This window comes from Biomphalaria glabrata, chromosome 1 (assembly GCF_947242115.1).
Source record: "Biomphalaria glabrata chromosome 1, xgBioGlab47.1, whole genome shotgun sequence".
Taxonomy (NCBI): Eukaryota; Metazoa; Mollusca; class Gastropoda; family Planorbidae; genus Biomphalaria; species Biomphalaria glabrata.
The window spans coordinates 10,984,088-11,213,344 of NC_074711.1; the positions used below are offsets into that span (position 1 = coordinate 10,984,088).

The following is a 229,257-nucleotide window of genomic DNA, read 5'->3' on the forward strand; positions in this document are numbered from 1 at the left end:
AGTTCAAACACATTCAAGATAAATAAAGATATACTAAATATATATACTTGATGAAACTGGTGGAAGAATTCCAATTGTGCTTATTTACAATAACTCAATAAGGGATGGTCGCATTTTGTGTATTAATGTGATTACATTAATTATTGTGTATAAAACTCATTACTCTAGCAGGCAATTTCCGATGCTTCTTAGTGGCAAAGAACTTCTCTTTCTTTTGTATTCTCCTATTTAGCAACGTCATAAGTCTATGCGGTCACGTCACTAATTCTAGCGTCCCAAACTAGAGTGCACTATTTCTATTTTTACAAAAAAAACCTTCAATTTATCATAACCGAACACTGTACTAAGTGGGTGGCAGATGGTTTTACAAGTCTCAAGATTCTCTAGAGTAGCCATTGTTGTGTCTACACAAGCATCTCCCGCCCCCCCCCCCCCACATCAGAACTTTTCATACACACACGTCGTTTTTTTTTTTTTTTTAAATAGTAACTCATATCTACGTAAGGAAAGTACTTTTGCCCTATGTTGATAACACCTTTAGTAAAATCACTAAATTTAGAAAGCCTTCAGGACAGAAGACTCAAAAGTAAAGTAGCAATTATACATAAAACACTGAACCATAATCTTCAAATACAAAAACAAAATTTAATAAAATACTCTGAAAGACACAAAGATAAAGGTACATCCCATATGCCAGGACAAGTTTGTACAAATGCTCCCTAGTGCTATTAGAGCATGGAATGGGTTGCCTGAGCTAGCCAGGAAAACCAGTGACTTGGCAGAATTTAGGTCATTGGTTAATATGCATGACTGAATGCATGACGCGTAGGACGTAATCATCTTCTTTTTTTGAAGTAACGTCTGATTTACATAAGATAAGATAAGATCAAATGGTGCTACGTTTAACACTGCAAGCCCACAAAGTTAAATAAGAACACTTATGCATGTCGATGCACGAGACAGTGAAGCCCAGCCTACCTTCGATAAAGTCCAGTAGGGAATCGGCGCCGTAGGCGCTATTATCCCGTTGATGGTTAGAAAGGCTTTTATCCAACCACCAGGCCTGGACATGGGGCTCTTCACCCCTGTCCTGTCTGAGGGCTCCCAACGGTAAACGACCATATCGGTTGAATGGGCCAGACCGGGCCGTGCCGTGTACACAGCGCACCGTCCCCGGTCCTGGGTCCACTCGCTATAAGTGGCCGAGAACAGTGCTAACTGCGGAGAGCTTGTCTCATATTCCTATAATGTTACCAGCCTACAGATCGCTGTGACGTCGAAATATCCGACCCTTTGAAAAAGTTGCACTTAGGATTAAAGAAAAATAAAACACTAACCGAAACACAATGAAAAATACATACACCAGTACGAGAAGAGATATGAGGGCAACCTTTTCTCACGTCACGAAGAAAATACTGAAAAGTCAAGAAATTGTAGACTTGATGAGAGCATGGAACGGGTTGCCTGAATCAGTCAGGAAAACTAATGACTTAGTAGAGTTTGAAATAACTGAAGAGCTAGCGGCCATAGCAGACATGCATGTGCTCAATCAGCGTACTAGAAGGTCTCGTTCTTTTTTATAAAAATTTGTAATAGTGACTTCTGATGGTGTCAGAAGTAGGTTTAGATGCCATATCGGAATGGCAACAAGAGACAATAGAAATGTCGTAATTCCAGTGGAACCAAAAGCTTCCTTAGAAGTATCGTATTATTCACCACGAAAGTCTTTGTGGCAAGGCGTCAAATCTGGACCACGTGATCAAGTTTATAGTATCCAAATAAAACTTCATCAAATCACATGCACAGAAGTTTAAAGAATTTTCTGAAAGAAATAAAATTCGTTCTCTGACACAATCGGTGGTTAAGACAAGAAATGGAATGGTACTAAAAGTGTTGGTTTTTTTTTCTTAAATAAAAAAAATGGAAACTTATATGATACAGAAACGACTAGAAAGCAACTGCTCTCGGGTGAACGACCAGCTTCCTAATTGTGAGATTTGCTATTATATCAGCTTTCACGTCACAATCAACTGAACACCAAACTACAAGTTGACTTCGCATGTATATGCACATAGAACAATCCTTCCAATAAATATTTTATTTAGAAGGTCGGAAGAAAGCATTATGCCTAGGGCTACCGAACACTTGCACGCCCAAAGAAAGACAGAAAGGAGGACAGAAGGTAGGACTACTATTAAACTAAGCATCTTATTTTGTCAGACGGAGTAGCTTTTTGCAGAAGTTCAACATTCCCGCAAACACGTGGAATGAATGTCTCTAGATGTTATACTTCGAAATGGCTGTCACTGAGACTATTCAGAGTCTATTTCTCTCTTTCGTGCTGCGACTTAGCGTTGGTCAACGGAAACACTTTCTCATAAGAAACATTTACAGATCAAGTAGAGCTCTTAGTAAAGGTTTCCTAGAAACAGTTGTGACAGTTTTCCGAGAAAAACCCGATACAAGGTTTCCTAGAAACAGCTGTGATATACTACCACTTGTGTACATAAAGAAAAGTAGTTAAAAAACTTGTCATCCTATTGACTAAGAAGGAGGCGCGGTGGCTGAGCGGTAAAGCGCTTGGCTTCCGAACCGGAGACCGGGGTTCGAATCCTGGTGAAGACTGAGATTTTTAATTTCGGGATCTTCTGGCGCCTCTGAGTCCACCCAGCTCTAATGGGTAACTGACATTAGTTGGGTAAAGTAAAGGCGGTTGGTCGTTGTTAACCGTAGGCCACAGAAACAGATGATCTTTACATCATCTGCCCGATAGACCACAAGGTCTGAAAGGGAAACTTTACTTTACTTTGCTATTGACTAAGACTTGCTTTATTGATCCTTATCGAAATTTGTTGTGATTACTCTTTTCTAATATAGGACGTAGGACGCGACCCCAAAAAGAAGGACATGTCCTCGATTTTGCGGACGTCTGTGAACCCTAATTATATCCACGTCTCATTACACGCGGCTAGCCTACAACAGAGTGATCCATCTTCTATGGCTCGTGAAGGATCATTTCAATAAACGTTTGAAAATCTATATGCGTCATTACTGTCAACCCTGCAACTGGAGTTGATTTGCAAAGCCAGACATTTCTGCTTGACAAATTTCGAGCGATGTAGACAATTGATTTCTACCCGTGTAGCGAGTAGAAACATTTCCGAAAAGGATAATGAAAATGTTTCCAAGTGTTTATGTTTGTGAAGAAGTTTGTTAGAGATACAATAGGCAAAACCCTCCTTTTGTTGCCGCCTCTGATAGGCCTAAAATTCAATTCAGTGCTCTGACTTGGCGTCTCTACATATTGGACATCTGTAGTTTGTTTTAAGAAATTCAAACATTCCACTAATAACTACAGAAGTAGTGGTAGGTAAAAAGCATCTCTAATACAAAATGGTGTATGCTCTATTTTATTTTCTTCTTTGTATCTTTGCTTCGTAAAGCTAAATGCTTCTAGACAAAGGCAGGGCGTCAGCTTCTTTAAACTACAACTGAATCAATGCTACATTAAACAAAATTACATCCAATGGAACAGCCTAACTGGACTTACATTCTGTACAATATTTCAATATTCTATTTTCATCATTTTTGTCTTTGTTCTACACTTATTGTTAATGAATTTAAAAAAAAAACTGTGTCGCTTTGTAGAGCAGACGATTGTTTGGTATGTGTAAAAATAAAATCAACGTTTTAGTCTGAAACGAAATCTGGTCCATTTATCCGTTCTTTTTTGGAGACATTTGAATTTCTAAAATAAATATTCACATGAGATCCCATTTCTTGTTTAATTATGACGCAAACAAAGTTAACCCATTCCCCCCTCTCTTTTTTATTATTAGAAAAAAGAATTACTAAAAGCTTTCAACCCCAAAAAATTGCTTTGTTTTTTTTCCTCCGCATAGTGCAGAGAATTCTTTCACGGGAGGTAATTAAAAATTGTTTGCATGACTTCAAACCAGACGATCTGTGTTTTCTTTTATCTCCAGGAAATTGCAATGTACATATTTCAAGCAAGTGGATTGATTACCCTTCCACACTTGTATGGATCTAGATCTAAGTGCAATGAATTCAATGGGCTTTCTGTAAAAAAAAAAAAAAAAAGCACATTTTATTAAAATTAAATGTTTAAACAAGATTACTTTAATTGGCAGGAAGTTTCCTTTCCATCAGCTATTTAAAGTAAAAAAGAACATATAAAAGGACATATCAATGATAACACACAGGCATAATTACATTAGCGACATACACTCTATTGATTCAACAAAGTAAACAATTTTCTCTCTAAAACACTGACAAACATAAAATTAATTTCTTAATAACTTTTAAATAACACTTTTTTTTTCGAAAACATTTTGGATAGCACTAAAAATCAATGCCATCGGTTGGTCAGACGAATGACAACATCATATAATGACAAGCGAAAGATTGTGGTCAAAATAATATTCAAATAATGGACATTCCGCAAGGGTGTTGTCATGAATTGAATACTTTCAATATTTTATGAGTTAACAACTGCCAGGGAAAGTACAATCAAGGGACACAACCCGGACCTCATTGATTACCAAGAGAGAAAAAAAAAGGCGGAAGTTTCTTGCAGTACATTTGTTTGTGGTATTCAACGGAACACCACAAAAGAATAACTCATATCTTATATATAATAAATTGAAATCATTAAAAATAAGAACACACAGTATATACCAAATTAAATACATACTAGACCAAGAGAATCAGAACAAAGAGGCAGACAGAAAGAGATAGATAGAGAGAGAAGAAATAGCGAGACACAGTATTTAAAATGTGCACTATATAAGAATAATGAGATCATATGAAGATCGACAAAAAGAAATGACAGATACTGCTTACCAAGGGACATGCATCACTCCAACGGATCAGGCGTAGCCAGCATGCTGATACAAGAAAATCACCCGCAGTAAAATATTTTTCTTGCTAGAACCAAGGAAGTGCCTGATTGTGGTTCCCAGTTCCTGATTGTGGTTCCCAAGTTCTCGATTGTTCTTTTCTTACTTCGATTTGTTTCGACCAGGAGAAAATGAACTCCACTGTCTTAATTTACTTCGACCAAAGAACCGTTCCATTGTTTCACTTCTGTCATAAAACAGTGCCGATAGCCAATAGGTGGATATTTGTTTTAGTCGTTTTCTAAAGGAGTATTTTATAGGAATATTGTACTTAAAAAAATGTATGACTAAAACCACAGTGACTTCCCTTGACAAGATGAATACAACAATGTATATTCTGTATGAGACCCTCAATGTAAGTCAGACGCTAGTAACCAGTCTGGTGGTCAGCACTGATGCCAGTGTGATAGAAATGACCAAACAGTTAGACCGGAATGGAACGAGAGTCCACATGTCATTACTGGACATCGCTTACGTCACAGTCACACTGCTAGTGTCCATTATGTCCATCCTTGGATGCTTTGTGATTTTGATTGTCCATTGGTTGTGTCCGGATCTCAGGACGTCCGGGAGGAACATGCTGGTCCATCTGACGATAGCTGACCTACTTACTGCCATTGGAAATGTCTTCGGCGTCACCTGGTAAGTTTTTCAAACAGTTTCGTGTCTTAAAGAAGTCAAACACTTCAGATGTTTATGTCACTGTATGAGACTAGGGTGATGTCCTGCTACTTGGATTGGAAATCATTCCCTCAACAAAAACAAATAACAACATAGTGCATTTATATGGTAAAAGTAAAGTATGTTCCCCTTTCAGACCTTGTGGTCTATAGGGCAGATGATGTAAAGGTCATCTGTCATGTGGGCAGCACAACTAATGTCAGGTACCCATTAGAGCTGGGTGTACTCAGAGGCGCCCGAAGATCCCGAAATTAAAAACCCTAGTCTTCACCAGGATTCGAACCCCGGTCCTCGGCTCGGAAGCCAAGCTTTACCGCTCAGCCACCGCGCCTCCTGCATTTATATGGTTAGGCAACTTTATTACTTAGGGAATCAAAACGGGGGTATAGCTCCTCCTTCGTGATCGAAACGGGGTAACTAGTTAATGACACATCATTTGAAAATACATGTCTTGCTAGATAATGCATAAATGACACTAAAACGACTTCTTTACGATTGTTATTTCAAGTAGCTTATTAACATATAGACGTCAGCAGGTATTGAAAACAAGGTACATCCAGGCAACATCGTGGCGATCTGTGGAAATGCCTGGAATATAAAACATTGCCTCCAGTGGGAGCCCTTCACGTTCTAGACAACAAGCATTGCAAGTGGGGAGGATGAAAGAAATGCTACCTTAAACTATCCCATCCAACATGCTATTTCATAACAGGGACCATAATATGAAGTGATTGCTCTCTGCAAGCTAGTTTAGGTACATTGTAGGAATGCGTAGGAACCCCTCGTGGGCACGGCCTCCGGAATCGGAGAACCCAGGCGGGAGACGTGTCTAACGACAAGGGATAGGTTAAATGATCGGCTTGTTGGTTTGGGAGGTGGCTCTCCTATTCCTGATTTCTGATTAAAATCTTTCCCATTGGCCAAAGGGTCATTAATGGGCGTAAGCTCGACCCTTAACGGACACTCACAGAGGAATTGAAAACTTGTTATATCGTGTTGCTTATTAAAATATTACATCGTCTGGTATTAAAAACATGAGAAAATAGGTTGGTGACTGTTTTGGACTACTGGTATTCCCAAGAAAGTTTCCATAGACTGTGAGAAATGAAAAATTTCTGTGGAAAGCTCCATGTTTATGTGTCACCGTTGTCACATTAGAGAGACGGGAGTAATATATATTCCACTTCAGCTATGTCTTAATATTAATATTCTAGCTAGAATAGTATATACTAATCAGACTCTGTTGTATAATTAGATGAACATCACCAGGCGCTGAAATATAAATTGTTACGAACTTGTCTTGCAGGTATTTGACTATAGAGTCCTTAGACTACACCATGGTCTACTGTTACTTTCACAGTGCACTGACCATTATGTCCAGCATTGCTTCTTTCTTATGGACGGTGGTCATTGCTTGGTTCGTATTCTGGATTTTGATCAGCATGCAACTCTCCTTTTCCAAAAGACAAAAAGGGTATACTATTCTACTTCCTATTGTCTGCTGGGGAGTGCCAGGTATGAGATTTTGGCGGTAAAACTGTTTTTCTGTTTTAAAAGTAGATTTAGATTTAAGTTTCAAAACAGTGTAGAGGTCGGCGAGTAAAAGTAGAACAAAAAAAGATTTATTTTAATAAAAAAACAGCATAAAATGTATTCTACGAAACTTATTTTTGTTATATCCATTCATTGGTATTGCGACTGTATAGAGAATTAGGCGATTACAGTGGCGTAGCTAGGGTGAGGGGAGGAGGGGGGAGAATTCGAAAATCCCCCGAGCCCCCACTTGAGGGGGCCCCCAAATGAGTATTTTTTACAGTAAGAATTAAATATTATGCAAAATGCAGGGGCCCCCAAAGAGGTCCAGTCCCCCCCGGCCCCCAAACGATGGAGAATTTTTAGCTACGCCACTGGGCGATTAGAATTGAAAGAAAGCTTGAGTCAAATCAATGTTCATGTCAAGCTTATATCAAATATTTATGTATATAAATCAATTATTAAGAATTATTTTTCTTTCTACAAAATACTATTAAAGAGTTTAATACAGAGATACAAATACACCAGTGGTCGAAAACTAGAGTGTAAAAGAGTAAGACCAAAAAAAAAGCGATAATAATATGGCGTAAAGGAAAACAAGACAACGCCTAGAGACGTCTATATATATGGGTCTATAAGACAACGCTTATATTATTTCTAGCAGTCCAGCTCATGATTTCTACAGAAGAATGTGCGCAAAATGTTCTTGACTGAAGTTCCACAGGCTCGTGTTCAAAATAGGCCAAATTTTATTTTAAGATGATTGTATTTTGAAAAAGTGTAACGGTCCAACCAGAGTTTTCCCTGTGTGGCCAATTAGCTTGAGATTTTTCCGAAAGATATGCTTAAAATATCAAATTTCTAGGAAAATTGTTAGAGTCGTTTTCGAAATCCAGGGTTCCTGGTTGTAGGTTGCACCCATAAAGACTTTTCAAGTGATCAGAGAAATTAAAAAAAAAGATTTTGAACCAAAAAAAAAAAAAGATTGTCATTTATTTTTTAAAGTTTGAAAGGAAACAATGCAATAGATTTAAAGGGTCAACTTTGGCCGACGTGAATTAATGTTGGGTGATCTTTAGCATGCGTCATAGCTAGACAGTCTAAACAGTAATAAATGTTAAGGTCAATTTGGCAATGTTATTCTACGTAGAAGTCTGTCTGACTGTTACGAGCAATGCCCAGGATCTATGTCCGTCATAATTTCAAGCATATTTTCCAAATTGGTCACCAAACAGGCTAGAACTAAGTAGTAGGCCTACATGAAACAACATCTAGAACTAAGTAGTAGGCCTACATGAAACAACAGGCTAGAACTAAGTAGTAGGCCTACATGAAACAACATCTAGAACTAAGTAGTAGGCCTACATGAAACAACAGGCTAGAACTAAGTAGTAGGCCTACATGAGACAACATCTAGAACTAAGTAGTAGGCCTACATGAGACAACATCTAGAACTAAGTAGTAGGCCTACATGAAACAACAGGCTAGAACTAAGTAGTGGGCCTACATGAAACAACATCTAGAACTAAGCAGTAGGCCTACATGAGACAACATCTAGAACTAAGTAGTAGGCCTACATGAAACAACATCTAGAACTAAGTAATAGGTCTACATGAAACAACATCTAGAACTAAGTAGTAGGCCTACATGAAACAACATCTAGAACTAAGTAGTAGGCCTACATGAAACAACATCTAGAACTAAGTAGTAGGCCTACATGAAACAACATCTAGAACTAAGTAGTAGGCCTACATGAAACAACAGGCTAGAACTAAGTAGTAGGCCTACATGAAACAACAGGCTAGAACTAAGTAGTGGGCCTACATGAAACAACAGGCTAGAACTAAGTAGTAGGCCTACATGAAACAACATCTAGAACTAAGTAGTGGGCCTACATGAAACAACAGGCTAGAACTAAGTAGTGGGCCTACATGAAACAACATCTAGAACTAAGTAGTAGGCCTACATGAAACAACATCTAGAACTAAGTAGTGGGCCTACATGAAACAACAGGCTAGAACTAAGTAGTGGGCCTACATGAAACAACATCTAGAACTAAGTAGTAGGCCTACATGAAACAACATCTAGAACTAAGTAGTAGGCCTACATGAAACAACATCTAGAACTAAGTAGTGGGCCTACATGAAACAACAGGCTAGAACTAAGTAGTGGGCCTACATGAAACAACATCTAGAACTAAGTAGTAGGCCTACATGAAACAACATCTAGAACTAAGTAGTAGGCCTACATGAAACAACATCTAGAACTAAGTAGTAGGCCTACATGAAACAACATCTAGAACTAAGTAGTAGGCCTACATGAAACAACATCTAGAACTAAGTAGTAGGCCTACATGAAACAACTGGCTAGAACTAAGTAGTAGGCCTACATGAAACAACATCTAGAACTAAGTAGTAGGCCTACATGAAACAACTGGCTAGAACTAAGTAGTAGGCCTACATGAAACAACTGGCTAGAACTAAGTAGTAGGCCTACATGAAACAACATCTAGAACTAAGTAGTAGGCCTACATGAAACAACATCTAGAACTAAGTAGTAGGCCTACATGAAACAACATCTAGAACTAAGTAGTAGGCCTACATGAAACAACTGGCTAGAACTAAGTAGTAGGCCTACATGAAACAACATCTAGAACTAAGTAGTAGGCCTACATGAAACAACATCTAGAACTAAGTAGTAGGCCTACATGAAACAACATCTAGAACTAAGTAGTAGGCCTACATGAAACAACAGGCTAGAACTAAGTAGTAGGCCTACATGAAACAGCATCTAGAACTAAGTAGTAGGCCTACATGAAGCAACAGGCTAGAACTAAGTAGTAGGCCTACATGAAACAACAGGCTAGAACTAAGTAGTAGGCCTACATAAAACAACATCTAGAACTAAGTAGTAGGCCTACATGAAACAACATCTAGAACTAAGTAGTAGGCCTACATGAAACAACATCTAGAACTAAGTAGTGGGCCTACATGAAACAACAGGCTAGAACTAAGTAGTGGGCCTACATGAAACAACATCTAGAACTAAGTAGTAGGCCTACATGAAACAACATCTAGAACTAAGTAGTAGGCCTACATGAAACAACATCTAGAACTAAGTAGTAGGCCTACATGAAACAACATCTAGAACTAAGTAGTAGGCCTACATGAAACAACATCTAGAACTAAGTAGTAGGCATACATGAAACAACATCTAGAACTAAGTAGTAGGCCTACATGAAACAACATCTAGAACTAAGTAGTAGGCCTACATGAAACAACTGGCTAGAACTAAGTAGTAGGCCTACATGAAACAACATCTAGAACTAAGTAGTAGGCCTACATGAAACAACATCTAGAACTAAGTAGTAGGCCTACATGAAACAACATCTAGAACTAAGTAGTAGGCCTACATGAAACAACAGGCTAGAACTAAGTAGTAGGCCTACATGAAACAGCATCTAGAACTAAGTAGTAGGCCTACATGAAACAACAGGCTAGAACTAAGTAGTAGGCCTACATGAAACAACAGGCTAGAACTAAGTAGTAGGCCTACATAAAACAACATCTAGAACTAAGTAGTAGGCCTACATGAAACAACAGGCTAGAACTAAGTAGTAGGCCTACATGAAACAACTGGCTAGAACTAAGTAGTAGGCCTACATGAAACAACAGGCTAGAACTAAGTAATAGGCCTACATGAAACAACATCTAGAACTAAGTAATAGGTCTACATGAAACAACATCTAGAACTAAGTAGTAGGCCTACATGAAACAACATCTAGAACTAAGTAGTAGGCCTACATGAAACAACATCTAGAACTAAGTAGTAGGCCTACATGAAACAACATCTAGAACTAAGTAGTAGGCCTACATGAAACAACTGGCTAGAACTAAGTAGTAGGCCTACATGAAACAACAGGCTAGAACTAAGTAGTAGGCCTACATGAAACAACATCTAGAACTAAGTAGTAGGCCTACATGAAACAACTGGCTAGAACTAAGTAGTAGGCCTACATGAAACAACAGGCTAGAACTAAGTAGTAGGCCTACATGAAACAACATCTAGAACTAAGTAGTAGGCCTACATGAAACAACAAGCTAGAACTAAGTAGTAGGCCTACATGAAACAACTGGCTAGAACTAAGTAGTAGGCCTACATGAAACATCATCTAGAACTAAGTAGTAGGCCTACATGAAACAACATCTAGAACTAAATAGTAGGTCTACATGAAACAACAGGCTAGAACTAAGTAGTAGGCCTACATGAAACAACATCTAGAACTAAGTAATAGGTCTACATGAAACAACATCTAGAACTAAGTAGTAGGCCTACATGAAACAACTGGCTAGAACTAAGTAGTAGGCCTACATGAAACAACATCTAGAACTAAGTAGTAGGCCTACATGAAACAACATCTAGAACTAAGTAATAGGCCTACATGAAACAACATCTAGAACTAAGTAATAGGTCTACATGAAACAACATCTAGAACTAAGTAATAGGTCTACATGAAACAACATCTAGAAATAAGTAGTAGGCCTACATGAAACAACAGGCTAGAACTAAGTAGTAGGCCTACATGAAACAACAGGCTAGAACTAAGTAGTAGGCCTACATGAAACAACATCTAGAACTAAGTAATAGGTCTACATGAAACAACATCTAGAACTAAGTAGTAGGCCTACATGAAACAACAGGCTAGAACTAAGTAGTAGGCCTACATGAAACAACATCTAGAACTAAGTAGTAGGCCTACATGAAACAACATCTAGAACTAAGTAATAGGCCTACATGAAACAACATCTAGAACTAAGTAATAGGTCTACATGAAACAACATCTAGAACTAAGTAATAGGTCTACATGAAACAACATCTAGAACTAAGTAATAGGTCTACATGAAACAACATCTAGAACTAAGTAGTAGGCCTACAGGAAACAACATCTCAGAGGCTTCTCTTTCAAATCTTGCATTTTTGTTTCCAGCCGTCATAGCTTTGAGTGCAGTGGGTCTCAATGTTCTGGGCTATGACCACAATCTTTCCCAAGCCAGTTGGTGCTGGATAAATCCAGAGAATGAGCACGCTCTGATGTGGATGTTTATCTCGGGCAAAGCCTGGGAGCTTGGCACCTGTATCTCCACCTTTTGTTTGTATGGTGCCGTCAAGATTTTATTGTTTCAACAGGTAACAAACTTGTTTTGTCTTGAATGTGTTTCAACAGGTAACAAACTTGTTTTGTCTTGAATGTGTCTCAACAGGTAACAAACTTGTTTTGTCTTGAATGTGTCTCAACAGGTAACAAACTTGTTTTGTCTTGAATATGTCTCAACAGGTAACAAACTTGTTTTGTCTTGAATGTGTCTCAACAGGTAACAAACTTGTTTTGTCTTGAATGTGTCTCAACAGGTAACAAACTTGTTTTGTCTTGAATGTGTCTCAACAGGTAACAAACTTGTTTTGTCTTGAATGTGTCTCAACAGGTAACAAACTTGTTTTGTCTTGAATGTGTCTCAACAGGTAAACTTAGTTTGTCTTGAATGTGTCTCAACAGTAAACTTGTTTAGTTTTGAATGTGTCTCAACAGGTAACAAACTTGTTTTGTCTTGAATGTGTTTCAACAGGTAAATCACAATTTAATTCATTATGAACCATTAGGATATTGAGGTCAAGTCAAAAGTCGCTGACGTCATTTAACGATTGTTCAAAGAAATATAGACAAAGACAATTCTAGGTTCTAGAAAACAGGATTAGAAAAGTCTAAATAGAAGAAGATTTGTATGGTCGGGGTCCTTGAAGGTCTTGTGAAGTAATAATAGCAGTAGGAGCAGTTAAAAAAATAGAAGTGAAGTGATGATCAGTTGAAACAACTTGTTTGTATTGTTGAGTTTGGGGGGAGATTCATTGAAATTGTGAGAATTTAAAATCAAAACTTATTCGGTGTTGTGGAACTATGGATTGGAAACATTTGTTCAAAACATTTTAATAAAGTGATAAAGGATTTATTGGATTTTGTTCAGTGATTCTTTCATCAATCCTCAGCGTGCGTTTGTGTTGGTGTCATTGAATAAATAGAGACAAAGAAAATTAGGCATTGTGTTAACTGCACGATCCTATAGTAAGACCACAATGTCACATTGACACACCATAAAGTTACACTAGGATTAATCGCCGTTTTGGTCACTTTACCTCATTGAGCTACAATGCTACTCTCCAAAGAACATGTCACTTTGTAGGGAAGTTTGCTAGTTGACTTGCGTAGTCTATATGTTTGCTTTAGGCTGTAATTAATTTCCTGGCTGGCTAGAGGGCTCCCAAAGGCAGACCCCGAATGCGATGGATTGATGATGCAGAAACAGATCTGAAGCAGCTTGGAGTCAGGGCATGGAGACGAAAGGCTCAGGAGAGATCTGAATGGAAGGATGTGTTGAAGTAGGCCAGAGCCCTCCATGGGCTGTAGCGCCACTGGGATGGATGGATGGATGGCTAGAGTAGTGTTTTAATCTTTGCGTCTTTCTGGGTGTTTCTCATTGCTAACAGAAGTTAGAATCTGCTATGACATTTAGACAACATGTTCTCATTGTTGTCAGTTCAGTGAAGATAATGTGTGATATCTCGACTAACACTTCTCTTATTTTATCTCTCGCTATTTCATTTATCTGCAGGCCAAGAAACGTTCAACTTTGACCTCCAGGACCGACAGACGTACGGAGAAAGCAAACATTAAACTGACTTTTGTTCCTATTGTGTTCCTCGTCATCAGAATTTGGGGAACAATACGCTTTCTCATTGGCTGTTACGCACACGAGTTTGCCAGCTCCTCTGCTGCTGATTGGATAACTATATTGCAGGTCATATTTATGAATAGGATACAAATATTCTATATTAATTGCTGAAGTTCTTATATTTTTATATTTTAAATTGACTTATAAAGACATGAATTGGATATCTTTAAAATTACGAGATTTTGCTTTGTGTTATTTTGAGACTCTTCAGCAGCGACATCTATGTATTCATTCTAATTAGGTCCATGAAGTCCATAAATTGTACTCCTTGGCTAAGATTCTTGGCAAAGTACACGCGTACGGCTGAAAATTGTCAAGTGTGAAAGCGTCCATTTGGTGTGACGTAGGTAGGCCACCGAAGCCAAAGCACCGTACGAGGACCGTCGAGTTGAATGGCAAGAACGGGTTTTCGCGGGCACGCTACTCTGCCTCATCGTGGCGCCCGCGTGGAAACGACCAATAGAGGAAGTGGTTAGGCTAAATGGGTAGCAACACAAGACTCCCGTGGAGTTGCCCACGGGTAGACGAGAGTCAACCCATTGCACGGGCGGATTTGCAAAAAAGTCCCCACAAACACGTCACACATCCATGCGCTGTTCCTCAAAGGGACCGTTACATAAATGGCGGGTCCCGCACAGCTAGCTTGGTACAACGAAGGAAAATGGCGGAGGCTCCCGGTGCCCTCGGTCTTCGGCCATGTGCAGCCAAGCATGCGTCGGAGGCCAAAGGCATTGGAAACAGCAATGCTTTACATTGACTCGGGTCTCTCTCAAACAGAACTGTGTTCTCACAGGTTGTTTTTTTTTACTGTTTGGCGCCCAAACAGGTTTTTTTTTCAAACTTAGGGTTCGAAGAGCCTTCGGCTCAACCCTTGGACATCAACAAGAACGGGTGTTTCAAAGCATTGTTCTGCCGTTTTACCATCAGGGCGTCATATATAGCTCCCATACCCCCCTTCACGGCTTCAGCTTTCTTATTTTGTTTGCCACTTGGCGAAGTGTGATGTGAAAGCGACCGAACATGTATGTCATTCTAAAACAACAAAATAAAAAAAAATAATTAAAAAACAAAGCTTATATAAGGGGAAAACGCTCAATTACTGGCATTTCCACTCACTACTGTAAGATTTATTCCATATTTTTGATGTAAAACACAATTAATTAATCATCACTAATTAATTAACTAATTGGTTACATTTTTTTATTGATTCTTGTGATGTCATCGGCAATGAATAAGTGTGCAAAGTTTCAACTTGACAATGGGTGGGAGAAAAAAACGCAGACTGTGTGAGTTAAAATAAGATTTGTATAAATCAATGTAATCTAGATTAACACCAACATTTCTGGAACTCTCTCCAGGGTGCAGGAGACAGTGCTCAAGGCTTCGCCAATTTCGTCATGTACATTTTTACCACCAAGAAAATTCGACATCGTATCTTTTACTTCTGCTCCGGCACTAACAGAGATTTAGTAGCAACTGGTAAAAGTCAGTATAAAAGAAGTTGCAAAGCAGAAGGAGGTCAACATGGAGTTCATTGCATAGCCAAATCATTTGACGAGTGAAACCCAGGAAACGTTTGAAACATAGTTTTTGTTTCACAAAGAGTTATAACTTTGGTGCTCTTGAAATAGTCGTCTGCTAAAACGAGACCAATGGACGTCTGCTAAAACAAGAAAGCTAGTGTAACCTTCTTTGTAAATGCACTGTCATGTGTTTGTTTTTTTAAATATACTCTTTAAATTTATGCATCATGTAAAATGTGGACTTGTCTAAACATGTCAAGTCTGGACAAGAAATAGTTCAAGGCAAAAGACGTCTGCAATGTTGAGATAGCACGCCTTGAAGCATTTGGTCAAATGAGAAGCCAAAAAACTTTTGTAATAGTAATCAGCAGTCTTAAACGTCACTCTAGAGTTCAGATGTCAGGACGAGTGAGGCCCGAGGTTTCCAGCTCCCGTGGCCTCATCGTAGCGCCTAAGTGGAATCCTCTAGAAGTGGAAACTTGACAGGCCAATAACTTGTAGCGAACAAGGCCTTCGTCGGATTACCATGTCGAAGCTTTTTTTTTTTTTTAAATCTAACTTGGATGGAACATATGCCACTAAGTCCGCCTCGCCGTTCGGATAGGGAACGTCATTATCACTTGGCAGCTAGATTGGCGGTCCTTCCACGGCGTTGTGACGGATACAATGTAGGAACATGAAGTGGTTAGCATGGTCCCTGACTGCTTATGGCCCGAAACGGGGACCGTGCGATGCGTACATGCCACGCCACAGCAGCTTTATAAAATGTTCGTTGCTCGTGGAACTTTCTGACAGGACTGAAGAGCGTCCGGTCTACGTCTGTGATCTACGTCTGTTTGCTGTATAAAATCCTTTCCAAAGGTCATTGAACTATGACTGACGAGAGATTTAGGTCACTTTGATGACATCTGTGGTCTTAATGTTGAAACTTAGCCCTTGAGGTTTAAAATGGAGTGATCCTGATGAGAACTGGTTCTGTGTTTATTGAAGTAAAAAGACACATGGTCTAACACCTGCAGCTAAGTGTTCACGTATCTCAGAGCTTTTGTAGTGCTCAAATGTTGGTGTTTTTTTTAAACATTCTGCTATATACAAAACATAGATAAGGACAAATTCTGGCCTAATTATGTCCCTTGTAAATAAAAGCGAGTCGCACTATTCTTTCAGTTTTGTAACATTCCCCACACATACATCTCACAACGCTCTCTGCTCCCAGTGTCGTCCAGTAAGCTCTCTCTAACCCTTTCCTCTAATGCTATAGAAGTTAGATTCCTATAGCTCGCATTCCTATAAGAGAAAATAATATCTACAGCCAAATGAAGAGTTCAGATCAAACCTGATACAGAAAACCGGAAACCAGGCAGTTGGAAAGAACATATTAGCATTATTTTCTCTGTCATATATTTTACCGAAAATGTATGCATTGAACATTTTTTTGTTTTGTTACAGAAGTAAGTGTAGGTTAAAAAAATAATGAAAATGTAACAGAATATCAAATGTAAAATTAAACAAAAGTGAAACAAATTAGGATTACAATTAAATGACTTCAAATGTGTTGAAATTAACTTTTCACATGTAAATAATGAGCGAGTCTGGTGTGAATGTACATTTTGTTTTTTTTATAGTTATAATATTTTGTTTGGTGTAATGCACAAATTGTAAAACAAATTTCCTTACGGACAATAAAGATTTTTATTATTATTGGACTCAACGATATTTTTACTATGGCTGCCTGTAGCAAACAGCACACAATATATAGGTATGTGAGCAGGGAGCCCCTACATCAATTCTCCGAATTTACTTTCGTAACTTCAATTTGGGAATTTAAAGGCACCAGGCAATTCTTCAATAAATCTTGAGCTGAACAATAAATAACATATCTGGTGACTTGTCTTCTTTTTGCGGACATATTTCTTAATTATGATGCACTTCCAGGTCAAGTGTCATTCAATCTTACTGCGACTTTATTGGTATGAATAACGTTGGAACTAATTGAACTTTGATTACTTCCCTTAGTTTGAGAGATTTAACCACAGAAAACAAATAGAACAATTACAACCAAAAATATATTAAAAAAAAAACAAAACAAAAGCACGTAACTGTATGGAATTTATTGATTACATAATAAAGATCCAATTTCCATTGCACAACTAGGTCATGAAAATGAAGTAACACTGGCAGCAGCTACATTAACATGGAGGCAGTGGAGACAACAACATGGCCGCCAGGGGGGGGGGGAAGGCAATAACAACAGCTCTAAAGAAGGAATGTTCAATCACGGACCCACAAAATCTGAATGGACTTTTAACTTCAGTGAAACACAAGTCATCGCTGAAGAAAGGACTCTGCTTTCCACTTCAGTGAAACACGAGAAGTCACTGAAGGTCATGAACTAGATACTGCAGAACATTAAAACTTGGATATAAAACAATTGACAACGTCCAATCAGGGATTCTCAAGTTAAAAAAAAAAAAAGAATAACAACTGTTAGTATGCAAGTTTCTAGACTAAAACAGTGCTTCTCAACCTTTTCTCTTGGTTGATCTCTTAAAGAGTAGGCACTAAGCCAAGCTTGAGAACTGGGTGCAACTTTCCTCTATCAACCCTAAAAGTGGAATGGTGCAATGTGCTACGTTTTGAGTGGTATTAGCAGGTTCAATAATAAATACAACAGCCTTGACAAACGAGAAACTATACAGAGCACCAGGACAATGTAGGACATGTCACAGAGCACCAGGACAATGTAGGACATGTCACAGAGGACCATGACAATGTAGGACATGTCACAGGACAATGTAAAACAAGTCACATGCCTATAGAATAAAAACCCTGTACACAGCAATGTTGTCTCTAGTCATTGGTTCATGTGTAATTCATGTTCTTATGTCTTCCAATGATTTATACTAGAGGAGTCAGAAATAATGTGTTTAAAAAACTAATTAACAACATAGGTATCATTAGAGCATAGACGAGTGCACAAAATGTAATGATTCATTTAGATCTGATACAGGCAACTAGAATTGCTTATGAGCAGCAATGTATTATATAAAAATAAAGATATATATATTCCTTTTTTTTTCTTGCTAATTAAAACTAATTTTTTTAATTTTTAAAACAAATTATTAAGAAGGATGCTCATTCCAGAATAAAAAGCTATTTTTTAAAAATGCTTTCAAATTTAAACATGTCAAATAAATTTGTATTATTTTTCAGGACAGTCTACATTTAATCGATACTATATTAGTGACAGTCTTGTTCTGGAAAGGACAACCAAGTTTTACAACTATGTATGTACATATGTAGATTTGGTAGATCAACTGTCACCACAGGGTTACACATGGGGTTTCATCAGTACACCAGAAACAGTGCCAACCTCAGTACAAGACTTTGAAGTGTATAGGATCTAATGGAAAGGTTTTGGTTTGTGACTTGGATTCAACAAGTCCATTGAAGGCTATTAACTATTGACAGAATAACATTAACTGCTGTCTGTGTGTACGAATCTTTACAATAACTTACACACAAAACTACATGAGAAGATTTCACGCCCTTCAAAGACACTTCAGAAATGACAAATTATAATAAAACAGAGTTGGCAACACTTTTTGTTTTGAGATTGTATGTACACAAAGGCTTTCGTCAAATAAATATTTCCTTGCTTGACATCAAATGTTGACTTCTTGGATGATGATGATCGGTAAGGTCACTGACGCATATATGAAGCACAACCTTGGGTACCCGTCGAAGGCTACAAATGAACTGGACATTTAAGCAAACTTGATGCAGATCTGGTTCTTACCAGGTCCAGCAGTTTGAGAAGCCATCAGATCTGTGTAAATGTAAAGGAACTAGTTTGAAATATTTATGTACAATCTACACACAAAGTATTTTGTTGACTATAAAGTACTATTTCCACATTCCTTTTCGCCAGACAATCAACTTGTTGGTAAATAATCACAAACAAAATTTACCTCAGAGAGAAGAACTAGAAGTAGATGATGGCATCTTTGTCTTCTTCCGTTTCTGTTGCAGGAGTCTGATTGGTCAGGTTTGCATGTGGCTTTTGAGATGCTGCTCCAGGTTGAGGGGCTGGTGGTTTATGGGAAGCCTGGTTTACATTGCTAACAGATGGGCTTTTGCCTTTATGGTCGGCCATCTTCATAAATTTAGAAGTGATAGAGTCACCACTGTAGGGATTAGTTGAGGCAGACATGGACTGAACACGATTTAAAGAAGTCGAGCCAGCTCGACTGGTCAATGGCTGCTGACCAGAGTATGAAGCTGACAATGATATGGCACTCTGCGGACTGTTCGAGCCTGGATTATTAGCCAAACGTAATGGTAGATGTTGCACATTTCTGCCTCCGACCCTTTGTTCGTTTCTAGCACTTAATAGGTGCACAGGCAAAGTGGGTTGCTTGCTAGTCTGCACTGAGGTGTTAGGTTGATTGATACCACTGCTGACTGAATTTCTTGCTTGTCTGGACATGCCTGACAAACTTTTTGAGTCGCCAGAGGCTAATTGTTCCACTTCATTCACTGTGACCGTTCTGTAGAAGTCAGCCGAAGCTGATCGTGTATGACTTATGGGCCTCTGCTGCTGGCTGATTAATTTATCCATTTTGTCCAGGTCAATCTGTTCACCGGTCAATATACCTTGCTCTTTCATCAGGTCAATCTGACGCTGCAGAGCTTCTTTCTCTCGTTTAAATGCCTCTTTACGAAGATGCAAATCTGCCTGTAGAGAAAAAAAACCCCAACAGTGAATACAAATAACAAAAAGAGTGTTTTTTGAAGATACAACAGTATAAACTTTTCATACATAAATATCTATGAATCAATTGTTCATTTGTTCCAGCCATTTGACTCAGTTGTTCATATTGTGTGTGTTTATAACTGCTTTTGTCAAGCACATCTTTCATGCTTTAGCATGCTTGTGTCAAGAGTCCAATCTCTTTAGCATACAGGAAGGGGGGGGGTATCTAGGAGATGGTTCCATGATGGTTAGCAAGGCAATGTGTCCAAGGGTCCAATCTCTTTAGCATATAGGAGGGGGGGGGGGTATCTAGGAGATGGTTCCATGATGGTTAGCAAGGCAATGTGTCCAAGGGTCCAATCTCTTTAGCATACAGGAAGGGGGGGGGGGTATCTAGGAGATGGTTCCATGATGGTTAGCAAGGCAATGTGTCCAAGGGTCCAATCTCTTTAGCATATAGGAGGGGGGGGGGGTATCTAGGAGATGGTTCCATGATGGTTAGTAAGGCAATGTGTCCAAGGGTCCAATCTCTTTAGCATACAGGAAAGGGGGGGGGGGTATCTAGGAGATGGTTCCATGATGGTTAGTAAGGCAATGTGTCCAAGGGTCCAATCTCTTTAGCATATAGGAGGGGGGGGGGGTATCTAGGAGATGGTTCCATGATGGTTAGCAAGGCAATGTGTCCAAGGGTCCAATCTCTTTAGCATACAGGAAGGGGGGGGGGCTATCTAGGAGATGGTTCCATGATGTCTTTAGGTGGTTGCCAAGGCAACTCAGCTTGAGACAGGAATTACACTTTCATTCTTCTTGATAAGTAGAAATCTATTTGACGCTACTCATTCAGAACTCAAAAGAAGTAATGAATCCCAGAATTCTAAGAACAACAGATTTGAACACAACCATTAGATTGCCAATGGATGTTAACATTTTCAACATGGAGTCAAATTGTTTACTGTTTGAGTCATTGGAGTATCACTGATATACACCAGAAACTTTTGGCCTGTGGACTTGAAATTGCAAATCAACCTAAGCAATTTGTGCCCAAAACAAAACAAACAATAATCCCATATAATTACCTTTTCCTTCTCTATTTCTCTTCTTTCAATCTCTAATTTCTCTCTCTCTTTTTCCAATACAGTCTTATCAAACAGCTTGGTTCTTTCCCATTCTTGTCTTTCTCTGCTAATGTTTTCTTGAAGGTTCCTCAACTCTTCCAACTGGTCATGCTTGTAGACTGATCGCCTCCCCTGTTGCATATCTGCAGATAGTTTGGCTATTTCTTCCTTTGCCTCAGCCAACTCAGCACTTAGGCTTTCAACTTTCGTGCACTGTGTGGCTGTAAGGTTCTGGGGACGATGAACAACAAAAATAGTTTTAAAAAGTTAAAAGATACTGATATTTCTCTTAGGTCAAGGTCAAAGTGAGATTTGATTTGATTAATCACCAATGTTCTTTAATCAACAGAGTCATTAGTGTTAATTTAATAATGTCAAAGTTTGTCAAAACATCATAAATATTACATTAAAATATGAAAGGAGAGAGCATTCTATCAGTCAATGATAAAGAGATGATTGTGCTAAATTTCTTACTAATGGTTTAATTAATATAATATACTATTGCCACTTATATTTGTAATTTCATTTAATGAAGATTTTTAAATGCAATAATTTCACTGATGCCATTACAATTGCTCATTCTTAACATTTCAAGCTTTGAAGATATCTATGAAAGCATTCTATAACTTACCAAAGATGGAACCTATCCTTAAAAACATTCTATAACTTACCATCAACTTGTTGAGGTATTGAACTAAGTGAAAGATTGAGGTCATCTGCTCTTGGTTGCTAGGGGAAGGAATCAGTGAGGTAACAGAGGCGGCCGACAGTTCACCAAGTGATCCGCGGTCACTTGATCGATCCGACTGAGCTTGCTCTTCCCAAAGGTGCGCATTGCCTCCATGAAGGTAAGGTCCAGCATAGGGAGATGAATTTAATTTTAACTCTGTCATGCCCACATCCTAAAATAGATGAACATCTTCATAATATACCTCTTTTATTCATGAAGTAATAAGCTAAAAGGCATTTTTGAACAATGCAATTTATAGAATAACATAATTTATATGTATGTGTTTTTTTTTTTTGTGTGTAACTTCAGCAGTCCAAGGTTGGTTTAATTTTATTTACTCAATAACTTCCTTATATATTCTCAACTTAACTCTTTCTCTCCTAATCGACGATACCATCTTTGATTTGACCACATTAAATTAATTTACGGTTTTTATAAATATTAACTTGTATTATATAAAGAGCATGCATTTCCCTACAATTCTATAACAAATAAAATATTTTCTGATACAAATATTTATAGAATTTAAATCATAACAGGGAAGTGAACTGCAAATGAGAAAAATAAATATTTCCATCAGATCATGGAAAATAATTACAGAGAGAAAGAGTTAAAACCAAACTTTATACTGCTTACAGTTACACATTATAAGATAATTCTATAGCCAGTGACTGGTATTGTTACGTAGCATCTCAATGTCTACAGTACCTTGCCAGTGTGAGATGCCTCAGGTATGTCACTAAGACATGGTTCATCAGTCTGATCCAGACTCTGGATACTGCAGGATCCATCTTCTTCTCCTTCCAATCCATTGTTGATAAATCTTTGTTTCATTTCACTCACTAAACACAAGGAGGAACAACATGCACATCTATTATTCAAGAGTTTTAATGGATAGCAAGTAGCCAGAAAATACAATAAGCAGCAACTTAACATTATTAAAAGGCTCATAAATATAATATAATTTTATAATAAGTCAAAGGTAAAGCCATTGGTTGCTAAATGGGTTTCTAGTTAAGTGTTGAGGTTTTAAAAGTTGTTGTTTTTTAAACTTAGAAATGTTCTTAAGTCTTTACCAGCTTTTTTTTAGTGATCTCTGTTGGGAATAGCAAGGATAGTGTGTCATTGTGCTGGCCCTATAACACCCTAGTTAAGAGTTGGTCGCAAGTGAAATCTACTTCACCTATTGATGAAATGAAATGATCTGTTTTGTTACAAAGTATGGTTTGACTTACATTTTGGGGAATCATGGGAACTGTCAAAACCAGCAAAAGTTTCAGCACGTTTAGGTACAGGGGTGGCCACGAAGGTGTTACTGTGGTGCTCACCAACACTGCTGACACTGCGACTGAGCTGAGTACCAGAGCCTTGCAGTATGGTGGTCAGGTGGGAAGCTGGTACAACAAGAATCATTGGATTACACATTGGAAGACAAACATCCTAAGTCAACACTATGTCATATCAACAGCATCACAATTGGAACAAATGTCAATTACCTTCCTGCATTGCTGCATGAACAATCTCCATGGATTCTGTTCCTGATATCATTTCTTGAGAGTTTGGCCTCTGTTATCAAGAGGAAAAAAAAAAGGTCATGAAAGTAAATTTGACTACTTCATGATAACAATATACATTTGACGTTTGAACTAAACAGACAATGGATGGTTAAGAAAACAACTTACTGAGCCAGCATTATTTTTAGGAGCTGAAATCTCTCTCAGTTCTAAGATCAATTTATTTTTTTCATCACAGAATTCTTTGATAGCGTCATCCTTCTGATGAAGTTGTTCTAAAAAGTAGATTTAAGATGAAACAAAAGTTGAATGAAGAGTTCAAGTGAAACTTGACAAATGTAAGGTACTGGACAAGAAAACCTTTTCTTGGGTTAATTTAGATTCATATTAATAAGGGGAAAAAAAGCAGAAAAGTACAAACAAAATTTTCAATTATCACTTTGCTAAAGAGTTACACATTTCTAAGACAGACTTAAATATATCAGACAAATAGAATACAATGAATAACAATAGATACAATGAATATAAGCAAATGATAAAATAATTTGGTTACACACATCGCCATTTACATCTAAGGAAAGACCAGACTACATACAAGTTTTTGATTTTATAGCTCGATAAAGAGATTAAACCTCAAAATAAGGGAGAAACTTAACAGTTATTGGGCAATAAAAAAAAAATGGTGATTTGTTTTCCAAAAATGTATTAAATTTAAAATTCATCGAACTTGTGGTAGGGCTAGAGATAATGTCCACTGTGGTTTTTGTGAGGTCAAAGTAAACAACACTTTTGACAAATTTCAAGTGATGCAGAAACTTTTCTAAATCTCCAATAACTAGTGCAAATGAACATCACAATAATTAGGAGCACTTAATTGTGAGGACAAACACTTTCAGTGATGAACTGTTTGAAACCCAAATTACATAATTGTTTCACGATTGAACATTTAGAATTCTAGATGCAGTGCTCCAACTTGGCGTCTCATCTATGCAGTCAAATATTTAGATGTTGGTTTAGAATGATCTTCTTGTGATTTAATTAAGTACTACATTCGCAGGTTTCTAATAAAAATGGCTTATGGTCTTTTTCCTTTTTTTTTTTACCTTTTGTTAATATGGCCAGTGACTCAAAGTGTTGGAAATTAAAATGGCCCGCCGGCCTAATAAGGTTGAGCATCACTGGTGTACATGAATATTGTTACTGCATTATATTATTTAGAACAAATCTCTGGCACATGCATGGTCCAGTCCTTTCTTTGACTGAGTCCCTCCCTTCTCACTGGCACTGTCACTTCTATTAGTATTCAAAATGTGCAACTCATTGAAAAAAAGTTAATAGATGTGAACACATCTATTTTAGCTTGTTTCTCTTCTATTTATAGTCCAACTATACGCATTTCGATGATGCATCATCAGGATTAAAAAAAGAGTGCTAGGCCTTGAACAGCATGCCTTGTTCCAAAGGAAGAAAAAAAAATTTCATACAAGTCGACTTTGACCTTCTGCTGAACTTTGTTGTCTTGAGAAAATAAAACCGTGTCAGGAATGTAAAAAGAAACAAAAACAATGAAGCCTGCGCTATATAGCAATCTTGCCATAAGTATTTGAATAAATTTGTATAGATAAATATAATGATGAGCTAAAGGAAATATATTCCTGTTTGCAATCAGGTCTTTCCTCTATAAACACATTTAATGTAATAAAGTCACTAACCTAAAATAATTTTGATATGGTTTGCATGTTCATCACTCCTTTTCTTCTCTTCCTCCTGAGAAGTGACAGAAGCCGCTGGGTTGGTAGCTGGCCACAGCTCAGGCTCCACATCTGGTGGACACTGGCGTATGGCTTCCTGTAGAATCTTAATCCACTCCTCCCTCTGTGCTGTACTCTGGCAGACCAGCTCATACATCTCTGGTGTGGTTTTGTTCTGGCTGATCATGTAAATACCCAGACTGTCTTTAGCATCACGTTTCTCTCTGACCAGCAGACGGTACAACGGTATAACACACGACTGAAACACAAAACAAGAAGTTACATTTGTGTCACTTTGTAACAAAGTTACTTAAAGCATCATTTATCTGCTAGAATGAATCCCTGACCTTGTTGTCCAGCATCAAAAAGGTGTACTTCTGCTCATTCTTTTGTAGGAACACAATCAGGTCAGTTAATACCACAGCAAGAACATCATAAACACGACCTCTTGCACTTTTCCAGCCAATCTTCCCAGCATGCACTAATTCCCTATTATCGGCATTCAGATCTTGACGCTAAAAAAAAGAGGGTAAATTACAAAATATTGAGTTAGACACAAAGAACAAAGTTTAGACTGAAGAGAAGAATGTATTCAAACTCTACATTAGCATAGTAGATAGACAAGAACAAAGTTTAGACTGAAGAGAAGAATATATTCAAACTCTACATTAGCATAGTAGATAGACAAGTACAAAGTTTAGACTGGAGAGAAGAATGTATTCAAACTCTACATTAGCATAGTAGATAGACACAAAGAACAAAGTTTAGACTGGAGAGAAGAATATATTCAAACTCTACATCAGCATAGTAGATAGACACAAAGAACAAAGTTTAGACTGGAGAGAAGAATATATTCAAACTCTACATTAGCATAGTAGATAGACACAAAGAACAAAGTTTAGACTGGAGAGAAGAATATATTCAAACTCTACATTAGCATAGTAGATAGACAAGTACAAAGTTTAGACTGGAGAGAAGAATATATTCAAACTCTACATCAGCATAGTAGATAGACAAGAACAAAGTTTAGACTGGAGAGAAGAATATATTCAAACTCTACATCAGCATAGTAGATAGACAAGTACAAAGTTTAGACTGGAGAGAAGAATGTATTCAAACTCTACATCAGCATAGTAGATAGACAAGTACAAAGTTTAGACTGGAGAGAAGAATGTATTCAAACTCTACATTAGCATAGTACATAGACAAGTACAAAGTTTAGGCTGGAGAGAAGAATGTATTCAAACTCTACATTAGCATAGTACATAGACAAGAACAAAGTTTAGACTGGAGAGAAGAATGTATTCAAACTCTACATTAGCATAGTAGATAGACACAAAGAACAAAGTTTAGACTGGAGAGAAGAATGTATTCAAACTCTACATCAGCATAGTACATAGACAAGTACAAAGTTTAGACTGGAGAGAAGAATGTATTCAAACTCTACATTAGCATAGTAGATAGACAAGTACAAAGTTTAGACTGGAGAGAAGAATGTATTCAAACTCTACATTAGCATAGTACATAGACAAGAACAATGTTTAGACTAGAGAGAAGAATGTATTCAAACTCTACATTAGCATAGTAGATAGACAAGTACAAAGTTTAGACTGGAGAGAAGAATGTATTCAAACTCTACATTAGCATAGTACATAGACAAGAACAAAGTTTAGACTAGAGAGAAGAATGTATTCAAACTCTACATCAGCATAGTACATAGACAAGAACAAAGTTTAGACTAGAGAGAAGAATGTATTCAAACTCTACATTAGCATAGTACATAGACAAGTACAAAGTTTAGACTAGAGAGAAGAATGTATTCAAACTCTACATTAGCATAGTACATAGACAAGTACAAAGTTTAGACTAGAGAGAAGAATGTATTCAAACTCTACATTAGCATAGTACATAGACAAGAACAAAGTTTAGACTGGAGAGAAGAATGTATTCAAACTCTACATCAGCATAGTACAAAGTTTAGGCTGACCTTGAACTTTTTATTTTTATAAATCACGGCTCTGTTGTCCAGTTTACTCTGTATGTCCATCAGCTTTTCATAGGCTGCGACCTTTTTATCCACATGTTGGACAACTTCTTTACATAGCAGCAACGCTTGACTCAGATTTTCACGATCTTTTTTATCTACAGGGAAAAACAAAACAAAACAAAAACTATGTAAATATGCCAGAATCCATTGTAAATCAAATATTTTCCTATTTTTCTGATTTCTAGTTGAGGCTCTTTCAGGGCTTTTACCTTTAGTTCCTTTATGTACAGCTTCTATCAAAATTGGGTATTTGGACAGCCGGACAGTGACTCCAAGGATGAAATCTGAGATATCTCTCTTTTCACACACAGGCAAGTTGGTACATTTCTAGGGAAACACAAATTTGAATCAATAAATTTTTTATTTTTTTTTTAAAAAGGAAAAAAAAAACAACCAAACAAAATATGACAATAGCTGCTTCAGAACAAAAATTAGATAAAATAACATTTGACTAAAAAAATGTGAAGATGATTAAAATGAATGTATTTTGTAAATGTTTTTAAAAAGCAACTTACTCTGGCAAAGTTTTGAAACTTCCTGTCCATTTTTATAAACTCTTTATACAACTGCATAGCTTCTGTATGTTTAGAACAAAATACTCCATACACGGATTTCATCTTGTGAGCTGTGCTACTGCCAAACTGAAAAACAACAACAAATACTTTCATTCTCCATACAAAAGTTGTACACTGACAGTCATTGTTGCCACAAATACTTTCAATTCCCACACAAAAGTTGTACATAGCACAGTCATTGTTGCCACAAATATTAAAGCAGATGATATTTATTAAATGTCTTTACCTGATTGATCAACAGATCTCCAATGTCATCTATAGAACGATCTTCATTTTTGGTTTGTCGGAGAAGAAGTTCTTTAAGGAAATTGGAGTGGAGCTCCACAAGTTCATCTAGCTTAGGAAATAATCTGTCCACTTGATCTGGTGTGAAGTTCAGGTCATGTAACATGGACTGGGCGAAGATCTACAAAAAACATAAGAATTAACAAATGTAACTGATTTGCGATCATTTTCTTTTTTAAAAGATGCACACACACACACACACAGATATAATGAATGCACTGACTCATGTCATGGTATAATCCTATACTTTACAGACATTTCTTTTTAAAAAAAGCTGGATCAATTTTTTTAAAACTTAAGCTTTTAATAATTCATTAAGTCTTAAAGTGCATGAAATAATGAACTAACCTTTTGCATAATTTTTAACCTCTTCACATATTGTTTCTCTGTGTTTATTAATTCTGTAAAGGCAGAAATCAATCAGCAAATACAAAAACACATGGACACAAAGAACAAACACAATACAAGGTGTGTTCATACTGGGAAATATTTACACAAGCTCAGCTGAGATCAATACATTTTTCCTGTCTGAGTTAAATTGACTTTTTACTGTCTGAACTCTTCCTGAGCTTCAAATGGAACTCTGAGCTGGAAGCCAATTACTGCCATAAGGTTTTCTCTAGGCTCATAGAATAAGGTGATATCTGAGCTGCTCTTTAACATCATTTCCCTTGCCTTATCCAAATAATAATGTGCAACCATTGGGTCAAATGAGCACATTCTGAAAAGATGTTTCGTTTTCTTTGGCTAGATAGCCCATAACCAAGTGACAACACTTTCTGACCTAACAAAATACATCTCTAAACTAATACACTTGCTACAAAGAGTTACTTAGGTGTACCAACTATCTTCTTTACAGGGACAGGCTGATATTAATAGACACAACAGATTTGAAGATAACAGATGTATTTGTCATTAAACTCAACAAATCTGAGATACTTTTTCCACATGCAGCTTCACTATCACACTATCATGTTTAAAAAAAATGACAATTCACTAAAATATAATAACTCCACTTGGACATAAAACTACTATGGAATGAAACATTAATATACACTGCTGTGATATCAGCCAAATAAGTTCTAAAAAGCCAATCTTTAATTAGATATTCTTTACAAATGTGATCACTGTGAAACTGATCACATGACAGGCTACCCAGCTTTGTCAGACAGAATCTGTATATCTAGGTCACTAGAACGATTCTAAGTTTTTTTAACATTGTCTCAAAGAAAGTATTGAAAACATTAGGAGAACAGTTTGTAGTTTAGACTGAAGGTTTGAATAGCAATGCTTAGTAAATTCTAAATACTTGTTTTTATAACAGACTAGTATTCTCTTAGTGACCGTTGTGTTTTTTTTAGAATTTAATTTTCTTTGTAAGGATACAACGTTAAAATAAAAGATAAGTTTTTTTTTGTTTTTTTTTAAATTGTGAAATCTAACTATTCAATTGATAATACTTAAATAATTAATTCGATTAAAAGGAAAATTCAATTGGTTGCAACTGTTTTAAAACTAAAGACTTCACTACAATTAAACTTAGTAATGGATGCACAAAACTATCATTATATTCAGAGAGCATCCTTGAAAATGTCTTAAAATATTTATTTAAAAAAAAAAGTTAAATAAAAAAATTAGACATCTGTTTTGAAAACTCCTCATCAGCTTGAAATATTCTTCCTAGCAATTAGCTGACCCCTACATAAGACAAAGTCTACTCTATACATACCCCAAATTGTATCTTGTCTTTTAATATCTTTGGCCCCAAGTTTTTTTAACACCTGAAAGGAAAAGAAGAAAACTATGACAATTTGAATCCTGTCTATTCATGGACCATCATGTAGGGGATCTCATCATGAACAATCCTTCAGGACACACAGCGTCACTTTAACTCAAGTGGTTAGTGAGAAACTTTCACAGTACTTTCAACACATTTCTCAAGATAGACTTCAGCTATTTTTGGATACATTATTGAAAGAGAGATAATCTCAAGTAATGACTAAATAATGTCACTTAACAAAGGATGAGAAAAAGAAAATCTCGATTAAATCTTGACTAATTAACTGAACACAATTTTCCCAGATTGAATTACTTATGGTGGAATGTCACATGTGAATAGTTTTCAAGTTCCTCAATTTGTTCCTCTCTTACCCTTACCACCTCCTATACTGTGTAAAGGAATATTCTGACAATGTATTGACTGACATAGCTGGTTCTTACCTTCCTGTCAACAGTCACACTCCAGGCTTCACGTTCCTCAATGTTCAATTGTAACTCTGGTTCCTCATCTAACCAAGATGTTTCTGTTGGAACAACTGGAAGGCAAAATAAAATGTTTAGGTAGGAACAAGAAGACAAAATAAAATGTTTATAACTCTTGAAGCAAGCTGAACAATCAAGTGGGGGGGGGGGGGCTATTTCAAGACATTGCTATCTCTTAAGTGACTAGGAATTTTTAATTCAAGATTGGAATTGTGTATAATAATACTAACATAATGAAATATAATACTAAAAAGCATGATAATTTGAGTCCAGATATATTTATCAATAACAAATCAACAAAACAATTTACCTCCATCTAATGACTCCATTGATTCAGATATTGTATCTGTCATACTGAAAGATAATTATTTTCAAAATAGTTAATAAAAAAATAGATGTCACACATTTATTATACAGTTTAATTACAGATAAAACTCACTCTTTAGAGCATAAGTTTTCAAGCCTACATTGAGCCATTTGTTGAGCTCCATTACAAGAGCTACATCTTTAAACATTAGTCACCAAAGATGAACAACAAAATATTTAGGAAGTAAACAAAGTTTTATAACAACAAAGGTTACTGATAATTTGATTAGTTCTCAGTTGGTTTGTTCAATGTTTGTAATGTAGCTCTTGTATTGCAAGCTCCTAAAAAACTGAACAAAAGACTTTGATTTGTGATGTACAGTATAATAAAAACAGACAGTAGTTTTTTTTTTTTTTTTTCGTCCATTTGAAAGAGAAATATTGGCTCTTGAACAACACTTTACCCTGTCTCTGAACCTGTGTCGCTATCGTTACTTTCCACATCTATATTCTGCAAGTATCTGGCTTCCATCACTGCTTTTCTCAAAGCATAACTTTTACGTTTTCTAAAACTAAATCTTGACATGGTGCATCAAGAAAAAATCACGAATGTGGTACTAGAATTTCCCTTTCTCCTGGTGACACACACACACATCTGTTAAGTGACAGAGAATTTCCCCAAACCAATGTAGAAGTTGATAAGATCCAAGTCGTGGTGATAAAATCATGTTCAAGAGTGAAAAGCTCTCACACTTCAATAAGTAGATTTGTGTCACTCTCTCTAATATAGACGTGTTTCAGCCAATGACAACAGAGTCAGCTCTGTATCCTGCTGGATGACTGCCACATGACTCACATGTGTGCCTCATATCATTGCTAACTGTGTCAGGGTAAATTATAGTCAAATTTCAATTTTCCCAATTGCTGTATTTATAGTATCAGATTCCCTACTTAAATTGAGTATATCTTTGTCAATGATTATAAACTTTCAAGATTAAGACTTTCATTATTATAACTTTGTGTTACAAACACCTTTTTTTAATTTCAACACCAACTTGTGTTAAAAACTTGAGCTGTGACATTCATACTCTCATCTTGTACAAATAAATATTTTTAAATTGACCAAGATCTTTTTTTTTATTCTGCATATTTTTTTGCCAATTTATTTCAATGTACACAATTTTCTCCATTACTTTTGTTCTTAAATTATAAAAATAAATGATATAAGATTTTAAAAGTATGTTTCTGTAACAATTTAAAAATATGTTCTTGTGTCTTTTTTAAAGTCCTCACAAGTAATTCATGTTTTAGCAAAAAGAAAAAAAAAATGCATTGGAGGAAAATGCTAATTCCTATCTAATAAATTATTTCTAAGCTAAATCCAAACAAAATGTTATTGTATAGTTCTAAGAAGCAGAGTGAATCTAGAGCTAGCAAAAAAGTGAAGTCTAGCTAACATAATGAAAGGTCAAATTAAAAAACAAACACAAGAAGGCAGTAGTAAGCAAATCAAACAGTTAAGTGAGTGACCACAATATCAAAGTCAAGAAAACAATAGCAAAGTGTCAGTGATGGCAAGTGACATGTTAACACTGTGTGCTGGGCCACACACTATATGCCAGTATAATAACACGCATCACACACCCACACTGTCTAATCACTCAATTCTAGACCAGGAAAGAGATCCATCGGTAAGAACATACAGACAAGAATGTACTGAACTCAAGACAAATTAATTGGAAAGAACATACAGACAACAATGTAATGAACTCAGTCAGACTAATTAATTGGTAAGAACATACAGACAACAATGTAATGAACTCAGTCAGACTAATTAATTGGTAAGAACATACAGACAACAATGTAATGAACTCAGTCAGACTAATTAATTGGTAAGAACATACAGACAACAATGTACTGAACTCAGTCAGCAAGTTTAGTTGTTTTTTTTATTGGATGAATATGAATTGGTCAAAATTAGCACATGTTTCAGAGGTAGACAAATCTTTAACTGTGCTTTATAAGAGCAAAATTTAGTGATAATAAATACTGAACATTTCAGTAATTCAGGAAGGCACATTAGACCTCAAGTATTGACAACAATGTCAGATTAACTTAACTCTTAGGTCTAAAACCATATTCAATTTATTAAAGCGTACATCAAGATTTCGGGGACAATTTAGAAATCATGGATATTTTGGTGGGTGAGGATTAAGATATGTTTGTCTACCCCTGTGTCTTGGCTGTACTCACTTGCTAGGTCCATAGGTGACACTGACTGTAGTGGTGTCCACTTCTGATTCCTCACTAATAGCTTTGCTGTAAGGGGGAAGTAATACAATACAAGGGGAGGTAAATACCAGGATTATATCAATGTGTGTGGGGGGGTCTCATAGTGAAATCTCTAGGAATATAGACATAGTGTGTGAATTCTGGGCTGATGCTTCAAACATGATGTAAGATACAGTACATTAATATTGAACATCAGCTCACTCTGTTCAACCCAAGAGAAGTATTATACCTAGAGTGGAAGTTACAGACACTAGTTTGTGTTGGCCTGCATACTGTTGTCCAGTACAGCATGTCTGAAAGATCTGATACAATGTTTGTCCACCACATAAATTTATGAATAGTTCAGCAGTCCTCAGTGAACTATCAGACACCAGAGTTAGGGATTGGCTAGCATTGGCCAGTCTCTTCACTAAATGGATTGAAGGATACAAGGCTCTCAGTTTATCTTCTATTACTTCCCTTGTGTTGAAACATCAACAACTGGTACATGTACTGTGTGTGTGTGTGTTACATCAAATACACTAATGACAAGAGAAAATGTTATAAGCAAAAAATTTGTCAAAATAAATACATCTAGAGTAGAAGCATGCTATCTAGCAGAGTTGATAATACAGGGTGCAGATTATAACAATAGGTCAAAATTTTTAGATGATAAGATTTTAAATAAGATTTTATAAAAATATATATATATTGAATATATATATAATTGAAACTTAAATTTTTTGGTGAATGAAAGTGATTCCTAAAAAGGACAAGCCAAACAATTCAACTGAAGTACCAGTCATTCTTACAGTTTCTGGAGTTTAATTAGAGAAAAAAAAAGTTCATTACGTTGAAAGACAAAAGGAAATCTACTTTTCAATGATGCACGTCATGACGCTTACAGGATCTTTATCTCAACACTAATTAGAAGTCAAGGTAATGTGCATCCTTTTGAAAGGCTGATTACAATTTAGGTTTACAGTGATAAGAGATTATTGTCATTGATATGAACACCCAGAAATCTATTTTTAAAGCAGATACCAGTGTACTTTGAAAGTCATTACAGAATATATAGACTATAGGAACTAATTTTAGTCCTAAATAGGAAAATAGTTTAAAATTAAAAATCTTTAAGCTGATTATTGTTAGGATTTATTTTTTTTTAACTTACTGTCAGAAATGCTATTGTTACACTTTCTGTTAATACATATGAACTAGGTAACCTACTCCACTATGAGACATGACCTAACTACTATAGTTAATTCTAAAGTAGGATGTAGGTGTTCCATATTTCTATACAAAACAACTGTAGTAGGAAGGTGAAATTCACTTACTCTAAGACATTGAAGCGTCCCATGTTGGCAGCTGGCCACTGAAGAAAACTTAGGGTTGTGTTGGGGGGGCTGCCAAACAAGCTGGAGCATCAGCACACAAGGCAAGGGGTGAAAAGGTGTCATGCCATACAGACAAGCAGTGGACAATGTGGTGTGGTCATCAGAGTGGAGCATGATATGACAGGAAGGGGGTGATGAGGGGAAAAACAAAACACATGAGTGAGCTTATAGCTACAAGTAGTTTTAACAATGAGGTGAGGGGGGTGGGGGTGTTGACAGAGTGAATTATCAGGACACAGAATAAAAAAAGAAAATATACATAACAGGGGGTATATCTATACATGGTGACACCAATATGTACATCAATAATCCATTTCAATATAACATTGCAACATGCCAGGTAATGAACAAGAAATTGGGCAAATAATAATAATTGCCAATGTCAATATAAAACAGTCGAGCATGGTTTTAAGGCAGATGCCACCTAACATCATATGACAAGATATCCCCTCGTGAAGAAACAAATAAGTTAGTTATTGCCTCCGTTATTAAATGTATTTTGCTCTAGACTTTTTTTTTACAAGAAATGTAGATTTGCTGGTTGACCTTTTAAAATATATAGGTCAGATATTTACTCTCTTCCTAATAGGTCAGCTATTTGCTCTTAAAAAAAAATAAAAAATTAGCAAATTTTTAAAAATTAATGAAACATTTTGAACAACAAAATTTAATATGTTAATATAAGCCATAAGCTTTATCTTAGGTAAAGTCTAGCGACTTCAATATTTGGTAAAGGCACAAAATGCACTGTGCTAAGCTATGCAATATATTGAGCCAACATGTCATGCACTGAGTAGGTAGTTCAGAGTGTGACCTGCCCTTATGAATGCATCTAGTTAGGCTTTAAATAGTGTGCATACTCTACAGAACTTCAAGCAAGCCTTGCATTGGTTTTGCATTTGGTTATATGAATTATTTAGATGTAATAGCATCTGCACAGCCAAAGGTATGAAAGACAGCAATAAGTAAATCAACTATGTAGACAAACTAAAAGCTAACACAAATGTAGATAGATAAACAATGATATTTTAAATAGCTCAAAATTAGAAACATCAAATTTAATGTTAAAACTGTCAGACCAAAAAAAAAAACCCAACCAACCAACCGAATAAGCTAGTTTGCCAAATAAGCTAACATATTCTAACTATGCAGGCCACTTGGAGAAAGGTTGAGGCAAAAGATGCCATTGTTCTAGTCTGACAATTTTAAAACCTGGCACACAAGGTCTGAAGGTTACATTTAGGTGTTAACAAAGATCTACACAATTCTTTCACAGCAATCAATTTGTGACAGGTGTGTAGGAACTCACCTGGGCATACTGTGCCTGTGCTGCTGTTGGAGTGATGGGGCAGGTAACTGTCCTGGCTGTGAAACATGGTGAAAGTCAATCATAAAACCCTGGAGTTATCACAATTAAAAACAAACACGCACACACATACTCCTAAAAGATTAACATAGACTTTACACTTTGACTTAATGGTCAGTACTTGACCAACTATGGAATGTTGACCTATCAAACTATGACAACTAGAAGATGTATTGCTGAGATATGGCTTCAGGCAGTGAAAGCTGTAATATTTTAAACCCTTCCTGAATTCAAACAGCTGAGGGAGAATTTCTTTTCAAAGGATTTTCACACACGTACAAATCCTGACTATATCTTATTCGTGACACTAGATTTTGTCTTGGACTCAGGGGAGATCATTCATCTTCAAGCAGACGACCTACGCTGGAGTGTACATGGGCATTGTATGCGTATGAAGTTTGGAACTCTTCAGTCAAGACATTTGTGTCTGCAGCACTTTAGAGGGCGCGTGGATGTATGCTAATTGTGTTTGACTTCATCACTGCCTTCATTCAATGTAATGCACAGGGAGACGCTCTCTGCTTTTTTTTTTTTTAATTGCGGGATGGTACGGAAATATCAGTGTTCAGCTAAATATAGAATTACACGCAACCCCTTGTCTACATGGCAAGGGAGAGCAACAGGATTGTCCAACTCAGCGGAACATTTGGAAGTTAACTCCCGTGGGATAATATACTGACCACAATTTGTGCTACTCACTAACTAGCGTTCCCATGTTATGCTAACTTGTAGTAATGTTAGAAAAATACTCAAACTATCTTGAACTCTATAGGAATCTATTAATGAGAGAAGTCACATAAAAATTAAGAGAGAGAGAGAGAGAGAGAGGAGAGAGAGAGAGAGGATGTTACACAGAGGACCTCCCTTCATTTTCAACCCTCTACTCCCCCTCCCCACCCCCCTATTTTCGGTTGTTCCAGCGACAGCTAGCGTCATTCCTAGCACACACACACACAGAGTGAGTTGTACAAATCAATGCGCCATCAAGTGAACGTCGTTACATCATGAATGCTGGGATGCTCTGCAAGCACTACGGTGACCTCGAGATGACCCCAGACGTTAAGATAAACATGTAAGTACAATCACAACTTTTCATAACGTCCATTAGGTTAAAGCAGGTGAGGAAAAAAAACTTAAAGAGGGAAAGGAGTAGAGAAGGATACAAGCAGCTTAGTGTAGACCTTAACATGGAGAGTAAGCAGACCACCTTTTTTTTTCTTTTTTTCGTAGTAAAGGGAGAGAACATGGCAACTCTCCCCCCCCCCCCCAAAAAAAAAAACATTTCCCATATAAACAACGTCAAATCATTTCACTTATTTATAAAAAACAAAAATGGGTTAGGCGTATTAGAGATAAATTCAAAGAAATGGAGAGTCTGGTTTAAAAAAATGGTCCGATGTTCTAATTAAAAGAAAAGAAAAACAACAACAACAAAGAATCTTCTTACTCATTAATTCAGGCTAATGGAGCAAGAGGAGATAATTAGACAGCAGAGTAATTGATTGGAAACTGGAAATTAACAAAACTAATTAGAATCTTATACGCACACAGTTAGAGAGAGTGGGAGAAAGAGTGATAGATAGAAGAGAGACAGAGACAGACAGATAGATAGATAGATACAGAGAGAGAGAGAGAGAGAGAGAGAGAGCTGGTGTAACAATCTAAGAGTCCCGACGACTGGTTCATCCTACAAGTGAAATCAAGTGTTTCCCCCTCGACTACTGGGCTCAGCAATATTTGGTACGAATGGATGTAGATGCAATAATCCAAGAAAATGTTTATCTTGATCACCTCAAGTATTATGCTGCGATACCTCGATGCAAGCCACATTCCCAGAAACCTTCAACCTCCTAATCTGAAGCTTACCATCCTACCCTAGATTTAAAAAAAAAAAAATTAATTCTACCCTAGGGTGTCCAATCAGTACAAACATATCCTTGAGCAGACTGAATTGTGTTGCCTAGAACAGATGACCAAAGATCAGAGAAGATAGACCACTGTTCTACTGTAAGGTATAGGGCCTAACAGACATGACAAAGTACAGGAGTCAAAAGCATGTTCTTGGTGGCTCTCTGTCAGCCCATGAGAGGGACAGACTGTAAACATGGTAGCACTTGGTTGGGAAGGTCCGTGAAGCAGAAGTGATGTGTGTGTGTGTGTGCGCGCGCACAGGAGGGTAAACACTGTCTTGTGAGTCTGGTGGTCACTGTTGAAGGAGTTGGTCTGTAGTTATCAAGTTAGTCTTATCTCTAAAGCAATATAATTCTTCATCTGCGAGAGAGCAGGTCTCAGAGGTCAAAGACCTTGTCCGCGATGGTTATTAGGTTCCATGGTCCCATGTGTTGCTCATGATCTGGGTTAATGTGTCATGTGTTTAAAGATGGAAGAAGCAAAAGTTCAATACAAAGCCTTCCTTCCATAGCAGGTGTTGATGTCATGTGTGACTAACCAGCAGACGTGGACAATGAGAAATAGATTTCTAGACAAGAGCAGTGGCGGAGATGCCTTCTCAGTGTTTGATAGAATAACTAAACACCTGCAGTGTTAGATAACTAAACCCCTGCAGTATTTCATATAACTAAACACCTGCAGTGTTTTATATCATAAATAAACACCTGCAATGTTTGATAACTAAACACCTGCAGTATTTCATATAATAACTAAACACCTGAAATTCTTGAAAACTAAATGTTTGAATTAGTTTCTTAAGACTTGCAGTATTTGACATGTTAATTAAATACCTGCAGTATTTGACATGTTAATTAAATACCTGCAGTATTTGACATGTTAATTAAATACCTGCAGTATTTGAGATAAAGTAATAAAACACCTGCATTATAAGCCTAGAGTTAAAACAAACAAACGCGCCTTCAACTGACACCATAGGGAATCATGGGGCAGACTAAATATTTGAATTTATAGTTTTAGAATAAGGGTTTCAATCATAACTGGCAATGGACAGAATTGTCGAAGTTCTTAAATACACTAAACGTATTATTGTCTTGTATTTATGAAGCTCATTTTTTGGGGGGGATGGGTGGAGGTTACCTCCTCCTCACAATGACTGACTTCTAGATGAAAATGGTAAGGGGGTATTAAACAGATCAATGGAATGAGTTATGAGAAACAAATTTACTTATATCTAACCCTGGGCCACACTTCCACTTTAAAAGGACAATGGCATACATGCTATAAAGGTGGAAGAATGAAGTGACATAAAAGCTCTCTTCACTAAACGTAGTATTGTAATATTCTCACGTAAGTTTGTCAAAAGCTTCAGTGTTCTCTGCTTCCAGACGAACTTTACTTAAGAATAGCTTATTTATCTGAAACAAGAGCCAAGCCTAGGGGCAAATGTACAAACACTGGGGTCTCAGAGCTCTATGCTGTGGCTCTGACATAAAACACGATAAACAAGCCAAACAGAATCAACTCTGGACTAGCAGCACTGCCCTATGTCTTAAGCGAGCAGGAATAGCACTCACCTGTGTTTTTGTTGGTGCAGGCTCTGTTCGTTTGTCTTTAAAAGAATGTGTTGGCCTGAGGGACGTTCCTGCAAGTAAACACGGAACATCTCTTGGTAATGAGAGAACCAAAATATAGCGCAGGCTTTGAAATGAAACGAACTTTGCTCTGACTTAGGCCAGGCCAATGGAAAGGGTGCACATACCTGATGGGACGAACTGCTTGGTCTCCTGGCCACCGCCATGGGCAGTGGGTGTCGGGCTATGTCCAGCTTGGGTCATCTGTGTTGGGCTATGGGGACCATGCGCTGAGCCCTCCCGAGACAGAGCCTGGAGACACGTTAAAACATCACAGCTTTTACTCGTACATAGGAGACAAACTTGTGTGTGTGGTGTGCAGCTGTGAGTGTGTGGTGTGCAGCCGTGTATTTATAAACAGTTAACCCACATTTCTTTTAATTAAAAAAAAAAGGGGAGAGTATTGGTTTTGCCAGGGTGAACAAACATCTCTCTAGTATGAACCAAAGCTGACTAAATGCTATCCAATATGACCGTCTTTGACAGGGTTTTATGGTTTGGGTTTTTCTTCCCAAATCAAATTAAGTATAATATATACATAGATCTATTACCCTGAACACAGTCCGAATGTGGATTTAATATGTCAAGTAATAAATCTCTCTATATATCTATTTATCTAATATCTATTTATTTTCCTATCTATGTCTCTATAACTGTATACGAGGGTGTACAATTACTGGATTCTTCTATTAGTTTTACTCGTAGTGCCATTGTCACAGACAAGACACGTAATGGTATTTTCTTCAAACCTATTTTCAGCTACAAAAGAATGAAGTCACACCAAATGTGTTTGCTTGACAAAGAACAGACAACTAGTTCAGTGTTCAACCCGTCAAAATGGGGGAGAAGAAACTATTTTGTTTAAAACTAATATATTTATAAAATATGTTTTGACATTATTTTTTGAATTATCTCTACTGCTGTGTTTAAAATGTGACTAGATTATAGAGTCGTCTGCTACTGCCAAATATGCCAGCCATTTCACACATCATTTCCTTCACATTACTAACTTTGAGAAGATTATCTCGAGTAATCAAACCCAGGGACAGTTTTTCACAAGTAGATCTACATGAAAAATCCGTATATAAGAACTAAATACAAAAAAAGTGTTTTTAGTAAAGATATTTTATAATTATATAACTTGTCTACTAAATAGAAACTAAAAAAAAACAAAAAAAAAACAGAAAAATCTTGTTATTATGAACTCTATTATAACGAACACCCAATTAATGCCTTCTGAACTCACAGCTGAACGCCAGTAATGTGTGTACAGTTATATCAAACTTCGTGCCTGATCAAAGATATAAACAAGATTTTGTCTTTAGTATCAATTCGTTAGACAACAACAACAGTTAATCAAATGTCAAGGTATACGCACTCTATACATGGTCATCCTACACACAATATAGTCCAAGAAATATTGAAAACACTAAAGTCCTATATCTCTTGAAGTCACTCAGTTAGTACACTGTGTCACATGACCTAAATGTTGTCTTTCCTATTCCCACTCAACTGACGTCTGTTTCCTTCCTTCAGTGCCAGACTCCTGGCTTTATACCACAACTCTTGCGATACCCTGCACCTTCAGCAGACGTCATTTGTGTTGTTGTTTCTCTCTCCCCCCCCCCCTCTCTCTCTCTCTCTCTCAATGCCACCTTCTCATCTCACCTGGACTGCCCAGGCAATAAAACAGCAGAGCAGAGCGTAACTTTAATGAGAGCGTTCCGTTCAACTCCCTCCCCCAGGTAATTATCTTCTAGTGCTGCTTAGATCATCCCTTAACTGCTCTAGTAGATTTGCGATCAGCATTATATGAAGGAGGAAAAAAAACAACCCAACAACACTAGATCCTTAGGATCTACCACTTCAACAATTTCAGGACAACTTATTAACTTATTACTCCCCCCCCCTCCCCTCCCAAACCCTCTTGGGACAGACAATATTTACAGTGTAGGTAGACAGGAAGTCGTCTGCTCTCCCACTTTCCGCCTGCTACAGAAAGACCTACTTAAACCTGCCATATTAGTGTCAACGTGTTGAGCCGCCATGTTGAGTTGATTATGAATGAACGAGGTAGTAGTAGTAGCAGAAGTGAATGAAGGAGCCGTTGCGGTAGTTGAAGCGTATTTCGAGACAGCATCCCTCAAGGTTCATGTGTAACTGATAGTCCAAGCACGGACAGACACGCGTCTGTAGTGCTCTATGAATGATGTCTTCTATCCCTGGCCGACTCTATTTTTAGAATATTTCACCCAGATTTGATCACGTGTTTTTTTTTGTTTGACAACATAGATAGTTTCCTCTCCCCACAAAGTCGTGTTTACTATTTAGAAACATTGACTACAAGTCATGTATACATAAAAGCAGAGTGCCCTCTTTATGTGTAGCTCACGCATTGCTTCAACAAATATAGGTAAACATCTACATGAATAGGAGTAGGCCTGAAATCAGTAGAATCACAAGAGTCGATTGTGTATAACCCAGAACTTAGCATTATCTTAAGATTGGATTGTCTATAACCCTGAACCAAAAAGATGAAACACTTCCACGCGTGCAGCGATCAGATGCGAGGCTGACCAATACAAATGTTGGACTACTTCCTATCTTCATGACCTCAGCCTTTGACAGTTCTGTCCATCTCGGTCCTATCCAACTCAAACCAAACATACAAGTAGAACAGACTAGCAATTGAGTGACAGAGCAAGGGCGAGCACTCCAGGAGGACATTTGCCTAGCTCGTCTGTTAGTACTTTCCCCTCTAGGCATGGATGGTACGTAGCTCAAGATTTGTCCGCTCGGACTAGACTAGACTAAACCAAGACTTCAATGTACAGAAAGAAGTGCTAGTTGTAGACGTGTGTAATAGAGTTAACTAAATGCTGTTTGGTTCATGAGAAATAAATAAAAACAATAACGTTTAAATGATGTCGTAGTGACTTGACCAAGATTTGTTAACAAGCCTAGAATGCGTCACGTACTCTGTTGTTACATTAACCAACATAGAATCAATATCAAGCGAGTTCAAATGCATGTCACTACAGTCTGGAAGATTATACGACACTAAGTGTTAAGTTCAGCTACATCACAAGTTGTAGATCAGTTGCGCAAAACTCTGGTTGCTAATAGAGCAGCTACAGTGTCATGTGTTAATTACTGCATGCACAATACGAATATAAATTGCAATGAAATGTTCGACCACTGAAGAGCTGATGAAGTCCTAAATTCACGTAAAACTGATTCGTAGTAGAGATTGGAGCCGAATACTTGCTTCAGTACGTGACCTTTAGAGTTCATGTCGGAACATCAACAGAACGTGGTTGTGTAATAAAAAACCTAGCACGGATGGTTCACCTTGGTGAGTTCCCAGACACACAAAAGACGCAGAAACAAACAGGTGCCGGGTAAGTGAAGATGGCACCTCCTGGTTGGGTGCGGGGGCGACACCAGCTAAGAAGGGCGCGATGGTGGGCGCTGGGAAAACCGTCGGTCGCGAGGTACTTTTAATTAAAGAAAATAGTAAGGCTACCTTACCATTGAGTAGCCACTGAGCTATTTTTAGCTGCTTCGTGTCTGACTGGTGCTAAATATAGACACAAATGTTGTGCAGACAAAAGAAAACAAAGCAACACTCCCTCTTGCACCCTCCTCCCCCAGATTACACAATGATGGCAACAAGTCCACACATCGTTCAAAGATTTAACTAGAAAGCACAGAACTCATTCCCGTGTTAGAACACTAGGAATGGGGGAAAATGGGCGCCCATGACAACAGAATTGTAATGGGGGGGGGGAGAGGAGACCTCATTAGGACAGAAGTTGAAGGGCGCTGATGAAGCTGGAGGGCACCTCAAAGAAATAAGTAGAAGGGCGTCTATGAAGACCAGTTGAGTGTGACATGAAAATAGAAGTTGTGGGGCGCTCATGAGTACACCAGTTGGGGAGGGGGGGGGGCGCCATGAGTACATCAGTTAGGGGGGGAGCTCCATGAGTACATCAGTTGGGGAGGGGGGCGCCATGAGTACATCAGTTAGGGGGGGAGCTCCATGAGTACATCAGTTGGGGAGGGAGGGCGCCATGAGTACATCAGTTAGGGGGGGGAGCTCCATGAGTACATCAGTTGGGGGAGGGCGCCATGAGTACATCAGTTAGGGAGCACCCTAAAGTCCCAAGTTGGAGAGACAACAAAAACACGGGAGGAGGTCAGAGAATGTTGACACCTAACAACAACAACAACAAAGTCCATGGCTGTGACACACAACAATGTTAATGAGCCAACAGTGCACTTTACCGAGAAGCCTACCAGACAGCCTTTGTGAAGAGCAAGCTTCTAAAAATACAATCGATTCTTCCTCCACATTACCAACCCATTCATTCGAATCTTCTAAAACTCATCCACATTTCATTCAAATCTTCTAAAACTCATCCACATTTCATTCAAATCTTCTAAAACTTATCCACATTTCATTGGAATCTTTTGAATTCCTTCATATTTCCTTCAGATCACTATTTCCTTCAACACCCCCTCCCCCTTCCCATGGATTCATATGTTCCCTTCCGATTCCCTCCATATTTCTTCACATTTTTATGTTTACGAATTCATTTCTGTCCTTCTGTTGTCAGACTTCATTCAGCACTAGACTGACCAGTGAGCTGGTGGAACTTTTTAAGAAAACTTTATTCAAATGAGTAAAAAAAAAAAAGTCTACTAGTCAAAGACCAGGTTCTAACTTTTTTTGGTTGCACTACCTTCCTATCCAGAGAGATTTTGTGTCTCCACTAACTTTGGCTGGATCTAGTTTTTTTGTGTGTGTTTTGTTTGGTGGAGTTCGAGCTTGAAAGCCAAGTGGGACACCAAAACTGCAGACTTCTGTTAGTTCGATGCGAGACACTTTTTTGTTATCTCACTGACAACACGCCCGGATTTGGTGTGCAAAAAGTGCGGCCGCATGTCGTCGTGCTGTGAAGTCACCATGTAATTTGTTTTACACAGTAAAACGACACAAGAAGCCTTAATTTGCACAAGGCTTCAACGTTCCAAAGTCCGCTCCAACGACCATTAACAAAATACCTTATTTCACAATATTTCTGGAGTAAGGTGAAGTCAGTTTGAAATGAAAAAAAAAAAATTGCTTAATAGTGCTATGAATTTTTTTTTTTTAAAGATGTTCTTTTTTTTTTTTTGGGCGATTACATTAGTTAAAATTTGAGTAGGTATCCAGCCATCAAGACATAATCCAAAGCACAAATACACTTAGCACAAGATACCAATTTTGTTAGGTGATATAAAATCATAATTTCTTATAAATGACTAACAGACTTTCCTTCAAAAGAGATAATTTTACATTGCTTGGTAACTAAATGCATTATTTCTTATCTGTCTACCTCTTTGTTTAATTGACTGTCTATCTCTCGCAATAAATAAATAAATAAATATAAAGTACACTATGTTGTTTTTTTTAAAAATAGATCATACAACTTGGGGAACTCCGAATTTGACCTTTTTTAAAAAAATGAAAACTAAAATCTATGACATTAAGTCTAAACCGTTTCTGGCTTTGTTCTGCATGTCTGCAGCAGAAGTCAAACGTGAACTTTAAAAAACAGAAAATAGTGCAGCGCAGTGCTACAACACTGAAGAGAGGATGTAACGAGGTTACCTGGTGCACGAGGAAGCAACGAGTTCACTAAATGGAGGGGAGAGGGGGGTGAAGTATTCCAGCCTTGAGTTATTGGACTGGTTTATAAATTACATGAAAAAAAAATAAAAAAAATTCATGATGTGATAAGATGTTTGCACCCAGAATCGTGTGGAGTTCTTGAGAAGTTTAGAACAATGTTCCACCATTGATTTTCTCAATTATTCTCCATACACAGACACACACACACGCTCACAAGTCTAGCTGCTAAGCGTCAGCTCATTTGAACAAGTTGTTTATTTATTGAACGCCAGTGAATCAGCCATGTATCAACTATCCAAAGGGACATTACTCTTCCTTACTAAAAGCCCTGAGCCTAGCGATGTACTAAAACTGCATTCTTCGAAAGCCTAGAGGAGGGGGGGGGGGAAATCGATCACTCGATGAACCAAGGCAGACAACTCTTTGGTTTCTTGACCTAAGCTGAGCATGTTGTAGAAAGCAGAGAAACTGGATAGATGACATTATTTACTTAAAGCAAGAACTGGCTCAATCATCTACTGAAAGGTAGAACAACCAAGGAACATTTGAAACATGTGTGTGTGTGTAATAAAAAAGGGGGAGGTGAGGATTGTGAAAAAAAGGGGGGGGGGATGTCTTTACAAAATAACAATAAGAATTCACGTAAAGTAGACATTGTATTTGACCTGTTTAAAAAGATAAAAAAAGGGGGGGGGGGCATGGCGATAATAAAACAACACAAACTAGTTAAGACAGTAAACATGGTCAACACCAAGTACCGACCTTATTTCTGGTTTTATCACAGTGGAGTATGTGGTCCTTACAATTATGTTCATGGACATTGATGAGACAATCTGTGGACACAGCAAACAATAGTCATTAACAAGTCCATAGACAATTTGTAGCAATATTATTCTTTTCAAAAACTAAGCCCATGGAAAGGGATCAAATAGACTCCTAGATTTCAACGGATTACATAATGTTTGAGCTCTATCCATGTAGCACACCAGATATGAATAATATATTCTTTTTGAACAGAGTGGGTAGAATAGAAGAATAGAATATAGATTCTGTCTACATAGATATAAGGTAAAACAATAAGCCATCTAGTCAAATATATCATATTATCTCTCTCTCTCTCTCTAGATAGATAGATAGAGAGAGAGAGAGTTGTCTGCACTAATGTATTTGTATTTAACTCCACACTTTCCACTCATGTTTGAGCTGAGATTGGACTATGATCCTCTATAACATCTAACAACTGGACATATAAAACAAAAACAAACAAGGCCTACAATCAAACACTTTATGTGCTCCACTGACAGGCCTATAGGTCTAGCTTATGGTGTGGCCTGGAGAAACTGAAATCAAGATGTTACTCTTTGATGAGTGAATTAATCAATCAGTTGTACACTTCAAACAGCTTTGATTCAATAGCTTCCAGGGGATGGGAAACTTGACCACACCCTGTAGGACTAAATACTATAACTACTTCACTGAGAACACAGAGAGAGAGAGAGAGAGAGAGAGAGAGAGAGAGAGAGAGAGAGAGAGAGAGAGACAGAGAGAGAGACAGAGAGAGAGACAGAGAGACAGAGACAGAGACAGAGAGACAGAGAGAGAGGTGGGGGGATAGAAACAAACATAAATTAATGGGTTAATAGTTACAGCTGACACTGTGTGTGTGTGTATATGTGTGAGGAAGTATGTGTGTGTATATTGTCAGCTTCTGTCTGTGTCTATGGAAGTGGATGGTTGAAACTAAGAGAAACACCAACAAATCAATTTCTCTCACATCCTAGATAGTTAATAACAATCTCTTTGTAAAACTACTGCCTCAAGTACAGTGTTTAGTTAATAACAATCTCTTTGTAAAACTACTGCCTAAAGTACAGTGTTTTATTCAATCAATAGGCTAAACGTTTGCATGTGGTTATGTATTACAGTGTAACAATGTCTTGCATGTAGAGAAAATGTGTGCACATATAATAAGCAACATAATATCTACTACAAGTCAACAGATAAAGTGTGTGTGTTTGTGTGGTCACATGTCAGATCTGAAAATTGTTGTTTTTTTTTAATTACAGTGGACTGTAACATTATCTTGAACATGTCTAATGTAAAATAACTCTAACCCTATTAGAACAAAGCTCTGTAGAAAAGAAACAAAAAGTTTAAAGTCTGAATACGTTCAAATGTTTATTTTCCCATAGCCTTAAAGTACTATCCTTAAAGAAAGTCCAGCTCAAGTCTTGAGTATTTTACAATGGTTGTTGAGAACTGCTTCAATGACAAAATCCCTAACCCTAAGACACATTTTAGATCAAGGCATAGAAAACACTTCGTGAAGTCAATTGTACATTTATTTCTATGTTACTATTATTAGCTTTAACCTATAGATTCAATGTATTAACATGGTGTCATCATATTGAAAGAATTCGTGCCTGCCTTGTTAATCTTACATTTCAGTGTCATTAAATTGATTCACTATTTTAAAAGGAAACGGTCTGCATGCTACTCAAACCGATCCATATACCATATAGGCAGTGGCGCAACAACCATGGAGCAAAGGGGGTTCATTGCGCCCTGGCCCTTGAAATCTTTGAATACATCAAGTGTACAGACACTTCTAGTGCAGAATGCCAATGTCGTAGCTCGATTGAAATGACTTCTCTGTATATGTGCTGGTACAAACAGGGACATTTCCATTTGTTGTTTTTTTTGTTACACTCAAACAAGGGGAGGGGGGGGACACCGTCATATTCTACCGCACATACTTAGTAGGCTACTGTGTTCGTAAGTCACTACATGTCTGCCTAAACATACATCTACCTTTACTAAACAGATGTCAACAAAAAGAAAGATAACTTGGATGGATCTATTCAAATAGAGAGTGTACTCACTTTCACATTTGAGTGCTGCCTTGTTGGCCATGGGCTTGTGGCAGACATCACATACCGTGGAGTTACTGATAGAGATGGCCACGTAGTGATGTCTCTCCTTCACTTTGGTGTCCTTGTCTTTAGTCTGTAAACACAACAAGGGACACAACTTTTGAAAACACAAACACAAAGTAGGAATTGTCGCAAACGTTAAGACAGTTGGTCGCTGGGTCAAAGTCTAAAAACTAAGGGTTAACAAGTAAAAACAACAACAAAACAGAGGGAGTGAGAGAAAGAGAGGAGGGAGTGAGAGAAAGAGAGGAGACAGCGAGAGTACGAGAAGACCTAGGGGCCAAAGGAAATGTTGAGGTTGACTCGGTGGCTAAGTGTTTCATGAAAAGGATAGCATTGCATTGTTCGGGTAATCAAGTAAATCAGAGTAGTCTGTTCATTGTTGACATTTCCCTTCACTAGCTCCGGCTTTAAGAGAAAGTACATGTTTGACAAGTTGGCATGCAGTACAATGTAGAGACAATAAACGTGTGACTAAGGAATGATTCATTGCCCTAAAAATTATCTTCGAAAAAAAAATAATTGGTATTGGACATGTGCTCAAACTTACACCTTACATCTCGCTGACCCCGCTGCTCACTACCACTTTGAAAACAGAGGCCCTGTTATGGAGTGTGTGTGTGTGTGTTTCCATGAAACATGATGAGAGGTTAGGCGATTGGCTGTACGGTTCAGAGAAATTAACATTAAATTATAGCTTTCATATAGCGCTATTTTCATGCTTATAGCGTGCTCAGAGCACCTTTGGTCCAATCTCAGTTGAGGACAAGGGGGGGGGGGTAGAGAAGGTATCTAGGAGAAGGTTTTTCCGTGCTCAGGCGCTCAGTAAACACAACTCTGCCAGAAGTCGGGTGTCGAACCTCGAGCCCAAGGTAGCCAAGTTCAAGCGCACTTAGCCTCTCGCCCACGCTTCCCACAATGATGAAATAGGAGCTGATTTGTCGTAAGGTAGATGTTCAGGACGGCAGACTAGATCTAGAGCTGTGAACCAGGGAACGTGTTTTTGTAGGTCAGACGTGTTGAAATATCAGAGTGGTGTTTTTTTTTTATTTACTTTTTGACCAATACCTTATCTCCAGTTGAAGTTGTCTCTATTTTGTATTTACTATTTGACCAATACCTTATCTCCAGTTGAAGTTGTCTCTATTTTTTTATTTAGTGTTGCTTTTAAAAATGTTTGTTCAAGTCATTTCAAGTTCTACAATTAAAACTACAATACGCCTTCATCGGTTTAGTTGTCTACTAGCAATCTGGTGCTACAAGTCAACGGCCGTCAACAATAACCACACTAAGCACAGCCAAGAGAAATCTCGTAATAGTTTGTCCAGTGCAAAGGGAAATTATTTCTACTCTTGAAATGTATTTTTTAAGAAGAGCAGATAACTGCCAAATTAGGCTCAATTTAAAGCAAATTATTGCAAAATACAGAGACTAAAAAAAAAAAAGAAAAAAAAAAAAGGTAGTGCTTTTTTAACAAGTCAATACAACCAATAGAAATGTAAAAGGCCAAAGACTAGGGATGAGTAGAGTATATCACTTGACTAAGAAGACCCAGCTGTAACCTGCTTATTTTGGCAAAACGACGCAGTCAAAACCTTTTTTCCTATTTATTTCACAGCGCAAAACAAGCCAAAACTAAACTACAACAAACTGAACCAATAATATCATGAAATACAGAGGTCGTGGATTAAACAGCTGCCCCATGGCTTAGTTTACATGTCAAACTACTTTAAAGGTAGTCGAGAATGGTTACCTGAAAGTGAAACCAAATGAAATGACAAATCTAGAACAACTTACGTAATTGATTTGATTTTTTGATTTGAGGCACATCGGCACAATTTAGGCCATGTCGTGCCTGCAGTCCCTTAAGGACTACTCTCTCTCTAAACAACAAGGGCCAGATTCTATACAGTCATATAATTAAAATCAAGGTCTATTCACAGTTAAAATAGTAAAGGTAGTAAAAATTTAAATATTTGGTAAAAATCTAATGTAAATAGTGCATGTTCACAAATTCAGAAATCAGATCTTCGTAGATAGCCCCACTTCCCGAATAAAGCCCAGTACCTTCCCAGGGTCGACATTATTAAATAGTGTTTTTAGATTAGTGGCTCTAAAATATTTCGCCATGACATCCTGGTATCTGGGGCAATCAACGAGGATATGTTCCACGGTGAGGCGAGAGTCACAGTACTCGCAAAGTGGGGGCTCCTCTCTCTTCAGTACAAAAGAGTGCGTGATGTAGGTGTGGCCAATCCTAAGTCTGGACATGGTTGTGCTACCACGCCTTGTCAGACCCTTAGATGTGGGCCGCCACCTGACATCCGCCACAATCTGCCTGAGTTTACTGTGAGTCTCAGCCTCCCATCGGTTCTGCCACTCTCGATAGGTGGCAGAGGCAATACTTTGTCTCAGGTCCGAGTAGGGAATTTGGGTTCCTGACACCGCATGATTTAGGGCTCTCTTTGCTTCTCTGTCTGCGGCTTCGTTTCCCTCAATGCCAACATGGGAGGGGACCCAGATGAAGGTGACATCCCTACGGTCGGCTGTTATTAGGTCCAACAGCTTCAGGCTCTTATGTACCAATGGGATGCCAGTCTTCATCCGCCCCAAAGCTTGCAATGCAGATTTGGAGTCGGAGCAGATTATAAATTTACTCCTTTCTGATGCTTTTACGGCCATAAGTGCAAGCAATATTGCGTGCAATTCGGCCGTAAAGATGGAGCAGCCATCGGGGAGTCTACGGGAGATTGTTTTGTTCCGAAAGGAGCAGGCACACGCGACCTTTCCCTCCATTTTGGATCCGTCTGTGTAGATGGTGCCACAATCTCCGTAGCTCTCCTGCAGTTCCCTAAAGTGGACTTGTAGTATGCTTGGGTCTGTATTTTCTTTTTTGAAATTAAGGAGGGATAAATTTAATTTGGGTTTATTCATTAGCCAAGGAGGATTCTGAGGGGTTTCTATTTTAGAGATTTGGTCAATGGGTGGGGTTAAATTTTGGATGGGTTCTCTCATTCGAAGGCCCAACGGCTGTATGGCGTTAGGCCTTCGATTGTATAATTCTACCTCTGTGGGGTTAAATATGGAGTCAAAAGCAGGGTTCGTGGGGTTGGATTTTAGCTTGACTATATACTGCATTGCAAGCTGTTTCATTCTTATATCCATGGGGAGTTCTCCAGCCTCCACATGGAGACTTGGGATATGTGATGTACGAAACGCGCCGAGACAGAGACGCAGGGCAGCATTTTGTATTGGTTCCAGTATTTTTAGGTACGACTTCCTTGCTGCTCCATATATTATGGATCCGTAGTCTAGCTTGGATCGAATTAGACTCCGATAGAGCAGCAGCAAGGTATCTCTGTCAGCTCCCCAGTCCGTATGGCTGAGTACTCTTAGTATGTTTAATGACTTTTGGCATTTCTTCTTAAGTTCCTTAATGTGGGGGAGAAAATTAAATTTGGAATCTAAGGTGAGGCCTAAAAATTTTGTACTTTTCACGACAGGGATCTTCTTTTGTGTATAAATAGTTCAGGGTCTGGGTGGAGTCCCCTTAGATTACAAAAATGCATACTGTTTTGGAGTCTGAGAATTTGAAACCATTATAGTTTGCCCAACCCTGAATTTTGTTTAAACATAACTGTAATTTCCTTTCTAAGGTGTTCATGTTTTTCCCATAAGTAAGAATGACAATTTACGTAAAGCACTAGACTAGCACATAGATCTAGAACAAATTTACATATAGCACTAGACTAGCACATATATCTAGAACAACTTACATATAGCACTAGACTAGCACATATATATAGAACAAATTTACATATAGCACTAGACTAGCATATAGATCTAGAACAACTTACATATAGCACTAGACTAGCACATAGATCTAGAACAACTTACATATAGCACTAGACTAGCACATTGATCTAGAACAACTTACATATAGCACTAGACTAGCACATAGATCTAGAACAACTTACAAATAGCACTAGACTAGCACATAGATCTAGAACAACTTACATATAGCTCTAGACTAGCACATATATGTAGAACAAATTTACATATAGCATTAGACTAGCACATAGATCTAGAACAACTTATATATAGCACTAGACTAGCACATAGATCTAGAACAACTTACATATAGCACTAGACTAGCACATAGATCTAGAACAACTTACATAAAGCATTAGACTAGCACATAGATCTAGAACAACTTACATATAGCATTAGACTAGCACATAGATCTAGAACCTTACATATAGCATTAGACTAGCACATAGATCTAGAACAACTTACATATAGCATTAGACTAGCACATAGATCTAGAACAAATTTACATATAGCACTAGACTACTAACACACTGATAGGCACAGGAAGTAATATTTCTTTGTAGAAACACGACTGTCATTTATTTGTCATTCTTTCTCTCTCTGACAAACACAATAAGAGAACACAGCTCTCTTTACACAGCGCTATATTTCAATGGATACTTTGAGGTCAACTCGTTCTCTAGTCTTGATCTAAATAAAGGTCATTCTTATCATTTCGTTAGAATTCCATTCCAGTTCCATCTGGTGCAGTTTCCCGAAACTAATGAGGCGTTACATGCACGTGAACACGTGTAAGCCTTAGGCAGACTGATAAGTTCAAACATTGGCTAAACGAAGCTTGACTGCACACTATTCGAACAAGTTGACCCGAAATCAAAGTTTGCAATGATACCCCAGTCAAAACTAAAAAGACCTTCCCCCCCCCCCCCCCCCCCCAATATAAATCTCTCTCTCTCTCTCTCTCTCTCGTTTCTTTAACTTTGCTGACTATTAACCAACATTATTTTGTTTAAATAAAAAAAAAGGGGGTGAGGGAGTTGACTATTAATTTGTTTCAAGCAGAAGGTATTTGGTTCGACGCTCCGTGTTTTCTTTTTTTGTTTACGTACCGAGCAAAACAACAAACTAAATTAACGAAATAAAATACACGCTGAACAATCAATGTTTTGTATTTCCCAACATCTGCTAGGTCAAGGTCATTTCCACGTGTATTTTAATCCGGTTCTATGACAAGAAACAGTTCTTACAATCATGAAATGAAACATGTAGTGTACTTCTAGCAAATTGGGGGGAAAAAGTGTACATGTCAAAGTGACACAGGGTCAGCTCGTCTCTGGGTGCCATTACAGATATGCCATTATAGTAAAAGTAAAGTTCCCCCTTTCAGATCTTGCGATCTATGGGGCAGATGATGTAAAGGTCATCTGTTTGTGGCCCACGATTAACGAGGGTGTCATGTGGCCAGCGCAACGACATACCACCTTTACTTTCCCCAACTAATGCCAGGTACCTATTAGAGTTGGGTGGACTCAGAGGCGCCCTAGAGATCCCGAAATTAAAAATCCTAGACTTCACCAGGATTCAAACCAGGGATCCTTTAGTTAGGAAGCCAAGCGTTTAACCACTCAGCCTTCTTTGTCATTAATAGAGTTGTGTTGGTTTTTTTTTTATGCATGGTAGTCTTTTTTTTTAAACACTGATTTCTGTGTTAGTATACTTCTGGGGGCGAATATAATTAAAACAGAAGAGACAGAAAGCGATGGGAGGACAACATAAAAGAATGGACGGGCCTGCCATTGGAAGAGGTTTTAACTAAGGCAAAAGACATAGAGGAAATGGAGACAAACGGTCGACAATCTTGCATGGTGCCCCCAACGGTCCAGTAGACTAAGGGCTAGGTCACTAGGTCAAGGTAAGGTCGTGTCACGATGTTCTAGTATCTAGAGGAGAAATGACGAAATGCTATGGGCGTGTCTCAACTCAATGCAGCTCACAAAGATAGTGCTGCTGTTCCTACTACATGCAGCTCACAAAGATAGTGCTGTTGTTCGCACTACATGCAGCTCACAAAGATAGTGCTGCTGTTCCTACTACATGCAGCTCACAAAGATAGTGCTGCTGTTCGTACTACATGCAGCTCACAAAGATAGTGCTGCTGTTCGTACTACATGCAGCTCACAAAGATAGTGCTGCTGTTCCTACTACATGCAGCTCACAAAGATAGTGCTGCTGTTCGTACTACATGCAGCTCACAAAGATAGTGCTGCTGTTCGTACTACATGCAGCTCACAAAGATAGTGCTGCTGTTCGTACTACATGCAGCTCACAAAGATAGTGCTGCTGTTCCTACTACATGCAGCTCACAAAGATAGTGCTGCTGTTCGCACTACATGCAGCTCACAAAGATAGTGCTGCTGTTCGTACTACATGCAGCTCACAAAGATAGTGCTGCTGTTCGTACTACATGCAGCTCACAAAGATAGTGCTGCTGTTCCTACTACATGCAGCTCACAAAGATAGTGCTGCTGTTCGTACTACATGCAGCTCACAAAGATAGTGCTGCTGTTCGTACTACATGCAGCTCACAAAGATAGTGCTGCTGTTCGCACTACATGCAGCTCACAAAGATAGTGCTGCTGTTCCTACTACATGCCATCAACACTTCACTCGAGACTGTTGCTCGTTGAAAAAAGACAAGCTCTAAGTATTCGATCAAGTCCAGCTTGTCCACGTTGTTGTGTAGTGTGTACATCTCCAGTCATCGTGTCCACGTTGTTGTGTAATGAGTACATCTCCAGTCATCGTGTCCACGTTGTTGTGTAGTGTGTACATCTCCAGTCATCGTGTCCACGTTGTTGTGTAGTGTGTACGTCTCCAGTCATCGTGTCCATGCTGTTGTGTAGTGTGTACATCTCCAGTCATCGTGACCATGCTGTTGTGTAGTGTGTACATCTCCAGTCATCGTGTCCATGCTGTTGTGTAGTGTGTACATCTCCAGTCATCGTGTCCATGCTGTTGTGTAGTGTGTACATCTCCAGTCATCGTGTCCATACTGTTGTGTAGTGTGTACATCTCCAGTCATCGTGTCCATACTGTTGTGTAGTGTGTACATCTCCAGTCATCGTGTCCATACTGTTGTGTAGTGTGTACATCTCCAGTCATCGTGTCCATGCTGTTGTGTAGTGTGCACATCTCCAGTCATCGTGTCCACGCTGTTGTGTAGTGTGTACATCTCCAGTCATCGAGTCTTCACATTTCCTCTGACTGAGCGCCAATCGATACCAGGTAAATCTATAACCCCACTGAAAGTACTAGGTGGGCAGGGGAAGTGGCGGAGACGTACTGATTCTTTCGTGCCCTCTAATCAAACGAGTTCCTGTTTCATTTTGAATACACGAAGTTTATATGAAAGCAAAACTTTATTTCGATATAGACTTTACAAAGAAACAAGGGATCTATTACACTTTCGCATTGAGTAGATTGTACTTTAGGCTATGAAACCGTCAAGAGAAGATGCTGACAATGAGGCAAAGATATAGACCTAGACTTGCTTGTTCATGAGTCAAAGATATAGGCCTAGACTTGCTTGTTCATGAGTCAAAAATATAGGCCTAGACTTGCTTGATCATGAGTCAATATATTAAAGTGCATCCTCTGTTTTAAAGCCTTACATTATCTAGAACTCAAACCCACCAATCTGGATGGATCTTAATGCAAGTCTACTCAGTTCGATCCCTGGTAGTTGAAATACGTAATGAAAGTCTATTGGTTAAATTAACAACTGCTCACCGTGGCCTCGCCATCCTGGCGAATGTCTAAATAAAACATTTACTCACAACAGTCCACATGTATCCATACCAATACTGTCTGTAGATACTAAAGTACACTCAATGACTGCACCCTGTATCCAAAGTCATTGACTAGATGTCGATGTCTCTAGATCTAACCACGCTATCAACACTAGCGCTAGAGGAAATACAAGTCGTGAGCTCATTCAATTGTAAATCGTTTTTTTGTTTTGGTTTAAACACAGTGTTGTATAGTGGCGGTATCGAGCGGCTGCCTGGATGTGTTTCAGGTCGATACGGTGACGTGCCAAGATGGCTTGACACTGTCGACTAGCGACCTGAAGCCTGGCTCTAAAACTAAACCAGACTTGAAAGTTTTGCATGTGGAATAAGTCGACAATCAAACTACAAGGTGGGTGACAGCGTCCCAGGAATAGGAAGAAACAGTTTCTAGATGACTCCAGATCCCCGGGGAGTGCAAGGCAAATGTCAAACCAAACCAGTCTGTTCAGCAGTTGACACTCCAGGGTGTGAAGTATATGAAACACACGACGTGAAGATCTTGTCACGGTGGAAAACTGGAGCTCTAGATGGACTAGCAGAGATCGTTTTCCTTTCACGGACACATACAACGTATCCTTTCCTCAACAAAAAGATTACTTTAGAAATGTGTCCATGTAAAGATTACTTTAGAAATGTGTCCATGTAAAGATTACTTTAGAAATGTGTCCATGTAAAGGTTACTTTAGAAATGTGTCCATGTAAAGGTTACTTTAGAAATGTGTCCATGTAAAGGTTACTTTAGAAATGTGTCCATGTAAAGGTTACTTTAGAAATGTGTCCATGTAAGGGTTACTTTAGACAAAAGAAGAAAATTACCACACTCACACACATATTTTTCTAGCCTCTCTTAGCCAACTGAAACAAACGTGTTTCCAGTGATATTCTAGAAAGAAAGTAACCGGCTGTAGAAAACTGTTTCCAGTGATATTCTAGAAAGAAAGTAACCGGCTGTAGAAAACTGTTTCCAGTGATATTCTAGAAAGAAAGTAACCGGCTGTAGAAAACTGTTTCCAGTGATATTCTAGAAAGAAAGTAACCGGCTGTAGAAAACTGTTTCCAGTGATATTCTAGAAAGAAAGTAACCGGCTGTAGAAAACTGTTTCCAGTGATATTCTAGAAAGAAAGTAACCGGCTGTAGAAAACTGTTTCCAGTGATATTTTAGAAAGAAAGTGATCGGCTGTAGAACACCCAATGACTAGATACCATTTACATTTTTTAAGCATGAAGGAAGGATATTTCTATTTAGTCAGAAACTGTTGAAATCCTCAGCAAAACTTTTGTATCCACGGACACAGACAGACAGGACCAAGCTCGCTATTTTAATGGTCAATCTCCGTATCTCTTCCACCTAGGCGCCAAGCATGTAGTACGCTCTAAAGATGCCTGGCCCTAGAACACACATGTACGCGAACATGTTTTAACGTAAGAATAATGACATATATATATATATGTTTTGTTTTTTTAATGCACTACTTTGGATGATCCTATTATTAAAATAAAAAAAAAAGTAGAAATGTTTGAGATTTGTATGTCAGTAAAATTCTAAGGCAAATCTCAAGTTGATGTTTTCACTTTGTTATTCCAACGATCTCACATTGATTCCATTTCACTTCACGTGCTGTGTTCACAAATTGAATACTTTATTTCTAAGACATGTCTAGTTTGAGGAGCTCCCCCCCCCCCCACACACACACATGCACACAAATCGAGAAACTAAACGAGGTGAGCATGCAATTATTTCTTTCGGGGTTTCTCTGTGCAACGTAATTATTTATTTTTTTTTGGTAAGAGTTTGTTTTGAAAAAAGAAAGTTATATACAGAAGACCTATATATAAATAAATCTTTGCTCAAAAGTCGGTTTATGAGAATAAGAATATAACATCTTGAATGAAAGTCGGTTTATTTCAGTCTAAACTCATCGGATGAGTTTTGTGATCCTCAAAAGGCATAGACGTTACTATAGCGCCTTTAATTTTTTTTTTAAATAGGGCATCTTTCATGCTTATAGCTTGCTGCTTGCTCAGAGCTTTATGCAATCAGCAAAAACACTCTGCTCGGGATTCGAACTCGAAGTTCATCTTAGTCATCAGTTAGTTTGGCCAACGGTTAACGAGCAGGGTGTTATGTACCAATTAGAGTTGGGTAGACTAAGGGGCGCCCTTAAAATTTCCGAAATTCAAAACCCCAGTCTTCACCAAGATTCGAACCCAGGACCCCAGGTTCGGAAGCCAAGCGCTTAACCACTCGGCCACCTAGTTAAATATTTCCAAGATGCCATAGTTCAATATACAATTAGAAAGCGAATCGACCCAAACACCGACCAGGTGCAATGAACCCCCAAACGTTTAACGCCTGAACGCAAACACTTGACAGCAAAAAAAAAAGACCGTTTAAAGAAGTTTCTTTCAGATCCTCTTTAAATCAGTTAATTCTCATGGAAGTCTTGTAGTGTAGGTTGGAACGATCAGTTTGACTTGCGACACAATGACATGTAGTAGGTATGTAGGTCAACTCAAGGGAGCTGACAAGACTCTGGGAATTCCCGAAACTACGAGGCTGAGACACTTGCTGCGTGCATTTGCTGGGTACTCTTTTAGTGACGTGACATCCTCCAGGCGTTAGTAGATCAAGACTTGGCAGCTACCTACAATATACAGGCCTTACAGCACGTAAACTGACGTCCAAGTTTCCATCAGAAATCGAATCATTCATCAATGTCACAAAGCTTCAACACACACATAGTATCCAATGTACCTTTCTGATAGGGAGAGAACAAACTGTAATAATAAATGGCTCTAAATCAACACCGATAACAGTAAACTCAGGTGTACCTCAAGGAACAGTCTTGGGTCCACTACTATTTTTAATTTACATAAATGATTTACCAAATTGCATTACTTCAGGAACAAAAGTCAGATTATTTGCAGACGATTGCATAATATATAGAACAATAAAAACAACACAAGACACAGATATTTTACAAAGAGAATTAGATGAATTACAGAAATGGGAATCAAATTGGAGCATGTCTTTCCACCCAGAAAAATGTCAGTTGTTAAGAGTAACAAAAAAACTAAAACAAATTAATTCCACTTATCTTATTCATGGCAAACCAGTAACACAGACTAAAAACGCAAAATACCTAGGTGTTATAATAAATGAAAAACTGTCATGGAATCCACATATTGATGAAACTACAAAAAAATCAAACAAAGCATTAGGATTTATTAAAAGAAATTTCTATAAATCAAAAAAGAACATAAAACTAAAATGCTATTTAACCTTGGTTAGGCCAATAATAGAATATGCATCCTCTGTTTGGGACCCCTCAACTCAAGAAAACATTAAGAAACTAGAACAGACACAAAATAGAGCAGTGCGATTCATAACAAACGAATATTCACATTTGACTAGAGTAACACCTTTAGTAAAATCACTAAATTTAGAAAGCCTTCAGGACAGAAGGCTCAAAAGTAAAGTAGCAATAATACATAAAACACTGAACCATAATCTTCAAATACAAAATTTAATAAAATACTCTGAAAGACACAAAGATAAAGGCACATTCCTCGTCCCATATGCTAGGACAAATTTGTACAAATACTCCTTCTTCCCTAGTGCTATTAGAGCATGGAATGGGTTGCCTGAGCTAGCCAGGAAAACCAGTGATTTGGCAGAATTTAAGTCATTGGTTAATATGCATGACTAAATGCATGACGCGTAGGACTTAATCATCTTCTTTTTTGAAGTAACGTCTGTATTATATAAGATAAGATAAGGTATCATCATATTCAATCTGACTTAAGGCTTAACGGTCAAGCTACAACTGGACGTAAAGAGAGACGTAGCTTAAGAGGGTCAGCAAGAATGCCTGGGCATACATCCTGCAATGAAAACTAGTTCACGATAATATCTATGAATAAGCTAAGGCCCAATACAGACAGTTGATACGAGTTTGATAGTAAAGCGTTAAAGAAACTAATATCCTTGGCCTTACCAGTGTCCAGTCATTTGTTAGATGTCAGCCATCACTGATATTGATTTTGTTAAATCCTGAAGAAACATATTCAAAATGGGCGAGCACTAATCAAATAAAAACTCACGGTTAAACTATCCTGTATCTCGAGCATCAGACACACAACACAATACCGTTTTAATGACTGTTATCGGCTCGGCGTGTCAGTGGCTCGAGGTGTGCCACTACACAGTAGCCCGCTTCAACCCCACAAGTCGATTGTTTGGGCCCGTTCTCGTATGACAAAGTACAGACACAACTCCCAGACACGGGCCACCACAAGGTTCACCGTGGACAGGTTTAAATAACTCCGAAGACGTCCTGGACGCATGACCTCGAGTCACTGGTCATTTCCCACTCGTGCCCCCCTACGTCTGCTAAGATGGTCATTAAGATACCACACCTACAACACATACTTTATCGATCTCTAAACAGCAGAACGAAACGATCTGCACCTCGCATGGGAGGGGAGAGATCTACTTTCCCAGGGGCTGTGTTAAGGTTAATACACTGCCAGCTGACCTTACTGGGGGGTCACGCTACTCCCCCCTCCCCTAGTTTTCCCAGTTTCTTTGTTATCACGGAAGTATAGGTCTACGTCACGAGCAAGGGGGGGGGGGGTTCCCCATTTTGTTTTTAGGTGACGGGTTCGGAGGCGCAGGATCATATCACCGGAAGTTACAGAATAAAAAAATGTCAATAAAACTTCTAACTATCACCTGATGGAATAAAAACCGAATTTAAAAAATAAATAAATAAATAAAACGACACGAAACTTTATTTTGGGGGTAAAACTTGTAAGTAAGTAAATGTCTAATCCCAGGAGCACTTTAGAAAGGGCATTTTATTTTATAAACGTTATCATTTGTACTTTTACAGGGGGAGGGGGTGTGTGTGTGGGAAACAGGAAGTGAGATCTAATGGCCAGGTACGTGGAGTGAAGACATTGTTTCAATTGGAATGGTCTGATCCTACTTGTGGAATGAACTGATAGAAGAAGAATAAAATGCACCAGTCCATTGTTTAGAACAGGTAGTAGAATGATACGTGTGTTGTACATTGTACACAGGGGCTAACAGACACAACAGGAAGGTTCGTATCCTAGATTTTTGTCTTGTCAGCAACCGAGCACATAATTTTTGTTTTAATTTCTCCTGTATGGAGCTGATGACTTTTTGTATGAGCGATTACTTTACTCTTAATAACTAATGATGGATTGATTTAAAAAAAAAAAGTGTTGTTTTTTTTAAAACCCCCGCCTCAATTACCAAACCCCGAAAAAAAAAGTCCCGGTAATGTCAATGTATAAGAGTATAGACAAATCTAGTTTGATGATATAGAAAAATCTTGTGATATAGAACCAGACTTGAATACATTAGTAGTTTAGACTAGGATACTGGGCTCTAGTTAGAGATATAGTTTTGATATTGTGGATTATTAAATTGCATTATATACATATGTAAATGTCCCAAATGAACTGCAGCAGTCTAGCTAATGATGTCTACATAAGATGGTGCGCACATCTTTCTTTGACGTCTATTTACTTCTTTATGGTGCGCACACTTTTCTTTGACATCTATTTACTTATTTTTACCTCCTGTATTCCAACTGAATAGAACAAATTTAATTTTAAGATGATTACTTTGAACCCAATTATAGCGGTCAAACCAGAGTTTTCCCTGCGCAGCCAATTAGTTAGTATTTTTTTTCCCCCAAAGATATACATAAAAACAAAAAACTCTCAATTTTCTAGAAAATTCGTTAGAGTCATGTCCAGGTTTTAGCTTCCACCCATGAAGAGTTTGCGAATAGGTTTGGTTTGCATTGAAGTTTTTATTTATTATTTTTTTAAACAAAGCGTATATCAACTCAGTCTGTCTGTCTGCCTGGTAAAATGTTTGTACACGTGATTTCTCCCACACCCATCTCGGATCAAGCTGAAACTTTGACCATTATTTCTTGGACCTGACAACACAAGAATCAATAAGAACAGTTCAGTGGACCTGAGATCCTCTCTGGCATTTAATCCTCTCATACATGTATACTTTATGTCACCAAAGAGGCGATCCCCATAAGCGATTCTTCTGATCACCAAGAGCGATTCTTCTGATACTCATGAGTGATTCTTCTGATACTCATGAGTGATTCTTCTGATACTCATAAGCGATTCTTCTGTTACCCATGAGTGATTCTTCTGATCACCAAGAGCGATTCATCTGATCCCCAAGAGCGATTCTTCCCGCACATAATTTTCATGACGGCATCACCAGGCAAACTTTACGATAGACTATTTGCGATTTCTAATTTGAGAACCTCTATGTTCCAGACCTCCTACTGTGCCCAGCTAGTCAGTCAGGAGAAGTACCATTTCCCTGGCGCCACATATGACAACACTAGTCATGAAAATCAAGTCAAGATGTGCACAGATTTTGCTCTGTATGCTGCCAGTGATACCAGTAACTTGGTGTCTCAAAGCTGAGGGAGAAACTTCAACCAGATACTACCGAGCAGAATTTGAGAACAGGGGGTGGGGCTATTTGACAAGATTAAAACAAATAGGTGGGGAAGGGGTAAGCTTATACATAATAAAAACAAACAAACTTGTACTTCTTTTTTTGGTTACTAATATCTTAAAACTAAAGCATATATTGGATATTTACTAGATCTAGGTTTTTTGTAATAAGATTTTTTTTTCATAACGCACAAAAACCAAACTTTCTCTATTCTTAGAAAAATAAATATTGGAGAACAATGTTTGAACCAGCGATCAGTGTGATGTGACGTACTTCAAGCGTGTACACAGTCCAGTATATCAAGGTCAGTGCGATGTGGCGTTCTTCAAGCGTGTACACAGTACAGTATATCAAGTGGTCAGTGCGATGTGACGTTCTTCAAGCGTGTACACAGTGCAGTATATTAAGTGGTCAGTGCGATGTGACGTACTTCAAGCGTGTACACAGTACAGTATATCAAGTGGTCAGTGCGATGTGACGTTCTTCAAGCGTGTACACGGTACAGTATATCAAGTGGTCAGTGCGATGTGGCGTTCTTCAAGCGTGTACACAGTACAGTATATCAAGTGGTCAGTGCGATGTGACGTTCTTCAAGCGTGTACACAGTGCAGTATATTAAGTGGTCAGTGCGATGTGACGTACTTCAAGCGTGTACACAGTACAGTATATCAAGTGGTCAGTGCGATGTGACGTTCTTCAAGCGTGTACACGGTACAGTATATCAAGTGGTCAGTGCGATGTGGCGTTCTTCAAGCGTGTACACAGTACAGTATATCAAGTGGTCAGTGCGATGTGACGTTCTTCAAGCGTTTACACAGTACAGTATATCAAGTGGTCAGTGCGATGTGACGTTCTTCAAGCGTGTACACAGTACAGTATATCAAGAGGTCAGTGCGATGTGACGTTCTTCAAGCGTGTACACAGTACAGTATATCAAGTGGTCAGTGCGATGTGACGTTCTTCAAGCGTTTACACAGTACAGTATATCAAGTGGTCAGTGCGATGTGACGTTCTTCAAGCGTGTACACAGTACAGTATATCAAGTGGTCAGTGCGATGTGGCGTTCTTCAAGCGTTTACACAGTACAGTATATCAAGTGGTCAGTGCGATGTGACGTTCTTCAAGCGTGTACACGGTACAGTATATCAAGTGGTCAGTGCGATGTGGCGTTCTTCAAGCGTGTACACAGTACAGTATATCAAGTGGTCAGTGCGATGTGACGTTCTTCAAGCGTTTACACAGTACAGTATATCAAGTGGTCAGTGCGATGTGACGTTCTTCAAGCGTGTACACAGTACAGTATATCAAGAGGTCAGTGCGATGTGACGTTCTTCAAGCGTGTACACAGTACAGTATATCAAGTGGTCAGTGCGATGTGACGTTCTTCAAGCGTTTACACAGTACAGTATATCAAGTGGTCAGTGCGATGTGACGTTCTTCAAGCGTGTACACAGTACAGTATATCAAGTGGTCAGTGCGATGTGGCGTTCTTCAAGCGTTTACACAGTACAGTATATTAAGTGGTCAGTGCGATGTGGCGTTCTTCAAGCGTTTACACAGTACAGTATATCAAGTGGTCAGTGCGATGTGGCGTTCTTCAAGCGTTTACACAGTACAGTATATCAAGTGGTCAGTGCGATGTGACGTTCTTCAAGCGTGTACACAGTACAGTATATCAAGTGGTCAGTGCGATTTAGCGTTCTTCAAGCGTTTACACAGTACAGTATATCAAGTGGTCAGTGCGATGTGACGTTCTTCAAGCGTGTACACAGTACAGTATATCAAGTGGTCAGTGCGATGTGACGTTCTTCAAGCGTGTACACAGTACAGTATATCAAGTGGTCAGTGCGATGTGGCGTTCTTCAAGCGTGTACACAGTACAGTATATCAAGTGGTCAGTGCGATGTGGCGTTCTTCAAGCGTGTACACAGTACAGTATATCAAGTGGTCAGTGCGATGTGACGTTCTTCAAGCGTTTACACCAGTGATGCCCAACCTAATTCAATCTGCGGGCCGTTTTAATTTCCAACTTTACTATCGCGGGCAACATGATCGATAAGATACAAAAACTTAATGAAATTGACCTGGAACTATTTTGCATCTTGTACTTACATTAATTATGGGGGCATTTGAATTTTCTTTTTTACGCGTCAGAAAATGGCGTAAGTTCTGGTTATATTTTTTTTAAACAGCCACACCTTTTATAAAACAAACATTTTGGCTAGCATGTTATTATGTTCCATAAAAAATGTAAAGATCCATCCACTTTTCCTGGTAGATTCTATATTCTGCCTTAGACTTAGACTTAGGTCCTCCCGCGCCGTTCGGCGCATTGGGCGGCAAGCTGTCTCCATAATGATCTGTCACTGGCAATGTCTGAAGCCTCCTCCCACCTGGTGTCCACTGTTCTGAGGTCCTCCATGAAGGTGTGTCGCCAGGTAATACGAGGACGTCCCTGTTTGCGCTATCCTCGTTTTGGCTTCCATGTTATCGCAACTCTTGGTGTGCGTAATTCATTTTGAAGTAGAACATGTCCCGCAAACCTCATGCGACGCTCAGTCACAACCTCACTAAGTGTTCGACTCCCAGTTCGGCATAGGATTTCCCTGTTTGAGATCCGGTCTGTGTAACTGACTCCCAAAATCCGTCTCAGCCATCTTTGTTGAGCCACATTTAGTCTTTTCTCAATTTTGACAGATGACTTTCACGTCTCACATGCATATGTAGCAGTTGGAATGACGATTGTGTTGAGAAGGTGTATTTTTGTCTCGAGTCCAATGGCTTGGCTAGTCCAAATAGGCTGCAGCCTTTGGAAAATGCTCCCTGCCTTTCCTATTCGGCATGCTACATCATGGTAAGCATCTCCATCATTTGTTATGATGCTGCCAAGGTACGTGAACTTGTCCAGCTCTTCAAGCTTTGACTCGCCAAGTCTGACGGGGACACCCTTTGCCTTATATCCCACTCGCATAATTTTAGTCTTATCCAAGTTTATGCGGAGGCCAATTTTGGGTGCCTCTCTGTCTAGGTAGCAATATATTAAAACAAAATTGAGGGACCTATCTTAGGTAAAGATACATTTTCAACATTTGTAAGGGGGGAGGGGGGGATTTTCTATATTTTGTGCTTACGTTTTGATGGGCCGGATGGAAGCACGATCCGGCCCGCGGGCCGTATTTTGGGCATCACTGGTTTACACAGTACAGTATATTAAGGGGTCCGGAAGAGTCCTTCCACCAGCCAGCCTCCCCAAAATACTGAAGCTCATTTTCTCAGTTCATTAGTACATCCCTTATAAAAAAAAAAAGACACCCAAAAAGTGTATATATTTATATAATTCCTATTTTGATCTGAGGAGTCAGAAGGACGAATGCAGACGTATATTTAAAGTAGTCGCTACTCATTGCTATGCCCATGACGAGCCTCATAGACCCTTTTCAAATTTCCAAGATTAGATTTAGATTTTATCCCACATCAGCACAATTTGAGCCAATGAGCAATCCCTTTTAAGTATAGTACAGAGATGTCATGTTTCCAGTACCACTAAGTGATCAGTGACACAAGCAGACGACATGTCAGCACACTGAGTCTGATAGAGTGAGACAAATTGGTGGGTCTGTCACTTCTGATCGTCCGTCATCCTACAACAAGATGGCGTCATGTTATCAACACCAGTTATTTCCCTTGAATAGTTTCCCTCTCTTCTCTCCCTTTCTTCTCTTTGTTCGACACTAGTATTACCAGAGAGAAAGTAACCCAACAAGATTTGTGCGGCGCTACGAGCTAGATCTAAAATCTAGTAGTTCAAGTCTCTTTGACTTTTCAACGTCCCGCAATGGAGGTCCCATTCAGTTCTAGTCCCCACTGGTCAGGCTGTTTAGTCTACTTGACATTGGAATAATTACAAGACATCAATTTCTAGAACTCCTTATTGATGATATTATTTAGTCCCCCCCCCCTCCCCAAGTCTTATCGGAAGTTGAAATACAAATGCGAGACATCTGTCCAAGTTCAATTGATACACGTTTTGTAAAGTCATCAGTGTTGACAGCAAGCCATTACTCACATACCTATAGGTAAGGGTTTAATGAGGATCGTACTGGGACAGATCTATCACAAGTTGTGCCTTTGTTCAGACAGAACTCTACCACCAGTCTGCCCCCCCCCACCCCGGAGGTATGTTATGTGTGTGCATGGAAACAAAAAATGCTGACAATGATATTTGTGTGTGGGAGAGAGCAGCTTTCTGTGGGTCCTAGTTCAAAGAAACAACAAACAGAAAGGTCAAAGTTTACAGTCAAAAACAGTGTGTGTGTGTGAGTGTGAGAGAGAGAGATCGCCTGTTCGATGAACATTTGCTGCGGGTCTCCAGATTAGAATCACGGAAGATAGTTAGTATAGAAAGGTCAAGGTGACTATAGTAAGTACACTCTCCAGTATTCCAGAAGCAAGAGTAACACTTGGTCTAGAACTAGAAACACACGAAGCAAGAGTAACACTTGGTCTAGAACTAGAAACACAACTCTTGCAAACTCGCTAAATTGTCAACTCTGTGGCTCTTACTGGAGAAAACTCAAAGTCCTGCTCCCATTTATGGAAGAATGCAGGGAATTTAGTGGCAGTCCCCGACACCAACAAACTCTATAACTCTAAATAGCTTCGGTATCAGGTGGGGCAAGACCCTGAGTTCAACAAATTCTAAATGAGCACAATGCTAGCTGGGGCAAGCCTCCAATTCATTAAACTCAAAGTGGACATATTTGTATCAACCCGGACCAAAGACTATGTAGTGTGATGGTCAAAGAATATCTATATGAGCAAGGCTAAAGTAAATAGAAAACAAAAAAAAAAAGCAATTAACTTATTTTAACTTATATTAACCTGTTCTGATAGTCTGGTCAGAACTGCTGCAACACGTTTGTAATGATTGGAACAGAAACATGTACAGTTTCTAAGTAGTGAATATATTCCGCCAGAAATCTCTTTGTTGAGACAGAAAAATAAACACTACTAGTACCATTTCCACCTCTGCTATTAACCGTGGAGGTACGTATATATATTGAGAGTGAGAGAGAGAGAGAGAGAGAGAGAGAGAGAGAGAGAGAGAGAGAGAGAGACTATGTGTACTCTCCAATGACTGTCATTAACAGTTAGTGCTGAATATGTCTGGAAATCGAAAAAAAAAAAGAGGGGACGCTAATGAGGGTACACGAGGTTTTGGTGCGAGAAGTTTTGATGACACAAAACTTTTAAAATAAACATTGTTTTTGTTTTTTTTTTCAATCTTCTGTACATTCTCTCTCTACCCCCCCCCCCCCAAAAATTTTTTTAAATAATTTGACTATTTCATGAACGCTTATTGCAAACTTTGGATGTCTACTGGTCGTGTGATATGTACTCGGGTCAAGTCGTCTCTATCGTCCCGGGTTCGAACACTGCCGGCCGCAATCCCAAGGCAAATTGCGGGAGATGTGGGCTAGGATGTGATACTCTTCAAATCTGAGGGAACACCCGAAACACATACAACATATCAACTCTGAAAGGTCAGATTCCTAAGTGAGACCAATGATATACCTCCCCTCCTCCTATATAGGCGAGGTGTGCAACACGAACAGGATGGCATCCGTTTTTGTATTTTTTAATAATTTTTTTTCAGTAAGAGTTACTATAAATTAAATAAATCATTTTCATGGCAACAAAATATTGAATTAATTTTTATTTGGTGTATTATTGTTTCTTTTTTATTTGAATTTTTGTTTTGTTTTGACAACATTAAAATCCCACGCACATTGTATCATGTTAGCGACATTATAATAATTCCATAGAAACTTAAAACCCAAATCTAATGGAAAAAAAAAACCCCAACAACTTTTGTCCTTTACATAAAAATTTTTTTAAAGACACACACACACATGAATCATTCTTTTTTCACGAATAAAATTAAGATATTTAATGTGGCTACAATAGTTGGCGCCAAAACGTCCCACGAATGATGAGAGGCTGGCATGTTACAGAACTGAACCTTCTGCATTATTGAAATAAGGTGGGCAGAACCATAACCATCGGAAGCCATGTCAGTTCATTTAGTTTCATCTTTTACCCACATCATCGTTACTATATGGAAACACTGTAAAGTATCAGGCGCCATATTGCCTTTACTCACTGGCACTGTGGAGCTGTTAAGCGGGTGGCCTCTGAAAGAAACAGCTGGAGAGCTCTTACGAAGGTCGCTGGATACAGATTTGAGACCCAATGAAATGCCCAAAGACAAGAGCAGAAAACAAAAAGAAAACAGACCCTGGTTGACAACGGTTTTTTCTGCATCAGGTGTGGCAAACTTTGCAGGTCGCAACTGGGCTTTGCGTATTTATGTGAAACACTGCACTCAACATTAATCTTCGGAATCGAAGACATTGCTCATTGCTATTATTATCTGGATTTTGTTTTTTCTGATCAAAATTTCTAGACATTCCGAGAGATTCAAACCCGAGGACTTTCATTTCAATCATGACCACTTTTTTTTTTAACCACCTTATTATCTGTCTCTCTCCAAATGTAAATGCCAAAACTTTATAGGAAGTGGAAGCGTCAGGTTGAAGCACTGAAACCCACGTGTCTTTACACCAATGACATGATCCAATAATTCTTTGAGTGAATATTCGACACAACAAATTCATTGTTTACATCAGAACAAGATCAGGTTCATCATAAACTCATTCTGTCTAAATGGAAATTGAATGAGACACCTGGTCCGACACAGCCAGCAGTATATCAAGCGAAAGCGAATACATTACACATAGACTCTACTTCAAAACAAATCAATAACATCACTGACAGGAATGCACGCAGGCGGCGCAAAGCCTAGATATGGCCAGGGGCGGACAATTTCTGTTTGCCAGAGACACGGACAAGAGAAAAAAAAAGGACGGGAAAGGGGGGGGGGGAGACCACCCAGGTAGAACTAGACAAACTTTGATACATTGAGGGGGAAAAATATCAAAAGCCAAAATGGTTGCCTCCCCAGATGTAGGGGAAATTCTTTTCATCTTTTCTGTTTTATCTCTTCACTCTTGTGATTTTTTTTTATTTTGGAGAGGCGGGTTTTCATTAGGGGCGGATCGGGTGGGCGGTGCCCCAAATTAATAACGTGAAAAGGCATAAATAAACATTTCCCACTAGACAATACACACATTGGGCCACTAGGCCAGCCTTTCTGGGCGAGGTCAATACACACATTGGGCCACTAGGCCAGCCTTTCTGGGCGAGGTCAATACACACATTGGGCCACTAGGCCAGCCTTTCTGGGCGAGGTCAATACACACATTGGGCCACTAGGCCAGCCTTTCTGGGCGAGGTCAATACACACATTGGGCCACTAGGCCAGCCTTTCTGGGCGAGGTCAATACACACATTGGGCCACTAGGCCAGCCTTTCTGGGCGAGGTCAATACACACATTGGGCCACTAGGCCAGCCTTTCTGGGCGAGGTCAATACACACATTGGGCCACTAGGCCAGCCTTTCTGCGCGAGGTCAATACACACATTGGGCCACTAGGCCAGCCTTTCTGGGCGAGGTCAATACACACATTGGGCCACTAGGCCAGCCTTTCTGGGCGAGGTCAATACACACATTGGGCCACTAGGCCAGCCTTTCTGGGCGAGGTCAATACACACATTGGGCCACTAGGCCAGCCTTTCTGGGCGAGGTCAATACACACATTGGGCCACTAGGCCAGCCTTTCTGGGCGAGGTCAAACAGGGTTTTCAATTGTCTCAACTGTTTGGTTTTTTCTTCTTCTTCTCCCTCTGGCCGAATAAAAGAACTTATATTTAACGCCTCAGATTGATTTTACAGATTCAGTGTAACAACAACAGATGTGTGTGTGTGTGTGTGTGTTGGCAGAGTCCATAGACTCATCACCCATTTGTCAAAGCTAATTAACCCAGAAATATCTACATAAATATTGCATAACAGGATAATGGCGGGTCAAAAAAAAAAAAGGTCAAAAGATTGCAAAACTGGGTAGGTGCCCCAGTAGGTGGGTAGAAACAGTAAATCAGAGCAAGGAGAACATTACAGTGAGAACAAGAGATCTACATTACTAGTTGACAAGTGGTGCTTATTTACACCTCTAGTGATAGCAGTCTCTGCCCCTGACATTCCTGGGTTTTCTCATCAGATATACTGCCTCAAGTTGAATTGACAATTTTTAAGCAGATGATGTCAACCCAGAGGCATAGCTAGCGTGGGGGAGGGAGGAGGATAATTGGACCCCCCCCCCCAGTCCCCTTTTGAGGGTGGCCCCAAATGAGTGTTTTTTACATTAAATATTATGCAAAATGCAGGGGCCCCCAAAGAGGTCAAGCGCCCCCCCCCCCGCTCCCAAATGATGGTAAATTCCTAGGAAAGCCACTTAGATCTACATCTCAGATCTACAATACTGGACTTAGAAATGCCATCAAATCATTACTTTATGAGATTGTTTCTAAAGGGACCCTAAAGCAGGACCTTTGACTCAGCAGCTCAGTCAACCATCTTGATCACCCTCTTTCAAGTGTGACAGGGAAAAGTCAAATTATGAAACGGTTGCTTTAAATAAATAAAAAAACACACACACTCTCAGGTGTAACTGATTGCTTGTGAAGTGGTACTAGGTCAATAATGATTTGAACCCCAACAACTCTCATCTCCTAATTACAGACACACTTGCACTATCTTTGCAGGAGGTGGAACAAAATGGTCAGGCTGACATTGAGAGGGGAACTTGCCACAGAAAAGTTCAAGTATCACTACTAAGCAACAAGCCAGTCTGGTATCACAACTAATGAGAAGATGTCGTCAGTTTACAACTTTTCATTTTGAACTCTCCCTCAGCAAATCTTCAAAGCTAGCGATTCTTGCATTAACATTGGGAGGCACTCTGGGAGCGTGAGATACATGGCCAGGCTGGGTGGGCATACTAATAGTTGCAAGAGGGAAAAAAGATTCCTCACTATGTTGAAAACCTTGGTTCCAAGAAACGGTGAAATTCATTTTATAACTTTGATAGACATTAAAATCTCAAAAAAAAAAAACTGTTCATATTAAGAAAAATGTGTTAGAGTCATTAACTTATTTTCTTTAAAAAAAATAAATAAAGTAGCTTCTTACTTTTCTGGTTCTGTAGCTGTTGTGGAGCCTGGACAAGACATTTATAGATTTGGCTTTCTTTTTGTCATCTTTCCTGGTCAATTTGCCAGACTTTTCATCTGACTCATTGGGTGAATGTCTGAACAAAATTGAAACATTCAAAAAATATAATTAAGTTGGGTGATCAAAAGAAACAAAGACCATTAACAAAAATTGCTGGTTGAAAAAAAAAATTCCTAAAAGTGTTAAAGCTGCTTTTAAAAACCAAAGTAATTCTTTTATAAACGCTAACAGGCAATGTTAGTTCTAAAACGTTCATTTTTAAAACTGAAAGGAAAAAAAACAAAATAACCCAAACTTACTCATCATTCTTTTTATGAGTCCCATCCTCTTCTTCCTCTTCCTCTATTTCCTTCTGTCTTTGAAACTGAGCACTGCAGACAAGGAATAAATCACATTCAAACACTTTTCAAACACTAGGCTCAATTTTAGAATTACAATTATTTACACAAGTTCAGTGTCTTCTAAAAATAAAATAAATAAATGTAGTTTAGAAGACAATTTTTGGATTTGAAGTACAAAAGTAAATGATTCCTTTCTATTCTAGTGCATCTGACCTTACAGACCTAACCAGGCCACAAAGTTTAACAAACTCTTAACAAAAAAAAAAAAAGGTAATACAATTATTCCAGGTTCTGGTTTGTATTTGTTATTATTGCTTATTTAGAAATAGAGACATTGTCTTGGAAGCCCAGTTGATCAACCTGGTTTTTGTAGATTCAATTAAAGAAATTTCTTTGGCCAAATTGAAGTCATAAGTAGCATGCACCTGGTGCTAGAGGTGTGTGGAGAGGGAGGGGTGGAGAGGGGGTGGGTGGGTGGAGAGGTGTAGACAGAATCCTTTTAACATTGTAGGTCAAAACAAAGTACTCATTGATGAGACTCCCATGACTGACTTCTTTGACTAGGTCAGTTATTGTCTCTGACCTACTTTGACTTAAGCAGAATAGAGAGAGAGAGAGAGAGAGAGAGGGGGGGGGAGGCAAGAGAGATGTGTTCTGGATGCAACAATAAGAGGTTAATGAATCCATCAGATGGGATCCTTGCCAACATTTTTTTTTTAAACATTGTATTAATAGTTAAAATGTTCATATGAACATTGCACACACAAACTTTGTACTTTCTTGTATTGGATATTACAAGCAGAAAATAAAACTAAGAAAAACTAATAAGTAAAAAATATTGAAACCTATTTTAAAACCCATTCAACAGTATCATGCTGTGTTTCAGGAGAAATAGATACATAATGATTGAAAAAGACAACTATATTATGAGCTTCTAGCAGAATAAGGTTGATAATGTTACAGCTGGTTCACAAACTATTATACACACAAGAAATGAAATAACAAATCATTCTATTCATTACTTAGCAGATTCAGTCTCAAATTGTGGAAAGCTATTTGTGTCCAATAATTTGGTTCTTTTAATTACCCCTCTTTAAAAAAAAAGCTACTATCTATAAAGGGAAGGTAGAGTTGAAGGCTAAACTCTCTTTCATATACTTTCTTATTCTGTCATCAGTTTATGCCTAACTGTGACATAGAATCTTAAATATTTTACACTGAATTGAAACACCTTTTCTAGCCTATAAATCTTTGCATGTTTGGATGTTAGGAATTCACTAACACTTAAGTTTGATGTGTGCCAGTCTAACAGCATACTAGACAACAATGTTAGTTTAAGGTAGGCACTTTTGGAAACACAGAATTAGTTCAAAGAGACGAATGTGCAGCAAGAGAATTGCAGTTGAAGAAGAAGGTGGCACATTCTTATTTTGAACTACTATTGAAAAATCAGAGCATTTGTTTAGAACCTGAGATGAATTCCTATTGAAAAATCAGAGCATTTTGTTTACAACCTGAGATGAACTACTACTGAAAAATCAGAGCATTTGTTTAGAACCTGAGATGAATTCCTATTGAAAAATCAGAGCATTTGTTTAGAACCTGAGATGAACTCCTATTGAAAAATCAGAGCATTTGTTTAGAACCTGAGATGAATTCCTATTGAAAAATCAGAGCATTTGTTTAGAACCTGAGATGAATTCCTATTGAAAAATCAGAGCATTTGTTTAGAACCAGATTCTTCTAGCACATTTGTTAGATGTTGAGGAAATGATGAAGAAATGTAGAAGGAACCTATTAAAAACATATATATCTACATTTTTGTGTACATTATATTTCTGATTTGAATGTTTTTATCATTTGGCTTTAGAGCCTGTAAGAATTGCACATTGAGAAGTAAAACTGTGATCCCATGAGCAGTGCTGCTGATTGAAGAGTCTGAATATTTTGGAATAAAGTACATTTGGAAAGGAAAAGGGTTATTGGTTTTCTTACAGCAGTGTTCCAACATGACAGTATTCTGATTTGTATTTTCATTGACAACTCTTTAAGAAAGACTAGAAAAACAACTGGAGAACCTTTATTCTTAGAGTCCTTAATTCTGATCCATGAATGTGCATATACAAAAGGTTCCTTTTCTTTAAATGGTAACTTTTTTAAAGAGGGTTTAATAAATGGGTGATAGACAACATTTAATTAAATGTAATTGCAATTATTAGTGATGACATAGTCAATTACACAAATGTGATTAAAATATAAAACAAATGACATTTCATTTCATTTTTTTAAAGTTGTATAAAGTTTTTGTGAACACTGCAGTTGATAATTATTTGAGAATGAGTGTATATGATGTATACACAAAAGTTAGTGTTAATATTTGGTTATCCTGATGAAAAGGTTACATTATTGAGCTCGTTAGATAAATAGAAACTCAATCAATATATTATTAGTTTATGATTAATAAAATAAAACTCTTTTCCATACAAAGATGGAGTTCAAAGTAATATAGAAAGATAGATAAGTAGCCTTTGTCAGATTAAATGGAAAATGTTATGTACATATGTGAAAAAAACAAAACTTTCTGAAACAAACTACATTTTCTATAGAAGTATGAATAAAACCATTAATATTCATTGAATTTAAAAAAAAAAAAAATAATACTAATAATAAGTACTTATATTTCTTATCAGTCAATAAATGGTGGAGCAGCCCAATAATTAAAAAAAAAAATTTTAATCATTATAAACTATCCTAAATCAAATCATCTGAACTCTTATTATATCTACTACTACTACCGATATACAAACAAATAAGATGCAGATCCTGTACTTTTCCACAGATCATCCAAGGAAACATTAAAGGAAAAATTCTGTTAGTGATGTTATTAGCAAAGTGAATGTAAATTTAGCTCGGGATGTGTTGGTTACAGATGCTAATGAGTCTTGCTTTAAATAAATGACTTAATTTTTTCTCATCGTCTAATATACAATATTGTCATAATACATTAATGCAACATGCTCTGCTAGCTAAAGACTCATGTTTTAAAAATAGTTTATACAATACTCAGTGTGAGCAATGCAGGTTTTTTTGTGTTTTTTTGCTAATTAGTGTTTTTTTAGTTGTTAAATAGTTTTTATTTTTTAAACTACCACAAAATTTTGCTAGTTTAATGGTCCACTAAACAATTTGTGAGTTTCCTGTGAGACCCTACAGTGTTTCTCAAAAGTTTGTAACACAGCCACCAGTAAATGTTGGGCCATCAAACTTACTGACACTAAAGATTCTAAAACTATTTCAATAAACACCCCTTGGTTACATTGAGACTTTTCCCACAGTGCTAAAACCTGTTTTAAACAAAGTATACACAGAGTAGAACAGTATTTGTTGCTATTTAGCTTTAGTAAATTAATGAGAGCGCTGATTGCCAGAGGCATTGAAAAAGCAGTAAAGTAGCTTTATATTTGAAAAAAAATCTTCAAGTTTTCTCAGTCAAGTGTTAGTAGTTGAGATACATTCGTTTATATTTGAGCTTTACAATGTGATTGTGATCCTGACATTCGATTTAACAAGGTTTGACTGTAACTTAAACAAAAACAACAACATATAAGATGCAAAAAATGAATGCACTTGTGAAATAATTGTAGTTAACATAATATTACAAAAATTGAACTATATAAATATAGAATACAATCTAAGACTCTTTGAAAGGAAGCATCCCAAGCAGCTAAACAGTGTATGTTGATTACTTTGAATAAAGAGATACTATAGTGAATGCTTTGTTGATCTTGTATGTGCAAGCAGGCAAGTTAAAAATAAACATTAAAAACATAAATGAAGAATACAAATGAATGCGAAAGTGCCTGCAAAGGGCAATAACTCACTCAAAATCCTCATTGAAGTAGTACTGGAGTTCTTCATGGCTGAAAGGAAAAGACCACTCTACAATCTAACATCTACTTTAAACAAAAAATATATCACTCACAAACAAGAAACCCAGCCACTAGAAAATGGAGCATGTAGGGAATTTAGTGACCTTTTTCTTCTTCAATCCTAAAGTCAGTTAGTAGAGCAGATTAGATTTCTAGTTACTATTGGTTTACTTCAGGATGCAGTGCATTTTGTCTGATTCATTAGTAGTATAAATATAAATATGATATCATAACATTATATAGTAATGACTTTATTGGTTTTTTTTTAACTTTCAATTTAAAAACTTATTAAGATAAATAATTATTTTGAAAAGTGTTTTTCATAAAAAAAAAGATACTTGTAGTTGTATTCTATTTATTTTAGCCCAAATTAGGACACCAACTGAGAGCCTAACACACTTGACTACAAGAAGAAACACAAATACAACAAGTCACTGCACTCACTGTTTGCCTTGTCTTTCTCTATTGGAAGTGTCACCTGGAAGTAGACATAAGGTTTCTATTCAATGGCTACGCTTGGCATTTAAATAATAAAAATATATACTTTTTTTTTTTTGTATGTCAAACTTCAATTATGAATGAAAGAGATTATCCTAACGAATATTTTCTTTTTAGTTTGTGAGCCTTTTGTTGACACTGTGTACTATTTAAACATATAAAACACAATCGAGAGTTCATAAATTAGCAAATAAACTAAACCAGGGATGCCCAAACTATGGCCTGTTTGCCTAATTCACTGTTTTCCAGCCCGCAAAACATCAGCACAAAGTGTAGAAAATCAAATTGAAAAAAAAAAACTTAGATGGATTTCAGTATTCTAAAATTCAAATTACTATTATTATTAATTTAAACACAACATTTATATTTGAGGCAACATTAGCTAAGAGTTATTTTTAATTTTTGAAAAGTTCTGTCGATGTTTTGAGCTGGCTGTTTCCTTGAAATTAACATGTGTGTGTGTGTGTGTGAAAGAGCACCATATATGCATTCTGGGTCATGATTTTTGTTTGTTATAAGCACAAAAGGTAACATGTCGTTTATGCATTAATGAAACGGGGCAACTGAAGTAGTTGACTTTAAATGTAGAAACATCAATTTAAAAATTGGAGGATTGGTGAAGATATTTGCAAGACAAAATATAAGGTGGCAGTAAGGAGCAATTAAGTGAAACAATTTGATTTGGAAATTGATTTTACATAAACAACAAACATCCCATTAGAAATTTATAAAGATTCTGAAAATGACTATTATTTTTAAAAATATGTACGTAAAAAACTATAAAGATTCTGAAAACCTATATTAATTTAAAAAGAAATATGTATGTAGAAATCTATCAAGACTCTGACAATGACTATGTATTTAAAAAAATTACGTATGTAAAAATCATTGAATTCATCATAAATAACTTCATGTAGTAACTCCTTACTTACTTGAGTTCTCCATTGCGTTGGGTATAGATGGAGTAGAGAGAGACTTGGTCATAGTGGAATGTGGAACACTAAGACTCATGTTGGCCTGGTACTGACGTAACATGGGATGACTGTCTAAGCTGGACTGGTGAAGTGGTTCACCCATTGATTTCTAGAAATGATCAAATATACACTTTTAATATGTTCTCACTTGCTTGGATAATTACAGTAAATTATTCTATCAGATAAAAATTTTTTGTTTTAAAATTGAAACAAAAACAAAATCAACTCTGCTAAGAGACATCACAGAGTTCATTGTTGAGAAAATATAGTCAATAGCTGCAAACACTATCACAGTCCATAATTAAAGATTTACAAAACCAAATAAAAAATCATTTTTGTTTATTATTATTCTTTATACTTATGATTGTGCAAACAATGAGTTAGCAGAATAAAAACTTACTACAGAAGATTCTGATGCTATAGTTAAATCACTTAAAGATTTTGTGTTGTGAGAAGACAAAAGTAGGTCGTTGGTGGACTTTTGAGGACCTACCACACCTGGATCTGGCATTTCACGACCTGTAAGTAGAAAAAAAATAAAAAAAATAAATAAAAATAATATATATATATATTAAAGTCTTGAGGTTTGTTTAGTCACAAAATGACAAAGTTGCACAAGAGTAGCACATGTTCCTTGTCTTACCATGAATGAGGCCTACAATCATAAACTGTACCATGATCCAACCAAAAATCCAAACTGAAATTAGCACACAACTTTCACTTCTTCACTTGCAGTGACTCCATGGAAACTTATTCCAGTTGTGACAATTCATTTGCCAATCTACACAACGAAACCCAAACTCACTCAATAAATTACTTCCCTTGAAAACACTGCATCTTTTTCTTTTGAAGAATACTTAAAAATCTCTGCAACAGAGATAATGTATCCAAAATCCACACAGAATAAACCCACAGCAATATAAATCTTTGAATCTCTTGGCTTCAGAATAAGAAAAAAAAAACAAAGCCACTACTGGCTTGAAACCAAAATTTCCAAATTAACTTCAGAGTAGAGCCAACTTGGCAACAGAGCCCAACCACACATAAGGCCACTGTCACAGATCAGCACACACTACAAGGACACAGGTATCCGATTGATGGAGCTTGGTCACTGTGTCTCAGTTTAATCCAGGAGGCTATCCTAGGCCTTCGTTTCCTTGTTGACTTTGTGTCCCTCTGACAAAAAAAACAAGCTTAGTACTGCAAGGGAAACACTGTCCAGTCTCCCAAACTAATGATTCACTATTCCTCTTTACAGCTGACAACTTAAAACTTTCATTATTAGATCCTCATTTTAAATATAATTAAAACACATGACATGGTTATACATTCAGCTTATGGCCCGAAATCTGTTATCTACTTTTTTTTTTATTTTCAAACTTTTATGTCATAAAAAAAAAATAATTCTTATATTCTAACCTTTTTTTTTTACATCAAACAGTGTTATCATTAGGAATTTGGTGGTGAACTTAACAAACAATGTTACATTAACGTACAAGATGTCAACATGATTTTGGGTGAAGTAAAAATCTTTATACTACACTATAGTCCTCCTAAATAGATAATACCTTAACTTAAATATTGTGAACAATGCACTATATATGTAATTTATGGGAAATGAACCCTAATGATTGTATACAAATAATTAAAGGTCCAGCTGATGTAGACAGGAAAAAAAGAGTAAAAAAAAAAATATGGGTGTTGTGGGAGGGCCTATTGAGGCAAGAGGAGATAAATTGTACCCTGAGTAAACACATCACAAGCCATTCTCACAAGTGTTGTCTCCCTCTTCCCCCCCACCCCCTCTCCTTGTAGTGTTTGTCATGTCATGGCCTTGAGAACAAGCAAACATGTGACCTCCAGAGTCAATGTCAACAGAGGGGCCCAGTCTCAACTGGACAAGAGGGCAGCAAGAATGTGACCAGCAGGCCAGACTTGATAAGGAGTCAGCTTGGCCCAGGTTTAAGATCATTTACTCCAACAAGATTGAAGAATGTCTGGTGGAAACTATGCCCAATATTTCACAAACTGTTCCATCAGTTGTCATGATAGACATTCTAGACCAGCATCTCCTTAAACTGTTTGAGTCAAGTTAAAATTCTAATGTATACAATTTTAGTTTAGGACACTTAACACAAAAGCTATTCTTTCCAGTTTTAAAAAGTAGTGCCTCTTAAGTAATAAAAGGTAATTAACTCTAAAAAAAAAAAATTAAAAGAAAAGAATTTATTATAATGAAAAAAAAAAAAAAAAAAAAAAAAAAAAAAAAAAAAAAAAAAGAAAAGATATTTTGAATGAGAGATGAAAACCTGCTTGTAACTTCTTATCCCATCTTATCAATAGTAGTCTACTGTAAACATTGAATTTTATCTCAATAGATTATTGGGTTAAATTACCCCCTACAAAAATTATAAATAATTATAAAATTACTTTATTAGTAGATCTATAAATATCTATAATAAAAATCTATGAAGCCATCTTTTTCAGAGTTTCAAGTTGTTGAGTTAAAGTCCCTTACAGTAAGTTTCTTATGAAATTTCATACAATGCTTTTAAAGTCACTTTCTTGCTACAAATATATTTAGGAATTAATTTCATCAAAGTGTCGTGCAGCAAGATTTGACCCCAAATATATTATTTCTAGTAATATAATTAAGATTAAAGGCAATCAATGTACCAAAACAAAACAATCAATGTGTTGATTTTTCTTAAGGAAGAATTTAAAAAAATTGTTGCAATGTAAAAAATAGATGGTAACTGACTCAATATTTTGTCCTTACATACTATGTACAAGAGAATTTAATGTTTGCTGGTTCTTGAAATATCATAATATTCGCCAAATGACAAGAAGACTTACCTGAGCCTAGACTAGATGGACTTGATCCATTAGAATCAACTGGTGATATACTGAGAGCATCTTCGGCTGGTCTCTGGGATGGAATGCTTATGACTTTGTTGTAGTGGTTCAGGTCATTGTAGTGGCCTTCCTCATCCTCATCTTCAGATCCATCATCACCCTCTAAACTGGTCAAGCTCAAACTATAGTTTTAGATAGGGTTATATTAATGTCAGCCATGTTCACTTTGTAATTAAAATTAATTTCAAAATTTAAAAATGTTAAATGTAAAAATCATCTGTAAAAACATAAGGTACCTTTTCCCGGTCATGGCCAGTATCCGAGCACGATCTTTACGATCAAATGATGAACCAGAAGTCACATCTGAGTGTTGCCATGATCTTCTGTAATCCGGCATGTCTTCCTAAAATAGAAAAAAGATTCAACAAACTCAGAACCCTGTCTTTAATTTTTTATCGCACTGATTCTACTCATCTACTAGATATAGCAGCTAGAAAATACAAAATTGAACAAATTAAAAGAAAAAAGTCATGCAATCTTGTAGCAGCTTATAAGTTAATGAAAAGCTAATTAATTTTTCTAACCTGTTCATGTCCATACTTTGAAACTTTCTGACTAACAGGGTCCAGAAGGTTCCTTGAAGGGCTCCCAGTTGTTACAGGGAAATCTTCAGAGCTGTCCACAGTTACACCGTTCACACAGATACGTATACCCTTATCAAACGATCCTTCTTTGTTAAATGATCCACTAGTTAAAAAAAACAACAACAGTAACCTGCCAGCTATACCTTCATTATTTGTAAACTAATTTTCTACTCAGAACAAAGAAGGGTCTTATCCCCACTTTACTCTTTTTCTCCTCTTCATTTTGAGTGCATATATTTTTGAAATATTTCAGATTTATTTAAAAAAAGAAAAAGCTTTTTATAATGCTCTCATTAATTCCAAATGTGGTGGAATAAGTCCGCCGATCGGTCCGTTTGCACTTCCCGATGGGGACGATGGCCTGCGACTCCTAGGGGTAAAGTCTTAGAGCCACAACGTGGTAAATATTTTGTTGGTATTATATAGGCACATAGACAGGCACAAGCAAAACGCAAAGCTTAATGATTTCGTAAAAGAACAAATATTTAATAAAGATTAATTAAGAGGAAATACAATCAGTGAGTGAGGGGGGGGGGAATGTACAGGAAGATTTAGGATTTATGATAACGTTTAAGGTAATATCATCACTGGGATATTGCTCATAAAGATTCGTGTATGGTTTGCTTATTCGGCTGTCTCTCACTTATCTGTTATGCAAGGTTCTCCTTCGGGGTTGGATAAGTTGAAGCTCCGTTGTGTTGTAGCCAGTTGCTGGTGCCCTGCAGGTAGGCAGGCACTAGTGTGAGGAATATGAGGATGCCACGCGGTGGGCTTACTCCTGCGGTAGTTGCAGACCGGTCCTGGGACGTCAGCCTGGAATGCCTTCGGTTCGGTTTGAGGGTGATGAGTGACTCACCCTCAACGGGAATGTGTGGAGAGCTGCTGAGGTCTGCCTTCAGGCAACAAAACACGCCAGCCCTGGTGTAGGAGGCTATGAAATGAGACATGAGAGGAGCCTGAATTATTAAACCATACGGGCTGGTTGGCGAGGGGCGCATCCTTGATAGGAGCGTCTCCCTCAGGCTAACTAAGATACTTGTCAACAACATTTTACTAGGTCTAGTAATAATTGCTGTACAAATAATACAATAATAATAATACAAATATAAATGTACAAGGCAGGGGCATAAATGAGGAGGGAAACAGGGGGACCATATTACAGGGTTGTAGCCCCTGTGACCTCATTGACCCACAGGTAAACAAGTCCACGGTCACTCGTGACCAGAGGACCGTGACAAGAAGAAGGGAGGGGGGGGGTGCAAAAGGGCACATAACCATGCAGGTCGACAAGCTGAAAATAGTGGGGTAGACACGCGAGACTGATTCTCGGGCCTAAGGATGCATGGTAACAGCACAGTATGTGCATAACCAAAACAAACATAATCATAATGTATATATATGTGCACATATACAGGTACATATGCACAGGTAAGAAAATGATCTAGACGCGAGTAGGTCCAGATGAATATGGATATGAATAAATAACAAATGCATAAATAAATATTAGGATTAACTAAATTGTAAGGTGGATGTCCACCGTTGGGAATACAGTCAACATTGACGAGTTATTAAGGAGCACATATTCATAGAGATTTACAAATATAATATTTGGAAGCAAACAAGTATTAACATGGTATGATACATGAACGTAAATGTTGCAGGCGAAGACACACTAAATAATAATGATAAAGTTTTTCCAACTCACCCGCTTTGCCTTACACAAGTTCCCAAATGAATCGTTGACTTGAGAGTCTTCTGACTTCTCAGTGATTCTGATCTAGAATGGCATTAACCTGAAACTTTCGTCTCCGGCTTTTATAGGTTCCCGAACGGTATGTTAAGAGTAGTGATGATCCAATGGCCAGCGAGTCTTTTGAGTTTAGAATTGTTAAATTGGACCAATCTTTTCATTTGGGGCTCATTCACCTGACTTCTTTAACCCGCGACCCGGGGGGGGGGGGACGAAGGAGGATGAAAGCGGAACCATACCATAATTATCAGGCTGGACCATCGCTCGACGGTACAGCGGACGGAAACGATTTGAATAGCCCTGGGCGTTAGGAGTGTCGACTCAAAGGGATGTACGTGGACACCAAATTTTAATGTCCCTGGACTTTATGGTTGCTTGCTTTTGTTTCGGCGTTTGGGGCGTAACTTTCAATTTTAATGTTCCTGAACTGAACGGCTGCGTACGTTTGTTTCGGCGTCTGGGTGTAACTTGGGATGTGTGTTTATGGCCTATAATTTGGGGGTTGGATCTAACCTTGGTGTAATAGATTGTTTGTGTTCTACCCTGGTCAGTTTAGTGTAAAAGGGGCTATACAATGCTAACTAGTGGTTAAGAGGGGGGGGGGTTAGTTCCGCACTGGTCAGTTCTGTATTGAGAAGGGACGCGTTTCGTCACACACCCCTCCGCCAAAGATAATGCATTGTAAAGGCATTATTCATTTCGAAATTCTGAACTGACCTGTGAGAGGTTGCCTAGATGATAGAGGGACAAGCGGGGCCCCTACGTAGGAGCGTGCATTCACTGATCACGTCATCAGGTCCAGCGTGAGCTGGGATGCTATGGTGGACATCAAACTCCACCACAGGATCTGGGGTTGATGTATTGGCAGATACACTTGTGCACCAATCAAGGAAGGCGGGAGTTACTCCCTCTTTGTGACTGCCATTACGGGCAAGAGAGTGGCTAAATAGTAGTAGCCGGGACTGGGCATTCAGCTTGTTTTCATTGTGCTGAAGCTGCGGAAGGCCCTTCGAGAACTTAGGCGTGGTGAGAAATACCTTACGCCGGCTGCAAAAGTGTGGCCACCCTATTCTATCAGACAGATAGCCTAGCAAGAATGTAGTGAGCATAAGTGTTACCACCAGTACTGGTTTGGGAAGCACATGGAGAGTTGAACCATCGTGTGAGGGCCCTTGTGATGCTTTAGGGTTCAACCAGTAGTATTGCGCAAGAAACATCAACGAGACTACTAGACATAGAAACTTTAGACATATTTTGCGGTCTTCTTGTTTATTAGCCGAGCTAAGTTGCAAGTTTGATAGTTGGCTGGGTGGCGGGTCGTTTTCACTTACAACGACCTCGGCGGGGTTAGAGGGTAGCTCATCTATGTGGTTTAAGGGCGGATGCGGTTCTAGGCCCTCGGCGTTGAGGAGGGGTGCAGAAATGTGTAAAGTGGGGAACAGAGATACCTTACCAGGCGGCTCGAGGGGGAGACATTGTCTCGTCTCATAACCGTTTGTACAAGCGCTTCTCGTGATGAGTTGCCTGGGGTGGGTTTCGGTGGACCGTGAGTTGAAGGCGGCACCAAGGGGTTTGATGCCTCGCACTATATCAGGTGCAATCATTGTGGCGCTGGATGCGATGCCCATTACGCTGTCGATGCCAGTGTCCTGCAGAAGGACGATGGCGGCAGTGCCAGTGTCCTGTGCATTGATGGGTGCGCTGGCGGAATGGGTGCTTCGCTCGATGGCGAGAGCGTTGAGATTGGCGGCCTGCATGACAACATTCGTGCCGCTAGAGTCAGCGTTCTTCGTGATAGAACTGCTGGTGGGATTCTCGGCCTTTACTCCTCGGCTCTGTTTAGAGTTCTGGGAGTTGGGTTGGCCAGTTTGCTGGGTTTGAGGGCCGAAGCGCTGGGATCGGGCCGCGTGACTTCGTGCGCCTCCCTCCCCGCCCGAATGGTGCTGTGGGAGGCCCGGTTTGCGAGCTATTGGGCGCCTATGGATTTTCGACTTATCCCTTTTCACGGGAGCGAAAATCTTTGCAGACGATAGATAGCTTCGTGGGGATTCCTTGTATCCTCTGCGGAGAGAGTTAAGGGTTTCCCTTGCGCCATCCTGTGGAGCCTGGGCTCCAGTAATCACAGGGAATGCGCTGATGTGGTCCGTTTCAGGGACCGAGGGGTTATTTGTATTGGGGTTCACCGGAGTGACCTCTGAGGTAGTGAACCTTGGGCCTGTAGGAGTTCCCAGGAACACGTATTTATCACCAAGCGTTAGATCAAAGCATGGATTGTCCATGACGGCCGCCTCTATCCTACCGTTGACATATCTAGATCTCACCTTTATTCGGGCGATCGGAAGGGTGAATGGGGGAGAGTTCAAGTCTGCGCCTTGTATGGTGACCCATTTGTTGCTAATATAGCGAGGCTTTACCAATGATTTCCTGACGATTGCTGAAAAGGAGCAACCGGAATCGTATAGACAATTAGAGGATATTCCGTTCACTAATACCCTTTCGACTGTAGGGGGATGGTTACTCGGTGATGAGTCTAGGACGGGAGTTGCTTGCGTTATCACCATCAGTGGTTGGGCTGAGTAAGGGCGACTTCTATTATGACACTCGCTGGAGTCATGGGTAGGAGAGTTATGGAAGCTACACCATTTCTTTTGCTGCCTCGGCGGGTTGGGAGGAATGGGGTGGCGGGGTGCTTGGTTGTTGGGCTGGCGTGTTTGTTTGTTGTTATTGTTATTGCTGCTACTTGGAGGGTCGGGCTGCCTATCTACCTTCGCTATCGATGGGCTTTGGTCTGATGTTTTAGTTTTCTGCTCCCTGTGGGCTGCTAGAAATCTATCAGAGTAACTGACTATTTCTTGTGGTGTAGTGACACCGCTTTCATCTATGAAGATGCGAAGGTCAGGGGTCATGCATTCGCGGAGCTGTTCTACCAGAATAAGGTCTTTTAGACCTTCATAATTTTGAGTGAAGGGACTTAAGGATAACCATTTATCTAAGTATTTCTCTAGTCTAGTAAAGAGACTGGAATACATCTCGCGCCTTTCGAGGCGAGAGTTCCTAAACTTCTTGTGGTAGGAGCTGGCGGTCAAGTCAAACTGGACTAGCAGTGCGTTCTTGAGCGCTGAGTAGTCGTTTTGACTAGATGAGGGGAGCTTAGCATACACCTCGTAGGCCTTACCCCGAAGAGCTTGTGACACTCTAAATGACCATTTGCCCATTGGTAACTGGTTGTTGGTAGCCACGTTTTGAAACCTTTCTAAGAAAGTCTCTATACTTTCTTTGGTTTCATCAAAAGGTTCTAAGTTGAAGTGAGGGGTTTGACAATTAGGGGAGTTTTGATCGGCAGCAATTGTGATGCGGGATTCGTCGTTAGCTTTTAATTTTTCTAACTCTATTTCCTTTTCTTTCATACGGAACGCGTGAGCTTCCTTTTCCCTCTCTCTATCTATTTTTTCTTTTTCCCTCTCTCTATTTTCCCACTCCTCGAACTTAGCCAGGACGAACGTTGGTCGATCATCAGGCCTGATACCTATTTGGTCTGCTAGCTCGTTGAGCTCGCGAATTTTGATAGATTTAGCTGATTCGGCTTTTGATCTAGTGCCTTCAGCCATGTTTGTGGGATAGAGGTGATGGGGAAATATGCTCAGAAGCTGAAGCGGGTGAGAGGCTAACTGAATATTTATTTAATTATGTCTTCACCTGTGTTATTATCTAAATATGATACAACAAGTATATAATTAATATAATATACTATACAGCATTGACATAATCAAACCATACTGAGCAATATGTAGTTATATGTTATCAATATATATATATATATAGGGTCTAGTAGGTGGAAATTTTTAAACGTTCTGCTTATTGCCTTGTGCCTATACTGAATGAGTTAGGGTTTTGTGATCCCGGACTAGGCGTCACAGTTTACCCCCGTTGTGGTGGAATAAGTCCGCCGATCGGTCCGTTTGCACTTCCCGATGGGGACGATGGCCTGCGACTCCTAGGGGTAAAGTCTTAGAGCCACAACGTGGTAAATATTTTGTTGGTATTATATAGGCACATAGACAGGCACAAGCAAAACGCAAAGCTTAATGATTTCGTAAAAGAACAAATATTTAATAAAGATTAATTAAGAGGAAATACAATCAGTGAGTGAGGGGGGGGGGAATGTACAGGAAGATTTAGGATTTATGATAACGTTTAAGGTAATATCATCACTGGGATATTGCTCATAAAGATTCGTGTATGGTTTGCTTATTCGGCTGTCTCTCACTTATCTGTTATGCAAGGTTCTCCTTCGGGGTTGGATAAGTTGAAGCTCCGTTGTGTTGTAGCCAGTTGCTGGTGCCCTGCAGGTAGGCAGGCACTAGTGTGAGGAATATGAGGATGCCACGCGGTGGGCTTACTCCTGCGGTAGTTGCAGACCGGTCCTGGGACGTCAGCCTGGAATGCCTTCGGTTCGGTTTGAGGGTGATGAGTGACTCACCCTCAACGGGAATGTGTGGAGAGCTGCTGAGGTCTGCCTTCAGGCAACAAAACACGCCAGCCCTGGTGTAGGAGGCTATGAAATGAGACATGAGAGGAGCCTGAATTATTAAACCATACGGGCTGGTTGGCGAGGGGCGCATCCTTGATAGGAGCGTCTCCCTCAGGCTAACTAAGATACTTGTCAACAACATTTTACTAGGTCTAGTAATAATTGCTGTACAAATAATACAATAATAATAATACAAATATAAATGTACAAGGCAGGGGCATAAATGAGGAGGGAAACAGGGGGACCATATTACAGGGTTGTAGCCCCTGTGACCTCATTGACCCACAGGTAAACAAGTCCACGGTCACTCGTGACCAGAGGACCGTGACAAGAAGAAGGGAGGGGGGGGGTGCAAAAGGGCACATAACCATGCAGGTCGACAAGCTGAAAATAGTGGGGTAGACACGCGAGACTGATTCTCGGGCCTAAGGATGCATGGTAACAGCACAGTATGTGCATAACCAAAACAAACATAATCATAATGTATATATATGTGCACATATACAGGTACATATGCACAGGTAAGAAAATGATCTAGACGCGAGTAGGTCCAGATGAATATGGATATGAATAAATAACAAATGCATAAATAAATATTAGGATTAACTAAATTGTAAGGTGGATGTCCACCGTTGGGAATACAGTCAACATTGACGAGTTATTAAGGAGCACATATTCATAGAGATTTACAAATATAATATTTGGAAGCAAACAAGTATTAACATGGTATGATACATGAACGTAAATGTTGCAGGCGAAGACACACTAAATAATAATGATAAAGTTTTTCCAACTCACCCGCTTTGCCTTACACAAGTTCCCAAATGAATCGTTGACTTGAGAGTCTTCTGACTTCTCAGTGATTCTGATCTAGAATGGCATTAACCTGAAACTTTCGTCTCCGGCTTTTATAGGTTCCCGAACGGTATGTTAAGAGTAGTGATGATCCAATGGCCAGCGAGTCTTTTGAGTTTAGAATTGTTAAATTGGACCAATCTTTTCATTTGGGGCTCATTCACCTGACTTCTTTAACCCGCGACCCGGGGGGGGGGGGACGAAGGAGGATGAAAGCGGAACCATACCATAATTATCAGGCTGGACCATCGCTCGACGGTACAGCGGACGGAAACGATTTGAATAGCCCTGGGCATTAGGAGTGTCGACTCAAAGGGATGTACGTGGACACCAAATTTTAATGTCCCTGGACTTTATGGTTGCTTGCTTTTGTTTCGGCGTTTGGGGCGTAACTTTCAATTTTAATGTTCCTGAACTGAACGGCTGCGTACGTTTGTTTCGGCGTCTGGGTGTAACTTGGGATGTGTGTTTATGGCCTATAATTTGGGGGTTGGATCTAACCTTGGTGTAATAGATTGTTTGTGTTCTACCCTGGTCAGTTTAGTGTAAAAGGGGCTATACAATGCTAACTAGTGGTTAAGAGGGGGGGGGGTTAGTTCCGCACTGGTCAGTTCTGTATTGAGAAGGGACGCGTTTCGTCACACCAAAATACTGTGGTAAAAAGTGTCCAAGACCATTGAACAGGTTTGCATTGATCTTGTACTTTTCTCCTTATGATTTCATCACTGAGCTGATAGGACAGATCATAGTGGAGAAAGTCAAGGGACTCTAGAAAGCATAAAAGATAGCCCAGAAAATATTCTCAGAAAAGAAACTCACTTGAGATTAGAAGATGAGACAATGATTGCAACATTTCTGATAACTCAAGATAAAATAGTTTTCCACAAAGCTGAAACAGACCATAGTATACCTACGTACCTGTTGTAAAGGAGGTCAGAACTGATGTGCTGACTTGGCTCCTTCAACTCAGATACCAAATCATGCATAGACTTATGGTGATCTGAAAAGAAAAAGATTAAAAAAGAAAAGATTAGAATAGATACACAAACAATGAAGTTTTAAAATTAATCATTGACAGTCAGTAATAGGGAACACTTAAAGACAATTTAACTGTGTGTAAAAAGTTAAACTAGGATAAGACTGCATTTTAAATAGTAGGTTGAGTTCATTACATTTTTTGCCAGCAGTTCAAAGAAGTAAGTAAAATTACATTCCCAATTAAGTATAAAATCCAGTGTTTCAAACAAGAAATAAACATACAATATTCCACGTTGGTGTGATAAAGCATCTGTACTTCTAAATATATACTATAGACAGCTGGTAGGATTCCACAGAAACTTTTATAAAATATAGCAGAACATTGTGTAAAATTAAGAGGGTTCTGTAGGGGCTCACAAATTTACTTAACATACCACAAACTAACTCCACAATAGCTACAGAAAATCACAGAATGAAAAGATCATCAGTTTGTAGTCTTCAAACATCTACATTTCACTACAGTGTCAAGGATACAAGAATTTCAAAATATTCATTTATTTATATGTACACATATATGCATGTGTCTTTGTAGACATTGCAATGATTTGATTCTGTTCCCCAACATAAATAATTAAATGTAGCACGAGCTCAAAACTTTTGTTCAACATGAATGGTCAACACTTACCTCCATCCTCCAATGGAGTCACACGTACAAGTACCACAGGCTCATTCAGAGAAGGACAAGATGAGCTGCGCCGACTTAGGCTTTGTTTTTTAAGTTCCTGTAAACAAACAAAAAAATTTACACTAGTTTTTAATATGAGATCTGAAATTTGCAGCCTTTCATTTATGAAGAAAATTTGAACACCCTCAAACCTCTTGTAGAATGGCAGAAAATATTGGCAGCAAAATTAGCAAAGTCTTAAGCCAAATCTATACATAAAAGAACAACAAATAAACCTGTATAAATAAATAAAATAGTTTGACTAAAGCAAATGATCTGAGTTGGAAAGGAGTATTGAGTAGTTACAATGTTTGCATTTTTTCCTTCATTGTTCAAATGTTAAAACTAACCTGCACATAACCTCTCTCTCCCTTTTCCACAATGTGCTATCCACCCCCCCCCCCCCATTCAAGTTCATTCTGCTTGACTTGCATACATTTGAAAGCCTCTAAACATTAACAATATGACCTAAGCAAGAATATTTGCTTTGATTTTTTTACTTTTCATGAGTTTTAGGTAGAGTATGTCTCTAAGTAGTCCTGGCAATAGCATCTTTTGTACAATGACTTAGTATGGGTTTCTCTGGTTGACCAAGTTAGAAGAATTCTAATCCATGAATCAGATCTCTTTCTAATGTGTCTCCTTGAACACAACAAGATCCTTCTATACAAATTACTAACAAGCCACTTGCATGTAGTATAGTCTGTTTTAGAAACATTGCTCTCATAAAAACTACAGTCCTAGAAACATTGCTCTCATAGAAACTACAGTCCTAGAAACATTGCTCTCATAGAAACTACAGTCCTAGAAACATTGCTCTCATAGAGACTACAGTCCTAGAAACATTGCTCTCAAAGAAACTACAGTCCTAGAAACATTGCTCTCATAGAAACTACAATCCTAGAAACATTGCTCTCATAGAGACTACAGTCCTAGAAACATTGCTCTCATAGAAACTACAGTCCTAGAAACATTGCTCTCATAGAAACTACAGTCCTAGAAACATTGCTCTCATAGAAACTACAGTCCTAGAAACATTGCTCTCATAGAAACTACAGTCCTAGAAACATTGCTCTCATAGAGACTACAGTCCTAGAAACATTGCTCTCATAGAGACTACAGTCCTAGAAACATTGCTCTCATAGAAACTACAGTCCTAGAAACATTGCTCTCATAGAGACTACAGTCCTAGAAACATTGCTCTCATAGAGACTACAGTCCTAGAAACATTGCTCTCATAGAGACTACAGTCCTAGAAACATTGCTCTCATAGAAACTACAGTCCTAGAAACATTGCTCTCATAGAGACTACAGTCCTAGAAACATTGCTCTCATAGAGACTACAGTCCTAGAAACATTGCTCTCAAAGAAACTACAGTCCTAGAAACATTGCTCTCATAGAAACTACAGTCCTAGAAACATTGCTCTCATAGAAACTACAGTCCTAGAAACATTGCTCTCATAGAAACTACAGTCCTAGAAACATTGCTCTCATAGAAACTACAGTCCTAGAAACATTGCTCTCATAGAAACTACAGTGCTAGAAACATTGCTCTCATAGAGACTACAGTGCTAGAAACATTGCTCTCATAGAGACTACAGTCCTAGAAACATTGCTCTCATAGAAACTACAGTCCTAGAAACATTGCTCTCATAGAGACTACAGTCCTAGAAACATTGCTCTCATAGAAACTACAGTCCTAGAAACATTGCTCTCATAGAGACTACAGTCCTAGAAACATTGCTCTCATAGAAACTACAGTCCTAGAAACATTGCTCTCATAGAGACTACAGTCCTAGAAACATTGCTCTCATAGAAACTACAGTCCTAGAAACATTGCTCTCATAGAAACTACAGTCCTAGAAACATTGCTCTCATAGAGACTACAGTGCTAGAAACATTGCTCTCATAGAGACTACAGTCCTAGAAACATTGCTCTCATAGAGACTACAGTCCTAGAAACATTGCTCTCATAGAAACTACAGTCCTAGAAACATTGCTCTCATAGAGACTTCAGTCCTAGAAACATTGCTCTCATAGAAACTACAGTCCTAGAAACATTGCTCTCATAGAGACTACAGTCCTAGAAACATTGCTCTCATAGAAACTACAGTCCTAGAAACATTGCTCTCATAGAGACTTCAGTCCTAGAAACATTGCTCTCATAGAAACTACAGTCCTAGAAACATTGCTCTCATAGAAACTACAGTCCTAGAAACATTGCTCTCATAGAGACAACTTTTCAGCTCTCATTTAGAGGCACACACATTGACAAGCCTCTTCTGATATTTTTGTTGGTTTTTTAAAGTTATTACAGTTTTCCTTTTATAATATGTACAATTGAAAAAAAAAATTCAACAATTTTCACCATTTAATGTTTAGCTCACAAATAAATTCATGGCTTGAACCATGAAAATAATTGAGTCCTGACACTATATTCATGTGGCTATTCTTCAGTGAGCAAGATCCAGGGAATCCGTCACACAAGATCAAACTACTTAATCTAATGTAAACTAAGCAGCCTAGCTCTAGTCAAGTGGAGTATCAGCCTCTAAGTCATTTCTGGAGATAAATCAAACAGAGATTCTGGAAACATAAACATCTCTGGACCACTTTCTACTGCACAAACAATAGGAGATGAAGTTTTTTTTTAAACAAATAAAGCCCCCCCCCCAACACAATAAAAAAAAACTTGATGCTTGAAGCTTGCACAGAAAGTAACTGGCAGGGCTGCCAGGATGTAATAAAGGGCAGGAAGTCATTGAGAGGGAAGTGTGTTTAAGAAAGAAACAAACAAAAAGAGAGAATGTCTTGGAATTAACTCGATGTACAAGAGATTTTATACAAAGAAATAGATGCAGGTAAGGAAAGTGAACAGTTACTGGAACTTGGTTTCTTGGGAAAGTGAACTGCTAGTGAGACTTGCTTGACTGAGCAGAGAACTGCCAGTGAGACCTTGATTGATTGAACAGTGAACTGCTAGCAAGACCTAAGGACCTTGCTTGATTGAACAGTAAACAGCTATTGAAACCTTGCTTGACTGAACAATGAACTGCTATTGAAACCTTGCTTGAATGAACAGTGAACTGCTATTGAAACCTTGCTTGACTGAACAGTGAACTGCTAGTGTGACCTTGCTAAATAGAACAGTTGAGTTGGAGCTATTAGTCAGACCTTTGATGAAATGCTAGTGAGACATTATTTTATGGAACAATGAACTGCTCATGAGACATTGTTTTATGGAACAGAGAACTGCTAGTGAGACATTGTAAATGTAAACTTATAAATGGTGGCTGGCTTCATCGGCCCCCATACTCAATTTTTACAAGTACTTTCATTAATAAATTCAAAAGATGGGTTCATTTAGATATTCAAGTTTAAAATACACCAGAAACAAAACAGTTCTAATACATTTACACAGGATTTAAAACCACAAGGAAATAACAATGCCACTGCTATTAGATGGACACATCACGTCTATCTGTTCATTAGATGTAATGGCACTAGTACTCGCGTGACCAGTAGGCAAGAGTTGAGCATCTGATAGATGTAATCACTTAAAAACTAGACATTCCAAAACCTGCTGTTTTAAACCAAAATCCATGTTGTGAACCAAATTCTATGTTTTAAACCAAAATCTATGTTTTAAACCCAAACTCTAGGTAACAACAAAAAGAAGTATGCTGAATGGCTGTCCCCATCATTCTGAGGCTCAGGGACTAAGTGCAAGAAACAAAAGATGGAGTGATAGACGGGATAGCAAGCAGAAACATTCAACTCAATGTATGGGACACTCGGGGGGAGGGTCGGGGTCAAACTACATACAGAGAGGTGGGGGAGGGGTCACGAAGATAAACTACTTTAGGATTTGGCAGTTAAGCAAATGAAATGGCTAGTAATCGTACACAGGGTCCAATATAGTGATTCTCACTACTGCAGATTCAGACACACACACACATACTTCCATCACCAAGGTGGGCACATATTTAATTTAAGAGTCAATCTCCTACTTACGAAAAATCGCTTCATGGTGTCCCTTGTGACACAAGTACCAAATCATAGTGCCAACTAGAAAACAAATAATCAGATCTGTCGCAGTCTAGCAGTCTATCCCAACATACCCGTATAGTCCTAACAGTACATGGCCACCAGTCTATCCTAGCGTACATAAGTCACATGCGACCTACTGAGCACATCCATTAATATGGTACACACATGATGATATATTTAAGCGATGATACAATAGCGTTATCAAACCAGATAGCAAGAAAAAAAATTGTACCGGAACGCAGATCAAACTGGCCACACCATATTGATCTAGATCTAGCAGTTTGAACCAATAACTTAACGAGCCTTAACTCCAATGGACACCCTCTACAGCCAGGACATTAAAGGGAATGTTTCTGACCCGTGGAATCAGTAGGGACACACAGTCAGCGCATTGATTTAATGGTCAAGTTTTAAACACCCCAAAAAATTCATTGGATTTATTTTTTTTGCAAGATTACACTACACTACAGCCGTAATTGGAACCTAGTCAAATGGTTCACCATAAATCTTTGGCTGGTAATGACAGCCCGGTCTATGGTCCCACTAGGTCTAACAGGAACAAATCAAGTTTATCAGAGTCAGTCTAACTGGAATGCGCCAGTTTGTTAAGCCCAACAAGATGCAAGACTTACCTTTGAGCCAAGTCGACTTTGGAACTGAGAATCTCTGAAGTGAAATATATCTTCCACCAAATCCCTAACACCACTCAGACTATATTCTGAAATATACAAACCAAATGTGACTGTCAGTGCTTTGCATAAGACGAGGATATTCAAGGAAACAAAAAATAAAAGCAAGATTTAAATTAGCCAATAGTGTACTGTCAGTGTTTGTATGCTGTTCGTTTTATACAGCTCAACTACTAGCCCTTGTTATCACGTGACTTATAGGCCCAAATTGATAGTATTGGGAAACAATGACCTTAACGACTAGACAGACCTAGACCTGGTGAGAACTAACTTAATCCGGTCAAGTTAGAGAGCGTTGTAAACCTTTCTACACACATCAAGATAAAGACTCCTCTTCCTCCCCTGTTCCTTATTACGTTATACAGAAGAACTGTTAACTCTTTCTCTCCGTAATTATTTACCACCTTCTGGTGGAATCAACGTTGGTATCGTCAGTTAGGAGAGAAAGAGTTAAGGGATGAAAATGCCACGCAAGTCAAAAATTAGTTGACCAATACATATTCATTTCCTTTCTTCTTCCTTTCCGATCTATCCATCACACGGAGGAGTTGAACACACACCACCACACATACACTTGAAAAGCTGCACAGTGTACTTTCGTTTTTAATTCTGGTACATCTAGATTTCTTTTGTTTTGATGTCGATTTCATTGGGACCACTAAACAAATGTTATTTCATTGGGACCACTAAACAAATGTTATACAATGATTTCATTGGGACCACTAAACAAATGTTATTTCATTGGGACCACTAAACAAATGTTATACAATGATTTCATTGGGACCACTAAACAAATATTATTCAATGTTGATTTCATTGGGACCACTAAACAAATATTATTCAATGATGATTTCATTGGGACCACTAAACAAATGTTATTCAATGATTTCATTGGGACCACTAAACAAATGTTATTCAATGATTTCATTGGGACCACTAAACAAATGTTATTCAATGATTTCATTGGGACCACTAAACAAATGTTATTCAATGATTTCATTGGGACCACTAAAAAAATGTTATTCAATGATGATTTCATTGGGACCACTAAACAAATGTTATTCAATGATTTCATTGGGACCACTAAACAAATGTTATTCAATGATTTCATTGGGACCACTAAACAAATGTTATTCAATGATTTCATTGGGACCACTAAACAAATGTTATTCAATGATTTCATTGGGACCACTAAACAAATGTTATTCAATGATGATTTCATTGGGACCACTAAACAAATGTTATTTCATTGGGACCACTAAACAAATGTTATTCAATGATGATTTCATTGGGACCACTAAACAAATGTTATTCAATGATGATTTCATTGGGACCACTAAACAAATGTTATTCAATGATTTCATTGGACCACTAAACAAATGTTATTCAATGATGATTTCATTGGGACCACTAAACAAATGTTATTCAATGATGATTTCATTGGGACCACTAAACAAACATTATTCAATGATGATTTCATTCTACATCTTGTACACGGCTGTAGCAATCCCAAGAGTCCCAGCGCTGGGATATAGTGGAGTAGTTTACAATACTTGTTGGAGAATCGAGCTAAGGCTCTACTGACGTCAGAGTAATGTTGACGAGAAACTGGGGTATGAACGTATATTTTGTGTGCTATTGTAGACATTGCTTGCTTTAATTATGCATTGTTTTTTTTTTTTGTTTTTTTTTTATAATGTACAATTGTAAAACAAATTTCCTTACGGATAATTAAGATAAGTATTAATATCATCCTACAGTAGATACATTAGTAAACATTCAAAAGCAGTAAGCAGCTATTAATAGAACTACAAGAAGGCTTCAAAACGTTTCTCTATAATAACTTGAGAACACAAACCAGAGACATATTCATGCTGATATGAAAATATAAAAAAGGTCTTGCTTCTAAATGTACAGTAAATTCACTTAAGTGTACAATAAACTCAATGCCGGGACACAATCAACAGCGGCTAGTCAGTGGTTAAAGTAGATCAAACTACCTACCCAATAGTGCAGAGTACAGCTTGGAACTCTCCCAGCTCCCTACAAGACGGGATGCTAGCAGGCACTAGCCAAAGATAACAGTAGCCAGGGACCAAAGAGAAACGTAACTACTACACAATACGACTGATAGCAGAGTTCAAGTTTCGGAATTTCCCTCCGCATCATCAACGTAACATCATCCACTTTTCTCAACAGCATCTAGAGCCAGCGTGCTGGACATGGAATGAAACAGAGGGGGCCACTCCTTTGGATCGAAAATTTGAACGAAACAAGACAACCGAGTCTTAGATTAAAACAGTCCTTCTCCCTAACAGTGGGCGATGCATGACGCGTTGAGCAGAGGGTGCCAGACTCCGGCAATGAATGGGTGTGTGCGCGTGCGTGTGTACATAAAACCAGGTGGGTCAGCCGAGGTCGGTGCCAGCGTTCTTACCAAAGAAGTGGGGCGGGTAAGCCAAAACCAAACGCTGGTGAAAGGTTAAAGGTCACCCTAACTCCTCCCCCCTCCCTCAGCGCGACACACAGCTAAAACAGCGACCTTTATTGTTTTCTAGGCAGACGTTTTGATACCAGTGGGTGCATAGAAGAGAGACACAAGGCAACAACTAAAACACAAGAGTGGAACAAACTATCCAAGCAAACAACGTCTCAACACAACCAGGTCAGTTTCTAGATCTAGTTGATGAGAATTCAGTTCAACATTTAGAGCAAAGATGATAAAACCTGAATTCATGTGGACATTTTCTCGATGCTCTGAAACCATCAAACGATCACACACTCACTTACAGGAAAGTCGGTGCTAGATTCCTATTTAGAAATGATCACATAAAAGTACGGATTTGGCTCGAGTAGAAGCAAGATGAATGAAATACAAAGATAAGCTTCTTGCAGTGATTTTTTTTTTTTACCCACAGTACGCGGCCCATATCCGGCCCGACAAACCTCTGTCCACAGTGGAGTGGCACGTTAAAGACAAAAAAAAAAAAAGTATGCGACCTCAATCAGTCAAGCAAGCCCCATGGCCGGAAAAAAAGTTTACAGTATCGCTGGCTAAAATTATCATCCTACCAAATAATGCAACTCTATAAATTGACTGGTATTGTAATAACAATAAAAAAAAAAGGTGTGGTCAACTCTATCATTCAAAGAAGACCAATATAAGACTTGATACACTCACGAAGTACAAATAATTAGTTTTTTTTGGACAACTTGAAGAAAAGATGGATACAGATGAAATGTCACCAAGAAATAGCCAACCATCACCCTAACATCATAATCTAATCATCACCAATGACAAATAACACATCATTTAATTCTTGCTATGTTCATAGTGGTAAAGACTGGGATTTTTAATTTCGGGATCTTTGGGCGCCTCAGGGTCCACCCAGCTCTGATGGATACCTGACATTAGCTGGGGAAAAGTAAAGGCCGTTGAGTTGGCCACATGACACCCTCGTTAACCGTAGGACACAGAAACAGACGATCTTTACAGCATCTGCCCTATAGGGGGAACTAACTATGTTCATAATCCTACCCTTTCCACTAAGAGAGATTCATTTTAAACGAACATCCCTTTATTAACTTGAGTTGATCACTAGTGACGAGTCATTAGGCTGTTTCTATTCAACTAGGTTTCTGTCCGCTGTTTATAATTAAATACTGAGTTGGAAAAAAATTAAAGAAAGAGACGTGGGGGGGGGGGGTACTCTCGTCGTTTTCTCTAGACGTTCACTTTGGATTATTGAGAAATCATAATAAATCGATGGCCTATGGCCGTTAACGAACTACTATGTACGTCTATAAGACTACAATTAGACTGAAATGAGAGGTCTTTGTCCATCTCTTTTAAAGTGACATTTTGTTTTTTGTCCCACACAAGCCTCACGACTAGAGTAGTTCGATTGTTAGAGTAAGCTACCAGTACTTCTGAAAGTTATTGACTTTAAACACTATCTACTCATCCGAAACATTCATTTTTTGTTTCTTTCTCTAAGCCTACGGTCAGCCAGTTATACATAGACAAATATATCTTGCAAACCCGTTAATAGGGGTGTTTAAAAAAAACAACAGCTTCCGAACCGAGTTTTCGTAATAGAATGGGTTAAAGTTTTTTTTTCCTGATAAGACATCCCCCAATGCTGACAAAAAGTGGTATAGAATTGCCGGATAGTTGTGTGCTAAATAAGTGCGAATCAAAATCTACTGGAGAAAATAAAAAAACACAGAAACTGAGCAAGTTTCAATCTCTTTTCACACATAACTATTTTAAAACATAAATGGACAAAGGGAAGTAACAACATTAAATCTACTCAAGCGAAAGAATTATAAAGAAATGCATAGTTGTCTACCTTGACGTCTACGCATAGTCAATATGAAACAATGATACAACGAGTTACAAATACTGAAAAAAAAAAAATTAAAAAAATATGACAGTGGAAAGTCATTTTTAAAAACTGATAATAAGCACGCGCTACAGGAAGTACACTCTCGTTTCATTTGGGCACATCGACACCATTTAGGCCATGTCGTGCCGCCACACTTTCGTCACTAGAATTGTACAAGAAAAATGTGAGAGAAATAAACAAGTGTTTAATTGTATATATCTGAAGCCAAGAAATTCTGAATTATCAACGACCTTGGAAAATGTTATGCCTTAACAACCACTGGAGTAATTAGCTGTACAATTTAACGGAGGCGAAATACATATTTAACTCGTTTCTCTTTACCCGGTTAAAAACAATTTGCTCATTAGATAAACATGCTGGAGAGATACGCCACTAGGAATACAATGACATGTTTTATTTTCTATGTCATTTCGGAGTTGAACTTGTTATTATTTTATTAATTTTACTAATGTCTGTGTCCCCGGTGTTTTATAATAATAAGACTTGTCTTCGAATACGGAGATTCATGAGGAATTTAGTATTTCCCGTTGCTACGCATCCCCATCTGTGTCCTACATATTTAGCCACAAGTGATACTTTCACGGCTTGTTCATTTTGAATTCCTATTACGTGTATGAAAGATTTCGCGTACCATATCGATGTAGCGTGAATGTTTGTAATCTCTGAATACCAAAAGAATCGCTAGACCTAAAATAAATACTAAAAACACGTAATCAAATCTAGAAACCTGACACTATGTCATTAGAGTGAGACTCATTGTATGCTAAACATTAATACTAATCTATATATATATATGGCTCCTTTGTCTCGAAAGGCAATGGATGCGCCCAAGTGAGTCACTGGTTTTGGCTTAATCTTGATCTTGAGACGGGGCAGAATCTGGTGTGGCTAATCAAGCCAATTCTAGAACGGCAGACTTTGCCACAATTCGTACATGTGTATGCCTCTGATTTAGGGCTAGCAGACAGGGCAGCTTTCTTTTTTTCCCTCTTGATTAAAGCCACTTCAATTCGTTTGTTCTCAGCAAGGGTTGTCCCAGCACGCACAGTCTGTCTCCATGCACTCCGGTCTTTGGCTATGTTTTCCCACATACTTTCACTGATGCCTGAGGCTCTCATGTCTCGCTTGCAGACATCTCTATATGTTAGTCTTGGGCGGCCCTTGGGTCTGACTCCTTCCACAAGCTCAGCATATAAGATATCTTTCGGGATTCTACCATCTGGCATGCGGGTGACATGTCCGAGCCAGCGTAATCTTCTTTGTGTCAGGAGAGCATACATGCTGTTCATATTGGCCAATCTCAAAACTTCCTGATTGGAGACATGGTCCCTCCAAGAGATGCCCATTATGCGTCTCAGGCAGCGCAAGTGGAAACTATTCAATCTGTGCTCTTGGTACATGTATGTTGACCAGCTTTCACTGCCATAAAGGAGAGTGCTCACAACACAGGCGTTGTAGACTAGGATTTTGGTCGCTGTGGTCAATTTACCATTTTCCCAGACGCGCTTGGAGAGTTTTGCCAATGCTGTGGTAGCTTTTCCTATCCTTTTTGTCAGCTCGATGTCTAAGTCTAGGTTACTGACAATTGTTGAACCCACTAATCTATAAAACACGTAATCAAATCTAGAAACCTGACACTATGTCATTAGAGTGAGACTCATTGTATGCTAAACATTAATACTAATCTATAAAACACGTAATCAAATCTAGAAACCTTACACTATGTCATTAGAGTGAGACTCATTGTATGATAAACATTAATACTAATCTATAAAACACGTGATTAAATCTAGAAACCTGACACTATGTCATTAGAGTGAGACTCATTGTATGCTAAACATTAATACTAATCTATAAAACACGTAATCAAATCTAGAAACCTGACACTATGTCATTAGAGTGAGACACATTGTATGCTAAACATTAATACTAATCTATAAAACACGTAATTAAATCCAGAAACCTGACACTATGTCATTAGAGTGAGACACATTGTATGATAAACATTAATACTAATCTATAAAACACGTAATTAAATCCAGAAACCTGACACTATGTCATTAGAGTGAGACACATTGTATGCTAAACATTGCTCATTTCAAAACAAAAAACAAACTATTCCTTACTCTCAATCACCTGTCGTTAAGAGTACAAATATAAAGGTAATTATTTCCCCATTCCACATTGATTAAGAATCTAGTAGCCTCTGATATGCTTCTAGGTCTACTAGGGCACGAAATCTTTTTATTTTCCTAAAAAAAAAAAAAAAATTGGGTGTGTGTGTGGGGGGGGGAAGAATAATTGTGTTTTGGTAAAAAGGTCACAATGACACGTGCTAGGGGTATATGTTCTGGAATTCATGTTTGTATTTACATAGCTAGAACCGCAAGTAAATCTCTTCTATTAAATGTGTTTAAAATTCATGAAAGAAAACTTTTTTTTTTGTTTCCAACATGCTGAAAAAAAAAAAAAAAAAAAGAGAGAAATGGGAAGAATGTAGCCAGGTGTACATCAAGTCGGCTGTACAAGACAGGTGGTCAGTCAATTACGCTATCAAAAACAGAGAGCTATTATTTTTCTAGGCCATTTCGATTTATCTGATGCAGCAGATCACAAAGCACAAACCTTGAGATTTGTAAATTTCATTTCTATGAGTGATAGAAGAAAAACTTCACAAAGCATATACTGTAACACAACCAATTCGAGGCGGCGCACGTTTTATTTATCTAACAGAGAGATATGGTTCAGTCACATTGTAGGCCTACGCGGCCTACGCTCTATATTATCCATACAATGTTCCATTCTGCACACTAAAGCAGGCAACTAATGCAGTGCACGCCATCTGTAAAGACTTACTACCCACCCAAGCAGAGAATACTGTTAAATACATTTGTCTTTGGTGTCAGAAGATTACGTGGAATGGGCAAAAAGGGCACGGGGGGGGGGGGGGGGGAGGGAGGTCCCCTATTGTCCACAGCAAGGTCCTGGAGGCCCGGTGGCTGAACGGTAAAGCGTTTGGCTTCTGGGGGTCCAGGGTTCGAATCCTGGAGAAGACTGGGAGTTTTAATTTCAGGATCCTTGGGCGCCTCTTGAGTCCACCCAGCTCTAATGGGTACCGTACCTGACGTTAGTTGGAGGAAGAGTAAAGGCGGTTGGTCGTTGTGCTTGCCACATGACACCCTCGTTAAACCGTAGGCCACAGAAACAGATGACCTTTACATCATCTGCCCTATAGACCACAAGGTCTGAAAGGGGGAATTTTACAGCAAGGTCCTGGCTGTGAGAGGGCATGAGGGTCTAAAAATCGATATGAGCACTTCAACGCCTCTCTCTCTCTAGCACATAGGCTTCAGTATTCTGTCACTCAAAGTTTACACATTCCGAAAACTAAATTCCTGTCTTCATTTTGAGCAAATTTTTTTTTTTGTGTACTGTAATTTGTCCCACCTTTGGCACCAGCAAGGGAGGCAAGCCGCACTGGCTGCACTTTGATCTAAACAGAGTTACGCTTAAACAACCCCTGTTTTCTCCTAACAAATTTAATCCAATCAACCCAAGTTCATGTTTAAATATATCCATGTCTTTTGGCGTGTGTGCCGAGAACATTCGAAAGATTCCAAAAATAATTGAACGCATTTTTAAAAATACATTTAATTTTATTTTTGTTTTAGAAACGTGATGTCTAATTATTATCGCGTTCAATTAGCTGGACTAGTGACAGTGTCTGGATGACCGAAATGTTGGACGAAAGTGACCCCCTTAGTACAGACAAATGCTTCATTGGATCAAAGGGAAAATCCCAATGTCCTGATTGAGAACCATTACATTGAAAATAGAATTGGGTATTTAAAAAAATACCCTGAGCTGAACAAAACCCTACACTCTAGACACACACACACACACACTCTTGTAGAAAAGTATTGGGGGGAAGTGTCTAGACAGGCTCACATGCTACAATATTATGGATGGCCCGTGTCCCCCAAGCCTGACTGTAACTCTAGAGTCTTGTCACTGATGGCGGCTCACTTCATTTATCATGGAACCTTTGCACACACACACACTAACACAAGCACGCACGCCAGCGAGACTTGAAGGTGAGCAGGATAAATAAGTCGTCACCGAAATGTTGGAACTCTTTGAACCTCCTGACATCTGCGTTGAATTACGTTTATCATAGTGCATAAAGGTCAAACCAAATTCCATCCAGCCTTGATTGAATTCTTAAACAGTTCACAAACCAGATTCCATCCAGCCTTGATTGAATTCTTAAACAGTTCACAAACCAAATTCCATCCAGCCTTGATTAACAGTTCACAAACCAAATTCAATCCAGCCTTGATTGAATTCTCAAACAGTTCACAAACCAGATTCCATCCAGCCTTGATTGAATTCTTAAACAGTTCACAAACCAAATTCCATCCAGCCTTGATTGAATTCTTAAACAGTTCACAAACCAAATTCCATCCAGCCTTGATTTAATTCTCAAACAGTTCACAAACCAGATTCCATCCAGCCTTGATTTAATTCTCAAACAGTTCACAAACCAGATCCCTCCAGCCTTGATTAACAGTTCACAAACCAGATTCCATCCAGCCTTGATTAACAGTTCACAAACCAGATTCCATCCAGCCTTGATTAACAGTTCACAAACCAGATTCCATCCAGCCTTGATTAACAGTTCACAAACCAGATTCCATCCAGCCTTGATTTAATTCTTAACCAGTTCACAAACCAGATTCCATCCAGCCTTGATTTAATTCTTAACCAGTTCACAAACCAGATTCCATCCAGCCTTGATTGAATTATTAAATAGTTCAATAACCAGATTCCATCCAGCCTTGATTGAATTATTAAATAGTTCAATAACCAGATTCCACCCAGCTTTGATTGAATTCTTAAACAGCTCACAAACCAGAGAAGGAATTTAAAAACAATCTACAAACAATGTGCCTTTTGTTTAGCTAACATCTGATCCAACACAATGTTCAATTCCAACTTTTTCTAATTGTAATAAAATAGTACATTGTAACTGCTAAGGAGCAGTATTTTCTGAAATGGAACAGTACTTTGTAACTGTTACGGAGCTTTAGATGATGGAGTAGTACTCTTGTGTGATAAAGCAGCAATTTTTAACTGTGATGGGGCCATGGAGCAGTACTTTAAAACTGTTATGGGAAAAAACGTCTGTAAAAAGTACTTTGTAGCTGTTGCGGGTGGGGGTACTTTTTTGTGACAGAGCAGTACTTTTTAACTGTGATGGATCAATACTTGTGGAGATGGAGCAGTATTTTCTAACAAATTTACACAATTCTGCAAAGTGGAAGAACAGACAGTACACAGACATACTCACACCAACAAACATACACACACACAATGATGCCTTTCACTCTGACCTGTTTCTGATGAATCTCTTCTAACTTCGTATTCTGAGGTCGAAAATGAAAAACATAAACACTCGCAATCACAAGGGGGTTTACACTAGTGCCACAGGGACAAGGCCGGTCGAGGAGTTTGGGCTGAGAGCCGTGGGGGCTGAGAGCCGCGTGGCTTGGGGAGCACCGCTGTCAACACTCCAGAAAGTGTGACAAGCAAACGCACTACGAGGAGCTGTTACTCAGTCTTCTGGAAGTAACTAACGTAAACATGGTAGTCAGGTGACCGTGACCCAGGGGACATAACCACAGCTCCCTTGTCTGCAACATAAAGGACTTCATCTCTGAACAAGAGAAACATGTCGTTTAATTCCTACATACTGGCCCTAGTGGCCCCCCCAAAAAAAAAAAACAATAAAAAAACAAACTATATGGAGAGCTGCCTGATTTGGAAACCACTGCGCAGTTCATCTCATATATTGGTCTAGTCATCTGAACGCTCTAAGATGAAAATGAAACGAGGAAGAAGAGACTAATGACCCAACTAGTTGTGCAGGATTGTTATAAAACAATATCAATATAGACATGAAATAAAACCAACAGACAGTAACCTAATCAGGTCTATGCAGTATGCATGGAACGTATACAAGTGGTGAACTAGTTGTAAGGATGGGCTGCACTCACACACATAGAATAAGGAGATGGTAGGCAAAAAAAATAGAAAGACAGACAGAAGAGAGAGGGATCAGGAATTATAAACGAGTTTGAATACTAAGGATGAATGCAGTAGCCTACGCAGACCTACTTATGACCTACATATTTTGTCAACTGTAACGCAGTTAACGTTATATATACATATAAAAAAAAGACATAAAATGTCAAAGATTTATTGTTTAAGAGACCTATTCAATTCCGAATCTTAACAATAGATAAAACAGGAAATCTGTAGCTCCATTGAGTAGCTTATCCCACACACACACTTCATATAAATTAGTTGTACACCGATGCAATAAAATCAAGCCGTCAGCAGCGTGACTGACAATAGCGTGTTTGCTTGTTACCCAAGGTGAAGGTCACACTTGACTTGTATCACTTTCTGAAAGCTTATTACAGTTTGATCTTTGTCGTTTGTTTTTTTTTAAACGATATCCAAAGATTTCTTTTGCCCTTTTTACATTGTTCCTGGTATTTTAGTGAAATAGCTTTTCACGTGCAAACAGTTTCTTTTTGTCAGCACCAGAAATGCACCCAAATGTCTCAAGTACACAAACACAGTCCTACATAGACTGGATATGTATAGCTCAGAACACGGGAAAACTTCAAAAAACTGAAACAAGGTGTTGTTTTGTAAAGAAGTTATAAGAACTACATTTTTTTTCCAAATCAAACGTATGTAACATATAATATAAAGGATATAGATCTCAATGATAATGCCGTTCCCTTTTACCGATGGGATGGCAAATGATCTATTATTATTTAATGACTATAGAAATGATTATCAACAACAGGCTTGAAATATTTAGAATCTAGATGTTTGTTTGTTTGTAAAATGTTTTACAAGTTTCGAATACTCCTTCCTTGTCCAAATCTCCCGCAGGACAACGGGGGATTGGGGTGGCAGCGGGCAGGCTATGAGCCCTGGACCATCAACTAATCCGAACGACAGTCCAGCGCGCATACCACATGACCAGGCAGCCACCACCATCTATCTAGGATTGTCAAATGGTGACATATGTTGTCATCTCCATGGAAACTCAAAGGAAATAGTTTTATATCATAGATTTGCGTAAATATATAGTTCTGTAATTAATAGACCATTCTATTTAAAATCCGAAAAAATGGGATTGCATAATTGAAAACTTTGAAAACTAAAGATCGTTACTTTTCAAGACAGAAAGGGCGATTTTCCAAGATTCAAGCAGACTTCTGTTACAGCTTGAAAAAGAGTTACGCACAAAACGATCGGATAAGCCAATAAGCTTTTGTTTCCGTTTACAAAATACATAAGAGATACAACATATATTTTTAAAAAGTTCAAAAAATACAACAAATAAAATCGAAGCCTAGTTATCAACATATAATGTTTTGAGATATGAGGAGGTATTAACAGGCTATTTATTAACAGGCAATTTGTTAACACACAATGCATCAACTTGTCAATGTATCACTTACCCAACACGCTATAGGCTAAGTTCTTGGTGCTCAACTCCTCCCCAGACAACGTTGGGGGCCTCAAGGTGGATGGCCTGATCGAATTCGGGGCTCCGCCATCTACGTCAGAGGCGCCTCCGTCAATGCTGCTCTCGTCGAAACTGCCCGTCTCGCGGCTCTGGCGCCCCTCGTCACAGCCTCCATCTGAGGCAGGGAGGGAGGATGTCCGCAGAAAAGACTGGCTCGTGTTACAGTGGATGATCTGCTGCTGTAGAAGACGATCTAGAGAGACCTCGATCTCTTGCTCTAAAGGCAAGGTCGGCATGGATCGAGAAGCCCCTGGGAACAAACAAAACAGAATTTACTTCATCCAAAATTATGCTGTCGCCTTCTTAAAATAGGCTGACATTTTGATGTTACTTATTCAACCAAGGCTGCCACAGAGCGTTTAAGGGTCTTTTGACGCGTGAGCGATAATCATTTTTGGACTCTTGATCATTAATCCAAGCTTTATTTGGCAGTTTTGGAAGCACACAGCCCAAACCACGAACGAATGCGACCAAACCCTACATATTTAGCCATATCTGTTAATGCTAAAGGATTCATTTCCCTTGTTGGTTATCAAACCAAATAATTAATCACCAGTACTTAATTGACAAATTTGTTAATTTTTTTTTATTGATTCATGTCTTGTCTATGCCAATGAATAATTGTACAAAGATTTAACTTGATCCGAGAATGAGTTTGAGAGAAATCACGTGTACAAACATTTTAGACTGAGAGACAGAGTGCATTGATACAAATAAGCTTTGTAAAGAAGATCCTTTAGTCCTATAGTTTCTATATTAGATTGAATGAGTTCTACCTAGAAGAAAACACGTGTTCATGTCGTGTCATTTAGTTTTGAGCAGAGGTCAATTGATGATTACACATAAAATAATAATATATATGTGGTGCAATTATTATAGGATACAATTCATATATCTCTATCTGAATGACGTCAAATGAATCCTTTAATTATATTCTGGACTCTCGCTCCCAACTTCTCATCCAGCAAAATAAACTAGTCTCTTCTAGCCAAGAGCCCATCTATAGAAGAGGGCGCTACATGCGTCCCTCCACGCTTGTTTATTATAACACTGACTTTGTTCAAAACGAGGTTCATTTAAAGCTCACGTAGACAGCTGACAGTGTTAAACGACATCCTCATCCACTTCAACTCAGGGAGCGGGCTGGGGGATGGACTTCACGCTCAGCTGCATTGATCCCTCCTTGGCTAACATTGCCAGACTAATGCTGCGTGTACCGTAAGTAAAGCTGCTTCGAAATGTCAAACGTCTAGCACAAACACATAGAGCAGAAAATCCTTCTTTGAAACCGCTGATAAAAAAGTCAATCTGGAGTGGGTTCAGCCACTGGAAACCTCCGCGTAATTTAATTGCACCACAAGGTCTGAACGATTCATTGATTCAGCAGACGTTTTCCACGTCGTCTTGTTGGCGTGTCAAGGTCGCAGTAAGATCAAGGAGACCAATAACTGTTTTCATTCAGCTTCACTTCTAAGTGATAAAAGACTTTGTCAGTTCCAGTGACATCTCGACTACGTTTCAAGCGAATACTTCAGGTCTGCAATCCGAACAAAGCGATCAAATCCTTCAGCGTTAGGAACAAGTTTTGCATTTTAACTACAAACACCCTGAAGTGAACTACACTAGACTCAAACCTCTAGAATCTGTTAAGACACTCAACTCTATAGAATCTGTTGACACCCAACTCTGTCACCTGTTGGACTGACAGACAGGTCAATAATAACTGTTACACACCCAGTTCCCTAGCAACTGCTGGACAGACAGACAGGTCTATAATAAATATAAGACTCCCAGCTCCTGGATCCTATAGTTCACTATCACTAGTTCAATGACGTCATGTTCGCATTACGAACAATTCCCATATAGGTCAAGAAATTTCTGATTTCCAAAATGAATTCACATTTCTAAAAACAAATGTACCAATGGAAGTTGCTTTTGCGCTAACCGTGATATAATTTGTCACTAGACAGTTGTTAAGTAATTGAATGCGTCAAGGTCTCAAGAGATGTGTACACAATATGTTTACTTACACATTCGTTTCGAGAAGCGATGATAATTTTCAATAGTACTAACAATAGCCACCTAAATTTCTCATGTGTGTTTCTGGCATCCGAAGCCCCTCAGGAAGCGCAAGTTTTGTGTTTGTTTTGTCAATCTGTTACGTTCCTATCAAGTCAATGTCAAAACTGTTCACCTTGGAAATTGTACATTTTAATTCTAGTAGTTTGTTTTTCAAGATGTTTTAGAAGCGTGTTTTGAAATGGTAAAAAAAAAAGCAGAGTCCCCCCTTTTAGACCTTTGCGATCTAATGAAAGATAATAAGCGGGTTTATTCGGTCTACTTTTGCGAATTTAGTATTGAAATTAAGTTACATTGTGTCTTTATTGTGTGTGTTCATTCTTTTCATGATTTCCACTACAAAATGTTTTATTTCGTAAAGAGGATTACTGTTAATTCTCCCCTTAAACAAATGTCTCCGGCTACACAGTGGAATTAGGATCACATTGGATATAGGACATTGGCCTCGTTCTGAAAATACGAAAATCGAAAGTCCATTGTTACAAAAGTATACCACCCATCACTGCCATCTTTTAACAAACGTATAGACTCAATGATTAAATGTAGTAAAAGTTGAACAAGAAATATCTAAAGCGTTGATTCATGTCAAATGTTCAGCAGATTGCATAACGAAGTCGGCCATCTTGTCACACATTATACGTTTTAACAACGTAAGATCTGGCAACTTACAAACCTACTTGGAATGAGTCCTAGATCTTTTAGTTGTGTCCGCTTTACAATTTCCCTTCAATTCTCTTCTTGGATTTATTTTTCGTGTCAAAAGAGAATATCAATTGCTCCTTTGCTGAATGTATGAAAAGAGTCAAGAGAGTGCAGGCGTTAAAACGTGTCCCCTTTACTATTATTTCCAGAATGTATAGTGCTACTGAAAATTCAATTTCAACCCTGTCTCTCTACTGCCCAATAGATGAACAGTTTCCATTGACGAGATATGAGCGTAACAGACAACAAACACAACACTAGCTCTTCCCGAGGGGATGGGGATGGCAGGAAAAAAAACAACTACATCCATGTGTCAATGCAGCAATGGACTGTCAATCAAGACTGACCTGTGTGCCGAGGCCTGGGCCGAGGTCTCTCGCTGTTGTAGTACTGGGTACCTGGGATCTCCCTCTGGAGTCTGATCATATCTTCTGTCTCTTTCAGGAAATTGATTTCATTTTCTGTAAAACCAGATGTTTGTAATCATTGACTTCGCAAATTATCATTTAGCTGTCTTACACAAACATTTTAACAAACACAACTATTTCTTACAATTTTAATGATATTTTATTTAAAATCTTAATTTCCAGTTGTAACATTCTCTAAAGCTTTTCCAGTCACAAATCTCCTGACATCACAAGGAATAAATTCTTACTCTCTCTCATTATTTTAAAACAACACAGGTCTAAACAGTTCTGCTCTTAATCCAATGCACCAAGTTCTAAGTCTTTAAAGTCTAAAACCAATCATAAGAAAATAAACACAAAGTTTTGGAAGATAAATTTAATTTTGCATAGTGACCCCAGGAAAGAAACTGAATTCTCATTACTTAAACGGACACCAACTCTACAACTATGTTGGTCGAGATTAGTTCCAGAGTAAGTAGCACAATTAGTTCAGCATAGACCAGTGATTCTCAAACGTATAACTTCTGTCTTAAAGTTACAATGTTATTTAAACCGCACCAAGTCATTTTCATTTCCTCTGGCTCACGTTCATTTGACATACAGAAGAAGTACCGGTACTGTGACTCTTAGAATGCTCAAAAAAGTGGGAGGGGCGGAGGCTTTTACTGAGCGTGTTTTTTTTTTTTCGGTTATACTTTTTAGTATTTTAATTTTCACTTCAATGTGATGTTAATTTATTTTAAATGTCGTCATCAAAATAGATCTTGATATTTCACTGAACTTAAGAATATTCACATGGTATAAACCTTTGCTGCTGATTTGTTGTCTTCTTTTTCTTGATGAATCTCAACTAAAAGGGCGCCAACTCTAAGGTAAAAGAGGAAAGTTTTATTTGTTGTTACTGCTTTCCGTCATGATACAGCATGCTCAGTGCACTATCATTTCTTTTGTGGACGGATGGGGAGAGGGGCGATCTGGGAGAAGGTTTTCGTGCGGCCTTTGGGCGCTCAGCAAACACAAGCCAACTCGAGTCGGGATTCGAAATCGAGTCCCCTGATAAGTAGCCATGCGTTCTATAGCACCCAACCACACATCCCACAAATGTATTCTTATTAAAAGTGCAGTAAACCCCAACACCTTTCATACCTCACTAAGAGGATGCCATTGAAGTTTTGTGTTTATTCGGACACATATTTGATTTCACAGTCATTGGCCTACTCTTAATGAGATAATGACATCTTGACATCTACCTATTTATGGTATATTGGAAAGTCTAAACTGTCACTTGCCTAAATGAAAAACAAAATGATAAGAGAACATTCCAATAAAGTCCTTTTTTTTTGTTTAAAGAAGTCAGCTAATATCAGGGTCTAACAGATCATTTCTGTATTTTGTGTAACAGATTGTTCGAAAACTTAAGAAACAGTAACAGATACTCTCCAGATCTAAGACTGTTCTTTTTTCTAATTTATGTTTTTTAGACATAAACACATGTATTGTTTTTTTTTATAGTAAGAGTTGACATCAAATATCTACCCATAATACTCATTAGATATAACGCAAGCTGCACTTGATGAAGTGACACATGGTAGCTATAAGAACAATAAGAAATAACACCTGATGGCTTCAAGTCAAGAAATAACATCTAATGGCTTCACGTTAAGAAATAACACCTGATGGCTTCACGTCAAGAAATAACATCAAATGGCTTCACGTTGAGAAATAACATCTAATGGCTTCACGTTAAGAAATAACCCTAATGGCTTCACGTTAAGAAATAACAACTAATAGTTTTATGTTAAGAAATAACATCTAATGGCTTCACGTTAAGAAATAACACCTAATGGCTTCACGTTTAGAAATAACAAGTAATGGCTTCATGTTTAGAAATAACATCTAATGGCTTCATGTTTAGAAATAACATCTAATAGCGTCACATTAAGAAATAACACCTAATGGCTTCATGTTTAGAAATAACACCTAATAGCTACATGTTTAGAAATAACATTTAATAGCGTCACATTAAGAAATAACACCTAATGTCTTCATGTTTAGAAATAACACATAATGGCTACATGTTAAGAAATAACACCTAATAGCGTCACATTAAGAAATAACACCTAATGGCTTCATGTTAAGAAATAACACCTATTGGCTTCATGTTAAGAAATAACACCTAATGGCTTCATGTTTAGAAATAACACCTAATAGCTTCATGTTAAGAAATAACACCTAATAGCGTCACGTTAAGAAATAAAATCTAATGGCTTCATGTTAAGAAATAACACCTAATGGCTTCATGTTTAGAAATAACACCTAATAGCTTTATGTTAAGAAATAACACCTAATAGCGTCACGTTAAGAAATAAAATCTAATGGCTTCATTTTAAGAAATAACATCTAATGGCTTCATGTTAAGAAATAACACCTAATGGCTTCATGTTAAGAAATAACACCTAATGGCTTCATGTTAAGAAATAACACCTAATGGCTTCATGTTTAGAAATAACATCTAATAGCGTCACGTTAAGAAATAAAATCTAATGGCTTCATGTTAAGAAATAACATCTAATGGCTTTATGTTAAGAAATAACACCTAATGGCTTCATGTTTAGAAATAAAATCTATTAGCTTCATGTTAAGAAATAACACCTAATATCGTCACGTTAAGAAATAAAATCTAATGGCTTCATGTTAAGAAATAACACCTAATGGCTTCATGTTAAGAAATAACACCTAATGGCTTCATGTTAAGAAATAACACCTAATGGCTTCATGTTTAGAAATAAAATCTAATAGCTTCATGTTAAGAAATAACACCTAATGGCTTCATGTTTAGAAATAACACCTAATGGCTTCATGTTTGGAAATAACACCTAATGGCTTCATGTTAAGAAATAACACCTAATAGCGTCACGTTAAGAAATAACACCTAATGTCTTCATGTTAAGAAATAACACCTAATGGCTTCACGCTAAGAAACAATACCCTAAGAAACAATACCTAATGGTTTCACGCTAAGAAACAATACCTAACAGCTAGACTTTCAGAAAGACTGACTACTTCGTATCGCCATTCTCCCATAGGTGTGTCAGGGCAACAGTCACAGCGCTACAATAAAATACCATCCATAAGAAACACATATGGACACTAGTTTAGCAATTCCTTTATGATGGTACAATGAGTGCCTCCATTGGGCATAAGGAATGTCAATAAATCTCACAGTTTTTAGATACTAGATACATGACATTTTGGAGGAGGGGGGGAGGAAAGTTTACTCTGTACACCCTAACCTATTGTTTTAGTTTAATTAGGTCCAAACCATTCCACTACAAGCACACACACACACACACACACACACACACATACATCAGTTGTCGGGCGGCCATGATGTCAGCAGACATTATCAGTTGTCAAGTGTGTCTCAAAATGGGCACCCTACAAACACAACAGTTCCATCAAGGTGCACACAGTGACTGGCGCTAACCCAAGACCAGGACGCGATGTGTTGGTTGTTGTGTGTGTGTGTGTGTGTGTGTGTGTGTGTGTGTCTGGTCAACGGGGCAATGAACCCTTGCAAATTCATTACACACAAACAGCCAACAGAACACACACACACACACACCCATATGACAGACACACGTTTCAACAATCGTCAGGTGTATAATAAGATGAAACACACACACACACAGGCGCACTACTGTATGTGAGCACTGAGCAGAGAATGGAAGACGGTGTTAAGTTAACTAGGAGCAAGTAACAACCTGAAGGTTTAGGGTTTAAATCCGTTTACGTTGCTCTTTAAAAAAAAAAAAAACATTGGTACTGCAGAATCAAGAGTTTGAAACAGTTCCAACTAACGATTCACCGAACAGAATCAAAGAAACAAAAAGATAATGCACCTCTGTTGTGTGGACTCAATGGCATCCTAAAAATCCCGAAAAAAAACAATCTTCATCGAAATTCGAACTCGGGACCTCTACGTTGACAAGCTAAGCGCGTTACCCCTAATCTACCACGCCCCCAATTTAAACAAGTTTGTCCAGGTCCGAGTTGAACTATTCGATCAGGTGTGTTTCAAGGTCTCCAGTAGCATTATACATTTAGTCTGAGCTGAAGACAGTCATGGGTTCTACTGGAAACAACTCGGTGTGGAACTCTGCTGTGTATGGGACATTTCGTATCGACTGGACGTACATTCAAAGCGAGTGCAATCTAAATCAAAGATAGATCTCTACTTTAGAGGTGCGCGGCTGGTGTAGTGACCAGGTAAGAAAAGGTTGCTCTTGGCTCAAGAGGCAATCACAAAGCTAGAACTTTCCTAGAACAAGCCAATTATAGTCATAACGAGAAAGAAAAGAAAGAAAGAAAGAACAAGGTTACAAAAGACAGTTTGTGTGGAAACACAAACTCAAAATCGGCCCCCGAAGTAAAATGTTTTACATATTTCGGATAATCCTTCAGAGTTGAAGATAGTTTACTTCCTAGTCCAAACCTCCCGCAGGACGACGGGGGATGGGAGCAGGCAGGGTTTGAACCTTCGATCGTCGATAAATCCAAACGACAGTCCAGCGCGCAAACCGCACGACCAGTGGTCCACCCAGGTAGGCTTCAATATTTTCAGAAAGAACATTCGAATGAAATTATATCAAAGACAAATGAGAGATAAGAATGGAGAAAGAAGGTTAACAGATCTTGTGTAGTGCCCCAACCGTCCCGCAGATCAAAGGATACGTGAAAGTGAATGTAAAGTTAGATGTGAACCTGGCCTAACTAGTTTGTGGTCTATAGGGCAGATGATGTAAAGTTTATCTGTCGTTGTGGCCTACGGTTAACGAGGGTGTCATGTAGCCAGCACAACGACCAACCGCCTTTGCTTTTCCCCAACTAATGTCAGGTACCCATTAGAGCTGGGTAGACTCAGAAGTTGAAAATCCCAGTCTTCACCAGGATTCGAACCCGGGACCCTCGGTTCGAACTAAATAAGTTAATTTCTTTGAAAAGGTTCAATCTCATTTTCGAATTCTCAAAAAATAAAAAAAAAATTTCCGCTATATAGAAAAATGTTCACGAAAATGATGTTTATAAGATTACTATTCGTCTTAAATTAGGTGTAACATATAATGCATACTAATTAGCTTTTTCTTATAAAAAAACTGCTTGCATAATTGATTTTTAAAAATTAGAATTTTCGCTTTCAGGAAAAAAAAAAGTAGCCGTTGCATCAGAACTTTGAATGGTCTAAAATATTGTGAAGTCGGATTTTCAATATCTCTTCTATTTTACGAGATCTAAACGGGACGGACGGACAGACGGACAGACATTTCGCACAAAACTAATAGCGTCTTTTCCCCTTTCGGGGGCCGCTAAAAAAGGTAAATGCAAAAAAAAAAAAAGCAAAGCTTTATTAAGTGTAGTTGCATCAATTAGGATCAGCCATGTAATTAAATTTGTAATCGATTTAGACTAGCAATAATAACACTATTTACCAAATGTTTTTGTTAAACGCAATGTCAATACGCTCTGATCCTATCACTTGTCTGGACCAGTAGGAAAGGGGTAGGTGGGAGACAGAAGGAGGCATCTGGGTGATCACTTTTTAAATGTAGTTATAAAAAAAAGGGGGGAGCAACGTGAATTCGAACTCGAGCCTCCCCAACCTCATCAAGCCAACACGGTAACCACTAGGCCAGGCAGCTGCTTATGAAACTAGGTTTTATTGTTATTAACAAACGTTTCTTTATACAAACAAAAAAAAGGGAACTAATTCAACTTATACCACCACACCATTCAAGTGCAATGCATTTCCCTTATTCGGGATATCAAACAAAGTAATTAATTTCCTATAGTTAATTAACTAATTGATTAATTTTTTTAATTGACTCTCGTGTTGGAATGTAAAAGAAATGTGCTAAACTTTCAGCTTGATCCAAGAGTGTGTGTGGGAGAAATAACGTGTAATAACTTTTTACCAGACAGACAGACAAAGTGAATTCATACAAGCTTTGTAAAAAAAAGAAGTAAGAATGAATTTGAGTGGGCTAGACAGGAGAAAGAGTAGTGCTATACTAGCAAACAAATGAAAATAAGCAAGGAAGAATGTAGTATAGAGAAGAGAGAGAGAGAGACAGAGAGAGAGAGAGAGAGAGAGAGAGTGGAGTGACAGAAGGAAGAGGGGGAGATAGAAGAAAGAGAAAAGGGAGGCTGCCTGTGTTTGCCTTTACCTAAAACAGAAAGAGCCACTTTAGCCAATCAGCCATGCACCCCTTAACATTTCCTTCCCTCCTTCAAACGAAGGCCAGCACTAAAGTTGGCAGGTAATATCTGCTCTCTGGCTCGGCTTAGCATGACGATCATCATTAAAGCCCGTGCATCGATCTGTCACAGGGGGATGACAACCCAGTCTTTTTTCTCCCTCCCCAGGCCTCTCGTAGTGTCACGGCACGCGTGTGACATGTCACAAGTTGAACGCCAAGTTTGTATTTTCTGCTATGAGTTCAGTTACTTAGGTGTAGCGTAGCGAGAAGGGATGGGGCTGGAGGCATTGATAGTGCATACAGGGGACTACAGCCTAACTGGCCATGCCAGCGGCCAATTTCACAGAGTGCCTCGATAGTTTTACCTTATTTCAGGTGTGCGGGAAAAGAAACACCCCTGTTACACGCACCAATTACACTAATACTAAGGAGTGAAAGTAGAGAAATAATACTACAGATGTTCAGTCCCAAAACCTCTACTATGTAGTATAGATATAGTATCTAGGTACCTATAGTATATAGGTCTGAAGAGGGAACTGTATAGTCGGTTGTTGTTTTTTTTTACTGCCCAAATCTCAATTGAGTTGATTCGAAGTACATACATTAGGTTTGAACAAAAAAAAAAACTTCAGAAATAAGAACATAAGAGGCAAGGGGAAGAACTCTCCAATTGGTTGCATGCGAAATAGTAATGAGTTAACTGTTCTTAGAATGACCGTCTCACATTAAAATTAAATACAGATACAGACATGAGTGATTAAAAAAAAAAGAAACAAGTTCAATTTGCTAGACACTAGATCTATTTAGTTTAAAACAAGTCAAAGGGAAAGAGAATTATGAGCCAACTATGTGATCAGACGGCAAAATGCTAACTAAAAAGAACAAAGATAAGTTGTAGTTAGTTCAAACACAAACATTACACATATCATAAATAAATGTCATGATATAAAGCCATCAAAATGTATTCCTAGATCCACTCTATTAAACCACCTATATACTTAAACCTACTCTATACTTAAACCCACTCTCCTAGGCCACTACTCAGATCACCTGATAACCTAGTCCTAAGAGAAATGATTATGTAACTCCCTTTAAATGTTACAACATTAAGATATAAGAGAAATGTGATCCCGCTAATGTTACGGTTAATTCCAGATACAAGAGGAAAGTTATTTAACCCCCCTTATAAATAGTTCGTTTCACTTATATGAAAAGTTAATTGAACCTTCCAATGTTACAGTTCATTGCATTAAGAAAACAAAAGAACCAACATACTTTACATATTTCAATTAAACATTACAGTTACTATGCAATCTCAGTAAAGTAACAAACTCTCACACTTTACATCGCACCCTTCCCATTTACGGATTCCTCTACAGTACTATGTTATTATTATTAATTCTCTATTGTACCATGCTAATGTTATCATTAAATCTGTCGTTGAACTTTTGAATGCCTAAACCAATAAAGGCGACTTAAGAGAGTCTCCATGCAACACAAGAAATCCAAGGAAGTTCAAAGGTTAGGCCATATCATTACACTGACACTATTGATTGGCAAAGCCAAAAGCTTCCATCAGAAATTGTTCAAGCCGGCATGGCTGCTGCTTTTTGTTGACACTAGGTTTATCAGGGGGCCAACAATGCTGCAATGACGAGGGGGGGGGAGGGGCAAGGAGCACAAGGAGGAAGAGGAGAGGCTTGGGGGGGGGGGATGTCGAAGAGAGGGAGATTACGCCAATAAGAATTTAATCTTCTATTACAGACCCTTGATGCTGGACATTAGTCCGGAGCTGGCCACGAACAAGATGCTGAAGATTATTCAATAGCCAGACAGGCAGAAAACCCAGCCAGCAAGCAGCATATTGTAGAAGAACTAATCTTTTAGGACACACATGTTTGCACAAGACAGAATTAGACAAATAATAACTTGCTCACGAGAATGAAAAAAAAAAAGAAAGGTCAATACAAGAAATGCTTTAAGCGAGTCCATGTTAGTGTTGCTCAACACTTTGGTTTCTATACGAATTCCAGTTCTAAACAGCATTATACTGAGAACATATATATTTGATCCTATACACATAATAACAAAATGAAACAAGCACTTTAAGAGAAACGCATTTGACATCTAGCAGGGTAGATTAGACATTTCTTAGCCCATAATAAAATAAACTATTCTGTCACCCCTCCCCAAGTGTGTTATGAAGTGAAGTTGTTTTTTTTTTAATTTATTTTTCCATGGTAATAACATAACAGCGTTTTCACTGTCTGCCATTTGGTGTTTATTTCATTAATGTTCTTGTTAAAGTGGCTACGCTTATGGAATGATAATATTGAACATTCTTTAACCACGAAGAGCAGCGCAGACAGAGCTGGGTGCTTTACACCAGATCTGGATATTGTGGGTTTTGTTGTAGTTTGAAAAACAGCCCGACTGTACATTTGGAATAAGATGTTCTCTGCCCTTGCTATTTACTAAAGAATATTCAGTTTTGAAAGATCAGTATTAAGAAACAAAACAAACAAAAAAAAATCTCACTCAAGAATCAATGACGCCAGAAACATTGTCTATGGCAAGCCAATTAATTAATTTATGGGGGGTTATGATACACTTGTAAGAATGTCAAGATTTACCAGAACATATACTACCTGATGCATGTCTAACTTACAAAGCAGACCCAGATAGGTTGAAACAGACAATCAGTCCTGCGCTCATGTTTTAAATTGTACTACTCATAACCAAATCCCTCCAAACCATTTTAGTTTTAAAATGTTGAATAACAAAAAGGATGTTTGATCTTTTGTAATGCGCCCTACATGTATCTATAGGAGACAGATATAAATAGCCAACTATTTTGGTTGTTTCTGGGGTTGATCATTTTTAGCACTTTTTTTAGCACTGTAAAAAAAAAAAAAAGCAACTAATTTTTTAACTCTTTCGCTTGAAGCAATTTTTAATATTAAATTACCTTTCAAAACATAAATCACTATCTTACTCTTTATATTTTCTTACATGTTCTCGAGTTTAAATTGTATAGCCCCCACATTTCTACAAAACGCTTTATCTTCTTTTTCTACTTTACTGTATTGTATTGCTTATATAAAGTAACTCTGGTGTATTAAAAATCGGAAACAAACCAAAGAGGAGACTACTGTATTTATACATTTACCGTGAAAATTCCCATACAATTTATTATTAGTACTCTATTATCTATGTAGTATTTGTCTCAATAACAAGGTATACTATATAACAGTATGGGGATATACGTTATGTCCGTAAAGCTAGAAAGAAATACGACGACTTGGAAAGTACGACTAACAAAACTCAGTGCTATTATTTCCTGGTGCCCCTATCGATGACAAAGGAAGACTTTGGTCCACCTACTGACGCCGCTGATGCACGCTAACAGACAAACAAAACCCCAAGGGCGTTGGTCCCCTCGCGACTACACCTAAAGTGATTCGTTATGCAACCTCGTTATCTGAGGCGACGTGTCAAGTCGGTACAAGTGCTCACCTACGCTCCTCTCCAGGCTGGGGGAGTCCAGATAGGACGTCAGCGACGTGCTTCCGTTGCCATAGCTACGCAGTACCGCATTGTCCATCTCCACCGTGTCGTGGTCCGTTGTTACCAATCCATGAGTGTTGTATCTGTTTGGGAGAGAGAGAGAGGAGATATGTTTACAAACATTAGCTATCAATCAAGTAAGTTGAGCCACTGAGTTCAGGGACTAAAAATACAAGGACGACGAATGACAACAGGATTAGGATACTTTAGAATGCCGTTTGAAAAATCTAGATGATTACCTACATCGAATCAGATGATTGGACACCACCTGGATACTGAGCATTTAGGCAAATCAAAGAGAGGATGATTTGGATAGCATTAGAAATGATTGCAATAATCGCAAATCACACTACACCAAACAATGTAATACGTCAAGTTGCAAACAGACAGAAAAATAGTTATCTATCTATCTATCTATCTATCTATCTATCTATCTATCTATCTATCTATCATCTATATCAGATATAGATAGATAGATAGATAGATAGATAGATAGATAGATAGATAGATAGATAGATAGATAGATAGATAGATAGATAGATAGATAGATAGATAGATAGATAGATAAAAAGTAGAAGTCGTATACCAATAACTTTTTTTTATTTTTGGGTCAATGAATTGATTATTTGAATACTTGAACAGGAACAGAATATCAAGTAAATAACTCAAATCAAAATGTTATAATCACCAATCTCCACTATGGTATTGCCAAACAACATCCGACTTTTAAAGTAAGCAGCATGTAAAGTTGGGTTGTTGTTTTGTGTTTTTAAAAGCAGCCACGAAGAGAACAATGCTACGTGTTCACAGAATGGCCAGAGATGTCATTAAATGATTGCTCCTGCTGCCCCATTCAAGCCCAGATGAACGTACAATCAAAACGAGAGGGAGGGGGGAGGGAACTACTAAATTTAGAAGTCTAATCACACAATAGGCTCAAATTGATCTTCTGCTCAGCCCTGCATGTCCCTCCCTCCTACATTAACCAATGGTTTCGAGATTCGAACTGTTGTATAAAAAAAAGGGGGCATCTTGACATTTTTACTCCCCCCCCCCCCCCCATATTCCCGCCCTTGCTAAAGCACTTTATACCCAGAGGCAACAGAATTCTGGTCTGTTAGAGAAGGTTGAAGTCTCTGGTACAGTATATATGTATGAAAGAAATAAAAAAGGGGGGTCTGTCTCTGTAATCCAGGAGAAAAACATGTCAATTCATCTCCTTCTATTGGTGAGCATTGTAGGAACAAACGTGGCCTCTCTAGACGCACTAACGTTTCATTTGTCTCTATCTTAGCGCCATTACAAGAAGCAAACTGAATCAGGTGACAACTAGTTTACCATGTCGTCTTGCAGAGCTTCACGGTTCCAATCCTCACGGTTCGGTGAATTCTCGGACCATAATATGTGTTAGTCAATGTCTGCCTGAACCTAAAAGGTTCTTGTTAGAAAGAAGATCCATGTTCAGGTGTCCCATCCCCCAAACAAGAGTTTAACGACTTGGAAGAATTCCTCCGATGAGCACCCATCACAGCAGCTGGAAATATTCTGCCCAAAACCGCTCTGAAGACATCTTCAGCCTTCCAACCTGAGCCATTAGAATGAAATTGTTGACCTGTCAAGGAAGCAGGTCGATTATGGAAAGATGGAGTGATTGAAATTTGTCTCCATTCCATTGCTGGCACGTTTAGTTTCTCTGTCACTCCCTGTCCCTTTTTGTTTCTCTCTGTTTCTCTCTCCCTCCCTCTGTGTTTGTGCGTGTGTGTGTGCGTGCTGTTATAATTCTTTGGTTGATTAAAACTTGACCGCAAGAGTGCACAGCACAATAAAATAAATCGTTACAGAAAGACAGATGAATTCTTTTGTATGAGTATTTACATTTCAAACCCTCACTTTCATCAACAACTTGAAAGAGTAGGCTTAGAAAAGAAGACAAAAACTAAAGAATTGATAGGCATGTGTTGAGGTGGAAGGAAATAAGAGTAAACTATATAAGGAGGGGGAGAGGGACAGAGAGAGAGGGGGGACTAAGAGAGGAAGAGATGGGAGGGAGAGATCAGTGTGACTACTAGAAAAGAAAGAAAAATGAAAGATGAGATCTGATACATAAAATATTCAGAGTCCAAGATAAACACATCTGAAGGAGAACGTCTTCATTAGTCAATCTAAAAATAAAACCACCCACATAAAAAAAAAAAAAAAAAAAAACTAGCCAGCATTAAATATAGGCCCAATGACGTCAACCTTTGAGAGCCTTGAAGCTGCCATTGTTATTCTCTAGGACCCAGTCACTGGCCCAATTCCTTCATTCTTAAGGGCTGTTCAGGTCATTTGGAAAATGAAAGCAACTCACTCATGCCATGTTTCTCTCTAGAACCAGGGCACATGAAGGAGCAGGAACACTAATCAATCCATTTAGGGACGGGCAAGTAAATATCGACAACAGACCCCCCTTCCTTCACCCCACCTCTTTTTTAAACCACTTTAGAATAGATGTATGCTGTTCACAGTCTTCATAACGAGGATCTTTATCTGATAATGAGCATTTCGTTTATTTGACATAGAAAAAAGAAGGAAATAACAAAGTGTGTTTGCTGTAGGCCTCAACTATGGAGGATAAAAATACATTATATCGGTAAACGCTAAGTACATGCATGGAATGGATTTCAAAATGATGGCATCAAACTGCCTGCAGTATTTTGACACAAACTCAGATGATCGGACAACCTTTCGCAAAGGTCAGAGACATATGCATGACGTTGTGAAAAAGTCATCATTGGTGCCCCAAGGACAATCTCACATAGTTTAGGGATTGCAAAAAAACAACAACAAAAAACAATCTTTATAGGTGGACGAAGGCTCCTCGCTCAACCAAACTGGTTGGGTGCAAAGGATTTCAAAATAAAATACTAATAATTAGAATCGAAATGTTTGTTTACTTCCCTTGAGTCTCATCTAAATAAATATAAAGATCATTATATTGGTTAGTGCGCTGAGTTAGGGCCGTTGACAGAGTTGTACTTTGGAAAGACAAAAGAAATTCTTCAAAGCTTTTTGCTTGCATCCTACTAGAGTCTAGTTCTTACAACGTAAGGTCTCCAGGTGTTACAGGGCATGGGATTCTTAACAAACAAAAAAGTGGTTACGGCGCTACTAGAGTTGGGGAAATCGGGAAACGTTTGTATTCCCTAACATGCCCCCCCTGTAGTAGGACCAGTGATACACCCGTGAGTATTTCAGGATTGTATAGAAAATAAAATATTCTTTGCATAGCCTATGCTTAAAGATGTGTTGTTTTTTTATTAAAGAAAAGGTTGTCAATAGGAAGTATTTAGAGCGGGTCAAGTCTGCAGTTTACTTTTTGTGACACTAAGCAATAGTCCTAGTGAGACACAACACCTGTCTCAAACCAACAAGCTCAATCTTTGAGTCATACTTCTCAAGGATAAACTATATGAATTAGATCCTTACTATATGATTTTTCTCTACAATAAAGATTAAGTAGCAATGTTTCATGTTTCATTGCCGACAACATTTGTAGAGAACAACTATTAAGTTGAACAACTAAAGAGACTGACTAGTTCAATTTTAAATGGTCATTAGGCAGAGTTAAGACAACTTCTGCTGATACAACAATCCTGTTGACTTTTGATATTTTTTAGTTTTCTTGAAAATTGAAAAACAAAAAACTTTACCGACATACAAACTTGGTTCTATCCTCTTCCACAGCAAAAACATGAAATAGCGCAAAACAAAAAGAACTGGCAACACAAAAATACTAGAAAAAAAAAACAATTTATACGAAGTCTAAGTTTAGATTATTTTATTTTTTTTTTAAGAATTTTTTTTTTAAAACAAGCTTTTTTTTTAAAAAAAAAAAAAAATTTTATTAATTTTTTTTTTTTTTTAAATTTAAAAAAAAAGTTTTTTTTTTAAATGTTTTCCTTGTATAGATGTTCCTAATGTGTGATTTATAATAAAAAGCTGGTAATTGATTAAAACGTCAGAGCTGCAGCAACGAGCAAGTCTCTTATTAAAAACATATCATTTTAAAAGCTGTCTAATCTCTCTTAACACATCCTATGTTCATCGTTCCAAGGCAGACTGGACATGAGTGTAGCCAACCCAACACAAATAGAAGCATGCACGTGATGTCCTTCAAATCCAGTTGGCATGTACAATGTTAAACCTTCCATCCAAATAGAAGCTTGAAAACTAGACGACATCATTATTCTAGGATTTTGGTTTTAAGTACTCTAGGTTCAAAATGATTTCGCATAATAGTGCCTAAGACTTCCATTTCGCCATGACTTTGTTTGTATCTTATTACAATGAATTCCTTTCCAGAGATAGGCTTCAAGTTTTCTTTCAATTATTTCTCAAGCTAGTCTGTTCAGATAATTGAAATTTCATTCTAATTTTAGATATTTTCAATAATTCAACACAAAAAAAAAGTGATACAAAAAAGACTGAACCCTCCATTCTTGTCACGCACCAACACGTGCCCTTGGTCAATGGTCTTAACTTGTCTTCCAGACACTTCTCGAGAAGACTACAAGACACAGTTTCAGTCTGATGGGACATTTACAATCACTTTTTTTTTTTGCTTCAAATTATCTCAGGCCATTTTTAAAAAAAGCAGACAAAATCCGAGGCTAGAAGACAGCCAACATTTCTCGACTCACTGAACTGATTGATACTGATACTTCCAACGTGGTTTGGTTTGTTCAAATTTGGCTTGTTGTTTATAAACTAATGACTTTATTGAGATGAATATTGTACTAGTCCTTTACATTGACGTTTACACAATGTTGAGCCTCTCTCATTAGGTCAGTACTACTGGGCCGCTGCTTAATCAGCTCCTGTATTACTGCTTAAGAAAATAATTCGATGTCACGGAGAGGTCCCGTACATCTGGCATAGAGCACACAAGGAAAGAAAGATATTGGTGTGTACTATTCTGAGTGAAGACTTAGCCTCAGGACACACAAATGGATCGATCAAAATGGGTGAAACTTAGCGACACAGAAGGGAGGCATCACGACATAAAAATGAACCGTCGCTTCCGAACCGAGACCGTCTAGGGTTCGATTTCCCAGTGAAGACTTTGATTTGAACTTTAGAATTTCTTGGAAAATCCTCAGTCCACCCAACTCCAAAATTAGTTGAAGAACGTCAATGCAGTTAGTTGTGCTGACCACATGAATCCCTCGTTAACCGTCATCGAAAGAATCAGATGACCTTTTTTTGACCCCTATAGATAACAAGGTCCGAAATGGGGTACTTTCCTTTACCTTATAGAACTAGTAGTTGTTACACAACCAAATGAGTAATGACGATCCAACAAGTTGGTCACGATGATGATGTTGATGATGACGGGTAGAGAGCATAGAGGTAGAGGAGCAAAGAGAAGGAATACATCAATGGTACTATAGACACAAAACAAACGACACCTGCTAACACTATCTTGGCATGCAAGGGGAAACAAGTGCTACATCAAATAAGCAAGCGTTCTGGCTGGCAGAGAAAACAGAAGACTGGATGAGACGACTGGGGAGGGAAAGAGGACTACACACCACACATCACACACACCACACAGATCTAACACACCACACACCACTTGAAAGTACCTTTTACTTTTGGCCTTTGTCCACTCTCGCCTCGCTTGCTGTTTCCATAAATGTCTGGCGGCAGTCTCCTCCTTAGGTGTGGCCCGCCTGGCTCGCCAAAGGACTAGCACAAGGAGAGCCACCAGCACGACCACCGTGAACAGAGATGCCGCTGCCACGCAGGCAGGGCTGAGGGCCACCTCACAAGTCAGGTTGAACACGATTGGCCCATCATCGCATACGCGAATCACGTAGTCCAGAGAAGGAAGTATATTTGGTCCTGATGAACTCCTATCAAACACGTTTCAATTTTCTACATCAATACATTGAGCTCTAGTATGTCCGTAAGGAGCTTGTTATTAAATCTAAGAACAGAATCATCACGTCGAGTTACAATGCCGCAAAGTTCTGATACTCTTATTGACTTGGACACATAGTAGGAATAGGAACCAAATAGGAATGAAATAAAACTGAGATAAACGAGAGTACGAATCACGTAAGAAAGAGAGAGGCAGACAGAGAGAGAGAGAGAGAAAGAGAGAGAGAGGAGGGAGAGAGGGGAGAGAGAGGGGAGAGAGAGAGAGAAAGTTGAGATAAACGAGAGTACGAATCAAATAAGAGAGAGAGAGAGAGAGAGAGAGAGAGACAGAGAGAGACAGACAGAGAAGGTCAAGAAAAAGACGTGGCAGTTCAAAACCAAATCAAGTACATCATTAATTCGCTTCTCTCACCATCCCAAGTTATAAACACAATATAAGACGTAACGATGAAGTCACATACAGTCTGGAGTCCTACATGGGCCATAACCCAGGAGATAAGGAGAGACCAGTGTAGAGTGATTGTTTTCAAAGTATTACAGGAGTATCCAATAGTAAACACAGATTCCTTACGAGACCTTGTGTAGAGTGATTGTTTTCTAAGTATTATAGGAGTATCCAATAGTAAACACAGATTCCTTACGAGACCTTCAAGTCCCACATTTCACTATGGACCAATGTAGGACATGCCATTGCGAAAAAAAAATCTCAGGATTCAAACTCGAGACTAACTTATTATGTCAACACTGGGAACCAAGCAAGATCCCCCCCCCCCCCAAACAAGATCTGCACACTGTAGTAAATGTCGAACCCCCCCCCCCTTCTATTTGACAATGAAAAACGTAGAGTTAAATAATAGAAAACCTAAATGGTCTATAAATAGACATGTACGTTGCGTTGAAAGGAGGCGGGTCAATGAGGGTAATAAAAACATGGTGACAGGAAGTACACTTCAGGAAGTGACCTCTGACTACGACTGACGTAAATTTCGAACAAAACAGCTTTAAATGTGTCTCGCTTTCAAAGCGAAGGAGTTTTAAAAGAAAAGCATTTAAGTCTAATAGCGCAAGACTATCATAAATTGTCACGCAAAGTTCCAGGCAGAGAAATCTGATTAGATTTATGCGGGAAAAACATGGGGCAACACTTCTTCCGTCCAAATGGCATCGCCGTGTTTAAATCTCATTAAATGGCGACTCCAGTTTGGCACTGCTTTTCAAAATATCTCCCTAGAGGAAGACAAAATGTCACTAAAGAAACATCACAGAGTATCATAACTACGTCAGCAGATATGAGTCAAGGCATTGTTTCTATCAACATCATAAACTTTTTCAAATCTAAGAACAAACTTACATTTGACACGCGTTAATGGTAGAATAATCACACAGTCAGTTTCTTGTTACTTCCTACACTTTGTAACTCTAGTGACTAACTTACACTTCACATGTTAGGTCTCACCAGACCCAGGTGCATTACGTCCTGATTGGGAGCACACCATCAGCACACCAACACCACACATCAGTTTCGGTGCACAGTTGATAGGAAGTCCTACCCACCAAGCCTTGGGCTCCCATTTGTAACAAGTCATAATAAACAAAGAAAAGGAGAGAGAGAGAGAGAGAGAAAAGGACCATAAAAAATGCACCGCGCCAAAATAGCGGAACAAAATTACATCTGGGATTGTGAAATCTTGGGGACAGCTAGGTGTATGCGCGCTAAGTCAGACCAAAGTTCTTGAATAGAAACGTCAGCCGCGGTGTTCAATGTCAGATATGACGTATGACTGCGCCGATGCAAATCGAAGGAAAGTGAGGGGAGGGGGGGGGGGCAGAAGGGAACAGTTGGGTCACTGGGTGGGGGTGGGGTAGGTGAGCACCAATTCAAATGAAATACTGAAAACGAATGCTGTGAGTTTGTCGCTGTTAACTTCGAATTATGGGATGTCCACAGTGATTGCTTGATGTATGAAAACTAAATGACACGGGGCGTGGTACGGAACTTCTCATCTTTAGTCACCACTCGCCTTCAAGTACTTCGTCATTGTACATCTCACCACACTCGAGGGCTCCACACAAATACCGGCAACGATATTCAGTAGTCAAATGATTTTTTTTTTCCAATGGCGTCACCCATTGTATAAGTGGGACACGTCTTCTAATGAACAGGGAACAAAGGGAAGTAATCAAAGCAAGAAAACGAAGCGTAGTTTTTGTTTTTGTAAATAATACCAAGATCTAGCCTTTAAAACCTTTGGGTCAGTTAACACTCCACCACCACTGTCTGATGAGCTAATAAGGGGAGATCAGTCAGTCAGCTTCTAGTATCAACACAAAGACTACTAGGTAAGGTGTTTGTTTTCTTTTGGTCTAACTGACGCTAACAAGTGGCGCGTTGCATTGCAAAGTCGCTGACCAAATAAATGTGACTTGAAATGTAGGCCAAAACAAATACCAGAAACACGTAAAAAAAACAACACTTTTAAAAATAAACCAACGTGTAATGGTATCCATTTGTTTGGATCAGCCATGTAATTAAATTTATAATAAGCCTCAGACGACAATCTAATTTAGCTTATACCACCACTTCAGTCGAGTACTATTACTTTCCTTTGGGACGGTGACTAATTCAGCCCATACCACCACTTCAGTCAAGTACTATTACTTTCCTTTGGGACGGTGACTAATTCAGCCCATACCACCACTTCACCACTATTTCTTTCCCTTGTTTGAGATAGCAAACAACGTCATGTATTACCAAGAGTTAATAAGCTAATTTGTTTTTTGTTGTTGTTGTTTTGTTGTTGTTTTTTTTTGGGGGGGAGGGGTCTTGTGTTATCAGGTACAAGAAATAATTGTGCCAAATTTCAGCTTGATCCGAGATTGGGAGTAGGAGAAATAACGTGTACAGACAGACAGAGTGAGTTGAGGGAAGCTTTGTAAACAACAAATAGAACCAGACAAACAAAAACAAAGTTGGATAATTTATGTTTTCAACTGGAACTGATCCCACAACAAATGAGTTCCAAATGCACGAAAGCAGATCAAATGTATACGTCTAGATAGAAAAAAAAGTAGATAGTTTCCGAGCTACATCACTCTGAAAAGAACGGTGATAATGATCTCCTATACAGTGTAACCAAAAAATGTGTAGCCTAGGCTAAGTCTGTGATCACATTGACTATTCTATTTCAAACAACAACCTAGATTAGAGTGAACTAACTGTGGAAATGAAGTGGAGTCCCACCGTCAAATTCCTAGTCTGAATCTTCTCTACTAACATAAGAGCGTGATAAGGAAGGAAAAGATGTCAACAGAGTTTCTAATGACAATAACTCAGTTCCAATTTCTAAACAACTTGTCAGTGTTATACAAAGCAAGACAACACGAGCCAGAACGTGGATCTCAAACTAGAAAACAGAGACCTGCACGGAGCATGGATACGTTTGCCCACGTCTTCATCTAGTCATTTGGCTTTAAACTTAGTCTAGTCGGTGAAAGCCAATGAGTCACACAAGTCTTTAAGCTGCTGAGATGCAACTGACATGATGACTCACCCCACACAAACGCACCGACATATAACAGCACATTCAAGCGCATTGTATACATTCTGTTGAAATGTTGGCACGACGGGTTCGAATCTAACTATCAGACAACCCTGTGTCTTCTATTTAGCGTCTTTCTCCCAGAAATTATTACGCGGCAGAACGTGTGAAGTGTAATGTGGGATCATCTTTACATGAACATCTCTGTCCTCCGAGCAAACCTTTTGATTTCCATCAACTGCTCAATTGACCCGGACCGGTTGGAAGACAATGTAGGAACATCGCTGGGAGAAGTCAGAGACTGGATCTAAAAGATGTAGACCAATACAATTGGATGAAACAAAAAATCTATACGTTTCATTGTAAGGTCACAAACCTTTCATCCACTTCTATAACGGCTAGCGGTTGATTTTGAAGTCATCGGAAATTTTCTTGATCATAAATACAAACATATACGCTGTATTAGAATTACTCAAATGTTTTAATTACAAAAACATAAAAATCAACTTTAAAAACATTGAATAAAACCCAATTCTCTCTTGTAAACCTCACAAGTAATGCAGGGGTGGCATGAACGTAGATTTTGTTTGCTATATATTTATGTATAATGCACAATTGTAGGACACAGTTCCTAATGGATATGACATTATTATTATTATATTATAGAAATGAACTATTTTTTTGTTCTCTGGCACCATTATTATTTTTTTTAAAGTATTGTTCGCCTTGAAGTAGATGTCAGTTATTGGAAACAATTCCATCCAATAAACCAAAGATAACTCTGCTACTAAGAAAGGGAAGTTTAATGGCAGTTAGAGATAGAAAGCACCCCCCCACCCCAAACACTGCCAGACTCAAAGACACTGAAACTGGTGGCCAGCGCAATCAGAACAGACGTCATTCAAATACTGCCAAGTATTGGGAAGGGGTCAGTAAGAAGGTTGGCTCATTGTGTTTTAATGTATTCATAGACTGCGTCACATTCACACATCCATGTCAGCAGGAGACAGTACAAATACAGATTCGAAATAGACATCGCTACGTCACGTGCTAAGTCGCCGGTGTCACTCCAGGGCAGGCAGCACAAAAGAAAAGCTGAACAGAATTAGATACTCTTGACGCTTTAGAATATTCTAGTGAAATGCTATTTTTAGATTCAGCCAGTATTTTAGTCGACAACTCATGTGGAGAGGCATACACACATTGTCACTTAGTCATACCATGCCTTTTGTCACACCATGCCTTTTGTCACACCATGTACTTAGTCACACCATGCACTTTATCACGCCATGCACTTTGTCACACCATGCACTTTATCACTTTGTCACGCCATGCACTTTATCACTTTGTCACACAATGCACTTTATCACTTTGTCACACAATGCACTTTGTCACACCATGCACTTTATCACTTTGTCACACCATGCACTTTGTCACACCATGCACTTTATCACTTAGTCACACCATGCACTTTGCCACACCATGCACTTTATCACTTAGTCACACCATGCACTTTGTCTAATCATGCACTTAGTCACTTCATGTACTTAATCACTTTATCACTCCAAGCACTTTGCCACACCATGCACTTTATCACTGTCACACCATGCATTTTGCCACACCATGCACTTTATCACTCCATGCACTTTGTCTAATCATGCACTTTATCCCTTTGCCACACCGTGCACTTTATCACTTTGTCACACTGTGCACTTTATCACACCATGAACTTTGTCTAATCATGCACTTTATCTCTTTGCCACACCATGCACTTTATCACTTTGTCACACTATGCACTTTATCACACCATGAACTTTGTCTAATCATGCACTTTATCTCTTTGCCACACCATGCACTTTATCACTTTGTCACACTATGCACTTTATCACACCATGCACTTTGTCTAATCATGCACTTAGTCACACCATGTACTTTATCCCTTTGTCACACCATGCACTTTGTCACACCATGCACTTTATCACACCATGCACTTTATCTAATCATGCACTTAGTCACACCATGTACTTAATCACTTTGTCACACCATGCACTTTATCTAATCATGCACTTAGTCACACCATGTACTTTATCTAATCATACACTTAATCACACCATGCACTTTATCACACAATGCACTTTTCACACCATGTACTTTGTCACATCATGCACTTAGTGACTCCATGCACTTGGTCACACCGTACATTTTGTCACAACAAAGAAGCCAGCAGTATAACGCAAGGCTCTTAAGACTGTATTTGAATGAACATAACAATTACTACGGTAGCTACACAGTTCATAACAAAATCACCAATGAACACGTTTGAATCTTAGCAAGTGCGTATAAGGGTCAAAATGTTTACATTGCCAGGGCATTCAACACCAACATACCATAACACAATAGTCTTTAAGGCTGACAATTCTGTAACTAACTACTTGGGGCGGTGAGTAAGTCTCTAGTCATTAGCCTACATGAAAATCAAATTTAAAAAAACAAATTATTCTACGTTTTGCCTACGCCTGACATTTGAAAGCTTCCCAATCTGACACAATCAATCCACTAGAATCTGATCGGCTAAAAATAGAAACAAAATTGTAGGACGGGACCAAAACTATCGATGAGTTTAAGTAGTCACGTGACTGGTATTCAATTCTGCCACGCGGTGATTTAACGAGCGGACTCAATTGTACATAGCATTTTATTTTACATTCGTTGGGCGAACGCGAGTAGCAGAAGTAAGGCCATCCCGTGTAAGTGAAACTAGACCAATACAAATACATCAGGAATACACGAATACAAGACTAACAACAGTTGGCTGAAAAGAACGGTTTAGAAACTGTAAACATCGAGCACTAAGTTAGACAGGACAATGTTGAAATATACTGACTAGATGACAGTACTTACTAGATGACAATGACAGTACTTACTAGTCTTCGTCTTAATAGATGATAGTACTTACTAGATTATAGCCATTAATTGATCTGGATGGTAGTACTTTGGGGTCGTTATCTGAACACCAGTAAATGACACCAGTGCTATATAAATTATAACAGTGCCATCAATTCATTATGTTAATATAAACAAGTGACGGCAAAGACTTAATCAGTTGAGCTCAGAAGGAAAAGAAAAAAAAAAGGGGGGGGCGGGTAGGAATTCTCCATGGACGTCAGCTCCGTGCTGGCCTCCAAGTGACAGGCCGGGCTAGAAGCAGTGAAAAGAGCTCTGCTAAATGCATCATCACTCGCACAAGGCAAGCCAAGGGAGGAAATCAGCTTTAGCTATCGTCTTGCTGAACTGGGCTCTTAGACAGTGGCCGTGACGCACACACACGGGACACGAAAGAAATGGGAAAACAGAAATAGACCAACCGGTAAAACTGATTGAAAGGGGGAACAACTTGCATAAAGAGAGAACTTTACACACACACACACAAAGTAAGTCACTAAAAATAAACAAGAAGAGAACATTTTTTAAAAATTGAATTTCTTCCCTTTCAATCAATATCTTATTTCCCAAACGCCGGTATCCTTAAAATAAGTATATGAAAACAAAAATACAGTTGTTTTTTTAAGACAATATTCCCTTTATGCAACTTATAGAGCAATTATGTATATCTTAACAACTTATGAATGTTAAATCTGAAAAAAATGGCATGTTCGTTACCTCGCCCTCATCCCACCCCCTTTTCCCCCTAGAGAGGATCCTGATTAAGCGAAGGTATAGATCAACTACAGTGTACTACACCTTATAATGATCCAATGATAAGTCCTTATCAAACGATGCGAAAAGGTTTCTTTAGCATTAATGGATGTAACTCTTGAATCAATAGTGGAAATTCGGAAATTCACGAACGTCATAGTCCTTTCCAGAACTCGATAGTCCTTTCAAAACCGATGTTGGATTTTAATTAGTTTTGTTCTACTTTGAAAAATTATAACGGTAAAAAATATAGATTTTGCCGTTTTTGACAGCTGTTTCCAAGTTCTACCCTTCAAGTTTTTTATTAAAAAAAAAAAAAATTGTAAATATTTTTTAAAAGTATATTCATCTAAACACCAAATTTGAAACATTAGAGTCTATTGCGGTAATTTCCGCTGAAGCCAAAAATAGAAGAAAATTCATTCTTTGACGTCATTGGAATGAATTGTATTTCATTGATGAAAATAAGTAAGCCAAATTAATTTCAAGATCATGAAATTGTATAGCGGTGACACCAGTTTTCACTGTGTTGCCAATTAGCTATGGATATTTTGTTCTCAGAGATATAAATAAACGGTCAAATTTCTAGGGAAATCGTCAGTGCCTGTTTTCGAAACAAGATCAGTTTCCACATTTTTCCTTATATCCATGAAGTTAATAGTGGAGATTGATCAAGCAAAATTAAGAAATGTACCCTAAAAAAAAAATAATGGGGAAGGGGAGAGAGAGAGAGAGAGGAGGATCTCATGAAAAGAACTACACATTTACAGCCATGTATCTCAATACTGTAAGATTTATCCCCTTTTCGATATTAAACAAGATAGTAACTTAAATTAAAATTAAATAAAAGTATATTGAATTGATGTGTTGTTTGTTGTTGTTTTTGTTAAATTGATTCATGTTTTGTTAGGAGCCATGAATAATTGTGCTAAGTTTCAACTTGATCCCAAAATGGGACGTGGGAGAAAAAAACAACATACGTCTAAAAAATTTGATGTCATCTTTGTCAAAGAAAAGGGAAAGACCTAGATTGTTAAAAAAATTTTTTGTATTGTTGTTCGAAGTGACAGACGAACTATAGCAACAGTTTCAAGTATCCACCTACACCTAGGACTTCCAGGCACACTGTCTGATGGCGATGTTAACTTCGTGACAATGTTGCATTAAGAGGAAGCCAACACATCCTAGTGGAGTATGATACGTTAGGCTACATGCATGATAAGCATCTTAGGCTGGAAATAGGATAAGCTCCTTGGCTACATGCACGAATCCAATGATCTTAACGCTAGTGTGTAAACGTCCTTCCTGGGGAAAAACCTGAAATTTGATCAAATAGTGAAATAGAAAATCTGTTTCTTTTGTCAACAGACGCAGATAATAAACAAATGTCTCTAGGGTGTAAACCTTACAAGGTTTATGAAATACAAAAACCTATTACACCACTGGATGTATAGTAAGATCAGAAAACAGCCAAGCTTGTAGTACTTCCTCACTAGTACTAAACTTACTGTATGATGGACTGAAAGGACTTTATATCACAAGATGAAAGTTGAGTCTGATCACATAAAGATGCATGTTTGAATCCTTGTGGACACAATTCTAAAGAGTAATCACTTAAAGATACGTGTTTAAATCCTAGAGGACACTATTCTTAAGTGTAATCACATAAAGATACGTGTTTGAGTCCTTGTGGACACTATTCTAAAGTGTTATCACATAAAGATACCTGTTTGAGTCCTTGTGGACACTATTCTAAAGTGTTATCACAAAAAGATACGTGTTTGAGTCCTTGTGGACACTACTCTAAAGTGTTATCACTTCAAGATACGTGTGTAAACATTAGTTTGCTTTCATCCTTGTAGACCTCTTCTAATGAACGAGATTGTGAAGACACTCTTATAATGAGTGAGCCCTCGTGGCGATCATTGTAATATCTAGTCCTAGTTCTGGCGTTGTATCAAACAGCAATCGTGTGCTGTGTGAGGCTACTGATGTAGTTCTGGCGTTGTATCAAACATCAGTCGTGTGCTGTGTGAGGCTACTGATGTAGTTCTGGCGTTGTATCAAACATCAATCGTGTGCTGTGTGAGGCTACTGATGTAGTTCTGGCGTTGTATCAAACATCAATCGTGTGCTGTGTGAGGCTACTGATGTAGTTCTGGCGTTGTATCAAACATCAGTCGTGTGTTGTGTGAGGCTACTGATGTAGTTCTGGCGTTGTATCAAACATCAGTCGTGTGCTGTGTGAGGCTACTGATGTAGTTCTGGCGTTGTATCAAACATCAGTCGTGTGCTGTGTGAGGCTACTGATGTAGTTCTGGCGTTGTATCAAACATCAATCGTGTGCTGTGTGAGGCTACTGATGTAGTTCTGGCGTTGTATCAAACATCAATCGTGTGCTGTGTGAGGCTACTGATGTAGTTCTGGCGTTGTATCAAACATCAGTCGTGTGTTGTGTGAGGCTACTGATGTAGTTCTGGCGTTGTATCAAACATCAATCGTGTGCTGTGTGAGGCTACTGATGTAGTTCTGGCGTTGTATCAAACATCAGTCGTGTGCTGTGTGAGGCTACTGATGTAGTTCTGGCGTTGTATCAAACATCAATCGTGTGCTGTGTGAGGCTACTGATGTAGTTCTGGCGTTGTATCAAACATCAATCGTGTGCTGTGTGAGGCTACTGATGTAGTTCTGGCGTTGTATCAAACATCAATCGTGTGCTGTGTGAGGCTACTGGTGTAGTTCTGGCGTTGTATCAAACATCAATCGTGTGCTGCGTGAGGCTACTGATGTAGTTCTGGCGTTGTATCAAACATCAATCGTGTGCTGTGTGAGGCTACATCTGTGTATGTAAAGAAAACTGAATGTTATGATGTTTAAACTTCAAGCCATGTTGTTTGCACCCAGAAAGAAGGTCTTATTGCCTTTAGGACGAACAACGTACCACTAGCTGTCTCATCGACATGATGTTTCAAACTGGTTTTTCTCAAGCAGTTATGTTGGATCAGGTTCATCAAAAGATTCAGTTTTAGGCTCAGACAAACTAATTCATTTCCTAATCAGCTCACTAAGGTCCGGTAATTATGTCATTCTCCAAGATTCCCGCAGGATGACATTTAAAGAATGGGACCAGTTATTAGTCATTGATTGAGGGTATTTTCCTTTTTTCCTTTTTATCTGCCCTTGGCCTGACGTGTGTTATGGAGGCTAGTGGGAGATTTTTTTTCTCCCTTCTTGGTCAAGTTTTGTTTGCCGTGTTCCTATCCTATCAATTTTGGTGATTGTATTGACTTATTACCAAGAACCACCATCCTTCTCCCTATTTTTTCAAAGAAGTCCATCTTTGGTCCCTCTTGTGTCAACACGATGGAAAGGGGGGGGGGGGGAGACCAAGTTCCTTTTCGTCTTTCGTTTCATGTTCTGCTTCAATTGAATGTTTGTTGAGAAACTTTGTGTTTGGACTTCGCGTCAAGAGATTGGATGTGGTCTTAGGCTAGATTTGGAGTCGAGAAAAAAAAAAACCTGTTCTGGAATAAGTGGAGAAGCGAGAGGTATGGTGAGTGACTTAGCACACAACTGAAGATGTCTATGGTCTTAAGGCATTCATAGCAATAGTGACTTTCTGCGGGCAGTTACCGCAACTTAACAAAACGTTTACCAGTAGTTTGTGTGGACGAGTGGTCAGGAGACGAATAAAACAGCCTAGCGCTTCGAATCCCTGGTTCACTAATGTTAACTAGCTATTGACATTCCTAATTTATAGACTGAGTATTACCTTGGCTTTTTTTTTTTTATAGCTTTATTCTGAAACAATGCTTACGACAAATCATTTAAGCAGACGCTCGTTAGCCCCAACAGACTAAATCCACTGCCACATTAGGAAAACGACACCTCATTTTCGAATGAGTTTTAGAGCAAAGGAAAAAAATTAACTCGGAACTCGATCAAAATGTTGTCTTCTAAATGTACATGGTGCGCACTGCTTACAAACAGTTGTATTATTATTAATTCCCCGTAGGCACAACAAATGACACCCGCTGCATACATCCTGTCACTGGTGACAAGAAAAATTAATGATCAGGTTCGTTCATTTCTTTTCTCAAAAAAAATTTTCCCCAACAATTCTGTTTTGCCAGTTCCAACGACGGAAGAAATAATAAATCCATTGCTCCTTCACTAAGTATCAAACTGCGATGGTTACTCCATGAAAAGAAAACTTTTGGTAAGGTCCAAGGTTAACAAGGCTGATCCGATGTCTTCGCTCAAACGATTGAAATGTAAATAACTTAGATGGAGCTAGGCTGTGTTTATCTGTCTGTTTCTTCGCACGTGTGTCAACATCAAATCCAGACAGATCCATGAAGTCAGTGATGAAGGTAAACAAACAGCAACAGATTCTCCAGGCAACATAAAAAAGACAGACTTGTGTTGGTTACTTCTGATCGTCGACTTCCAGACAACTCACTCGTCTGCACCGTACAGCGCCAAACCTGAGACGGAGGTCTGGCGGGAATATGGGATAAGATGCAGGTGTAAATTGACTGCTTTGACAATGAAAGAAACGGTTGAGATCTAAAGTTATGCATGTTTTAATTGCTTGGTTGTTTTTCTTTTTATACAAACCATCTGTGGGTTTTCAGCCAAAGTCAAAGCATATGATGGAAAAAAAACAACTCAAGCGAATCAAAGAGCAAAATTACTTGTTTAACATTGCCAACGAATTCACTATATCATTTTATTAACTCAAGTTTCGCACAAAAACAATTCTAACTTTAATCACTAGTATCTTTCCAATGACAAACTTTAATCACTAGTATCTTTCCAATGACAAACGTAAATCACTAGTATCTTTCCAATGACAAACTTAAATCACTAGTATCTTTCCAATGACAAACTTAATCACTAGTATCTTTCCAATGACAAACGTAAATCACTAGTATCTTTCCAATGACAAACTTAAATCACTAGTATCTTTCCAATGACAAACTTAATAACTAGTATCTTTCCAATGACAAACTTAAATCACTAGTATCTTTCCAATGACAAACTTAATAACTAGTATCTTTCCAATGACAAACTTAAATCACTAGTATCTTTCCAATGACAAACTTAAATCACTAGTATCTTTCCAATGACAAACTTAAATCACTAGTATCTTTCCAATGACAAACTTAAATCACTAGTATCTTTCCAATGACAAACTTAAATCACTAGTATCTTTCCAATGACAAACTTAAATCACTAGTATCTTTCCAATGACAAACTTTGATTACTTTGAAACGTAATAAAACAATGACATCAGAACTACACGAGAACGAGAAATGTAAATGTGCGTGTTACGTGCGAAGGCGTGTTGAAAGGGGGGAGAACCAAGATGGAGGAATATCAACGGACTAGTGTTTACAGTGTTTACTATGAAATTAAGATGAAATTATTTTTGTAACTATGATATTGACGCTTGGTGCTGATGTATTGCTAAAGAGAGTAACAAGTGGACACACGTTCCCTAGGTATGAATAACATCTCCATCTATAAACATGTCAAATTTATTCAAATGACCCACCATTGGTGTAAGTAGTGCAAAAAGTCAAAGCTAGAACTATACATCTTAGAATGATGTCCTTACATCTGCACACACAAAAACAAACACACCCACAAAACTGCACTCACGCCCAGTACAAACAAGGACGTCCTCATCAAGTCTCCATAAGACACGCGTGTCAAGGCGTAGAGTCCCCCTACAACAAGACCGTTACTTTACCCACAAAGCTAACAAGCCAAATCAGCAAGGTATTAATTAATTGTCCCAGTGCTAGCCAGTTCTGCTCTGGACACAATCAATATGTGAACAGGTCCCTAGAAGTGAACGAGCCAGAATTAATCAGCAGACTTCAGAGAAACGCTCAGATCTTTAAAAAATAAAAAAAAATTAAATCTGTGGGCGAAAACGTCTCTTCAAGATGATTGGTTGACAAGCGGCGCCTGGTCAGTTTCTGATCGAGTTCACCTTCTAATCGTCTGTACAGCGCCTGCGTCAAATACAACTCCTCGTCAAGACGGTGTTCCCCCAGGAAGCCGGGCCTAATTAAGCCTAGTCAGCGAAGGCCAGGTCTGAATGGAGTATTTCATTGACTGCGACACAAGCGGGATGCGATGATTTCCGTTGAATCGAGGAGAGTGGAAATAGAAGGAGAGTTGAAACTAGATTCATGGACGAAATGAAAGAATTGTTGACAGAGAAAGGCTGCAGTCAAATGCATGAAACATACAATTGACTTAATGATGATTGAAAAGATGGTACTTTAAGAAAATAGGATAAATGAAACAAACAGAATGTTAGTTAAAACAATATGATAGATTGATCGATTGATGGTTAAATTAGATTATTTGACTGTGTTAGTTATAATAACTAATTAATGCTTGGATAGAGAATGTGGAGTTGGTTCAGTTAGAATGATGGTTGAAATAGAGAAACGCTATAGACACATTGGTTCACTCGCCTCAAATAGGTATTAAAAAAATTAATAAGCTACATGTTGGGTAACAATATTCTATTGTTTCTATTACTAACCAAAAAAAAAAAAGATTAAGAAGAAAGGAAGAATAAAAAAAAAAAGAGTTTATAAATAGTTTACAATATCTTGCAATGTATTGTTAAAGATGATGTTAACTCGTGACAAATCTGAATGCTACTTTTTGTACAGGGAATTTTTTTTTAATGTTGATTTTCTTTTTCTTTGTCACAATTAGAAGCTCTTCTCTCTCTGAAAATATATTTCTAGACAGCAATCTTTATAAAGTAAACATTCAACCTTCCTTTGGCCCATAATATTTTCCCAAACACAGACTTGGAAGTGATCTCAAACATTGTAGTAAGCAACATTTTTGTGAAACACGTAACCACATTGACATTTCACTAACACATCTCTTTTTCCTGATGTCTATAAAGACTAACAATTTTGTGAATTTCACTAATAGAAAAAAAGCGCTTTTTTGGGGGGGGTGGGGTGGGGGAGGGGGAGGGTAGAGGTCCTAAATATATCAAGAAAATCAGTGTCATTGTAATAAAATAAATCATTGAAAGTAATTGAAACATGATATTGTGATTGTGATGTTTGTATTAGGTTTTAAAACTTTAAGCTTGATATAGAATTGAAAACGTTAATGCCAAATGTTTGTGTAGACCAAATCCCCCTTCAGGAAACTAAAATGTTATTTAAAAAGGCTAATAATAGAATATGCATCCTCTGTTTGGGACCCCTCAACTCAAGAAAACATTAAGAAACTGGAACAGACACAAAATAGAGCAGTGATATTCATAACAAACGAATATTCACATTTGACTAGAGTAACACCTTTAGTAAAATCACTAAATTTAGAAAGCCTTCAGGACAGAAGACTCAAAAGTAAAGTAGCAATTATACACAAAACACTGAACCATAATCTTCAAATACAAAAAAAATAATAAAATACTCAGAAAGACACAAAGATAAAGTTTCATTCGTCCCATATGCTAGGACAAATTTGTACATATGCTCCTTCTTCCCTAGAGCTATTAGAGCATGGAATGGGTTGCCTTAGCTAGCCAGGAAAACCATAGACTTGGCAGAATTGAAGTCATTGGTTAATATGCATGACTGAATGCATGACGCGTAGGAAGTAATCGTCTTCTTTTTTGGAAGTAACGTCTGTATTATATAAGATAAGATACATTTCCAATGGTCTACTCGTGTATCTTTCAAACAACAATCGGTCCAATGATTATTAAATGCTGTTATGTGACGTGGAATTATTCGGCGATAATGTTTTGATACTTCATATGAAAACGTTAACCACAGATGGAAAACACGGGCATTAACTCCGTGTACATGTGGCTCTTTTTAACTCTTTCTCTCCTAATCGACGATACCATCGTTGATTTGACTATCATTAAATGAAATTAATATTTAATTTTAAAACCTTTTCTTTATGGTATACAGAAGGAGCAGGCATTCCCCTTTAATCCTATAGCAAATAAAACATGTTCTGATCACAACGAACAAAGCTACTGAAGCTCAATCTTAATATAGTAGTGAAATACTAATGAGCAAAAGGAAGAATTCCGTCTGAATGTGAAAACATTATTACGGAGGGAAAGAGTTAAATGAAACATTCTATATTTTTACATTTAAAAAATAAATGGTTGAGAAAAACTATTACTACAAACGCAAGTTTTAGTTTGTCAAGTATAGATCTCATCCAAAACATTGAAACATCGAACATTCATCAGAATTCAAAGTTAAAACTACGCACACAATTGTCGCGTATACAAATATATAATAGGCACATGCTCCAAAACATTGAAAATATAAGATCGCCGTATCCACATTTTGGTTGTTAAGGTATGAAAAAAAATGTCCAGTTTAGATCAAGCTTTATATATTTATACATCGCGGTTAGAGACAAAATCAATCCGACCAGAAACACTCTCTGAGACGACCAATCCTTCCCACAGAAAAGAAAAAACACTTTTTGTGTGAGCGGGAGGGGAGAGAGCTGATCAATCAATAGATCCAGAGGGTGGCTGCGGCTGGGAGAGGGGGGAAGTAAGGACGGAAAAGTGGGGGGGGGGGGACTAAGATGAAAGATTAAAGAAGTTTTGGAGAGGGAGGGGGGGTGAAACGCTGATAGATGAGCATCGTTAAGGACACACTAATGGTAATACGATCACACTCCTCCCCAGATAATAGGATTTAAATACCAAAGACTTCATCAATGAACTAACGAAAGGTTTTCAGACTAAAAACAAAATATCAGTAAGCAGAAGAGATCCAGATGACCAATAGTTATATTCGAGGTGATAAAGATTTATTTGATAAAGCAACGCCTAAAACGCCTAACACTGACATCAGTGCCGCAGACCGTCCTTACATTGACCGCACACACTTCAGTTTGCGATCCAATGTTTCAATGAGCCTAGCGCAACACTAAATAATGTACCCCCCCCCCCCCCCAAAAAAAAAAAAAAAACTCTATCGGAGAGCCGACGAGCGTATCTAATTAGACGTCGAGTTCCTTGGGGTAAACACGTCTGGACAGATTCAAAACATTTTTGGTGCCCTGGAGTTAGAGCAAATGTTTGGGGAATCGCGATTCTCCAATGAATAAATTAACTTCCATTCTAAACCTGTTAAGACGGGTTCTTAAACTGTTTGTAAGACTGTGTCACCAAGAGTTTCTAGCAACGATCCCTTTGACCCGGGATCTACTTAAATAACATTTTAAAAATGTTCCTCGGCAAATTGGTGTAAGTGTCCGCAGCTATAGATTAAATAGAAGAACTCGTGTAATTCCAGTATTTCATGTATAAAATCCGAAGCTTTGCTTCTCTTCCGACAACTGTAATTCTTCTTTCTTCAATGTTTATTATGAACTAGAATAGTGCCCGCGATTTATTATTGAGGTCTTACACACTAATCTTTTCATAATCCACTCAGCAGACAATGTGATAGAACAGAGCTTTGAGAAGTGAAAGAACAAAATGTCAACTATCCTTGACAAAACGACAAATCTCACGCAATTCCAAAGTAGGAGTTGATATTTCCCCCGCAAGAGTTCAGACTATAATCGGGAATGAAATACCGACAGAAGTTTTAAATATATTTTGGAGTCCCTGTGTTTAAAACAATGATTCAACATGTTTATATCAAATTGTCAAATTACAAGCCAAGTAAGCATTCATTACTACCGCCAAAATAGCCATGCAAAAATCTCTTTGTATGTAGTTCTTTAATAAGACATTGTATCCAGTTTTGAGAACTCCCGGTCTACAATGTTGAGACAACCCACTCTGTCATTAAGAGGACACGTCCAATTTATCTCCCTTGACGGAATTAACGTTGACATTTTTTGGGCCCTTTGATAATATAGTTTCGTAAGATGCACTTCAAGAAGAATGAACATTCAGATATATATCTATTGTGATGAACACCTTATTGCATACACATAAATTAAACCCTAAGTGAGCTGTTACAAAACAGGGGCCTATTTTCTAAACTAAAAGAGGAGAAAACAAGATTACAAAGAGTGTATGTTTTCGTGAAAATTCAGATGCGGTACCCGAATACTCCACCTATATGTCATTTATTTGGTAAGCAAGACAGGTAAAGATGGGGGATTCAATATTTTCCGCATTAATCTCAGAGGCTATGAATTGTAAACTATTAACAAGCACAATGTTACCTCCCTCACTACAGAATTGCCACTTCAAAGACAAAAGTCGGCGTGATTGTATTGTTTGGCCGGCTGACTATATTATTACTATTAGTGTTTATACCCATAAGTATTCAATGAAATGTTTGTTATGAGGTGTTCAGGGTGAGCCTGGCCTAACTAACTAAATGATTATCTAATAATCTAATTGATGGTTGACTATTGACCTACATACAAGGAGGTTTGTGAATGGCTAATCTCTCTGTCCTTTCCGCTATTTAGTGAGTATAGTAGAATGTGCACTAGATAGTAGAATGTGCACTAGATAGTAGAATGTGCACTAGATAGTAGAAAGTGCACTAGATAGTAGAATGTGCACTAGATAGTAGAATGTGCACTAGATAGTAGAATGTGCACTAGATAGTAGAAAGTGCACTAGATAGTAGAATGTGCACTAGATAGTAGAAAGTGCACTAGATAGTAGAATGTGCACTAGATAGTAGAAAGTGCACTAGATAGTAGAAAGTGCACTAGATAGTAGAAAGTGCACTAGATAGTAGAATGTGCACTAGATAGTAGAAAGTGCACTAGATAGTAGAATGTGCACTAGATAGTAGAATGTGCACTAGTCATACATAACATTAAACAGCGTCTATTAAATCTTGTGTTTAAAATGGTTACGAAATGCATTATTTCTTTTAAAGAAACACAAAATGGACCTGTTCAGTAAATGGTTAGTAACACGTTCATTAGAAAACCCATAGCTTAGTGATATTTATATTTTTAACTTCATTTTAGGAAACAGTAAAACTGTATGCCTAAGTGTTACAAAACTATACAAAACAATCCCCTTACTTGCTTATATAGCCTAATCTAATCTTGGAGGATGAAAGGTATCCGTAGAACCATATTCATCTTTCAAAACATCACAAACTCGGATTTTTCAATTCCTTTTCAAGTTTTTGAGACTTTAACGTGATGTACGGACAGTGAATATAAAACGGATGTTTGGAAGCGGCTATTCCCCTATCGGTGGCCGTTAAAATATGTTTAATGTCTTACACCAAGTTTGGCTTTGTTTTATTCCACAGGTCGTCTGTCATTTGCCTATTGTGTGGATTTGCTATTGTTATAGGGTGAACATTTCATTCTTCTAAATGATAAAGCATTGTTGAAAAGGATTCTATCTTCATTTCATTTGGTTTATTGATTTATAGAAATGGTGATAAAAAAAATATTTTTCAAAGACGAAAAGGTCAGTGTTGAACTACATAGTGTTAGTCTTAGATTGATCTTATCGTCATTTTTAAACAATAGTCTAACTCTAAAGAAACATTTTAAATTGATTTTCTGAAACAAGGCAGGCTGAAGCCTCTTCACAAACAAGACAATCGGACAAGACTTAAGCACGACACAAACGATCTTCCTGGTATTTAAAAAAAAAAAATCAACTTTCCGATTTGGTACTTTTATCCAGTGGTGAGAGAAAGGTGAGTCTTTCCATGAGTGAACAGTTCTTTAGTTCCAGCAGAAATGAACAGTTCAATCTAGTGGTAAAACTTGGGATCAGTACGCACCATTGGAAGTGGGGGAATATGTCCTCCAGACCTTCAATCACTGGAATAACTCCAGCAGAAATGACAACGTGCATTCAAGCACATTTTGTCGCAACACGCACACACACACACACACACAGAAGTGACTCCAATGTTTGAGTTTGGGTGAGGGATAAAAACCAAGACCAAAGAAATAATGTTGAAATAAAAATCTCAGACTGAAACCAACACCAAGGATGGAACTACCAAATTTATACGTTTTGGGTTTAAAACAAAACTGCACCAGAAAAATGTACAATGTTAATCTTGTCTACATTTTGAAAGCCAGTGCTGGTCAAAATGTATGCATGACTGTGCCAAAGTAAAAAAAAACAACATCTATTTCAACATCCTTTCATTGGTCGATAAAACGTCTATGGACAGTCCTACAGTTTCAAATAGATACGACTTTTACACGTTTAAAAATGTCTATAGCACATATTCCAATGGTCGCATGAGTACATCTTAGCCCGTGATAACCGGGTAATCATAGACTGTTCTTGACGCCTGCTTTATCATAGACTATCTCTGAGGCCTGTGTTATCATATACTATCTTTGAGGCCTGTTGTTACCACACACTGTCTGGGTTATCCTAGTGTCCGCGAGGATCGGGTATTTGAATAACATCCAGAAGTAACAAAACGTCCGACAAAAGGACCTTTCGAGCCCTCCGTTCGTAAGCCATTGACCTAAAGATTGAAAATGTTCGTCTTCTTCGTTATTTTCTTCACAACTTTGTGTGTGTGTGTGGGGGGGGGTACACATCCTTACCAACTGTGGTATTAATCTATTCAAGGCTGTTCCTATGGAACCAGTTTCTCAGAGCTCCTCATTTTTTGAGAATTTTTCGTTTGAAAAAACCATATCCGATGATCAACGCATAGCTGCGACATAGTGATCACAAGAAAGGAATAGACTCTCCACTAAGTGAGAGCTGCGACATAGTGATCACAAGAAAGGAATAGACTCTCCACTAAGTGAGAGGTGCGACATAGTGATCACAAGAAAGGAATAGACTCTCCACTAAGTGAGAGCTGCGACATAGTGATCACAAGAAAGGAATAGACTCTCCACTAAGTGAGAGGTGCGACATAGTGATCACAAGAAAGGAATAGACTCTCCACTAAGTGAGAGGTGCGACATAGTGATCACAAGAAAGGAATAGACTCTCCACTAAGTGAGAGGTGCGACATAGTGATCACAAGAAAGGAATAGACTCTCCACTAAGTGAGAGGTGCGACATGGTGATCACAAGAAAGGAATAGACTCTCCACTAAGTGAGAGGTGCGACATGGTGATCACAAGAAAGGAATAGACTCTCCACTAAGTGAGAGGTGCGACATAGTGATCACAAGAAAGGAATAGACTCTCCACTAAGTGATAGGTGCGACATAGTGATCACAAGAAAGGAATAGACTCTCCACTAAGTGAGAGGTGCGACATAGTGATCACAAGAAAGGAATAGACTCTCCACTAAGTGAGAGCTGTGACATAGTGATCACAAGAAAGGAATAGACTCTCCACTAAGTGAGAGGTGCGACATAGTGATCACAAGAAAGGAATAGACTCTCCACTAAGTGAGAGGCATTCTTCCAAAAGTACAATCTAAAATAGGGTTTCACTACACGTTTGCCCGGATGATCATGAAATGTGATCAAATAAATTGTAAGCCTAGTTTTTTTTTTTTTGTCTTTTTCCTTATGTCCTCCTTTGTTATGCTTTGACCCCTTTGCAAAAAAAAAAAAAAAAAAAAATAATTCCTGATTCGATTCCCTCGTTTCTTTTTCTTATCGACAATTTCCACCAAGATGAATGGCACTTTAAAGCAAACACACATATATCTACACATCATCAACTCCATGTGTTGTAAGTGTAAGTATCCAAGTACGCAAGTAATGACAACACTGACCAGATGGGAAACAGCAACTTTCGTTTTAAAGAGAACAGTACAACAGCATAGCAACAACAACAACATAACAACGGTTCTGTCAGAGAGATCTAGCTCCCTGGAAACATGCAAGCAGAGCGATGAAAGCCTGGGGCTATTTGTGAATAGGAAGCGGGACAAATATAGGAAAGTGAAAAAGTCTGTGTGTGCTTTGGGGGGATATTGCTTTTAGAAAATAATAATAATAATTTAATTTACACAGCGCTGTTAAAGCCGACATGAGTTAAAATGACAAAGTAATATTTTTAAAAGTTTTGAACAGATTGATGACATAGGTCTTTATGTTCTTCTGGAATCTAGTGAAGGCCGCTATTTGAGCTCAATGGGGAGCGAGTTCCAAACCTTTGATCGATGCAATGAAAAAGCCCGCAAACAGTATCTTTTGATGCGGGGCACCATGAGGGGAATATTTTCGCAAAAACTATTCGTGCAGCACTGTTCTGTATTAGCTGCAGCTTAGCGATTTCCTCATCGGGAAAACATGAATGTTACAGCTAGCTTTTTTTTTTTATTCCTTTCAAATTTGTCAAATATGGTCGGATCTGGCCTGATAGAATCACAAAGATTTTCTTTTTATCAATATGTTTTACATGTGTGTGTCTGCTTCTAAGTTTTAAAAAAAAAAGTATATTAGTTAATTCATTTGCTTAACTACCCACATATAGCAGGCTCAACATTTCAGTCATAAATTATATTCGATACCAGCACAAGTTCTATATTTGATACCAGTACTAGTCCTGTACTCCACACAAGTACTAGTTCAAAACTCGATACCAGTAATGTTCTACATACATACTGATACTAATTCTGCAGTGCATACAATTGAGTTAACTGTCAAGGGCTGTTTAGAAATAATTGCAGAGATTTGTTTCTTGATGAAAGGCCACCAACGTATGAGTACACATTGTACACAACAAGGAAGACTAGTAGGGACCAGTAGCAGCTGAGTGTACAAAAGTAATTTGTTTCCTTCTGTTCAATGATGTCCCAAACACGTGTAGCATCGTTCCATTGTCATTTGGTTGTTCAATACACTGAAGCGAACTTTTGTTCTGAGGCTCAACTACATCTACACTCTACAAACATGAGGCGCTACGAAATGTCTGAGATCATGATTAATTACCACAAGATAGGTTTGACTTTTCATTGATGTTTGGATCTGTAACTTATTCGACTGATCACAACATTATCAATGTGTTTCAATACTTGGCTCATGATACATAGACCAATAAAGTTATATTACTCTTCATTGTTGCACCACGAGGGTTAGGGTGCACAAAGAAACACGGTTACGTTACCGAAACAAAATGGGGACGATCTTCTAGTATCTAAACAAGTTGTAAATAAATCACACGAATCGAAACACAGTTTTAAAAATAAGGAAACTGTCCACTAAACAAACATGACGTGAGCGGTCCACTAATACACAAACATGACGTGAGCGGTCCACTAATAAGGAAACATGACGTGGGCGGTCCACTAATTAGGAAACATGACGTGCGTGGGCGGTCCACTAATAAGGAAACATGACGTGGGCGGTCCACTAATAAAGAAACATGACGCGGGCGGTCCACTAATAAGGAAACATGACGTGGGAGGTCCACTAATAAGGAAACATGACGTGAGCGGTCCACTAATACACAAACATGACGTGAACAATCCACTAATACACAAACATGACGTGAACAATCCACTAATACACAAACATGACGTGGTCGGTCCACTAATTAGGAAACATGACGTGGGCGGTCCACTAATAAGGAAACATGACGTGAGCGGTCCACTAATACACAAACATGACGTGAACAATCCACTAATAAGGAAACATGACGTGGGCGGTCCACTAATAAGGAAACATGACGTGGGCGGTCCACTAATAAGGAAACATGACGTGGGCGGTCCACTAATACACAAACATGACGTGAACAATCCACTAATACAAAAACATGACGTGAACAATCCACTAATACACAAACATGACGTGAGCAGTCCACTAATAAGGAAACATGACGTGGGCGGTCCACTAAACCCAAATCAATAAATTGGCAACTGAAGTGTTTTATTCAATATTTCAACCCAATTGATGTAGACTTAATGTTATCGTTTCTCTGTGAAGTCAAGTCTAGCCAAATGTACAACACAATTGTTTTCAATCTGTTCTTTAAAAAAAAAAAGGAATCATAGACAACTCTTTAAAGAAAAAAAAGGATTATATAATATTGTCATTTGAGTTGATCGTGTGGAATGAGTTCGTTTAATTTGATTTTTTGTTGTTGTTGAACAAGAGTTCTGTATTTTTACAATTAGTTGTTTTTTTTTACAATGGTGCACACATCTTCTAAATGCTGTTTTTAGCGGCCCCCACAGGGAAAAGCAATAGGTTTTATGCAGTCTGCCCGTCACGTTTAGATCTAAGACTAAAAAATATATATAAAAAGCGAGATCGAAAACCAGATTTCACTATCGCCTGTATCATGCTCAAAATAGGTGCGACTCAAATCTGGTTAGTAATGTTACATGAAAGTAGTTCCCAAAACTCTGCGGATGGGTACATGGGTTTCTTCACAGAAACACGTGAACAATGAAAACTAGAACGTGACGTCTTTGAGAAGACAATGAATCAAGAATGTTTGCGTGACACTATATTAAAGCATTTCTATGGGTCTTTCTGTTTCGAAAGACAATGGCTGCGCATAAATAAATTACTGTTGTTGATTGCTTAAGTCAGGGCGAAATCTGCTATGGCTCAGCGGGCCTATTCTGATCGCAAATATTTGCCACAGTTTGAGTTGGGGCAATCAGATAAGCCTCAAAAGCCACAATGTATTGAGGTATTTATAGGCCAGGATGTATTTGGGTATTCATAGGCTACACTGTATTTATGTATTATTATGCGCTTTTAGGTATTGTTTAGGCCACATTGTTTTTAGGCATTTATAGGCGATATAATATGACAATGGTGAAGAGAACTGAAGAAAACTCCCTTTCAAGTTTCACTCTAGTAGTTTCAATACAGGCTTTTTTAGTCCATGTAGTAACTCCTCAGGAAAGGCTTATTTTTAGACCTGTCCAGTCGCGCCACTAAAACTGAAGAGATGCCTAAATGTCTAGTCGACTGGCAATAGTCTACTCCGACTGGCAATCATCCTCATTTGAGTGAGGGCTGGAGAGGCTCAAATCCTCTCTTGCAAAAGCCCTGGACAGAAACCCTGCTGTATTGCGTAGTGCATGCATGTCACCATACAGGTCAAGAATTTTTGGTTTACCAGACCGGTCGAGACGGAGATCGGCAAGCCTGGGGCAGTCAAACAGTATATGAGGCACGGTTTCCTCTTCTTCCCCGCAGCGGGGACACCGTGAATCGAAATTTGACCATAGCCGTGAGAAATATAGCAATAGTCTTCTCCGACTGGCAATAGTCTTCTCCGACTACCAAATTTATCGATATTAAAAAAAGAAAAGCAACCAATGGAGTGTGAGGCATACACAAGTTCGGAAGAAGCCCAGAAGACAAGGTAATATCAGTGTGATGTACATTGTAATGGATTATGGACAAGTTTGATTTTAAATAGCAATAAGTCTTCATCGTCTTTTGGATATCTCTGCATTCAATAGGTCTCTATTTGAGGTGATAGCAGACATTGTGTAAAGATTCAATAGGTCTCTATTTGAGGTGATAGCAGACATTGTGTAAAGATTCAATAGGTCTCTATTTAAGGTGATAGCAGACATTGTGTATGGATTCTCTATTTCAGTGGAAAACGTGGTCGAGAGGCTAAGTGCGCTTGAACTAGGCTTGTCTTGGCTACCTAGAAGGGGGCTCGAGGTTCGACACCCGACTCGGGCAGAGTTGTGTTTACTGAGCGCCTAAAGGCAGCACGGAAAACCAACTCCTAGATACCCCCTCCCCCCCACTGGTCCACAAATGAGATTGGATCAAAGCGCTCTGAGCATGCTATAAGCATAAGAGTAGCGCTATATAAAAGCTATAATAATAATTTGAGGAGATAGCAGACATTGTGTAAAGAATCAGTAGGTTTCTATTTTAGGTGATAGCAGACGTTGAGTTCAGAAATGTATGACTAGTACTAAATGTTTTGTTGAAACAAATTAGGTCTACATATAGATTTTGTTTGATTACATATAAACAAATAAATTCAAAAACCGTTGAAGTCTTGTACAATATAAATATAATACTTTTTTTTTTTTTATATAGATTTAGATTTCTACTGGCTGTAATGGCAGTGTCGATACATGTCAGAACTAACGCTACTTTCTTTTTTACTGACATGATATGAAACACAGTGTCACATATGTCATGACTTCAGCAAACAAACAAAAGATGTAGGAAAATTAAACAAGTATATGCGATGTGAAATGTGGATATAGGTCAGTTTTTAACAGACATTGTGTCTGGGTGTTAAAGAACATACTAATGTGAAATGTGGATATAGGTCAGTTTTTAACAGACATTGTGTCTGGGTGTTAAAGAACATATTAATGTGAAATGTGGATATAGGTCAGTTTTTAACAGACATTGTGTCTGGGTGTTAAAGAACATATTAATGTGAAATGGATATAGGTCTGTTTTTTAAAGACATTGTGTCTGGGGTGTTAAAGAACATACTATTGAGAAATGTGAATATAGGTCTGGTTTTAAAAGACATTGTGTCTAGGTGTTAAAGAATGTGAAAGAAAACTGGCGAAGACAAACTTGAACTACCTGAGAGTCAGATCTATACAAACACAAGTTCTTCTCCAAAGACAACAACTGAACGCAAAACAAGTTAATCAATTGAAATAACTTATGAGATTCAATTGTTAAACTTCCTTCACGCGCTAAATAGCTACCTAGTAACACATTGATTCAGAAACAGGTTATCTCCCATTTCCAAGATTAAAAAAAAAGGGCCACCAATAAGCATACAATGTCAATAATTATATATATATATATATATATATATATATATAAATATATATATATATATAATATACATATATACTATCCATATATATGCAGTCGTGAGTGATGAGATGAATGTATTAAACAGACTTACCCAGAGAGCATTTCCGCCAGGTCATGGAAGCCATTTTGTCTGGCTATTGTGCAGGGTAGTTCCCCATGTTTGTTACAAATTCTGAGAGCGTCCTGACTGCCGGGCTGGTTTAAGAGAAAGTCTGCCACTTGTCTTAGCCCAAGTCTGGCACAGAAATGAAGCAAAGTTTCTCGCTCTTCGCAATGAGTGTCTGTAACTGAACAAAGAAACACATTCAAGTTATTAACTTCTTGTTTGATAAGAGATTGGCTTGTAAGCGATCTCCTTTCAGTACGAAATGACCAATTTCTAGCTATTTCTATAAAATACACTAGTATTATTTAATGAGTAAAGAATTTCAGGAGTTCTGCATTCCACGATTTCTCCCTGACAATTTGTAGCTATTTCTATAAAATACACTAGTATTATTTAATGAGTAAAGAATTTCAGGAGTTCTGCATTCCACGATTTCTCCCTGACACCAAATAGATTCTACATAACTGTAGCTGTAGAAACCTAGAGTTAAATGTGCGAGGTAGAAGAACAGACTGTCGCTGTCTTCTACCAGAGCATTCAGACTAGGGGGACGTGATGGTGTTACCGATAGTTGAAACCTTGTCCCGAGACTGGCCACTATTCATCAGAGGTTAATGAACTACAGTGACTGTACATTCAGTTGGTCTCCCCTGAGACTAGAGCGTACAACAGAAATTATTGCCCTTCAAGCTGACCAAGTTACAGACCAACAAATAAGAAGAGACATTGTTCTAGTGTGTGTCATACTAAATCCATCTCATATCAAACACAATAGATAAGTCTTCTAGCCTATACCAAAAACATAACGAAAAGACTTATAACGTGGCTTCTATTCAAAGTAATGCATGTTTTGTTTTTCAAAAACAATTTTGCTTGACTTGCTGGTTCAATATTTCTTCTTCCCATCACGTGATTAAACAAAGTCATTTGGCTAAGATTCTTGAGTGTATATTGTCCCCCGAGGAGTGCTGTATATTTTGATGGTGGGAGGAGGGAGTTATTGAAATGGATTTTCCTTAGGTGGGAGGGAGGTGGAAAACGCTTTAATTTTTTAAAATAGTTTGTATATATTTTGTAGGCTGCAAGCGCACTCAAAAATACAAAAATTAATCTTATTGTTTAAGCAATCACGCAAGGCTAATTTTCAATATTAGTTAATGAAACCTACTTGGGAATACATTTGGGGCATGGTCAATACTGAACATTGTTGTTAATCAGGTTCAACTTTACTTTGACCCAGTTCTCGATGTATTCTCCCAATCTCCATAGTTGATACATAGAGCCATAACACCCACTGGCCAGAACAAAGGATAAACTTCAGATGTGTCCAATCATTAAAGACCACTTTGAAAGCTAAGTAACAGCGCCACCAGCGGCCAAGACTTTTTAAAAGGCTGTTACAGTTGCCAGGGTAACGGCTTATTGTTTACAAGGAAGTGAGCTATTGATAGCCGGGGAAGCAGTAAAGACATATTAGTCAAGTCATCAAAATAAAATGGAGGGGCGGGAGGAGGGGACAGCAGCTCTTAACCACAATCTGTTCCCAGTTATGGGCGGTCACCTCCCTTTGCTCTCAAGTGCTCCATAAAATATGGTCGTGACAACAGAGCATAGGTAGACACCAGAAAGCATTCGTTCAATGTGCAGAAGAAAAAAAAACTAGGCTAACTAATCACACCATAATGGACACTTTTCATTAGCTAAACCTTATTTTTATATAACATATGTAGATGTACTAGTTGTATGTATATGTACTAGTTGTATGTATATGTACTAGTTGTATGTATATGTACACGTAAAAACATATAACACTTTGGATAACAATTAGAGTGGTGCATCTTTATAATAAACTACAATCCTTATCAGGAAATACTTCCGAGCATATAACTGGTCACAGTAAAAATCCATTTTTTTTGCAATAAAAATAAATAAGATGTAAAAAAAAGCATTATATAAAAGGAATACTTTTTCCTAGACTATACTTCTAGATGTTGAGAGAATATAGTTGAACGAACAATATCCCAAGATGTCGATAAATAGAACTCCAAATAACGAGATGATGTTTGAATTCCATCCTGAACACGCAACTAAAGAAACACATTACACATCTGAGTCATCAATTCAGTGTGTGCCCATGCTACGGTCACTACTGATGCTACAGTCATTCAAAATATAAACAAAAGTCTTGACACAGTGGTTCCAACAAATTAGAATGTAAAAATTAAAAAGACACTTTTACTATCTCGTGAAAAGAAATAACTTTCTTACACTGCACGGAAAGTAGAAACATCCATCAATGTGTGACAGGGTCAAATGAATGCAATGGCTGAGTTTGAGAAAACGTGTCATAATAGAGAAATGAAGAATTAAGTCCAAACATGACGGGCCACTGGGGTGATGAGAGGACATAACTCCATTCCATTCAACAGTACAGTGTAGAGAGAATACAACAGTACAGTGTACGGAGAACACAACAGTACAGTGTAGAGAGAATACAACAGTACAGTGTACGGAGAACACAACAGTACAGTGTAGAGAGAAGAAAACAGTACAGTGTAGAGAGAAGAAAACAGTACAGTGTAGAGAGAACACAACAGTACAGTGTAGAGAGAAGAAAACAGTACAGTGTAGAGAGAAAACAACAGTACAGTGTAGAGAGAACACAACAGTACAGTGTAGAGAGAACACAACAGTACAGTGTACAGAGAAGACAACAGTACAGTGTACAGAGAAGACAACAGAACAGTTCAGGAACTTGACAAGTCTGAGTAAGTTGACGTAGTTATTGTGTAAGGCTGCGCGACAGTCAATGTTTATCTTACAAAGTATAACTATGAAACAAACATGGACTTGATGAAGGACAATTAATTACTCTCCCCCCACACACACACACACCAATCAGTTCATATTGTTGTGTGTTTTTTTTTTAAATCTTTGTGTTTAATAGATGAATGCGATTTACTAAAAAAAGTCAGAGGTGTCAATTGATGCAGAGCTTCACTCCTTAAGTTCTATAGAGTTCCTGGGGGTGTCATTGCTTTGTTATGGCCAGTTCCAAAATGTTAGCTGGTGGTTGTTTTTAATCAGTATCTCCATTAGAAGAATGCCGAAGATGCCTTGCCACTTAGGTACGAAGCCTAACAGTCTCTGCTTCCTTGGTGAGGACAGATGTAGGTCCTATGTTTTTGGTTGTGTAAGCTGAAGAGAATCAGATGAAACGTGCGAGCTCCAGGGAATAAATACAGGTGTATACGTTGACGAAAGGGGAGGGGGGGGCGATAAGCAAGAGACCTGGGGACATTTTTGAGTCAGTTGTTTAAATCATTATTTCCCTTGTGTTTCTACATAGATCTACTTTGAATTGAATCTGTGTATTTCGTATGGACGGTCAATAGATCTTGTGTGGTGCCCCAACGTTTCAACAGACTAGGGGATAGGTGAAAGATATTATAGTAAAAGTTATAATGCGTTTTTGGTTTAAACACGTGGCGTATTCAAGCATAGTTTCAGTTCTACACTAGAATAGAATACGGTACCTCTACTTCAGTTTGGCTGTACTGATTGTTTAAAGCAGGGGTTCTCAACCTGTGGGTCGCGACCCCTTTGGGGGTCGATAGACGATTTGCCAGGGGTCGCCTAAGACCATCGAAAATATGGATTGTTTTTGTCTATTCTTCTATTGCTGTGTGTAAAGGTGGGGGGTGGGGGTCGCGGCAAAGTGAGGAATTGTAAAAAGGGGTCGCCGAGCTTAATAGGTTGAGAACCGCTGGTTTAAAGCTACAAAACAACGACAGGGCATTAACACCGAGGCTATTAAATGCTATATAAGCGTTTCGTGTCCTAACTAGTCAAAAGGTACTTCTCATTAGCATATTGAACAGTACCTAGTTCTTAATAATTGTCAGGTAATTTCCATTAGTGCATATGTACTCTAAACGATTGATCTGAATGAATGTTATAAATGTTAAACGAGAACAAAAAAAAAAGGTTATAATATTGAAGAGATTGTCAAGATAAAGAGCAATAACTGAAGGTCAATGTCTGCCTATGAAGCTGGGGGTTCAACGATCTTTATACTGACATGGCACGCCATGGTGGATAACTCTCCCCCTCCCTCTTTCATACTACCTCGCTGTTTGGGAGTTACTGCCCTTTTCCGAGGTCTGACTAGTGTGATTGCCAACAGTGATGACGCGAAGACTACCTGATTGTGTCACATCAATACTGCACATGACTGACAAGTGACCTAAAGTGTGATACGGTCTTGGTGTTCGCATGCCATCTGTCTCGTGTACACAACTAGATCAAAGACGACAGCCTCCCTAGATCCAACAAATAGACCTATAAAATGTCTGCACTTTACAAGCAATCAGAACCACAATTATATGCCATAAAAAATCGATTTGTCTGCTTCGAGTCGTTGGTAATTTGCTGTCAGCTTTGTATAAACTGTGACAGAGGACATTGTCAATAAGAATAAGCCAAGCCGTCACAAAAGTTTAAATGTTCAATATTCGATTAGTTAGAAAACAAAAATATACTCGGACACTTGCTTGGGAATGTAATCTTCGTTGGGATTACAGTATTGCAAGCTCACATAGGATAGACTCTAGAAACATAAACAAGTACGGACAACGAGTCTAGGTGCTGGAATCGGTTTTACTCGCTAAACCAAGTCACGTGATTAAATGTGCCAATGGTCGCCAATAATGATGAAAGTTGTACAATTTGCTACACAGTTCTCGAAACGACAGAAGAGTTGCGGAAGAGCTAAAAAATAGATTTTTTAAAAGCCCAATGGAGCTAATAATAATTTTAGAATTCGCAAATAAGACGTTTCTTGATGTTTCTTCGTCGATTATTAAATCTAATGGAAAAGAAAAGAGATTGGGGTCGTTTCTTCATTGTGCTTCATTTCAGTATTGTCACTGTGGATTTATGATTTCAATTCATTTCTATCATGTCTTTATACCCAAGTTTTTTCATTCTACGCTTCCACTTAGTGATATTCAACTTTCTGAAATAGACAGGACTTCAGTTGTCACTAGCCGGCATACGCCAGAGAAAAGAAATAAATTGATGTGTATAACACCAAACATTGAACTAGCCCCCCCCCCCCCCCCCAAAGAAGTAATCTTCGCCCTCTGCCCGCCAGAAGAGAGAAAGCCATTGATATGCACATCTTGGAACCAATTTTAAATAATAGTACAGAGTACATCAAACACACAGAGAAAAAAAACTGTTTACATCTGCATTACGGTCAATGTGTGACGAAATCTGTCCACGGGCACAAAGTCAAGGCAACATGTCAGACATTGCCTCCTATGGCAACTTATGAGCTAACCAGCTGTCATTTCTCCGCAACTAATTTGATAGATTACACATCAGGCATGTTTCTGTCACGCCATACGTCCAGCGATTCCCAAAATGTCCATATATTGCTGTAGAAATGGTCCGAGGATTTGACACTACGGCAGGCGCTCAATTGTGACATGAATTTTTTGTCACTGAATAATTTGTACATAATAAGAGTCGCTTTATCCTAGAACGGAGTTTTAGGTTGCGCTCCACTGGCCATTTTTTGACTCCCCCACCTATGTATAATTTGGAGGTCGATCTGTTTTTCTGAAACTGATTCCCATCAATCCTTTCCAAAATGATTATAATTTTAGAATTTAGAGTAAGCACATATATAAAATGTAGAAAACTAAAGGAAATGCGTTATTTGGAATGGATTAGGTTTTGAATTTCAAGCTCATCAGATGTCGAGCACTGAAAATGTACATTTAATTATTGCCCTTTAAAACCTGTTTCGTAAGAAGAAGTTGCTACATTTTTACGAGGACTGGAATCCAATAACGCCGAAAAAGAAGAAGAATTTAGCAGTTTTTTTTGTAGTTCTAATTCGTAATCAACTAAAATGCTAATAAATTGACACTATTGAAAAAGCAGAAGAATTGAGACATTTTGTGTAGTTCCAATTGGCAATACACTAAGATCCTGATCAATTCCAAGTCCGATGCCACCAACTATGTATAGATCTTAGAATTCTAAGCTTGTTAAAGTTAAATTTCTCTTGAAATTGTAGATAATTGCGAGAAATTGATTGAAATTGAAATCTGTGGCACATGTTGAGAAACACTTGAATACTTGTGACATGCCCAAGCAATTAGCTACATACAAGAAGTTGAAAAGAAATCAGAAATCAAACATTTTCTGATTGGTTTTGAATTATGATTTTCTTCATGCATTCCTTTTCCCTACCTACCCCACCCCATTTTATTTTCTAAAAATACTATTGCCCTCGATGGGGAAATGCGCCTAACGTTAAAAGCACTGCCCTATAAAGATGCAAGTTGGATGATACAGCTATAAAAAAAAATCTACTCAGTTAAGGGCTGAGAACGTGGCCTGCTAAATATTATTTGTTTCGCCGAGGGGCGTTGGAGACTTTCTCAAAGGGTCACCGCGACATTTTGTACATCAACCTTTACAAAATCTTTACTGCGGCAGTACACATAAAAAAAAAATCCAAAGATTAGGGTGAAACTTTGTACACTCTGTTAAATATCCAACCTCTTCAATGTTTTAATAAACTAGATTTGTTTAAATGAAGAAGTCAATCGAAGAGTTGTTTTTTTTTTACAAAGTTATATCAACTCTGTCTGTCTGGTAAAAAGTTTGTACACGTTATATTTCTGACACCCGATTTCGGATCAAGCTGATATTTTGCACATTTTTTTTTTTTTTACCTGACAAAACAAGAATCAATTTAAAAAATTTACCAATTAGTTAACTGGCTATTGGTAATTAATTATTTTGTTTGGTATCTCAAACAATGGAAAGAAATTGTACTTGACTGATGTGGTGGTATAAGTTGAATTAGCCTCCTTTATTCTTTGTAGGTCACAGCTTTAAAGTTTGAAGCTAACAATAGATAACTATTAAAACTTCTATTTTCATAAGCGATTCGCTGGCAGAGTGGTTAGTGTATTGGCTTAATGGAGCTTTAGCCCACGAATTCAGATTCACGTCGTTCAACTTTTTTTTTATAAATGCATTTAAAAAGCGATCACCCAGATACCCCCCTTCTTTCTTCCCGTACCCCTTTCCAACTGGTCAACACAAGTGATAGAATCATGATTGAGAAAGCTAAAAGCATAAAATTGCGCTAAACAAAAACAATTGGTAAAAATATTTATAATCGCGCAGATTTATTATTAGTCTAGATTTAGTTAGTCTAGCTCTATTACACATTCAAATACATGTCCGATCCAAACTAATTGATACAACTACGCTTTGTTCTTTAAAAAAAGTATTTTTGATGCATTTCTTGTTGTTGTTGTCCTTGTTCGGTCTATGGTTGGCAGTGTTTTTAAATTTTCCCGTCAACTTTCTTTTCTTATGCTGTATATCTTATTGGTTTTCGCCCCAAGCTACAAATATATAGACTATTTAATGAATGACTTTGATGGCCGTCTACTCACTCGTGTAATTAGAACAATCGCTCCGGGCGGTTACATTCTTTGTTCTCACGGCCTGTACCGCCTTTCTGTCTGCTAATGACAAATGGAGATTTTTTTTATTTTTTTGTTTGTCTAAATAAATTAGAATGAAAATGTATTTCTTAACATTTGTTTACCAGATCTAGAGGTAAAATCTCTCCAGAAATGAATTCGCGAACGTCTCATTCTACAAAACGCCAAAAGCGACCAACAACAAAGTTTTGTCTCAATTAGTCTGCACAAGAAAAGTTAAGATGTCATGAAAAATCTGAGATCCCGATGGAACTAGACACTCAGTTTGAATTGAGTTTTTAATTTAAGTATCCAAGTTCTCATTCACCTCTGGAGTTCCTATTCTTTGTTTTTGCATGGCATCAGATCACGCTTGAGAATGAACCAGAAGTTCACAAGATCAAATATCACTACAACGTGACAGTTTCTCACCCAGCGTGACAGTAGTTGTATGACTATGGCTTATGAGAGAATAGAAACCTGGCCCCTTGAAATGAAAATATGCAAAGTAACATTCCTAGAGTCTCTGACACAACTTCAAATATAGCGCAAGCTTTTTACACTTTTTTACTAATGAACTGAATAATATTAATAAATGTCTTTTTTTTTTTTTACAAGTGTAATATTTTAAATTTTTTATTTTACAAAATGTGTTGGATATTCAAATTTCTGTATGCAAGTATTTTCTGTATATTAATTCAATTTACTGATAATACATTTTGACTATTATAAATTGTCCTACTATACAGTGCATAGTGTTAGGGCAAGGGAAGTTGTCAGATAGAGACCTTAGATACGTAGGCCTAACGGTGTATTAGATGAAAGGACAATTATTGTAGCATCATGACAAATAGACAAGAGGGAAAGAGGACAAAGTAAAACATTGATTACAAAAGGAATTGTAATGTTGTTTGTTTGTCACAAGGACCCCTAAAGTAAAAAGGTTAAGAACTGTTGATCTAAATCAGTGATTCCCAAACTGTGTTCTGTGGAACACGAGGCCTGACTACGTCTTCCACGAACTACTGGAATAATTATCTAATAGGCCAGCACGTGAATTAATCTCTCTAAATAATAAACCTAGTGTTCCCACTAAATAGTGAAAAATGTGCGAAGTGTTCCATTAGAGAAAAAGTTTGGGAACCACTGAATTCTAAATCATCAACTTACAAAATCTAGTTCAAGCTGGAGTACTCACTTAAATCGCCTCCCAGTAAATGCCAGTCCCGTGTCAGGTTGGTATTTCTCAAAGCGGTGCTAAGCCGGGTGTCAAGGGTGGATAGGACTTCATTAGATAAATCAAAGCGGTCACTTTTAATCAGCTCCAAAGTCTCCAGGGCCTGGACGTTGTAGACGCTGCTGACAAGGAACTTGGTCAGATAGAAGGTCGAGTCGTATTCATAGCGAAAGTAGCACTGGGCCAGTGGAAGGTAGGTGTTGGACTCTTCGATGAGCTGGATCAGCGTGACATGCACATCCTCGGCTACATCATTACCTTCAAACAAATAATAAATGAGATTGTCACAAATAAATACATAGTGTAGATTGTGAAAGACAACTGAACAAAGGCCACATGTGAACTAGTTACTCGGATCTCATTAAGTCAAGGCTACTAAAAGGATGGGGACTTGTTGGCTTTCACTGGCTCTCATCAGGTTCTCTCCAGATCATCCTTTTTGTTTCTTATTGTAGTTGTAAGAATGCATGAATTTTTATATGCAAGTCACTTTAATGATTCTACCAAATCTCCTTTTATTTTATTCTTACAAAACACATATCGTCTAAAATATCTTATGGTCTATTTAAACCAGTGCGGGGATGAAAAACTAGCTAAAGATAAGAAGAAATAGCACGTTGAACACTGGAAGTGAAGACCCAACTGGGTAGAAAGTCCACGCTACAGGTCGTTGTACTTCTACGTGTCTGAGTAGCCCATTAGTGAAGTCCACTGAAAAACATTTTAAAATCCAACTTTTCTCACGTGCATGAAGCCCCAGTCTCTTTCCCATTAAATTTTTTGTTACAGGATGTTTATAACATATGTGAAGAAATCTTCAAGAAAATAAGCGCTTCAATCATATTGGAACATTTAGCTTAGGAGTGTTCTGGCAGGTGAATTAGATCTGGACAAGTAGGTGACAAAATGTACAAGTGATACAGTAGGCATTTTCTAGACGCGGTTAGAAGAAGGATTTTAAACTCAAGAGCACACTAACTAGCCTTAAAATAAACCAAACATGCAGCACTGCGGTTAAGTTAGTAGTTGGTGTTTCTGAGTCAGAGATCTTCATTTATGTGATAAATCTTTAAGAGCTACTTGTAATTTTTGTTTTTAGTAAATTCCAACTAATTGACATGTTGAATCTTTCACGAAGAGCTCACTCCTTTGTGGAGACGTCACTATTGGATGATCCTTTGTCTTCTATTTTGCCCGGCGTGAAGTCAGAACAGCGTTTCCCACTACTGGATGCACACAAATCAAGAGAGAAATGGACAAGTCATTTTTAGTAAGGTGAGGTGGGGGAAGAAACAGGTAAAGGACAAATGAGTCCTCTTCAAACTGAACTGGGGGATCACAGCGTCATTTGAACAATGTAATAAAACTTCCATCGGACATAATTTTGTATAGATATTTTTGTTGTTGTTAAATTTCTATTGTACTAATGATTTCCCAAGAAATTGCATATTTTTTGTTACAGTCACCGTTCCATTGAAACGTGGACTATTGTCTTCAAGTCTGTCAATCAGAAAGCTTTCAGACGTTGACGAATAAACATTTAGATCTAACAGGTGTTTTTATTATGATAGAAATGTCGGCATTAAATAAACACAAAACATGTTACAAAAAGCTTCATAGCACATACTATTATTTATATTATAAGAATTTATTTCACTCTCTGATTTTTACCGAATCAATCTTATTCAAGAATCAAAGAAAAAGAAAATATAAAAGAATTAGCTTTAAACACGACGAAACCAGAATTGATGAACACATAGTGTTTAGGGGGAATCAACAGATTTAGGCTGGCCAGGGTCACACACAAAAAAGGTTGGGATACATTGCGTGTTCGATACGCTTTTAATTTTGTTTTGTTGTCTTTCAACTCCACCCAGTACCAAGATAGACAGTTACCATGACTCCTTTCCACGTGTGAGAACACAACCACATCAGTTAAGGGCAGCTGACCCAGATCTCACATCTCCATATAAAGAAAGCCTTCATGTTCCTACAGCGTACATGTTACAAGTGGAAGGACCGCTAGAGAAAATCGGCCAACATTAGAAGCAAACTGCTACAACCCAATCCAAGGGCACTGAATTCAGATCTATTGGAGGCCATCAATGGAACATGCTACTCTATTCCAAACTATATAACATGCTACTCTAATCCAAACTATTGGCAGCCCTCATAAAACATGCTACTCTATTCCAAACTATTGGTAGCCCTCATAAAACATGCTACTCTAATCCAAACTATTGGTAGCCCTCATAAAACATGCTACTCTATTCCAAACTATTGGCAGCCCTCATAAAACATGCTACTCTAATCCAAACTATTGGTAGCCCTCATAAAACATGCTACTCTATTCCAAACTATTGGTAGCCCTCATAAAACATGCTACTCTATTCCAAACTATTGGCAGCCCTCATAAAACATGCTACTCTAATCCAAACTATTGGTAGCCCTCATAAAACATGCTACTCTATTCCAAACTATTGGCAGCCCTCATAAAACATGCTACTCTAATCCAAACTATTGGTAGCCGTCTTAAAACATGCTACTCTATTCCAAACTATTGGTAGCCCTCATAAAACATGCTACTCTAATCCAAACTATTGGTAGCCCTCATAAAACATGCTACTCTAATCCAAACTATTGGCAGCCCTCATAAAACATGCTACTCTATTCCAAACTATTGGTAGCCCTCATAAAACATGCTACTCTATTCCAAACTATTGGTAGCCCTCATAAAACATGCTACTCTATTCCAAACTATTGGCAGCCCTCATAAAACATGCTACTCTAATCCAAACTATTGGTAGCCCTCATAAAACATGCTACTCTATTCCAAACTATTGGTAGCCCTCATAAAACATGCTACTCTATTCCAAACTATTGGCAGCCCTCATAAAACATGCTACTCTATTCCAAACTATTGGTAGCCCTCATAAAACATGCTACTCTAATCCAAACTATTGGTAGCCCTCATAAAACATGCTACTCTAATCCAAACTATTGGCAGCCCTCATAAAACATGCTACTCTAATCCAAACTATTGGTAGCCCTCATAAAACATGCTACTCTATTCCAAACTATTGGTAGCCCTCTTAAAACATGCTACTCTATTCCAAACTATTGGCAGCCCTCATAAAACATGCTACTCTATTCCAAACTATTGGCAGCCCTCATAAAACATGCTACTCTATTCCAAACTATTGGCAGCCCTCATAAAACATGCTACTCTAATCCAAACTATTGGCAGCCCTCATAAAACATGCTACTCTAATCCAAACTATTGGTAGCCCTCATAAAACATGCTACTCTAATCCAAACTATTGGTAGCCCTCATAAAACATGCTACTCTAATCCAAACTATTGGCAGCCCTCATAAAACATGCTACTCTAATCCAAACTATTGGTAGCCCTCATAAAACATGCTACTCTATTCCAAACTATTGGTAGCCCTCTTAAAACATGCTACTCTATTCCAAACTATTGGCAGCCCTCATAAAACATGCTACTCTATTCCAAACTATTGGCAGCCCTCATAAAACATGCTACTCTATTCCAAACTATTGGCAGCCCTCATAAAACATGCTACTCTATTCCAAACTATTGGCAGCCCTCATAAAACATGCTACTCTATTCCAAACTATAGGTAGCCCTCATAAAACATGCTACTCTATTCCAAACTATTGGCAGCCCTCATAAAACATGCTACTCTATTCCAAACTATTGGCAGCCCTCATAAAACATGCTACTCTATTCCAAACTATTGGCAGCCCTCATAAAACATGCTACTCTATTCCAAACTATTGGCAGCCCTCATAAAACATGCTACTCTAATCCAAACTATTGGCAGCCCTCATAAAACATGCTACTCTATTCCAAACTATAGGTAACCCTCATATAAACATGTTACTCTAACCATTCCTAGTTGGAAACAGTTTGAGAACCAGGGAGTACATCAATCTCTGAATGGGCTGGAAACACCTGACAGTAACTTGAAGAGAGTTGAAGTACACTAGAAAGTAAAACGAATGAAGAATGTGGACAAAAAAAAATAAAAAAAACATTTAAAGTTGAACACACCCAGCCAACAACAAAACAGGCTGCTCAACGTTATCTCTCTAAATAAGTAGTGAGTATAGACGTCTTTTTGGAAGTAGGCAGTGAGGGTAGGCGTCAGTTATGGAAGCAACAATTATCGTTTTTGACGGGAGAAAAAAATCTTTAAAGTATCCTCGTGAGTAAATTGACCGAAACGCGACAGTCCCGGACATTGCCTAGTATAGAAGTATTTGAAATGTTCAAGTATGTACAGTAGTAACGAAGCATTTGAAATGTTCAAGTGGTTCAGTTTGTAAACTTGATGTTAAGAAATGTAAGTGTTGGTGTGGGTCCATCGTTCTATACTACTTCTGTCATCCGGAGGGGCTGAGGGCTTGGCTCTACATTGCTCATTCTATGCATGTAGCTAGCTAGTAAGGCCTATTTAAGCCCGGAATGTTAGGCTGCTAACTGGGTTGCTATGCTACATGTAGCTAGCTAGTAAGGCCTATTTAAGCCCGGAATGTTAGGCTGCTAACTGGGTTGCTATGCTACAGTGGCTGGAATAATAAGTAATCTTTTAATTAAGATTTCTGCTTAATTTAAAGGCCTGCAATACATCCAAGGGACATTGGCAGTCACGATTCGCCAAAATAGGTTCATCAATGCTCTATTCAATACCGTGTCTTTGGTATTGGACAAGGCACGAGCTTTAACCATTTCAATTAGACGGGACGAAATAAAGTTCAGAAAAAATATTTTTTGTTTGTTTGTTTTTGTTTTAGCGGCCCCCCAATGGGGAAAGGCCGCCATTAGTTTTGTGTGGTCTGTCTGTCCATCTGTTAGTCCGTCACGTTTAGCTTGCCGAAACTAAAAGGAAAATCCGAAAACGTGATATTTTAGATGTTCTGATGCAACAGTATTCTAGAAGAAAATCGTTTACTTTTTAAAATTCACTATCCAAGCATTTTTTTCCATAAAAATCCACCATTTTTTTAACTATTCAAAATTAATATTTAAAAAAAAAAAACAATGAATATTTATGCAAATGTTTTCCGTTATACAAGCTACATACATTTTAAACAAAATGTTTACTTTTGTTATGAAAGAGATAGAATGTATATAGTATGAATATAAGTCAAATATATTTTAATATGCAGTGTTTCGTATCCTGACATCTTGGCTACAACTAACAACACCATATAATCAGCAACACTTTCGATAGGTACGCGTCTATTCTTTTGGCATTGGTGGAGATAGGGTTGTGGTTGTTGATATTTGGTAGTTCCTAGCTTCTAATATTCAGGCTGTAAATATTGAACCCTGCCTTTTTACCTGAGTGGACCACTTCGAGGGTCGATTCTGAAGTTGTGAGAAACACTAACTATCTGTGTAACCTAGTTTGTTTGTTTGTTTTTCGCGTTTGTTGAACCGATGAAGTTCAAGGAATATAACTCTAATAGGATTTCACGAAAGCATTCCAAGATAATTCGAAAAATTCAGTTGTGAAATTCAGGACCGGATTTAGATTTGATAAGGCCCAAAGCTATTTAAGATATGGGGCAATTTATTCCTTAGCTTTTTCTTCAAAACATTTCCCCTTCCCCCACCCCTTAAGCTATAGCTGATGTTGCATATAGGTAAATCCAACACTGGTGAAATTTCACAACGGCACTTTTTTTAATTCTACAGGGGTCAGCATAGAGTGCTTCAAATCGGCACTTTCATCTCTAAGTTTACGAAGCGAAAAGAACGCACCCCGAGCAACAATTAGCTATACCGATTGAAGAACGCATGAAAATAGTGCCGGTAATGAGGGAGTACAAAGCATTTAATACAGTTAAACGTTAAGTGAATAAAAAGTAATAATAATAATAATAATTTAATGTCCATGAATTTTCAGATATTTGGACACATTAATATTTCGAAATCCTTAGCCAACGCGGAGAAACGCTAAGACTGGCCAGCAACAGTGCGACTAAGAAAATGTGAAGCTAACAATTCTAAGCTAACAAAACCATAACAAACATCGTGATAACATTCTTAGATCACATTCGATGTTTCAGAGCACCCCTCTCACCTACGCCCCTATCCATTACTGTGCGCCCCACACTTTCACCATATTGCAGTCTTTCATTTGCCTAATGTGATTTTCATCCATCCTAAAAATGTCATACACTGGTTGTCATAGAGTGCAGTCACGTGCTACCTGGAAACAGAGCGTACGGCACAAGCTGCTGTCAGGGGCATACACTTGATCTACTCTGAACTTCCACGTGACAATATGTGCTCGTGTGTGGCTTGTGAGTGTGTGAGCACATACCGGCGAACCCCCCCCCCCCAAAGCAAGTGAACACCGAGTGGTATACTGTTGTGTGTGGCCCTGAGACGGGCCGACCCTGAGCACCATGAACTATCACAGACCAAACAGACTACAACCTTGTAAACTTGCTTCAATAAAATAAAGGGAAGGGGGGGAGGGGCGGAAACCTTCAAACAATATCCTATAGAATTTATAGATGCTATCGTAAATACAAATACAAAATGGTGAGCACCCATGCAATACGTTGAATTACTTCCAGCTACAGTTATAAGTTATCATGTTCTCGGGCTGTCTTTTCAAAAGGATTTTTTTTTTTATTTTACTCCAGTCTGAATTTGAACTCACAGGTCTCGAGCCTCCATGATAGAAGGCCGACATGCCAGTGATAGAGCTATTCAAGTACTTATAAAAACAGGTTTTATAGACAACTGGTAGTTTCCAATTTTTAGTCAACGACCTAATTCTCCACACAAGACTTATCTCCCCTAAATTTGGAACAATCAAACTTCCTGACATTCTTTTTAAATTCATTGCTTTGCGCTTCAAACTTTTAGTGGAATAAAGCGATGTAGAGAATTAAAACAAAAGGTTTCGTCAAAATAGAAATAGAAATCAAAACTGATAAAGTGAGTTGTGTGATCCTATTGGAAAGTGCGGCTAAATTTTGAGTCATGATCGAATATTTTTAAAAACCTATTTGTATAGCACAACTTTCATTCTTAAGAATGCTCAGTGCACTGTACTCCAATAGAGTAATTGAAACTGTTTGGGAGACGTATGTACCTGCAAGGTGATGTCCTTAGGTAATCCGTTAGCACAGCTTTGCTTTGTAATCTTATTTTTATTGATGTATGTTTACTGGAAGGTGATGTTCTTAGGTAATCCGTTAGCACAGCTTTGCTTTGTAATCTTATTTTAATTGATGTATGTTTACTGGAAGGTGATGTTCTTAGGTAATCCGTTAGCACAGCTTTGCTTTGTAATCTTATTTTAATTGATGAATGTTTCTTAGGTAATCCGTTAGCACAGCTTTGCTTTGTAATCTTATTTTTCTTGATGTATGTTTACTGGAAGGTGATGTTCTTAGGTAATCCGTTAGCACAGCTTTGCTTTGTAATCTTATTTTTATTGATGTATGTTTACTGGAAGGTGATGTCCCTAGGTAATCAGTTAGCACAGCTTTGCTTTGTAATCTTATTTTTATTGATGTATGTTTACTGGAAGGTGATGTTCTTAGGTAATCCGTTAGCACAGCTTTGCTTTGTAATCTTATTTTTATTGATGTATGTTTACTGGAAGGTGATGTCCCTAGGTAATCAGTTAGCACAGCTTTGCTTTGTAATCTTATTTTTATTGATGTATGTTTACTGGAAGGTGATGTTCGTAGGTAATCCGTTAGCACAGCTTTGCTTTGTAATCTTATTTTAATTGATGTATGTTTACTGGAAGGTGATGTTCTTAGGTAATTAGTTAACACAGCTTTCCTTTGTAATCTTATTTTTATTGATGTATGTTTACTGGAAGGTGATGTTCTTAGGTAATCCGTTAGCACAGCTTTGCTTTGTAATCTTATTTTTATTGATGTATGTTTACTGGAAGGTGATGTCCCTAGGTAATCAGTTAGCACAGCTTTGCTTTGTAATCTTATTTTTATTGATGTATGTTTACTGGAAGGTGATGTTCGTAGGTAATCCGTTAGCACAGCTTTGCTTTGTAATCTTATTTTAATTGATGTATGTTTACTGGAAGGTGATGTTCTTAGGTAATTAGTTAACACAGCTTTCCTTTGTAATCTTATTTTTATTGATGTATGTTTACTGGAAGGTGATGTTCTTAGGTAATTAGTTAACACAGCTTTCCTTTGTAATCTTATTTTTATTGATGTATGTTTACTGGAAGGTGATGTTCTTAGGTAATTAGTTAACACAGCTTTCCTTTGTAATCTTATTTTAATTGATGTATGTGTTGTCATCAAGAATGAATTATTGTGTAAAGTTTCAACTTGATCCAAGAATGGAAAGTGGGAGAAAACAACAAGTCAAAGATTGCCACCCAGACAGACGGAGTGAGTTAATATAAACTTGGTAAAAATAGGCTTGTGAACAAGGATTCAGTGTCCAGTTGAAGAAGAAAAATACTAGGACCTGCACATACTGAATCGCTCTTCAAATGAATTGACTGGTGCATGTGAACATGTATACAAGACAATCTTTTTTTCACTCTGCACACAGCACATAACAAATTTTAAAATTTTTTTTTAACTAAATGAAACACTAAAATACTTTGCACATATGAAATACTAATGTTGTGAATGATTATTTATTTTGAAACTATTATTTATTTTGAAATGAACTAGGTCTAAACAAAATGCAATAAGAGAAGAGAAAGGAGGAGAATAGGTTCAACAATCCTAAACAAAACAAATCAAAATAGTGAAATACTGTCAGAGGCAATCGACTTTTAGATTCAACAATCTTAAACAGAACAACTCAAAATAGTGAAATACTGTCAGAGGCAATCGACTTTTAGATTCAACAATCTTAAACAGAACAACTCAAAATAGTGAAATACTGTCAGAGGCAATCGACTTTTAGATTCAACAATCCTAAACAGAACAACTCAAAATAGTGAAATACTGTCAGAGGCAATCGACTCTCAGAATCAACAATCCTAAACAAAACAAATCAAAATAGTGAAATACTGTCAGAGGCAATCGACTCTCAGATTCAACAATCCTAAACAAAACAAATCAAAATAGTGAAATACTGTCAGAGGCAATCGACTCTCAGATTCAACAATCCTAAACAAAACAAATCAAAATAGTGAAATACTGTCAGAGGCAATCAACTCTCAGAAGCCTGCTGTACTGCAAATATTTTATACTGTGTGTCAGTGCAATATAGCATTACATAACATCTACATGAGGTTTACACTTGGCCAGACTGAGACTTCTATATGCTCGTTTTTTTTTTCTTACATTTTACCTTACTAGGTTTTACACAGTTTTTCTTGTTATTCAATCAAATTCATCAGTAAATTGTTAAGTAAGCTTACTCCACTGAGTAGATGTGAGTGGCCTTTAAATAAGCTGACTCTTAAGTTATGGATCTTCTAGCTCAGAACCCAGTTATTTTATCATGAAGTAGAAAAACATTGAGACACAAATGAACAGGGTTAAGCACATTTAAATAGCTTCATTCAACACATTCCCTTCTTAGTTCAATGCAGCTGTTAAAATTACTGCCTGCTAGCAGGAGAGCATTTAAATAACCCATATCTCACCTGTTTCATTTTATTCAGATTATTAATCTATATACTTTATACCATGACATTTTGTTTAAAGACTGGTACTGGTATTGTAGAAAACAAATTATTAAATGACCATTTATTTTTACCACCTTCCATCACAATAGAGATAAATATAAGTATCCAATGTCATTAAAAGCCTAAAAGTCATTATCCCTGGTTCTGAATCCTTAATACTTGTCAAATCTTTCTTAAACTAAGCTCTCATAATAAGCTTGCTAAAAAAGACTTCCTTCAAATCTTTCTTAAACTAAGCTCTCATAATAAGCTTGCTAAAAAAAGACTTCCTTCAAATCTTTCTTAAACTAAACTCTCAATCCCTAATAAGCTTGCTAAAAAAAGAATTCCTTCAAATCTTTCTTAAACTAAACTCTCAATCCCTAATAAGCTTGCTAAAAAAAGAATTCCTTCAAATCTTTCTTAAACTAAACTCTCAATCCCTAATAAGCTTGCTAAAAAAAGAATTCCTTCAAATCTTTCTTAAACTAAACTCTCAATCCCTAATAAGCTTGCTAAAAAAAGAATTCCTTCAAATCTTTCTTAAACTAAACTCTCAATCCCTAATAAGCTTGCTAAAAAAGACTTCCTTCAAATCTTTCTTAAACTAAGCTCTCAATCCCTAATAAGCTTGCTAAAAAAAGAATTCCTTCAAATCTTTCTTAAACTAAGCTCTCAATCCCTAATAAGCTTGCTAAAAAAAGACTTTCCTTCAAATCTTTCTTAAACTATACTCTCAATCCCTAATAAGCTTGCTAAAAAAAAAGACTTCCTTCAAATCTTTCTTAAACTATACTCTCAATCCCTAATAAGCTTGCTAAAAAAAAGTCTTCCTTCAAATCTTTCTTAAACTAAACTCTCAATCCCTAATAAGCTTGCTAAAAAAGACTTCCTTCAAATCTTTCTTAAACTAAGCTCTCAATCCCTAATAAGCTTGCTAAAAAAAGAATTCCTTCAAATCTTTCTTAAACTAAGCTCTCAATCCCTAATAAGCTTGCTAAAAAAAGACTTTCCTTCAAATCTTTCTTAAACTATACTCTCAATCCCTAATAAGCTTGCTAAAAAAAAAGACTTCCTTCAAATCTTTCTTAAACTATACTCTCAATCCCTAATAAGCTTGCTAAAAAAAAGTCTTCCTTCAAATCTTTCTTAAACTATACTCTCAATCCCTAATAAGCTTGCTAAAAAAAAGACTTCCTTCAAATCCTTATTGAATAAAAAATCATTTCAATTTCACAGTTCCCAACATTTAAGAATATTATAAGCCTAATTTTTTTTATATTTGTATCAATCTGTACAGTTGTTTATACACTGTAACTTTTTTTATTTTACACATTTGCCAGACTGTACACATTTGAATATGTTTTCTTCATTTAAGAAAAAAATAGATTACTAACATTTAACAAATATCTGAGATCCAGCTTACCAAGATGACAGAGCTCACAAAATTGATAGCCTGATATGTAATACAAGGTATCACCCCACTTAACTATATACCTTTTTTTTTTTTTTGAATATTATAAAGCACACATTGTTGACAAATTGAAGAGATGAATGTTTATTTACTTATTAAGTTTCAATCCAAGCAACCGAACAAAAAAAAAAAAACAAAAAAAAGAAATTGCAGTAAAAATTATAGGTCACTGTGACTGACCAACATTCCCATAGTTCACAAAGACAAGATGATTTAATTTATCTTCTTTTTGTTTACATTTGTAGCATACCATAAAACTTTACAACTTAGAGAGCTTCAAACAGGATGATGTTTTATAGAATTTAAGAAATTAAAAAAACTGCAACAAGATATACACAAACAAAGAAATAAAAAATTAGAAGCTAGAGGAAGAAAATATTACCTGGTATATATGCATACAAACAGGTGTTTAATGGTTGATTAGAGAAAGCAGACACAACATGTCTACGTCTGGTTCCTTCAAAGACAACAAAATATCTGCCCTCAGCCAGATTTATCTGCTCCAAGTCAAGATGAACTTCAAGTGTGCCTCCTCCCTAAAAGTTAAAAATGTCAGCACTAAGAAAGTGTACACACCAAAGGATGGGCAGAAACTTTAATAATTTAAGTCACTAATTAAAAGTGTGATTAACTCTATAATTATACATCCTAATTTAGCTTAAGTAAAGTGGGGAAATATGGTAGTGAGTTTCCAACTCCTTTCTTCAAGTGATTTAAGTTGTTTAAAAAAAAAAAAAAAAGAAAGAGCATCTGAGATCATCAATTCCATGTCCCAAGATTTGAATGAAATTTTTTTCATTTGATCCCCACAATCAGATTAAGTGTCATCCTTTTAAAATTCTGTGTGCAGAATTCCTGAACAATACCTCCAAATGTACAATGATATGTGTTATCTTTAATGCTGCTGTTTCTGTTTGATTTGAAAACTACAGCTACCACAATAATCATCAAAAAGTGGTGAAAACAAACTTTTTTTTTTAAAAGTACAAATCTTATACAGCCCTCATTATTTTTTAATACCTCCCCTAACAATTGTTTGGTAATGACTTTATACCACTTCAATGGTCGTCTTTATTATAAATTTTTTTTCAGTCTAGCGTAAATTATATTATATATATTTGCTTTTTAATGTAGAAAAATGTTCCCAATATGTATTAAACTTCATATAATTGTAGAACAAAAAAGATTGCAATCAAATTTGCATATAACACATAAGAATGATGATGTTTTACCAACTAACTAGTTCGACTGTATATTAGAAAGTCTTGATGATGTTTTGTACAATATGTGTACAAATATTTTCTTTTAAATTAAGTCACATTTAAGCAAAATAGAAATCAGACTGTACTTACATAAACAGGTGAATACACAGGGTTAAAAGCCATGGAAACAAAGTCTGGAAAATGATAAAACAAAAATTGTTACTTCCAATATAAACATAAAAGCTGTTGTGGCGCAAAAAAATACTAAACAAAAGAAAAGCAAGATTTGATTGAAACTTTAACTGTTAATAAATGATTTTTTTTAACTAGTTTTCCTAAACTACTTTTTAAATTAGCAAAATATATGAACTTTAAACAACAAAACTATCTTTTTTAGATCTGAATTACAATATTTCCAGTCAATTTTTTTTTTTTTTTGCTTTGAAATTTTTTTTCTAGAAAATGGCCTATTGTAATTAAATAAGTAAAAACTTTGTACATAGCATACCACAACAAACAGTCTACCTCATTAAACAAGCTTACAAGAAATGTGGGGGTTTTGTTTCACACTATTTTATAAGCAAACATTAGTGGTAGAAAATAATAATCAATAAACTTCTCTAAAGACCATATTTTTCTAGTGCTATGAGTCTAAGATTTGCAAGGGTGTACAAATTTAGTAATGGCCAAGCACATCAGCCTGGCATTTATGGTAAGGAACAGATTGGTGACACTCTAAATTACTTTGAAACTGCTGTTAATTACTAGTGAGAAGTTTAGGTCTGGATCTTTCATCTTAGAAAAACTCCAAGATGTTTGAAGCTCTGAAGCTTACAAAAGGCTTGGGGAATATTTAAGATCTTCATTGTAATAGAACAATAAGGTGGTGCATAAAAGCAAAAATCAAGAATTTCTCTAGTGAAGTGGCAGTATATTAAAAACATATTACGCTAAATTAATAATACCTAGATCTCGCCTGAGAAACAAAACAAGCAAGACATCTTAGAAGTTCATCAACAGTACAAGTAAAGAGACCAGGACATCACTTACATATCTATACATTTATCAAGCACTAATACTTTTCATTTCTTTTAAGTTAAAATGTGATAACTCAAGATGTTTGGTTCATTTGACTTTTTTATAATTTCAAATTGCTAAGGGCTAAGTTTTATACTTTGTAACCTTTTTAAACATACTAAAAGTATTTTTTATTTACATTCCTTACAAACCATTTTTTAAGCTAATACTTAAAGCTATTTACATCTAGCTGTTTCTTAATCATTCAAAATTCAACCCAAAAAATAAAAATAGATTTAAAACAAATGTAAAAATATTGTATATATAAATATATATATATATATATATAAGCTAGAAATATTGCACAAATGCCCATAGTATATATATTTTTTTGTGTTCTGAAGAGAATACCTAATAAAAATGTCCATAATTTGTGTTAAAGTCTTGTGCAAAATTCCACACCACAAGCCAATATGCAGGCATGAAAAATATTTTTTTATTTTATTGTTAAACATTTGCCCAACAAATTATGTGATGAACAAAGAAATACAAACAACAAATACCACTAGTGATTAAGCCTTTAAAACATTTTTTTTTTAAATTGTCTAGAGATCTTGAGTGAGGTTTTCTAAACAAATTATAAGACTATTATATGTAATAAAACATCACATTATTTTAAGCAACTGGTAATTTTATTTGTATTCCTGATATAAAATTGGACTTTAGATCTTCACATCATTCATACATAGGGGGGGGGGGGGGGGGGAGGAGGTTTTGAGCAGTCAATTAGTATAGAGTTGCCACCACACACACAAAAATCCTGGTAGTGTAAGATTAGGAATGTGAACTTTCACAACATCCACATTTTAATTTACAGAAAGCTATTATGAAGGTAAACAGGTTGGTTAGACATTGCACAGATATCCTCTTCGGCTACGATACAGATAAGCTTCAGATTATCTGCCCCAAGGACCATTTTCATGTTCAAATCATGGTCAATGGGTGTGGTTTTGATTAATTAAGCCTAGATGGTTTTGATAGTTTAGAAATTAATCTTACATAAATTTAATGTACACTTCAGTTAATAAGTGTGTGAATATGTGCTAAAAAAATATATTTATCTAGATCTGGATCTGATATATATATATTTAAATAATTTAAAAAGAATGACACTCAAGCAGATTCTGGGGTTCAAACAAAAAAATTTCAAATCTTGGGGCATGAAAAATATATATATATATATATTATATACTATATATTGTTGTAACTCTCTAAGGCAGGCACTCAACGAAAGACAGGTTGACAAGAGTAAACGATGTATTTATTTATGATAAATGCAAATGAAGCATCGACAAATGGTACGGATAATAGTAACTAGTTAGACTTGGACTTCTACTATAAAGTCACAGGGAGTAATATGTCTAAGTTCTAAGAGTCCTACTTTATACCAGAACACAGAACAGACCACTGACACACTTCCCAGTGTCGCTCCAGGTCTCCCAAACAGTTTCCTAGTATCACACAGGACAGCACTCAGCACCAGACTGTTCAGACTCCCATGACTTCTAGCCGGCTTTCCAACAGTCCTTCTTGTTTTCGTTCACTAGTGCGATGGTGAGCACCTCAAGCACTGGTGCAAGGTTGGGTTACAACATTACCCCCACCTTAGTCTTTTCGTCCCGAAAAGAAACATGTTCACGGTTGATCAGTGCAGGTGGAGGTCGGTCAGTGGGAGTCACAGATTGCATGGAGCGTGCTTCCCACAAAGCCATCCACACTGTTCTCTGCAGATGCCGCTTTCTCCTTCTCCAGTTGACCAAGTTTCTTTCAACGCGATGTCGCAAACATGTCCTCTCCATCTTGACGGTCGTCGTTGGCGTCAGCCACCTGACACATAGAGTGGTAGTGACAGCTCTTGTTGTTGTTAATGCAGTTGATTCAGAACTGCGCTTCATCATGCCCTTTCTAAGGATGACTTATGAAAGAGCTGTAGACCCACATGTAGCCACGCTGTTTAACAAACTATCAGCCTCGGCCGTCTCCGGGAGAATTGTCTGTAAGACACCCCTACAGCATTTAAGGTGCAAAAGTTCATCAGCTGCAGGGTTCTTCTGACCACCTTCAGGGCCTCTCTCGCTGGTGAAAACAGAAGTATCGAAGTCCACTGGTTTCAGACCCTGTTGATGAGTTTCCTGACAGTTGCATTACCCTCGTGAAGCACTGCATGTACAGTTGTTGCTTACCACCTGAATGCAACAATCAAAATTCAAGTTCCCCTCGTAGGCACTGGCAGATCAACAGGGGTCCTTAAGGTCCAAAGTGACAGGCTCTACTGCAGGCTCAAAGTTGTCCTGCTCTGTCCGGGTCGTTGTGGCACTCAAAGCTGTTACAGCAAAAGTTTCAGTCGCGTAGCAGATGTCTTCTATTGCTTGGACTGTCTCTTTCTGTTCATCTGTGTGCTTCTTGTTAAGATTGGCGCATTCTTTGTAACTATCAGGACAGCCACAGCCCTGAATAAGTAAGGGTTCATTGTTGTTGAATGATGTTGGACTCCTCTCTCTTACAGGATTGATCTGGCCTTGCACGTTACATATCAGTTTGTCCATAGAATGATTCATCGAATCCTGGAAGGTACAAAGTTCACGTAACCATATGTGCAGCACCTCACCAATATCTGGTTCTACCTCAAACAGGTAGGTCTCGGGATCCTCACCTTCATCAACCAAGTCCTGTCGAAGACTGGCTCTTATCTTTTCTTTGGCCCCAACGATCTTAAGCTCTCTGGCTCGGAGCTCCTCCTTTAACTGTTTGTAGCTCAGTTCGTCTAGCTTCCTCAGCGTTGTCATTCTTTCCTTTCGTTGAGCTACCTAGATCCCACTTCTGACACCAATAGTTCTAACTCTCTAAGGCAGGCACTCAACGAAAGACAGGTTGACAAGAGTAAACGATGTATTTATTTATGATAAATGCAAATGAAGCATCAACAAATGGTACGGGTAATAGTAACTAGTTAGACTTGGACTTCTTCTATAAAGTCACAGGGAGTAATATGTCTAAGTTCTAAGAGTCCTACTTTATAGCAGAACACAGAACAGACCGACACACTTCCCAGTGTCGCTCCAGGTCTCCTAAACAGTTTCCTAGTATCACACAGGACAGCACTCAGCACCAGACTGTTCAGACTCCCATGACTTCTAGCCGGTTTTCCAACAGTCCTTCTTGTTTTCGTTCACTAGTGCAAGGTTGGGTTACAACAATATATATATATAATATATATATATATAATATATATATATATAATATATATATATATATTTATTTATTTATTTATTAAAAACATATATTTCTCAAGATTTAGAATAATGTAGATTATTGTAATATTTTTATCATTCCCAAAGCCTTTAAATTTCTTTCATAATAGAAGTGACTTTAGACAAATAATTTAAATGCATGATATAGATCTATTTCTGTTTTTATAATACAACAGGGACACCAATTAATTAACAATAAATGGGACTTAGGAAAGAAAGAGTGACACATTCTTATCTTATCTTATAAAACAGACGCTACTTCAAAAAAGAAGACTTGATGATTATTTCCTATGCATGTTCCTAGGTCAATCTAGTCATGCATGTTAATCAATGACTTAAATTCTGCCAAGTTATTGCTTTTCCTGGCTGACTCAGGCAACCCATTCCATGCTCTAATAGCACTAGTCACTAGGGAAGTAGGAGCATTTGTACAAATTTGTCCATGCAAATATGGTACAAAGAATGTGCCTTTATCTTTGTGTCTTTCTGAATATTTTATTAGGTTTGGGGTTTGTATTTGATAATTATGGTTCTGTATTTTATGTATAATTAATTGCTACTTTACTTTTAAGTCTTCTATAAGATCCTGAAGGGTTTCTAAATTTAGTGATTTTACTAGGTCATCTAGGTGACTAGGTGTTACTTCTTACTCTAATCGAAGGTGAATACAGTTATTCGTTTGTTATAAATTACATTGCTCTATTTAGTATTTGCTCTAGATCTAGTTTCTTTGTGTTTTCTTGAGTTGTGGGATCCCAAACAGAGGATGCTTATAATTCTAATAATTCTATTAGTATTATAATTATTGGCCTAACCAAGGTTATTAAACATAGATTATTATAGTGACTGCCAATTGTCCCATTATTAAGTATTATTAAGTAATTATTAAGTAATCCATACTTATATAGCACTTATAATTTAATTTATATAGTAGGTTATTTAATAGTAATACTATTTAAATTAAAATAAAAAAACATTTTTTAGTTTTATATATATTCTTTTTTTGTTGTAAATGTCTTTTAATGAACCCTAATGCTTGATTTTTTAAAATAGTTTCATCAATATGGGGATTCCATGATAGTTTTTCATTTAATATAACAACTCGATCTAGTCTAAGTGTTGACAGTGACAATGACACTGTCACTGTGTTAGACAGTCACATCACAAAATGCGGCTCAGTCTCAGTGATGACCCAAATACTCGCCTAACTCGGTCTCCTACGTCTTGACTAGCACTAGGCTGACTTAGAATATTTCGACTTCAACTAAAATAAGTAAATCTCAGATTACTCTATTTTTTAATATGAATATGACAGTATTCTTTAATAGGTAGACCAGAGAAGAAAGAATTTTAAATTGATAATGTTTTAAAAATTACCTTTGTCATTGATAATCATCCACTACAAAAAGTATGTATATTTATGGTTTCCGCTTGCAGGTGAGTCACTCAATCTTCACTATTGAAGATAGCAACAGTGGGCTACTCCAATAATATGGCCGAAAAAAAAAAGTGACGTCAACTGAAAAGAAATCTAGGCTAGTGTGAGTTGTCAATTGTTACAGTTTCAGCTAGAGATGGGAATCGAACCCATCTTTTAAGATTCGGTTCGGTAAGATGTTTGGATTCGGTTCGGCTAGATGTCGAGTATAGTTTGGGTTCGGTTCGGTCAGATCTAAAGTTCTGGTTCGGTTCGATGTTATGAAATTAGCAAAAACATATGTAGCCTACATCACAGTACATGTAATAATGTTCAGCTTAATTTATTAATTCAAACTGGGCTAAACGTTATTCAGCCTGCGGGTCATTTTAATTTCCGACACTAGTGTTGCGGGCCACATAACAGAAAAGAAATAAAAACATTAAACAATGATGCATTTTTATTAGAAATTCGTTGAGATATTACTTAAACTTATTCATGGTTTGTAGGAAGTTTATCCAGAACCAACTTCTGAAAAAAATGCTGCATTGATTAGACACCAAGTCGAAGCACTAAATCTAGATGTTTGTCTTTGAAGCGATTAGGCCACATTGGTTTCGCCCCTTTTCACCTGCTAAATGATTAATTGCAATTTCGTTTAGAAGGCGCTTATATCAGTTATTACATGCGAGATCAACTTGTTGAGTTAATTTAGATATGACGTGATGTGATTCCACAACCAAGAGGGGTCCTTTAGTTGAGACACTTGCTTTCATTTCTCCGCCATAAAAATTTCAGTGTCATGTCTCATATAAAAAAAATGTTTTAGAACCTTTCCTCTGTTTAACCAACGCACTTCACTGTAAAATAAAACGTCTTCAAATTCTGACTCTATTTCTGTCAGAACATTTTTAGAAGTATTGTGCTCCAACGCTTGAAATGTAAAAAAAAAAATTACAGTTCTAAACACATCATCACATAGTCATGGTTCAATACCTTGCCATTTGACTTGACACTTTCCTAATAACTCTTGCTGCCAGTCCCCTATGACATTTAGCCATACTTCTGGCGGTATCAGTAGTCACTCCCAAAAATTTCTTCCCGAGAAGAAAAACATCCTCCATGATGTCTGAAATTTCTATGAACAGGTATTTGCCAGTGGTAGCTATCTTTTCTGTAATTTTAAAATTGTTTTTTTTTACCGTGAATAAGTACCAAGAGCTGAGCGATTTCAAATATATCGGCGGCTATAGAAAATATGTCAAACTCTTCTGCTCTATCTCTTAGTTTGAAATAGAGATTTTTAATTGTCATGCTAAAAAGGCTGGCTGCTTCAAATGCATTCTTATATACATGACACATTTCCTCCATCACTGATAGTGACCCACTTTTTACGCATTCACCGACGAAAAAAGCTGCAATTCACTACTTAAAATGTGAGCAACTTACTACGGTTTCATTTTCTTGTCCCTTCTTGAAAAATATTGTCGTCAATATGCCTAGGCCAGTGTTTCACAACCTTTTTCCTTAACGGAACACTTAGCACATTCAGAGTATTTAGCGGAACACTTTGTTTTTTATGTTTTAGAGAGAGTAATTAACGTGGTAATTGATCATTTCAGTAGTTCGTTGAACTCTAGGGTTCCGCGGAACACAGTTTGGGAAACACTGCTCTAAGCGTTACTTAGCAATCTTTTCTTCGCGGCTAAAACTAAGTATGCCGCCATATTTGTTTGTTTTTTTTTTATTTCATAATACAGTTTAACATTACGTTCTATGGAAACAGCAACCCTATAAGGCCTACTAATCAAACATATTGGCTTATTTTCAAGTCCAACAAAAAAAAAAACGAAAGATTTGTCCACTTTTCCTGGCACATTCCAAATACAGAGTCTAAATATGTAATAGATTTAGACTAACAATAATATATCTATGCGATTAGAAATACTTTTACCAACTGCTTTTGTGTAGCGAAATTTCATGCTTTTAGCTTTCTCAATGCGCTATAATCTTATCACTTGTCTGGACCAGTTAGGAAAAAGGGGGGGGGGGGGGGAGGGTATCTGTGTGAAGATTACTGTGATAGCTTTTTAAATGCATTTTTTTTTTTTAAAGTTGTACGACGAATTCGAACTCGAGGGCTAAAGTCTCCTCAAGCCAATACACTAACCACTGTGCCAGCGAAGTGCTTCTGAGAATAGTAAGTTTCATAGCTATGTATTGTTAGTTGCGCTATGACCAAGTTCTCTACACAAAGTATAAAGGGGACTAATTTAACTTATACCACCACATCTGTCAATTACAATTTCTTTCCCTTGTTTGATACCAAACAATGTAAGGCACATTTCTTATTCAATACGCTAGAAGAAATTCATACAAGTATTCCCTCTTCCCTAGTGCCATTATAGAATGGAATGGGTTGCCTGAATCAGCCAGGAAATCCAACGACTTAGCAGAGTTAAAGTCATTGATTAACATGCATGACTAGATTGACACATGAATTGCGTAGGACGAAATTGTCTTCTTTTTTAAAGTAACGTCTGTAACATATAAGATAAGATTAATTACCGATAATTAATTTACTAATTGGTTAATTTTTGTTTATTGACTCTTGTTTTGTCAGGTACTAGAAATAATTGTGCAAAATTTCAACTTGATCCGAGATATGGTGTTGGAGAAAGAACGTGTACAAAAATTGTACCAGACAGACAGACAGAGAGACAGACAGACATAACAGAGTGAGTTGATAGTTTACAAATAATTAGAAAAAAAAATATTAAAAAATTAGAAAGACTAGGACAAATTCGTACAATTGCTCCTTCTTCCCTAGTGCCTTTAGAGAACGAAATGGGTTACCTGAATCCGCCAGGAAAACCAAAGACTTAGCAGAGTTAAAGTCATTGATTAAAATCACTTACACACGAAGTAACGTCTGTAATTTATAAGATAAGATATAAACTTTCTAAAAACCAATAACAATTGCACCTTGTAGCTGCACACTAGATCTAGATCTTAATGTAATAATAGGGTTTTTCCAAATGTATTCACCCCTTGCCATTGAACTGTACTGAAAGGGAAGAAGAAAAGTTTACGCATGGTTTACGTTATAAAATTACTCTGGTAGGTTAATTAGAAAGTATAGACTTATAGATATCATATTTTCTTGTCTATTTCTACTTTGACAAGGAACGCTTTAATTTATTAGGCAGCTCCTGTATCATTGTAATTTAAATGTTAGAACTGTACTACGGTGTAGCTGATGGTCTGTTGTTTACGACAAGTGAAGGCGAAGCCGAAGGTATTCTGTTTGAAGTGTTTCTAAAAATTGCATTGAATTGCATCTACTTAATGCAGAGTTTCTCACATTTTTACCGTGCGGCCTGCCACCATTACCTATCCCTTATTTTGCTGGACCACACAAGATCTATTGACCGTCTTTCTCCATTCCTCTCTATCTTTTGCCTTTGATACAATCTCTTTCAACGACAGGCCCGTCTATTCTTTAGCTTGTGTTCCCTTCGCTTTCTGTCTGCCACTTCTTTTTTTTTTCCTGGTAATGTTCCCTGAAGGAAGGTTTTTGCCTGCCATGAGGACCTTGTGATATGGCATCAAAGGGCTATATATGGCATAGAGTTTTAGTTTGCGTTAGTTGACACTAGTTAGCAGGGTCATTGTGGGTCCAATCGCTGTACTAATCCTGTCTCTAATATCTTCTTTTGTGATGCGGTCTATTGTCTGTGATAAAAAAAAAAGGACTTCCTTCGGACCAATGGGGCAGATGATGTAAAGGTCCTCTGTTTCTGTGGACCCCGTTTAACGAGGGTGTCATGTGGCCAGCACAACGACCAACCGCCTTTACTTTTCCACAACTAATGTCAGGTACCCATTAGAGCTGGGTGGACCCAGTGGTGCCTTAAAATCCCGAAATTGGAGTTTTCACCCAAGATTCGAACCCTGATCCATCGGTTTGGAAGCCGAGCGTTTTACCACTCAGCCATCGCGCCTCCTTTGTATGTGATACCTAAATGAAGAAAATGACTATTTCTTCTTCTTCTTCGTTCTCATTGTTATGTTGGAGTGTTCAGATGACTAGACCAATACATGAGATGAACTGCGCAGTGGTTTCCAAATCAGGGAGCTCTCCGTGTAGTTTTCTTTCTATTGGGGTGTTTTGGGGCCAGTGTCTTATTCGGGCCTCTTGCAGAGCAGTTTTGGAGGACGTGGTCGGCATTCTCTGGTGATACTCCACATGGGCAGATTTCACTGGTTCCAATTTTGAGCTTCCGGTACATGTGTTGTCGCATTCTGTTGTGTCCGGTCCTGAGTCGAAAGATTAGAAGTTGGTCTTGTCGGGATAGCTTATAGTAAGCGTCATCTTTCTTGTGATTTGGATGAGAGCTCGTCCATCTCTCATTTATTTTATTTACAATTAATTTCTTCATTTCTTCTGGATAGAGTGCAGAGTTTATTTGTGAATTAGTTCTCCCACTCTTAGCGAGTGTGTCAGCCTTATCATGATTCCTCTTATATTAAAAACCTCAGAACAGCACTTACAAAGCTCAACAACAACAGCAAAAAAACAAAAAAACTGTTATTCAATGGATACCAGCTCATATACAACTAGAAGGAAATGAGAAGGATGACTATTTAAATTTCGTATTTATTTAGAGCAGTTGGAGGTGGCTTAGACTACACATTTAGTAGGCCTAATGTTGATGCCTTTTGTTTTATTTTTTTTCTGACTATTTCACTGATTAAAAGGATAACTTCCTAAATAAGTCTAAAAGAAATGTGTCAAGATTCACAACAATCTTAAGCTTCAACGTCTAAGTGCATCAGTTGGCCCATAAGTCGTTCTTTGTATTTAAAGATTATACAAGTCTATTCTAATAACAATTTCTTTTTCACCATTTCAGTAGATTGAGAAACCGCTGAGCGTAACTTACAGAGTATTGGAAAATTTAAGAACTAATTAAACAAGTCTTTTCAAAAATGAGTCAAGAACCCGATGCCTCTGATAAGGATTTTCTAGTAAGTTTCCTGTTGGTGATGTCTCAATTTAACTGGCTATTTTTATTGCTTGAGTTAACAGTAAATTTACTAAAGTAGTTCCCGAATCTACAATCATATTTGACCCTTTCTTAGAATATTCCTTTCTTGCCGGCCAGTGCATTTGTTAACAAAACAACAGGTGATGGTCTCAATTTGAAGTTTCGCTGGACAGCTAGATAATAACTGTCATTTCTGACCTAGGCCTACTTGACAAATGTATTGGAAAGAATGTGCAGTCAAGCGGGACAATTTTTATTGGCGATTTTCCTACATGGCGGAAAAAGTCTAAATAGCGAGCTTTTTTGGTGTATCCGGTGTATAAAATAAAGGAAGTGTTGTTAAGCTAGGCTTTTTTTTAAATGTATATCATAATTTTTGTGCACTTTTTAGTATCTGCAGAATAAAATATTCTAACTAATCTTAATGTGAACTAAGAAAGGGGCAATAACGGAGATTTGAGAAGAAGATCGTCTACCATGCATTGAGATATTGTAAACATTCTAGCTCAATTCTTTTTTCTTTTGTTTAGTTGGCATCAGTACGTTCACTTTAGCATTCTTGGCATTGTTCAGTTTATCGCGAAAATCTCCATTAGCCATTTTGATAAATCATGAAACGCAATCGAGAGGGGGGAAATCAACTGTCTATGTTGAAAAAAAAAGGTTGACGACTTATAATGACCCTAGGATTACCATGTCAGTGTAAAAAAAAAAGGTTGACTTGATTTAAGGATAAGCCACTATGCGACATTTCTATTTATCAGATGATTCGGTATTTGTCTGATAATGTCGTCGTGCCTGATCTTCGGAAAGAAACGACTGGCGACAGAGATGATCAAGAGGACGATGTCGAGGATGACGATGACACCTTGTTTAACTTGAACCAGAATTTGGGCAAAGACAAAACCAACTGCCACACGTCCATTGAAGAACATGTGGTATTCCTGAACGAGCGGAGCAAGTCGTCCACAACGATGGTCAGGCGACACAGTTCAATGACCAGGAAGAAACAGTTCATGGAGAACACATACAGGATGGAGCCAAAGCCTGGTCAATATTTTATCTGGTGGAAGGTAGGTTGGACTGGTCAGTATTTTATCTGGTGGAGGATTTAATTGACTGGTCAGTATTTTATCTGGTGGAGGATTTGGTTGACTGGTCAATAGTTTATCTTGTGGAGAATTTGATTGACTGGTCAATAGTTTATCTGGTGAAAGGTATGATGGACTGGTCAATATTTTATCTGGTGGAAGGTATGTTAGACTGGTCAGTATTTTATCTGGTGGAGGATTTGATTGACTGGTCAATAGTTTATCTGCTGAAAGGTATGTGTGACTGGTCAATATTTTATCTGGTGGAAGGTATGTTAGACTGGCCAATATTTTATCTGGTGGAGGATTAGATTGACTGGTCACTAATTATCTGGTGGAGGATTTGATTGACTGGTCAATAGTTTATCTTTTGAAAGGTATGTGTAACTGGTCGATATTTTATTTGGTGGAAGGTGTGTGGGAGTGGTCAATACTTTTTATGGTGGAGGATTTGATTGACTGGTCAACAGTTTATCTGGTATGGAGTTGTTTGTCTGGTGGAAGGTTTGTGTGACGTTTATCTGGTGGAAGGTTTGTATGACTTTGTTTATCTGGCAGAAGTTTTGTATGGCAAACATTAGTTTGGAGAAGAGTTTGTCGAACAAAAGATGTTCTGTGGAAAATTTGGAACCACAAAAGCAAAACCTGTGAAAGTTGTGTGCGGTGGCAGTGATCAATCTGTGGGGAGTTAGACTAACAAAAACTGATCATGTGATGCACGGAGTGGCAAATATTTTATTTGGTTGAAGGTTTGAGTGACAATAATTCAGTTAGTGTAGGGTAGCATAAGGTACACAGACAGTGATTAAGTAGATCTAGAAAGTATTGTGTGCCAGTTAAAAGTTCATGTCTTTGATATAACGTTAGGTAAGGAATGCCATCAACAAGCTGCTGACGCCTGTCTTCGACAACTTAAAATACGACGCCAAGATAGCACCAACTCTGTGCAAGACTATTTCTAGCAAATGTGTTAGTCTGGTAAGTAGTCTCGGAAAAGTGAATATGTTCGTCTGGTACGTAGTCTCAGAAAAGTGAATGTGTTAGTCTGGTACGTAGTCTCAGAAAAGTGAATGTGTTAGTCTGGTACGTAGTCTCAGAAAAGTGAATGTGTTAGTCTGGTAAGTAGTCTCGGGAAAGTGAATGTGTTAGTCAGGTAAGTAGTCTCGGGAAAGTGAATGTGTTAGTCAGGTAAGTAGTCTCGGGAAAGTGAATGTGTTAGTCAGGTAAGTAGTCTCGGGAAAGTGAATGTGTTAGTCTTGGAAAGTGAATGGCTAAATAAAAAGTTGAGATTATCTCGCACCTCAGAAAAACAATTCCATCGTAATCTTGATTGACTGGTAAGCACAGAATTGTTTTGTACACATTTACTATGGGCCCCTGATCTTAATCAATGAGATCTGGAAACATCCAAGGAATAATAGATGGGATAAAGCCCTCTCATGTACCGCTCCTCATTTCGTGTTCAGTCTTATTGATAGTTACATACATCTGCTTGCAATCTTTTCTGAAGACGTCTTTTATTTGGCCATTACAAGTTAGAGGCAGATCTAGATCTAGGTTGCTCATTTCTAGCTACCTACAGTATTTTGCTTAACAGTAATTACACAGAAGGTTTGATAAGTGCTCTTTGATGTCTGACCTATATATGTAATTTGATAAACATTTGATGATTCCTTCCACATCTAAGGAGTCAAGTCGCCCCTCCCTCCCCCCCCCCCCCGCTTGCGATCTACTCAGCGAAAAATTTGATTTTAAACTTTCTTTCCCGGACCAGATCAGACGACGCTTTGATTATCCCCGCTATCGTTTTGTGTGTCACGTGACCTTGGTGCAGCTACGTCGACAGGGGATTATCATCAGTGACCGCAGCCTGTGGAACACAGCAGTGGACAACTATGCAGTATGTCTGTTCAAAAACAGAACAGCAGTGTGTGTGGTGACACTGCATGGAATTTATATGGAGTAGAGCATACACATTTGGAATAACAATCTCAGCATAGTGAGATTAACTTATCTCACCATAAAAACTATCTATCTTATCTTACCATAAAAAAAAAGACTATTTTATTTACAGTCCAAACATGGGATTTTTAATCTTTAAAGAACTTTTTTTTTCCAATGTAAAATTAGTTATTTTTTTAAGTCTTCCAGTCCAAACAATAACTTTTGTTACATCACATCAAATTGAAAGTAACATTTTTTTTGTGTGTGTCTAATAATCCAGAGCATAATATCTTGTTCAGCCTTTACTGAGAAGAAACTACTCTCACCATGTAGGCCCATGTTTTGAATGAAACACATGCAAAAAATATTTGATTTCAAATTTACTTTCAATCAAGTTGTACATTTTGTTGAACTGTACCTTGCATGTGAGTGAAACAAAAAAAACAAATGATGCATATTGTAGTCAAATCTATTAAAAGCTAGTATTGTGTGTCAACAGAGTTCGCTTTTATCTATTTAGACAATCATTATCTCAATATACATATCTGTTGGCACATTTTATTTTTAAATAAGATTTGCTATGGCAGCATATTAACAAACATTAAATTCAAGATTTTTCTAAAATTTCAATAAAATGTTTAATAACAAAGTTTTCTGCACTTTCATTTTGTCTGGTCGAAACATTTTTGTTTTCACAAACACATTGCAGTTAGAGAGCAGAGCATAAAAGATAACAATAAGAAACAACAACGAAATATGAAAGAGGCCAACTACGACCCCACTCTTTCCTTATTGGCAGACCCCACTCTTTCTTCATTGGACGACCCCACTCTTTCCTCATTGGACGACCCCACTTTTTCCTTATTTCCAACACTTCTGTTGAGTGTGGTTTAGATTTACCTACAGATACAATTAGTTCCGTAGGAGAGTAGAGTTTTGTCAGCTCTACTTATATTTCAAAATAAAATGCTTACAAATCATAACCCAACCGGGGGTATTCAAAAATATGACAACAAATTTGTAAAAAGCTGTTTTTTAAATGCCAGTAATGGAAAAATGTATGACTTTTTATAAGTTGAATGTAAATAAAACTGATTAGTTCCCTTCATCTCAGTGATTTTACAATCATCTAGAATTATAAACAACACCTACAAGAGAAACACGTCCTCAAGTGCATAATAAATCAAATATTCACAATAATGCAACTATACCATAATTTTTCAATGCATGCCAAACATGTACAAAGCTGACCATTAAATGTGTTATGCAGCACTGGAAAAACTCAATGACCACATTAAACAGAAGATGATTATGATCTCATTGATGAGAACATGCTAATACAATGAAAGCCAGGATACCATGGTTCTAACATTGGTCTATAGTAGCATCACAAACTGTACATGGTGCAAAGTACACTGGCCTAGATAAACATTGACTAAGATAACTGTTAGATACTAAAACAAAAAATGTTTTGTTTATAGGGTATTGGAATGATAGAACCAATTATAAACCAAACTGGGATCATATTTAAAATCTTTTAAAACTAAACTAATATCCAGGTAAATATGTGAAACATTTTTTGGTTAAAAGAAGAAGTTAAAAGAATTAGTGTTGCTTATAGAAACACTGTTTGTCTCCAATCCTGACATCTATTTGTTTAATAAAATAGTATTCCAACTCAAATCTGTTTAGAAATAATATCTGACTGGAGGTCCAGGTACATCTTCTCCATCATCCCCATCAAATGATACTACTAGATCCACATACTGCTGGTCTGCTACTGGTTTCAACAGTTTGGTCATTCTGAAAGCAAAAGGTAATTTTTTTTTAAAAACTAGTTCACTGGCTCAATGACAATGGGTAAAAGATAAGCTGTCCCTCTAACATTGATTTCAAACAAAATCACTTACTGCATTGGAAGTTTTTTATTGTGTCCAGGCATAAAGGGCATGTAGATAATTTTCACCCCCTGAACTATAGAGCTGGCTTCAAAACCAAACTTCTCCTGTAGAGTTAAGTTCAAATAGAGGTTTTTGACTACTATAGTACTAGTTTGAGATTTTTTTTTCACATGCATAATGTAAGTTCATTATGATTGATCTTTATGTGTATAATGTTCCCAATAATTTGCCTCTAACTACAAGAAGTATTTAGAAATATTTACAATTATTGTCATTCTACATTACAAATGTTGTGACTTACCTTACATTGATCAATAAAGTTCTGCAAAGTAAAATTTTCTGAGCCTCTGATTTCCCACTTGTCCCAAATTGTGACACTTAAACCTTCCCTATATTGGAGAGAATCAAACAGAGACTAAAGAGAAAAAAAAAGTAGCTTATAGCAAATAATAATAATAACTATAATAACACCCGAAGTCTAGACATGTCTCTGAACAATCTCTAAATGATTCCATGATAACAATGACAATTCATTGGCTGCTGAAGAGATTGCCAGGAAAGCACAAAAATCAAACTTTTATTTCTTTGCAGTTGAAATTTTTTTGGACAATAATTGTTAATGCTAGAGAAATTTAGGAACTAAATGTGTAAAGAACAATTTAGGTGATAAGATTATGTGATAACAAGGTGGTAGTGATGTTTCTCCCTTGTCTGCCTATTCTGATCAATTGGGCACAATTTCTGAGTAGGTCAAAGAAAAAATTAATTAAGATTACTAGAAACACTTCAAGTTAGGATGGCCAGACCAGTCTAGATATAAATAAGTCTAACTGGCAAGCATGAAAGAGCGTTCTGAGAAAGGGTCAAAAGTTACTGTGGCTTCTAGAAAGTCATTTTAAATATTATAAAAGAAAGACCAGTGTGCCTCAATTCTATTCAGTCAGTCAAGCCTTCTTCTTGTAAGTTAATAGTACTAACATTTATTTAGTTTCTATTACATTTATTACTGTCAATTTTGATTTCTTCAATCAGTTGGATTGAGAATTTGGGATTAACTATTTTATATAAATATTACAGATGGAAGATATTTCCAGATGTAAAACACATTATATATTCAACATTTTAAATTTTAGCAAATAAATAGTTTGTTTTTTTTTTGGAGCTATTGGATTTTGTTTTGTTTTGTCCACCCAAATTAACTGGATTTGCTTTAAAACAGTTGAAAAAAAAAAGATAAAAGTAGCAGTTTAAAAAGTCAAGATAAATAATTCCTTTCCCTAGATATTTCTCACTTACATACTTATAGTCTGAACATCTTACACAGTGAAGCCCAGAATGAAAAAAAAAATGAAAAAAAAAGGTACAAAACACAAGCATGTACCTAAGCACAGTCCTAACAACTGGTCCAGGCTCTGAAAGCAGGATGACTGGAAGGGCTAAGTTCAGGAAACAATTTTTGAGTTTCTCTAGTGGCATATGTTGCAGGACTTTAATCATCTCTACTGTGACTAGACCTGAGACAGTTGCTGTCGTGGTGGCTATGGCTGGAACTATGCGACCAGCTATTTTCTTGATTTTAAATCTGTCCCCAATTGCTATACCATACATTTGAGCTCTGAGGTTCTAGAAAATTAAAATTGTTAAAACAAAACTTTTGGCTGGTTTATAAATAAAAACAAATTAAATACAAGACTGGATATCAATCACATTACCATCTTTCAACAATAAAGAAAACAAGTTAACCTTAAGTGACCTAAATTACTTGTTAACAATCATATAAATGATTATGATACCATAGCTCAAAATCACTAATTAGTCTCTTTATGCTGTTCAAGCTCTGTTTAGTTACCAAGATGTAACAACCAAATACCAATACCAAAAATCAGAACAAAGAAAAGTTTGTTAAGAAAATAAAAAATAAAGACAGCTAATGTTTAAAGGGGAATAGTATAAGTTGACAATAAAAAATTTTGTTTTGAAAATGGAAAGTAATTATGTACATTATTATTATTATTTTTCCAACTAATACTAACTTTTAAAGCTACAGCTGCCTGATTATTATCCTTAGTTTACTTACAATCTAAATCTAAAATACTTAAAAAAACAAAAACAAATATATATATGTTGAGGAAAACTTAGCAACAATTAGCAATATATATCATGAAAAAAAAGTTTTAAAAATTTTGATTAATTTTTCATTAATATTTCTTTGTAATTTTTTAAAAACTAAACTGTCTGCTAGAAATGAAAGGAAAATGTTCTTTTAACCAGTTAAAGAAAAAAAAAGGAGTATAACAAAGGACATTTCTCAGCCACAACTTAGATCAATCCAATTGTTTCCTATTGGCACACATGACATATTAATTTTATGGTACAACTAATATATGCACAAAGTATACCTGACTTAGATCAATCTAATGTCTCAAAAATGTTTAAGTGCTTACTAGACATAGAGCAATTAGCTTCATAGCTATGTACTGTGTAGTGGGCTATACAAATAATTGGATTCCTTGCATCTCTACAAACTTACTGTGGTTGAAGTAATAAAGTCAATGTGACCATTGCTGTCATTGTCTTTCTCAAACTCAAGAGGAGTTAAGGAACTTGTGTCTGATGAGCATCAGAAAAGATCATTTCAATGGGTGCGCTAGTTGTTTAATAAGATGGATATTGTGCATATTTGAAACAAGAATACATTTAATAAAACAGAAAAGAAATAGGATTTGTTAGTCTAGTATTTCATTAGGAAAAAAATTTAAATTATATCATTTAGGGTTTCTCTCTAACAAAAATATTATTTAATTCAAAATATATACACATTACATTGCATGTTGTGAAAGTGATTTGTAAAATTTAGTAATCATTCTTATTTTTTTAGTTTAAAACTCATCATGAGAATGTGTTTATAAATCTATATATTGACAAGTGCCTAAAATGTATTAAATATTATTCAACACTAAAGCCAGAACAAAAAAATGTACTTTTGTCGTTTTTATTGTTCATATATTACAGTTTAAATTTTTTTTTCTTTAGTATCATTAAAATTAATCTTCAAAAAACATAATTAACAGCAGATATTAGGAAGATATTTTAAACCAAAATGACAAGAAAATAAGATTTTGACTTGAATGTAACTTACTGAGTGAATTTCCTTCTATTAAACATTTGATTCTTTGACCAGCTTCTTCCACAACATCCCCAGATGGCTGGTTAGTAGAGACTTCTTTACTGGCTGTTTCATCAGTCACAATGGCCTAAGTTAAAACAGTAAATAACTTTCAGATGTGCAAATGTTTAGAGTTTATTGAATACAGGTATTTTAGACAACAAAAAGTTATAATGACCTTATTTCTAGGTTTAAACTCAGGGATAGGAACTTCCGATAAAATAGACAAGACATTATTTCTATCCAAGTCCTGCAAGAGAAAATAAAAAAAAGAACATTAGGCACACTAGTAAAGAAAAAAAAAGATACAAAAAATAATAAAGTACTCAGCAGAAAGTAAAACTAAGTACAGATTGTAACTTCTAAATAATGCTCATTTTACAAACTTTCTACTGTATTAATAGCTATAGAGTAAAAGACTTTAATAGTGAAGGTATCAACCTCAGGTGTCCACTTGACCATGAACACATCAGCATAGAGCCTGGCAGTGGTGATAACAAACAACATGTGCCTGTGTAAGAATGGAGAAAGGATGGTTAACAAACAACACCAGGTCACATCAACAACATTTTCAATATTTGGAAGCATGAAACTAGTTTCATTAAACTTTAATAGTGGGTTGAGATTTATTTTTTTTGTGACAAGTATAAAAGAAATATACTGTTAAGTAAGTAACTATTAAGTTATAATTTTCCACAAGGGGGCAACTTACTTGAGATTGCTAAAGGGAAACAAATTAAGAATTACAGAAATAACAATCTTAAGGGTCATTAAATATTAACTATAAAGAAATTGTAAACTTACATTTCATCACTTGGATCAAACTTCAATGGTCTTGGTGGTCTTTTAGGTGCAGCCCAAAATAAACCTATAAAATCAAAAATGTCATTTTTAGACAGTGTGCAGTTCATTTCTAATTGAAAAACAGGTCAAGTGATTATTTTTAAACAGACATATTTTTTTTTATATTATAGAATTCCGTACTTTAAAAAAAGATCAACCTTTGTTCAATTATAAACAAGGTTACAAAGACAGTTTATGTGGAAACTCAAGCTCAAAATCTGCCCCCAAAGTGGTGAACCCAGGCAGGTAAAAAGGCAGGTATCAATATTTTCAGAAAGAGCATCAGAATTAAATTCAATAAAAGACAAATGACAGAGAAGAATGGAGAAAGAAGGTTGACAGATCTTGTGTGGTGCCCTAGCGGTCCAGCAAACCAAAGGATAGGGGAAAGTGAATGTGATGTTAAATATGAACCTGGCCTAACTGATTTCTTATAATGAATATCTAATTATCTAATTGCTTTGTAAATGGTCAATCTCTAATGCCTCAAAAAAAATTAAAATTTCCTTTAGTTAAGTGTTCTATAACCGTAGTCAAGAGCGTTGTAATTGTTATAGTCGTATGAAAAATTACTTATTAATTGTTGTTTTAAATTATGTCCAACTTATACAATTATACTAAATAGATACATGCATACTAAATAGATTTCTTCTCTTGGAAAAAAAAAAATTATTTTTTTTCGTGTAAATGTAGTAGTTAGTATGACAGAACTTACTTAATTTAGCAATACAAATGTAAAACAAGAATTTTTTTGAAAAAAAATCAAAAACCATTTGCATAAATGTGTTCAAATATGGCAAATAGTCATCTCCCCTACTAAAGAGCCTCCAGTGTTTGTTACTATAAATAGTGAATAGTTGTAAAAGTGGTGTATTTTTAAAAAAAAACTGCTTGCAGAAGTGATTTAAAAAATTAGATTTTTCGCTTTTAGAAAGGAAAAAAATAGCCGTTGCATCGGAACTTTGAATGGACTAAAATATTATGATGTCGGATTTTCTTTATCTTTTCTAGTTTACGAGATCTAAACGGGACGGACAGACATATTTCACACAAAACTAATAGCCTCTTTTCCCCTTTCGGGGGCCGCTAATAAAGTAATTAGTAAGTTGCTTACTTCCATCTTCCATTTTCTTGTCCAAAGGGAATGCATGCAGAAGTTCTTTAGCCTGTTGATAAAACATAAGACTAGTAATTCCTCAGTACATGCAAACTATAACAACAACAACCTAGAAGTCAATAAAATTCATCATTTACCTTGTGGTTAAAATAGGATTCAAATCGGGATCGAGCCAAAGCAAGACATGCTGCCCAAGATGTAGGTCGTGTGGCTAACATTTTACTGACTTTAACAGCACCATCAATGGACACACCAGAAGCAAGTCGCTGTTACAAAGATATATTGCTAATAGTAAAATAATGTCGCTGTTGCGAGATATATTGCTAATAAATAATAAAATAACTTTGTTAGCAGCATAAATGACAAATACCTAGGTAGAAATAGTCTTTTTAACAAGCTTCTATTCATATAAATAACTATCCTGCATAAAGGCTATAGCAACCCTTTTTAATACTGGTACTATTTATAATAGTTCTAATATATTAAGATTAGGTCAACAGAGCATTAGAATATTAAGCTAAAGGTTCTGAGTTTGAATTTGATGGAAACATCAGATTTTAAATCTGGGCTTTAGGCAGTTCCTACAAACTACCATAGGAATATTTTTTAATAATATTTTTTAAACTAATGATTAAAAACTACAGGATGGATGCCTTGTCAAATGGCATGATTCCAAGTTCAAACCCTAGCCGCCATTATTAGGTTTGGGTTCTAATATAATCTTCATTTTTGAAGTAGCATTTCAATCAGATAAAAATAAAAACCAGTTATTAGACAAAAGTTTAAATAAATGTTCTCTGTGTCACATGTATTAACAATAAAGAGAAAAAAAGAAGCTCCAAACCTGAGCGACATCCATCATGTCTGAATTTGTTTCAATAAACTTATTGAATAGTTGAGCATTTTGGACGAAGCACTCTTCAAACTAAAAAATTAAAAAAAGAATTAGCTTTGTATTAATTAAAAGTATGTAAAAATGGTAAGTAAACCCTTTAGTGTTAATAAGAACTTAACAATATACACATTTAAATTATTTGTACAATACCTTGTCTCTAAAATGAATATTCAACTAATGGTTGGTACATTGTTAATGCTTTTAACACAAATTTATGCACAAAATCTATCTTTAAAGCTACTGTTACACAAAAAGTATAGTCTCTGCTATTAATGTTACACACATTTCAAGTACAATACCTTGTCTCTGGCCCACTGTATACAGTGCTCCAATGTGGCAGGAAAGGATTTTATTGTACAATAAGGAAAATCTTCATCTTTTGGATCTTGCTAAAATGTTAAGTAAAAACAAATATTAAAAATTCATATCTATCAAATAAACTCTTGTAAATTAACAAACTACTAGAAACCTACTTCATAAATTCAGAAAGATAAAGAAGAACATATGTACAATTTTACAGGAATTTAAAAAATGCTGATGAGTCAAACTTGACAAATGAAATGCACAAACATGCATTGAAAATGTTTCAACTATTTCATGTAACTAATTAACTGAGTTTAGCTACAAAATAACTCTAAATCTGGGAACTACCTGACTTGTGTAGGACTCTGTAATGTGTGGAACAATCACTTGCACATGACCTTTGGTACCCATGGTACCAGACTCCATGAGAGGTTTTTGGTTCGTAACACAGCGTCTGTTTGGTACAAATGAATTACAACTTCAGTACCTTTCTCAGAGATTCAAATAAAAGAGATGGATGGAGTTCTAATACCTAATTCAAAACAAATAAAAAAAATTCATCTTCTCATATGGTTTACTTATGTACATTGTGGCCAGAGCAATGACTGACTTCCTCATAAGACGTTACCTGGAGTCTGGAAATTTTTTTAAAAGCAGGTAATAAATAATTCCTCAGCTTATGTAATTGTGGGGTGGTTTATAAGTGTACCCTATGGCCAGAACAATAAGCACTTGCTACAATGTCCCCAAAAAAAAGACAAATGATGTCTGGAAACATCCAGATGTGACCCATTGTTTTTTAGGTAAAGCAACCAGGCACAGATGTATGATCCAACATTTCTTCTAAATCAAATCAATGACAACTTTGAAAGTAAGCACTACAGACCATTTAAATAAAACTAAATTCAACAGCACAAACTAAGATATGTACAAACAATCACTGGAGAAGAATGATTTTTAAAGAATAAATACTTCTCTGCCTACCCATCCATATAGCGCCTGGCTTCAACATTGTCTAATGCATTAACAATGATATCCTGACTATCAAAAAAAGCATCTGTGTAAATAGTGTCTTCTGTCTGAGGTCCAACTGTCAACAAGAAAGACATTATGCACATTTAAACATGGTTGACATGTTTAAGTAAAGAGAATACAAACATGTTTAATTAAAAAATATCTAATTAGTTCACAGTGAATAACAAAATGTGTTTTACCTTTATGTTGCTGAGCTTCTATTTTTATATCTGAGACAAAAACAATTAGATTCATTACACTAACAAGAAAAAAAAAAGTTGAAAAAAAAAAAAAAAAAAAAAAAAAAAAAAGCTTATATTAAGTGTAAGTGTATCAATTAGTCATGTAACTATATTTATGATTGACCTAGACATTTAAACTTGTGCAATAGAAATATTTTTACCAATTGTTTTTGTTTAGCTATTAGCTTTCTCAATGCGCTATGATCCTATCACTTGTATGAGGACCAGTTGTGAGGTGGAGGGAAGAAGGGGGTATCTTGGTGAATGTTTACATGATCATTTTTTAAATGCATACCAAAAAATGTTCACTCAGGTCTCAAGATTCCTTAAGGGGACTATTTTTACTTATACCACTACATCTGTTAAGTATGATTTCTTTCTCTAGTTCAATATACCAAACAAAATAATTAATTACAATAGTTAATTAACTAATTGGTTAAATTTTTTTTAATTCTTGTGTTGTCAGGTAAAAGAAATAATTGTGCAAAATTTCAATTTAATCCGAGATTGCGTGTGGAAGAAATAAAGTGTACAAATGTTTTACCAGACAGACTGACAGAGTCAGTTGATAAAAGCTTTGTAAAAATATTAGATCATCTTGATTTAAAACTATGAATAAATATGTTGTTCATATAATGCGGCGCATTTTTTATTTTTAAAAAACAAAAAAAATGTTTTATTGAAAGTTATGTAGCCAATACACTCAAGAACTCTAAAGTTTGATATATATTTGGATAACAATAATTGGATAAGTCACAAAAATTAACATATAAATGTTATACAAGTCAAAAAAAGCTCTGTAGGTCATTGTACCAGTATATATATCATGTAAGTCTTTTTAGTTTTGTTTTCCAAATGTATTTAAATGTTGTATTTGAATAAAAAAAATATTATGCATAATCAATTTTAAAAACAACAGGGTCTAATTTTAGAAGACCAAAAGTATTTCTGGTATTTTAAGAACACTTCAAAATATGGTGAATTTTAATTGTGGTTTTAATTTTGAAATCAAAACATGACAGACAGACCACACTAAGCTTTTAGCGACTTATTTCTAGATCCTACTAAAAAGAGTGAATTTAAGAAAAATAAAATTTATTTTCATTTTTAAAAAATGTTCACAAAAAAAATAAAATTGGCTGTTGTATGTATATTAAAAAAAAAGCATATTACTGGAGGCTGAAGATGAAGAGTAGTTTCTATTACCGAGTTACTAAAATTAATTTGTTTGTGAAAGGCAAAGCCCATCCTAGCACTATCCTAGAGAAAAATGAGTGTTAGCCTATAATCGAAACAGTTAAGCATTGAGGATGTTTACTACTTTGGAGAGCATGAAAATTTTTGTCAGCCTCAAAACTTTAACATTGTAAAGAAATTCCCATTTTCTTACAGTATTTTCATAAATCTTTTACGTTAACTTCAACTTGATCCAAAATTTTTCCCTAAATTCCTATCCAGCTTTGCATGCATTTTATCCTATAAGCTTCCTCTCATGCTTGGCAGCAAAAAAGGATATAAGACTAAAACTTAGAGAGAAATAATAGTAATTAATATTGTCTTACCTTTGTTAATCTCTAAAGCAGCATGTGCAGCAGTTGTAGATTTAGGTTTCTAGTGAAACATTCAAGAAAAATTAGACTATACACTATTTGAAATGAATTTTTATTATATTTTAAATACATTATCAAGACAAATGAAAGAGTACAATATTGCAACTAAATTGTTGAGAAAATAAAATATTTCAGTATTCATTAGAAAAGTAAACATTACTGTATTTCCAATTTTCTGTATACACATGACATAACATAAAATAACAGAAACTAAATCAAATTGTATTGAGAGAGGAAGGTGAAGAAATATTGCAAAACATAACTTTGCTATGACAAGGGCTCAAACCACAGACCTGCAACTTGGTAACATTTCCTTGCTAACATCTGAAATATCCATTCAAACCCTCAAAAAAAAGTTTAGTTTCATTATCTAAATTTAATACACTAACATACCTGGATATGGCAGGACCGAAATAGAAATTGTCTGTTTAAATTAGACTTTTCTATCAAATCATTGTCTGTTATAGTAATCTGCAAAATTATAAAATATAAACTTAGATGAGTCTGTTCTAAATCACTGAAAGAGATCTAGCAACTTATGAGTACATTGTATTACCTTTCCAGCTCCAGTACTAATACCCAACAGAGCATAGTTTTTCAACATTTCACATCCTATAGCTCCACAGCCAACCTAAGCAAAAAATAGAAATAATATTTCTTGTAAAAAGTTTCTAATTATAAGTTATTAAACAAACTTGTTTGTCCACTTTTGAGTTAATCACTATTACTGTTAAGAAATTACTCTATTTACTAAATTTGTATCTATAAACAAGTAAAATTTTTAAAAATAAGTTTTTAAAAAAAAGAGAGATTTTCCTTTAGGAAGCTAATGGCTAATGGCAAGCGTGATTACTTTGCTATTGAAAACAAATGAATAATAGATTTTTAAAAAATGGAACATGTAAAGGTCGTCTGTTTCGATGGCTAATGGTTAACAAAGCTGCCATGTGATCAGCACAATGACCAACTGCTTTGCTTTCCCCATCTAATGTCAGGTACTGATTAGAATTTGGTAGACTCGAGGCGCCCTTAAAACCCCTAAATTAAATATCCCAGTCTTTGCGGGTATTGAAACCCAGGACCCCCTCGGCTTTGAAGCCAAGATGTGCTTTACCCACTCTACCCCCACTAGTTAGATCATCAGAGCCATTTTCAAGATCCTTTTGCGCCAACCCATGAATAGTTTGTAAACTGAAAGAGGAATTGTACAAAAAATTAGTCTAATCAAAAGTTTAAATACGACAAAAAAAAAAAAAAAAAAAGGTATGTTGGTGATAACCAGTTTGATTACTTTATTTTACAGTAATTTAGTATATGTATAGCAAATTACCATAAAAAGCTTTGTGTTTGCTAGAATCTGGCAGCTCTTGTCACCAATACACAGTCTTAATAGATCATATCTGTCTCCACTGATCAATTTGAAAAGAAATAGTTTAGTTTTAATAAATCTCTATGAAAATGTTTCAGCTAAATTACTATCATCATTTAGTTTATGAATGGTAGCTTGAAATATACTAATTTCACATTAGTGGGTTTTTTTACTGACTGAATCACAAACTCAGTTTAATGCTAAAAAATATCATAAAGAAAACAGCTTTTTACTCATGTTCACAGTAAATAAATGTCAGTGGTTCATATTGATAACAAAATTAGTCTTTCATCAAATTACCGAGGTAAAAACTGATCAAAATCTTGGGATTCACAAACTGGTACAACTTCTATGGCATCCATGTACAGCTGAAATAACAGATATTTATGTTGTCAAACTGAAACTAAAGCTACATTTTTTTTATACAAATTAAATCTAGTAAAAATTCCAGAAATAGTGTTCAGCACTGGTCTAAAAAAAAAAAAAGCAAAAGAAATAGAAAATGAAGACCAACCCACTGATGTAGGGGGGTAAACTTTCCAGTTAGGGCTTTTAAAGCTTCCTGGGCAACAACACCTCCAAAGATGGCATTCAAGGGAGAGAAGCAGCCCTGACAGCAGTGGGACACAATCAGCATTAACTTTTCATCTAAACTATCAACCTGTAGAACAACAACAATATAATTTTACCTTTAGCTTATTCAGCTGATATTAGATAGAAACAGATACCTACAAAGTATTAAAACAACACATACATTAGTTTTCAATGATTCTTTTACGGTTTTAGCAACATTAAGAAACTGGACTGCATCAGCTTCATTCCTGAAATTAAAAATTTTCTATTGTTAATATGCTGACACTAAAGGTAAAAATAACTAATAACTCTCTCTCTATCTTTCTGTATATAAATAAATAAATATACTCAGATATACATCTTTTAAGCAAAAAAGTGTTAAAAAAAAGAATTGATTTAATAAACTTGCCATGGCTTAGGCAATGAAGCAAAAGTTTCCAGATATTTATTCAAAGCAAGGTAAGCTATATGGAGCTGTATCGGTGCCTGTAAAAAAAATATGAGATTAATACATACAAGTATTTAATGTTTAAAGTACAGATTGAGTAACGAAAAAAAGGACTAAATTTATTCAACTTACATCAAATTTACAGAGATCTGGTATGAGTAGGTTTGGCTCTATTAGCTGATGTTCTAGACTGTCCTGGAGAAAAAAAAGTAATCACAATACATCAAACTCTTAGCAATGTAGAGACTAGAAAATTATGATATCCTACAAATGAATGAATGAGGAAGGGAAAGACTTACAAAATTTTTCTTAACTGGCACTTTAACCTGAGTAAATATTCCACCATCAACATAGGGCTCAAAGTTTGGTCCGGATGTATCACAAATGCTAAATGTGTAAGGATTGATCACTAAAAAAAAAAGGATCAATAATTGAATAACTTTTTTTTTCAAATAAAAATGAACATTGTTAATCATAATGCTTGTTTGATTTAAGATACTGTTTTTTGTGGGAAAAAAAAGATATCATCATTTTATTGAGTACTTCATGGATTATCAAATTGTGCTAGGATTCATTTTTACCTTAAAAAATGAAGGTGAGAATGATTGTTAGAGGGAGAAAATGGAAGAGATAATTAATAACATTTAACATTAACTCACATAGATAACATCTAACATAAGCTCACATGACATGAGACTTTTTAAAAAAGATTGTGATTTAATTGTTAACATAAGATTTTTAAAAATCTGACCTTTGACAGTAAATTGCTGACCATTAACGGCAGTCATTCCTCTAACCTCTCTAAAAGTGACTACATCTCCATTTTCTAAACCATGAAATCTATTTTCTAAGCAACTGACAACTCCTGGGTTGGACTGACATCAAAATGAAAAAAAAAACAAAAAAAACAACATATAATTCTCTAGTTAAATGTTACATTTATGAAGGTTTAACTTTACAATGCTTAATCAACAATTAATGTGATATATTTTGTCATAAAACAAAAGCAACAAACCAATGTGATTACCTTAGTAATGTCACTAACAAAAACATCTTTTGATTCTTCTCCAGTAGCATCAAATATTTCAAAACTTTCTCCAAAATCAGCAAAGACAGTTGCAACTATTCCATATACATCAGATGATAAGAACTAAAAAAAAAAAGAAAAATATAAAGGTAGCAGTTTATTACATAAAAACAACAAGGTTTTCAAAGGTTTAGTGAAAACAGGTTTTACTTTTACTGTATAAAACATATAAGCCTTAGTCCTACTCAACAATAATTTTACCTTGATTTGGGGTGTTGATGCTCTACAAAAGTTATTGACCTTTATCTGCAGGCTTAATGTACACTCTGTTAATATAACACACTGAAACAAAGGATAGAAAAATATATTCTTACAATTGTTATGTAAGCTAAAATGTATTACTGTATCTTTAAGTAATAGCATTAATGTAAACAAAAACTGTCAGAACAATTTTCATGCTAGACAATCTAACAGTACAATATATATTTTGTTAACCAATAGTGTTACAATTCGTTTTCAAGGAAATAAAAAAAAACATCAGTGAACTATTCTTCTATATAATTTGAGCTAGATTTTCTAATAAAACATTTAAGAAAGGTGTTCATGTTGAATGATAAACAACTGAAGAAAACAGCACACTATTATTCCTTGGCAACAGTCGGCAAAAGAGCTTACAGCTCAGCAGCAAAAAGCTAGCTAGAAGAAGAAGAATTGTGTAAAGGTAAACTTCCTTATAAGACAGCAGTCTATGAGGCTGGTGAAGTTAAGATTTACTGTTTCTGTGGCCAAAAGTTACCATTTGTATCACCTGGCCAGCACTATGACCAAGAGTTAGCATGAATATCACTTGACCAGCACTATGACCAAGATTTAATATAATCACTTGACTAGATCTATGACCAAGATTTTTATGACTCCAAATTTGAGATACCATTTAGATATAAACGAACTCATTGACATAGCATAATTTTGGTCTATACAAGCACGCCATTTCTATGATTCCAACAACAGACCTTCAGTTGGGAAACTGCAAGCTTAAAAAGTGAGTCATCAAGCTCCCACATAATAATTATACATTAATTCATAATTTCAGAAACTGAAGTCCTAATCTCTTTGTGAGGTTATAAATAATAAGAGAGGAAAATTACTTGAAATTTTTTGAGATAAGATAAATCAGTGCTGTCTGTTAAAGGCTCTGTAGATGTCTCTATTGTTACATAAGGGTTCAACTCTGCTAAGTGAGGGAAGCAGGCCTCTGCTCTGAAATTAAATGTAAAAGAATTACAGTGGTATTCAAATAATGCTGCTTAGTAAAGATTATTATTTTATGTTATTGACATCCTGATATAACACCTAGTGTACAATGACAATCAAAGCTCACCTATTAGTAGATTGCTCAGCATTATGCTCTCTGAGAAAAAATTGTGTACCCAAATCTGAGAGTTGAGTAGACTTAGGATCTTGAAGGGTGATAGACTGTTAAAAAAAAATGTTAATTCATCACAGGTAAGTTCCTTAAATATAATTTAGAGCTAGAAAATACATAAGTAATGGAACTTCCATCTAGATGATTTATTTTGATTTAGTTGAATATATTCATTTAGCTGTGTGGTTAAATTATGTAATACAGTCAAATCCAGTTAATTATCAGTTCATGATACTTTTGCTCCTAATAACTGTCTGGTCCAATTCAACTGATTTAACTGTATTTTGGTATATTAGGATTCTGTCTGAATAAGAGGCTGGTCCAATTAACTGAAAGGTCCAATGAACTGGATTCGACTGTATACCTGAAACACTCACAATATATTTGGTAATTAAAAAAAAAACACCTTTTAACTGATTAAAATAAATTTAGTATACTCTTACTCTCAAGAAAACTATCATGCGCATACATGTTCAACCATATAAATAACTTAGTTAAGAAAGTATTTCACTGACCTTCACACCAGCTAAAATAATGTTTTTGGCTGAAACAGAAACAAATGAAGATTATAATTTTAAATAATTTTTTTTACGTGATGAGGTATATAAAAAAAAAAATGGAAGCTAGAAGATATATTTTACCTATTTCAACACCAAGACCACTCAAGCCATACACAAGTACAGATGAGCTAGCCATACGACGCATCGCTGCATCTCCCAAAACATATCTCTGTCGGCTGGAAATCAGTATACACAAAAATACTTTTAATTATTCATATGCATTTACATAAAAATCTGTGTAAATAGCTAAAACACTATAATTAATTTTGTCCTCTTACCTGTAGAGTGAGTCATCAATTTCCATCTGCTCTGAAGCCATAATTATTTATATCCACTAAAGACTTTGCCACAATAGGGATGTATGGCCACTATTTTTAGGTTTTAATTTTATTACTCAGTCTTTCAGCTCACGAAATCTGAATGTTAGGTGAATGAAAAGATTAGAATTTTAATAAAACAGTTAAAGCTTTTAAGATAAATAAATACAATATTATATATTATACAATTTTATATGTGAAAGATTTATTAAAAATGTCACTTGTTTTGTAAAAAATTGAAATGCATATAATATATATATATATATCAATAAAAGAAAGTGACAACTTAACGACATGGTTAGGGACCAGAAAGTCAGTCATAAGCATGTTTTGTGGTCAAATGTGACCCTAGATTTCGGTTAGCTATCAATTATTTTTAATAGTAGTAACTCACTCTGTCTCACTCTGAAATTTTGCACAATTATTTCTTTTACCTGGCAACACAAGAATCATTAAAAAATTATAAATTCTTTTTAAAAAGTGATTATGGTAAAATTCACACAAATATCCCTTTCCTTCTCTCCCCCCAATTTCCCTAAATGGTCCAGATAAGTGATAGGATATTGAGAAAGCTTAAAGCATGAAATAGTGCTAAACAAAAACAAATGGTAAAAATATTTCTAATAGTACAGATTTATTGTTGTTGGTCTAGATCTATTACAATGATTACATAATTGATCCAAAGTAATTGATACAATTACACTTCGTAGGAGCTTTGTTTTTTTTTAAAAAAAGGATTTTTTTATGTTTTTCTTATTATTTTTCTTTTTATACAGTTCTGTATACACTTGAAATTACATATTGAAAGCAATGGAACCAGCCTTTGCTTGCGTTGAATGTTTCTGTGCACTCTTCTTCCTCACGTGCTTTCAGGGTTGCAAAGATGCTAAGTGCCGTGCTCTTTATGACATGGAGACTAAGGGTCATTTTCTTACTTAATTGGTAGTCAAACTAAATCCCCAGCAGTTTCACTGTTTCATGGATTAGACCCTTGTGCCCTATATCCCACAATACTCTTTGCTGTCTCCTTCCCTTTCTCTTTAAGTATGGTTGGAACGAGAAACTCTTATGCTAATTCCGATTGATAAGACTTTCATTTCACCTTTGTTCTTCTGTAGGATCATCATCTTCATGTCAATGGTTTTTCTAGACTTCTTAGAAGAAGATCCTGTAAGAGTCCTATGCTTCCTTTTGTCAGCCATGTTGATGGGATATGTTCTGATAGTAAAATTGTAACAAAATTCTCCTGTATATGTACAGTGTGAAAAAGAGCGATAGCATTGCAAGATGAGCTGTCTAAGCCCAGCTTATAGTACACACCACTGCGCTGCCAATGCTCCAAGCACAATTAAAAAATATCCACAGCAATCTGCCATATCTTTGAAATTTGGTCATATATCGCAATTAACCCATTAGCTCCTTCTGCAGTTGGAAATGTTTTCCGTTTTTGTCGAAACCGTTGTAGAACGTTTCTAAAATCCTCTATTCAATATACTTGCTTTTTAAAAAGAAGATTTCTTCTAGTCTCGTAGCAAGTGTGATTACAAATTATTTTGGAGATTACCGATTCTATTTTTAATAAAATCTGGAAGATTTTTATTGTTTAAATAATTTTTCAAACGAACAGCCCCATAGCCCCAGTGTATAATCCCCCACGTGTGAAAATTGGTATTTTTTACGCTTGTTTTATATTCTAATGGTATTAAAAGTATATATTTATAAGTATTAGAGTTATCCCTCTTTCCTTAGGGCCTGGGGAGGGTTTTTCTTAACCGGAAAAGGAGCTATAGGGTTAACCTAAATTAATGATTATTCGTGAAAGTCTGTCGTAACTTCGATTCGTCTTTAAACATTGTTAAGTGAGGACTAACTATACTTACATAGGATATGATAACAATAAGAAAGAAGTATTTAGTCTAGAATAGACCAGAAGCACATAAATCAAACTTTAGACAATATTAGATAAGTATAAGCTATAAAATGAATCTATACTAAACTAACCATATATATATATAAACAGCTATATATATATCATTTAGAATGTTTAGAAAAACTAAATCTAGCCATAAGCTGGACAATCTAGGAGACTAGATCTGGGCAGCTTCTGTAGTTAAGTAATTTGAAACAATGTTTTTAATTCTTAAAATAATGATGTCTAAATATTTAAAATCAGTATACAATAGTGGCATGATAGAAGCTAACACTGCATATTTAGAAGTATAAAACTGGCGCTAATATTATTGCAATAGATCTATATGTGTTAATAATATCTTTATGTTGTATTTATATTGTAAATTCTGATTAAATCAGAAAAACAATAATAAATACTGAGAATAAGAAATAGCTTGTATTATTTCTATTATTTGAAATATAAGGAGAACAGTTAGACCTGGTTAATGTATTCCATTGGGAAATAAATAATGTTTTCCAGCCAATTGTAAATTAAATATTGAACTTTATGTCTTAGATTTAAACAAAGAGAACAGTGTCAAATAATTGAACAAGGCTGGTTCAAAGTCCATAATAGGGTGAAAGTTTAGTGTTTTATCTATATCATATTTTATGTATTATACTTTTTAATATGGTTATGTACTATAATTTACTATTATAGTTATATAGATCAAGCTACTTTAAAGTTAAATTGTTTAATTAAAGTTTAAAGACACTGACTGACTATAGTTTAGTCAGTTAAGATCTAGATCTATAATCTATATTGTATATATATCTAGACTGTCTAGAGCAGCAGTTCTCAACCTTTTAAGCTCGAAGACCCCTTTTTACAATACCCCACTCTGCCGTGACCCCCCCTCTCCCTCCCCACACACACAGCAATAGAAGATTTAAGACAAAATACAATCCATATTTTCGATAGTCTTAGGCGACCCCTGGCAAATCATCAATTTACCCCTCAAGGGGTTACGACCCACAGATTGAGAACCCTGGCCCTGGTTTAGAGTCTAGTATTGTAGTAAATTAGTAAAAAAAAGTCTTAGATTTCAACTAAGTCTAACTTTTTAACATACGCGTAACACTGTGAGTCGTGACTGGTCTATTATATTTATATATATTATTATGTTAATAATTATGTATTATATATTTAGGTAATTCTGCTGGAGTTCAAGGGGCAGCCATCTTTGTTACTATTTTGTTATTGTTTATGTTCCAAAGAAATCCCAAGATAGTGTCTTAAAAAATACCAAGAATTAACATTACTTCTGTGGTTTCAAAGCAATGCTATTTTTTCTTTTGATTTTGACTTGGTGTCAATACAATACGTTTCTTATTGTTCTGTCTTCTTTTTAATTGTTAAATATTCATATTGTCTATATCTATTCTGAATTATTCTGATATAGAGAATCTAAATTTAACTAGGCCTACAATAAATATCAGCACAGTTTATTACCAAAAATTAATTGACCTTTATTGCCTTTAAGAACCTTGTCATATTAATATAGTAATTAGTCTAGTTCTAGCAGTTAGATTATGAGTCTAATTAATAGACATATTAGGACTAGATGATACCAGTAAAGCTAGATTTAGCATATATTTTAGCTTCAAAAATAAAAACAAACAATAACCCAAATCGGAGAGAAAACCCAAGATACAAGATTACAGTCTAAACAATAACAAAGATGGCTGCCCCTTGAACTCCTGCAGAATTACCAATTAATTTTGATATGATAATATTAAATAATCATAATAATTCAAAATTCAATGATAATTTTAATTTTTTAATTTAGATCTATTATTCTAACCTATTATTTTATTTTTTATCAAATTTCATCTATCTAGATCTAGATATACTAGAATCTAGATTCTAGATCTAGTAAAATCTAGATTCTAGATCTAGTAAAATCTAGATTCTAGATCTAGTAAAATCTAGATTCTAGATCTAGTAAAATCTAGATTCTAGATCTAGTAAAATCTAGATTCTAGATCTAGATCTAGTAAAATCTAGTTTATCTAGATTCTAGATTAGATTTAGATCTATCATCTAGTTAATTCTAGTTAGACTAGTCTACTAGATCTAGTTACTAGTAATAGATTAGATCTACTATCTTACTCTTAGACTATCTACTTACTAATCTAGTTAGTAGTAACCTAGTTTTAACTATTTTAAGTTTAAGTTTTAGTTAAGAGTTTACTTTAGAGTTTAGAGTAGACCTGAGTATTATTAGTAAAGTCAAGTAAAGTAAAAAAGTATTATTACTATTATTATTATAATTTAGCAAAGTGAAAGTGATCTAGACTCTAGATCTTGAATACCACGTTATTACTTTACATTAGATCTAGATATATAATCGGTATGATATAATCATTGTTTAAAACTGTACCAATGTAAATAATCTTTATCTATGTATGTTAGTAAGTATGTTGTCAATGTTGGACAATGTTTTTATTTTCATTTAGCTACCGGCATTTTACCGGAAGAAGATCCCTTCTGTGTTCTGTTATTAAAGCAAGTATTGGTTACGTTTCAATCCTGCATAACCAATCGAAATCTTTGTCTGTTCGTAGATGTAGACTAGATCTAGATTCTTAAGTCTGAACTCGAACTCAGCATTCCCTGTCAAATTTCAGTTTTAAGCTTGATCTGGTTCTAAATAAACTAAGACTAAGGAGACGATATCTTATTAGATATGGATGATCAATTGAACATATCTAGCGCGTTGCTTCTTATTGTAGGCGAACCTTTTTCGGAGGACCAGAAGCTACTTATTCTTGCAGAAATAACCAAAGGTTAGTTTCTTTAAAAAAAAGGGAGTTTTAGTTTGCTCAGTTTGACTAGACTACTAACTAGACATACTCACAAGAGTCACATAGAATGATAGATCTAGAGTATGATAGAGTTAAGGGTAGATCTATTTACACTCTAGTTTGAGTTACTAGATATGATAGATCTAGGGTATAGTACCGAGTCCAGAGTCTTAGGTCTAGTACTCTAGTACTAACTCTAGTAACTTTTTTAACAGTCTAGTTACTCACTAGCCAGATAGATTCTAGATCTATATATAATATAGTAGCTAGACAATACTGTCACTAATATAGATCTAGACTCTAGATCTTGAGGTCCAGATAGTAGATTCTAAATTAATTAATCTATATAGTATATAGATGTCTAGACTAGATAGCTTTAAATACTTTGATCTATAGCAGGGGTTCTCAACCTGTGGGTTGTGACCCCCTTGGCCTTGGGGGTCGATTGACGATTTGCCAGGGGGTTGCCTTCAAAAATATGGATTATTATTGTCTATTCTTCTATTGCTGTATGTGGGGGGGGGGGGGTCACGGCAAAGTGGGAGATTGTAAAAAGGGGTTGCCAAGCATAAAAGGTTGAGAACCGCTGATCTATAGTTTTGATAGATTATATAGTTTATAGATCTAGATTAGATAGATCTGCATTCTCTTTTATATATACTTATCATTTGATCTAGATATTAAATATTACTAATATTAGATTAGTCTAGATTTAGATCTAGATTTACACTTCACTAGATCTAGTGTACCTATAGAATTATAGAACTATATATATATATATATATAATATATAAAATACTAGACCATACATAGCTGTAACTGTAGTCATCTCTAGTGCCAAAAACTCAGATCAATATAATGTGTCTGTCAATATAATTACTTTATAGAGTAATAGATCTATGTATGTTTCTAGTTTTAGGGTTACTTTAGGCACTTTAGCTACTTGTTAGATCTACATTGAATTTACACATGTAGACATGATATTACTTAATTAAGGGTTAGAAGATTGTAGAGAAAGAATAAAAAGAGTGACTCTAGATTTAGATATGATAATATAAAAATCTAGCCATAATCAATAATAATAAATTCTACAGCAGTTTCAATTTCAGTCTATTTACTTGCTAGTTTAGCCTTGGTAGATGATAGGAGGGTTATTGCTTTTTAGGATACTCTCTAGTCTCTTGACCTGTCTGTTCCTTGACTTTCAATATAGGGGTGCTGTGAAAGTTCGCTTTTCCTGGTCAGCAGTTTTCTTTGTGCTCCCTCCCCTGTACCTTGAAGGATGACTTCTGACAGTGAGTCATGTCTTACAATAGGACCAAACCAGTTCAGCTTTCATTTGTTAACAGTATTAAGTTCCTCCTTTTTGCCAATCAGAGTAACAGTACAAACCCATTTGTCATCTTTTCTTGGCATCTGATATCCAGGAATTTTATGTAGCATTTACTATCTAGGTTAGGCTCTAGGTGTTAAATAATATTTGGACTGAAATGACGCTAACAGTAAAGTGTTAGATCAGACATTGACAAAGAAAAATGAATATATATATATAAGTAAACATTATTTATACTCTAAACTAATTATAGGAGCATATTTCTAAACTCCATAACCTAGTTAGGCACATTGGTCTATTATTTGAATTAGTAATGAAAATATATTTCATGTGTTAGACAGACTTCATAGATTTTAGATTTGCTGTTTTATTACTAAACGCATTTAGAAACCTTGATTTGTCTTCACCAATGAAAATCTATATCTACTACTAGTATCTTAATCATCTGGTTCTAGCTGGACTATACGGCTAAAGTTAAGATTATATAAAAATGAAACTATACTTTTGTATTACTTCTTCTTAAACCTGAAGGTACACAATTTATGTCCATTGATTAAGAAATTTAACACAATTTGTAAAAATCAAATATAAATTAACTAGTTGAGAATTATTTAAGTTGTAGCATAGCCAACTATATTTTTTTTTAAATTTCCCCTACAGATTTCAGATACTCATCATAGCATGTCTTTAAATCTAAGCCCTTCAATAGTTTTTACTCAGTCACCCGTGTCTACTATCTGAGTCTCAGACAAGTTAGGCCATGTTTAGACAATTAAGTGGACTCATTCCCTATTTTTGTTTGATTGGGGGGAAGGGGACAGTTTTTTTTTTCCTCCTTGATTGTATAATATTAACATGAAGCTAAACTTTTAATTGTACTTCATTATAGATGTATTGTTGATTAGGCTTATCTAGAAACCTTTCACTTTCAATGTTGGTTATATGTCATTTATAAATCAAATTGTCTACCCATTTTCAGTCTAGTGCTTTAATTGCATATAGTATTAATTTGTTTGTTAAATATCATTGTATCTTTTATAAGCCTTAATACATTTTTTTTTTATTAAATGCAACCTTTATCATTGGATTCATGTTTTATTTGAACTTTAGTTCCTTGAGGCATTTCTAATTAGCATTTGATACTTTTTTTTTTTTTTCAAAATGTGAGCAATGTGAATATCATTGAACCTATTAAATCTTAATTAATTTAACCTGTTGTTTCACTTTTTAAAGCACTGTATAGGTAACATTAAAATACATGCCAACGCAAGATAAGATGTTTAGTTTATTCATGTCATGTTATTCAAAGTGTGATAGCTTCTACAGAGACAGCTGACACATTGTGTTGTGCTTTAATAAAATGGCTCCCTGGTGGTAAACACTGATATGGGTGGTGGTATGTGTGTTTCACTGTTTAAAATCTACGACTAAACAGCAGTCCGGTATTCACCTAATGTGTTTATGAGATATCCCTCAAGTTTTTCTTCCAATGCTTATTAGGTCAGGCACATGGATAGGCGGGTAGAACTTTCTCCCCCCCCCCCAGCATGTCTATGCCGGGTTAAGCTCTATTGTAGCCTCTTATTCTTCTTGTCTCCTCCACTATCCTCCTTGTTTCACCAACTTACTGCCTCGCTCAAAGCAATTATTCATCCGTAAGATTCCGAATGATAGTTCATCTTTTTTTTTTTTTTATTATTATTAATTTTGGTTCTCCTTAAATGTTAATCATTGTTAGGCTGCGCAATATGTGATGTGATGGAGTTTACACCTAATCCATCTATTCATATTGGTCTACACCTGGCTAGCATTTTCTATTCACCTGTACTGTTTCTTACAGCCCCTCCAAACACTCCCTCCTCAAGACTTTTTTTTTTCTTCTCTCCTCCAACACTCAGTCTTCGTTCCCGCCCCTTCCTTTTTGTTTCCTCCAGCCTTCATCTTCTAACTTTGACTACTGTTAAGACAAGGTTAGACACTTTTCTTTGTTCTAGAATTCTACCTTTGTTTAGCTAAAATGTTACCAATGAAGTGTTCAACTCTAGTTGGTATAGGGCAGACGATGTCTAATATACAGAGTTATAGATCTATAAATTACCAATAAACTGCTCCTGACGATACCGGTAATGCTTTTTTTTTTAATTACCGGTAAGTAGGAAAATATGCACTGTAGATGTAAATAGTACATGCACAGTAAAGCTTTCGATACGGTAGTGTGCCCCGCGTCACGTTTGTTTACTGTACGAGTGTGAAAGTGAATGAAGACACGCAGGGGCTATTTACCGCTAGCAGACGACTACCTCGCTGTACTGTCTCGTTAGATGTTGTTTCCCTTTCCTTGAACTCTTACCCTACTTGCCTTGGAGTGCAGGGAGGAGTGGGGAGCGCCTGGCTAGTAAGTCTCACACATAGACTGCCTGATGACGCACTAGTGGCGGGGGAAAACTTGGGCTGACTCACTTTGTGTATTGTCAATGAGATGAGGAAAGTCTCCCCCCCCCCCTTTGTGTGAACATTTCTCCAATGGATGTTGGCACCAATGAGTGAAGAACTTTGGGCAAATTTAAACAAAGTGTTTACATTCAAATAATGGGGCTCCAATGAAAATTCAGGCGTATTTAAAAAAAAAATAGCTTAGAAGAGGAGTAAGTCTTGTCTTGGCTGGTTGGTGGCCGCTCCAGCTACTCTCTAACGTGGGGCGGTATATCAGTCAGTGATGCCGTCAGACCATACCGCCCCCCTCCTGTCTGCTTAGATTGCACACTAAAGCCTCAGAAGCTTGAGTTCCATTGGAGTCAACGTTTTGTTGCGGCGGCCCTGACAAGCGTGTCTGAAATATAGGTCACCCCCAGAGCGAAGACTACATGGACAGAACGATTTACATTTCAATCCTGATGTCACCCTTTCATCCTGTTTCTACAATCTGATGCTGTATACACTCGTGCTGATCAATGGAGACTGGGAATCGTTTGGACTGGAACGTTAGAAATCGTAAATTCAAGATTTACTGAAAAGGGGTGGGGGTCTGAATGAATACAGCTTTTTTTTTAATGCGTAAAATAGTTAAAAGTTCAAATGTAAAGTATGACATACGATGCCTTTCATTAGAATGTGGCAGTCAGCGGACCGGCGCTGAACTCTGGTGTAAACAATATCACTCTTGCAAAACTGATCCTTTCTCTCTATATCTATAATGAATCCTTAGCACCGCGAAGTGCTGCCCGGCGTCTTCTAATAGGATTATAATCAGATATGCAATAAACGATCATCGTTAGAAATCTTTTATCATTCGTGAAATGCGAAACTTGGTCCTGCTACCACTATCTATCTATCTATCTATCTATCTATCCGTATATTAGTGTATCAATTATAAGCACTAGAGTCTAGTGGTGAATCTTGTCTACACCCAGACTTGTGGTGGGATTAAGATAGTTTTGTTATGGCCCACGTATTAGGGTCACGAAGGTCACGCTTCACTTTGTCAAGGAAAGTCCGTGGCTTAGTGTCCTGATTAGAATGCTCCACTATTTCACCCTATTCAATTATCTCCTCAAAACTGCATTCATTCCATATGTAACATGCATGCACGTTTCAATACAAAACGCTATCCCGCTGTAAGAACTAAACACGGGAAGGTTCGTGCATTAAAATATTAAAATTATATATAATTATATATATATATTGTTCGTGTGCTATTTAAAGGTCTTTGTTCTTGATAACCTTCCCTTTTGAAGTGGTCATATCCTGACAGGGCCGGTCCTACAGATTGCGGGGCCCTATGCGAAACGGATTGCGCGGGGCCTAGTCTGGATAGGGATAAGGATAACAAGTGAAAATTAAGGTTATTTTTTTGTTTGAAAATAAATACGTCTTTGCATTTTGTTCAAACTTTACTCAGTACAAAATCACGGTCAAATTAAATTACGAGCCATCTACAATAGGCCGATAAACATTCAGATCTGCTTTTTTGACTATCGACTAGCAAAATATCGCTTTTGATTTTTTAAAGAGATCGAGATAGATTTAGATCTATATTTACATGCCACTGACTATTACAGTAAATAAAGTATTTGGAGTTAATGTTTTGGTTAAAATTCGCCTTATTATTTTTATTAAATGAAAGTTGACATTGCCGTTTTTTTGTTTTAATCGCGAGTAGGATTGGCGTTTTCCATCTTGAAAGGCACCGTAAAATGACAATTTTGTCTATTTTTAAGACGTTTTTATGAGTTTTCAGGATATTTTAATAATTTTAGATTTCCAGGAGCTCCTGGAAAATCATGAGGCAGCGGAAACCCTGTTAAGTTAAAATGGTTTAATTTAATAATTTACAACTAGTTTCCTAGTGTTAGCACGGGGCTTATGAAAGTGCTGGGCCCACTGCGGCCGCATAGGTTGCAGTGCCCTAAGGCTGGCCCCCTGTATCCTGACCTGCACTGTACATTGTCAATTCATTCCCATTGCTAAAAAATCCAAAACGTGTCCGTAAAATGGATAGATGCAATTAGATGAAAACCGATTCCGACTTAAACCGGTTTTGATTGCCAGTTGTGAAGGATATCCTTTCCTCTCCCCCGCAACTCTACTTGATACATTGGAAACACATTACAAACATCTTCCAATGGTGTAAGTGTACATACATACACATGAATACTTACAGCCAGTCTATAGAAACATTTAGACCGAAGGATAGGTAGAGACAATATTTGTCAAATATTCACTAGTGTGTTTTTTTTTCCCCCCAAGCCAATGGACTGCGTTGCTCCCTCAGGTTTGCTTGTAATCACACAAATGTGTGTCGTACTGATGTTAACCTTGCTGGATGTAGGCCTCCACTTGTAACACGCGCTTGTAAGGAGCTCCAGAATGGGTCACTGACGAATGACGTAGACAGAAGCAGCGCTCACTGTTGGCACCGACTTGTGTCACTATGAAAAGTGTCTGTCATAGCTTTAGGCGTAGCACTATGTGTGTGTGTGTGTGTGTGTAAAGAATGTAGTCCTAGAACATTGTTTGTGTGTGCATTTGTTTAATTAATGAAATATCGTGGAACGCTTTGTTCGATGCAGCGTTTCTTGAACATATTTCACACCCCAGACGCTTTTGTATTTCAACTTAGCTGAACATTCGTACTAGATCTAAGTACCAGCTAACTCTCGGTGGAGTTTTCCAGTATGTAAATCGCTGATCTAGCATAGTTTGATTGATTTGTAAAGAATCAAATCATTTCATCAATGTATCCCGGTATTCATATAATATTAATTAGTGGGCCTACTACAAACTCAATCTATTTATGTAACATGCTAAATCGATTGTTATCCAGGACACAAATCTCTAATTAGAACTAATCTATGTTTACGGTTGGCATTGGTCATTTAGTTCTCTCAAGTTAAAGCACTGGCTCCCGGCCCATGGTTTGAAACACTTAATAGGAAAGACCAGCTGTCGAAATCTGCATTTACGCATACTCTAGTCCTCAACCATAATTACAGTCACAACTAAATGTATATGGGAGACAACTAAATGTATATGGGAGACAACTAAATGTATATGGGAGACTGTCAAGCACTACCACGTAGCTTTAAGAACACATATATACTAATTGATATCGCAGTGTCCGGTTATATAGTTGACATTCTACTTGAATTTTATAACTGAAAGAAATATAGGCTTTAGGGTGTTTGTGAAATACTTAGTCTTTGTTTGGGGTGAAATAGAAACACGATGTGTGCCATAACAGTATGACAGCTTGTGTTAGAGCAATGCCATTGTCTCAAAAGTTCACATGGTCATTCCCATCCTGGTAGCCTTAATCTCTGCACTAACCCTAATTGACACAGCAGCATTGGAGAACCTAGTTAGGCCAAGGATCACTATAGCCATAGGTAATTATTGAAGGAGCAAACTAAAAACTAGTGTCTATCTTGAGTGACGACAAACATGCCCAATCTCAATGCGCTTGGATTTGTCTAAATGTCACTGACTTGGCAGTTCCTCAATGCGCTGTCACTTATCTACTAATATATGACACGTGCGTGTTCAGCGCGCAAGTAACACACATGCCTTACAGCGCCTTTGTTTACGTCTACGGTATAAACACGTCTCGCCCGGCTTCTTGTTGCTTACCTAGAACAACTGACACTATCAGCCAGGGGGCATTCCCTTACTGGCATAATTTCACGACTGCATCAACCATAAGCACCGTTATTATGCTACATCGTATTCTTAAAAGGATTTCGCTAATTTTTCGGGTTAGGAGAAAAAAAAAAAGGGGGGGGGGAGCTTTATACCATGACGTTTTAAAACAAGTTTTAGAAGCCCAGAACTTTGATGGAACATATGAAAAGAGCTTTGACTTTGGCTGGAAACCAGAGACTGTACCTATACATCACGTGACAGGTCTGAAAGATGCCAGATTAAGCATGTATTTCCGTTATATTTTGGCTGTCATTAATATGTCACTGATTGGGCTAATTGGGCGCACCGTGTACATTGCATCGCCTATAAAAAAAAATAAATCTATCCAAAATGATGTCTATTTAAACCAGTGAATTGATTTGATCCCTCGCCAAGCGATTATTGGGTACAGGTGTATGGGGGGGGGGGAAAGGTGGGGAGGGGAAGTATCGTGATCGTCAACGCTGCTCAATGACAAGCCTGGACTTCATCGATTACTTGGCTGGTGACTCAGACGTGTTAGCAAAATGAAAACCTAACTCCAGGTCTTCCGAGATAGTAGATCTAAATGCTAGTCTGCTGGAAGATTGACTTGAACACACACCTTATTGCCAGCATTGATTAGCGCTTTTATTACTGCACGTCTCTCTGTCTTTAAGTTAACTTGAAGCTTGTTTGTTGTCAATACAGATGTGCTGTTTGGGGGGGTGGGGGGGGGTGTCATTCAACAAGTTTAATAAGCAATTAATTACGCTTTTTGCCTCTATTACTAAAATAAATATTTTTAGTTCAAAGGGAGATACTTATCCTAAATAGGCATTCAGGCTTTTTAGACTTTTTTGTAAGACAGTGGTTACCCTTGCTAAGTAGTCTAGCTACTTGTACATTATTAAGACATACTTTAAAGCATTTTTCTGTTCATTCAATGGAAAACAACCACTTTGAGCCATTTTTCCCTCACAGAGTGTGTCCAATAGTGGAGACTAGTTTTTGTCACATAAATGTGAAGCATTCATCCTTTTCAAGCTTAATCAAAACAAAAACAAAATAGCACATTTTTATATTTTGTTGGGGGGAGGGGCTTTTAAAGTCCCTATATTAACCATTAAAACGCTGTGGGTGGTTTAGCCTCTGAACATCAGAATTGTAATTCCATTTTGTGTGCACTTATTGTAAAACAGCTCAGCACTTTAAGGGTTAATAAGTTATAATGGCACTGTGATTGGAGGTATGAACAAACATAGTAAAAAAAAATTAGATTTTGTTCTTGATAATTCAGCAGCTGCATTCTAGTTGGAATATGCACTTCTATTGAAGCATAAGTTAATTTCCACTGTAGTTCTTAAAGTGTCTTTCTTTTTTCAGATATAACTTGCAAGCATTTTGTGATAAAAGTGTTTTTTAAAGAGAACTAAATCATGTGATCAGGTTGTGTATTTAATGACAACTGAAATAAAACAAAAGTATAGTACCCCTTTCAGACCTTTCAATTTAAGGACAGATGATGTAAATGTCATCTTTTTCATTGACTGACTATTAATGAGGGTGTCAAGTGGCCAGCCACCACGCCCCAGACATAACTGAAAGCACATAATTGCGTTAAAAATATTTTTTATATACACTGTAATCCACTTAATTCAAAGTGACATGGAATAGGAGGTGACTTTGAATTGCACTTTAACAATGAGACTGAATAATATGGATTTCTTCAAAGTTACTTATTCTGTTAGTGAAGTCCTAAGTTGGCCGTTTAGAATACATTCTCAGCAGCAGCTTTTTTGGCCAGGCTGTCAATGTTCTGCAGCAATGCCATTTGTATTTTCTCTTTAAAGAATTTGTTGGCCATGATGAATTTATACTTTCACCTTCTGTGAAATATATGCCCATTAAAACATGCTCTAATTACAATTCTTGACATTAAGTTGTTGTAGTAAAGAGTACAATGAAGTAGACCCATTTTTCAACAAGCTCAAAACAGCCATTGTTGCTTTGATATAATTCAAAATAAACAACCAATAGTGGCAAGTGATGTTTAATTTGCATTTCTGTGAACAATAGCGTAAAAGGTTGGTTATATGGATATCACAAGGACCAACCATTTTTTTCCCCTCAAAACATAAATTTACAGCACTTATTATAAAAATAATTGTGCTTGTTTTTGTAATATAACATTCATGATTTCATATATTGTTATAATTGTTGTTGTTTTTTGACAGGATTCAAATGCTGGGATACTGAAGAAACAGGGATTAACATCAATGAAGAGTTGGCACAGATTGCCAATAGAGCCTCCTTAGGGGAAGAAGGCAGCAATGGTAAGTTTTTTGCTATTCTTACATTCTGTTTATAGTTTTAGCCAAAAGTACAAAGTTTACCAATGACTTGTGTAATAAATGATGTAGTCTCCTTTTTATTCTTTTAAACATTTTCTGTAAGACACTAACTAATATGAAACTTGATGTTGTTTGTAACTATTGTAAGTTTTTAGAAACATGTCCATCCAACCATCCATTCCATTTCTTCATCCCAGTAGCTCGCAACAAGCCAGGTAATACAACGGCCATGTATTCCTTCATCATTCACCTTGTTGTCAATAGTTTTTTTTTTTTTTTTTTTTAAGTTTTTGAGTTGTTTTTTCTAGTATTTTCTGTTTTATTTTGTTTTCACAAATTTAAATTTAATTAGCTTGACAAATGTGTGCTTGTTTATTTAAGTATCAAACTAATGTTGTGATTTAACATATAGAAAGCATGTTTTGTTTTGAGCCTATATCATTATACATGTGTTCTCTGTGCTTTAGAGATCCTTAACTGCCATTATGGCCTTTTTTTTTTTATTACCATCAACTGGTCTTGAGAGTACTGTCAGAGGTTTACCCCAAATTGAGAATGCTGTTATAGATTGCCCAGTAAATTCTTTGTTTTTATGCATTTTTATTTAACCCAATAGCTCCAAATCTGAAAAATTGTTATAATACCAAAAAAAAAATTTTTAAATAGAACAACATGTATTGTTTAAAAATATAAATATTTACTTTTAGTACCTTTAGAACAAAAAACAAATTTCTTAAACACTCAGTTTCTTTCGTTGCCTTTTTAAACTGCAATTTTTAAAAATGTTCTTTAAAAAAAAAAATATGTAGGCTACACTAAAAATGATCTAAGCTTAGGTAAGATTATCTTCTCATTCTGAATAAGACATGAGCTACTCTTCTGACATTCTTTTTAGTGTCTGTTTGATATTTTGTGTGTGTTTGTGATATTTTGTATGTTGCTCAAATGTAGTCCTTTGGTTCAGTTGAAGCTAAATGCTGCATTGAGTCTGTGAATATAATCTTTGACTTGTTCAAGTGTTGTAAAAATGATTATTGTATCTATCATGCTAATCTTTTATTAAATGTGTGACATGAGTTGTTTGTTTAACAATCTGTTATGTTCTAAGTTCAATGTACTTTATATATAAACATATATCACAATGGGAAAAAAAATGGTCACAGGAATAACAATGTTTAAATTCTTTTGCATGGTCACAGATGCAGTTTGTATGCTTGGCATGATTGAAGCATTTAAAAACTCAATATAATCACAAATATTTCTATTAGAAAGTGTGGAAACAGTGTTAGTATTAGTTTGACCATTGTAAATCAATACTTTATTTAAACAAATTGTATATTGGCTTAAACTAATTTCTGCCGAATACCTTAATATTACATTCAAATCAGCACAGGCAAGCATTTACTATATATTAGTATAATTGTTCAGACATATATTGCAATGTTTCTGATTTCATCATTTTGTTTTCAGGGGAAAGAGTAATACAGCACCAGTCTGACAAAATAGCAGTGGAAATATTGATAAATCCTCTGTCACAAACAGTGAAAAACTCCATTAAGGTTCATATCTTTTTATAATTCATTGTCAATTCTTAGACATATTTAACCATGCATCAAATTCATAGCCAGGTTGATAGTAATTAATTTCTTTTTATTCTCTACAGAAACTTTTGCTAAGTCCATCGGAGACAAAATTCATCATATATGCTGGAAATGCTTTCCAAGGCTCAGGTGCTTGGGTATTGCAAGATGACACTTTTGCTTTTAACAATTTAGCACAGGTAATGTTTTATTTAATAAGATGAATCATTATTTACCCAAATAAATTAGTTTTACATTTGTTTGTTTTAACTACAGGTATTACAATGCAACATTTCAAAGTGGGTTATTAAGTCATTTTCTTAAGACGGTGATGGGAATTTTCTAAAAATTTACGGAATTTCAAAAATTTCTTCTGATCCAATTTTCTAGCAAAAAAACGAAATTTATGAGGAAAAAAAATAAGATTTTATTATTTTTCCATTTTCTGAAGAATGCGAAATAAGATTTGATTTGTTTTTAACATCCGGTCTTTTGACACAAAGTTCTATTTTTTTTAAATCTTGTGTTATCGTATTGTCTTATAAGTCTAGATCTAGGTCTAGACTAGATTGGTTTGAATCAGTCTAGATAGATATATTCTAGATAAGATATCTAGTTTCTTTTATTTGATTCTAGAACGTCTAGACTTTAATGGCTGCTTGCCAGCTTTTGAAAAGCCTAGAAAAGTATCAGAGTTTTGAGAGTATCATTTATGAGTTATAAAATCATTATCATATGCCTGGCCACTATGCGCTATTAATTTGTACTCTGTTGTTACGATGGCCCCTAGATTTGTTTAATTTGAACCCTGCCTGCCAACTTCCAAGAGCTCAAATGGGATTAGATTCAGACATCTAGATCTGTTATAAGATCTAGATTAGATGTAGGCCTACTTTATAGACCATCACTTTACATGTAGACACTATAGTGAGTTACTAAGTATAAATCTGATAGAATATAGATCTAATAATAATATATTAGATCTAGAGTCACTAGAGATGTAGATCAAAGTTATTAGATTTAAGTAGATCTAGATTATAGATATACTAGATCTATATTGAAAAATATATAACAATTTTTTTTTCTATATCTAACTAATAACTAATCATTATTAATGCTTTAAAAGCCCAGTGTGGTAGAGATTCACTTCTTGTAAACAACTTGTATCAGCATGAAAAAGTCACTTAAGGAAGCCTCAATAGGCAGTTTAATTGCTAAACATTCTCTTCCTCTAAGCATTGCTCCTCATCTGGTTGTTCTTGCTTGTCTTGCTTAAGAACTCAGCAGAGATTCAGCTGCCTGGTCATGTGGTTTGCGCACTGGACTGTCGTTCTGACTTATTTATGGTCCCGGGTTCAAACTCTGCCCGCTCCCATCCCCCGTCGTCCTGCGTGAGGTTTGGACTAGGAAGTAATTATCTTCAACCTGGAGGAACATCCGAAACATGTAAAACATTTTACAAGCAAACATTTTACAGCTTTCTCTCAATTGCTTTTCAAGCATTTTTTGGTGGACCTCATGTACAAAGTTAAACAGTTTCTTCTGTATAAACTTTAATAATCAGTGAAACAAACAGAAGTGGCTCATACTTTTGAAGTACATGTTTTGATTTTCAAACACATTAACTCTTTATAGTTGTTAGAGAGAGAAGTTGTTACAATACCAGTAAAGCATTTATCTATTATAGAATGCTCAGACTGCCTGGACCCAGATATAAAGCATCTGCAAAAAGCTTTTTCTCTTTATCTATATGTACAAACAATAGTGCCTTGCATGCATTTTGTGTGCATGTGTGCAGTAAAGCTTATGCTGTGTAATTATTATGTATAACTTTATTTAAAGACAACATTAGATAAAATGATTCTACATAATTAAAAAAAATTCAGCTGCATCTTTTATTTAAGTCGCCGCGACAGGCCAGTTAAAAAATGGGGGTGTACAAAATTTCCTATAATTTTTTAAAGTCTGTTTCCATCACTGAAAAGAGAATGAAATAGTAACCATCCCAGTCAATGTAGATCATTTAACTTTTACCTTTAAACTAGTTAGGCATTTTTTATTTAATTTAATATTAAATGTAAATGTCTTTTGGTCTATTTTTTTTTAGATTTTCAAAAATGTTGATGTTGAGAATGCGTTGAAACAGAATATAGAAGCTAACTTAACTATTCACACATTGGCCGACTCCAACTGGGGCACCAGCATCAGCAAGGCAGACTTTACCAGTCACCTGAGGATACAACTCAACCCACAAGAGAAACTAGATAACATCCATGGGGTTGTACAATTCACTGCCTACATTGGAAGCTTCCTCAAAGTGGTTCCCATCACAAACCTCCTACAAGCTTCAGAACAGTTTGGAAACATAGGCTTCACACGCCCAACACTCTACATTTTTCCAGGCTGCCAGGGAGACTCGGCTCTTTTTGGAATCAATGGTTTTAATTTACTTGTCAATGGTGGCTTCAATAGGCGTGCTTGTTTCTGGGACTTTGCTAGACATTTAGATAGGGTAGATGCTATGTTGATGACCCATCTAGGTACTGATAATATCTTTGGTTTAAATACAGTGTTGCAGAGAAAAAGCTTAGAGAATATTCACCCCCAGATAGGCTACCTGTACTTTAATACTGTTTTAAGTTCTGTTGGGGGAGATGGAGACACTGCCCCTTCACAGTCCAGTCTGTTAATAAACTTAGCAGAAGAAGCTTGTAAAATGACCCAGATGGCTAAACAGTTAGGCATAAGTCCCCAGCCTTGTCTTCGTAGTGCTACTGGTGAAACATGCGAGCCAATTAATTTGTATCATAAATTGGGGCATGGTTCCCTGGATATGTATGTTCTTAACCCTGTAGCTGATTCCAAAGAACTGAAAGAGTTTTATCAGGCTTGGAGTAAACATTCAGTCAATTTGGGCACCAGTGGTCCTTTCCCCATGCAAAATGTTTTATCAGTCTGTGCTTTGCTTGTCTGGAAGCCTTATAATCTGGATGAAAAAATTGTTAGAATTTTTTTACCAGGAAATGCTCCTCAACACAAGGTGATTGAAGGCTTAGAAAAAGTCAAAAGCTTTGGCTATTTAAAGCTTGCTGCCTGCACTAATAGAGATTTAATCAAACCACCCCCAGTAAAGAAACCACTTGCTGGGGCTGCCAAACCTGGATCATCTCGGCCGGTTAAATCTACTACGAGTACACGATCTGATCTAGCCAACAAACCAGTAAGTGCCACTAGATCTGAACCAATCAAAAGGACTGTAACTTCTCCAACAAAGGCTGTCAAAACAATTAAAGAAGAGACAAACAAAAAGAAACTTACTACAAAGGAAAAGTCTGCTGATAATGACACAAAAAAAACAGAAAGAGATCAAAAAGGCAAACCTTCATCTAGACCCACATCGGCTAGTCCTACTAAAAGGCCAACTTCACCAGTCAAAGCTTCATCTCCCACAAAATCCAAATCTTTATCAAAATCTCCGTCTCCTCCAAAAACTTCTCCTATTAAATCACCAGTAAAGGCAAAAGCTCCAGATGCCTCTGAGAGTGCTGCAGCTCTGCCTCAATCAGTGAATGAAGACCAGATTCCCGTAAGCAATCATGTTGATAGCCAACCTGAAGCTGAACAGGAACTGATCATTGTCAAAGATGTTGCAAATCCAATCGAACCAACTCAGGAGAAAGTGTCATCAGTTGACATAATAGTCTCTTCACCAGTTGACAAATTAATGAATGAATCTCCACAAAATCAAGTGAATGGGGCTGATCACTTTGAAGCTGAAGAAGAGGAAGTAAAACCTCAGGCTCTACCTGAACCTCCTATTATATTGGAATCACCTAGCCAAGATTCTGAAACTATGCCAGATTACAGCTCCAAAATTGAATCTGATGAGCAAGAGCTATCAGAGTTTAGCCGTGCTGAGGAGGAACTGCAAGACTTTGAAAGCAACAAAGAGAATATCTCGTATTCAGATCCTGCGCAGGAAATTCCATCATCGCCTGAACCTATTCCAGAAGAGCAGTCCGATTACACTTACAGTGCTGCAAGACAAGCAACTGGAAGTTTTGAAACTCCTGTATTTGCACATGATGGCCCTGAACCTGTACAGCATCCTAGCCAACCTTCCATGGAGCAGAATATTCAGTATGGCATTCATGACTCCAGCAATGGTAGAGATATGGGTGGGATCCAAGAAGTTGATGAAGAGGACCAGGAGGATGAGAACAATGTCAGCCATAATAGTCTGGTAGAAGTTGAAGACAATGCGGAGAAATACAATGAAAGCCCTATCATAGAACAAATCCAAGATACTATTTCTAGTCAATCAGAAGACACCAATGCATCTGAAAGCCAAGAGACAGATGAAATTGAAGAGGTAAAAAGTGATTCCAGAATCTCAGCTGAAAGACAGTTTGAAGATGCTGAAGTGGATGATAACTCCAGTGTCAACTCTCAGCCAGCTGTGTTGGACCAAGGTGAATCCATTTCAGAGGAAGTCCATGAGGAAGATTCCATTGATGGAGATAGTCCTGATGGTCAGTCACCAAATGAAGTTTGTTCTGATGATGACAAGGATGTTGATGAATCTGTTGGCGTACTCAAAATAAATGGAACACTTCCAGATTCCACAAGTGAAGCTACCCATGGTTTTCAGGAATCTGGTCTCAACCCTTTCATTATTGGTGCAGACAAGTCATCAGAACAGTTACCTTATGAACCTAAGGAAAATGTAGAAAGTGAGGATGATTTGAAAGAGGATACTTTTAATCCAGAAGAGAAATGGGGGCCTCCTATGGGTTTACCATCCCCAATTCATGAAACTGGTGCCACATCACCCCAGAAATCCAATGGAGTAGATAAGCGCTTGTCCATGACTGCTAAAGCATCAACAGGTCGCAGTGGGAAAATTGAGGAATCTAAAAAGCGCCCAGCTACTGCACCTGCATCTAGCAGAAGTGCACCAGCACGCCCAGGCACAGCTTCTAAGAGACCTCCAACAGGCTCAAGCCGAGCATCTCCTTTGAGTTCTAAACTCCCCCCACTACCTCCAATGACTCCCTATTACGTAGATCTGACATACATACCTAACCATGGCGATCCTGCCTATAGTGACATTGAATTTTTTAAAAGGGTTCGTGCTCGTTATTATGTGATAAGCGCTCTCTCCCCAAATACTGAGCTATTGTCCTCCCTGATGGAGGCTAAAGCCACTTGGGAGCAAAAAGAATTAGAGGTAACTCTCATTCCAACATATGAAAGTGAATCCCTTCGCCACTGGTTTGGGCTGCACAAAGAAAAATTGCAGGAGTTGCGAATTGATTTAACCCCAGCTGTTAGCAGATGCACTATCCAGCTACAGGACCTAGAAACTAGCCTTCCAGCTTACAGACTGGAAGTGTAGACTGAAATCAGTTTGTTTTTCCCAATTTAAAAAAGACCAATTAGTACTAATTTATCAATGACTGTGCTTTATGTGTTGACATTGTGCACTGTAGTCTTAGCAAATCTCTGGTGCAAATATATTTTTTTTGTTTCTTTCTAAAATATCATCAACTCCACTTTTAGCATCATTAGTTACCAAGTATTTCAATTCATTACCTTAGCTGATTAAGCATTAAATAATGTGCAACTGAGAATAACATGATTAGTGTTGTGCACATTGTAGCAGTATTTGTATTTTTGCTCATGTAATTTTTATACATTTTTTTTTTACAATGCCGACAGAAATATCGTCGTTTAACAAAGCTTCTAGGATCTGAACTTTTTTTTTTCATTATGCGAATTTTTATGTGATTTGGGTGTGTCAATATGGTTTGGCCCTAAATTATTTATATTTACCCTGGGATGTTGGCTTCCTGCTTCAGCAATGCTGGGAAGTTAAGGCTTTGTGTTATGAAACAATCCATTTCAGCCCTGTCAACAAAGTCTTCATAAGCTCTTGTTAACTTCAAGTTAAAAAAAACAACTTAAAACACTGACTGTCCATGCAATGAATCGTCTATTGTCTTTCACCTTTTTTTTTTTTTTTTTACTATCTAAAAAAAAAAAAGAAATATGTATGCACTAAATATAAATTTAAAATAATATATACACTTTCACATGAAGTTATCTGATCATTTTTTTATATCGTACATAATAAAGCAATTCTCTCGTCTCTTTTGAATGACTAATGATGTACTTAACATTTTTGTTTACTTGTTTTTCTAATTATTTTTTTTCCCCTAGCTTGGATAATGTGCCAATTATAAGCTGTCTGGTTAATCAGAGACAAAAAAATTATGTATTACAAAATATGATTGTTACAACTGATAATTTAAACTAAAAACATTCTAGCAATGTTTTTAGTTACATACATGTACATAATTCAAGTTATTGCTTTTGATAAATGTTACCTGCATTTATTAAAGTGGTCTCAGATTTTATCTCCAGTCCCTAGTGTTTACAAGATTATAATTCTGTTTGATCTTGCCAAAAAAGGAGAGAAAAATGTTCATGTCTAAATAAAATGACATGCATTTAGGTTTTGGCTTTCTGGTGTGTCTACTAACTGTATTCAGTTGTCATTATGTCATTAAAATTTATTTTTTTTTTGGTCTTGGCTTGCTTCCAAAATGTTGAAAACCATCATACTGAAAGAAGTACTATGTTATTAACTTGCAACTGTTTATATGTACGAGGTAGAACAGACACTGGAAAACATTTTAAAATACTATAACTTAGTATAACTGAAATTAGATTCTTTTCTGTATTTTTCTGTGATAAAAAAATGTCAAACTTTTGCTGCCTTAATGTTAAGCAAACTCTATTGAATGTGAAGTATTTATAGTTAATCTGAAAGCTTTTATAGTTTCACGTACTGTTTTTTTTTAATTGCATAAATAATTTTTCAGTCTAAAAAAGTCAATGTGGAAGCACTTAATAAGCATGTTATTAGCTGTTTTCAAACATTTCTAATGTTAAAAAAAGCCTGCAAATCTGACAATTAAGCAAATGCATTTGTCCTGCTCAAAGCTAATATTTTAATGAATTGGCTGGTCAAATTTACAGAAAGATGTAATTGCTATTTGTTTATACTTTTCTAGAAACTAGATCTAGTATATTGTATTGGGTTGCTTAGAGTTCTTAAACACTCCAAACAAAAATGTTTCACTACCAAATAACACTGTACATTTGTTTGTTTTTGTTACTGTAAAGCTTTTGATTCTAAGCCATTGTTTTTCTGTCACTTTTTTGTTGTTTTTGTTTTTAAAGAATAAATGTGCAGTAAAATAAAATCATAATTTTTTTTTGTTTATTGAGTTCTGTAAAAATAAAATATTAATTTCCTAGTAGGTGATAATGAATGGAGTTATCTCTAATGATCAGGCCTTCCCACTCGTGTCTTTGAATGTATTGCTAATGTTTTATGAGTTGTGTGGATGAACTAATAATGTTAATGAGGGTACAGGGTAATCTTGAGTTTAACTCGATACCAGTTTGAAAATAAAAATACGCAAACTGCTTTATAAGCATTTGCATAGATCTAGAAATAATCTAGATCTTTTGTTTGGAGTAAATGTTTGATTAGTTCCGATTTCGATACATTTTGAACTATAGAACTGTATCGAATAAAATACAGGGACCAAACATGTTAGGACAAAAGGGGTGGAAGAACTATAGTAAAACACGAACAAACCCCCCCCCAAAAAAAAATGGTCTTCGTACTGGGGGCTATTGTAAATTTTGTTAATGCCCTTATAAAACAAAGTTGTTTTTTTTAGCTAATGCGAATTTGAGGCACAGTTTTTCAATGAAAAAAAAGGAGATCATCAACATTATTGTCATCCCAGAGATGAAGCGTAGAACAGACAAGTGTAGGTGTTGTAATTTGTTGATGTGTAAGATGTAGTCCCGAGCTGTCCTGTGGAAGGTTTGGGCTAGTGTGTAATAATCTTCAATTATGAAGGAACATCCGAAACGTACAAATAACAGACATGAAAAAAGAGGGTTGTCCAGCGTTTGCTTGAAATAGAAAAGCAGATAACATTCGAGGAATAGCCTATGTAGTAAGCACTACAGCCCATGGAGAGCCCTGGACAGATTCAACACATCTCTCCATGCAGATATCTTCTGTGCCTTGGACTGATTCAACACATCTCTCCATTCAGATATCTTCTGTGCCCTGGACTGATTCAACACATCTCTCCATGCAGATATCTTCTGTGCCCTGGACTGATTCAACACATCTCTCCATGCAGATATCTTCTGTGCTTTTCTTCTCCATGTCCGAATTCTTAGCTGTTGTAGATCTGCTTCTACATCATCAATCCGTCGTATTCGTTGTCTTTCTTTGGGCCGCCTGCCTTTGTTGTTTTTTGTTTTGTTTTGTTTTTTTTGCTACTCTGTTCTCTGACTTTCTTTCTATTTGACCTGCCCAACGTAATTTTTTCTTTTTAAATTTGCGTCACTATAGAGGGGTCTTCATATAATTGATATATCTCTTGAATAGTGCGTGTCTTCCATCAAGTTTCATCTTGTAAAATTTTAAAAAGTAAAGTACCCCATTAAGACCTTAGATCTATAGGGCAAATGATGTAAAAAGGTCATCTCGTACAGTACCAAACATTATTCTATACCGAAATTAAAAAAGACTAAATGTGGCTCAACAAAGATGGCTAAGACGGATTTTAGGAGTCGGTTATAGAGATCGGGTCTCAATCAAAGAAATCCTATGCCGAACTGGGAGTCGACCCCTTATTAAGGTCGAGACAGAGCGTCGCATGAGATTTGCGGGACATGTTCTCCGACAAAATGAATCACGCATAATAAGAGTTGCGATGACATAAGAGGTCATTACGAGGAAAGCGCAAACAGAGAAATCCTAGCCACACTTTCATGGAGGTCCTCAGAGCAGGTGGGAAGAGTCTTTGGACATTGCCAGTGACAGTTTTTGTGGAAGTAGCTTGCCGTCCTATGCGCCGAACGACGCCTGAGGATCTAAGTAAGTAAGAATAGCAGATTAGGTTTTTGAAATAGAACTTTTAATAGCAGGATAATTCACTGCAAATACCTCAAAATATGCATTTTGTTGACTTTCAATACCGTAAAATGGTGTTTGGCGGCGGGGGAGCTCACAGCGCTCCCCCAGACCCCCTTGCTGGCAAGGGCGGGGAGTCTACATTTTTTCCACTAACTCCAGGAAGAACCAATTCTAGAGTACAATAAACGTCTTCCGAAAGGATGAAGTAGGCTATATATATATATATATATATATATATATATATATATATATATATATATATATATATATATATATATATATATATTATCTATAGGCTATATGGCGGGGCCAACCCCCACCCCCCGAAAAAAATCCTGGCTGTGCTATAGAATGCTGCTAGTAGGCCTAGTTCCTTTATTTATGACAGTAGATCATTTTTAGAATGTAGGTTTATAATACTAGTTCCTAGGTCTTTGAATGTTTCTAAATGTTCAAACTTGTGGACAGTAATATTAGGCCTATATATTGTTCTTCTGCCCGATCGTCTCTTGTCATTAGAACACACTAGGTTTTACTGTTATTTATACGAAGTCCTGCTCGTTTACCAGCTAGATTTATTAAAAATTTTCGATTGATGTGTATTTTAATTTTATGGCCTTTTGGTTGTGGGAGAAATTTAAAATACACTGAAATCTCTGCCGTGATCTTAGAAAAATTGATCCCAAATTTTAACAAGATTGGTTTCTATAAGTAATAAACACACATGTGCGGCCTACATATAGATCTACACGCTTTGCCAGTTTTCAGCATAACTCTAAAGTAAAATATTAAAATAATAATAATAACTGGGGAAAAAAATTATCTAATGTGTTTTTTTTTAATTGCTTCGAGTTTCAATATTTTTGTTTTGAGAATACTTTCAATGGATAAAAAAAGGCCTAATCTTATACGTTCTGGAATTGCAGGCATAAGTTATTAATTTAAAAAAAATTATTTGGGGACATTTTGTAACCCAAACATTTCTAGATCTAGATTTATTTGATAAATTCTAAATTATTTAATTCACATTGAGAGCATATTATGGCATATTTATTTTCATGTTATAAATATTGCATAAGTTTAAACATCTAGTTTAGTCGTAACTGTATACATAGTCAGTGTAGAGTGTAGAGATCT

General features: G+C 36.9%; 6 protein-coding genes across 26 annotated transcripts; 3 read left to right on the forward strand and 3 right to left on the reverse strand.

Moving 5' to 3' along the window:
- Positions 1 to 4,606: 4,606 nt before the first annotated feature.
- LOC129924783 (G-protein coupled receptor 157-like) lies at positions 4,607 to 17,320 on the forward strand. The gene is made up of 5 exons (XM_056021678.1): positions 4,607 to 5,561; positions 6,907 to 7,115; positions 12,121 to 12,320; positions 13,799 to 13,984; positions 15,277 to 17,320. The coding sequence occupies exons 1-5, from the start codon at positions 5,203 to 5,205 to the stop codon at positions 15,478 to 15,480; spliced, it is 1,158 nt and encodes a 385-aa protein (XP_055877653.1). The 5' UTR covers positions 4,607 to 5,202; the 3' UTR covers positions 15,481 to 17,320.
- A 217-nt stretch (positions 17,321 to 17,537) lies between these two features.
- LOC106071145 (A-kinase anchor protein 13-like) lies at positions 17,538 to 178,083 on the reverse strand. Of its 13 annotated transcripts, XM_056021533.1 has the most exons (45): positions 177,987 to 178,082; positions 172,432 to 172,475; positions 171,462 to 171,615; positions 159,906 to 160,202; positions 151,176 to 151,371; positions 119,176 to 119,309; positions 109,343 to 109,456; positions 106,147 to 106,464; positions 94,137 to 94,222; positions 89,415 to 89,511; positions 88,670 to 88,751; positions 80,556 to 80,718; positions 80,268 to 80,374; positions 79,972 to 80,153; positions 77,516 to 77,634; positions 77,074 to 77,224; positions 76,088 to 76,121; positions 75,596 to 75,634; positions 71,673 to 71,744; positions 71,332 to 71,449; positions 47,918 to 48,041; positions 45,798 to 45,868; positions 39,487 to 39,610; positions 39,302 to 39,369; positions 35,760 to 35,815; positions 34,391 to 34,471; positions 33,036 to 33,101; positions 30,787 to 30,830; positions 30,435 to 30,529; positions 29,944 to 29,995; positions 28,563 to 28,615; positions 28,156 to 28,335; positions 27,870 to 27,995; positions 27,564 to 27,681; positions 27,295 to 27,449; positions 25,655 to 25,822; positions 25,269 to 25,566; positions 23,725 to 23,831; positions 23,539 to 23,608; positions 23,278 to 23,436; positions 22,751 to 22,884; positions 21,984 to 22,214; positions 21,274 to 21,543; positions 19,413 to 20,179; positions 17,538 to 19,270 (listed from the first exon to the last, which is right to left on the reverse strand). In XM_056021533.1, the coding sequence occupies exons 1-44, from the start codon at positions 178,003 to 178,005 to the stop codon at positions 19,427 to 19,429; spliced, it is 6,129 nt and encodes a 2,042-aa protein (XP_055877508.1). In that variant the 5' UTR covers positions 178,006 to 178,082; the 3' UTR covers positions 17,538 to 19,270; positions 19,413 to 19,426. The 13 variants fall into 13 exon arrangements, with proteins under 13 accessions (XP_055877508.1, XP_055877555.1, XP_055877517.1 ...); XM_056021580.1 differs by lacking the exon at positions 23,278 to 23,436 and having other exon boundaries at positions 177,987 to 178,083; XM_056021542.1 differs by lacking the exon at positions 75,596 to 75,634.
- LOC129924781 (uncharacterized) lies at positions 81,081 to 88,663 on the reverse strand. 2 transcript variants are annotated; one of them, XR_008776705.1, is made up of 2 exons: positions 82,321 to 88,663; positions 81,081 to 81,546 (listed from the first exon to the last, which is right to left on the reverse strand). XR_008776705.1 is itself a non-coding variant. In XM_056021666.1 (2 exons), the coding sequence occupies exon 2, from the start codon at positions 85,971 to 85,973 to the stop codon at positions 83,097 to 83,099; it is 2,877 nt and encodes a 958-aa protein (XP_055877641.1). In that variant the 5' UTR covers positions 85,974 to 86,920; positions 87,695 to 88,663; the 3' UTR covers positions 81,081 to 83,096. The 2 variants fall into 2 exon arrangements, 1 of the variants encoding a protein (XP_055877641.1); XM_056021666.1 differs by having other exon boundaries at positions 81,081 to 86,920; positions 87,695 to 88,663.
- LOC106078517 (dynein light chain Tctex-type 5-like) lies at positions 178,047 to 186,195 on the forward strand. Of its 5 annotated transcripts, XM_056021705.1 has the most exons (6): positions 178,047 to 178,150; positions 180,142 to 180,226; positions 182,943 to 183,057; positions 183,842 to 184,150; positions 185,036 to 185,146; positions 185,943 to 186,195. In XM_056021705.1, the coding sequence occupies exons 3-6, from the start codon at positions 183,019 to 183,021 to the stop codon at positions 186,132 to 186,134; spliced, it is 651 nt and encodes a 216-aa protein (XP_055877680.1). In that variant the 5' UTR covers positions 178,047 to 178,150; positions 180,142 to 180,226; positions 182,943 to 183,018; the 3' UTR covers positions 186,135 to 186,195. The 5 variants fall into 5 exon arrangements, with proteins under 5 accessions (XP_055877680.1, XP_055877663.1, XP_055877691.1 ...); XM_056021688.1 differs by lacking the exons at positions 178,047 to 178,150; positions 180,142 to 180,226 and adding an exon at positions 181,079 to 181,146; XM_056021711.1 differs by lacking the exons at positions 178,047 to 178,150; positions 180,142 to 180,226 and adding an exon at positions 181,114 to 181,146 and having other exon boundaries at positions 182,946 to 183,057.
- Positions 186,196 to 186,725: 530 nt separating this feature from the next.
- LOC106078516 (ubiquitin-like modifier-activating enzyme 6) lies at positions 186,726 to 207,360 on the reverse strand. Of its 2 annotated transcripts, XM_013239401.2 has the most exons (35): positions 207,258 to 207,360; positions 202,885 to 203,022; positions 202,688 to 202,782; positions 202,562 to 202,590; positions 202,002 to 202,096; positions 201,769 to 201,880; positions 200,882 to 200,962; positions 200,621 to 200,743; positions 200,345 to 200,468; positions 199,893 to 200,002; positions 199,726 to 199,788; positions 199,555 to 199,631; positions 199,327 to 199,393; positions 199,087 to 199,233; positions 198,873 to 198,940; positions 198,534 to 198,612; positions 197,760 to 197,834; positions 197,597 to 197,674; positions 197,156 to 197,204; positions 195,552 to 195,581; positions 195,322 to 195,427; positions 194,686 to 194,791; positions 194,334 to 194,423; positions 193,984 to 194,064; positions 193,277 to 193,405; positions 193,137 to 193,188; positions 191,984 to 192,047; positions 191,621 to 191,690; positions 191,358 to 191,429; positions 191,153 to 191,267; positions 190,544 to 190,623; positions 189,395 to 189,636; positions 188,315 to 188,402; positions 188,023 to 188,117; positions 186,726 to 187,915 (listed from the first exon to the last, which is right to left on the reverse strand). In XM_013239401.2, exons 2-35 carry the CDS (start codon positions 202,923 to 202,925, stop codon positions 187,801 to 187,803), a joined length of 3,048 nt encoding a protein of 1,015 aa, XP_013094855.2. In that variant the 5' UTR covers positions 202,926 to 203,022; positions 207,258 to 207,360; the 3' UTR covers positions 186,726 to 187,800. The 2 variants fall into 2 exon arrangements, with proteins under 2 accessions (XP_013094855.2, XP_013094856.2); XM_013239402.2 differs by lacking the exon at positions 207,258 to 207,360 and having other exon boundaries at positions 188,023 to 188,114.
- Positions 207,361 to 207,424: 64 nt separating this feature from the next.
- Positions 207,425 to 226,375, forward strand: LOC106078513 (microtubule-associated protein 1B-like). Of its 3 annotated transcripts, none has more exons than XM_013239398.2 (6): positions 207,425 to 207,663; positions 217,408 to 217,506; positions 217,722 to 217,739; positions 218,995 to 219,083; positions 219,188 to 219,304; positions 221,212 to 226,375. In XM_013239398.2, exons 1-6 carry the CDS (start codon positions 207,564 to 207,566, stop codon positions 224,500 to 224,502), a joined length of 3,714 nt encoding a protein of 1,237 aa, XP_013094852.2. In that variant the 5' UTR covers positions 207,425 to 207,563; the 3' UTR covers positions 224,503 to 226,375. The 3 variants fall into 3 exon arrangements, with proteins under 3 accessions (XP_013094852.2, XP_055877613.1, XP_013094853.2); XM_056021638.1 differs by having other exon boundaries at positions 217,725 to 217,739; XM_013239399.2 differs by lacking the exon at positions 217,722 to 217,739 and having other exon boundaries at positions 207,426 to 207,663.
- Positions 226,376 to 229,257: the final 2,882 nt, after the last annotated feature.

Excerpts from the sequence above, each read along its gene's own strand:
- LOC129924783 (XM_056021678.1), top strand. The coding sequence starts at position 5,203 with ATGACTAAAACCACAGTGACTTCCCTTGACAAGATGAATACAACAATG. Across the intron at positions 5,562-6,906 it reads AATGTCTTCGGCGTCACCTG|GTATTTGACTATAGAGTCCT; the intron begins GTAAGTTTTTCA and ends CTTGTCTTGCAG. Across the intron at positions 7,116-12,120 it reads TGTCTGCTGGGGAGTGCCAG|CCGTCATAGCTTTGAGTGCA; the intron begins GTATGAGATTTT and ends TTTTGTTTCCAG.
- LOC129924781 (XM_056021666.1), bottom strand. The coding sequence starts at position 85,973 with ATGGCTGAAGGCACTAGATCAAAAGCCGAATCAGCTAAATCTATCAAA.
- LOC106071145 (XM_056021533.1), bottom strand. Across the intron at positions 71,450-71,672 it reads ACTCATAAAAAGAATGATGA|ACATTCACCCAATGAGTCAG; the intron begins GTAAGTTTGGGT and ends AATTTTGTTCAG. Across the intron at positions 30,831-33,035 it reads GTCACCTATGGACCTAGCAA|TATGACAGATACAATATCTG; the intron begins GTGAGTACAGCC and ends ATTATCTTTCAG.
- LOC106078517 (XM_056021705.1), top strand. The coding sequence starts at position 183,019 with ATGAGTCAAGAACCCGATGCCTCTGATAAGGATTTTCTA. Across the intron at positions 183,058-183,841 it reads CCTCTGATAAGGATTTTCTA|ATGATTCGGTATTTGTCTGA; the intron begins GTAAGTTTCCTG and ends TCTATTTATCAG. Across the intron at positions 185,147-185,942 it reads CTAGCAAATGTGTTAGTCTG|ATCAGACGACGCTTTGATTA; the intron begins GTAAGTAGTCTC and ends TTCCCGGACCAG.
- LOC106078516 (XM_013239401.2), bottom strand. The coding sequence starts at position 202,925 with ATGGCTTCAGAGCAGATGGAAATTGATGACTCACTCTACAG. Across the intron at positions 197,205-197,596 it reads TTCGGTCCTGCCATATCCAG|AAACCTAAATCTACAACTGC; the intron begins GTATGTTAGTGT and ends ATGTTTCACTAG. Across the intron at positions 188,403-189,394 it reads GTTGTTAGGACTGTGCTTAG|GGAAGGTTTAAGTGTCACAA; the intron begins GTACATGCTTGT and ends TCTCCAATATAG.
- LOC106078513 (XM_013239398.2), top strand. The coding sequence starts at position 207,564 with ATGGATGATCAATTGAACATATCTAGCGCGTTGCTTCTTATTGTAGGC. Across the intron at positions 207,664-217,407 it reads TCTTGCAGAAATAACCAAAG|GATTCAAATGCTGGGATACT; the intron begins GTTAGTTTCTTT and ends GTTTTTTGACAG. Across the intron at positions 219,305-221,211 it reads CTTTTAACAATTTAGCACAG|ATTTTCAAAAATGTTGATGT; the intron begins GTAATGTTTTAT and ends ATTTTTTTTTAG.